General features: G+C 51.4%; 8 protein-coding genes, 1 long non-coding RNA gene and 2 other non-coding genes across 43 annotated transcripts in view; 6 read left to right on the top strand and 5 right to left on the bottom strand.

The window, feature by feature from the left end:
* Positions 1-5,918: 5,918 nt before the first annotated feature.
* Positions 5,919-11,457, bottom strand: SEC11A (SEC11 homolog A, signal peptidase complex subunit). 2 transcript variants are annotated; one of them, XM_077317736.1, is made up of 6 exons: positions 11,287-11,457; positions 10,151-10,260; positions 8,469-8,618; positions 7,632-7,751; positions 7,249-7,306; positions 5,919-6,205 (listed from the first exon to the last, which is right to left on the bottom strand). In XM_077317736.1, the coding sequence occupies exons 1-6, from the start codon at positions 11,335-11,337 to the stop codon at positions 6,155-6,157; spliced, it is 540 nt and encodes a 179-aa protein (XP_077173851.1). In that variant the 5' UTR covers positions 11,338-11,457; the 3' UTR covers positions 5,919-6,154. The 2 variants fall into 2 exon arrangements, with proteins under 2 accessions (XP_077173851.1, XP_077173850.1); XM_077317735.1 differs by having other exon boundaries at positions 10,151-10,296; positions 11,287-11,416.
* A 1,640-nt stretch (positions 11,458-13,097) lies between these two features.
* Positions 13,098-39,921, bottom strand: ZNF592 (zinc finger protein 592). The gene is made up of 9 exons (XM_077317813.1): positions 39,769-39,921; positions 27,800-30,180; positions 22,060-22,238; positions 20,815-20,991; positions 19,786-19,945; positions 17,695-17,958; positions 17,200-17,312; positions 16,903-17,038; positions 13,098-15,717 (listed from the first exon to the last, which is right to left on the bottom strand). Exons 2-9 carry the CDS (start codon positions 30,170-30,172, stop codon positions 15,190-15,192), a joined length of 3,930 nt encoding a protein of 1,309 aa, XP_077173928.1. The 5' UTR covers positions 30,173-30,180; positions 39,769-39,921; the 3' UTR covers positions 13,098-15,189.
* On the top strand, positions 37,297-87,928 carry ALPK3 (alpha kinase 3). Of its 5 annotated transcripts, XM_077317807.1 has the most exons (18): positions 37,297-37,450; positions 38,143-38,257; positions 44,875-45,052; positions 48,889-49,012; positions 51,788-51,945; positions 58,348-58,386; positions 60,822-60,943; positions 70,102-70,219; positions 70,653-72,045; positions 77,719-79,594; positions 80,229-80,376; positions 81,589-81,716; positions 82,266-82,301; positions 83,261-83,535; positions 83,864-83,952; positions 84,543-84,760; positions 85,725-85,773; positions 86,101-87,928. In XM_077317807.1, exons 3-18 carry the CDS (start codon positions 45,045-45,047, stop codon positions 86,438-86,440), a joined length of 5,121 nt encoding a protein of 1,706 aa, XP_077173922.1. In that variant the 5' UTR covers positions 37,297-37,450; positions 38,143-38,257; positions 44,875-45,044; the 3' UTR covers positions 86,441-87,928. The 5 variants fall into 5 exon arrangements, with proteins under 5 accessions (XP_077173922.1, XP_077173923.1, XP_077173924.1 ...); XM_077317808.1 differs by lacking the exons at positions 37,297-37,450; positions 38,143-38,257 and adding an exon at positions 39,833-40,050; XM_077317809.1 differs by lacking the exons at positions 37,297-37,450; positions 38,143-38,257; positions 58,348-58,386.
* A 145-nt stretch (positions 87,929-88,073) lies between these two features.
* On the bottom strand, positions 88,074-100,433 carry LOC143827841 (sodium/nucleoside cotransporter 1-like). Of its 2 annotated transcripts, none has more exons than XM_077317814.1 (18): positions 100,295-100,433; positions 99,442-99,574; positions 99,275-99,363; positions 98,911-99,008; positions 98,445-98,634; positions 98,002-98,143; positions 97,008-97,121; positions 96,172-96,249; positions 95,723-95,803; positions 94,879-94,959; positions 94,060-94,185; positions 93,070-93,200; positions 92,448-92,616; positions 91,760-91,957; positions 90,685-90,766; positions 90,338-90,436; positions 89,951-90,065; positions 88,074-88,296 (listed from the first exon to the last, which is right to left on the bottom strand). In XM_077317814.1, the coding sequence occupies exons 2-18, from the start codon at positions 99,508-99,510 to the stop codon at positions 88,170-88,172; spliced, it is 1,989 nt and encodes a 662-aa protein (XP_077173929.1). In that variant the 5' UTR covers positions 99,511-99,574; positions 100,295-100,433; the 3' UTR covers positions 88,074-88,169. The 2 variants fall into 2 exon arrangements, with proteins under 2 accessions (XP_077173929.1, XP_077173930.1); XM_077317815.1 differs by having other exon boundaries at positions 99,442-99,541; positions 100,295-100,425.
* On the top strand, positions 98,245-98,319 carry TRNAA-GGC (transfer RNA alanine (anticodon GGC)). The gene has a single exon. It is a non-coding gene; the product is annotated as a tRNA-Ala (tRNA).
* Positions 100,434-100,476: 43 nt separating the features above from the next.
* On the top strand, positions 100,477-103,342 carry LOC143827845 (uncharacterized). Its single transcript, XR_013227418.1, has 3 exons — positions 100,477-100,677; positions 102,611-102,758; positions 103,332-103,342. It is a non-coding gene; the product is annotated as an uncharacterized LOC143827845 (long non-coding RNA).
* Positions 103,343-105,234: 1,892 nt separating this feature from the next.
* LOC143827842 (sodium/nucleoside cotransporter 2-like) lies at positions 105,235-116,544 on the bottom strand. 2 transcript variants are annotated; one of them, XM_077317816.1, is made up of 17 exons: positions 116,503-116,544; positions 115,347-115,429; positions 114,990-115,078; positions 113,917-114,106; positions 112,667-112,808; positions 112,198-112,311; positions 111,460-111,537; positions 111,127-111,207; positions 110,835-110,915; positions 110,513-110,638; positions 110,137-110,267; positions 109,188-109,356; positions 108,593-108,790; positions 108,296-108,377; positions 107,748-107,846; positions 107,387-107,501; positions 105,235-105,474 (listed from the first exon to the last, which is right to left on the bottom strand). In XM_077317816.1, exons 1-17 carry the CDS (start codon positions 116,530-116,532, stop codon positions 105,351-105,353), a joined length of 1,932 nt encoding a protein of 643 aa, XP_077173931.1. In that variant the 5' UTR covers positions 116,533-116,544; the 3' UTR covers positions 105,235-105,350. The 2 variants fall into 2 exon arrangements, with proteins under 2 accessions (XP_077173931.1, XP_077173932.1); XM_077317817.1 differs by lacking the exon at positions 116,503-116,544 and adding an exon at positions 116,310-116,432.
* A 490-nt stretch (positions 116,545-117,034) lies between these two features.
* Positions 117,035-117,106, top strand: TRNAH-GUG (transfer RNA histidin (anticodon GUG)). The gene has a single exon. It is a non-coding gene; the product is annotated as a tRNA-His (tRNA).
* Positions 117,107-118,297: 1,191 nt separating this feature from the next.
* On the top strand, positions 118,298-125,239 carry SHF (Src homology 2 domain containing F). 3 transcript variants are annotated; one of them, XR_013227417.1, is made up of 7 exons: positions 118,298-118,585; positions 119,509-119,623; positions 120,279-120,503; positions 121,190-121,396; positions 122,317-122,446; positions 122,672-122,853; positions 123,782-123,979. XR_013227417.1 is itself a non-coding variant. In XM_077317820.1 (7 exons), exons 1-7 carry the CDS (start codon positions 118,313-118,315, stop codon positions 123,987-123,989), a joined length of 1,275 nt encoding a protein of 424 aa, XP_077173935.1. In that variant the 5' UTR covers positions 118,298-118,312; the 3' UTR covers positions 123,990-125,239. The 3 variants fall into 3 exon arrangements, 2 of the variants coding, with proteins under 2 accessions (XP_077173935.1, XP_077173933.1); XM_077317820.1 differs by having other exon boundaries at positions 120,282-120,503; positions 122,734-122,853; positions 123,782-125,239; XM_077317818.1 differs by having other exon boundaries at positions 122,734-122,853; positions 123,782-125,239.
* A 2,003-nt stretch (positions 125,240-127,242) lies between these two features.
* On the top strand, positions 127,243-151,753 carry PARP6 (poly(ADP-ribose) polymerase family member 6). Of its 6 annotated transcripts, none has more exons than XM_077317526.1 (23): positions 127,243-127,640; positions 132,372-132,635; positions 132,828-132,905; positions 133,482-133,576; positions 135,577-135,637; positions 136,142-136,232; positions 137,231-137,297; positions 138,351-138,500; positions 139,370-139,520; positions 140,591-140,644; positions 140,873-140,968; positions 141,266-141,358; positions 141,860-141,985; positions 142,831-142,896; positions 143,152-143,219; positions 143,960-144,008; positions 144,801-144,910; positions 145,848-145,920; positions 147,005-147,074; positions 147,878-147,957; positions 149,008-149,071; positions 150,393-150,477; positions 151,186-151,753. In XM_077317526.1, the coding sequence occupies exons 2-23, from the start codon at positions 132,633-132,635 to the stop codon at positions 151,286-151,288; spliced, it is 1,833 nt and encodes a 610-aa protein (XP_077173641.1). In that variant the 5' UTR covers positions 127,243-127,640; positions 132,372-132,632; the 3' UTR covers positions 151,289-151,753. The 6 variants fall into 6 exon arrangements, 5 of the variants coding, with proteins under 5 accessions (XP_077173641.1, XP_077173640.1, XP_077173637.1 ...); XM_077317525.1 differs by having other exon boundaries at positions 144,798-144,910; XM_077317522.1 differs by having other exon boundaries at positions 127,244-127,640; positions 132,375-132,635; positions 139,370-139,547; positions 144,798-144,910.
* Positions 151,754-167,699: 15,946 nt separating this feature from the next.
* Positions 167,700-238,913, bottom strand: part of CELF6 (CUGBP Elav-like family member 6) — a 110,725-nt gene continuing 39,511 nt past the window's right edge. For 5 of the 19 annotated variants that reach the window (XM_077317502.1, XM_077317500.1, XM_077317507.1 and 2 more), the window contains 11 exons: positions 188,943-188,991; positions 182,838-182,966; positions 180,676-180,755; positions 177,310-177,453; positions 176,623-176,767; positions 175,557-175,706; positions 175,187-175,249; positions 174,340-174,420; positions 173,715-173,858; positions 171,930-172,085; positions 167,700-168,610 (listed from right to left, as the gene is read on the bottom strand). In XM_077317502.1, the coding sequence (XP_077173617.1) occupies positions 171,958-172,085; positions 173,715-173,858; positions 174,340-174,420; positions 175,187-175,249; positions 175,557-175,706; positions 176,623-176,767; positions 177,310-177,453; positions 180,676-180,755; positions 182,838-182,966; positions 188,943-188,991 (1,113 nt within the window). In that variant the 3' untranslated portion in view covers positions 167,700-168,610; positions 171,930-171,957. Of the gene's footprint in view, positions 168,611-171,919; positions 172,086-173,714; positions 173,859-174,339; positions 174,421-175,186; positions 175,250-175,556; positions 175,707-176,622; positions 176,768-177,309; positions 177,454-180,675; positions 180,756-182,837; positions 182,967-188,942; positions 188,992-192,142; positions 192,302-204,683; positions 204,868-213,218; positions 213,401-213,651; positions 213,739-237,549; positions 237,629-238,913 lie in introns of those variants that run through there. The other 14 variants (XM_077317497.1, XM_077317499.1, XM_077317498.1 and 11 more) reach the window with 14 other exon arrangements.

The raw sequence follows: 238,913 nt of genomic DNA, 5'->3' as shown, positions 1-238,913 counted from the left end.
CATCTTTGTCTGAGAGCCGTGGGTTGTCAGCGTTTGGGGGATTCAAGTCTGAGATCCGAAGGGGGAGGAAGAGGTGGGTGGAGTCCAAGCCAGAGCTAAGCACCTACAGTCTGGCTTCAGAGGTGTTGTTTTGGTCAAGGATTTTGCACATGAAAATCTGGAGAATGAATGGGAGGGCCAATGCGCCGAGAGGCTGGGATTAAGTGGTGCGAATTACTGGAGCACTGGAAGGAAGCCAGTCCCAGGGGCCATTACTGACAGCATCCAAGTCCATGGGGCAATTACGAGAAGCATCCAAGCATGCCGGAAAAGACACAGGGTGCCTCCGTGAGATTACCTGACCGAGGACAAAACCAGGGACCTTGTTACGAGGCTGTGACAAGCGGCGAATCGGCACAGGCGAGATGCGGCGGTGGAGGGAGAGCTGGTTTGCTCAAAGGCTTCTTGAAACAGGCCCCAGAGACCGAAGCCGGAATCAGGCGCTGAGGAGGAAGAAATAGAATGTCCTGACCTCCCTAGCAGGAAAAGCCACCAGTCTCCCCACGGCCTCAACATGGGGAAGATGTAAATGCAGAATGTATGAAATGGGCTTGTTGTCTGTTGCCTTTTAGGTAGTGAAGAGCAGGGCATAAAAAACAGCTCCGCCCCCTTTGGAAGGCTCTCCCCCTTTGGTGGTTTTTAAATAGAGGCTCGATGGCCAGTTGACGGCTATGGCTATTCTGTGGATTTAGGGAGATCAGGCAGGATGAGGCAGAGTTCGTCTCTCGTGGGCATTCCTGAGTGTGCATCTTTATGGAATGAGCCGTAGCCCTGGACAGAATGGTGGCTCTTGACTGGTTTGATTTTTAATTGTGAGCTCCACATCTGGAATTATTATTATATATGGCTGGGAGCTTCTTATGCCACCAACCCATTCTGCACATGCTGGTTAATGCACTTTCAATGCACTTCAGAAGTAAGTTTTCCTGTTTTGCACATACCTTGAAAGTGCATTTTCCAACCTGTGTGGAATGGTCCCAGGTCACATTGTAATAGTGTATTGTCATATGAGTGTGTATGTTTTATTTGACCACTGGTGAAGACCCTCTGGGTTGAAACGCATTTGGTCCACAGTCATACCATGTGCAACCATTGAGGCTGAACACCAGTGACAGACTTCCACACGATGGTGGCTGCTTACAAACACCTTTCACTTCCTCTCCCCACAACAGACACTCTGTGAGCTAGGAGGGGCTGAGAGAGCTCTAAGGGAACTGTTCTGCAAGAACAACTCTAAGAGAACTGTGACTAGCCCAAGGCCACCCAGCTGGCTGCATGCGGAGGAGTGGGGAATCGAACAAGGTTCTGATGATTAGAGTCCACCACACTATCACTACACTATTCTGGCTGTCAGTGTGCCTCAGTTCCCTTTAGTGGGACTGAGTGAAAAATCCACACCCTTTCCCACCCCAACCCCTCCCCTGCTGTCCAAATCCCATGTGCGACCTGTGCATAGGATATTGTGCTGTAATTTATGCAACAGGATCACTGTTCATTGGATTAAATGCAATCCAACCAGGATTTGAAGGGGGCATGCACAGAACGACACTAAGGCAGAATTCAGGACTTCAGTTGAGGCTGGAACCCTTCTCGTCCCCAAATCTTGCTCTGTGTTTACAGAGTTCGCTCTGGGTTTCTTGCTAGACTATTATCCTGAAAAAGTTTGCGGCTTTTTGAGTTTCTTCCTTTTTAAAAAGTGTGTCATCACTAAGCACCCTGTTGGGCTAACACTCCTTTTTACCACGCTTGTTTGCTTATGGTGTAAAACAAAGTGTTGATTAGTGCCATTTGCACCAAGAGACGAAAAATGTGCTGCCCATGTCAACAGGGCTTAACAAGGGGTGGGAGGAGAGTGGCAAACAAAAGTGTAGGGTTCGGAGAGCAAGGACTGGCCCTACAGATGCTGCTTTGAGAAGGTTTCTATACCCTGCTTTTCTCTACCCTCAGGAGGGTTAGGTCTCTTAGTGGCTTGCAATTGGCTTTCCCTTCTTCTCCCTGCAGAAAGCCAGAAAACGGCTCCCATACCTTCACTCCCACAGTGCAGTGTTGTAGCTGCAGCTGCCAAAGCTGCTTTTCTCTACCCGAAGGAGGCTCAAAGTGGCTTCCAATCTCCTTCCCTTTCCTCTCCCCACAACAGACAACCTGTGAGGGAGGAGAGGCTGAGAGAGCCCTGATATTACTGAAGAAGAAGAAGAGTTGGTTCTTCTATGCCGCTTTTCTCTGCCCGAAGGAGTCTCCAAGCAGCTTCCAGTCGCCTTCCCTTTCCTCTCCCCACAACAGACACCCTGTGAGGTGGGTGAGGCTGAGGAAGCCCTGATATCACTGCTCAGTCAGAACAGTTCTATCAGTGCCGTGGCGAGCCCAAGGTTACCCAGCTGGCTGCATGCAGAGGAGGAGTGGGGAATCCAACCCAACGTGCCTGATTAGAAGTCTGAGCTCATAACGACTACACCAAGATGCCTCTCTCTCTCACTGTGGTGCCGCTGAACACCATGCTGGGGACCCCAGCCTGAGTAGATATGGCAACATGTTTTTGGGCTGGCCTGCAAAAAAAAAAACAGGCATCTTGTGGCACCTCAAAGTCTAACCGCACGCTGACCCAGAAGCAATGAGTGGATTCACTCTCTGCAGTCCTTTCTTGTAGGAATATGACAAGCAGAAAAGCAGTGCTAAGGAAATGCAGAAAGAAAAATTATAGACCAGATCCAGGGAATAAAATGCAGGCACCCTTCAGTAGTTTTTGCTAAGCTAATTAACACCTACACAGGGTGAGAATCCCTATTATTTCCCCCCTCCCCTTGTTGAAGCCAAGGCAGGAGATAATATAAAAGGTCTTAATAGATACTGATTCAGCCATTTAATGCTGCAGGGCTCTTTCTGAAGTTCTTTTGCCAAAGAAGTGTGACTTTCAGGACAGAAAGAGATTACCATATTTCTCCTCCTGGCTTCTGATTATTTCACCCCCACCCTCCCAGTGCAGTCTTATAGTTACGCTGGATTCAGAAGGGCATAAGGACTGCACTCTGAATGCCAGGTTTGGGCCCTTCCCCTATTTTGCATAGGGATGGAGCTATGTCATACGGTTGGAAAGGAAGGGGGTTATTTTTGGCACAGCTGCTCCCATTGGAATGATTGTCACAAATGGAGTGCAGAGCCTTAGGGGAGGGTCGACCAGTTCTTTATCCAGCTGGGGATGAGGAAATTGAAGGGCTGAGAGGCACCCACAGTTCTGAATAAGGCAAAGGGCTGACTGTGAATCGGTCCCTTTATGGGACTTATGGGGCAAGAAGTGAAATTTAGTTCTTAACCCAGTTAGATCTGTGAAGTCTGTCAGTCAGCAAAGTTTGCTTTCTGGGACACAGGAACACCAGAAGAGCCCTCATGGATCAAAGCAGTGGCCCATCTAGTCCAGCCTCCTGTTTTACACAGGGGCCTACCAGTGCCTCTGGAGGTCCAGCAACAGGCTGGAGAGGCCAAGGCCTTCCTCTGATGTTGCCTCCATGAATCTATGAGCTGCTTGGTTTTTGTCAATCCTCCCTCCAGAAAGGATATCCAGTATACAGAGCTGCATAACCTGGGACTGGGATCCCCTGTAATTACGAACTCACCTCCAGACTACAGAGGTCAGTTCCTCTGGATTCTGCGCTTCCACACATGCAGTCAGCTGGGTGACCTTGGGCCAGCCACAGCCCTGATAAAGCTGTTCTGACCGAGCAGGAATATCAGGGCTCTCTCAGCCTCACCCACCTCACAGAGTGTCTGTTGTGGAGAGAGGAAAGGGAAGGCAACTATAAGCCGCTTTGAGACTCCTTCGGGTAGAGAAAAGCAGCATATAAGAACCAACTCTTCTTCTTCTCTTACCTTCCTTCCTATCGAATTTTCCATCTGCCCACTCTCTATCCTATCCTTCCTTCCTTCCACTTATAATTCTGTCTGCCACTCTCCTTGCTTGTAAACCCTGTTCCTTTAGTTATTTACATCAGCCAGGGATGGATTTATTGATGGCTACAGTTAGGCATGTATCTGCATGTCCTCTTTGGAGCCTCTTAACTTAAATCGCCTTCTGTGAAAATTGTCCTGGCTGTCGTCCAGTCCTTCTTCGCCAGACACCCTGGGGAATACAGGAGCACCTCTGCCGACTTAAGGCTGCTCTGCAAGCTCACAGTCAGACCCCGATTTTTCTCGTAAGGCCCCGAAGCAGGCCTTCTGCAGTGCTGGCCAGGGAGAGTCCCCTCCCCTGAGCAATATTTTGACCGCAACATTACACTCTTTGGAAAAGCACAGCCAAGGCAGTTGACAGATGGGGGACAGACGAAACGCAACAGGCTGTGACGCGCAACAGGCAGTTGTGTTAGAAACTGCGGAAGCTCCTGCAGGGAGGCCGTGGCTGTGCTAACCACACCGAAGCAGGTGCGAGGCCCCTCCGGCAGGAGTCAGGTTACTGGCAAGGAGGCATCTCCGGCTCCTATCCGGGTGGCTGCCGTAGCAAGTCAACTAGGATAGAATCCCGTCCCTGAACGGCTCCGGTTGTCTGGAACAGCAAGGACCAACAGGAGAACGGATCGATAGGCTGATGATGAAAAATGCGTGACTGAGAAGGCAGTTTTATATTCATTGGCTGCCGGGAGGATGGGAATGAGACAGAGACTCTTTCCCGAGAAACAGGCAGAACAGGAAGACGCTCTGACAGAGTGTAGCTCATTTCAAGGTGCCCGCTAGAATTCAGTCAGTGGTCCGTCTAGCGAGTTGTGGCTTGGGCAGTGGGTCCCTGGAGCCTCAGGCAGAGCACCTGCTTGGCGTGCAGAAGGTCTCCTGTTCAACAGTTGCTATGAGCCCCAAGGTATTGATGGAACACTCTGTCTGGAGCAGCGAAGCTGTCCTTTTGGTGCTTGTGGGGGCCCACAGTGGGAGGACATTTAGAGCTCTGGCCCCATTGTTGGATCTCGTGATAGCATCTGGGTTTCGGGCACTGTGTGACAAAATGTTGGACTAGATGGCATAATGTTGGTCTGATCCAACATGGCTGCTTTCATATTCTTACACCCAGGGCAGTGATTCTCTGTCTTGGTGCTTGGAGGACAACAGTGGGGGGATTGTGGAGTTCTTGCCCTGCTGGTGGACCTCCTGATGGCCCCTGGGTTTTGGCCCCTGTGTGACACAGAGTGTTGGACTGGGTTGGCTATTGGCCTGATCCAACATGGCTTCTTAAATCTGGGGTAGTGATGCTCTGTATTCTTGGTGGTTGGCGGAGGGGCAACCACGGGAAGGCTTTTTAGAGTTCTGGCCCCACTGGGGTTAAACAGGGCTAGTTCTTGGAAGGGAGACCACCAGGAGAGGCTCTGCAGAGGAAATCCAAAGCAAACCATCTCTGCTTTTCCTTTACATTAAAACCCCCTTGATGGGAAAAGCTCAACAGCATCAGTACTTGGATAGGAGACCACCAAGGAAGGCTTTGTAAAGGAAGGCAATGGTAAACCATCTCTGCTTCTCACTTGTCTTGAAAGTAATTTGCGAACTGACGGCACCTATGTACACCAGACCTTTCCTTCCTTCCTTCCTTCCTTCCTTCCTTCCTTCCTTCCTTCCTTCCTTTCCTTCCTTCCCTTCCTTCCTTCCTTCCTTCCCTTCCTTCCTTCCTTCCTTCCTTCCTTCCTTCCTTCCTTCCCTCCTTCCCTCCTTCCTTCCTTCCTTCCCTTCCTTCCTTCCTTCCTTCCTTCCTTCCTCCCTCCCTCCCCATTCATTCATTCATTCATTCGGATGCTTCTCTTGTATTCTGTCATCTCTGGCACCGTCAGAATCATATTCCGGCAGATCTTTCTGTGATCAGTGGGGGAACCAGGAATCTCTGAGCTGAGAAAGATACACAGGACGGGCTCCTCTGACTTCAAACTTTTAATATAAAAATTCACTCGATGTACAAAAATGCTAAAATATGACAAACCGGTTCAAAATACTGGGGGGGGGGGGGGAGAGAGGAGATCCACCTTCTCATCACACAGCAGTAGAAAAACAAAACCAGAAGCCAAATCCAATTCGGTTAATAAGCAGCGAAACGTACACACGTCACACCCCACTGGCTACTTGGCATCTTGGCGCGGCCTCCGGGGCGGCTGAGCTACTCTCGATGAACCAGCACGAACAAGCCCAGCAGAAAGAGGACGGTGTACTAGGGAAAAAGAGAGAGGCCATCAGAAAGCATTAGAAACACTGGCGGGATATTTCAAGGGTCCACAAGCCACGGACTGCAACAGCAGCCACGGACGGGGCAGGAGTCACGGAATAAGTGGGTTTCGGGCACTGCGTGCACACGAAAGCTTGTACCCAGAATTCAACTTGGTTGCCTTCAAAGGTGCCACTTGGCTCAAACTTTGTTCTGCTGCTTCAGCAACACGGCTGCCCGCCCCAAATCTATCGGATGCAAGTCGTAAGGCCTGACTTAAAGCTTGAGTTCACAACCATGCAATCTCTTAACATTCTAGTTCTACGTAAGATGCCCTGCTCAAACCTCATGCTCTGTATCTGGGAACACCTCTGAAATCAGCTGTCAAGCTTGGCTTAAGGTCTGTGATTTGTGGCATACTTGTGGAGAAGGTGACAAGGAGAGCCAGCATGGTGTTGTGGGTAAGAGCAACAGTCTCTAATCTGGAGAACCGGGTTCAATTCCTCCCTCCTCCACATGCTGTGTGACCTTGGGCCAGTCAGTTCTCTTAGAGCTCTCTCAGTCCCACTTCCTCAAAAGGCACCTGTTGTGGGGGGGGGGGAGGAAGGGAAAGCAATTGCAAGCCACTGAGACACATGAGGTCTGCCGGGTGACCTTGAGCCAATCACAGTTCTCCCAGAGCTTTCTCCGCCCCACCTGCCTCACAGGGTGCCTGTTGTGTGGAGAGGAAGGGAAGGCGATCTTAAGGCGCTTTGAGATTCCTTCGGGTAGTGAAAAGGGGAGTATAAAAAACAACTCTTCTGGCTCGGAGTTAAACAAAACTTCAGGCTTGGTTCTCAAACTATTGGAGATTGCTTTAGCTTGCCATGTTCAGATACCAGAGGAAGGCTTGGCTCACAACAACTTTTAAGGGCATAACTTGGGATGCTTTGCTGAAGGTGCCATATACCTCACAAAGCAACGTTCCGCAGTGAAACTTTCTCCCAAGGAAAGTACTCATTTTCTAAGAGAAAAGGGACGCGGAAGGTGGGGAGAATGAGCAACGATACCTTGAATTTGGGATAATCGTTCATCAAGATGGTCACTATTCCAATATATGGCACGAATCTGCAAAAATGGAAAACAAAGTCGCCCATTTTGATACTGTCGTCATGGTGGTTTTTATTGTGCCTTGGTATACAAATCTGATGGGTTAGGAAAGGTTTATTTCACAGAACAGAATCATACAGTGGGAATGGCTCTCCTGTTCAAGGCAGGATCAGCACAGAGCACCCCTGACAAGCCTTCATCTAGCCGCCGCTGGAAATCTTCCAAAGACGGGGAGCTCACCGCCTCCCTCGTCACCCGATTCCACTGCTGGACCGCTTTTACAGTGCAATGGTGAGAAACAAAGTCCAGCCAAGTGCTCCCATGCTGCTGACGCTTCACTTACCCTCTGGCTCTGCCCACGACATCTTTCTTCTCCAGCCAGTGCTGCCCCTGCTTGTACAGTCCTCGGTCATCCACAGCGTTGTTATCCCCCTTTGTCAAAAATTTGATGTCTCCGTTTTGCCTGGCAGAGGGGAGAAACCACAGATCAGCTCCTGGGGCACAGGAGTCTCTCAGCTTGTTTCTCCCTCCTAAGCTCTGTGCCACCATGTTCTCTAGGGGTGTCGCCACCCCGTAGTTTACAGATCTATGCAACAGCCAGAGGGATAAGAAGGCAGCGGCGGGCACAAACAGCAGTGGAGTGAAGAGCTGTGAGTGATTTTTGCCCACTGGGGGCTCTCCTTGCCAAATGTGCCACCAAATTCGACATGCCACGATGGGGTCCCCAACCTGTGGACACCCTTGGGATTCTGACACACGGTGTGGGACTCAGCCACTAAATGGCTGCTACAGGAGGCTGGGGAAGCCTGTGTGCAGAGGGCAAATTCTTGAAAATGCACTCAGAAAAAGGAGCGTAGGAAAGAATAATGCCAACAATGTGGTGCCAGCTATTAAGACCTGCCATGGCCACAAAACTGCCCTTCACTAGCTAGATTCAGCCAAAGCACCACACACAAACAAATCACAGAGTATTGGATCCCACGGACCACTGGCAGACCTTCCCTTCAACAGAAGGAGCCCCCATGGATGCAAGATGGGCTTCACTGGATGGGAACCACTAGATCCAATCCACAATTTGCCTGGTTGCAGGGTGACCGTGCCGCCAGGGTGACTGGCTATTTCTGGGAAAGTGACCCGGTGACAGCGGAACCATCCGCTCCCCACAAACCAGGAGACGTACTTTTCGTGGATTTTCAGCACGCGGTGAACGATTGGGATCTCCCGTCCTTCTATCCTGAAGACCACAATTTCACCCACTCTGATTGGCTCTTCGATGCGATTGGTTAAGAAGAGGAGGTCCCCCCTGTGAAAGGCGGGCTCCATGCTGCCGCTGAAGGACGAAAACAGCTGTCAGTAAAAAGGTGGGAAGCAGAGCCCTGCCAGATCAGACCAGTGGGCCACCAGGTATGGCATCTTGTCTCACACATTTTGCCTCCCAAGTCCTCTGGAGGGCCAACAATAGGCCAGAGAGGCTGAGGCCTTCCTAAGCACCTCAGAAGAGCCCTGCTGGGTCAGACCAGGGGTCCATCCAGTCCAGCCACTTGTCTCACCCAGTGGACAACCAGTGGACAACCAGTGCAAGAGAGGCTGCAGCCTTCCTAAGAACAACAGAGGAGCCCTTGGTCTCTAAGAGGACTTCAGGACTCTGATCTAGCAGGGACCTCCCACTTTCTAAGTGCCATGCTACAGTTAGTTACTGAGATTGACTCTGTTCCCAGCTTTCCACGGCCAGGCTGGCCTCATTCACTTATGCTTGTGAAGCCTTCACCTTTGAAATTTTGGAGCGATTAAATCCAGCAGAAGGAGAGACATTGAACTTTAAGCACCGCACCACTGCGGTGAGCCTGCAGTCTCCAGGTAAGCTTGACATTCAAACAGAGGAAGAAAAAAGGCAGACGAGAGAGAGAGAGAGAGACAGCCCGCTGGCTTCCTGTTTGCAGCACAGGCAGCAGGCTCGTGTCACCGAGACACGGCTGACACAAGAACCATCCGATAACAAAGCCCTGACAGGCGGCAGACAGGACTCAAGCCCCGATCCCCCTCTCAACTTGACAATGGTGTTTTCAAGGAGCAGCGGGGGGGGGGGGGGGTGTCTTTTCTTTTCAAGGAGTGGGAAAGAAAAGCAGCTCCCACAGTACTGCTGGGGGAAAGGGCAGTGCATTCATCACTACCTGAACAGAATTGTACAACCCTTTAAAAAAAATTAGGAAAGGAACAGAACTTCTCTGGCCTGTTGTTGGCCCTCCAGAGAAGCTGGTTGGCCCCTGTGTGAGACAGGAGGCTGGACTAGATGGCCTGGTCTGATCCAGCAGGACTCTTCTGACGTTCTTAGGAAGGCCTCAGCCTCTTTGCCCTGTTGCTGGCCCTCTGGGGAACTGGTTGGCCCCTGGGAGAGACAGGAGGCTGGACTAGATGGACCCCTGGTCTGACCCAGCAGGGCTCTTCTTACATTCTTAAGGACGGTGTCATCATCAGACCTAGATGGCCCAGGCTGACTTCATCATCGGATCTCGGAAGCCCTGCAGGCTCTGCCCTGGTTAGTATCTGGACAGGAAACCACCAAGGAAGTCCAGGGTCACTATGTGGAGGCATGCAACGGCAAACCACCTGTGCACGTCACTGGTCTTGAAATCCCCACTAGGGGTCGCCATAAGACCGTTGTGACTCGACGGCCCTGTATGCCACGGCTGCCATCTGCAAGCCCTACTATGGAGAAGACCAGACCCTCGGGCTGGAAGACACGACTCGAGGTTTGGACTCCCTGTCTTGGACCTCTGAGATGTTCCAGACCTCACACTGCCTGAGCCACCCCCACCCTCCCCCCGAGGTCCGACACCTGGTTTAATCTCCGGCACTGTTTACCTCAGCACGACCACGATGGGGCTCTCGCTGCCGGTCAACACCATCAGCCCCTTCCAGATCATCAGCGCCGAGGACACGATCATCCCAAAGTTCAGCACCTGGTAGTACAGCTGAGGGCAGAGGAGGGTCCAGGGATGAGGGGTTGGCTGGGAAAACACAACAGGCTCCTTCTTCCAGGATGGACAGACAGACAGACAGACAGACAGATGGACAGACGCCCGGCACCTTCCCTCAGCCACGGATGCTTCCACCTCTGCTGTTTCAGCAACCAGATTTCTATAATTCCTTGAATCGGGGAATGGGATACTGGCTGTGATGCACCTTTGGCCTAAGACAGCAGGGCTTTTCGGCTATACTCGGAATAAAGGTTTAAATCTCAAGACAGAAAGGTCCCAGCCAGGCACTGTTATGGCCCTGTCTAAATCTCATTTGGAACACGATACAGTTCTGGTCATTGCCTCTCCAAACGGACACTGCAGAAATGGAGAAAGGACAGAAGAGGGCAACCAAGAGGAGGAAGGGGATGGAGCCCCTTCTCTAAGAGGAAAGGCTCAAGCATCTGGGACTTTTCAGTTTAAAAAGAGATCAACTAAGGGGGAACATGAGACAGGTTTATAGAATTATGCAGTGTGTGTGGGGGGGGGGGGAGTGAAAAAGATCACTTTTTCCCTCTCCCCAAAGTACTAGAACTCGAAAGAAAGAAAGAAAGAAAGAAAGAAAGAAAGAAAGAAAGAAAGAAAGAAAGAAAGAAAGAAAGAAAGAAAGAAAGAAAGAAAGAAAGAAAGAAAGAAAGAATCTTCAAGGAGTAGGAAAAAAAATACGGGGTAGCTTTGGCACAGAACCCTATCCCGGAAAACTCACAAAGCAGGGCATGTATGCACTGGCCACGGTATACAACCCCTGAACATGGAGGCTCCACAGTTCTCGTGCGTAACTGTGTCTTTGCGCCTAAACTTTGAAAAGTTAAGAGCCGCAGTCAGGGCGAGGGCGAGATGGGCGTCGGGCGGGGCTAGCAACCCTATAGCAAAAGGGCGGGGGCTGCCGGAGAGACCCCTCCCCTCCCCTTCCCGGGGGCTCAGCGCTGCGAGCAACATGCACCCCCGCCCCGGGTCCTCCCCAAGCCCCTCCAGCCGCACCTGCCGCTTATTCATCCGCCGAACATCGTCCAAGAAGTCCAGAGACAACATCGCGGGCAAAGTTGCAGCCACCGGCAGGACAGGGACGCCGCAGCTCCGCTTCCGCCCGCCCGGAGCTATTTCCGGCCAAGTTGGAAATACCACTGAGTCCGCCTTTTCGGGCTAGAAGGGCCAGCTTTTCCCCAGACCAAAGAGGTAATGTTTCTAGATACTTCCGGTTTTCTAGATACTTCTTTCTAGATGTTTCTAGATACTTCCGGTTTTTGTTAGATGAGTTTAAACTGGGTAATGTTTGCAAGCGGGCAGCCGTGTTGATCCTGTTGCGGAAATGTGAACTTGAAGATCTTAAAAATGTCACAAAATTTAATCCAGCAAAGGTGGGGCCGGGGCATCTCCTAGGACATAGGGTTGCCTAAATCCAGGAGGGACCTGGGGATCCGCGGAATTACAGCTCGTTTTACGCACGTTTGGGTGGTGTTTAAAGTCCCCGTGGGCTCCTGTTTTAAACCCTGACCCCTCTCACTTGCTTCTTCACTATCCGTGCAATGAAAGGAAACTTGCCCATTGCACTGCTGCGCCTTTTAATTTTGACTGCAGGCAGGAATTCAACAGGAGAAACCTCCGATCTGTATTTGCAGAAGTGTGTGCTGCTTTAAATTTCGGAGGAGCCCGGCTTCTTCATGGGAACAGAGTTCTGGTATTCCAGAGCCATATCATCCACAACATTTAACAAGCTTCTCACCCTTCCAAATGTATCCGTATTTTATAAAACGTCCCTGTGCGGTTTTTCACCACTCTTCCCCCGCACACGACAACCGGAAGCGTTATGGGAGAACCGGTAAGCCTTTAGTCTTTTGACCCACCCGCCGGATGGCAAGCACGAGCCAGCAATGCGCACGCGCCTTTTTTTGGGGGGGGGGGCTTTAACGCTGGGCCCGGGCCATTTCTTTTTTAAAGACTGCCCCTTAGTCCGTGCTACGGCCCAAAGGCAGCTTCGCCCTGGCACCCATTTAATTCACTTCTTCCCCATTCGTTCCGTCAATTGCATCCCGTCCAGCTCTTTCTGATCGCATAATACAATTGCATCCAAACTAATTCCAATGACTTAATTGACCAGACCTGAATGGCCCAGCCTAGCTGGCTGTTGCCAGATCTTGGAAGCTAAGGCCCTGGTTATTACTGGGATGGGAATCCCAGGGTTGGTGTGCAGAGACAGGCAACTGCGGTCCCCTTCCCAGAAAACAGCGTCCTCAGGGCAGTACTCCTTCAGCCAGGCCGCTCCCTACCAAACTATTGGCACGCCAGCAATCTAACATGCATTGAGAGCTTGTGAGGCTCAAGTTCCATGTTTTGGTTTTTGAAAAAGACCAAGTATTAGTTGCCAACAGCGTCCCCTGTGATTTCTTCCCTGGGGAGAGGAAAGGGAAGGCGACTGTAAGCCGCTTTGAGCCTCCTTCGGGTAGGGAAAAGCGGCATATAAGACCCAACTCTTCTTCATCTTCTTCTTAACTGCTGCTGTCTTTCAATTGGCAGTGTGAGACCCTGCATGGTGGGGATGCTTGCGTACACCGCTTAGAAGAAACGCTGGTAGCCAACCTCCAGGTGGGGGCTGGAGTGCTTCCCCAATTCTGGCAGGAGGGAACAACTTTGGTGGGCACGCTTTATGGATCACACCCCTGCTGGCCTCCCCCCCCCCCCCCACTCTCCAAACTGCTCTTCCAGGTTCCCTCCCCAAATCTCCAGGAATTTCCCAAGCCAGAATTGTGCCTCACGTTTGGGAGAGCTCCGATGATTACCAAGCAGACCCCAGGCATTGTTAGATGGTTTTATTTGAAATACTTTTGAAGTAAACATTATAGCAAGGCACGGATGCCTCGGCAAATTAAATAGATATGTGATGGCTTGGGAGTGATTCGCCCCTCCTCCCCTGCTATTGATACTTGAGCTAGGCTACTCTGTAAAACATTCCCTAGCTAAATGTACATAGTATCAAAAAATACAAAGGGTTTTTATCAAAACACGTTCAGACGAGAAAGTGAGCAATTCAAATGTAATAAGATAAATAGGGATTTTTTTCCTTAAATTATTTATAGTAAACAATGAGCAAGAGTCGGACTCAACATAAAAAAACTGTATATATATATATATATATATAATATATATAAAAAGAGAAAGTAGTAGTTATTACATTGGGCGGGGCTGGCTATTCTGTGACTCTCCAGGTGTCCATAGACTACACTTACTGGCAAAGGCTCATGGTAATTGGAGTCCATAGATATCTCAAGAGCCACAGGTTGGCCAACCCGGCATAGAACATGGGGAGGAAAGCACACAGGAGACCGCAGGGAGAGGCGGGGAGGGATGAAATTGATGCAACCGTACGGGAATTGGAAATTTCTGCCTCCCCACTACAAGTTGGAGCAAATATTTGTGGTACTGATGGTGCCTTGCTGAAGGTCGAGAGCGCTCCATGCAAACACAATTGTGGGAAGCCAAACTGGGGGGTGGGGGGGTTGGGGGCGGGGCTCAGAAACCAACACAATGTCCTTCGGGCAGGAGTTTGCTGCAAGCTTGGGGCACCCTTGGGTGAGGGACGTCGAGGGGCTCTGGTCCGTGACAACAGATGCTGGGATAAGAAGCAGTCTGTGCGGTGCTGGGAAACTCCTACTGTATGTTTCATCGGAATAGGTGGGCTGCCCTTAAGGGGCCCCGTCCCCAATTCGTGGAGGAGGAGTATCTAGAGTATTCCTCAAGCGTGGAGGGAGGGGGGGAATAAATAAATAGGGACTTTTTATGCAGAGAGTTAAAAAAAAAAAACACCTCCTTGGCTTTCTCACAAAGTCTGTGCAGATGCTGCATTTTTAAAAACAAAATGCAAAAATAGAAAACGAAGGGACAAAGTTGGGATCGGCCCAGGGGACGCAAACGGGCTAAAATGGAGGGGTTTGTTTTTAAAGCTGCAATCTGGTGGACTTGGACAGACAATAAGGACAGTAAGAGGGGAGAAAGGAGGGGCCACCCACCCACAAGAGTCCATGTGACCCCCCCCCCCCCCCCCGGTTTGTGTCTAACTCCCATGCTACAGGGGGGGGGAATCAGTCACAGAAGTGAAGTGCTGCCGGCTTTTGGTGCAACCTTATGCTGACCCCACCCAGGCCTGTTCTGAATGCAGGAAAACCCCCAGAGGGGAGAAAACAGCATTCCGCTGCCCCTTGACACTGTTTCTTGGGGTGGGGGACTAACACAGGAAAACTGACTAGCCACCAGGAGCAACGCAAAACGCAGCTTGTGCAGAAAAGGAGACCCACTTGTTGATTGGAAAGCATCTTTTCCAGAGGTGGCCAATTTAAAAAAAATGTTTTTCGTGACACAGCTGAAAGGCAATGCAAGCGTGAGTGGAGGGCAAGGAAGCCCTGTGTGGACTGACGGGTTGTGAGGAATGGGAGGGGGGGCGGGAGCTAACAAACGCTCGCACACTCCCAGATGCGTAAAGCTAATTGGGGAACTGTGACACAAATGGAAGGGGAAAGGGGCGGAGGAAAAGGGGAGCTGAACCGTCGGATGGGGCATGGGGGGGCACATGATTGGAGGAAAAAGCGGCTTTTGTTCAGATGAGGGGGGGCCAGGACCACCCCTCCCCCCCCACAAAAAAATTCCCAGCAGGAAAATGTTCTTTAGCCTGCAGGTTCAGACCTGGTTCGGCCAGGGATCCTCCCCGCATCACTATTCAGTGCTGCGGAGATGGCGGGAACGACTTTTGGACTCCCTTTAAGAATGGGCAAGCAACGGAATGCGGGGCCCCACCCCAAAGGAAGGATGAGCATATTTCAGAAGTGTGAACCCACCCCACCACCCCCTCCCGCAAAACCTCAGGGGGACACACAAGAAGAAAACAATCTATTCTTAAACACTGGGGGACTTTGAAGGTTTGTTCTGAGAGGCAGGCTTCTCCGCGTCCCGGGACACCGAGTCGCCCTCCGAGTCTTTCTCCTTGGAACGGCCCGCTCCCTCCTCCCCGACATTCATCTCCCCGTTCGTCTCTGCCAGCGCGTTCCCGTTTGTCTCCATGTCCCGTCCCTCTTTTTCATCCCCGGCTTCTTCCTGCTGCTCCTCTTCCTCTTCTTCCTCCTCCTCCTCCTCCTCTTCCTCCTCCTCTTCCGGATCCTTGACTTTATGAACAATGAAGAGGTGTCTGTTCAGAGAGATGCGGGACGTGTAGCACAAACCGCAGAGCAGGCACTGGAAAGTGGAGCTGTCCGTCTTGTGCCGAGGGATGTGTCCCTGAAACTCTGTCTCGGAGGCTGTCGAGAACTCACATTTCGCGCACTTCCAGTGTGCTCTCAGTCTTTTCGCTGGCGGGTCCTCGGACCCTGGCACGGCTGCTTCCGTCTGCTCCGAACCGTCTGCAGATACCCTCTTTGGAGTTTTTGTCTGCCAAACCAACAAGAAAAGCAGAACTTCATTGCATCGGCCCCTGGAAGCACCGGGCAGGTCCATCTTTAATAAAGCGGCCCTTTAGACCAGGGGTAGTCAAACTGCGGCCCTCCAGATTTCCATGAACTCCAATTCCCAGAAGCCCCTGCCAGCATTTGCTGGCAGGGGCTTCTGGGAATTGCAGTCCATGGACATCTGGAGGGCCGCAGTTTGACTACCCCTGCTTTAGACGAATGAGACTTTTGTCACGGAAAGTTTGATGAGCTTCCAACTGGTCTACTCTGCACATGTATACTTGAATGTTATGAGCTCTGTTACTAGTTTTGGGCAAGAATAATTGCTATGCTCCAGCAGGGGTCCCCAACCCACTCCAGCCTGCAGGCGCATTTTGGAATTCATGGCATGGTGAGCGCAGCAACATAATGGCGGCCACAGGAGGCAGAACCAGCCACAAAATGATTGCCACGGATCTGCCTCAGTAATACAGCATAGATCTATATGTTATGGCAGCAGCTGTTACCAAAGCAACATAATAAAAACCTACACAATCAATCAGAAGTCTGCAAAAGCCCTTCCTGCCCCCCCTACTTCCTAACAACACTTAGTGGGCACCAGAAAAAGTGTTGACAGGTACTATGGTTGGGGATCCCCGTGCTCTAGTATTAGTCTTATAGGTAGGTCGCTCAACACTTATGCCCACACAAGAGAACACAAATGCAAAAAATGCATCTAATTCATACAATTTATTCCCATGATTTTCTGTGTGGGTGTGTGAGCCTACTAATACAAGCAGGCCCCAGCTTGCTGTGAAAAAAACGACACAAAAAGGGGGGCGACACAGTTGCTGAAATTTCATGAGCAAGAATTTGGGGAGGGGATTCCACAGGCCTTGAGCAAAAGGGAAAGGTCACCACCAGATGTGCCAGGAAGGAAAGAAAGAAGGAAGGAAAGAAGGAAGGACGGAAGGAAAGAAGGAAGGAAAGAAGGAAGGAAGGAAGGAAAGAAGGAAGGAAGGAAGGAAAGAAAGAAGGAAAGGAAGGAAGGAAGGAAGGAAAGAAAGAAAGAAGGAAAGAAGGAAGGAAGAAAGGAAGAAAGGAAGAAAGGAAGAAAGGAAGAAAGGAAGAAAAAGAAAGAAACTGATTGCCCCTTGACCCACTATTGACGTAAAGCACAGCAGATTACTTTTGTCGGGACTTCCGCAGGGGCTTTGGCTTTGGATATCTGGGAAAGGTCCGGGTTTTTGATGCCGTGCATGAGGCTGATGTGGTTCTCCAGCGCAGACAGCTGAGGAAACGTCTGAACTTCATCTGTGCAGTACCTTCGAAATAAAGCAAGGCGGGATTAAGATCATTTCACTACTGTGGCTGGCATGGCTGCCTCAAGACTCTACATGACGTTCCAAAACAGGAGCAGAGCAGTGCGTTGCAAAGCCCTTTTGAACCCGGAAGATGGGAAAGGCCCCTCCCCCTCGGGACTCACAGGCAGGTATAAACCCTCTTTGCTGTGTCGTGATCGTTGCGCGTGTGTCTCCGCAGGCTGTTGGAGGCGTTGAAGGACCGCTCGCACTGTCGACAGGGGTATCTCTTCATGTTCTGACAAAGGGACAGAAGTGGTTCGTGAACGAAGACGATCTGGTTTTTATACCCCCTCTGTTCACTGCCCAATGGAGTCTCAAAGCGGCTTATACAATCACTTTTCCATCCTCTCCCCACAACAGACACCCTGCGAGGTAGGTGGGGCAGAGAGAGAGAGCTCCGAGAGAACTGCTCTGCGAGAACACCTCTAACAGGACTGTGACTAGCCCAAATCCACCCAACTGGCTACATGGGAAGAGTGGGGAACCAAACCCGGCTCGCTAGAGTAGAAGCAGCCACTCTTAACTGGTACACCAAGAATGGGAGCCTGGACATGTGTTGTACAGCTACGACATTGTTGTTGTGAAACACGGCGTCAGTGTTTCCGCAAGACCCTCACCTTCCCGTGGCTTTTCTTCATATGGGACACGTAGGTTTCTCGGTCCGGGAGCCACTGCGCACATTCTCGGCAAGTCCAACTGCAGGGCTTGGCCTTGGCCTTGGATTCGGGGCTCGTGTCTTTCGTGGGCAAAGGCGCCTGGGATGTACCGTTGACGACCGACAGCTCCTTTGGTACTGGGGGGGCGCTGCTGCTCCCTGCCGCCTCTGACTTCTGGCGGGAGCTGCCTTGATCCTCGGAGGGTTCGGGGACTCCGTGGACGCTCTGACAAACAAACGGAAATGGGAAGAAGTCAGGTGGAGAGCAGAATGGAAACAGATGAGAAATTTGTTGGCATACTCAACTTACAAAAATAAAATTGAGCAGGACTCTCTCAAAGACCACACTCCATTTGGAAAGCAGTGAAACCGGCAATGTGGTCCTTTCCTGAACACAAGCCCCCTGAATCACTACCAAGAGGTAGAAAAAGAATGTGGTACTTTCCTCCTTGGACCATACCGACTGAGACTGCAAAGAGGAGACTCCCCTGTTAAGGAATACTCCCCGAAAACAAAAGAACTGCATACTAGTGTGAGAACTAGCATGGTGCAGTGGACAGACAGTGGGAGAGCTGGGTTCGAAATCCAAACTCTACCATGGAAGCTCGCTGGCTGACCTTGGGCCCGGCCCGCCACGCAGGGCTGTGGTGAGAAAACAGAGCAGGGAAGAACACTGCTCTAAGGCACTGTGAGTCCCAACTGGGGGGGTGTGGTGGAAGGAAGGAAGGGAGGGAGGGAGGGAGGGAGGGAGGGAGGAAGATGGAAGGTAACAGGAAGGAAGGGAGGGAGGGCGGGAGGGAGGGAGGAAGGAAGGGAGGGAGGGAGGGAGGAAGGAAGGGAGGGAGTCCCAACTGGGGGTGTGTGGGGTGTGTGTGTGAAGGAAGCAAGGCATAAATAAACCAACACAAAAGGAAGCACATAGGTTGGAGCCTGGCCGTCTCACCATTGCAAATACTGTCAAGCTCTTGGCTACCAGGGAGGGCAGTAAAATGGCCTGAAGTGGTACCTAAAACAGTACACATCCTCCTAAAATGCCACACCTCCCCCGTACATATTTGAAGTGTTCTGTGGAGCAGAGGCCAGTCTTGGTGCACTTCAGGAGAAAGACTACAGCCCCAAAGAAACAATCCTGAGTCACGTCGAGTGTGGGTCTGGAAAAGTTGCCAACTGCTCTTTAGTTGTGTCGCTTGTCATAAAGACAATCAACACCCAAAAATGTGTACTGTAGTTTGGCTTATCGCGGCTGTGACCTTGGGTCTGCCTTCGGGAAGCCAAGACACCGTTCCCTGGGAGATTTTGGGACACGGACTGACAGACACAGTGTCCAATATGATGTGATTACGCGTTGGCTGGATCTTGAGCAAACTGTATTCGCCGGTGTCTCGCAAACAGCCCCTTTCACGATTTCATAACATTTGTATTGACCCGTTTCTTGCTGGCTTGCTGATGTGATTTCCCCTGCACTATTTAATTTTCATAGTGGGCCTTATCAGGGCATACTGGCCCTTTTCCAGATTATGAGCAACAGGTCCTGTGTTGTATAGGGCAACAGCTTGCAGTGTAAGGTTTAAACAAAATGAAAGAAACAAAAGAAACAAGGAAGGAAGGAAGGAAGGAAAGGAAGGAAAGGGAAGGAAGGGAAGGAAGGAAGGAAGGAAGGAAGGAAGGAAGGAAGGAAGGAAGGAAGGAAGGAAGGAAGGAAGGAAGGAAGGAAGGAAGGAAGGAAGGAAGGAAGGAAGGAAGGAAGGAAGGAAGGAAGGAAGGGAAGGAAGGGAAGGAAAGGGATGGAAGGAAGGAAGGAAGGAAAGGAAGGAAGGAAGGAAAGGGAAGGGAAGGGAAGGAAAGAAAGGAAGGAAGGAAAGGAAGGAAAGGGAAGGAAGGAAGGGGAGGAAGGAAGGAAGGAAGGAAGGAAGGAAGGAAAGGAAAGGAAAGGAAAGGAAAGGAAGGAAAAGGAAAGGAAGGACTGGTGCTCCGCCCTCTCTGCATCTTTAAACTTTGCTAACATGGGGGCGGTGTCTTCTGCATGGGCCCCAAACCCTCTACAGCCACCAACCTTGACGTGCTGCATCAGCTGCAGCTTCTGCATGTACACCAGCTGGCACTGCGGACACTTGAAGACCCCCACCATCAGCCGGTTGGTGTTTTGCTGGAAATGCTCCTGCAGAAGCCGCTTCTTGTTGAAGACCGTCTCGCAGGAACATTTGTAGATCACCCTGCGAGGACGGATGAAAAGCAAACAGAGTCCAAAACTGTCCATCACCAGAATGAGGTGAAAGGAAAGAGAACCAATTACCATTCTCGGAGAATTCTCTGCGAATAGAAATCACTACCACCACCACCACCAGACCGGTTATGTGAAATGAGACCAGTGGTCCATCTAGGCCAGCATCCCCCCTTACATTACAGCCAACCAGTTCTTCTGGAGGGCCAATAACCGGGCATAGAGGCCGAGACCTTCATAAGACCATGAGAAGAGCCCTGCTGGATCAGATCAGGGGTCCATCTTGTCCAGCATCCTCTCCCACACCGCCTCCAACAAAACTGCATTCATATCAATCTGGTTCAGTCTCTCGCCCTCGCTTTAAGAACATAAGATCCCTGCTGGATAGTCCATCTAGTCCAGCCTCCTGTCCCACACAGGGGCCAACCAGTCCCTCTGGAGGGCCAACAACAGCGCAAGAGAGGCCGAGGCCTTCCTAAGGACATCAGAAGAGCCCTGCTGGATCAGACCAGTAGCCCATCTACTCTAGCATCCTGCCTCACACAATGGCCAACCGGTTCCTTCAGAGGGCCAAGAACAGGGCAGAGAGGCCAAATCCTCCCTCTGATGTTGCCTCCTAGCTCTGGGACCCAGAGGTTTAGTGCCTCCAAATATGGAGGTTCCCCTCCATGATTATGGCCAAGACCTCCATGAATCCAGTCCCTTTTTAAGGCTGCCTGTTCCTATGACCATCACTATATCCGCTGGCAACAGATTCAACATTCCAAGCATGCTCTGCGTAAAGAAGTCTTTCCTTTGGCCCAGAAGGGCATCATTATGCCATGTGGGGGGGGGGGGAGGGAGATGATGACACACACTTACTGAGATGTCTTGTGGGGTTCCGCAGGGTGCTGGCTCGTGATGTGGGCGGTGGTGCTGTCAGCAGACTTGAAGGCCATCGGGCAGAACGCACACTTGTGGAAGACTTCGCAGTGCTTCTCGTGGATGTGCACTTTCAGCATCGCTTGCGACATGAAGACGACCCCACAGTGAGTGCACCTGGGGAGACAGAGGGGTGCTCGTGAGCGCGGGCGGTGCTGCTTTCTCACACGCACTCCCTCCAGGGGCTTCTCGAGAGGGCTTAGCACTGGGCAGCTCATTGATACGAGCTCTGCTTTTCAGAATCTTTTGTTTCCTTAAAACCGCAGCTGACAAGCCCAATCGATGGACACATGCGGACCTGAATGGCAGGCACACGCTAAATAGCTGGATTTAGACCAGCAGGTTCCTGGTTGGGGCAGGCAGTGGCTCGGGGGGGGCAAGGGCTGGAGATTATATTCGAACTCTGCACCTCTCCAGACCGAAGGTTATAAACAACCAGAGCTCCTCTCTGAGAAGATGGTCTGTACAATCAAATTATTAATTTCAGGCCATTTTTATGTGGTGTTACTACATTTTTATGTGGTGTTACTAAGTGGCTCTCCAATCCTCTGCCTCCCTACCTGAAATTACACGCCAAACTGCTATAATCTTGCTTTCTTCCGCCACCCCCCCCCCAGTTACTCCAGGTGATCTGTGACAGATGATAGTAACTAGTAGCTCGTGGAATCATTCCTTACAATTCTCCCAGTTTACCCCTGCTCCCACAGATATCACACATAATTTACTTCTGCAAGAGCCGCTCTTCGAAAGCAAGAGCCCGGGGCTGTAATTATGCTCAGTGTTTTCCTTCTGATATATATATGTATTAATACACTCATCTAAAATTGTTTTGCCGGCTTTTGGGAGCGGCAAATCTAGACTTTAAGGGGGGGGGGAGAACACAACGCTATAATCAGTAATAGTATATCAGTACAAATTATCCTAAAGTGCTGCTAGAACAAGCAATGGACCGGGGATTCATTAACTTGTTCTTGCTAATTTGTGTACAGACTATCAATTTATTCAGCGCCTGAGCTCAAGGGCCCGGTTGCTTCTAGCTCTTTGGCTACCCGCTGGCAGATGTGCTGTTTTCCCAAGGGATTTTGAACAAATCCTGGCTGTGGCGAAGCCCCCGCCCCGGATCACCTCTCTGCGTGCCTCCAACCCCTTTAAAGACGTTTTTAGGGGAGGAGTTTAAGAACAAACCTGTAGCCAACTTTGCGCGAGTAGTGCAGGCAATTCTCCTTGACGTGGGTCTGGAAGTAGGCCGACCGACAAATGGCGCCACACTCCGGGCAGCAATACGGAGACTTATGAGTGTGGATCCTCTGATGAGCACAGTAACTGCACTTGTTGGGCAACAGCATCAGGCACACTTGACAGGTCTACGGGGAAGAAAAGGGACAGGCTGTTCTTTAGCCAGCTTTGCCTCGCGAGGTCCCCTAGTCTTTCCTCCTGCCTGTGGCAGAACTCCTCCCCACCTCTGCACCCCCCAGCGTCTCCACCTTTTCTGCCAGTTTTAAACCTTCCTGTACCCCCCATGACTCCCCTCTCCAATATCCCCCCCCCCCTTTGGCTGCAGTTGAACGCTGGGAAATGCAAAGCGTAAGAAATCCATACTCTCCGTTCCCAACCTCCTCTCCCAGCCAACTGGTGGTTTACCTCTCCGTTTGCCAGAAACAGCACTGGGAAATGCAGGCGCAAGAGACGCTGGGAGGCGTTTTGCCATTGCTGACCCCCTGCTTTGTGCCCCTGGATTTCCTTGGTGGTCTCTCGTCCAAGGACAGACTAAGGCCGAGCCTGCATAGCTTCTGAGATCTGAAGAGATCAGGACCAGCCAGGCTTTTCTCTGCGTTGAGGAGTCTCAGAGTCGTTTCTAATCGCCTTCCCTTCCTCTCCCCACCACGGGGACATCGTGAGGCAGGTGGGACTGAGAGAGCTCTGAGAAAACTTGGATTGGCTTAAGGTTGCCCAGCAGGCCTCATGTGTCTCAAAGCTTCCCCTCTCCTCTCTTTGTGGGGCAAGTGGGACGGAGAGAGCTCTGAGAGAACTGGGACTGGCCCAAGGTCACCCAGCAGACCTCAGGTGGAAGGAGTGGGGAATCAAACCTCATTCTCCAGATCAAAGTCTGCCGCTCCTAACTACAACACCACACCGGCAGAGCCACGGAGATGTGAGGGGAGCTCTGCGCCTTGTCTGGCAAAGGACCTCCCCGCCTTCTGCTGCCCTGTGTGAACGACCTCACCCCTGGCTTTTGTTCCAGAAATGTCTTTCGCATTCACTTGAAGAATCACCCCCCCAATGAAAGCTGATAGTTTCTTCAAGACCTCTCAGTTCCTGGCACTTGGGTCACTGAGGGTATTACTAATATCCCACACCCCGGGGATCCGCCAACCTGCATCAGACAGGAATTTAAGAGAGATTAGCTCAGTGTCGGCGCTAACTTAACTCCCTTGGCAAGATGGAAAGCGAAGGCCGGAAGAGCTGCCAAGCCCAACAGCTCGGCAAGGCTCTCCCAGCAGCGCAGGAAAATCCTGGGACTCCAGCGTCCGCCCCCCACCCCCAGCGCCTAAAAGTTCGCCAGTCGAAGAATCATTGGAGATATGCTCCCTTCTCCTTCAGGGAGAGCACAAGAGCAGCTGAACATGCAAAACTCAATAAAATCAGAACCCAGTAGCGCCTTTAAGACCGACAAAGAACTCAGTGAGTCCCCAATGCCACCTACTGGATTATCACACTTTGCCCACCTGCGCCAGGTAACCCTCTGCAGCCGGCGTCATCGCACACTGTGAGTCACCCAAGAAGGGCCGACTTCCTGCAGTCGGGACAACTTCTGCGGCTGACTAACGCCGTCATCACTGCAAGGAGGGCATGTTTCTGCACTCAAGAGAAGTTGTGTGTGTGTGTGTGTGAAAAAGTCATACTGACTCCTGTACAGGGTTATTATATCCACAAATTATGTGCTGGCCTGGCATATTCTAGAACTCCCCTTACGCCTCAGTTGGCCCGTAGAAATATCTTTAAAAGCCCACAAATCGGGAAGGAAGAGAGGGGCTTTTTTTGTTTTGTTTACGGTCCCGCTTTTCACGACCTGAAGGAGCCCCAAAGCGGCTTACAAACCCCTTTCCCTTCCTCTCTGGTTCATTTAAATCCGCTGGGGCACGAGCCACAAGCTCCATTTCCCTTCCTTAAAACAAGCCCTGGGGTGCACAATGGGGTGGATCCAACCACCCTCCAAGGACCCTTCCTCTAATGGTCCAGGTTCCTATGGGAGAAGAGCCACTTTAAATTAAGGAAGGCTTCAAACTAGTGTTTAAAAAGAAAAGTGGGGCAAGAATATTTTCACAAATAAACTTTGCCCACTTGCAGCAAGGTAGGGGTAATACACCCCCTCCACACACACACACACAAAGCATTAAGTGTGGTGTATTGCTATGTTGGCAAAAGAATGTCGAATGTTCCAATCCCTACTCCTGCCATAGAAGCTTTCCCGGATGACCTTGGGCTGGTCATGCTCTCTCAGCCTTGCTTACCTCACAGGGTTGTTGTGAGGGCAAAAGGGAGGGGAGGAGAGGAGAAGGAGGGAAGCCATTTTGGGTCTTCCACTGGGTATACTGGCAGTCTTCAAGCAGCGGCTGGACAGCTAGTTATCCTGGATGCTTGAGGATGATCCTGCATTGTGCAGAGGGCTACATCGGATAGCCTCCAGGGCCCCTTCCAAATCTAGGATTCTAAGATGGGAGCACGAATGAATGAAAACTTAAAAAACATCCCAGCTCCTTCCCACTTCTATGTAAATTCCCCAGGCTTTTTAGCACCCTTGTGTTGTTGGCCCGTGTTCAACCAGGACTAAGGACAAGAACAGTTTTTCTCAACTGGGAAAACAACTGGGAACCAATTTCCTGCCAGGAAGCTTTTCACACAAGCAGCCGAGAGAATCCTGCCCGCTCCCAAGAAGCCGTTCAAAGACTTCACGCCTGACCTACACCAGCTGGGCGAAAGCCACGGGCATAAATACGTCATTTTTTGCTACGGTTGGACTATGGCATTTGTGCTGTAGAATCAAAGGTCGCCCTGCAGCCCTGAAGCAGCCAGCTGCCGAAGCGAAGATTTTCTGGCCCCTCGGCGGCTCACAAACTGTGCAGGGAAGGCAGGGGCAGCCAGGAGTTGCCATTCATGGACAACCGACCCATTTGCAAGAGTAAAAAACAGCTCAGGGGACAACCGAGGACCCCTCTTTCCCCCTCAACTGAATGGAAACAGCCTGATGACATTTTGCCAGGGTTACAGAACCACTCTGAGCAGAGTTGCATCTTCAAAGACCACCCAAGTTTTTTGGGGTATACACTTTCCTGGACTCACTAAACCTCATATCCTGAATATCGTGTTGGCCTCGAAGGTGCCACGGGATTTGAATCCAACTCTTCTAAACTGCGGAGCCATACGGTTACCCTTGGAGACTGCCTGCTGAAGAGGAAACTACTGATGGTTCGTTTTGTTTTATTCTGGAAACGCTTGTTCTGCCTAACATACAAAGACTCTAAAAGCCTGAAAATAAAACCAGTCCGAACTTCAGTTTAGAGCAGCCTATGTGAACTTCCCGAGATGCCGCTTCTCAGCGAGGTTACCAAACAAAATTGGCAGGGAAGAAACGCAGCGAGTTTGGCAGAAAGATCGCTGCCGAAAAAGTTCTGTGCCAGCGACCAATCGGGAGCGACGGCTGTGAATGATCCCTTTGTCACGACAAAGCTTCCTTTGTGGATTTCAACACAACTTGTAAGATCAACTGAAGACAGCCAAGGCAAGCAAAAACAAAACAGGAGAATTACAGAAAGAGAGCCAGGAAAGAGCTGGAAGATCAAGCCCATGGCTGTGGCAGAGTTGTGGCGAAGTTTAAATGCATCCTTGCAAAAGGCTTTCACTGATCACTTTTATTGGAGGTGAGTTGTGCAGATCTCAGCAGAACTGATTTTCAAGTTGGCCTGTGGAGGAGCGGCCTGTAACGGAGCACTGGGCCTTTTTAACAACTGGGCAATGGCAATGTTTTGTTAACTCATTTTTTGTTGGGACTTGGGGGAATCATCGAGATAGATCGACAGTCTGGAAGACACTCAACTGATTGAAAGTTGCCAGCGATTAATCGGGCAGCAGAATCTTTTTAATACAGTTGATCGTTTTAACGAAAAGCCTTCACAAAAAATGCGGTGATGTATCTTCGTAGATGAGGCACTAGAACATAGAACCAGCCCTGTGGGATCTGGCCGATGGCCCAACCGGTCCACTGTTATGTGTCACCCAGTGGCCAAAACCCAGGGGCCATGAGGAGGTCCACCAGAGGGGTCAGAACTCCAATGGTTGACCCCCAACCACCAAGAATACAGAGCATTACTGCCCCAGAAATGAGAACATAAGAGCAGTTGTGTTGGATCAGGCCAATGGTCCGGCCACTCCAACACTCTGTGTCACACAGGGGCCAAAACCCAGGTGCCATCTGGAGGTCCACCAGCAGGGCCAGACCTCCAGAAGCCCTCCCACTATTGTCCCCCAACCACCAAGAATTCACAACATCACTGTCATAGAATCACAGAGTTCAAAGGGACCTCAAGGGTCATCTAGTCCAACCCCCTGCGCAATGTAGGAACTCACAACTACCTGCCCACCCACCGTGACTCCAATTTCTTGCCCAAGTGATCCTCCCTCCCCCAAAAATCTCCAGAATCCAGCTTCGCCAGGAGGGAATTCGCCCCCCATCCCACAGTGACGATCAGCAATGCCCTGGGCATGCAAGGAAGAGCCACAAGAGACAAACCCTGGCACACCCCTTCCTGCCCACCCTCTCACAGCCTGCCTAAGTTCACACATGCCCCACACATAGTGATCCATCTGTATCATGTCACCAGTGGTACACCTCTGCTCCATGTTTTTAACCAATTCCCTCTCGAAGCTGTCTATATTTGAATGCCCACTGGAAGGAATGCCCCTTCTTAGAGTTCCCCCTGGGAGGCAGCTGTGCATTCCCCCCAAACAAAGCAAGTATGTCCTCTTCAGAAGCCTGGTTCCATTCAGATAAAAATCTGTCTGGGTTTCACTTGATTCATCAGCAAAACCTCATGACATTTCTTTGCTCCAGTGACAGTGCTAGGTTCTTATCGGGAGGGACCAGCACCTTCTTTTTGTTCACATTATGAAAAGACAAAAGTCCCTGGAAAAGACAACAATGCCAGGAAAGGGAGAAGGAAGCAGGGGAAAAAAAAAAAGACCCAACGTGAGATGAATTGGCTGGTCAGCATTTGTGACCGGCCAGAAGAGGGGCAAGGTGCTAAGTAGAAAAACAATCCTGAAGGCACACAAACTGATCTGTTATAAGAAAGGATACCATAATCACTCGCCTTCTACCTGAGAGACTGCAATTAAAGCACCAATGCTGCTTGACTGTACCTTTCAGGGCACCAAACCTCTCAGAACTACGGTTACGTTTCACAGTGTGCCCCCTCTGGGCCCTTTTCCATCTTAAATTCTACACAGCCTATGGATCAGGGGTCCCCAGTGCAGTGCTAAGACCTGTTCAGAAACCCACCAAACACTTTGAGAAAGTTCGGGAGGTGCTTTCTCCAGCAAGCCTTTTGACTGGCCACCGGCGACCTGATTGGCACTGCAGTTATTAAACAGACAGCTTTGTCTGCAGCTGCCGCCTCAGCATAAGAGTCTTCAGAGTGTGACTGAAGACAAGACGGGGGCTCCGCCTATGATGGCGGCCATTTTGAAGTTACACCCACTACACTGTGCCAAAATTCCAAAGGCCACTGAAGGCTCGATCCTTGCTACGAATTCTAAAGACTCAGGAGGATCTAGCCATTCCCATCTTGCACCCAGCTTAACACGGCGGTACCTAGGTTTTAATGCAAAGACAACAGAAGGTAGTTCGGAGCATTCGCGAGCGACTTACCAGCCCCTCGTTGTCTTCCGAGGTCCTCTGATAATGGGCGGCTAGAGCTACGTAGTCCAGGGCCTGCTTATTACATTCAAAACACTTGAATCCGTGGCGAATGAGTCTCAACGGGTCTGCGTACAGAGGCAGGGCTGGCGGAGGCTGCGGGTTTGGGGGGCTTCCCGTCACTGGGCTTCCCGAGGCGGGGCGGGGCTTCTGTGGGAGGGAGGGCAGCCGCGAGGCCGGCGCCGCCGAAGAGGCCGAAGAGCTCGTCGGGGAAGGCGAGAACATTTGGTCTGCGGAAATGGGCTTCATGTACAGCTGCGAGCACTGCATGACGAAGCCCTTGCTCTTGTGGTCCCGCGCGTGCTTGAGCAAGCTGCACTTGTTGAAGAAGAGCAGGGTGGCCGAGCACTGCGTGCACAGGACTTCGATGTGGACGCTCCTCCGGTTGTAATGCTGCGTGAGGCTTTTCTCTAAGGCAAACGAGTCCCCGCATTCCAGGCAGCCATAGCCGGAGACAGGCAGCTGAATACTGCTGTCGAGGGGGGGGCTGAGGTTGGGCGCGTAGATCGGCACGGGGTTGGCGCCGTGCAACACTTTGTGGAACGCCTCGACGACCAGCGGGGCGGCTTTCTTCACCTGGTGCACCAGCGGCACCGTCATCTGCGTCAGCTGGGACTGGCCGCGCCGCTGCACGGAGGATTTCGCCGCCACGGAGGCGGCCACGCTGTGGGGGACCAGGTTGAGGTTGGCGAGGTGCACGGCCTTCGGGAGGAGGCTGGCGGGGTTGCAGGGCTGCGCCGCCGGGCTCTGCGACGGCTTCTTGCTCGGCGGCTGGCCCACGAGGCCAACTGTTATTGCGCCGTAGTCCACCAGCAGAGAGAAGTTGGAGGCACTGTTGACGGGGACGTCTGCGGTCACACTGTCTGTGGAGGGGCTTGCGAGGGGGGCCTCTGGAGGTGCCGTTTTCGCAAAACCTTTGCCTGGCTCTGCTTCCACGGACACACCAGCTTCCGGGGAAGGGAAAGACTTAAACTCTTCCGTCGCCAGGCTCTCTGCGGGCGACTCTAAAGGAAATTTGCCCAGTTCGTCCACCTCCGGCAGGATCCTCGTGACAGTCCGTTTAATCTCCCCGGAAGAGGTTTTGATTGTTTTGATCCTGACCTTGGGGATGGCGGGCGGAGAGCCGGTGGCCACGGAAGGAGACCCTTTGCTGCTGCTATCGCTGCACACGCTCCGAGGGGACTCGGGCTGCTTGTTGGCTTTCCGCACCATCTCGAGAGGGCTTTTGGGGCTCTTTGGCGACTTGGGCATTTTGGGGCTTCCTTTAACGCCGTCCTTGAAGGGGCCTGGCGGCTCTTTCGCCGGGCTGGCCTGATCTTCTTTTGCGATGCTGGCGACTTTTTTGGCCTGGAGGGCTACGAGGGCGGCAACGCAAGACGAGAGTTTGGAGTGAGTGGGCTTGATCCGCTGGCGAGGAGGGACCGCGGAAGAGAAGTTCATCTCTGGCGCGGGTCCTTTGCTCTCTGCTAGGTTATTGCTGTGGAAGTTTCCCAGGGGCAACCCTTCGCTGAGGAAGCTGTTTGCGTCTGCGGGGTCTTTGCCGGCCGTATCGTGTTTCTCCGGGCTCTTGTCCTGTTCCCTCCGGCCGGCGTCCATCCTACATTCTTGCAGCCCGTGCATTTCTATCTTTGGGTCTCTTTTACAGTATTGATCGAACATACTCAGTTCCGGCTCCGGCAGTTTCTTACTGAGGAGATCTAGCAGCGAGGGCCCGGTCGAAATGAACCTACTGAACTCTGGTTCCGGTAGGGTCCTACTAAGGAGGTCTAACACAGACGACCCGGAGGGAATATACATCGGGTGGGGTTGGAAATAGGGCGTCTGGGAGAGTTTTGGTTTATCTCCAATACTGTTCTCTTTGAGGGCATCTTCCGGCTCAGGGCTTGAGATGGGGCTGAATTGACTGAACGTGGGCAGCGGCTCTGACTTGGCCTGTTCCAATTTCTCGGGGTAGCTTCTCAAGCCGTCCCCGTTGATGAAAGCGGACTCAAACTTACTGTAGCTGTGAGTCTCCATTGGCAGATCCGACCCGCGGAATCCATTGTGCAGCAGGCCGGGTCCGAGGTGGTTCCCTTCCTTCTCAGCCTCGAAGGATTCCTGGCGACACGTGTTCTTCACGATGACGCTCACCACCGGCACGTCCGAAGCCGGCGCTGCGTGAGACAGGGACGCGTTTTCGTCAATGCCGATCCCGGACGGCTTCAGATGGTTCTCGTTCTCCTCGCCGGCCGTCTGGATTGCTTCCTTGGCGTCGAGGCTGGTTGGATCGGGAATGTCGAAAGCGGCCAGCAGGTCGTCGAAGTCGGGAGTTTTCATGTCCCCCATGATGACAGCTGCAAGAAAAGCAAAATATACAATCAGGCGAATGCCGATTTGCCACCTTTTCTACTGTTGAGTCAAGTTGTACTTGCCAACCGTCCCGGCACTCTACGACTTCAGTGGACGGCCAGACACAAATGCTTTCTATCAGAACAAAAACTATCGTTTGCAACGGAGGTAACAGGCCACCATCAGCCTTCCCAAAGGATTCTCCAGCCTTTTTAATTTTTTTGCCACGGTTAACCAAACAAAAATCTGCCAAACTTCTGCTGTGGATTTTAGCTTTCTCTGAAGTTCAGAAATGAAGCTTCTGCCTTCCCCACCTGACTAGACTCCGAACGACACAGCGCAAGAGTGAAAAAACAAAGATGCAGGCAGCATAAATATGCTTGTTATATTTTAATGGGCTTTTTTGGGGGGGGGAGGGAAGGGGATGTTGCAATCTTTACAGCCTTTTGCCCTTTTTCTTGTGGCCACTGTGCAAATGTGTGTTTTGCTTTCCTTCCTGCAACTGGGCGACCCGAGCCAAGGGAGTGGAGAGGCTGATGCAGGGAGTGCGCTGCTGAAACGGAGCCATGGGGGAGCCACTGCCAAGATACACATTAAAGCAATCCTCAACTGGCTGACAGAAAGGTGATGCTTCTTCTCTGCCTGGCAGTCTTCAGAGCTGCAAGGAGCTTGCGGGCGGGAAGGAGTTCTTTTCGCTCCCGGGTTGCACAAGCCTTTGCTCCATCCTCTACGGAGCTGCCAAGGGTGACAGGGCGGAAAAGGAGCAGAACGCCTTCTTCGTTTGGCCTCCTGCAACGCAGAGGGCAACCAGTGCTGCTGAGCTAGCAGCTGCTTTATTCACGTGGATATCTATACCCTGCTCTCGCCACCTCCGCCTGTAGCAACTCAAAGCAGCTTGTAACACAGTTCTCTCCTCCTCCATTTAATCCTCAAAACAACCACCCTGCGAGGTAGGGAGAGAGACAGACCCAAGGATAGCCTGGCCCAAGTATATCCAGCAAGCTTCCATAGCAGAGTAAGCCAAACCCGACCTGGTAAGATCTTGGTAGCTAATTAGGGCCATCCCTGGCTAATATTTGGATGGGAGACGTCCAAGAATGTTGGTGGCAGTTCCACCATGGAACATTAGTGGTCAGGACACAGGGGCAGGCAACGGCAAACCACCCCGTATTGAGTCTGCCATGAAAACGCTGGAGGGCGTCACCCCAAGGGTCAGACATGACTCGGTGCTTGCATAGGGGGTACCTTTACCTTTACCATGGCAGAGAAAGCTCCCTACACAGCATCTCATCTCCAACAGCGGCCAAATACCTCCTGGAAGGATACAGAGCAGGAGGGCAACGGACTCTCGCTGTCCTTTGATCTTCACACCTGAGCCCCAATATAGCAGTCACCGTATCTATGACGACTTTTAACTGCAGAAACACTCCCATGGATTTGTCTACTCCGGCTTGCAAAGCGGCCTGTGTGCATGACCGTCACAAGGAGTTGTTTTTTATCCCCTGCTTTTTGTGACCTGGAGGAGTAAATGTATATTATGAACGCTATGGAACTGCAGCATGCTTTGTCCCTCCAAGATCCTGGGAGGGAACTAGTATGGAAAATCTTACTTGTCTGGGCACAGCCAGCCTACCTCAAGCATTCTTCCTCAACTACCTTTTTCATTAATTGGGTTTTTCTCCAGAGGGACTCCTGCTGGCTTCGGGGCTCCATGTTGGTTTGTTCACTACATCAAGGCCCAAGAGGCAGCTTACACTGTCGACGTCCCAATTTTGCCTCCCAACAACCCTGCAAGGAGGCCAAGACCATGGACATGACTAATCTGGCTTGCTTTCTGTTGAAGTACGGCCCAGGCGGATCTCAGCCGTTTCCTCTGCTCCCTGCTCTGGAGACCTACATCCGCCTCATGCGCGGCATCAAAAACCTGGAAGACTCCCCGGTAGCCAAAGCCTCAGTGGAAATCTCGAATAAAGTGGTCTGCCACGCTTTATAGCAACAGCGGGTAAAGAAGAAGAAGAAGAGTTGGTTCTTATATGCCTCTTTTCCCTACCTGAAGGAGGCTCAAAGCGGCTTCCAGTTGCCTTCCCTTTCCTCTCCCCACAACAGACACCCTGTGGGGTGGGTGAGGCTGAGAGAGCCTTGATATCACTGCTCGGTCAGAACAGTTTTATCAGTGCCGTGGCGAGCCCAAGATCACCCAGCTGGCTGCATGTGGGGGAGTGGGGAATCGAACCTGGCATGCCAGATTAGAAGTCCGCACTCCTAACCACTACACCAAAGGCAGGGAATCTTTTTTTTTCTTTCTGTGTGGCTTCCCGGCCCATTTGATGGCCTTCTCCTTTTGCTTGTGGAATCGCCTCCTCGAATCCTAGCTCATGAAATTTCAGCAGTTCTGCTGCCCATTTTTGTGTCGTTTTTTTTCACACCAAGCCGCGGCCTGCGTGTATGGTGAAGCTGTTTTTTTGAAAAGCCTTGTGCATGCACCCGCACACTAATCAATGGGAATCAATGAATGAGATGCAGTTCTGCCTTTGCGCTCTCCCACGTGGGCGCGGGCACTAGTGATGTGCCCACGAGTTTCAACTATTCTGCAAACCACCCTGAGGCCGCTGGTGCATAAATCGAATGACAAGATTGACACTGGACCATGGGGGTTCCCCGGCGTGTTGCCTTTGGTTACCATGGCACCTGCTGGCACCTTTTCTAGCGAAGGAAATAGGGCAGGGAAAACAACTGGTGCTTGTAGGGAAAGAATCTTTAATATTTATGAAACCCCAACATGTTCCGCGTCAAGCTTCTTCGGGGGAGCCACACTTCCGATTTTAAGCAGGATGTTACTTTCCCTTCTGTTAAGTATTAAACTGGATTCGCAAACATGAAAGATTCTTTTCCCTACAAGCACCAATTTTTCTCTCTCTTCCGTTTTCTTCCTTGGGCTTGGTGTGGCGCTTTCCCGTCTTGCACTTTTCCCGGTGCCCGCCGACTGGTTTTAGGAAGTGGGTGAGGAAGTGGGCGAGACTTCTGATTGGCTGTGCAGCATTTTTTGTTTGGCTGGCCAGGCTGGGCCTGTGCCACTGGCCCTTTTGTGGCAAAGTGGGGAATTGAACCTGGGTCTCCCCGGGTGCTAGTTTGAACCTCTACCCACAAAGCACTGGGGCGAGCATTCTAAATGCAGCCACAACACAGATCTATCCCTTGCGTTTCCCCCCCAGTCCTTTCTACCAAAAGCTTTGGGCAACTCTTACAGTTTTACTTTCACAATCGCTCTGAGCTAAGCCGAGGGAATGTGAATGTCCCCAAGGTCACCCAAAGAGGTTTATGGCTGCGGGCCCAGTGCTCTAATCACAGTCTGAAAATGTCTCCCCCAAAGTGCTTTAAACTCTGGGAGAGAAAGAGAGGCAGGAACCTACGCTGGAAGCACTTATGTCTTTCCCTCTTGCTGAGGCCTAAAGCAGGCCAGTTTTCAATCAGGGCATTGGCGTTGGGGGCGCCCCCTTCCCCATACCCTTCGATGCTTGTAATTTGGGTGGGGGGCACAGCTGCCTTCTGCAGCTGCAATTCAATGGAAGGCCTAACCCTGTCCCCTCAACGCTGGGCACAGCTTGGATTTGATAGTTGATTGGAATCCAGGATTCTCCAGTCCTTCTCCGACAATCTGCCAACTGAGATCAGAGCTCTGCAGGATCTTAGACAATTCCGCAGGGGTTGTAAAACAAAGCTATTCTGCCAGGCCTATGGCTGAGGCCTACAAAAGTCTTCCCGGTCAGCTGATCCCCCTGCCAGATTCCACCCACGAACTCAGACATCCGTTTTATGATCCCCTTCGTCCCCATGCCAGAAATGCTGGCCAGTAGTTTAATTCCCGTTTTAATATTTATCATTTCATGTATTTATTTTAAATCTGTATTTTTGCGTTCTGTGTTTTGACTTTTATGGCAGTCTGAGTCCCCTGAGACAGGGTGGATAATAAAAACAGCAGCAATAATCTCACTGTCTTATACCTTTGTTCCCTGCCCAAGACACCCGGGGTCGTGTGGAAAGTCCTCCATTCCCCGTTTTTTAATCCGAAGATCAGACCTGCAAGGAAGGCGAGGCTGAGGGAGAGAGGAAAGGGGATGGGCTCACAGAGGCCTAGGGAGCTTCAGGACTATGCTGTGATCTGAACTAAAGTCTCCCAGATTTTCGTCCGAAGTGTAACCCCCTCCCAACTCCGGCTTGTTCTACACAGGTTTCCTCAGGAGGTGGTGGGTTCTCCATCTTTGGAGATTTTTAAACAGAGGCTGGGTAGCCATCTGACGGAGAGGCTGATTCTGTGAAGGTTCAAGGGGGTGGCAGGCTACAGTGGATGAGCTATAGGGTTATGAGTGTCCTGCATAGTGAAGGGGGTTGGACTAGATGACCCATGAGGTCCCTTCCAACGCTGTGATTCTATGATTCTATTAGATACCTAGGTAGTCGTGTTATGCCCTTCCCTCCATTTCGGCTATACCCAGCAACTCTCTGTACAGGGGGCTGTGCTAAAACTGCAATGGCGGCTCCTGACAGGCACCAGCTGATTCGGCTGGGCTTTTTGAGTTAATCCATCGGGAGGAAAACATTTCAGACAACACCAAGATGCTTCTGCCCTATCTAAACCTCCGCGAAACAGAGCTGGTAACACTCAAGGGAGGGAGACCTGGTTTGTTGTCTGCTCCAAACAGGCTGGCAAGTGCTTCCTGCCAATGACACAAATGATTTATTTATTCAAAAAAACCCGATACCTTCCTCTCTGTTCCAAGGGCTCTGGCTAAACTCCGTGCAAACAAAAATGGGCAAAAAGACCCACATTTCTCTTTGGCAGTTCCCTGCGCGCACAGTTCCCTATGTACATGAAAATGTACATAGTCAAACACTCTCCCTCCCCAGCCACGCGAGCCCCTGAAGGGCCAGCCTGGTATAGTGGTTGAAGAGCGGCAGCCTCTAATCTGGAGAGCCGGGTTTGAGTCCCCACTCCTCCTCCTCCACATGCAGAAGAGTTGGTTCTTATATGCCGCTTTTCAATACCCGAAGGAGTCTCAAAGCGGCTTATAGCTGCCTTCCCTTCCTCTCCCCACAACAGACTACTGGCCCATCAGAACAGCTCTATCAGTGCTGTGGCGAGCCCAAGGTCACCCAGCTGGCTGCACATGGGGGAGCAAGGAATCAAACCCGGCTCGCCAGATTAGAAATCTGCACTCCTAACCACTACACCAAGCCGCAGCCAGTTTGGTGACCTTGGGCCAGTCACAATTCTCACAGAGCTCTCTCAGCCCCACCTACCTCACAGGGTGTCTGTTATTGGGAGAGGAATGGTAGGCGATTGTAAGCTGCTTTGAGACTCCTTCGAATAGTAAAAAGCAGCATACAGTGTACACACACACACGCGCGCGCCAGTGGTGTACAACGCACACACACACACCCCAGCTCTCTAAATGCTGAGAAGCAAGAAGAGTGAGACCTTAGCCGTTGGGCCATCACCTCTTACTGGCAGTCTTCAAGCAAAGGTTGGATACACACTTTTCTTGGATGCTTTAGGATGCTTAGTGCTGATCCTGCATTGAGCAGGGGGTTGGACTAGACGGCCTGTATGGCCTCTTCCAACTCTATGATTCTATGACTAGATGGCCTGTATGGCCCCTCCCAACTCTATGATTCTATGATTCTATGACTAGATGGCCTGTATGGCCCCTTCCAACTCTATGATTCTATGATTCTTAGGTATTCCAACGACTGCTCTTTCCTTTGGAGATTCGCACAGACGGGAACCAAGAAGAGCCATGCGTCCATTGCAACTGCCTATAAGCATGTGAATTATATAAGGAAGAAGAAAACCCCACACAGCCGCCTCATTTGTAATTGACATCCATTCTGGGTATATCGTGCACCCCAAGTCAGAGTGGTCACTGGGTTCATCTCTTTGCTTTGCAACCTGCCTCTTCTGGACACTCCGGTTTAGCCCTCTGCTGACAAAATGGAAAAGGCAATGACCTCGGGAGAGCATTGCGAAGTCGAGATAAGGAATGCATGCCGCGCTAGCGGGGGCCTCGCCAAGGAGCCCAGGGAAAATGGAAGTGCGATCGCAAGGTTTCATGTCCGTTTAGGATAAGGTGACCAGATTGTCCCACTTTTGGAGGGACCTCTGGGGGCACCTGGAAAATTGTACTTATGTTGAAATTAAATATATATATATATTACAATACTATTTTTGCGTTCTATGAAAATTTTTGTTGCTCCATATAGAGCAAATTTTTAATCAAGAACCCACCCGGTCCATGGTGTCCTGCTTTACCAATGTTAAAATCTGGTCACCTTAGTTTAGGATGACCTGCTTAGCAATCCAAGTTCCTTCAGAGGATTACCCACGGGCTCACCTCTGATGCAATCAAAGAATTTTAAGGCAATTGGGGGTAGGGTGGGGGGGAACGACACCAGAATCTACACTCTTATTGTAAAGAGTTGGCAGCAAGTATTATGACAATGTGGAAACTCTGTCCTACTGGCCAGGGTCACTGTCATCAAGGTTTGCCAGATCATCTCGGGAGAAGCCAAGATGGCTGGCAAGATATCCCTGCAAAGGAAGCTGAAGACACCACAAATGCTGTGGAGCAAATGGCCAGCGTTTCGATGGGGTGGGAAGCCCCGAAAGAAACAGCCCTGAGGGTAGAGACAGAGGCTGGACAAGCATTTCCCATTCAAAACTTGCAAGCAGCCCTGAACTTCTTAAATCAGCATTAACAAAGTCCATATGCTTCTGCTGAACTTGCTACATCTTGCCGTGGGTCCAAGTGAGCAAGGCAGAGACCCAACGGACATGATTTCCTCAAGTAAACTGCTCCACCAGGCCAGGGTCATAGAACCATGGAATCATGAGAGCTGGAAGGGACCTCCTGGGTCATCTAGCCAACCCCCTGGAGAATGCAGGAAATTCACAACTACCAATGAAGCTAGTTTTATCTCCCTGGGGCCAGGGACTGAGCAGATTTAGGCTGCCTGGTCTTAATACTCTTTGGGGTTATAAGGGAGGAGGCAGCCCTGAAAGATTATCCAAAAGAGCTGTTCTGATGTTGTACCCCAATGCTTTTATTTCAGCAATTCCAGTGGGGACTCCTGAAAAGAAACATCCCCAAATTTGGGGAACAACTGAATTTCTATAGGCCTGTTACCGATTGGACGTGTAACCTCTATCCGCTTTCAACCCCTGTAACTCAGAAATTGCTGCCTGCAGAGGACACTTCAGCCATGCAGAATAGTTTCAAGGTATTATTGTTACTGAGAAAGGAAGCATGCTTTGTTTTGGTTTCAACCAATGAACACATTCATGAACTACGAGAGGCACAACCATTCAGCTGCACCACACACTTAGATTTGACTTAAACAGGGGGAGGGAAAAAAACTAAAGTGGCCTCATAATATAAAAAAAGAAATTAAAATGCTGTTCTTAAGAGGCTTTAAAGCTCTATGCAACCTGACCGACATGATTGTTCTTCCGAAGAACTATTCTAGTGCAACCTTTGCACGAAGGCTGACCAAAGGCCAAGGCTGTTTGCTTGCAAACTCCTGGCTTGAATCTCAGTTACCCCGTGATTGAGGGGCGGGGTGAGCATTATCCTGCATCCCCCATTGCAAGCAATACTGACAGATATGGCATGGAGTTATTGAAGGGATCTTTAAAATGTCCACAAAGTCCTTTGGATTCTTCAGAAAAGTGATACAGAAATTACCTTCGTTTGCTAGCAAGTGACTTCCAGTTAATGTTTGCAGGATTCTTCTTAAGAAGCAAAAGAGTTCGTTTTTATACCCCGCTTTTCTCTACCAGGGGTCTCAAAGCGGCTTACAATCCCTTTCCCTTCCTCTCCCCACAACAGGCACCCTGTGAGGTAGGGGAGGCTGAGAGAGCCCTGATAACAGCTCTATCACTAAAACATGTCTGTTCTTTCTCCTTCATTTAGGAGACTCACGGCAGCCTGCTTCCAAATTATGTTCACTGCTGACACAGAAACACTTTAGAAGGGCCATCAAGATCTGTTCTATATGAGGCAGCTTCGACAGATCAGCGTCCTCGAGGTGAGTATCCCACCTGTACCAAGACAGTAGACTGTGAAAGACAGCTTGGGAATATTTTATCACAATGCCCAGGGAGGTCAGACCGGAACAAACTGGCAATATTACTTGTAGATAGATAGATAATGGGCAGTGATTCAATCAGCAAAGTTTGTGGCCCGAGTTATAAAGACGCAGTCAAAAGACTGACGCAAGCTTGGCCTTTGAATTGTTTACTAGCTTTATGAGGGATCCCTCTTCATTACTATAGGAGCAGTAAATTACGGTCAATTCTGTTTCTTCTCATATACACTAAGATGTATATTTTCAACTCTTATCGTGCATTTTAATCTTCTAATGGCTATTTTATGGATTTCGCTCGCTAGCGCGATCGCCTTGTTTTGTTTCTTGCGACACGCGGTAAAACAAAAATTAGCCTCCTGCCTGCCAAGTGAAACATTTTGCAGCACCACCTCCCAAATCAGTGGCAGAGGAACTGGCCATCCGACGGCCTCTGTTCCTGCGCTGAGCGTGGGTTAAAGAATCATTCCAAAGTGGTGCAGATGTGATGCACATCCATACATTGCAGGACCGGGAGAGGTGGGCGGGTAGAAAACTCAGCCGCCTGGCCAGGAGACAGAGGCAGAGAAAGTCACCCCCAGCCCAAAAAAGTAAAATGAGGTATTTCTCAAGACGGAGACCAAAGTGCACGGCAATTTCTGCATGCTCAGGAGCGCTTCGGCTTCCAGACATGTACCAGGAGGGGAATGTAATGCACACATGTTCTGTGTCTGTGTGTGAGTGTCTGTGCGCGCAGGGAACTATGTATTTACCAATGCACGACAGGTACACGTGCCGGGGAGCCATACAGCAGCCGGCCAGCGCTTGCCACCCCAGGACCTGCCCAGTGGCCCTGATAAAGAGACTGGCAAAGGGCACCATCGCGGCCCAGCAATGCCCAAAGAAAGCACTCAAGACACGCCAGGTATGAGGGCATGCAGGGGAGGGGGCGACACCTGGGCCGCCCCGGCCAAAGGGGTGCGCCTGTCAGCCCTCTGCTGTGGGTGCCAACCTCCCCCCTCTCATCCTACCTCTGCCCAGCATGGTGCCCACCACCTGGGCACCCCTCCTGAGCAACCTTCCCACCCACCCCTTGCAGAGGGGCTAAGCCCCCCTGGGGTGCCGATGTGGTCCCAAGAGGGTGCCCTCCCTGCAGGGCCTCCCCTCGTGCATGCACAGCCTCCTCCCAAGGGGGGCATCAGTGCCAGGGGGCGGAGAGGGGGGGTTTTGGAGTGGGGGGGCGCACAGAAGAGGGGGGGGGCGGAGAGGCGCTGCCTGCCCCGCGAGGCGACCCGGCCTGCACCGTGGCTGGCCAGCGGGCACGAGCAGCCCCGCATTGGGGGCCGCGGCCGGCCTTGCGGGTTTGGGCTGGAGGGACGGACGGAAGGAAGGAAGGAAGGAAAGCAAGGCGGGCGGCACCCCCGAGGCCCCGCGAGCCCCGCGCCTTCCCTCCCGGCCGGCGGGGCCGCACTTACCGACGCAGGCGGCTGCTCCCCACCGCGGGCTCCCTCGCCGCCCGGGCCCCGCACAGGCCTCACCCAGCGCCGGGCAGCGACCGCCTCAACATGGCGGCGGCGGCGTCTGCAGGCGGGGCGGGGAGCGGGGCGGGGCCGAGCAGGCCCGGACGAGGCGCCCGCAACGCTGAGGCGGACCAAGGGCCCCGCGGGCGGCTTCACCCCGGAGGAGAAGGAGGCGGCGGCGGCCAGAGAGAGGCCCGGGCCCGGGAGGCTTTTCGGCTTTCCGGCCCGCCGCCCTCGGTCAGTCCCTCTCCCCAGAGGGCGAAGCTCGGCCTCCCCTGCGGGCCTTCCCCGGGGACAGGGTGGCTTCCCCTCACACGCCCCCTCAGCCCTCGCCCCACACGTTTCCCTTCCCCTGGCGCTCCCTTCTGCTGCCCCATCCTGGCCCATGCCCCTCTGGCCTTTCCCCACCTGTGTAATTAAAAATGCCAAATAGCGGGGCAGTTTCTGTTTCTTCTCGTGACTAAGATGCATATTTTCAACTCTTATCGTGCGTTTTAATCTTTAGTGGCTATTTAGACCGCTCTAATAATAGCCATTATTATTATTATTATTGTTATTATTATTATGAGTAATAATTTTATTTTTATAGGCCACCCTTCCTGGCTGGCTGAGGGCAGGTAACAACATCTGGCTGTCATCTATATCGATCTGGCTCAATATCTGCTTATATCTGTGTCTATATCTAAATCTATAATAATACTATTTTGCTGACCAAGCTTTAGTGGGTGGATTGACAGACAGATATTATTTTTGCCGTTACCCACCTTGAGTCAACCAGGAAGGATGGGCTATAATAATATAATAATATAATAATAATATAATGATATAATAATAATATAATAATAATATAATAATATAATAATATAATAATAATATAATGATATAATAATAATATAATAATAATATAATAATATAATAATATAATAATATAGCCCATCCTTCCTGGTTGACTCAGGGTGGGTAACGGCAAAAATAATATCTGTCTGTCAATCCACCCACTAAAGCTTGGTCAGCAAAATGCAATTTTAAAATTGCCAACTGGCCAGGAGAAAAATGTCATGGCTCTGTACAGAGAAATTGGCGGTTTAAGCTGCTGCTTTTTTTTGCTGGCGTGGAGGTCAGTCGCTTGGTATTTGTTGCAGATCTAAAGGATAGTCAAGGAAAAGCTTGAATTTGGTAGTTTGGGTTGCCAGCTTTCAACCTGGTCCCTCTTGGGGGGGTTTGGTGTCTGTCCAGTTTGGGGCTCTTTTTAAAAAATGAAAATGTGTTCTTTTGGAATTGTGAGATTCACAGTTGAAGTAAAAGGGGTATTTAAAATGAGATTTGTCATAGTGGTCACTTGTTTGAAGTCATAGAACAAAATTAGAGCCCAGAGGCATCTTCAAGACCAACAAAAGTTTAATTCTGGGCACGCAGTAGCTTTTATCCAGAATTAAACTGTATTGGTCTTAAAGGTGGCGCTGGACTCAAATTTTGTTCTGTTGCTTCAGACCAATACAGACCTGCCTGAAATTGTTTGAAGTAGCCAGTTCAGAAATGTCCCCTCTTCTGCTTTTCAGAATATGAGGGCATACTGGATAGCGGGGGTGAGAGATCCCATGCAGAGTTGCTGCCGCTTATTTCCACGGGCTTCGACTAGAATAACCAACAATACGCTAAAGCCAAACGCTGGTCAAAAACCATTGGTTTCGACGCCTCTTCACACTCTTGTACCTCTGCATGGGATTGCATTATTAAAGGTTATAACAGGCCTAAAACAAAACTTGGAATAGAACCTGAACCAGAGTATGCGGTTGCTTTTCCTGAGTCGGTGCCATGGTTTATATCCCAACTTGGGTCAGTTTGTCTCGTCGCTTGGGGTTTGGGGAAGATGTGACTGCCTGTCTTTCCGTAGCCGAAGAGAGCACAGTTACCTTTGTTAGAGCTGGAGGCTTGGAGTCCTGGGACTGTTGCAACATCCAGTCGACCAAAAGACTTCCAGTCATGGAACTGGCCTAACTCGTCAAGCCTGTATCATTTTTACAGGTAACCCAAGGATTGCATCTAGGTGCTGAGTCCCTTGGCATGATCTAGCTCATTACAAAGCAAGATGAAGCTCCTATCTACAGGGTCAAGGGATGCTTTGTGGTGTTAACCATTGTGTCATGTACCTTGATTTTAGCGATGCAGATAGTCACAATATGTCCTGCCCTGGCAGTAGCTTCCAGTTCCATGGGGTAGGTTTGGGACAGCTTTATGCAGAGCAGAAGTTGGGTTGCTCCTTGTTGCACAAACCTTAGGCCCCTCCAACGCATCCTGATAGAGTTGCCAACTCTGTGTTGGGAAATTTGTGGAGTTTTTGGGGTGGTGCCTGGGGAGGGTGGAGTTTGGGGAGGAGAGAAACCCCAGCGGGCTACGGTGGCCCACAGTGCATCTTTCATAGCCACTATTTTTCTCCAAGGGAACTAATCTCTGCGGTCTAGGAAATCCATTGTAATTCTTGGAGATCTCCAAGCCCCACCTTGAGGTTGGTAACCCTACTCCTGTCGTTAACAGCTTTGCTCAGGTCTTGCAAGCTGAAGGTCATGGCTTCCTTGACTGAGTCAATTCAAAGCTTGTTGGGTCTTCCTCTTTTTCTGCTACCTTCAGATTTTCCTACATTTTTGTCTTTTCCAGTTGTCCCCTGATGTGACCCAAATACAACAGTCTCAGTTTAGTCCTTTTAGCTTCTAGGGAGAGTTCTGGCTGAATTTGATCTAGAACCCACTGATCTGGTTTTTTTTGGTGGTCCACAGTATCCATAAAACTCTCCTCACATCACATTTCAAAGGAGTCAACAGTCTGCCTTTCAGCTTTCTTCATTATCCAACTTCCACACCCAAGTGTAGCAATGGGGAATACTATGGCATAAATTAACTTGATCGTGGTCACCAATGACAGATCTTTGCCCTTAAGAATCTTTTCTTCATGGCTGCCGTACCTAGTCTCCTCCTGCTTTCTTGGTTGCTGTCTCCTGTTTGCTAGCTCCCAGTTGGGAAATACCTAGAGATTTTAGAGGAGGACCCTGAGGAGGGCGGGTTTGGGTAGGGTAAGGTATAATACCATAGAGTCCAACTTCCAAAGTGGTAAACTTATCTCTGTTGCTTTGAGATGAGTTATAATCCCAGGAGACCTCCAGCTACCAGCTGGTGGTGTCAACCTTAGGAACAAAAAATCTTTAACAATTTCAATTTCTCCATCATCAGCTTTAAAGTTATGCAATCCCCCTGTAACCATTATTTTTGTCTCCTTGATGTTGAGCTGTAATCCTGCTTAACATTTTCTGCTTTAAGCCAAGTGTTCGCTATATTCTGGCAGTAATGTGCTGTCATCTGCATATCTCAAACTGTCAGTTTTCACTCCACCTTCATCTCAGTGTCACCCCGCTGACCTTATGATGTGTTCTGCATGCAGAGTGAAGAGATGGGAGATAAAATATAATCCTCTCTGACACCTTTACCAACAGGAAACCATTCTGTTTCTTCATATTCTATCTCAACAGAAGCCTCTTGTCCAGAGAACAGTTTTCAGAGTGAAATGGATCAGATGCTGTGGCACACCCATTTCTTTTAAAACCAACCATAGCTTTTCATGATTCACATAATCAAAAGCTTCGCTGTAATCTCTGAAACACAAGCAAACTTTCTTCTGAAATTCTCTTGTCTACTTCAGTAAACCACGTAAATTTCCAGGATGATCTCTAGTGCCTCTTCCTTTTGTGAATCTGGCTTGAACATCCGGCATTTCCCATTCCACATACGGCAACAGTCTTGTGAGATTTTGAGCATCACTTGATTTGTTTAAGAAATGAATGTGATGGTCCAATAGTTGCTGCAGTCTTTGATGTCTCCTTTTGGGGGGAATTGGAATGTAAATTTCCAGTTTGTGCCCCCCCTTTTTTTAGGAAGAAGAGTTGGTTTTTATACCCTGCTAACTGTCTGAAGGAGTCTCAAAGCGGCTTACAATTGCCTTCCCTTCCTCTTCCCACAATGGACACCTTGTGTGAGAACAGAACTATCAGAGCTGTGACTAGCTCAAGGTTACCCAGCAGGTTGCACATGGAGGAAGAGTGGGGAATCAAACCTGGCTCGCTAGATTAGAAGCCATCGCTCTTAACCACTACAGAGCCTACAACAGACGAACAGCAGCATAAGGGAAGACCCCCACTAACCCTGGCAACCAGGAGAGAGTATCAGATGGTAGCCACCTATTGTTTCCTCCCTCAGCAATGGCTATGCTCACCCAGACAGGGTCTTCTGCAGGCTACCAACCTGCCAATGGACAAGAGCAACAACTGCCTCCCTTCTCCGTCGTGGCCTTTACCTTGTGGAAAGGCTCCCCCTCTCCTGGCTTTCGGAAAACTGTGCAAAACTGAATTATTCAAGAGGGCTTTTCTATTCAGGCAATATTGTTGCCGCGTGCTAAATGATTCACAGAGTTACTTGGGCAAATAACTAGGGCTGTGGCCTGCAGTATTGGGTTTAGTTTGCAGAGACTAGAATCCTCCTATGTAATTTTTGCATTGTTTAATGTGTCACGTTAATACTTGGCTTACATTCTGGCTCAACCACATCTTTGGGGCTGTGAAGTGAAACAAAGCATTTTATCCCCCCGCCGTACATTTCAGAGCGGAGCCCCCTTTGCTGATGCTTCAGAGGCCCTCGCTGGCTTGCTGCTTGTCTTCTGCTCTTCCCTATTGTTTAATATCAATTATGAAACCTTAAATCAGATAAATACCGTTGGCCTTTCTGCAGAGGAAGTGGGAGGGGGGGAGCGGGAGAGAAGAGAAGTCTTTCATTTCTACCTGCTCAAATGCCAGTGTTTTCACCAAGAAATGCTAATGGTATTATGTAAAAGGTTATTTTGTTCATTCCAGACTAGAGGCACGCTGACACAATTTGCAATGGCCTTTGTTTATGCCTGGTTAATGACTTCTTTTTATCTCCAGGGACCTCAGGCCTTAGAGGCGTTCTCTGCCGCTGGAACCTCTCACTTCAGGCCTCTTTCTCTGACTTAACGGTGTGCTTTTTTTTTCTTTTTCAGAAGAGGCAATGGCCCTTAACGAATACCAGGAAAGAAGCTGGCAAGGACTACCCAGCGGAGAACGTTTCTGAATCACAAATCTGGTCCGGCGCTCTGGTTTGTAAAGGAAGCTGGGCAGCGTGAAAGCACACAGCAGGATCCCACATAAGGTTGCCAGCCACTGGCGGGGGATGGAGGGGTAAGGTGGTCAGATCCAGGAGGTGGGAAACTCCTGGAGATTTTGGGGTGGAGCCTGGGGAGGCCAGGGACCCCAGTAGAGTACAATGCCATGGAGTCCACCCTCCAAAGCATCCATTTCCTCCAGGGGAGCTGATCTCTGTAGTCTGGAGAAGAGCTGTGATTCTGGGGGCAGTGGTATACCTAGCCTATATGGCACCCAGCGTGGATGGGTGGGACTTGGTGGTGTGGAGGATGTGGGTAGGGCTTGGTGACATGGGGACGTGTCCAGGTGATCTCTGCAGCTTGTGGAGCATACCCCCAGCTGCCTCATCATGAGTTTCTGGCAGTGTGGTGGGCACAACTCCAAAATGGCTGCCATAAAAAGTCAGTATTTTTAATGGTGATAGGCAGTGAGCCAATGTGATGTAGGAGTCAGAGTGTCAGATCTGGTTCAGACCAGGGTCGAATCCCCCCTCTGTCATGGAAGCTCTCTGGGTGACCTTGGACAAGTTATGCTCTTTCAGTGTAACCTACCTCACAGGGCTGTTGGGGAAAAAAAAACACAGAATGGAGGAAAACTGTGTAAGCTGCTTTGGTCTAGAAATGTCTAAATAAATGTCTAAATAAATAAATGTCTAAATGTCTAAATAAATAAACAGTATGAGAATGTTGTATATTGCCCAGAGCCAATCTCCGGGATAAGCAGTATAGAAATTTGATAAATTAAACGGAATGTTGTATGTCCCAGTTTCTCCGATAGCATGTTTCTATATGAACACATCTGCTAATCTGTGAAATTTTCCCCGCAAGGATACAAGTACCTCATCAGAGAGTGGGCTAGCATTGTTCTCCTAGATTGATTGATAGATTTATAATCTGGTTGAAAATGCAGAACAGGGCATCCCTTGTACCTGCTGCCTTAAACTAGGTTAGTTCCCTCTTCCACTTTGGGATGTTTTCATCACTTACATGTGTCAGACCAGATTTCAGCGGTCGCTGATAAGCACATATCTGGTGACGAGAGAGGTGGAGGAAAAGGAAAGGGCCCGTGCTGTGGCGAAACTCTAGAGACATGTCCACGGAGACATGAAGCGGCAGATGATATTGACAGCAGAACTGGCTTGCAAAAAGCAGGGGATTAGTCAAGGCCTGGATGAGGCAGGGACAAGAGTGTGCCTCAGGCATCGAGGCCAAGCAAGAAGCATAGGCTGACAGGAAAGAGCACCGGAGAGGCAGAAGCGGTTGTAATGACCAAGTTTCCTATGTGTAATCCGGTAGTCGCCTAACCGTAGAAGATGACTTCAGGCATGTAGCCATGTTGGGCTGAAGCAAGAGAACAAAGTGGGAATCCAGCAGCACCTTGAAGAACAGCCAAATGTTATTCAAGGAATTAGCTTCCATGTCCATGCACACTTTGTGAGATACAGTGAAACAGAATGTCCTCAACCATCACCATGTTGGTGGCAGGGACACATGGGAAGTGTAGCCCATGGACATCTGGAGAGCCACAGTTTGGCCACCCTTGGTCCAGCGGCACCTTAGAGACCAACAAGAGTTTCAAAGACAAGAGTCAAAAGTCCCCTCATCAGATATGTAGAAATGGAGATCTCGGAGTCCTTTTTGAGCCAGAAGGTTGGAGGAGTGTTGTCAAGAACCCTTGTAGTGAACTTGAGCTTGCGTTCATTCAGTTTCAGAACGCTGGACTCCCTAAGGGCTGAACAGGGACATAGATCCTGATCTCACTAGAGATGCTAATTTGCTGCCTTTGAGCCTTTCCCCTCTGCTCTAATCAAGCTGATTACAGTGCAGCTTTAATTATTTATTTAGTTATTTATTTATAATTCAGTTTCTACCCCGCCACTCCTGTATCCGGCTCGTGGCAGCTAATCATCTGAATAAAAACCCAATTAAAATCCATGCCCCTTCTGCATCCTTTACAGGCATTCTTTACATCTCTCCTACCTTCTGGCTAGAATTAAAGGCCTTGGAGAGCTCCATTTTTTGCTGTTAGGAATTGTTTGAATCTGCCCCATGCCAAGCGAGATCCACAGAGCTCAATGCTTTCTGCTCTGGGCAGCAGCAGTCGTCAGGCAGAGCAAAGGGTTTTAGAATACCCGAGATTGAAGATCCCACTGGAATGGAAAGCACGTCCTCAACCATGGAACAGCAGGTTGCATACCGTCACGTTCCAGTCGATTTCCCCAATAAGCAGACTCTAGGATGGAGAAATCTCTTTATTAAAGAGTTAACAAAACAGGCACTTGAAAACTCTTTGCTGGAACTGAGCTGCAAGAACTCTTTGCTGAAACTAGGCTGCAAAAATCACAACCTTAGAAGAAGAGATGGATTTTTTATACCCTGCTTTTCACTACCTGAGGGAGTCCCAGAGCAGCTTACAAACACCTTCCCCTTCCTCTCCCCTGTAAGGTAGGTGGGACTCTAAGAGAGCTCTAAGAGAACTGCTCTGTGAGAACAGCCCTAGGAGAACTGTGACTAGCCCAAGGCCACCCAGCTGGCTGCATGTGGAGGAGTGGGGAATGAAACACGGTTCTCCAGACTGGAGTCTGCCGCTCTTTAACCCCTACACCGCGCTGGCTGTCAGCTTTATTTTATGCAGAGAATATGATTTATGCAGAGCATGAGAAGAGCGTAGTACAAGTCTCTGCCATCCATAGAGCCCTCTTCCGTTCAGTTTAAGCGTTAATGGTTTGCCTCTTTCATCCGTTTGACACCGTGGCATATGACCACGTCTCAGCAAAGCCGCCACCATCAGAAGGGTTTTAATTGCCGTCTGTGATCTCAGATCTGTCTTGGCATTGATGCAAAGTTTGGTCAGTGGCTTCAGAAGTCATGTTATTTTTTAAATAATGATTATTCCTTGCAAAGATGCGAGGAGGCCCTTCATGTTTGGAAGGCGCCTGCTAGAACGTAAACGCCGCATTGCTCTTCAAAGACAAAGACAGCTTCCCGGGGCTTCAGAGAAAAACGCTGGAGGAAAACAACTCGAATTCTGAGCGGCAGAGCTGAGTGGCGACACACAAACTGAGCAGGAGTGCAGGCTGGGAGAGGGCAGGAGAGGGCCTATTGATCATGATAGTCCTCATCCGGAGGATATCCCAGACCTCCTCTCACTCCACGAAGCAAGACCCAGTCCCTTGACATTTTCAGCTTAAATTACATTGATTTCCCACTGCAACCTCCTCTGTGAAGTTTTTACTGCAGATGTGCCAATGGTTGAGAACAGTGTTTCTGTACCTGTGGGCTGGAACCCAAAAGGGGTTGCAGAGCTTTTAGAAGAAGCTGGGGGGGGAGGAGGCATTATACCTCACTTTTCACTACCAGAAGGAGTCTCAAAGCAGCTTAGAATCACCGTCCCTTCCTTCGAGAGCCAGTGATGAAGAGCAGCGTCTTCTAATCCTGAGAGCTGGGTTTGATTCTCTCCACCTGCAGACAGCTGGGTGACTTTGGGTTAGTCCCAGTCCCAGTCTGAGCTATTCTAAACAGAGCAGTTCTGTCAGAGCTCTCTCAGTCCCACCTATCTCCCAGGGTGTTTGTTGTGGGGGGAGGAAGGGAAGGTGATTGTAAGCCACTTTGAGACTCCTTTGGGTGGTGAAAAGTGGGGTATAAAAACCAACTCTTCTCTCTACAATAGACAGCTGTAAGTGGGGCTGAGAGAGCTCTGACAGAACTGCTGTGTGAGAACAGCTCTAGCAGGACTGTGACTAAGCCCAAGGTTAGCATACCATACCAGGGCACCTCTGGTCTAGAATGACTCCATACCCTATAGAGAATCAGAGCAAACAGCGGTTTTCAGTTGTTATTGGGTATGTGAATGTGAGTTTTTTCTGTTTCTAGGATGTGGACAGCTTATGGCTTCCAACAGCATGAAAGAAAGAATTCTCCTTTGGAATGTTTGCAAATCCACGTGATAATTGATCCGATTCGCCAGACTCGTTTTTCAGAACCGCCCTTGGGCTTGGTAAGTATTCTCTTTGTCAAAACACGAACCTTACATTCAGCGATATCAACATCCACAAGGATTTAAACAAGTTGACCCATTCTATGCAAGGCTGCCACCCAAATGAAAGAAATCTTAAGTCACTGTTTTAATTGATGGGTTAATCTGCTAATAGCCCGATCCTAAACAGTAACACCTCTTCTAAACCAATCAACAATGGATTTAGAAGGGGTGTAACTCTGTTTAGGATCACCGCGTAAACAGTTAGTGGCATAGTATGCTCATAGAATAAAAACACACTCCTTTCATTTTTAGACGGTGTGCTCACATCACAGGGCTCTTTGCATCTTTGGTAAATAAACATGTTAAACAAAATACCTAAAATACGCTGGCCAGTGAATCAGAGATTCCTTTTTTTGCTCAAAACCTTTCTAGCTGATTTGTCTAAATGACAAGAGTAAGCATTGCACCTTCCTCTACGATCCAGTGCGTTAAAATAGCACTGAAATTAATTGAGCTGGAGACACGGGGGGGGGGGGGGGGGCAGGAAACGGACATTTTCCACTCTTGGTTTCCACCTGTTGCCAGTTGTGGTCTCTGCAGATGGCGCCAGGTCGACCGCGTGTGTGCAGAGTGGATGCCAGTTCTCATTCCCTATTCATTTCCCCTCTGCAAACCGATACATACATTTAAGAGAGACCCGGTGTTATTCCCAGGTTGCAGCATGTCGGATCAAGCCCTTGTTTACTGATTCAGACATGAAAGTAACCAGGGAAAGTGCTGTCAGAATGGAGTGGTGGGCTGTAGTCAAGGCGAAGCTGGCGATTTGACAGTCACATTAAAGCCTTTAAGATCCGCTGCCATTGAAGTGCTAACGCCAGGCTGAATGGGAAATATTCGCCATCCCACCCAGGGATGCACAAGTGGCATATCTAGTGCACAGATGCACCTCTCTTCTACAGACAATCCAAAAACATCCAGGACCTGCTGGTCAGGAGCAAATTATGCAACAACAAAACAGAGGTTAACACAATAAGAGACGCATTCCTCATGGGTTTTTCCCTTGCGGGCATTGCTCGATTTGTACTCTCGTTGCCAAAAGAAACACATAAATTACACACATGTCATACGATCGATGAAGACCCCCTTTGTCAGGCACACATGCTACTGCTTTTGTTATGCTTTAATTTGTAAGCCACCTTGGGCAGGTATGTTTGTTATTCTTCAATTTGTACCCTTCCCCTCCCTCCATACCGGCTTGGGGGAGTTGACGAGGTGGCGTGAGATTTTTTCTCAATCAACAGCACCCACCCCTACCTCCATTGCCAAGGAATCTCAGCATTTCATTACTCAGTGAGTAAACAAGTGGTTCCTTCCCCCATCCTAGTTCCTTGCAACAGCCCTAGGAGGTAGGCTGAAAAGGAGCGAACGGCCCATGGTCAGTGAGATTCACAGATGAATCGGGATTTGCACCTGGCACTCCCAGATCCTAATCTAACCACCACACCACATGCTGGCTCTCAGGGACCAGCAAAGGGGCCCTGTTATCTCTCTGCTGCTGCCGTCCCAGTCAGTGCCGTTCCATTAAGTTTAGCTGTCACAGTAAGCGCAGAGAATGGCACCTTATGGGCGGATCTTTGATCACTTAGGCCCATTGCTAATCACAACCTGGCAAAGAGTGGGATCCCCCCAATGGCACCCATGTGTGCCAAGAACAGGCTCTTGCTTGGGAGGCACCCTGCCATTCCCACAATGGCCACCAGGGGTCAGTGTTTGCCAGTCACGCCACCGTTGAATGAAGGAAAATAAAAAGAGATTGATTAACACATTTTCGAGTCCAGGGGCACCTTGAAGAACAGCCGAGTTTTATTCAAGGTGTGAGCTTTTGTGCGCAGGCCTGTTCCCTCAGATACAAAGTCATGGAACGGAAGTCATTAGGCAGACTGTGAGAGTCAGTTAACATGCAGCATAATGAAAATGGTTCAGAGATTCCAGAGATAAATAGGGGAAACCAGCCATTTGGATTTGTTTGTATTCACTTGAGATTGAATTGCAGGGCAAACATCTTGGGGGTCCATAAAGGTGTCTACATAGGAGAGTAATGCTTAGGGCTGATCCTGCGTTGAGCAGGGGGTTGGACTAGATGGCCTGTATGGCCCCTTCCAACTCTATGATTCTATGATTCTATGACTAGATGGCCTGTATGGCCCCTTCCAACTCTATGATTCTATGATTCTATGATTCTAATGGGCAAATAGATAATCCATGGCTGACAGCGATTAGCTGAGACCCTGCCCTTGTACCCCCTTCCTCTCCTCTCAGGCATGGAAGCACCTTTGCAGCATTTGGTTGCCCCTCAGTTGGCAGTCATGAGAGAAATATATCCAGTATACCATTCCAAACTACATTGCCTTATGCTCCTCATAATTACCTTGCAGTCTACTTGTTCACATCAATGATCATATCTAAGAGAGAAATTAAAATACAGAGGACATCTGGCCTTTCTGACCAAGAGATGGGAGACCACCCTTCTGAATGCCTCTTGTCTTGAAAACTCCACCGGGTCACCATGTAAGCTGTGACTTGATGCCAAAAAAAAGTGCCATGCAGAAACTTGCAGAAAGCCCAAACTTGCAGAAAGCCCAAAAGGGAATTTTTATTCCCCCTGTGTTTTTGTGAACGACCATTGAGCCCAAAGGACTGATTTGCTTTTCTAGCAAGGAATTATCATGCTGCATGTTTTGGATGTTGCGATGCCGTTTATTCATTTGCTGCTAATTTACGTTCTCCTTATAGCGGTACTCTTATGATCCATGGCCTGAGGAAGAGGGCTTGCACTCAGAAGCTCACACCTTGAGTGAATCTTTGTTGGTCTTAAAGGTGCCGCTGGACTCCGATTTCGTTGCGCTCCTTCCAGCCGACACGCCCCCCCCACTTGAATATATGAAAACCAGGTTAGATATTAAGTTTGCCAATTCTCTCTGTTATATGGGAAGAGATAGGGGAGGGTCACATGGAATATGATTGGGTGGGTTTTTCATCTCTTCTGAATCTTGTGCCCATCAAGTCTTATTCCAATAAGAGAGTTTTCAATAACAAAACTGTTTGGCCCATCAGGGTGTCTCTAGCTCACCTCAGACCAAATTTGTTTTTTCTTTTTATTTTACTGACCTTGCTCTTACTGACCTTATGTGTTGGGGGGGGGGACCATTCCTGCAGCTTCCTGCTTTTATCTTTTTGTGTTTTACGTTCTCATGCCATCTCCAGTTAGACATCTGCCTGGCTGCCTCTTTCAAACTGAAAAGGAGAGCCGGGGAAGGGACAGGGTTGCCAGCCCCCCCCCCAGCCACCCGCAGAGGGACAGAGGGAGGTGGGGGGCAGCTCTGAGTTGGGGAGATTTGGGGCTGGAGCCTGGGGGAGAGCAGGGTCCATGCTGCAAAGCCCACCCTCCAAGGCACCCACTTTCTCCATGGGAACTGATCTCTCTCTAGACTGGAGATGAGCTGTAATTCCGGGAGGGGGGGGATGCCCAGGTCTCACCGGGAGGCTGGCATCCCTGCTCCAAACCAGCCAGGAAGGCCGGGGAGGAGGAGGGAGACCAAGTAGACCCTTCCCCTTTCCTCCCAACCCAGACGCCCCCTTTTCGGCTGCTCGTCCCGGGGCGGGATGGCTCCAAGCCGCGCCTGGCCCCGGGCGGGGGTCTCGCCAGGCGGCGCAGCGGGGCAGGGTCCGTCCCTCCCTCCCCGGCTGAGCGACAGCGCCATGTGCGGCCGGGTATAAATAGGCGGGTGGCGGCCCGCCGCGGGTGATTGACGGCTGGTGCGCCGCGCAGCTTCGGCCTGGGAGCCGCCCGGGACCCCCGCCTTCGCCTTCGCCGCCGCCAAGCACCCCACTTCCCGGCCGGCCAGATGGGCTCCCGGCGGAGGCCCCTGGGCCGCTCCTACTCGGGCAACGGCCGCTTCTCGGCGTACAGCCCGGCCGGCGCGGGCAGCGACGGCGAGGACAACGGGCCGCTGGTGGAGAGCCGGCCCGAGCGGCGCAGCTACTTGCTCAGCGTGCGCCCGGAGAACAGGTAGGCGAGCGTGCCGCCGCGGCCGCCCAGGCACGGATTAAGGGCGGAAGGTGCGCGCGAGGCGGGGTGAGCTCATGGAGAGATGTTTAGGGCCTCCGGAGTCCGCGGCTTGAGAAGGAGCGGATCGGTCTCAGAGCTGGAGAGGCGTGTGGCAGAGGTGGAGCCCGGCAGAGGTGGCCACCCATCATTTGCTCAAAGGCTCTTTGGGAGTGCCTGGGTGCAGTGGGGAACCGGGTGCTGGATTAGAAGGACCCATGGCCGGATCCTGCACGGCAGGCTCTGGTGCAGCACAGTTTCATAAGAACTGTAGCTGCTCTTGCTCCTGTTTCTGAGTCGGGCCTTATCTGACAAAGAGTGCCTCCGAGCGTGTGCAGAATGCCCCTTGCTTTTGGTTATCCGGGAGCCCTGGGGCTGGGCATCTGGATTCCCTGGGACTGCCTCTGTCAATCAGACTTCCAGGCAGGACTGGGCCGGTTCATCCGCCGGACTCTGCTTGGCACGAGGCCCAGGAGGGATGAGGCAAGGTGCTTTCCTGGGCTTGTGTGCGAAGCAGCGAGCGGAGCCAAATCCCCCGGCCCCCTGGATTAGGAGGAGGAGGAGGAGGCTGTGGTTGGTTATAGTCGTTTCCTAGAGATCTGCTCTTTCCTGCCGCGGGCAAGGAACTTTCTGCTCCGAGATGCGTTGGGTAGGCGCACTTTGCCTTCTTCAGAGTCCTGGAGAGAGACCCACAATGGGGCTTTCTGCCACTGGGAGGAAAAGGAGAAGCAGGTGCAGAGCTCGGAGTGGCAGATCCTAAGCAAGAGTTGTCCCAGCACGACGGTGGTCTTTAAACTCAATGGCTTTCTTTATTTCATCAAACTCAATGGCTTTCTTTATTTCATCGATATCCTGCCTTTGGGGGCCCCAAACCGGCTTACACTGTTCTCCTCTCCTCCCTTTCTTTCTCACAACAACACTGTGAGGTGGGTTAGGCTAAGAGTGTGCCAATTGCCCAAGGTCACTCAGCAGACCAAGGAGGGATTCGAACCCGAGTCTCCAGAACCTAATCTGGCGTTCTGACCACAATAACCACAATGTTTAATGCAACCCCTTTGTCCCCTTTCCCCAGCTAACTGAAATCTAATGATGCATAGTTGATCCATTATTGTAAATCTTTGCCCTTAATGGGGTTACATGACAGAATTGTCCTAACCTGGATGGCTACAAGCTTTCTGCAGAATCAGCTGGGCAGCCGTGTTGGTCCAAAGCAGCAGAACAACGTTTGTACCCAGCAGCAACTTTACGACCCACAAAGTCTTATTCAAAGTTTGTGCTTTTGTGTGTGCATGCACGCTTTCTCAGGCTTAGTTCCACTGTATCTGACATGCAAGCTTGTACCTTGAATAAAACCTCATTGGTCTTAGAGCTGCTGCTGCTGCTGGACCCAAACTTTGTTCTACAACTTTTCGTGCTCATGAAGGCCCTTTGCATTCCTCCAGCATTCCCAAAAGCGATACTGACCGCCAAGAGCTCACAATAAAAAAAGAAATCAAAGTAGTCAAGAACCACCATTGTGTCAAGGGCGGAGATTCCGTCCTGAGTGTGCATCTTCATGTTTAGACCAACCAACCATCCATCCATCCTGCTGGACTTGGTTCTAGCTGTTCTACTGCAGGCCCATGAAGTCACCCTCTGAATCCTTCCTTCCTTTGTTCCTTCCTCCCTCCAAGCTGCTCTAAAGCATGTCAGCATGGCTACCCCTCTGAAATTGTCCATTTCACGTGAATGTCCATTGAAAGTATCCTTGACACAAGGGGAAAGAAACAGTAACCATCTTGGTGGCCGGGAAAAGGGATGGGCCTTGTCCCACACTTCCCAAAAGTCGGATCTCTGCAATCCCACAGCAAACAGACAGGGTGAAGAGGGGCTGCCGGTCAAGGTAGACAGACGCTTCTGCAACAAAATGGACCCACGGTCTGGTCAAGCATAAAACTGCTTCGGGTACCACTGAAGGGAAGTTGTGCGGTTTTAGACAAGCCCCAAGGAGTGTCGGTCAAGGCAAGCGCAGTGTCTGTTTCCTAGTTCCTTCCCACCTGTTTACACATCCCCAATCCCATTTGAACCCCGTGCTTTGAAACTTTGAAACAGCAAAGGCTTGGTTTGCCAGTGTGGCGAGAAGGACCTCTTATATTTTTGGTCAGACTCCCTTAGTGAAGAGACCCTCCCCTTCAGGCCACGGCCCGCTGTACCGCAGTCAAGGAGCGTTTTCATACAGGAGGCTTTAAATAGTCTTGGCTCTTCTGCGGGACGTTTGTCAAGCGAACGAGCCTCCTGAAAACCCATTGGTTTTGCATTACCAACTGATTGACGGGTGAACTGCTTTCGTCCGTGCTGCAGGGGTAACTGGGGAGGCCCTTGGGATCCCATCGCTCATCCAGTTGCTAAATTGTGAATGCCGTGGTGAAGAGCGGCAGGGAACCAGCCTGGATTCCCTCTCCTCCACCTGCAGCCAGCTGGGTGACCTTGGGCCAGTCACAGGCTTTGTCAGAGCTCTCTCAGCCTCACTTGCGTCACACGGTGTCTGTTGTGGAGAGAGGAAGGTCGGCCGCTTTGAGACTCTTTTGGGTAATAACGGCTGTTGTTGTTGACCTGGATGGCCCAGGTTAGCCCAATCTCCTCGGCTCCTGGAAGTGAAGCAGGATTGGACCCTGGTTAGTATTAGGATGGGAAGTCCAGCGTTGCTATGCAGAGGCAGGCAATGGCTAAGCCAGGGGTAGTCAAACTGCGGCCCTCCAGATGTCCATGGACTACAATTCCCAGGAGCCCCTGCCAGCGAATGCTGGCAGGGGCTTCTGGGAATTGTAGTCCATGGACATCTGGAGGGCCGCAGTTTGACTACCCCTGGGCTAAGCAAACCCTGAACATCTCTTGCCTTGAAAACCTTGCAGGGGTCCTGATCGGGTGGCCATAAGTTGTCTGAAACTTGACAATTAGTGTCAGCGTTGTAGACCATTAAAGGTAAAGGTAAAGGTATCCCCTGTGCAAGCACTGGGTCATGTGTGACCCTTAGGGTGATGCCCTCCAGCGTTTTCATGGCAGACTCAATACGGGGTGGTTTGCCAGGGCCTTCCCCAGTCATTACCATTTACCCCCAGCAAGCTGGGTACTCCTTTTACCGACCTGGGAAGGGTGAGTCAACCTTGAGCCGGCTGCTGGGATCGAACTTCCAGCCTCATGGGCAGAGCTTTCAGACTGCATGTCTGCTGCCTTACCCCTCTGCGCCACAAGAGGCTCTTCTAGACCATTAGCCCCTTTTAAAATCTGTTTAGAAACAGTGGCTTTGGGGTTTTGCATTTGAGGGAAGCAGAATTACTTTGTTTCTAAAGGAAAGACTGCCAAATGTGTATTCTCCTAGTTGCGCACTCATATGGTTTTTGCTGAGCCATTTATTATTAAAATCAGATGCATGGGGTGGGGGGAATCTTACATAAAGGATGATATCTGGGTGGGCAGGCTTGTTGGTCTGAAGCAGCAGGACAAAACGTGAGCCCGATGGCACCTTTAAGACCAAGACGGTTTTCTTCAAGGCGTGGGCTTCCGTGTGCAGGCACGCATCGCCAGAGCAAAGGATTGTAGACGTAGGCCAGTAACTCAAATACGGATGGCCAAGATGATGCTGAGCTCTTAAGATAACCGTTCTGTCATAGTCACATGCCATTGCTATTGGACGGTGCTTGCGTCATCACTGGTGGTTGGCAAAGCAGAGATGTGCATCATCTCATTGCATGCTTCTGTGAGGACAGGACAGAACAGTAGCTGTGAGCATTTGCGCAACTGCCATCTCTTGTCGCATGCCCTCCGCATCACTATAACCAACCAGCAGAAGACCCGCATTTCCCCAGTGATAAAATATTGCACATTTGAGCCTTGGTGGTCAGGGAATGCAGCAGAAGTGCTCAGTTTGTGGCCAGATCTTAGAGCATCAGTGAGTCTCTTGCCCTAAGAGGGGCTTGACTGATAAGGGCGCACAGATAGGGCTGGTAGAAGCAAAAAGGCTGACAGGCCCTCTGCGATGGAGCAAGGCAGGCTATTTATATCGCGGTTCTCTGGAGGGCTGTGCTCTAAGGGGACCGTGACCAGATCTTGCTCACCAGCTCTCTGGTTTCCCCATGAGGTATGTTGACACCTGTGGGCTGATTAGTGGCCAGGGCACAGGTTCCAGCTGGCCTCCACATGGATCTCTCTCTCATAATAAGTCAGTGCGCAGGGAACAGAAAATATTTGTGGGTCCAGCCCTACACACCGGAATTTATGTGCCTGTACATGAGGGCAAGCTGTAGAATCCATGTTCCAGGAATTCCAGATTTTCACATTGAAACCCTCAGTTGCAAACCACATGCTTATGGTTCCAGAAATTTGGGGGTGGGATTGCAAGGCTGGTCTGAGATTGGGTTGCCCATCTCCAGGTGGGGTCTAGAGATCTTCCAGGATCACGGCTGATCTCCAGATGACAGAGATCAGATCCACTGGAGAAGGTGGGGGGTGGACCCTATGACTTCACATCCCTGCCCAGGGCCATCACCACACCCTGCCCAACTCAATTCCACCCCCAAATCTCCAAGAACTTTCCAGCCCACAGCTGGCAACCCTAGTTCAAGGTATTTTGTCACCCTGAGTGTTGCTGCCTCTGCTGGTGCTGGGTCTTGGCCAAGATTGGGCCAGTAATGCTGTGGCTCCAGGAGACAATGTCCTTGACCTCCTAGGTCATGGATGGCCAGGCGCATGGTGCATCCCCTGGCTGCTCATCATGACTCCACAGTAGGGTTACCAGCACTGGGTTGGAAATATCTGGAGACTTTGAGGGTGGAGCCAGGAGTTGAAGGGAGGTGGGAAGGGACCTTAGTGGAGTATATTGGTATGGAGTAGCCATTTCCTCCAGGGGAACTGACCTTTGTCACCTGGAGATGATCCAGGGGTCCCCCAGGCCCCACCTGTGAGCCTGGCATCCCTGCTCCTCAGGTTGTTGCTTGGATTTCTCAGCCATGGAACTGGCTTGGGGGGATTTAATCCGTGTTATGTAACAATCTTTATTTTTCTGTCTCCTGCTGCTAACTATAATTTTCGTCCAGCGCTTTTGGCGGCAGCAGACAGGGTCGTTTCGCTCAAAGTGACCCATGGCAAACGGCAACCAAATTACATGAATAAAAACTCAGAGCTGTGCAACACTTAATACATCCTAATAACTGTTATTTAAGCTTCCTTTTCTGCTTTCTAAAAAATTATTTTGTTTGCTGTCTCTGCTTAGCTTACCAACCAACAGGTTATCTCCCTCCAACTTTGGAAGGTAATTTACTCATCTTTTTTTTTGACCGTGTATATTTCCGGGGTCGAGGTTTCGTACGCATAGTTTTGTTCATCGGCACTGAACAAAACAGGGGCACTTTTCATTTGGCATGTGTCTGCTTGCTTGCACCAAAACGAAAAACATCTCCGTCTTGCTCACTGCAAATTGTGTGGAATGCCCAGGTTTGTAAGGGTGGAGTGTTTTGTGCTGTCACTTCTGAACACGCCGTCGTTCCTTTGAATGTTACATTTGAACCTCTTGAACAGTTTTGGCATTCAGGCTGCGCATAATAGGAGATTGCGCCACCCACAATCCTCCCAATACATACAGTAGCTGTTTGTGTAAACTGGGCAACGTGTGTCTTTTGCACATGAAACTGCCATATATCAAATCAGACATCTGATCCATCAAAGTCAGGCTTGTCTTCTCAGACACTCTCCAAAGTCTCAGACTGAGGTTTTTCCCATCACATTCTACCTGGCCTTTTTAACTGGAGATGCCGGGGATTGAACCTGGGACCTTCTGCCTGCCAAGCAGAAGCTCTGCCCCTGAGCCAGGGTCTCAGGCCAAGGTCTTCCCCATCCCCTCCTGCCTGGTCCTTTAACTGGAGATACCAGGGATTGAACCTGGGACCTCCCGATGCTAAGCAGAGGCTCTGCCCCTGAGCCAGGGTCCCAGATCAAGGTCTTTCCCATCCCCTCCTGCCTGGGCCTTCAGCTGGAGATGCTGGGGTTTGAACCTTCTGCATGCCAAGCAGATGCTCTTCCACTGAGCCACAGCCCCCTCATCTGCCAGCCTTAGTACAAATGATCAGATACCCGTTTAAAAATGTTATATGCTTGCTGTAAGAAAAAAATGTGTGTTTGCTTTTTTCCCCACACAAAAATGGCAACTGTGCATATCACGAGCATTGTGTGTAACAGTAGCCCTCTGATGAACAATTTGAATGCCAAAACTGTGACAACCCTGTCTTCGAGGTTTTTGGAAGTATGCTCTGGGTTTCTTTTTGAAGCAGAGCCTGAGGGACGTTTGATTAGGGGTCTCTTGACCGAAAATAGAAGGGGTGGGGAAGAGTACCGGATGTCATTGCCGAATAGCCCTCTTTTGCAGGATGACTGCGGTGAGATGCCTCTGGCAAGCCCCAATGCATCTCTGGTCTTGCGCGGAGCCACTTCTGCTCTCTGGGTCCGAGGCCTGACGCCATGCATGGGCACAAGGCTATGCATGAAGCTTGCGGGAGAGTTTGGTGGCCCTGGAAAGTTATGAGAATTCCACGTTTGTGTCCAGCCCCTGCATTAAAACAAAGGATTATTTCTGTGTGTGAATGAGCGATACTTCAAAACGGGTCCCAAGTATCATAGAATCATAGAATCATAGAGTTGGAAGGGGCCATACAGGCCATCTAGTCCAACCCCCTGCTCATAGAATCATAGAATCATAGAATCATAGAGTTGGAAGGGGCCATACAGGCCATCTAGTCCAACCCCCTGCTCAACGCAGGATTAGCCCTAAGCATCCTAAAGCATCCTAAAGTAGCATGGGGTGGCGGTGGTATCTTCTCTCCCCCCACCTCCCACTGCTCCTGCAACCATTTAACCTGGACAAACCACATCTCCTAGGGAGTAAGGCCCAAACAGGTTGATCTTACAGCCCCAATTCCACTACGAGGGACTGGATTAAGGACTCGATTTGTACTTTTCAGAATGTAGCAGGGGTCCCAATTTTTCCTCCCTTCCTCCCTCCCCCAATGCCATTTTCAATGAGCCCTGACATCTCTTGACTCTGTGGGGTACGTGCTGAGGATCACGCTCCACCTCTATTAACCGTCATTTCCTCAACTGGAAGTGGCTGTTTTAATTCACGGTGGGGAAAACAGCATGCCCTGGACTCCCCTCAATTGCCAACCTGGCCTCCCAGTTGCAGAATGCCAGTATCGTGGGTCTTTTGGCTCTGAATCACCCTGCTCAAAATTACACTTAGAGAGGGAGAGGGAGTCGGGATGCCAGCCTCTCAGCGGTGACTGGAGATCCCCTGGGATTACAAGCGACCTCTAGGCGACAGAGATTAGTTCCCTTGGAGAAAATATCCACTTTGGAAGCGGAATTCTGTGGCATCGTACCCACTGCTCCCTCCTCAAACCCAGATTCCCCTCCCCAAATCTCCAGGAATTTCCCAGCCTGTAGTTGGCAACCCTCAGGGGAAGGGAAGGTGGATGTAGCCTGGGACCGCTGATTAGTACAAAACATGGCAAAAGGGTGTGGCAGCCATTGTTAGCTTAACCCCCCTTTTGTTTATAGGTACAAAGGATGCACGGATAAGACTTATTCTCCCCCCCCCCCCCCCAAGGATCAGAATTTCCCAGCCGAACACAATTTCACGTTTTGTCCGCTGCCTCCTCCTAGTTTCTAATTTTTGCTTCTTGGAATTATTCTCAGGAGCACCTTCTGCACGATTATCGCACAGCTGACGGAGGAGACCCAGCCGCTGTTTGAAACGACCCTTAAATCTTACGCCGTATCCGAGGATGCCGATGCCAAATTCACGTGCATCGTGACAGGTAATTAACTGAAGGGGGATTTGGGTAAGTGGCTGGGGGCAGGACACAAGGATGGTGTTATGGAAAGAGGCTAAGGTTGGCTCTCTCTGGCTTATGTAAGGCGCTTTGACATCCACACTCAATAATGCACTTTCAGTGCTCTGCACCACTGGATTTTACTGCGCAAAACTGCAAAATCCACTTTCCAGTGGTCACTGAAATAGTACATGGATTGAAACTGCATTATTTCACGTGTGAAAATAACTTTCATACTTTTGTTATCTTAAAGTTGTATACATTTCATATCGTCATGGATTTATTTTTATTTCTCGTCCGCCTTGCTTGCTGGGGGCCAGGGTGGATTAAAGACTGACCAAAAGGTCATGACCAATTGGCAGGGGATCATGGGAATTGTCGTCCACAGACGTCAGGAAAGGCACAGTTTGGCCACCCCTGCTTTAGGGGAAAGAAGGAAGCAGTTCTCCTTTAGGGGGAAAATGATTGCCAGATTCTTATAAATGCTTCCTAATGAGATGGTTTAGACTTCCTAAATTAAGCCAGCACTTTCGTGCAGTTCATTCTGGCTGCAGCTTTGGGATTTCGTTGGCATCAAATTCCCTATCTGTGCTTTGCAGCCTGACGGTGGGCATGCCTGACGTAACCCTCCCCCACAGTGCTCTCATCTGTTTTTTCGGCTGTTTGCCCTTTGCCCTCCTGCTGAGCTCGGAATCCCGTTGACTGGCATTGTGGCAGGATCTTCCCTCTGTCTGCCTCCACCCTACTCCTTTCACTCCTTGGCTGGTGGCTGTTATTCAGAGTGCTCGAACAGCCCTAAAAGCCAAGTAAAAATAGCAGCTCCTAAACGCACGTGTGGTTTTTCTCATCTATTCCAGCCATTTACAGTCTCCTTGCCCCTTCCGTTGCGAGTGTAAAAAGTATTTCCTTCCTTTGGCGAGCCCCAGTGATCTTTGGACCAGGCCATCTTGCCAGCACTTGCCCTGGCCGGTTCGACTATGGCCTTTTTAAAATGCTTACACTGATTTGCTGCTCAACCTCGCCCGCTGTGTATGGCCAGGTCTTGACTGCCCATTTATAGGCCACTGGGGAAAATTACTGCTGACGCCTGGAGCGAAACGGGAGGAAATGCAGGCAGATGAATAGGCTGCTTCCTCTTCGGTTGCCCCATTGGTCTCTCTTCCTGCTTTTGAACAATGGCAATTTGCAGGGGAGTACCCCAAACCCTTGCTATCCCAACCCTTTTGGAAACTCATACCTCGACATTCTTGTTTGTCTCTGCTCCTGGGCTCCAATCTAGCTGGTCTCTCTCTGAAACTGAGTTTCTCCATATCTATTTCCTCAGCAGTGTCTCTTTGGCCTAGGGATGGCCATCCCTTTGCACCCACTTTACATCAAGCGAATTCAGTAACTCTTGGCTGTGAGTCCAGGCAGGTGGCGTCATCTCCCTCCAGTTGCGGGATGTGACTCATTGACTAGCCCTCGAGTGTTGTGAGGAGAGGCTTCCAAAAAGTAGCCCTAGCAACCACAGCTTCTTCTCGGTTGGGCTTCAGATCCCAGGCCAGCCCTGTTGCCAACAGTCCCTTCAAAGGGACCACCTGCCGGGGGCTGCGTGAATGGGCCGGGCAGCTGACTCATCCCTGCCAAGGTCCTGTAGAGTCGTCATTAATGGGTAGTTAAAAGTGCTGGCCATGGACCTGAATGGCCCAGGAAAACCCTATCTTGTCAGATCTCAGAAGCTAAGCAGGGTTGGCCTTGATTAGTACTTGGAGGGGAGACTGCCCACACAGTCCAGAGCTGCGGTGTAGAGGAAGGCCATGGCAAGGCACCCCTGTTAGTCTCATGCCTTGAAAACCGCACGCTGTAAGTCGCCTGCAACTCGACAGCACTTAACGCAGGCCCCAAGTGGCTGGCACCTCGTTTATGATGCGTGAAGGCTGAAAAACCAGACCCCTGAAAGGCAAGAGCTTGGTTTACTCGAGGGACTCTCCTGGTGTATCGAAGAAAATAACTTTAGAACCACTGCAACTGGAGGGGAAAGCAGCAGGCAACAATGGGGTTAAGAGAGAACTAGTGTAGTCTAGTGGTTAGTTTGGTGGACTAATATATTGCTCTTCCCTAACGGTTCAGGGAGGTTTGCATCAGGAATGCGACACAAAAGCACAAAGATTTAAAACGTCGTAGGAATAAACATTGGAATAAAAAGATTTAGCTTTAAAATGTAATCCGTTTAAACAGTTTAAAAGCTGCCTCCTCTTCCAAAATTAACTCACGGCGGGGGGGGGGGTGCTCAGTTCTTATAATATTCAGTTTGTTTGGTGGGTTTTAGGCAGGGAGACCAGCATTCCTAGATGATATTTCTGCCCTCAGCCATAGGCCTGGTGGTAAAGCTCCATCTTGCAGGCCCTGAACTATTTAAGGTCCTGCAGGGCATTCTACAAGGCTGGGGCCAGGTCCAAGAAGGCCCAGGTTGAGGCAAGTTTTATCTGGTGGTCATGGGTGACTGTGGTTAGCCTCTCTCAGGCTACCTTAGAGGGTCATTGTGAAGATGAAATGGGGAGAGGAGGATCTTAATGGTTCTTGAGCTCCTGGGAGATATAAAAATGCAGTAGAAAGGGTAGATAAGCCAGGGGTTGCCAAAGTGTGGCTCTCCAGATGTTCATGGACTACAATAACCACGAGCCCCTGCCAGGTGGCACCTTCCAAAAATGCTGTTTTCTCCATAGGTCAGTTGCAGTTCTGGGAGATCTCCAGACCTCTCCTAGAGGTTGGCAGCCATATTCTGGCCCCAGTTTGTAAACGTAAACCCTTCTCCCAGTGAGACAAAACGGGAAATCCAGCATCAGCAGCTCTGGTTCTGGTTTTCGTTTCCCCCCTTTTGTTTTAAATCAGAATTTTATCTGCAACGAGGCATCTGGAATGAATCACGATGAAGGCAGGATTAGGAAGCAGCTGTCACTGCTGGATTATGCTCCTCTGCACATTTGCAGGGAAAGAAGTCTTCTAGAAATCCCCAGGTCTTATTTTTGGCTGAAGCAGACTCACCCGGCAATGTATACGTTGAGGCTTTCCACTGGGCGGGCAGGTGGAATATTCAAGTGGGCGTCTTGTAAGCTTGAAGTGCGTTCCAAAAAATGGCTTGTGCATTGAGATTCTTCAGATTCTGCAGGAACCTGCATGCTTCTCTCTCTTTCTCTCTCGGTCTGTCTGCCTCTCCATGTGTGGGGGAGTTGCCTCCACATGCATCGTCGACGTCCCCTCCCGTGGCCAGCAGATCCCAGCTGCCCACAGCGACACCTGTGTCTATGGGATGGTGTATCTGATATGTGTAACCGGAGCCAGGAAGGGGCTAACCAGGTTCTTGGACAGTTCCTCTACATGCAGCTGACGGTAAAGGTTGAAAGACACAGAGAGAGAGAGAGAGAGACAGCTCTTGTTACAGCTCTGACCACATCTCTCCTGTGATCCCTGGCCAGAAGAACTGCTGAAGGGGCAGGCAGAGAGAGAGAGAGAGAGAGTTCTGGCTGGCACTTCCCACGCTCTCAGGCTCCTTCTGTCTCCACAGTGGTCTAGTGGACCACCAGTCACTGATCCCTGACCAATTCATGGGAATTGTAGTCCATGGACATCTGGAGGACCACAGATTGACTACCCCTAGACTAGATGACCCTGGAGCTCCCGTCCAACTCTATGATTCTATGATCAGTGTCGTTAAAGATACCAAAATCCAGTTGGCCTAAACCATTGTTGAAGAAGTCCTACAAATGATGTTGGCTGTAACCCCAAGCAGGAGGCCAAATTCTATTAAAATGTACACCCAGGACTGAAGTTGCATGTGCCAGTTCTTCCCTCTCTGTGCCACTTGCATTTGCTGTACATGTCTTACACAGCAACATGGACACAATCTGAATATAGCAGGTATCCATTTTTTCAAAGGGAAATGCCACTCAACCGGCTGGCAGGGGCTCCTGGGAACTGTAGTTCATGGACCTCCACAGTTTGGCCACCCCTGCCCTAGACAACTGCTCAGGTTTGCCCGGTGGGCTTGCTTTCACAGCCTTCGGTTTCTCAAGAGGCCTGAAAGCAATCCGTGTGATGCCCAGCCAAAGGCGAGGAGGGGAAAGCAGGGTCATGGGACTGGCTAAGTAAACATCAGCCGGCTGCAAGAGGCTGCAGGAAGGAGAGGAGGCCAGGTGTCGCCTGCTGGCAGGTGGAGAGTGCCTGGGAGCTGAGGTTGCTTTTGAACCTCACCCAAGTGCGGAGATCTAAGGGAGGGGAGGGGAGGGGACGAGAGGCACCAGAGGTGACCTTGGCGGCCGAGGATAGGAAAGAGGGGAGGGAGAGAAGCCAGCTTTAGACATGGGAAGGGATTAAGGGGAAAAGAGTGGGATGCTTCACTGTTTGCGTGTGTTTACCTCTTCTCCTGCCTTTTCTCCAAGGGCAGGGAAGCTTCCCTTTATATCATTATTGGGGGGAGAAACCCCTATGCTGTAGGCTAGGCTGAGAAGCAGCCGCTGATCCCAGGGAGCTTTGTAGCTGCATAGAGATTGGAACCATGATAAAATCAGCACAGGGGCAGGGGGAGTCGGCAAAGAGAACGTTTTTCCCTCCCTCTCCTAAGGTCCCAGGACTCGAGGGCATCCCGTGAGGCTGACGGGCAGGGGGTTCAGGATGCACGAAGGGAAATACTGCTGGACACGGAGAGTGATTAAAATGAGGAATTCCCTGCCAGGAATGGCCACCGGAGTAAACAGCTTTAGCAGGGATTAGAGTCATTCGTGGCGAAGAAGACTATCCAGGGTGACTCAGAAGAACCGCTGCTTTCAAGGTCATTAAGCCTCTGAATCCTAGAGCCAGGAGGCAATGTGAGTCTCCATGCCCTGTTGCTGGCCCCTCAGAGGAACCAGCTGGCCACAGTGTGAGGCAGGAGGCTGGACTAGAGGGACCCCTGGTCTGACCCAGCAGGGCTCTTCTGAGGTTCTTAGGAAGGCCTCGGCCTCCCTGCCCTGTTGTTGGCCCTCCAGGGGAACTGGCTGGCCCCTGTGTGAGACAGGAAGCTGGACTGGATGGACCTTCACTGGTCTGACCCAGCAGGACTCTCCTGATGTCCTTAGGAAGGCCTCGGCCTCTCTGCCCTGTTGCTGGCCCTGCAGAGGAACTGGTTGGCTCTTGGATGATACAGGATGCTGGACTAGGTGGACCCCTGGTCTGACCCAGCAGGGCTCTTCTTATCTCCTTATGAAGGCCTTGGCCTCCGTGCCCTGTGGTTGGCCCCCAGGGGCATGTTGCTGTTTGCCAGCCGCTCCCCCCTGCATCGTCCCAAGCTTCTTGGCTTGAAGCAAGCAGCTGCAGTGAAAATCCGAGGCCGAGCTGGATTTGGGCTTTAGGCTGAGTGCACCAAGGGCTCCTCCTCCTCTTGGCCTCCCACCAGGCCTCCCTCCTCTTCTCCCTGCTGAAGGGCACCTGCACACAAAGGCTTGCTCCGGGACTGAAATTTTGTCAGTCTTAAAAGTGCAGCTGGACACAGACTTCGCCCTTCTTCCCCCTGGAAGTCCAGCCCGCAGGTCTAGTGATTGTCGGAGGTCCACGATGGCTCTGTGGAAGTGGACCGTTGAGCCTCTTTTGACAGCAGGCATCAAAATGTTCCCAGTGGGGTTCCACGGAAGTTCAAAAGGCTGGTCAATCTTTCTTCTTGGGCAAGCCGGGACAGATATGTGGGAAAGGCACTCTGGAGCCTTGAGAAAGCAAGTCTTTCGCTAACCCTCTTGCCTCGACACAGTGTAAACCAGGAGGGGTGCTCGGGGCTTAAAGCCGTAATGAGCTCGGAAGCTGAGCAGAGACGCAGGCCGTTGCCATCCCTGCTGCGGTCTGCTCTCGATCCCCTGCAGAGTCCCTAGGACAACGCTGACTTCACTGAAGTCGAAAATGCCTTTTAAATATAACAAAGGACGTGAGAATCCCCAGCAGTCTTTCCAAAAATAACAGCTTAATGCCATTTTGTGAAGACCCAACAGGACTGTCTCAGAGTAATGAGGTTCCTCGAACATTTTGGGCGTGTTGTTTAGTGCTGAGAAGAACGAGTGGACCTGGAGGGGGGACGGGACACTTTGAGATACGATGGGTGAAGCCCCCGGCCTGCACTTTGCATGGCCTTACCCAGGTATATTGCACACTTAATTGGATTTGATGGTGCTGGATGCAAAAGAGGCTTTGAGGTGCAAGGTTTCTTGGTTTGAGGAGGTCATTAATTGAGAAGCAGATGCAGCTGTCTCCGATGCTCTGTGCACACTCACGCAGCTTAGACCCAGAACTAAACTCTGTCTTGTAGGTGCCGTTGGATTCAAACATCCTATTAACTGATAGGGCTGCCGTGGTTCAGAAGCGACTTGAGGTCCCTTAATGCATGCGTGAACAGGATGGGGGCAGGCTGCCATTGGCTGCCTGTTGCCATGAGCACAGCCCCCAAACACTCCAGGTTCAAAGTCACGGCTTGCTGGGCTTTGCATAACACCCTGAACCCAAATGCCCTCCCAGGTTTCCCTTGGGGCTCTTCAGGCTTTGAGAGAGGCCCCTCTGGAGACTCCCTCACTTACTGGCAGGGAGGGGCTGATGAAAGCTAGTAGGACCAGCTTTATAAGGCAAGTCTGTAACTTTGACTTACCCCAGGGGAGCTTTGGAGACCAGCAGTGGACACCCCCCCCCCTCTTTCCACATCCCCAATGCTAATCCCGGCATGAATATAGCCCATTTGGCTCAGCAAGCGACCGGTCACACACACATCATGATGTCATTGTCCGGAAAGGGCAGGCGGCATCTGTTGTCCAATGGCATTTAGAGGGCACAAGCTGACCTGTGATGCAATCACCGCTGCTTCTGGCCAACGGAAACTTCGGGTTCGGTTTACAGGCCCAGATGCTTTGGTTCTCCGCGGAGCTGCCGGCGCTCTGCTAAGTGTTTGTTTTTTAACCTTCGGCATCGGCCTGCCCGAAGCGGTTGCTTGTGCTTCCTAGAACAGCAGGGATGCTCTCATCTCCCATCTATGCCCAGCGAGATGGCAAAGAGAACGCCTGACCTAACGGGCCGTCCCCAAGTCGGGCTTACAGAACAGTTGTTTTTCCCACTTTGTGCAAAACTGCGGAGAGAGGCATGACTGGGTCGGCAGGCCGAGTTCTGTCAGCTTGAATTGACAATTGCAGGACTTAAAAAAAAAGATTGCTTTTGAATACAAGACTAAAAAATTGTGTGGTTGATTAACAAACAAAAATGGGTCGTTGTGGCTTTTCCAGTTTTGACCCCCCAAAAAATCACTTAAAATGACAATTAAGCTGGGACCTAGTATTCAATTTTTCCCCCGATAATTCTGCTAGTTTGTGGTATAATGCAGTTCTTTCAAGAGGAAGTTAGTTTGATGTTTGATAGGTCAGATGCCTTTACATCTGTGCTGCCTCTGTCCCCCTCCTTAAGGTATTGTACACGTTTTAGCAGCTGTACCATTGTGCTGTTCAATCTGCATTGTACCTCCGCTGATAACCCACCCTCAGATCTTGGAATCTAAGTAGGGTCATCCTTGGTCAGGACTTGGATGGGGGATCACCAAGAACATTAATCCTTGGATGTGACTCCAGGATTGCTATACATAAAGGAAGGCCTTGGTATACCACCTCTCACTGTCTCTTGGCTTAAAAACCCCACGAGAACTCCATAAATCATGGCAAAGGTCTTGCATCCCAGGTTGATGTTTCCATGTGGTCTTTTGGCATCTGCAGGATGGTACCTGTAACATTACTCTAAGCCTACTTCATAGGGGAAAGGAAGGGAAAGGTGTTTGTAAGCTTCTTTGGGTACTGAAAAGTGGGGTATACAAAACAGCTCTTCTTCTTGGCACACGAAGTTGTGTCAACTCTGCTTCTGGGACTTTGGTGCTCTAATTGCCAGAATTTTAGTGGCTGGGGGGGGGGGTCACCAAGGTTTCTTTGGCTGTTAGGTTTCCCAGGGCCCTTTCCTCCCTGTCCCACCCCGTTGTGTCCTTTGCTCTTTCTCATGCTCCCTGTGACATATGGAACCGTGGAAGTTAGAAACCGGATGAGGCACTGAAAGACCTGTGAGCAGATCTCCGGCATGTATTTTATCGCTCCAGCAGCTGTAGGAGGCTCCCAATTCAGGTCAGAGCTGCACCATCAGGGAGAGCAGTCTAACCTTCCCCTCCTCCCAGCACACCCTTTCCCTGACCTCAGGTGCCCTCCTGGCACCGATATTTGCCTGGCAGAGAAAACATAGAAAATATAAGGTGACTTGTAAGTTTCTGCATCCTGACCTGGAGGGCCCAGGCGAGCCTGGTTTTGTCAGATCTCAGAAACTCTGCCTAGTACTTGGATGGGAGGCCACGGAGGAATTCCAGGGGCAGGCCATGGGAAGCCAGCTCTGAACGTCTCTGGTCTTGAAAAGCCTACAAGATGTCATAAGGAACTAAGCAGAGTCAGCCCTAACTAGTATTTGGATGGGAGGCCATGGAGGAATTCCAGAGGCAGGCCATGGCAAGCCAGCTCTGAACGTCTCTTGTCTTGAAAAGCCTACAAGATGTCATAAGGAGCTAAGCAGAGTCAGCCCTAATTAGTATTTGGATGGGAGGCCATGGAGGAATTCCAGAGGCAGGACATGGCAAACTAGCTCTGAAGGTCTCTTGCCTAGGAATCCTACCTGGATGCCATAAGAAGCTGAGCAGGGTTAGCCATGGTTGGTATTTGGAAGGGAGACCACCCAGGAATTGCAAAGTCACTGTGCTGAGGCAGGCAATGGCAAACCAGTTGTTAATATCTCTTGCCTTGAAAACGTTATGGGGCTGCCATAAGTCTGCTATGGCTTAAGGGCACTTTCCACACCCACCCCAAAGTCCTCCATTAGCTCCTTGGGAGACAATAGTTTCTTTCCTCTGTGCCGTGAGGCTGATAAATATCCACCCCAACTTTGATTAGACAATAAAGGAAGTGCCAGAGATCCATTCACGGATTATCCAGCCTCCAGCCTTGTTTGACCCTAAGGCCCCAGTTCCGCCCGCCATTTTAGCAACCAGGAAAAAAAAAATCATACCATAAAGGCAATTGTGCGCCAGTCATTCTGGACGTAGAGTTCGTAGAGGGGATGGCTCATATGTAATGTCCCGACAGGGTACCCCCAGCCGGAAGTGACGTGGTATAAAGACGACGAAGAGATGGACAGATATTGCGGCTTACCCAAGTATGAGATCTTCCGTCACGGGAACCGACACACGCTGCAGTTGTACAAGTAAGGAGGGGGGGAACGGCTCAAGGGATGTCGTTTGATCAGTTGCTCCGAGCTGCGGATGGGAGGATCAGAGTTTTTGTGGCTGGCTCTGCCTTCTGTGGCCACCATTTTGTGGCTGCAGCTACTGTGCTGTGCCAGAATTCCAGATGTCCTCGCAGGCTCAAAAAGGCCAGGGACCTCTGGGGTATTGCATCATCAAGCGGCCCTCGTGGGAAGGGACCATCAGCTTCACCCAGACAAATTCCAGTTCGACTGGGTTTGCGAAGCAGAAAGCTGAAATGGCTAGGTTACATTGGTTAGGCAGAAAGAGTGAATGGGCCAAGGCCACCCAATAATACTTGGGGGGTGGGGGAGAGGGATTAAATCTGGGCCTCCCTCGTCCTGGTCCATCACTACTCTCTGCTCATAGCGCTGTTGTCTTTTGGTCCCCCAGCTGCAAAGAGGACGATGCCGCCATTTACCAGGCCTCGGCTAGAAACAGCAAGGGCATCGTGTCCTGTTCGGGCGTCTTGGAGGTCGGAACCATGTCGGAGTACAGAATCCACCAGAGGTGGTTCGCCAAGCTGAAGCGGAAGGCCGAAGCCAGGTTGCGCGAGATAGAGCAGAGCAGGAAGCGCGGGAAGGAGAACGTGGAGGTGGAGCAGCTGAGGAGAGTGAGCCCAGACCGGTTCCAGCGGAAGCGCCGGCTAACGGGGGACGTGGGCCTGCGCTCTGGCGCCTCCCTCTGGGACAAGGAGGAAGTGACCAAGGTGCATATCCCCAATCTGAAGCAGAGACTCAACGAGGACAGCCATGCCAAGAGCAAGGAGTCTCCCCTGGATGCGAAAGCCCTCTTCGCCAACAGTTTCATCACCGGACGCCTGGAAGCAGACGTGACGACCAACGGAGACTCTTCTCTTGAGAGCGGGGAGGAGAACGGGGAGGAGAACGGCAGTGGCTTCCTGACCTATATCTACGAGACGGTGGAGATTATGGCCAGCCAGCCAGCCAGCAAGGAGCTTGCTGCGAAGAAGAAGAAGAAAGAGGAGAGCACCGTCAACCTGCCAAATACAAAGCCAGAGAGTTCCCAGCAAGGAGACAGGGCGCAGCTCAGGCAGACGGTCGCAAATCAGAGAAACGCCGTGCCCACGCTCCCGTCGGGACGCACACCCTCAGCGACGACAAACGGGGAGCAGATGGAAACGGAGCCCAAAGGGGTTCCAAGACAGGTTACGGGTAGTCGGGCACACCCACACGCCAAGACTGATGTGTACTTCTCTCTGAAAGACATGTATTTCGACATCGGAGCTAAGCTCCAAACGGAGCAGGAGGTGCCAGAGAAAAACGTGGGTGGGGAAAGTGTTTGCCAGGCGACCATGGATGTCTCCAACGTGGAAAAGACTCTTCCAGTTTGGCCAAGGCCCTTGCTGGAGGAAGGGCCAGCTGAACAGGAAACAAAGAGAAAAGGAGCCCTTGAGAGAGCAGCGACTGAAACAGCCAAGGATGCGAATGGGGAACTGAGCCAGTATCCTAAGTGGACCACGGAGCCCACGCCAGAGGTGGCAGATGCACTTCATGCGCCTGAAATCCCAGGCAAAACGGCCTCGGAGACAGAAATCCAGCCTCCCAGCTGGGCATCAGAAACTGGCCTCGGGATACGGCCTTCCCACACTGGAGGAAATGAACGGGAGACGTTTGAAGGCAACGTCCGAGAAACGGACCTACTGGATTCCCTCCCCCCTGATGATGCTGGGGGGCCCCGTGTTGATTCACTGTCAGGGGGAGCCGTGGGAGACTTGCCACAGGTCTCCTCGGAAGAGCAGGTGCCCAGCCAAGGGCCTGTCGAGGTACTGTAAGTTTCTTCCCCCCTTTTCCTTTCTCCCCTCGGCTAGGCTGACCTCATGTGAAATGCTTCCCAATCAGTTAAGCAGCAACTGCTGAAGTCCCGCCTTCTATTTATAGCCGGGGAATGCGGGATGTGCGCGGGCAGCAATAAATAGGGCGGCTTCTCTTCAGACTGACAGTGACCCCTGGCTGCGCACCGTTGCATTAGCTCTGCCCCCCCCCGTGCAGCCGGAAAGCAGGCAGGCAAGGACGTGTTAGGCGAACCGCAGGCGGCAGGCCCTTTTTGGCTACCGCGCCGAAGGGCCAGTAACCGGCAAGTCCGGCCGGTCCGTCGGCTCCGCTAGCACCCCGCTGCAAGGTGTCATCGCCTCGACCGTGGTCACGGCCACAGCTGTCCCTGCCACTCACTCTGCTGCAGCCGTTCTATTTTTGTCCCCGATTCTGAAGTGTTTTCCATGTAAATTCTGTGCTTGAAAGCGGGCCTTGTGCGTGGCTACGCTAACCGGGTTTCCTAATTCAGGGTCTTGTGCTCGGGGATTCATGCTCCAAGCAGGGCTGGCATTTGAACAATCCTGCTCAGGGGGAGAGGGGGAAACACATGGTCCTGCGTAGGTGGGACTGTCAATATTAGGGTGGTGGGGACTAAAGATGAGATGATGGGCCCTTCTCCCTCTCCAGTGCAAACAGCTGCACGAAGCTAGGAGGAGTCCTGGTGGATCAGACCCACTGGCTGTTGAGCCTTCCTTCCTGGTTCTTCTAGGTTCTTCATAAGCAGAGTCTGCCCTTGCCTCAGATACATCCAGAACAGCCTTTCTCAAATTTGTTTCTGTTGAGAAACCCCTGAAACATTCTTCAGGCTTTGAGAAACCCCAGAAGTTGCATGATCCATTTACTACCTGGTCTTTTAACTGGAGGTCCTAGGGGTTGAACCTGGGACCTTCTGCATGCCAAGCAGGTGCTCTTCCACTGAGCCAGTCTCAGGTCAAGGCCTTTCCCTACTTACTACCTGGTCTTTTAACTGGAGGTCCAGGGATTGAACCTGGGACCTTCTGCATGCCAAGCAGAGGCTCTTCTACTGAGCCAGAGTCTCAGGTCAAGGCCTTTCCCTACTTACTACCTGGTCTTTTAACTGGAGGTCCTAGGGATTGAACCTGGGACCTTCTGCATGCCAAGCAGATGCTCTGTCACTGAGCCACAGCCTTCTTTCCCCACCCACATGCCACCATCTGGATACTATTTGGGGGCTCCTGCAGCTGCTCTTTGCAGCTTTATAGAGGAACGCTCAGCCCCTATCTGCTGCCATTAATCTCTGCTTGCCCTGCAGTGAGAGAAGGGAGCTTTGGATTCTGCTGAAGGCTGTGCCAGCTCTCTTCCTGCTCTCCAAAGGTCCGCAAACGACTTATCAGTCTCTTGGAGTGGCTCTTAGCACTTAGATACGCGCTGAAGACCGTCCTGCTGGAATTTGCTCAGCGCATCACCATTTTAGGAGATGCGAGACAGTCTTGGCCTCCAACCAGGAAGTGGCTCCCCAAGCTAAGAATGGGAATCGGCATGCCTGTCAAAGCAATGGGGTGGTAGCAAACTCCGCGCTCTCACCTCTCTGTGACTGCCATAGTTTGGGAGATCGTGGGAGGGACTTGGCAGTGAGATGCCATTTGGCCACCACTGCAAGTTTCACGAGCTCCCTTTGAGGCTTTCCTTTTGCAGTGCTCAGGTGGGCAAATTATGCCTTGGGCTTAGCTCCAGCTCCCAGGCTGCTTAACCGTTTGCGGGGAGTTTCAGTTCACCAGACCCCAGGCTGAGGTTCCTAGGAAGGTCCGAGTGCATTCAGGGCAGCAGAGTGGATGAATACAAGATTTGAGCCCCGTAGGACCTTAAAAGAGGAGCGTTTTCCAGGATATAAGCTTTTGTGAGTCAAAGCTCGCTTTGTCTGATACCAAAGTGAGTTTTGATTCACGAAAGTTTATACCCTGGAAAATGTCCCTCTTTTGAGTTGGGACTGGACTCAGATACTGTTCTTCTGCTCCACCCTTCACATGTCTGCCCACCTGAAACCATCCAAACGGAAGAGGGGTGACCACATCTGCTTGCTTTTGAGAGCTCTGCATTGGATGTCAGCTCAGGCAACCAGGATTGGATCCACAGATTGTACCTGTGTCTTTGCAGCAACCAGAGCGGCGGTATAAAAACAGGGTCCATTGTGCTGCTGGAAACTCCTCAGCCCTGGCTCTTGCTGGACAGATTCCTCTTTCTTCGCCCTCTGCTGGCGTCGGCGATTACCCATGAGGCTATGGTTTCTAAAATACCGTTGCTGTTTATAACTGGAGGGGCGGTGGGGATGGTGGTGGAAAGAGGCGGGAGGGCATGTATGGGAATAAAGCCAGTGGCGATCTGTGGCCGAACTTGGCCACAAGTCAAGTAAGATTTGTTTGAGGAGGCTTGCGGCGTTCTCCCCGCCACAGGGAGGAAAAAGCAGAGCTCTGTTGCCAGAAAGAAGTGAGCACTGAAAGGGCCTGTGACAGAGCCTGTGCTTTGCCTGCAGAAGATCCTGTGTTCAGTCTTCAGCATCAGGGGCAGCAAGTCCTGGGAAAACCCCATCCTTCCAGGAACCTCCACTAGTCCGAAGAGACAGAGCCCATTGGTCTGACACAAGAGAGGGTACCTTTGGCTATGACTACTGATACGTATATGAGCCTCTTGTGGCGCAGAGTGGTAAGGCAGCAGACATGCAGTCTGAAAGCTCTGCCCATGAGGCTGGGACTTCGATCCCAGCAGCCGGCTCAAGGTTGACTCAGCCTTCCATCCTTCTGAGGTTGGTAAAATGAGTAAACGGTAATGACTGGGGAAGGCACTGGCAAACCACCCTGTATTGAGTCTGCCATGAAAACACTAGAGGGCGTCACCCCAAGGGTCATACATGACTTGCACAGGGGATACCTTTACCTTTTTACTGATACGTAATCCTGAAGCCTGGCCATGAAGGGTCGGCATGTGGACCTTTTGACTGGGCAAAAGGAAACCAACCAGAACTTCAGAACAGCCCGCCCCCCCCCCCGCCAAATTTCATTGGAGCTCTAGTACATCAGGAGGGGTAATGTGGTCTGATGAAGGCAGCGTGACTTGGGGTAGGGGTCTCATGATTGCTGTGACCATCAACCTTGTGACCCAGCCCTCCGAAGCTGCACCTCAGTATGCCTTAGAGATGCTTTTGCACTTCCGGCAGCAACAGGGGACGGCATGAGCTGTTTTTGCAACTTGACCCCGAGGCATGAGAACAGCTGTTCATACAGTGGTCCGTGTCTGCAGTCCTTTTGGCACGAATCCATGTTAGTAGAACCACAGAGAAGGGGGCAGCCTCCCAACCCCTCAAAAAAATTACGCAGAACCACGGAAGAAACCAAAAGCCAAGTCTAGTTCACTGCGAGGAGCTTGGGTGCCTAACAAACGGGGTTCTTTCTTTTTGGGTTTCATGTCTGAAATTATTTGCTTCCATCATTTATAATCCCCCTTTCTCATGTGCACTCATGTGAAAGTCGATACAATCAATACAATAAACCATGCATTTGGTTCGAGCCGTAGAACCAGCCTGAAGGCTAAAAACAGAACTGGACTGAAACTTAAGTGTTAACATCGCATCATTAAAGGATGCGAAATTCCATAGCAGGATCCTAGTAACAGCAAACTATACATAGTAGTTTGGGTCACACTCCCTAATTATTTTTCTAAGCGACTTTGTGAATGAAACTTGGTAGTAGCGCAAGACCCCTGTTGAGGCTCTGTCTGTGGCTCCAAGGTTTTCTCATTGTTCTCCCATTGCTGGCCTGGGATTTTCTCTCTCCCCTTCCTGTCAGCCTAACCTTATTGGCAAGGGTTGTTGAACCGGTAAAAGAATCCAGCTCAAGTACAGTAAGAGCATAAGAAAAGCCACGTTGGGTCAGGCCAATGGCCCATGCAGTCCAACACTCGTGAGTCATGCAGTGGCCCAAACTCAGGTTCCACCAGGAGGTCCACCAGGAGGGCCAGAACTCCAGAAGGCCTCCCATTCTTGTCCCCCCAAACACCAAGAGGACAGAGTGTCAGTGCCCCCGATACGGGAACATAAGAGAAGCCATGTTGGGCCAGGCCAATGACCCATCCAGCCCAACACTCCATGTCAAAAACCCAGGCATCATCAGGAGGACGGCCAGAACTCTAGAAGCGCTCCCACTGTTGACTCCCCACATATGAGAAGCTGTGTAGGATCAGGCCAATGGCCCATCCACACTGGCCAAAGCCCAGATGCTATGGGAGGTATATCAGTGGGGCCAGAACTCCAGAAACCCTCCCTCTGCTATCCCCCAAGAATAAAGGACATCACTGCCCCAGTCACAGTGTTCCACCGAGCTGGGGGGAAAAAAACTACTCGAATTGACTCTACTTTTAAAAAGAGAACGTCATGGACTGTTTTGCCTCTTCTTGTGTGATCGCCTGTCTGCTGTATATCTTCAAGGCTGGACCCCCCCCCCCTTCCCCTTTTGCCATTGCTTAGCCAAGCTAGACAGATATAGCTCTTTTAATCTTCCCCAGACGTCAGTCCTTCCAGCCACCTGATCTGGTTGCTCCCTTCGATCTGTCAGTGTTGTTCGGATGCTGCCCATATTCGGGGCTGCTATTCCTGTCTCAATTGCACTAGCCTTTTGAACAGAGGAATTGTCCTTTCCTTGTGTTTTGTCGGAGAGCCTGGTAGCCATGGCCTCAGATCTGGCTGAGTAATCTTTGTTTTTCTCATACAGAAATTGCCCTGTCTCTATTCCTTTTGTGCTTCCCCCCCAAAAGCCTAAATTCTGTAACCAGGAATGAGTCATGAGCCCGAATTGCAGCTTCTTTTTTTCAGATATGAAGTTATGGGACCAAGGACCAGGAGGGGATGTTTGAAGGCACTGGGGATTGTTTAGGAGAAGGGAAACAGATTTCAAGTTCAGAACTGCCCCTTGGCCGAAAGAAAACCTCTCCCCGTGTTTTTCTGTAGCTTCAGCAGAATCTGCTCAGATGTCTCTCAAGGACTACAGAAAAAATCAAGTGGGGTGGATAATATGTGAACAAAATTGTGTCCTGAATATGCTGTCTCAGGAAGGAATGTTTGATGGCACCTCATTTTCCTTCTGTCTCTATACACAACGCACGCAAACGTCTTTCAGGACACAAAAACAATACATCCACCACAAAGGCAGTCAAAAGTCTTCCAACGATAAAACAGCAGTGCTGCTAACCAATGAGTCCGTTCCTAAAAGTACAATTGGAACTTTGAAGGCATCAAGAAGGGCACCAGTGAATATCTCTGGGGAATTTATTCCAGAAGCAGGTACTGTCACTAAGAAGGCCTTGTCTCTGGACAAGGTCACCTGTCATGTTCTCAATGAGTGTGCAGGTTGGTATAACAGCTGGTGATCCTTTAGATTAGGGGTAGTCAAACTGTGGCCCTCCAGATGTCCATGGACTACAATTCCCAGAAGCCCCTGCCAGCATTTGCTGGCAGGGGCTTCTGGGAATTGTAGTCCATGGACATCTGGAGGGCCGCAGTTTGACTACCCCTGCTTTAGATTAACATCTCAAGTCATGCGCCAACGCTGCAAAATGCAGGTTTTCTTTCTAAGCTAATGCAAGGAGGCTAACTATCTTGTGTTCTCTGTCCTTAGGGTCCTGAAAACCTGAAGCCCACCTTGTCTGCCACCATCAGTGCCCCACAACCTCCAGCTTCAGGGTTTATCCAAGAAACAAATCAGACAGCTGGTGACTTCTCATTCAAGGAAGACTCCCATGTAGAGCCAGAGACCAAATGGCTCGAGGAGGGGTCCAGCCCCACTCCAGAAACTGAAGAGCCAAGCATAATGGTGGTAAGCCAGGAAAGTAACCGGTATAGCCGAGAAACTTCCTCGAAACCCCCAGCTGCTTGCCTTGATCTTGCGCAGCCAACTAAGGAGGAGCCCTTACTTTTGGAAGAAGAGGTGGATAAGGTCTCCCCAGTTTTTGGGAGCGATGAAAGTCAGCACAGGCTATCTCCAGGTCGTGAATTTGAGGAGGAGGTCACTGTTGGATTTCCGCCCCAAAGAGCTGATCTTGGGACTAGTCTGTTACGTCGCCTGGACCGAGGTGCCCCTGAGACTGAAGTGGTGATGAGCGTGAAGCAAGAAGAGGCATTTGAGACACTGCAGGATGACAGGCCTGACCTGAAAATGGATTTGGGTCTTGAAGAGAGGACAGTGACAGCAAGACCACTGCTGATTCCGGAGGCTTCCCTAGAATTGCCCGTTCCCTACCAAACCATTCCAGAAAAGCCGCCTACGAGTCCCACAGTGGCCACGCCTCTGGTGTTCCCTGCATCTCAGGAGCCCTCTCTGCTTTCTCCTGTCGAAGAAGACCTTGCCGAGAGGAACCAATCCGTGGCCTCTTTGCTGAGGGACGTGAAGAGAGAGATGGAGCCTTGGCAACCAGTGAGGCCTCCAGTTTCAGAGGCAGCTGAGCAGGTTGAGAAGACGGCCAGAGAGGTGGATCCGGCCAAGGAAGTGACCTCAGCTCCTCAGAGTGCTGACGAAGATGAGCAGGAGTCCTTATCTCTTGGCCAGAAGCTGGAGATGAGCGCCCAGGAAGGGAAGAGGACAGACTCAAGCACTACATTGTTGCAGGATTTGTCGCCGCCCGAGACAGCCATGGAGGAGGACCAAAGCCCGGAGAAGAAGCAGCAGAAGAACCTGGTGTCTTCCCTGAAAAATTATCTGCTTCTGCTCTTGAAGATGACCTCAGAGACAGATCAAAGCAAGGAGAGCCCAAAGCAGGAAGCCAAGATGGTGGAGGAGAGGGCTCCGCCCACCGCTCTCCCAAAGCACGTCACAGATGTGGGCATTGCTGGGCTGACCCCCAGAACTTCAAGGAAGATCTTTGAACGGGTGGAAACCAACCAGCTCTTCCAGAGCGCTGAGAACCTGCAGCTGACCCCCAAGACTTCCAGGCGGCTCACGGGAATGATCAACCAGGAGCTGCTGGCTTGCCAAGAAAGGCTGGTGGCCGAATCAAAGGGGCCCCCATTGCCCTGCGTGCCCTCCATCGTGGTGGGGAACGTTTCTGGTGAGCTGGCGGGGCTCGCCGACCTGCCTCTGGACATGACCAGCGATGTGCCAGCCGCCTTGCCCAGCGCTACCCCTCAGGAGCTGGCGCTCGGAGCACGCCGTAAAATATTCCTGCCCAAAGCCAAGCAAGGTGATGAGATGGAAGGGGTAGTCGCGGACGGCCAGGCCCATGCCAAAAAGGACAGTCCCACCGTGTCCCCGCAGCAGAACCGGAGGAACACCGCTCTTCTGCAAACCCCAGGCTCGTCTCCGTCCCCTCCCATGGAGAGACGCTCCCCAACCCTCGCCAGAAAGATGGCAACATTAGAAGTACCAAAGTTATACGAGGAGACCACTGAAGAGAGTAAGAACATGGCAGACAGTGTCCTGGGCGTTCCGGAGAAATGTGAAGAGGCTGGCCCCGAAGGGCAGACAGGAGAATCCCGGAAAGCAAACGACCCATTTAAAGGTGAGGAAGACTGATAAGAGACTCTGAGAGGGGAGTGTGGTAGTCCAGCCCTCAAAGCCGACCATTCAGGCAGGGCAGGGGAAGAGGGGAGACACGCTCTTTCATCTTCTCGAAGGGCTCCTCTCTTCCAGGAAATGTCACCAAGACTTACAGGGCATAGAGATGATTTCCACGTGCTCCCACAACCTCAGGAGATCACTAGTGTAGAAACACAACTGGAAGGGACCACATGCATCTGCCCTCCTGCACAGTGCAGGGAATTCACAGCTATCTCTGACCCCTGCTCTATGCCCAAATGTGACCCTCAGACTCACAGCTTTTGCTTTTTAGAAGGCAGAAACTGTGTGCCAGCCACAGGATAGCAGGCACGTGTCAAAGAGGACCCCCTCCCTAAAGATATTTGGAGGGGACTTTTAAATATAGTTGTTTTCTGTGTTATCTTCCCATTATTTCCCCATTCCATGGTGGGGACGGGGGAAGCATGAATATCCAGATTTTATTTTCCCCAGATTTTGTTGTTGGCGTTCTTGTTTTTATCCTGGGCTTTGTCGACTCGATAGAGCTCTTGGAATTCTGCACCATGCCCGTGTGTGGGACCCCCAGTGGGCTAATCCCCACTGCTCTCTTTCTCCAGCCCCACAGGTGATCCGCAAGATCCGGGCAGAGCAGTTTTCCGATGCTTCGGGGAACCTGAAACTTTGGTGCCAGTTCTTCAACGTTCTGAGCGACTCCAAGCTGACCTGGTATAAAGATGAGATTCCCGTGACGGAGACCAGGAGGAGGTGAGTTATCTGTGAATTGCCCTTCGGGTTTCCGTTTGAAGAGCTCATGGGACACGAAGGACTTTAGCCATCCATAGTTATCATGGGAATTGTAGTCCATGGACGTCTGGAGGACCACAGGTTGACTACCCCAGGACAGCCACAGGTCAGCTGCAATGTCACAGTAAAAAAAAACAAAACAAACCCAAACATAAAATGTTATTTATGCTGTCTTTGGATGACGCTGTCTTTCTTCACCTGGCTTTTGAGGTTTCGGTACAAGATTTGCGGTGTGGGTTATGTTGCAGGTTGGCAGTCACCTTGCTGTAGCTTTGCATATATTTTGCAGAATTTATCTGTGACCTCAGTAAGATATTTTTTTGCAGTGGCAAATGTAGGGACCACGTGGGGTGTGGAAGGAGATTTCCAAAGCACCAGGGGGTGGTGTCTGGCTGTTGCTAAGCAACCCTTCCTCCGACTTGGAAACGGGCCTCTCTTGCGGGCCCCTGCAGCAGTTGTAATAGCCTCACTCACAGTCTATGGAGACGTCCCCCAAACTAGGCTAAAAGTGACGATTGCCATCTGGTTACTCATGTTCCTTTATTGTGCACACTTCAAATACTGCGTCTGTATAACGGTTTGTACTTGCTGGGAAATCTTATTGTACAGTTGGCGAGATACTTTTCCTTCCAAGTCATTCACCTCCTTCACCTTTCAAATCCTGTAATTATGTCCCCTTAAGGTGACTTATTTCCGTGGTGTAGGTTTTCAAGGCAAGAGGTGGGCAGAGGTAGTTGGTCATTGCCTACCTCTGCGTTGCAGCCCTGGGCTACCTTGGTGGTCTCTCATCCACATACTGATCAGGTCAGACACTCCTCAGCTTCTAAGATTTGACAGGAGCGGGCTTGCCTGAACCGTCCAGGCCAGGGCAAAACAATTTTGGGACAGTCTCATTCTTTCCACCCCACTCTCCTTTCCTGCTACACCTTTTTTAAAAAGCTGAGAGCTCCAGTCACAGAATCCTCAGCAGATTCTGGTTTGGCCCTCAAGTACAGCCACATGGAGAGGGAAATGGATGAATTTCTTCCTGGCACTGGCATGAAAGCACTGTCAGCGGGAGTTGGGCAGGGGTGTGCCCCTCGGGTTTGGCTCCCTGTTCTGCTTTCCGTGACCTTTGGTTGGCAAGTTTTGTGGTGTTCCCTTGCCCTTACCTCCCGGGGGGCTCTCTTCCAGCTCTGGGGACGAGGGGCAAGCGGCCCTGGCCATCGTGCAGGTGTCCCTGAAGGACTGCGGCGTTTACCAGTGCACCATCCAGAATGAATACGGCACCGACTCCACCGACTTCCTGCTGAGCGCCGAGGGTGAGGACTCCTCCCCCTCCCCCGCCGATCCCCAGTCGTGCTCTGCAGGGAGTCTCCAATGTCATGAGCAGGGCTGGCACCAGCATCGGCCGAGGCAGGGCTGTCACTGGGGGCCAGGGTTTCCATTTCCTCCAGCACCCTCTGCCCACTCACTTGCCAGCTGCACACACTGCCCGTGGCCACCAGGGAAAGGTCTGCAGGCATGGGCAGCAAGAGAGTTTGGGAGCCTCGACTCACAGCTGCCTCATGGCGGCACTGAGGGGTTTTCAAGGCAAGAGATGCTCAAAGGTGGTTTGCTGTTGCCTGCCTCTGAGTTAGTGACCATGGTCTTCCACCGTGGTCTCCCATCCAAGTACCAGCCAGGGGTGAGCTTCCAAGATCTGATAGAATTGGGCTCTCTGGGGCTCTCCAGTTCAGGACAATTAGCCAAATTAGCACTTACGAACCTGGGGGAAAGGGCTCTGCCTGTGCTTCTTGTTTCTTTTCACAGTGGACAGATAAAGTCATGATAACCGTCCACCCCCCCCTCCTCTCTCTCTTTCTGTCCAGTGCTGTCAGGATTTCTCTCCAAGGAAGAAATAGAAGGTAAAGTGTGCCCAGGAGACAGCGTGGTGAGTCTGTGCCCTGCCAGGTAACGTGGCCCCTGTCCCATGCGTGCAACCCCGCCTCTTCCTCCTGCGTGGCTGGCGTCTCCTGTACGGCTTAGCAGCAAAGAGGCAGGGGAGACCTGCAAGACGGGCTTCCCTCGAATGCCAAGACTGGAGACCACGGGGAGGTGAACTGGCTTCGCGGGCTGTGTCCCTCGGGCCTCCCCTTCCTCCAGGCAGCCTCCCTCCACCATCTCATGCCTCGTCCAAATAGGATCGCCCTCCCTCAGCCTTCCTGGGGCCACCACGCGTGGGCCTTCGCCGCTGAGGTCTCGGTCTCCCTTCCTTCTTTCCCTCTCAAGTCTTGAGCACGGGTTCCACGAGCATCCTTGTTTGCTCTCCAGTGAGGGTGATCAGCCTCCAGGCGATGGCTGGAGATCTCCCGGCAGGTGACAGAGATCCGTTCCTGCTGGAGAAAACGGCCACTTTGGCATCTTGCCCCCCGAAGCCCCTCCCCACGCCCTGCCCTTCTCAGGCTCCATCCCCCAAATTTCCTGGTATTTCAATCCCCCTGGAGGAAATGGATGCTTTGGAGCAGGGGTAGTCAAACTGCGGCCCTCCAGATGTCTATGGACTACAATCCCCATGAGCCCCTGCCAGCGAATGCTGGCAGGGGCTCATGGGAATTGTAGTCCATTGACATCTGGAGGGCCGCAGTTTGACTACCCCTGCTTTGGAGGATGGACTATATGGTACCGTAACCCCACTGAGACCTCTCTCCTCCCCTGAGTCCCACCCCCAGATCTCCAGAGGTTTCCCAACCTGGAACTGCAAACCCACCCAACCCCCAGGTGGGAGACCTGGCAAGCCGAGGTTCGCACCCTTTCCCTCCCGCCTTCCCCCCCCCCCTGCAGTTTCTTATCCTCATCTCCCCGCGCATTTCCCCCTCTCGCGCAGCCGGCGAGGAGATCGAGATGACGCCCATGGTGTTCGCCAAAGGCCTGGCCGACTCCGGCTTCTGGGGGGACAAGCTCTTCGGCCGGATCATGGTGGAGGACTTGGAGGCGGGCCAAGGCTTCCTGCGCAAGGCGTGCCGCGCCCGGGCCATTTACGGCCTCGAGCCGGTCTTCGAGTCCGGGCACACGGGCGTGATCAAAATCCGCAACCTCATTGCCTTCGGCGGGCGCAGCGAGAACACGCTGATGGAGCGGAACTACGACATCACCATCCAGGTAGAGAAGACGGAGAGGTGTGGCTCGTGGCTTGTCCTCCTCGGCCGGCCCGTAGTTTAGCCTCTGGGTGGGGAGGGGGAAAGTGACTGTGTGCTTCCTTAGCAATGACTCTCCAAGCATCCGTCCTGGAAACAGGAGCTCCATCTTTCCTCCCTCGGCTGTTACGGAGCTTCCTGTCAAAAGGCAGGAGAGCCCCGTTCAGCAGGCTTGTTGCCTACCCCCCCCACACCCCTCCCAATTGGCTTGCCCGTTGTGCTCCGGTGTACGTGGTCCACCCTATCCTCCCCCACAAGGAAGACAGCCGCTCCGTCTTGTCTTCCCCCTGCAGGAGTGCAAGATCCAGAATTCGAGCCGGGAATACTGCAAAATTTTTGCGGCGGAGGCCCGAGCCATCCCTGCCTTCGGGCTTGTTCCTGAGTAAGTCGTGCCCCTGCGTTCCGTGTCGTCTGAGCAGTTGACAGGGCCGGTGGCAGCCAATTGCAGATTTTAAGAGCGGCAGCCTCTGAGCTGGAGAACTGGGTTTGATTCAGTCCAAGGCAGCTTCATTTGCATTCAGTGGCAAGACGGGAGCAGGCAGGAGAGGAGAAGGGAGGCAAGGCAAGGGGGTGGTCACACTCTGACCAGGGCCCCCTGAAACCCGGAACCAGACGTGGCACAGTAGGTGTGGTGTGGGGAGGCACATCGATTTATTCTATTTAGAAAGTTGTTCTGCACCCTCACCCGGGAAACTTGCTTGAAAATAAGCCAGAAACGGGGAGTTACGCCATTCAGCCCAGCTAGATGAAGAACGTAGCTTATGTTAGCTGCGTTCTTCAAGGCCGTGTCTTCCCGCATGCGCACATAAGTCAGTGGCCAGCTGCCCGTCACACCCTCCCGACACGTAAATCTATGTTGCCGCGCAACTCTCGCACAAGTTCCATCTCGCTCTCCTCCCGGGCAAACCTTGTGCGCAAAATATGGAGAGGAAGCGCGCGGCGACTGAGCCGGGCCTCTCTGCTCTCGTGCAGAATCATCCCCGTCTACCTGATCTACCGCCCGGCGAACAACGTCCCCTACGCCACCATGGAGGAGGACCTGCCTGGCCTGTTCGAACGCTTCTGCGGGCGAGAGCGAGACGGCAGCCTGGCGCCGGCCAGCGCCTCCGAGGTCGGGCACAAGTGCGCCGCCTTCCAGCACTGGCTGTACCAGTGGACAAACGGCAACATCTTGGTGACGGACTTGGAAGGTGAGCTTTGGCCCCGGAGCATTTGGGGAAGAATCCCAAGGAGGGACAAGCCACGGCGGCACGGTCGGGGGTTAAATTTAGAGACCATGGCTTCAGGCCTCTCGCCGCATGCCGCAGTTTGGCTCCAGAATCAGGCGCTTTGAAAGCCCATGCTTTATTCTTCCTGGAGACATCTGCAAACCTAGCTTGCTTTCCTTTGTTCTCAGCCATGCCCAGAGCACACCCATGTGGTGGAGTGGTTAGAATAGGATCTGGGAGGGGCCTGAGTTTAAACCCCCACTCTGCTGCAGAAGCTTGCTGTGTGGACCCATCCCACACTCGCCCCCTAACTTACTCCTCGCATGGAATAAAGTGGAGGAGAGGAGATCAGTGTCACCTGCTTCGGGTCCCCTGCTTCGGTGGTACAGAAATGAAGTCAAATAAAATGAAGTTTGCTAAGGCTGGAACTGGGAGTTTGGCTTTTATTTTGGCTTCTCAGAGCACCCCAAAGCGTCAGCATTGGTTCTTCCTGTTGTTTGATTTTTGTTTTGTGCCAGGGCTTTTCTGTAGGCAGGGAGCACAAGCCCTTGCCTAGAATCATAGAATCGTAGAGTGGGAAGGGACCTCCTGGGTCATCTAGCCCAACCCCCCGCACTATGCACAACCCTATCGCTCATCCACTGTAACCTGCCACCCCTTTGAGCTTTCACAGAATCAGCCTCTCGGGAACCTAGCAATCTCTGTAACCCAGATTGGTGGGACTGAGTGGTGATAGTGGGCCTAGGAAGGACATGGTGTTCTCGTGGTACTAACCAGTCGGCACTTCCTGTGGGCAGCTTTTCTTCATTGGAGCTAAACAGGCTGGGAAAGTGTAGAAAAAGCTTTTCCGTGACCTGTGGCCTTTGGGTGTGCTTGGTTAGCCACGCCACCCCGAGCCAATGCTCTCCTGCTTTGTGACCCAAGATGGGCCTTTCTTATGTTGCAGGGGTCGGCTGGAAGGTCACCAACGTGAGGATTGCTACCAAAACGAAAGGGTAAGTAACCCGCTCAGGAACAGGCAGCCTATGCCTGGACTCTGATATTGACTCTGGATCCGAATGGTGGCAGCTGCCCCCCAGGCCACCCCCTTTCCCAGGAAGGGCTTGGATGATGGGACTGACCCCACCTGGCCGCCAAACAGCAGCCACACCCTGCCTGTCCTGGGCTGCACTGAGCTGCCAGTTGGGCCGGGTTTGTCTCAGCCAAGGTGGGTCCCCTTGCTGGACACAGTCCAAGAGAGCTGGGGGTGGCGGGTTGGAGTGGTTGGTGACGAGTCCACAATAGTGGATTCGGCCCTGGTGATTTGCCCTCTCCGCTGCCAGGTACCAAGGCCTCAAAGACAGCTGTTGCCCTGCCCTGCTGGAACATTTCACCGCCTCTCATCGCTGTAACCACTACTGTGAGCTTCTGGCCTTGAAGAGCCTCGAAACCCCCCAGCCTCCGCCCAGAAGCAAAGGCTCCCGGAGCCCCATCTCCAACAGGAAGGCCCCGTCCACCCAGTCCAGCCCCCAGCTCCAGAAGAAGGGCCTGAGCAGCCCCCAGGCTCCCCGGAAAGCTTCCGTGAGCCCAAAGAGTGCCCGTAAATCCCCCGAGGGGGGAGAATTTCAGCCGACGGGGAGGCCCAAAGGAGGAGACAGCGGCAAGGCCGGCCGGCTACAGTGAAGGCACGGGGAGGGCCTTCACGGATGCACGTTTCCTGTGCCCAGGGAGGAGACGTGGTGGCCACTGCCATGCCCTCCTGTGGCCCCTTCCCTCCCGCGTGTGAGGCCTGTGTGTGGTGTTTGAGGGTGGGAGCCACGCTGTGCCCCAAACAGGGCCTGTCGGGCACAGCCCCCTGGGTGGCTTTCGAAGGGCTCCAAAGGAAGGACAAAGACGGACTGTGAACCCAGCTGTTCTGGACCGTGCAAGCCTCAGGTATTTTCTCTGCCATGGCACCCCCACGGGGCACATCCGTGCTCCGTGGCAGATGGCCCTCCTGCCATGGGTGTTTTGTGGATCCCGAGGGGAGGAACCTTCGTACTTGGATTTCTCGCAGGAACGGTGGCGGGGCCTGCAGCCCATTGGTTCTCACTTCAGCTCCTCCCAGTTTTTGTGGGCCCCAACCCACGGGGAGAGCCCTCCGACCTCTTCCTCTCTCTGCCCCACACGCTTTACTCCGCCCCCCCCAGCGGAGGCTCTGGCAAACCCGAGGGGAGTTGGTTTGTCCCGGTTGGGGGTGTGCAGGGGGGTGTCGGCTAGAGTAACAGTGGCCTGCCTGTATCAGCACTCCGGGCGATTCAAACGTCATGCGATCCTGCGGCTGAGGAGCAGGACGTTTGTGGGGCTCAGTGTCACTTGTCGAAGGACGCGGAGTGTTACTGGCTTGTCTCCCTCTCTTTTTGCCTCCTCCTCCCCTTGAACAGCACCACGCCCGTGAACGACCTCAAATCGCGGTGACCTCCCACTTCCAAGACTGAGCGAGGGCTTAGATGGGTCTCTGCCTTAGGACAGCGCTGGATTTCTGTTCTCCTCCTGCTTGCTACCCGGTATTTCCCTTTGTCCCGTGTCCGTTACAGACCCGCTTTCCTGCCACACTGCGGCTTCCTCTGTAGCACTGCCGGAACTAACTGGCGTCCGTGACAGGTACCTGCCCATAACCATAACTCTTCCTTCTAAGGCTGTGTGGTTTCTCTTGCACTAACTTCAAGTCTGCCACACGGGGGCTCTGAAGGACAAGGGAATCGCGGAAGGACACCCTGGGGTGCACCAAATGTGGCCTGGGATGGAGAAGCTGCCAGCAATCATAGGCTGGTTATTCTCTGTACACTGCAGACCTCTTCCAGCTGTGCAGGGGCTCTTCAGTGCCCACCTGGCCAGCAAATGCCAATGAGGGGAGTCCTCACCCAAGGCCCCTTCTTGCAATGCGGTCTGCCCCCCCCCCTCCATGCATATCTCTCCCCCGCCTGGAAAAAGCAGGCCCAGCAGCTGCATTCAGCAAAGAAGGAAACTGGCTTATGGACCTGACCGACAGACAACTAACACAAGAACAGGCATGAAAGAGTGGGCGGAGGCAAAAACAGGCTCACCCCCCAAAAAATTCCCTGCTGCTGACTTCCCAGCATATCAGAGATTCAGAGGGCGTACGACCTATTAGACGTGACGTTTAATTGCGGGTCCCAGCCCCCCCCCCCCCAAATTCCTTCTCTTGGAAAGTTCCTCCTGCACTCTCCGCTTTCCTTTACGCCCCAATTCATTTGGAGGTTCAGAAGCGGCACCTTCTCCGTGTTGTCGTTTGGCACACGCTCAGGAGGTTTTCCAGGATAAAGCAATGCAGTATTTTGGCTCCTCCGACCTTCAATATGGCAGGGCCACCAGTCAAGACACCCTCCTCATACAGTCCCAGTCTGATTCCTTACATCTGGGCACAGGCCGAGACGTTGTAGTGGCCACAGCACTGTCGGAGATACGTCTCTGTAACGCTGGGGTCCTGGTGCTCCCATGCACCGGTGAAAGAAAGAGACCCATTGCTGCCGATGGCGCTGTGTCAGAAAAAAGAGAATTATCTTGTCAGCACGGCCCAATATCCCTTGCTCTTAGGAGTTGTCAGCAAAGCGAGATCTTTTGAGAGCCAGTGCGGCGTGGTGGTTAAAAGCGGCAGACTGTAATCCGGAGAACCGGGTTTGATTCCCCACTCCTCCTCTACATGCAGCCCACTGGGTGACCTTGGGCAAGTCACAGTTCTCCGAGAGCTGTTCTTGCATAGCAGTTCTCTCACAGCTCTCTCAGCCCCAGCTACCTCCCAGGATGCCTGTTGTGGGAGAGGAAGGGAAAGGTGTTTGGAAGCCTTTCTAGGACTCCTTTGGGTAGAGAAAAGCGGGGTATGGAAAACCAGCTCTTCTGCTGTGAGCTTTCCAGAGTCCAAGCTCCTTCCGTCCGATACTTTCAAAAAGCTCATTCCCTGGAAACGTATAGGTCTCTAAGGCGGTACAGACCAGAATGCGGCTCTTTTGCCGTGGACTGACATGGCCACTCTCTGAAACTGGCCAGGACTTAGAGGACTCTCCCAAGAAAAGTTGTAAGGATCACGATCCCAGATCTGACTTTTCATTGGGGATTTGCTCTTAGGGACCATTTCTGAAGTCTTCTCCTAAGCTGTGAAACTGACCCTGCTGACCAGGCCGATGGTCTAGCAGTGGCCAGTGGAAAGAACACCTTTTTTTCCCTCCCTCTCACCTTTTGCCAGGTGTTGTCCTCCTGTCATACCCTTTTGCCCTCTTCAGTATTTGGTTTTTGTTCCAAAAATGCCAAACTTTTTCATCAGAATAAGCCATTGTGCTGGTTAAGAGCGGCAGCTTCTAATCTGGAGAGCCAGGTTTGATTCCCTGCTTCTCCACATGCAGCCAGCTGGGTGACCTTGGGCTAGTCACAGCCCCAGTAGTGCTTGTTCTCACAGAGGAGTCCTGTGAGATCTCTCTCGGCCACACCCATCTGTCTGTTGCCGGGAGAAGGAAGGGAAGGCGATTGTAAGCCGCTTTGAGACTCCTTTGGGCAGTGCACCAAGAAAAGTGGGTTAAAAAACCCACAAACATCTGGATCCCAGGAAAAAAGGAACATTAGGTAAAAAGTTCAGTGAGGCAAATTGTCTAATCCTGGAAAGCCGCATCGGAAGACCAGCCAGGTGTCTGCAGCATCCCCTAAGAATTAACAGACAGTTTTGCAGTTGAGTGCTTCCTTGAGGAACGTAGCCACCCAACACAGTCTTGTGTTTTGGCAGGGGAGTTGGTGCCATCTGCTGGTCCACTTTAGAGAAATTCAAAGAACTGTGCTTCTTCACGAGAGAATATCTCAACCCTCATAGTTCAGAAATCAAGGCATGCCGTTCCCAAATGCAAAACTGGCCTTCTCTCAGCCCCAGAATAGTTCATAGCTCTAGATCAGGGGTAGTCAAACTGCGGCCCTCCAGATGTCCATAGACTACAATTCCCAGGAGCCCCTGCCAGCGAATGCTGGCAGGGGGCTCCTGGGAATTGTAGTCCATGGACATCTGGAGGGCCGCAGTTTGACTACCCCTGCTCTAGATAGACCTTTCTATTGATTGTTGCTTGCTTGCCCCTTCTCTGGCCACCTCGTGCTTCCCTGGTTGGCCAGCGTTGGCATCTCATTCTTGGCAAGAGACATCAAGGGCTGGCTCACCTTCCAAACAGATCTGTGCAGCAAACGTAGACAGGGTAGTTGGTCGTGCTGAGGTCTGTTGTGTTGAAGAAACTTAAGCAATCGGTCACTTCTCCTCTGGGCACATACAGGATACCTGTGAGGTACAGAAGCCGCCAGAGAAGGCTGAGAGGTCCCGGACAGCAGGAATACAGTTTTGCAGAAATTCTCCACGGATTCCTGCCCACTAGGGTTCGCATTGCCTACGTGCAATCTGATCATTAAGCCAATGAACCAAAGTCAGCTTCGACTAGTTTCCCCCTCTCCCCTTTCTCCCAGCACTTCCTCCACTCTGGGACTCGAACCCAACGCTCTCTTTTCCCCACATTTCCCCAGACCTGGCGCTGTCCCCAAACGCCCAGACGATACCTGCGATGCAGGCGTTCATCAGAGAGACGCAGGCTCCGGTGAACAAAGCCCTCACGACGATGCTTGAAAATTCACTCTTGCGCTGCGGGGCCAGGGCCGCTGGGGACAAGCAGAAAGAGCGGGGGAAACCGAGTCAGGGGCTCTTGTTCCAACAAGCCAAAACCCCAGGAAAGCCACAGCACCAGAGACAACAGCCGCTATCGGGCAAGGCCGCACAGGGAGACTACGGCGTGGCAGGGCTTGGTGGTTTCGGCAAGGTGCTGCCGAACGGCAGGGAGGTCTCCCCGGACCGCCTCGCTCATCCCAGTCTCGGGAACGGCACATTCCATGCTGGCCTGCGGACTCACACAAGCCGCCCAGCATGATCCCGATGGAGCTCAGATTGGCGAATCCACACAGAGCAAAGGTGGTGATGGTTTCGGCTCTCACCTGGGTCAACGAGAGAGGGAGAGAGAGGGAGATCAGTGCCATGGCCACACAACAAAGGCCCCTCCATTCACAAACTCAGTGCCTGCCTCCCTGCATAGGCAGAGAGGTAGGAAGGAGTAGAGAGCTTAAGCATCCCGGTGTGACTCAGTGTGGCATATCCATGTCCCTCATCCCTCCTTGCTGTTCACGCCACCGTCCTTTTGCGCTGCAGACGGATTGTCAGAGGGGTTGCCAGAAAAAGAAAACCCATAAAATACCCGGCAAACGAGGAATATTGGGTGTCCTTTAGTTGCCCGATTCTGAAACTCTTGCCAAGTCCCAGTGCTACAAAGGAAACCGCTCTTTACAAGTTTTTTTCTTGTTTTGTTTCTATTTCTGTGTAGCCCTTCAAATTTCTCTCCAGCCTCACCTGCCTGTATTACTTCATTACTTTCCTGAATAAATGTCGTGCTTGTTTTACTATACATTGGGTGCAAAGCCGTGTGTGGGGAGATGGTAAGGGGGAGGGGGGTGAGCAAGTGAAGACCCTAACGCTGTGAAGACCCTAATGCTGGGGTGGAAAGGGCCATCAAGTGATAGATGACTCAGGCCAACCCTTTGTGGGGTTTCATTATGCTGATATTCTCTGTACTTAAATATCAGGGATCCCCAGATGTTTTCAGCTGTTGGGCACCTTTGGAACTCTGAGGGGGGTGGCAGGTCAACATGCTCACATACAGTCCTACCACCTGATGAATGTTTCACAAATTTTTAAAATATATTAAACATCAATTACTCCCCAACTTGGGAAACCCTTTCAGGGCTGTCCACAAACATCAGGGCTCCATGAAACCCTCCCCTATAGATTGGCTTTGCTCTCACACACCTCAAGTTCATCCGCAAAAGGGCCTGGGCAGTTCTCACAAAATTTCAGCACCATGGATCGCGTGAGCCGCATCCACCTCCTCTTTCCCTCCCCTCTCTGCCCAGACCACCCGTCACGGTTGCGCTTACAGAAATCCACTGCTTTTGTGGCCCGTCCCACTCAGGTCGCCCGTCCAGTCGTTGCTGTTTGTAAGTCGACAGCTGCTGGTAGGCCACGAACTCATTCAAGAAAAGCTTGATTCCCAGCATCTCCGCCACGAGGCCCGCATCGTCCCAGCTGGCCCCTAGCAGGTATGCCAGCGGCATCAGCACATAGGAGCAGATCAACTGGAAAGCAGAAACGGGGCTTGTGAATAAGCTCGGTGGCCAAATGAACTATATCTGCCTTCCCGCAACTCATTTCTCCTTCCCCACGCATCCCTTCTGGCTTCCCTATTGTCCACAATCACAATTCTCCTCCGCATGCTGTTTCTTTCCCCAAGTGTGGTGAAGATCTAGTGTAGGACAGCCGTAGTCATCCAAGTTAAAATGTGCTGCCCAGCTGGCTCTTGGCAACCCCATGATATCCTGCCTTACAGGGTTTTTGAGGCAAGAGCAGAGCACAGTTAGTTTGCCATTGCCCCTCTGCATAGGTAAACCAGCCTTCCCTCCAAGTATGAGCCCTACTTAGCTCCCAAACTCTGATAAGACTGGTCTAATCTGGACTATTAAGACTGCTAATCTAACTGTGGGGCAGTTGAAATGGAGACCCGCCTCTTTCCACCCTCCGATCTCCCCGGCATCCTCCTCCTCAGGGTGTTGGTCTTGTCAGGGGTACCTGGAAGGACAGTCCTGCAATGTTGACCAGGTTCCCCAGCCAAGCGAGCGTGGCGTTGATGAACTCTAGCACGGCCAGGAAGGCGATGAGGTTGGCCGCGATGTTAGCCACCAGACCCACGGAAACCGAAGCGCCGTTGCCAATGGCTTCCAGAATATTCTGCTCGGCTCTGTGAGGACACACCAAGGAAGAAGGCCTGAAGAAGGGAGCTTCTGAACTTCTTGTTGGTCTGTGTGGTGCTGCTGGACTTGAATCCAGCTTGAGGAGCCAGCCTGGTAAGTGGTTACAAACAGCGTCTTCAAATCTGGAGAGTTGGGTTTGATTCCCCATTCTTCCACAAGTGGCCAGCTGTGAGACCTTGGGTTAGTCACAGTCCTAACAGTGCTGTTCTTACAGAGCAGTAATATCAGGACTCTCTCAATCCCCACCTACCTCACAGGGTGCTTGTTGTGGGGAAGTATGCCGGGCAGAACACAATGTACTATCAAATCGACCACTAGAGGGGGCAAAACACATGTTGGCAGGGGGGAGATTGACCGACCGCAAAAGCAGGGGAAAGCCCTTAGATGTCTCTTCTAGTCGTGCATCATTCTGACGGACTAATGCAACTATTTCAACTCACCCGCAGGCAATTTTCACACCCTCCCGGCTCCGGAACTTGGACTCTTCCACTTCAGGGTAGACGAGTTTAGCCATGGCCAAAGCACAGGGGGCGGCCATCACAGAGGCTGCGATCAAGGACGAGGCGTCGATCTGCGGCAGAAGGTGGAAGGTAGTGGGCGAGAGGCAAATCTGAGAAGTCGGGACTGGCAAGAGAGAGCCAAGTCAGCCTGCCCTATTCTTTCCCCTCATTTGGGGACATGTCACCTTCTAAAAGCTCCCATTGGAGACATCATTAACTCCCACTTGGGAAATGTCGACAACCCTGAAAGCATGTAAGCGTCCTCCTGTCGAGGGCTCTGTTAAAGGGGTCCAAACCCAAGTGATAAATCCAGGATTCAGACAGTGTACTGGTTACTTCTATGTTTAAACAGTGCAATGGGTATTTCTTTATTTAGTGTATGGTGTGTGTGTGTCATGTAGCCAGGAGGATTGTCTGGCAGCCAGGCAACAGATGTTTGGAAGTGGCCGGCCATTGTCTGGCTCTGTGTCACGACCCCTAAAGTTCCTTGGAGGAACTCTACCAAAATCCTTTGAGGTCTCCCATCCAAATACTATCCAAGGTCAGCCCCACTTAGCTTCTGAGATCTGACAGGGTCAAGCTGGCCTGGGCTATCCAAGTCAGAGAGTGTTATTGGTGAAAGGCGATTTTTGGAAGGGCCTTCTCTCCAATCCTCCATCGCATCCTACAATGGAATCATTTTAGAAGGAAAGCCGCAATAGATCAGCTCGATGAGGGGTGGCTTGTGGGAATTGTAGTCCACGGACATCTGGAGGGCTGCAGTTTGGCCACCCTGGAGCTAGATTCAAGTCCACCAGCAACTTAGAGACCAGTAAGATTTGTCTGAGCAAGGCTATTAATGACATTTCTGAGGTTGCCTGGGTTCAGAAGTGACATTACGGCACTTAACACATACAAGGTACTGCTGGACTGATTGAACGGCCTACTCACCCCAAATGAAATGTAGGCTCCCAACACGCTTCCAGCAATCGTGGCAAAGCCGCCGGTCATCACAGCGTGGACTTCCGACTTGGTCATGTCCAGCAGGTAGGGGCGGATCAGCAATGGTGCCTCTGTCTGCAAGGCAGAAGGGGTATGCTGAAGACTTTTGCCCGTGAGCTCAAGCAAGGAGGGGGTTTTCTATCTGGCAATTCCAGCCCAACTGAAGGAGAGCCAGAGCCCTAAAGTAAGGCGCCCAAGGAGGGAATAGCGTGCAACCTTATCTGTCTTTGCTCAGGAGGACTGAGGACACTAGGAACGTGCAAGGGTGCAAGTCAGGATGTGCTTAACTTCCAGGTTATCTTAATTACCCGTTCAGTCGTTTGAGCTTATTGGTCTTTAATCTTTAATTTGTGCTAGGTATTAGAAGAGGTTTTCCTTCTGTGCTAGATATTGGAAGAGGCATTCCCTCTATGCTAGGTATTGAGAGAGGCATTTCCATTTGTTGGTATTGGAAGAGGTATTCCCTCCTGGTTATGTGAAATAAGAGAGAAGACCTCTTCTGGCACCACAAGAGGCGTTCCGTGTCATGTGGGTGAAAAAATAGGGAATGGAGCTCGAAGCGGCCTTGAAAAATACTCAGAAATTTTCATTTTGGTTAATTGTATATAATGCACGCAACTGCATTCAATGAACGACCATGTTGTTATATTTCTCGCCTTGTGCTTGTGGCTCGCTGCATCAGCCTGAATTATAGCCGGCCAAATAGCAGTGGCCTCCCTTGTTCTTGTACTGCAGTTCCACTCCTGCAGGGGAAGGAAACCTACTTACCATCCCGACAAATACATTGCCCACCACGCTCAGCGACTCTGTGGCTGCTGTGGCCATGGTGATCTGCAGAATCCAAGACAGCTGCAAGAAGGAGCCACAGAGAATCAGAGAAGGGGGCAGCATTGCCCTTTCACACAACCTGCAGGGCCCAGCGGGCCTCCACACTCACTTTTTCACCAGTCCAACAGTTCAGCCATGCCCTGTGCTTTGTGCTTGCTAAGAAAGCTGCCTTCACAAAGACATCCCACTGGATTCTGGGTGCTGCTGTATCCAGAACAGTTCCTAACTACAGGGATTGTGGGGGGGTTTTTTGTGGGGTGTTCTCCTCCTTGTCGGGAGGTGCTGAGGAGACCCACAAATCAGGAATCGTTCCTCTAATCTTGTAAATGAATCAGAATGCGTTGCATGAGACATGGGGATTTTCCACCCACGCTGCCTCTAGTGGTCGCTTCATTCGTTCATCGCTTGCTTCTCGGGTTTTTTGGGAGCATTTAAAACAACAACAGGGAAGCGAGGATGAAAGACTGAAGTGACAACAAGAGGGAGCAAAAAGATGTACTGAAAAGGGGGGGGGACCGTGACACACTATAGGGACATAACCATTAGAAATGACATGTGCAAAAAACCTCAGGGGTGGCCAAACTATGGCTCTCCTGATGTCCATGGACAACAATTACCATGAGCCCCTGCCAGCATGGTAATTGTAGTCCATGGACATCTGGATAGCCATGTTCGGCTATGCCTGGTTTAAGCAGATCCCGCCCCCCTCCAATATCAGAATGCAACCGTAATAGTGCTCCATAGCCGTCAGTTCTGGGGCTAGAAACCTGATACTAAGCATTACCTTCAGGATCACCCACTGCATGACTCCCAGGTAGTAGAGGACAGACATCACTGAGCTGAAGAAGACGATGATGGGCAAAGCCTGGAGACAGAAACGCCCCAGAGTACGTCAACCTAGGGCACTTCCACATCGAACTCGGCACTACAAGTCAGTGGGAATAGCTGCTCAGGCAGGAAGCATGGCCCAAAAGGGCAGAGCAGGATCCAGGAGGCAAACTCAGCCACATGAGTGGCAAAGCGAAGCATATTTAGATCTTTGGCAGCAGCTGGATGTTTGTTATGTGGTCTCTTCCAGCCCATTCTGGGGGGAGCGGGAGATCCAGTTCAAGTGCCTTGCCCACAACTCAAGCAAGCATCATCCCACCCTGAAAAGGCCATTTCATTTCAAGGCCTCGGTCACACCAGAGACGGCGAGAAAGAGTCAAAGAGGGGCTCCTTCCTGAACCTGACCTGGAAGGCGAACACATCTTGAATCAGTTGGTCTCCAAACACAAATCGGGAACCGGCCGTGGTGTAGTTCAGGAAGGTCTGCAGGGGAAAAGAGAAAGCCGTGGCTGTATTGGGAGCTGCCTTGGCTTGAGTGACCTGGAATGTGGCAGATGTGCAGTGCTGCTGAGCGCAACGGCTGAGCACGTGTGCTTATTGAAGACGAGGCCTCTCTTGCGATACAAAGCTGAAACTGATTTGTGACACTGCAGGTCCTTCCGGACGAAAAAGCAAAATGAGCGTTTATTTAATAATACTAGATTTGTGCTAACCTCACCTGGATGGCCCAGGCTAGCCTGATCTCATGAGATCTTGGGAATTAAGCAGGGTCAGCGCTGGTTAGTACTTGGATGGGAGAATGCCAAAGACGTCTTGAGTTGCTACACAGAGGTAGGCCTTCTAATGGCATTTAGGTTTTGGCCACCATGTGACACGAACTTGGACTGGAAGGGCCATTGGCCTGATCCAAGATGGCTTCTCTTAGGTTATGTCTGAGGCAGTGATGCTCTGTATTCTTGGTGCTTGGGGGGGCAACAATGGGAGGGCTTCTGGAGTTCTGGCCTTGCTGGTGGACTTCTTGATGGCACCTGAAGTTTGGGCCACTGTATAACACAGACTGTAGGACTGGATGGGCCATTGGCCCAATCCAACATGGCTCTCTCATGTTCCTGTGTTCTTATATCTCTGCCTCGATTTTGGCTTCTTGCCACTAGCATCCTTCTCACCACCTCATGTCCTTCAAAGGAGGTCCTGACTTTGGCTTGAGTTAGAACATCTGGCCAGATCATGCTGCTCCCTACCTGGATCTGTCCGCCCAGCCACTGGAAAGCCTGAAATCCCGGCTCTGTCCGGATGATGAAGATCCCAAGGAGGAACTCCAGGCCCAGTCCCCAGAAGACAGCTCTCCAGGACACCTGCGATCCAGGACAATCAGAAGAATGAGGGCAGGAAGCCAGGGAACATTCTGTGAAAGAGTCCGCAGCAGCCCAAGGGAGGCAGAGATGGTAACTTCATGGCGAACACGGTATAGTCATGAGCTAAATTCTACTTGTACCTGATGAGAGTGTAGGCGCTCAAAAGCTCACACCCAAAAAACTTTGCCCTCAAAGGTGCTACTGGATTCAAATCTAGCTTTTCTCCTGCAGTTCACCATGATTGTCCTCTGAAATAGTAGATATAGGTGTCAAAAGCCAAAGGAGGCAGCTCTGCAAACGAGGATTGCCAGGTTGGCTAGTTTGGATCCTTCCCTTAACATCCTCCAGTTCCCACCTTGGAATCCAGTTCCTTAGCAAGCGATAATTAGCAATTAATGAATTAATGCTCTGCCTTTCTTGGTGGGATCCAGGTGGATTACAAAACTGGAAACAATGCAATAAAAAGTGTAATACAAACTGTGGCTCTCCAGATGCCCGTGGACTACAATAACCATGAGGCGCTGCTGGAGAGCCACAGTTTGGAGAAGGTGCATCCAGAAGGATACGTCTATTGATGGAGAATAAGTCTATCCATGGAAGATAGGTCTCTCAATGGCTACCAGCTAGGGTGACTGAGAGGACCCTCCATGTTCAAAGGCACGCATCCTCAGAATCTCAGGAGGCAACATCAAGTAAAGGCCTCAGCCTCTCTGCCCTGTGGTTGGCCCTCCAGAGGAACTGGTTGGCCAGTATGTGAGACAGAAGGCTGGACTAGGGGGACAACTGCTCTGATCCAGCAAGGCTCTTGTTATGTTCTAAAGAGAAGCGGATTACTTCACACATCTCAACGGCCCAAACCAAAAGAACTGCTTCTACTTACAGCCCTGTGGTGTTTGGAGCTGGCAAAGAGCACCAGAAGCAACGTGCAGAAACCCGCCAACGACACTAGCTGCTCCCGCCTTTGGGATATGTCCACAACCAGCCACGTGATCAGACCGATCAGAATGACGACGCACAGCACCCTGGGACAAAAAGAGAACGTCATTACGGAGATACCTCTTGAGACAAGCCATAGTCCATGAGATCAGCAAGGCAAGGAAAATGGCACAACCCTGAGGCTGGGGGAGAGACTGTGGCTCAGTGGCAGAGCATCTGCTTGGCATGCAGAAGGTCCCAGGTTCAATCCCTGGTATCTCCAGCTAAAAAAGGTGATGGGAAAGACATTTGCCTGAGAGTTGCTGCTAGTCAGTGTAGACAACACCTACCTTGGTGGAAGACCCCACCCCCACCCCACCCCCAGCGGACAGCTGCCGCCTGACTCACCATTTCAGCCAAAACCAGGAGCTCTGGAAGCATTTTCCAACAGGGTTGAGCAGGCGGGCAATAGTTGCCCCGCACCACCTCTTCACCAGGGCATAGAGCCCGAAAACGACGGCCAGACACGTTAAAACCACCAAAGCCAAGGCCCGCTGGAAGTCCAGCACGCAGGCTGCGATGAAGTAGGCCAAGTAAGCTAGAAAGAGGAGACATGACCCCCATGGGCAGTTGTCAGCAGGATGGTACCTGTTTTCCTTTCTCCCGCAGATTTTTAAGAGAACCTCTGAGATCCTTATTCTCTGGTGCTCCAGGGAGGGAGAGGTCAGGCTGCATGCCTCCTTGTTCCTGTGCATGGCGTGGCCCAGAGGTGGGCTCCGGTTGAGATTCTTCAATAAGGTCTAGAGCAGGGGCTCCCGATCTTTCCGAGCCTGACCACAAAAGTATTGGTGGTGTGTGCCGGTCTGCGACTCACCTGCACCCAAAAGACCCAAGAAGATCCCACGGAATATCTTGGCGTGAGCCTGGCAAAACTCCCTTGCCTTGGAAATGGGCTCGGCTGCATTCTTCCACCTGAGGAGAGTGGCATGAATACAATAATTATGGGGAAGAAACTGGGGATTCAGGGTTCAGGGCAGTGAACTGGGAGCATGCTGCGGTTCCAGCTATACCTCTCAAACTCTTTGGTGGGACCCACATCTTAACATACACTCCTTTTTGCGACCCCCTCACAAAGTTAACTTCACTGGCTAAGACCACAGGGAGATAAGCCGGAGGTGGGGAAGACGTTAATGACACAGGCAGACAGAAAAGGAAGTAAATAAATATAGGTAAGGTACTTCTGGAACGGAGCACGTGTTGCATGTTTTTCTTCCCGGACCTCAGCATTGCGTCGCTCCTCTGTCGTCTCAGGATTTCCCTCGCATTCCTGCCAAAGCCACAATGAGAGTTGCTGTCTTGTGAGAAAGTGCAAAGGGCAGAGCTAATGAGACGAGGCGTCGTTTACCGTCAGCTCCAGCGCCGGGTTCTCGTGGCCCCTGTCGCGTTCTTCCAGCGACATGCTGACTTCTCCCATCTCCTCGGCGCACTGCAGCTACCGCACGAACCTTGGGGTTGAACCGTGAGACGCAGAGCACATTCTAGGAAGGGATGGAGCAACATCCTCACAAGTTTCAGCGAACCCTTGATCACTTGCCCAATTGCATCCCTGACTTGGCTGCTTTCAACTTGAGTGTAGAACTTACCAAGGCTCCCTTTGCCATGAGATGGAGAGACCAGCTGATAGATTTAATAACACAATAGGAATTGCACCCACTGTTGTCAGCTGTCTACTCAGAAGTGATACAATATCAGTTATACCTACTATGTAGTTTTAACTGCATAAAAGCGATACAATTTCAGTGGTGCTTACTCCAGCCTTTCTCAACCTTTTCCCCATTGAGTAACCCTGGTTGGGAAAGCCTGACCTACAGTGTAGGTTTAACCATCTGCACAGAAGCAGCATGATACAGATTGCATCTATTCTAGACTGTCCCGGGTTCAGTTCCTGGCATCTTCACCTAGAGAGATCTCAGGATGCAGGTGCTGAGGAAGATCGACCCAAGACCCTGGAAAGTTGTGCCCGGTTAAGATTAACCCGTTACTCACCTTGAGGGACCCAGAGGTCAAACTAGGCATATGGCAACTTTAGATGTTCACAATCCTTGCCCCCTGGTCCACCAGTTCAGGTACCCCAACCCCTGCTCTTGGCCCCTGGGTTTCACCAGGGACTCCAGAGACAAATGACTCCCCTCTCCAAAGCCCCCCATCAGGCAACTACTAACACCCAACCCCAAAAAACCAGAAGCAGAACGACTCACAGGGAAAAAAAATCAGGTTGCTTCGGTGGTGTCACAGAGATTTCCTCCTCACATCTGCTCAATCCTCCAGCCAGGCGATGGATTGGTTATCAATTAACAGCACAGTCCAAAGAACTGAGGGCAGAACACCCATCCTCACAAAAGCCTCGCTCCTCCCTCTACACACACCTGAGGCTCACTCTGTTGCCGTTTACAGTGTCCTCTGTGCCACGTTCGTATTCCAGGGTACCGTTCAGACAGAGGTGTCCAAAGGGGAGCCAGAAACACCAGTGAGGGACAGACTCGTATTGAGAGATTTGGTTCATCTAGCTGAGTCGGCCCGGTCACAGAAGCATGATACTGAGGGCAGTAAATACACCTCCCAAGAAGAGTACTGCAAAAAGGTAATCTTACACTGATTCCATTAGATCCAGTTCGCATTCAGGTTGCAGCAGAAAGGAGAGAGGGAATTATAATCTACAGAGTAATTTCTCTATCACAATTGGCCAGCTTGTCTGGCAGCATACGTGTGGGAGTATGAGGGCCGTCTTGGTACAGGAGAGACCTGCAGAGATATGAGTCTCCATGGAAGGCCATGTGGAGGGAGGGAGGGAGAAGACAAAGGGAGAGAGGGGTCAGAGGGCAGCTTCCTGGTTAAGACAAAGAGCCATCCCATTGAAGCAGACAACAGCTGTCTACCTTTTGAGTGATATAGTGCCCCCACCAAATGTCCAGGAATGTTGAATAGCTCACTCCCAACAGCTTTTACATACAAAAGGGAAAATGTTGAGTGATTAGAGCAGCCTTTCCCAACTTTTTAACCGTTGAGAGACCCCTGAAACATTCTTCAGGCTTTGAGAAACCCCAGAAGTGGTGTGATCTTACAGAATATGATTGAGGAGTGTAGCTGTGTACATGCTCACCTAGGGCCCCTCCTCACCCCATTGCAGGGGGGGGAACGTGGCCTGATAAATGTTTATCAATTTGAAAAATATGTTAAAAATTAATTAACTCCCACCCATTTGGAAAACCCTTCCAAGGCTGTCAAGAAACCTCAGGGTTTCACAAAAGGCCGGAATAGAGAGCACACCAACGGCATAATATAATTGAAACTAAGTAAGTGGTTTATTGAAACGACTGTAAGGAAAGGACAGGGCAAGCAAAAAAAAAAGGCAATGACAAAGCGCAGGTGGAGTGGAGACTTGAGCTGAGTCCATTGCAAACAAACTGGGAACCCAAGGGCTTGTCTGGGAATGCATTGAAGCAACAGCATCCTTCTCAGGGCCCGTCCTCCTCCCTGCCCATTCTGATTTAAATCTCAGTTCCCAGAATTAAAACTATCAGGCAAGAGTTGCTTCCAGCTGTACCTGTCCAAAATCAGAATCCGTTATCAGGACCTTTTGTTCCCAGAAGTGAGAAAACTCATCCCCCGCCTCGACTGAATTAAATTGTGAGCAACCTTTTGTGTGCCTGGACATGGGTGACCCAGGCTAGCCCTCTCTTATCTGATTTCGGAAGCCAAGCAGGGTCAGCCCTGGTTAATACTTGGAGAGGAGAAGTCTAAGGCAGTCCGAGGTTGCTAGGCAGAGACCGGCAGCAGCAAACTGCCTCTCAATGGCTCTTGCGTGCAAAACCCTACAGCAGGGGGGGGGCTAATCTGACTATCCAGATGTCCATGGACTACAATTACCAGGAGCCCCCTGCAAGCTCATGGTAATTGTAGTCCATACACATCTGGAGAGCCACAGTTGGTCCACTACCCTATGGGGTCACCAGAAGGCAGGTTTGACTTATTTATTTGTTATATCTTTAATGGGAGTTTCCACCATCACTAAACTTCCATCCCTTGTAAATGAAGCCCGCGTCTCCTCCCACGCTCCCCCACTGTCCTGACAGGATTTGATGCATTTCCAAATTACCTTCTTTATTCCTGAAAAAGATGGGGATGGGAGTTTCCAGGGCTGCTTGGTGGCTATTTGGGGTTACTTTCGGACTTCTCATGCAGCTGGAATGGCTTTCCATTTGGCCTTTCGACCCTAACCCCCAGGAAGGAGATGTTGTCCCCTTCCGCTCACTGGCCAAACATGATTATTTCAAGGGCTCTTTCCTCCAATGGGGGTCCCCAAATGAAGCCCCTGCCCACTGAGTGCTTTTTGAAAGTGCCCAGGAAGATTTGGGAGGCTTTCCCCCAGCAAGGCTTCTGATTGGCCATTGGAGAGTTGACAGGCTTTGCAGAAGTTTTAAAAGCGTTGCTTTGGCAACAGCCTCTACAGAAACCTTCACTACTAGGTCACTGAAGGGCAGCCATTTTGTGACGGGCTCTGCTTCCTGTTGCAGCCATTTTGGGGCGGTGCCCACCATGCTGCGCCAGAACTCCAAAGGGCCCTGCAGGCTCAAAAAGGCTAGGACCCCCCGCAGTAGCCGCTACGGCCATATCACCAGCTCCTGCTGCACTCAGAGGGCAGACTCTTCCCAGAGACAATAGGTAAGGGCATTTATTATTGAGTCGAGAATACCTGCAGATTTTGGGGAGCGGAGCCTTGTTGAAGGCAGGGCTTGAGGAGGGGGGAAACTCTTCTCCTCCAACACCATGGCCCTGATCCAAGCCTCCCGCAGCTGCTTTTCACAATAAGGTGCAATTTGGCCTCTTCATCCCTCAGGTGTTCGTGGCCTGTTCGGCTAGTCTTTCCGCTTGAGTCCTTCAGTCTGCCCCTTCTCTGGGCAGAAACGTCACGATGAATTCACACCAGCCCAGTCCTCCCCACCTTGCTGTCACCTGTTCAGGAGCACGACACACCTGAAGCGGCCTTATACCAAACGGGACTCCCAGTCCAGCAAGATCCATCTTGTCCACTCAGATTGGCAGGGAGTCAGGCTGAGGTTTTTCCCTTGGCCTGCTGCCTGAGACTTTTAATGGGAGATGGTGCGGATTGAATTTAGGGCTTTCTACATGCCAGGAAGGAGGAGAACTGTTTTTGTTTTTTTTTTTGTACCCCACTTGTCACTCCCTGAAGGAGTCTCAAAGCGGCTTTCAATCGCCTCCCCTTCGTCTCCCCAGAACAGGCAGGAGCGGCTGAGAGAGCTCTGAGAGAACTGAGACTAGCCCAAGGTCAGCCAGCAGGTCTCGTATGTCTCAAAGCGGCTTACAATCACCTACCCTTCTTCTCCGCACAACAGACACCCTGTAAGGTAAGTGAAGCGGAGAAAATTCAGAACTGGGACTGCCCCATGGTCACCCAGCAGGTCTCATGTCTCAAAGCGGCTTACAATCGCCTACCCTTCCTCTCCCCACAACTGACACCCTGTAGGTGAAGCGGAGAAATTTCAGAGAGAACTGGGACTGCCCCACAGTCACCCAATTGGCCGCATGTGGCGGAGCGGGGAATCAAACCCAGTTCTCCAGATTAGAGGCTGCCGCTCTTAACCGCAACACCAAGACTCTGTATCACAGTGCCACAGCCCCTCCCTCGACTGAAAAAGGTGGTTCGCCATTGCCTGCCTTTGTGTAGCATCCCTGGTGATCTCCCATCCAAACTCTGGACAGGGCTTGACCCATTTAGCTTCCAAGGCCTGGCAGGATTGGGCTTGCTGATGGGGAGCAGTAGCTCAGTGGCAGAGGAGATGCTTCACATATAGGCGGTCCCAGTTTCGATTCCTGGCCCCTCCCATGGTTAGGATCCAAAGGCACAGGTGTTGAGGAAGGCCTTGTTCTTCCCACCCCAGGAGAGCCACTGCCATTCAGAACAGGCCGTACTGAGAAAGCGAGACCAACACCCTGCCTAAGAAAAGGCCGTTTCACACATCTGCCCACTGCAAAGGAGCTGGGCCTTCCTCTTGTTACCGAATAGCACTTTCGCAGCCCAGAATTCGAACCATAGCCCGATTACGCACATTATGTTTGGACCACCGCAGCCTGTTTTATGCCTGCCTGCGGAAAACCTGCTTCGCTGGCCAAAAAATCCTCAACGGGTCGACGGCTCCCCGATACTATCAGAAGCATTAAGGAAACGAACCTTTAATCCTTGTGACGTTTACCTAGGAAAAGGTCCCCATGCTAAAGTCCCTGCGGAGAGCTTTACGCCCATTCTCGGTAGCCGCTGTTAGCGCCACAATCTCGGGAGGGGACGGTCACTGATTATCAATTCACAGATTCCTTGGTCATGCGGGAATGGTGCAATCCTGTTATCATGTTGGGCGTGTTTCTTGCGAAACCGCAGGAACGGAGGATAAAAAGCCCCCAGGGGAAGTTGCGGAGAATAAGCTTACGACTGTTTTGGAGGTCGTGGTTGCTGGCAGGTGAGCCCCATCTGCGACAGCATTTACCTGCCCTTGGTCTTTTTCTTGCTGAATTCCCCCCCTTCCCCCCCCCCCCAAGCCAGACTCTGAAAGAGGGCCAAACGCTTGAAACGGAAAGCCCAAATCCCAGCGTTGGTTTTGAGGCATGCACCCTTTCCTCCTTCAGTGGCCCACTTTAATATTCTCCAGAATCTTCCGTGTCATAGTCCCTTAATGGGCTGGAAAACACTTGGAGAAGGCAGGATTTGGGGAGGGACCTCAGCAGCGTCTCATCCCGGAGAGTCCCCCTTCCAAAGCAGCCATCTCTGCGGTCTGGAGGTCAGCTGTGACGCTGGGTGATCGCTAGACCTCACCTGGCAACCCCACTTGATAAGCCCCATACAAACCCTGGCAAGGAACTGAGCTTTAGGCTCCGGTGCTGGGCTTCCATGGCCATTGGACCCCATCGGGTTAACAGCTTAGCCGATGAGCTGCAGATGCTGACCAGCTTAGATTTCTCTTAGAACACCCCACCAGGTTGAGCGCAGTCCAGATGCATGCTGGGAGTTTGCCGTACCCTCAGGGGGCCTTCAGGAAAGGGCTCCTGTTCTCCCCCTCCTTGCTCGGCCGTCTGCAGGTGACATTTCGCCCCTCCTCGCCAAGAACAACCACTGGCCTTGTGTGCACAGTCTTATTTTATTTTCAGTTTTCAGAATAGAAACAATCTCAAAGGTGCTTTGCGGTGGGGCCGCTGCCAAGGTGCCTTCTTGCGCCCTCCCAGCCTGCCCCGGGGCCACTGTGGCTAGCCACAGACCGGGGCCTTGTAGTGATGGCAGCATTGCCGGAAGTACGTTGTTGTGAGTCTGGCATCCTGCTCCTTCCAAGGGCTGGAGAAAGAAAAGGTGCCGTCGCTTTTGGTGGAAGTGCTGTGAAAGAGAAAGAATTTGAGAAAGGCGGCCGTGGCAGAGCCCCTGCTTCCCCCCAACTTGGCCTGACTCCTGGGAGCTGCTCATTTCTGCACCAGAGACACTTGCTAGCTGCTCCAAGGACCTATCAGTTTCCGCAATGGGTGAGGTTGCCAGCTCTGGGTTGGGAGATTCCTGGAGGTTTTGAGAATGGAGCCTGGGGTTCTTGGAGGGAGGCTCAAAGTGGTACGAGGCCTCAGAGTCCCCCTTCCAAAGCACCTGTATTGTCAATCTCTCGTCTGGAGACCAGCTATAATTCTGGGAGAGCTCCAGCCATTCCCTGGAGGTTGGCAACCCTCCTAGCCCTGGCATGCCTCCAAGGCAGGCCTGTTTTAGATTCTGAGAGAGGCGTGGGGAGGGAAGGGTGAAGCAAGCCCCCTCTGTTCAGGGCCCTGATCTTTACAGGGGCTGGGCATGGCTGGGAATTAAATCCCCAGGGGTGAACTCCATGTATAGTTAGCAGTGGGGACTTTGTAATTTATTTTATTTTATTATATTTATATACTGCCCTCCCTGGGGGCTCAGGTAACATGTGAACTGGCCCAGATGGGGAACTGCCCCGGCCATTATGTGTAACTGAGCTCGCTGGATCAGTCTCCTGGGCCTCTTACAACACGTATCAGGTTTCCTGCATGGATGTACTTCTGGGGACCACATCAGTCAGTCATCTTCTGAGCATCCATCCAGTATTATCATAAAATGTATCCTGACCAGGCTCCGAAACTAGGATTAGTCTAGATCGGGAGTGTCCAAAACTGTGGCTCTCCAGCTGTCCATGGACTACAGTTCCCATGAGCCCCAGCAGTGGAAATCCTTATTCTTTCCAGGATTGCCACCTGCTGACTTTCGGCGGTGTCTCTGTGTCCTTTCCTGCCACCTCCTCAGTTGTTTTTGAACCTTTCCGATACTCATCTCAGAGCAAATTATGCAAGGTTAGAAACACTCGTTGGTCTCTCTCTTGTTTTCCGGACAGCTGTGTCATGCTAAACGCAAAAGTGGAACCTTGCCAGAAATAAAATGGGAAGGAACTCCTATGACGGAGACCCACAGAATTTCATTAAAGAGGAAACCAACACTTAAGGGGGGGACCCTGGCTAAGTGGTAGGGCCTTTGCTTGGGGTGCAGAAGGTGCCATGTTCAATCCCTGGTATCTCTTGTTAAAAAGAACCAGGCTGCAGATGATGGGAAAGCCTAAGACCCTGAGTGGATAGGGCCTGAGTCAGTTTAAGGCAAGCTTCATGAGTTCAAATATTACCCAGGAATCTGTGCCTAGGACATTCATTATACAGTGCCTGGCAAATCGCACAGACCCTTTGGGGAAATACAGCTGTCGGCTGCACGTTCTTGTGGGATCCTTTTGTTTTTAAAGGACTCTGGACAAATGCATTTAAGGAGGAACGAGTGCCATCTGCTGGTCATGAACATCGTTGCAGGAAAACATGCAGGGATCAGGTGCGGAAAAACCTGGTTGCACATCTGGCCTGAGCCAAGTTCCTTCTCATATTTTACACCAGCAGGAATGTAAGACGGAGGCTCTCTCACTTCTGGTGCCTCTTTATCTATTTGTTTATATCACTCTTCTCTCTTCCACCGTGGCGTGATGGTTAAAGAGCGGCAGCCTCTAAATAGGAGAAGCCAGTTCGATTCCCCACTCATCCTCCACGTGTAGCAAGCTGGGTGACCTCAGGCCAGTCCCAGTTCTCTCAGAACTCTCTCAAGCTTATCCAGCCCCCCTTCAGCCTTCTACCTCTGGCACCTTCAGCATTGTCCGTGTTGGGCTTGGAGGGAAGATGCAGAGGTTTGCACCTGCGAAGCAAGTGCCTCTGTGGGGCTCCCTCAGCCTAAGGGGAGGCGTGAGGCTCGTGCGGCTCACCTGGAAAACAGGTCTTTGCAGCAGATGTAGATGTCGTAGCTGGTGGAGCTGAGGTTGGCTGTCCTGAAGAAGTCTGGGCAATTGATCCCGTCTCCCCGGGGCATGTACAGGATCCCTGTGAGGGGTTGGGGGGAAGGGGTCTTGTGATGGCTGGGAGGTTCAGAAGGAGGGCAGAGCTGGGGGTCACCTATCCAGTGGGCTGGCTTTCCCTCCTCGTTCCAACAGGATTATTCAGAGGGCCATCCAAGAAGACAGCTTTGCCTGCTTCTCCATGCCTCTCTCTATTGTGTCAGTTTTAAGATTCCCCAGTCCCTCCCCCACACCTCTGGGGATGCCCCCGACCCAAACCGCTGGGTCCTACCTGCAATGCACGCGTTGATGAGAGAGACGAAAACCCCGGTGAACAAAGACGACACGACGATTCTAGAAAAGTCACTTTTGCGCGGCGGTGCCAGGGACGCTTACCCAAAAATTTCACAAGAAGAAGAAGAGTTGTTTTTTATACCCCGCTTTTGACTGCCCCGAGGAAACTCAAAGCGGCTTCCAATTGCTCTTCCCCCAATAGACACCCTGTGTGATAGGCGAGGCGGAGAAAGCTCTGAGAGAACTGCCCTTTAAGAACAAGGATCAGGGCTGTGATGAGTCCAAGGTCCCCCAGCTGCCGGCATGGGGAGGAGCAGGGAGCCAGAGTTCGGGGCATTTTCTGGGTACGTGCCCGTTAGGCCAAAGTCCCAGTAGCCTGCAGTGCTCAAGCTGGGAACAGCAAGGCAACTGTGGGCAGCTCCTGAAAGAAGGGGTGTCATGACGGGCCTTGGAGTTCTTACATTTGGGGCCCAGCCGAAGTCCTGGCTTTGGGCTCTTCCCCTGAGTGCCTCCCTCCTGTAATGAACAGCACGGCTGTGGACTCACTTAAGGCTCCCAGCATGATCCCAGTAGAACCCAGATTGGCAAATCCACAGAGGGCAAACGTCGAGATGGTTTCAGCTCTCACCTAGGTTAGAGAGAGAGAGAGAGAGAGAGAGAGCAGAGGATCGGCGCCATGGCAACATCATTCGCTCTATGCTCCTCATTAACTCATATGGGCTCTGTGCCCGTGCTGAACACTAGTCCCCCAGTCACGGGCACTGCCAGACCATAGCATCGAGGGATGGGGCATCCCCCCCCCCCAAAAAAAACAACAACAACATTCCTGCATCAGTGTCTCACCGATATCCACTGCTTCTTTGCTCTTCCCCACTCGGGCAGGCCATCCAGCCGCCGCTTCCTGTAAGTCGACAGGTGCTGGTAGGCCACAAACTCGTTCAGGAAGAGCTTGATCCCAATCAGCTCGGCGACAATGGGCGCGTCCTCCCAGCTGGCCCCCAGCAAGAACGCCAGGGGCACCAGCATGTAGGAGCAGATCATCTGGAAGGCAGGGAGAAGGCCTGGGACTAGACTGCGGGGCTCACCAACCGGATGCTATCTGCTCAGACCGTGGCCACTTGTATATAAGCACTCCTTCCTGAATTTTGGGACTCGCCTCCAAAGAAAGATGCCCTCAGCTTGGGCTGCAAGACTTCACCTTCAGGCATTGGACAGCGTGAGCAGCCAATCAATTCCCAGGATAAGCTAACCTATCCAGAAACGTATCCAGAAACCAATCAAGGAATCAAAAACCAGGCAGAGGAGAGTTGGCAAAGGAGAAGACTGCAGTTGGAGAAGATTTAATTTCTTTGAATGAGACTGGTTGGCAGTCATTTGCCATATTTCCCTCCCCAGTATGGGAGCCAAGGCCCCCGTCTGCCTTGGGGAAAGGACGTACCTCGAAAGAGAGTCCTGGCACGTTGACCATGTGCCCCAGCCAGGCCAGCGTGGCATTGATGAAAGCCAGGATCGCCAGGAAAGCGATGAGGTTGGCTGCAATGTTGGCGACCAGCCCCACGGAAATCGCGGCCCCGTTGCTGGCCGCTTCTAGAATGTTCTGCTCCTCCCTGGCGAGGAGAAAAGAAAGGTAGACGGTGGACCCTGGAGACAAAGACCTTGGAGACAAAGACCTTGGAGACAAAGAGGCACTCACACAGCTCCTCTTTCCAGTAACAGGCTAGGAGTGCTTTTGTGGCCTTCCTACGGGGTCAAGACGGAAATGAGTGGGCTCTTCGATCCTTGTTCTCCATGCTAGCTGGCCAGCTTCTCAGGGCCTTCAAGAGGGGATTTCTGACTGTTGTTTCTGGCTGGCCATATTTTACAGAGGCCGGCTGGCTCTGCTGGCGCCAGAAGGAAACTCTGGGGCTTCTTCTACTGCAAATGCTCGAGTTATTAAAAAATGACACCTGGGGTTTGGCCACTGCATGACGCAGAGTGTTGGCCTGGATGGGCCTGAGCCAACATTGGCTTGAGCCAACAGGGCTTCTATTATGTTCTTATATGAAAAAAGGTCCATCAGTGACTCTTAGCCCCATGGTATAGATGGGACACTCTGCCTGGAGCAGTGAGGCTCTGTCTTCCGGGTGCTTGGGGGGCAGCAGTGGGAGGGCTCCTGGAGTTCTGGACCTGCTGGTGGACCTCCTGGTGGCCCCTGGGTTTTAGCCACTGTGTGACACAGAGTGTTGGCCTGGATGGGCCACTGGCCTGATCCAACAGGGATTCTTATGTTCTGGACCCATGGGCCTTGACTGCTTCCCCACCTCAGGGTATGCTGACACTGGCCTTGACCTCTACACTCCTCCTCACTCCCCTCAATACCCCCCATACCCCGTCCCGTCTGTGCTCACCCAGAGACAATTTTCACACTCTCCATGTTCTGGAACTTGGACTCTTCCACTTCCGGGTAGACGAGTTTCGCCATGGCCAGAGCGCAGGGGGCGGCCATCACGGAGGCGGCCATCAAGGACGAGGCGTCAATCTGCGGCAGGATGCAGGCCCAAGTGAGCAGGAAGCAAAGGTGGCCTGCCTTTATTTCCTTCTGCGGGGCGGGGCTTTGAGATGGTCTCTCCCGACTGGGCAGGGAAGAGGGATGCTGCCTTGAAGCCGAGCTGCACTCCGCAGAGACAAGGAGGGGTTGAGGAGGACGGGCAGAAGCCAAGCGAGGAGGCGGGGCAGCGTCGAAAGTCATCGAGGTGACTCGAGGAGGAGGACACGGTCACCCACCCCAAATGCAATGTAGGCTCCCATCACACTGCCAGCGATGGTGGCGAAGCCGCCGGTCATCACGGCGTGGATTTCGGAGTTCGTCAGTTCCATCAAGTAGGGATGAATGAGCACCAGGGCCTCCGTCTGCGGGGCAGAAAAAGGCAGTCAGATCCCAGGAGATTGGGCGGCCTCTGCTTGCGAGTTTGCCGGAGCAGCCCCTGGAAGCAACGGCCATGGAGTCCTGGGAGCCAAAGCCCTAGAGCGGCACAGAAGACGCCGTCATCTGTCCGTACCTGGAGCAGGAGGGTAACCCAGGGGAGAATTTGGGAGAAAGGCTTACCATTCCCAAAAAGATGTTCCCTGCCACGCTCAGTGACTCCACAGTGCTGGTGTTCATGGACAATTGCAGCAGCCAGGAGACCTGCGGGAGGAGAAGTCATGGGCCAGCAGAACATTGAAACCTCTCCGCGACCCAGTAGGAAAGTCCTGGAATGACTCTCACCCTGCCCCTGGCTCAGTTGCCACCTCAACCCCTTTCCCTGGGGGTGTTTGAACCAGCCGGCCTGCCAGAGCTCTCAGGACGGCTGGACACTACCTCTTTCAGCACCTGCAGACTCGTGCCTAACAGTTACCTTAAAAATCACCCACTGGATGACTCCCAGGTAGTAGAGGATCGACGTCACGGAGCTGAAGAAGACAAGGATGGGCAAAGCCTGCAGACGGGAAAGGCCATGCGTGGGTAAGCCCCATGCCAACAGGACACTTATGACAGTTGGGCAGGAAGCAGGGCATAGAGGGGCAGAAAGGGCAGATAGCTGCTGGGGGCCATAAACCAGCCTATTTTCAATACTCCGGTAGACAATGGCCAGCTCCTGACTATGTAATCTGGCCCCTCTGACCCATTTCAAAGTGATCCCTGGGGAAGGGCCAAGGGCAGCTTCTCCTCAACGGTTTTTGGAACTGACCAGAAAGGCGAAGGATTCTTGGATCAATCTCGTCCCAAAGACGAAGCCGGAACCGGCCCGGGTGTAATTGAGGAATATCTGGAACAGAAAAGTTGGTGGTGAATGGACTTGAAAGGGCCTCGGACAGATATACCCCAACTGGGGCTGTACAAAATCAGAGGCGAATGACCCATGGGGATGTATTTAATGGCAAAGGATCTATTCCAGAGGAGAAATGCAAAGAGCCTCGGATGATGGGTACCTTTTGTGGAAATCCATGGTCACCCCTTTAAAAAGCCCCGCTTGACACCCCTGCAGTTGTAAAGGCCGGATGCCCCCTACTATTGCATTCTCCTAGCCATGGCCTTGTCCCTTAGGTTTGTCCGCTGTATAGATGAGGCAACCGAGAGGCCTTTACTTGGAACCCACAATGTGGCAAGAGGCAAAGAGATGGGAAGTCAGGCCTCAAAAGGGTAGAGTTCCCTCAGGGTCAAAAGGAACTGTGGTGCTGGAGATCTGGAACGGCAGCTCCAGATGTGCAATGTGACCCTGGAAAGCAACTCAAGATCTCCAGATGCCCATGGACTTCAGTTACCAGGAGCCCCTGCCAGGAGTAACCCTTATGCCATGCTTCCCTGTCTTTATCACTTGCAAAACACCTCCCACTTAGGCAAGCTGAGTCTCAGGCCAAACCCATCCCTCTGAAATACCCCTCCCTCCAAGGGCAGAGGTGGTTGACAGGTCATGATGCCCCCGTACCGTGATCTGTTCGCCCAGCCACTGGAAAGCCTGAAATCCAGGCTCGGTCCGGATGATGAAAAGTCCAAGGAGAAACTGCAGGCTGAGCCCCCAGAACACGGTTCTCCAGGACACCTGCGATCCAGCACATGCACAAGGGGAAAGGAAACTCTGAACAAAAGCAGCGAGACCAGGGTTCCCCAATGTGGCGCCCAGGGGTGCCATGGTGCCTGCTGGCACTGTTAAGTCTTTTTAGAAAGTATCTTTGATGTACAAACTTATGTAAAGTATCCTCCCCCCTCCATTTTGCTGCAAAATGACTGCTAGAGCTGTTCTGACGGAGCAGTGATATCAGGGCTCTCTCAGCTCCCCTCCCTCACAAGGTGTCTGTTGTGGGGAGAGGAAAGGGAAGGCGACTGTAAGCCGCTTTGAGACTCCTGTGGGTATTGAAAAGTGGGGTATAAAGACCAGCTCTTCTTCTTCTACTTACAGCGGCGTGGTGTTTGGAAAAGAGGAAGAGCAGCAGCACCAGCACGCAGAAGCCCGCCAGCGACACCAGCTGCTCTTTCCTTCGAGACACGTCTAAAACCAGGAACGAGATGAGGCCGGCTAAAATGAGCAGGTAAAGCACCCTATGGAAAGAGAGAAAGCATATTGGGAGACTGGGATGTACGTGGCTATGGAGTTGTCATCATCAAGAGAACTCCTAGAGCCAAAGGGTGATTGCGGCAAGATGCTCAGGTTGCTAGGTCCAAGTTGGGGAACTCCTGGAGACTCTGTGTGTGTGTGTGTGTGTGTGTGTGTGTGTGTGTGTGTGAAGCCAGGGAAGGCCAGGGACCTCAGAGGGGTGCAATGCCATTGAATCCACCTTCCAAAGTATCACTTTTCTCCAGGGGGTCTGATCTCTGCTCTCCAGAGGTGAGTTGTAATTCTGGGGGAATCCCCAGGTCCCACCTGGAGGCTGGCCTCCCTACAAGATGCTCAGGCCTCTGTTAGCCCAGACGGTTTCCTACAGCTTTGCGTCCGGAACGCCACCGTCACGGAAATGGCTTTGAAAGGTTTTGCAAAGAGGAATTCCTTCTGGAAGGACCTAGAAGCAAAACTCGCGGCCTGCAAACTGAGGCTTGCAATACTTTCAGGCCCATCTTTAACCTTCAGGCAGCAGCAAAACTGCATCCGGTGTTGGCAGGATAACTTTCTTCTGCAATTGGTGTAGTCTGAATGATGCCAAAGACTGGAGCATTGCTGGCTATGTGCAAAAAGGGTGCAGTGGCAGTCCTGCGGGGCAAACTGTGGTCGGAGTGAGTGACTCAGCATGCCTGGCCATTGGGGGGCACTGCATCACTCTAAGCATGTCTCCCTTAATGGGATGCTTCTCTTTGCCTTCACCTGAGAGCTGCCCTCTGACCCCTCTCTCTCTTTGTCCTCCCTCTCTCTACATGGCCTTCCTTGGAGACATATATCTCTGCAGGTCTCTCTTGTAGAGACAATGTCCTCAGTCGCATACCCGCAAAGCCGGCCATTTGTGACAGGGAACGTTTTCTTTAGATTCAGTTTCTCTCGCCCTTTTCGACTGCAACCTGAATGCGAACCGGATCTACCTGAATCAATGTGTTTACCTTTTTTTCCGCAATATCCTTCTTGGGAGATTTATTTTAACACACACAGTATCACACTTCTGCGACTGGGCAGACCTCTGCTCTGTTAACCAAAGATCCCAGTAGCTGGGTTCTGACTTACCATTTCAACCTGGGCCAGATGTTCTGGAAGCATCTCCCAACGGGGCTCAGCGCCTGGACGATCTGCGCCCCCCAAAGTTTCTGCACCAGGTTATAGGTCACGAGGAGGACCGCCAGGCTTGTCAGAATGACCAAAGCCAGGGCCCGGTGGAAGTCCAGCCAACAGGCTGCGATGAAGAAGGTCAGGTAAGCTAGAGAGAGGAGACACCAGACCATGAACAGAGCCTGCAATTGCTCCCAGTTGCCCATCAAACAGGCTCTTCCCAGGCTCTAACACTACGGCTGAATTCTGTATGCCCCAACTTCTGTGGCACAGCCTTGCAAGTAAGTCATAGCGATGTAAGAGAAGACACGTCAGATTAGGCTAATGGTCCATCCCGTCCAGCACTCTGGGCCCCACAGTGGCCCCAAACTCAGGAGGACCACAAGAAGGGCCAGAATTCCAGAAGCCCTCCCTCTGTAGCCACCTAAGCTCCACAAACTCAGAGCCTCACTGTCCGTCTATATGGTGTGGCTAAGAACCACTGATTCTCTAATGCCACTGCCACTTCCTGCATAAGAAAAGTCCACAAAAGCGACTGGCCCACGTGCATATTAGAGGGACTTTTTTTTAGAAAGACCCTCAGAAAGCTTTTATAGCCTTAAAAGCAATGTTATAGATCCTGAGAGATTTGGTTAATCTAGCAGAGTTTTGCCCAGTCGTAGTAGCGTGAAACGAGTGCATTAAAATAAATCTCCCAAGAAGAATATTGCAAAAAAAGAAAAAAGAAAAAGAAAAGAAAGCTTGCATTTATTCCAGTCGATCCAGTTCGCATTCCGGTTGCATTCGAAAGGAGAGAGGGAATTGTAATCTAAAGAGTACTGTCTCTTTCACAAATGGCCAGCTTGTCCGGCATCGTGCGCATGGGAACAAGAGCAAGTTGTAGCTACAGCAGAAGCCTATAGAGACATATGTCTTCAGAGAAGGCCATGAAGAGGGTCAAGAATGAGCCAAAATTGTGTCCCTCTCCCCCATCTTGGGAGCACTGCTGTTCCCGAGCACGTTTCAGAACAATTCTAGGTGGAGCATCTCACCTGCACCAAGAAGCCCCCAGAAGAACATACGCAGGACCGCAGAGTGAGCCTTGCAAAAGTCATGCGCCATAGAAAGGGGGCGGCAGAGCCTGAGAGGGAATCATATAAAAACAGTCAAAGGACACGTGGATCTGGAGGGCCACTTTGGGCCTCTCAGGGAGATCTGGGACCCACTAAGGAGGGGATGGCCTTCCTCTTCAAGGAAAGGGGTGGGTGGGTTTGGGGACCTGTGTCCCCCTTCCCAAGCAGCCATTTTCTCCAAGAGAACTGATCTTTGTAGGTGGGAGACCAGTTATATTTCTAAGAGATCTCCAGGCTCCCCCTGGAGGCTGGCAGCCCCAGGATAACTTGCCCTACCTGGTCACGAATGCATTGCCTTCTGGACTGCTTTCTTCTTCAGTCACAGGTTGGTCAGCACTCTCAAGATTAATCTCTGTATCCTGTCAAAATGCAGTTATAGCAAAGATCACGGACTGAAGCAATGCAGTCCTCTCAGAGGACTGTACCACTCCCGCTTTTCATGCGGCTCTCGCATGAAATCTGTATCAAGATGTGCCACTTCAAAGCCGTGCTTATTTGCCAGCCTACGGAAGCCACTAGAAATGCTTCTGTGTGGCTTCCACGCCACGGGGCAGCTACTTTACTGCCATCCCGGGTTTTCAAAGAGGCATGTTTTGTTGGAGGGCCTGAGCGGGACGCAGCCAAAGGCCACCCAAACCCTCTTTCCCCATTCTGCCACAAAGCTGATTGGCTGAACTGGCTTGGGAGATTCACTAACTTAGGTCAGTTTCTACCTTGCAGGGTTGTTGTACGGGTAAAACCAGTGCTGCGGACCACAGGCAACACTCCTAGCTGTGTAGTTTTGTATGAAGGCCATGACATCATGGCCATTAGGTAAACTAACCTGTCCGCCTGAGACACTAATTTTCTCAATGCAGGGAAGTGTAACTTTAGCTTAGCCTTGGCAGATCTCAGCAGCTAAGCAGGGTTGGCTCTGGCTAGTATTTGGAAGGGAGACCACCCAGGAAATAATTCACGTTTTTTTCCTAAATAGCATAGTCATACACAGGGGCAGGCAATGGCCAACCACCCCCGAATGTCTCTTTCCTTGAAAATCCTCTGGGATTTAGTATATTTCTCCTCCCCACCCAGTAAAACCTTTGCAGAAGTTATGCTCTGGGGGAAAGCTGCAATATCCCCAGATTCTGCTTAATGTACAAACTAGCCCTGCAGTGTAGTCCCTGGCAGGACTGTACCACCTCCAGGAAGGAATGCTCAATTTGGCATTTTGTCTAGAGGGCGCAGACAACCAGGCCCCACCTCCATCGTTTCGGGAACCGAGGACAGCAGGACAGATTGGGCATGCGTCGCTATCTCGCGCTCTCCCCCTCCTCTGAGCCCCGCCCCTTCACCTTAACGGCCCCGCCTCGCGCGCGCGTGGCAGTTTAAGGGGGAGAAGCTGTTGTAACAGAAGAGGGGGGATATTTCATACGCATGCGCACTCATCACCGACTCGAAGTTTATATCCTGTTTCCGGCATCATCTGATGTCCTCAATGGAACTTCCGGTGTAAACTAATAAGAAAAGGATGTGTGCGAGGGGAGTGAACGATAGAGTTCTCAAGGGATAGAGCGGCAGCGCTTTTCTCTCAATTTTAGAGGGTTTTCGTTTTTTGCTGGAAATTTATCCTGTCCTTCGTTCTGGTCTCGGTCCAACTTTATGTGGGCAGTTTTTATGTTTTGGCATGTTGCGGCTCGCATCACTTTTTAAATCCTCCCCCCTTTGTTTCGAACCGAACGCGCTAAAGTGAAGGTTTGCGCGTGCGCGACGGTTCCACATATGTCTGTGAAACGGGGGATGGTCGTAGAGCGCAAGCGCGTTTGGTCAGTAATCGCGACGGAGCGCATACGTATAGAAGGTGGCATTGCAAAGGGTGGGACAAAGAGACGAGGCGACCAATCATTGTTTAAATCACCCTGACGTCACATACTGCTCATCTTGATAGGAGAGCCTGCCAGCTGTTTTTCTCAGATCCTCGGTAGCACGCCGTGATCGTATAGTGGTTAGTACTCTGCGTTGTGGCCGCAGCAACCTCGGTTCGAATCCGAGTCACGGCAGGAGTGGATCTAATTTTTTTTTTTTAATTTAGCTGAAAAGGGATTATTGTTTTCACCAAGGCCTTTGTCCAGTACCGCGGTCAGCTACAGGCTTCATTCAGAGAAGCATTATTAGTTAAGAAGGGAAATCAGCGGCAGCCATCCCAGTATTTTACCCAAGGTGCAAATAGAGCCATGTTTTCTAAACCACGATTTTAATTCTAAATAAGAACAGGAATGACTATTTTGCACATCTGTGCTGGAAACCTTATTGCGCTGTTTATTTGGATGCTGCAGCCCTGTGGATTTCATTGCCTTGTGCTCCATTATCTATGACTGATATAAAGGAAACTATTTTGAATTTCAGAAATTAATAGATTATCCCCAGAGGCCTGATGTGTGTGTGTGTACCCTCATGCTCCTCTTTGTTTTTACCAAAGGTCACAGCTTGCCTCTATCATCTACTCTGTCTGTCCGTCCCTCTCTCTCATCTATTCATCTATTTATTTATAGCATTTCTGCGGTTCCAGATAATTTTCTCTTTCTACTATGCTTTTGCCCTACTCTCATCGGGCCTCCTGTCCCATATTTTAGTTATACAATGCCAGCTAGGGCTCAATGTGGGGAAAGCCTGCAACCTGCAGCAGGCACACACATCTGCAATGGGGCTATTTCTGCAACGAAACAAACAAACAAACAAAAAAACCGTTTTGTAAACTGCCCCAAGCCTGCTTGCGGAGAAGGGTGCTCTATAAACAATAGTAATAATAATACAAAAATAAATAAAGGCACGCTGGGACATTGCGGGGATGGCCAAACTGTGGCGCTCCAGATGTTCACGGGCTAGAATTCCCACGAGCCCCTGCCAGCATCTCCAGGGCACGCTGCCGGCACGGGCGCATGGGAATTGTAGTCCATAGACACCTAGAGCGCTACGGCTTGGCACTTCTCCATTGGGGAGAAATGCTTAATCACTGAATTGTAAACCGCTATTTATTCCTTCCATCACTTGTAGCCCGCTGTTCTCCCTCTCTCACTACGGGAGAGGCGCGGACACTTTGAGATCGGACCGTGCGAGGATGGCCCTGCGGGTAGTGAAAGCGGGGTATAAAACCCAACTTTCCTTCTCTTTCGCACGTGCGCGGGAGAGGCGTGCGCGCCGCCGCCGCCGCCGGGGGAGAAGCGGCCGGGAGCCCGGGGGTGGGAGGCTGGGTGGCGGGCGGGGCGATGGGCGGGCGCAGGGAGAGCCGGGCGGCCGGGAGGCGTGCGGCCATGGCCCGCTGGCTCCGCGACCGCCTGCTCCTCCGGGGCGGGAAGCCGCCGCCGCCGCAGCCCGACTACGCGCCGCCGCCCGAGCAGCCCGACCTGGTGGCCGCCTACCGGCTGCAGCGGGAGCGCGACTTCGAGGACCCCTACGCCGCCCCCGGCGCCCCCTCCAGCCCCGGCCGCCGCAGCAGCAGCCGCCGCCTCGTCCGCCCCGGCCAGCGCCCGCAGGACCAGGTCGGCAGCGCCCCGTTTTCCCTCCCTCCATCCCCGCGCAGACAATGGGGCTCGGCAGGGGAGGGGCTGCGCGGCGCTACTCGCGAGTAAGCGCCCTTGGCCGCGCTTGCCTTTCCCGGCTGGCCTTTGGGTCCCGGGGAAACGCGCGCCACTGGTGCTTTTGCGCAGCACATGTTGGGGAAGGCACTTTCAGTGTTTCTTTGCAGCTGGGGTTTTCTGTGCGGAACAGGAAAACCTGCTTCGGGAGTGCATTGAAAGCGCCTGATCTCACATGTGCGGAGTGGGTCTGGTGGGTTTCCCTGTGCGGATCAAGACAGCCTGCTTCTGACAGGCATTGGGAGCGGCTCATCCGGCCTGTGCGGAATGAGAGCGAGCAATACAGTATTGCACCTTTTTGCTGGTTTGCTTTTTGAGCCGCTCAGCGGCGCGTTGCGGGGTTCACAACAACCTTGCAGGGTAGGCGGGTGGAAGGGGCTTTCCTGGGTTGTGTGTTTGGAGAAAGGGCGTTGCTCCCAAGGGAATTTGTGCCTTTGAACTGGGAGCTTTGCTATAGGTAGACAAAGGTTGATCACCTAGAACCAAGTTTGAATCTGGTAGCATCCTTAAGATCAACTGAGTGTTATCCTCAATGAAAGGGGATGCTTATGTCTGAGTAATCACGCCTAATTAAGTACTGGTCTGAGCTAATTACTACTACCACCTTTGAATAAAATAATAATCAGTAGCATTTTTTTGGCATGGTCAAAAATAGCTTTCTGTAGGAGACTCTGTTAACAACAACTTTGTAAGGTAGAGAAGTTCAGTGCTCTAGATGTGGGGAGAACACCCAGGACCTGGATCGCCCCGCTCTGAGAGATGGGGAAGCAGATTTCTGACCCAGAGTCCTCCTTTCCCAACTGTTCGGGTCATTTTCTTGCTTTCAGACGGTAGCTCTGGAGGACTATGCGGATCCCTTTGATACTGAAACAGCCGGGGAGCCGGACAAGGTGAAGAACGAAGGCTACATGGAACCGTACGAAGCGCAGAAGATACTGGCCGGTAAAGTGCCCCTTTTCCGCTTTGAGGCTGCCAGAATAAGGGCTGGTCGGAACTTAAGTTTCCGAAGTACGGAACAGGCAGCAGGGATGTAGCCTTTCTCCGTCCCATGATTTAACGTGGAGGGAAGGCAACTAGTGAATCCGCTTTTGATGGAATAAGATCTAGGTGGCTCCTTTAATGCACATACCCCGAGGTATATCTGTCTGTGGGAGTTGGGGGACTGGGAGAATTGAAGGAAGGAAGGAAGGAAGGAAGGAAGATTAAGTTCTCTGATGTGGTTGGGTCGCTCTGAAGTTGCATGCTTATAGTGACATCCTAAGCAGAATTCAATGCACACAGAAGGGTGTCACTTCCCTTGGAAGGCCCAGTCTCATCAGATCCTGGAAGCTAAGCAGGGTCAGCCCCGGTTAGGACTTGGATGGGAGACCCCCTGCGAAGTTGCTTTGCATAGGCAGGCCATGGCAAACTGCCTCTGTTCATCGCTAAAATGTGGATCCAAGTCAGAATCTGGGTCCCCGTTATTGTTGCCCGGTTTGGGGCCAGCCCACAAGAGGGTCTCTGGTTCAAGCACCGCTGTGAGACGTTGGCTCAGAATTTGTTCCTGACTGAAAGACGGAAGGGATGTAACGGGCCCCCTTTCCTTTTTGGCTCCCAGAAGTTCAGAAGAGAGATCCCGACGACAGCTCAGTGGCCGCCCAGCCCTTGCACTTATATGACACGCCATACGAAGTGTGCGAGAGGGAGGCGCAAGCAGAGAGCGAGCACCTGCCCGGCATCCCGTTTCGCTATTCTTGGCTGCCAGAGGATGACGAACGCCCACCCGAGGAATATGACCAGCCCTGGGAGTGGAAAAAGGACCGGATCTCCAGAGTTTTTGCCGGTACGTCCAACTGATGTAACACTTCCCTGCCTCTTTTCTCTTGATCGCGAGGACTCAAAGAGGGTTAGGTCATTTTAAACGGGAAAAAGCCTTAATTTAAAAATCTGTTTTCTTTCCATGCCATGAGTCACCCCAGATAAGCGGGAATTGAATCCTGCTTGTTCCATCCGACTTACTGCAAATCAGTTAACTCGTGGCCTTTGCTTGCCGAGAATGCCCCGTTCTCTTGGCCGGAGGACAGAGCACCATCTGTGTGCGACGGCCCTTGTTCCCCTGCTCAGAGCATTGCGGTGCTCAACAAGTTTACTATCAGCTAGGCAAGCCTCCTCCCTTCAATATGTTGGCAGAGTTGAAATATGCCAGGGGGAGGGGGCACACTGGCTGCTTAAAGAATAAAAAAGCTTTATTGAGAATACAAGCAACTTTGTGAAGAGAGAGGAGAGAGGTAGCTCTAACAGTCTAACTGACTAACGTCTTCAAGAGGAAGTGTGCTCAAAGGAGCAGGACGTCTCCCACTGAGCCAATCGGGTCACAGGAGGCGAGTATTTGAAAAACGCCAGGAAATGTTCTTCAGCATCTGAATATGCTACATCAACATCTTCATAAGTTGTCGAATTATGCACCCCGCAGATCGGGCGTATTCCAACACAGTGTTTTTTCTTTCCTCTCCTAAACGGCTCGCCCAGTCGAGATCGAAGGGATCAAGGAGCTTCCGTGGCCACCCCCCGTCGGGCAGCTCGACAGCATGATGAACCACTTGGACGAAGAAGGACCCCCCGATCTTCAGAGTGTCGGCACCAGGTGCCCGCCAGCAGAGAGCCCGCCAAGCCTCCGGAATACCAGCACCGATTACCCGGACTCCGTGGCTGGGCCCACTCCCTTGGACATCAGCAGTGGGTATTTCTGGAATCTGGGCTGAGAGGCTTCCAGCATTCTTAGATGTAATACAGCCGGAAGGAAGAAAAAATAATTAGCAGACGGATACCAAAAAAAGGAAAGGGGTTACATCTAATCTATTTTAAAAAATCACATTATTCAAAAATTACTATACGCTGCAGGGTATATAAAATAAAGCACAAAATTTCTCTCCAGCATCCCCCTCCTCATAATCTTTACTTCCGCTATTCTAATTTCTGAAGGTTATAACTAGCCTGTTTTACCCCAATATTATTTATTTCCATAATTACTAAATATTCCATATTACACATCTCATCACCTCTTCGTGTCAACAGCATGTTCTTATATGCTTATATTGCTTCTATCCCTACTCTGCATTATAAAAGAATCCGAATCCTAGAGTTGGAAGGGACCTCCAGGGTCTAGTCCAACCCCCTGCAGAATGCAGGAATTCACAACTACCTACCCACCCACAGTGACTCCGATCTCATGCCCAAGTCACCCCTCCAACAAAAATCTCCAGAATCCAGCCTGGCCTGGAGGAAATTCACCTGCCATTCCACAGTGGCGATTCGCAGCTTCAATACTAATAACAGTGGGTGTGTTTCAGCCCTTTCACATTCAGACTGCTCCTGGTACATTGCCTTGAACTCTTTGTGTTCCATTTGAAATTAAGAGTTTCCCCCCCTATTTTTTTGTCATAAGCGTGCACTCTCTGACCCTTCCTGATCCTTTCTTCTAGTCATCTTACAGCAAGCTTCCATGTTCCTTACCTTTCTTTCCCAGTCTGTTGTCTTGTTATTCTGCCTGACCATCACTTGCCCCACGTCCGCCATCACTTGCCTCACGCCTGTCATCGCTTGTCCCACATCACTTGCCTTTCCGTTAACGTGTGGCTGTACATTTCCACCCCAAGGCAAAGGCGTGGTAAAGAGTCAATCGTCGTCTGGCACGGAGAAGAGGAACAGCTTGTGCTGGCTGAGCGTGGAGCCTGGGTTGACTTTCGGTGAGCGGGTCAACCCCACTTTGCCGCTGGAGAGCCAGGCGTGAGTATCCTACCCTTGACGCTATTCACGGCTGGCTTTTCGGCTTTTCCGTGGGGACCACCACACTTGTGGTTGTTGGCAGAGGCCAGAGACTCCTCGGGACGTCAGTGGTCAGATGCATTTGACCAGAGCCCCTAGGCCTCAGCCGCGCAGGCCTCTGGCTCTTTATTTATTTTCATATCTTTTCTTTTTTTTTTGTATTGGATTTGTATCCTGCTTCTCCAGCCGGAGGCTCCCGAAGCGGCCTTGCAGAGGCCTGACTGAACGCTTGCCTCCCCCCTCAACAGGTGGTATCATGGGACCCTGAGCCGGGTGGATGCAGAGGGGCTGCTACGGTTGTGCCGGGAAGCCAGTTACCTGGTTCGGAACAGCGAGAGCATCCACAACGCCTTCTCCCTCTCCCTCAAGTGAGTGAGGGGACTGCCGGGGGCAGGCTGGTCTCGGCTGATGGGCAGTGGTTGGGGGATATCATGGGGACCTGAGGCCTTTTGGGACTGTGAATTGGGCTCTTGCTTTGCCCCTTTGCTCTGGGTTGCTTCCCTGACCTGGGGAGCTCAGGCAAGCCCGATCCCGACAGATTGCAGAAGCTAAGCAAGGCCGGTGCTGGCTGGTATTTGGATGGGAGAAGTCCATGGATTGGGGTGGTAGTTCCTCCAAGGAACACCAGGGGTCATGAGACAGAGGCAGGCAATGGCAGATATATCTATTTAGCTCATTTATATCCAAGTGTAATTCCTTGTATACGTGTTCAAGTTGTGACTGGATGGTCCAAAATAGCCTAACCTTGTCAGTTCTCAGAAGCTAAGCCGGGTCAAGCCTGCTTAGTGCTTGGATGGGAGACCAACAGCGGAGTCTGGTCGCTACACAGAGGCAGGCGATGGGCAACCACTTAAGAAAATCACTTGCCTTGAAAACCCTACAGGATTGCCATGTAGTTCCTGATCTCTTCAAATATTCTCCTTTGGTTTCCGATAAAGAAAGCTTTGACTCTCGAGAGCTTGTGCCCCGAAAATCTTGTCTGTCGCTAAGGTGCTACTGGACTGGAATGTCGCTCCTGTTCAGACCAGTGTACCTGCAATACTCATCCAGCACTCTAATCACTAACCTGTGCTGGGGTCTTATAGGTGATGTTGCCTTTCAAAGTCCCTTTTCTGCATTCTAGAGCTTGAGAGATGGGTGGAATATTTGGAGAGACCCTAAGCGATGGATGGAATATTTAGGGTGGTGGATGGAATGTTTGGGGTGGTGGATGGAATGTTTGGAGAGGGAATGTTCTGAAAAAAACTAAAGGAGGAGCTGCTTGCTGAACCGTTTCCCCTCCGTACCTTGGCCTAGGAGCAGCCAGGGCTTCCTGCACATGAAACTCTTGCCAACAGAAGACAAGAAGTTCATCCTGGGCCAGCACAGCCCCCCCTTTGACAACGTCCCTGAGATCATCCACCACTACGCCAGCCACAAGCTGCCCATCCAGGGGGCAGAGCACATGACCTTGCTCTACCCAGTCGTCACACGATCTTCCAGCTGTCTCGCTGCAGAGCAGTGATGTCCGGAGGCAGACGCATCAGGGCTCTCAGGTAGCGTTTGAGCACTGGGCAAGAACGGAAGATTTGGGGCTCACTGAACCGATTTGCTGGCACAAACTTGACATCGTCAGCAGCCAAAACAGCTGGGAGAAAAAAATGTCGGATCCTTCTGTCCTTTGCTATGACTGTGCGGGAGGAGCTGTACTTTGCATGTCATACCCAATTTTGGGAGCCAGTTAATTCTGTGGCATGCGAGGGGCAAAGGTCCCCATGAGGCAGGAGGGGACCAGTTTCCTGATTGGAAGGGCTGGAATTCCAGGATTGGGTGGCATCTCCATAGGTCACGGAGTGCAACCCTTTCCCTTTTCCCAAATTCTCCATCGGAGCAGGTATTCATTCTGAATTGGTTCACCCATGCCTGTTCACGTGTTGATTGTAGCATCGGCGGGTGCCTCGCATGTATGGATGAGGCCTTGCGGGTTGACCTGGGAGGCCATTTAAAGTCAGGGTTAGCCCAAGACTCCATAGTGGAGATAGCTCACACGATTGGCTGGAAGGCATCCGTCCACAAGAGGAACCCACAGCAAACACCGTGGGAGCAAACCGGCTCTTGGTCTTCTTTTGGTTGCACCTCTTGCTCTGGAAATCATCCAGCTACATTTATACGGTTGCTTCCCTCGTGGTTTCTCATTCTCAGCGACTCCAGATCTGGTGTCCTGCATAGTGCAGGGGGTTGGACTAGATGACCCATGAGGTACCTTCCAACTCTATTATTCTATGATTGGAGAATCCCATAAGTGTCCTCAGCAATCTGCAGGATTTCCATCCAGGGTGAAATCTTGGGCGGGGGGGGGGGGTGAGAACTGGTTTTATTGCTTCACAACGACAGCCAAGAAAATGAAATATGTCGGGACTTCATTGCACGTGGCAGTTCTGGGCAGGTATTCCCCCAGAACGCGAGCAACCCACATAGTGCAACATGATCCTGACTCCTCCACCTGCCGACGTTTGGGGAACTCCAGAGAGGGACCAAGGGGGGTTCTGTCGGCTCACCCTCCCGGCAGCGATTCAACGGAGACATAAATAAGATTAGGATTTAGGGAGCGATAGAATGACGACCCAAAGGGAATTGTTTTGCATGTATTCGTGTTTCCCTTGTTATGAATTTACCCAAGCCTCCTTGGGTATTACTCAGCTGGTCTTTTTGTGTCTGACTTTTTCCAAGAAATAATAATAAACCAATATATATATATATTATATAAATACATAATACTTGGATGTAGTAGTCTTCGCCGTTATGAGAAATAAGAGAGGAATTGGTTTTTACATCTTGTGTTTCACTGAGCGACTTAACAATCACCTTCCCTTCTTTTCACTGCAACCCACACCCGGTGAGGCGGGTGAGGCTGAGAGAGCTCTGACAGAGCATCTCTGTGAGAACAGCTCTAACAGCACTGTGGCAAGCCCAAGGTCACACATTTGGCTGCATGTGGAGGAGGAACTGGTTGGCCACTGTGAGACAGGAGGCTGGACTAGATGGACCTTCACTGGTCTGATGCAGCAGGGCTCTTCTGATGTTCCTATGAAGGCCTCGGCCTCTCTGCTGTTGTTGGCCCTCCAGAGGAACTGGCTGGCCACCGTGTGAGCCAGATGCCGGACCAGGTGGGCCGCTGGTCTGATCCAGGAGGACTGTTCTTATGTTATGAAGGCCTCAGCCTCTATGCCCAATTGTTGGCCCTCCAGAGGACCTGGTTGGCCACTGTGTGAGACAAGAAGCTGGAGGTAGTGGGAAAGACCTTGATCTGGGATCCTGGCTCAGTGGCAGAGCCTCTGCTTGGCATGCAGAAGGTGCCAGGTTCAATCTCTGGCATCTCCAGTAAAATGGACAAGGCAGGAGAGGATGGGGAAGGCCTTGATCTGGGACCCTGGCTCAGGGGCAGAGCCTGTGCTTGGCAGGCAGAAGGTCCCAGGTTCAATCCCCAGCATCTCCAGTTAAAGGACCAGGAGTGGGTGATGGGAAAGACCCACTACCTGGAACCCTGGAGAACTACAGCCAGTCTGAGTAGACAATCCTGACTTTGACGGACCTGGGGTCTGATCCAGTATAGGGCGGCTTTGTGTGTGTATTCAAAATCACACCTCTATACCTCTGAACATTTTTTTAAAAAATGCAAAATGCTGTGGGCAGCCTGTCTTGTTTGACTGGGAGTGGTAAGTGGCCGAAGTGAGGCTGTCAGTTCTAAATGGCAGACTTTGGGCAACAACTGGGCAGCTTTTTAGATGACGACATCTTTACCCACATTTCGAACCCAGGCGCCCCGGTCCTCAACGATCAAAGCCTTTCTCAGCAAGAAGATGGCTCAGAACCCCGTGACGAGGCATCCTTCTGCTTGGCCCGGACGCGGCTTCTCCCAACAGCTTGGGAAAGCATTCTTGGAGCTGAAATCCTGCCAGCGGATGGGGTTGTGTGTGTGTGTGTGTGTGTGCTTTTCTCGGGGAGATTCCTGTTCATCCATCCCCTTTCCAGGCAGGCAGCCAGGGCCTGTCACGACTAAGCGGTTCACCCGCTGCTATGTGGGGGATGGAGAGAAGGCGCTGAGATTTTGGAAGCCTGTCACCAATTTGTACATTTTTTAAGGGAACATTTCAAAAATGAATCTGTTCTTTTTGGTGCATGGACTGGCAGCGGATTCCTTTTCCTTGATCGGGGAAGGAGCGTGAATGTTGGATCTCAGGCAGATCTTGGCTTCCAGAGATTGCTACAGGATACCTGATCGCTGACAGGCTCAGGCCGAGGGTTTTCCTTTCCTGGTCTGAATAGCTGGGAGATGAGCAAGAAGGGAGACCAGATTCTTCACCCTTTAGGGGAGGCAAAAGGCTCAGGAAATGCTCAGTCTGATCTTGCAGGCATAATCGGCCCTCAAGATGGGGGTGGAGCCTAGGGAGAGGGGCTGGGGAAGGACTAGCGGGGTGTAGGGATGCTTGCTCTAGGTTGGTAAATTTCTGGAGATCTGTGCATGGATGGGGTGGAGGGCTCAGCCGGGCGTACCGCCATAGCATCCTCGATCAGTAATTTGCAATTCCGGGAGATTTTCCGGGAGGTTGGCAAATGTATAGTTCTGGAGAAAAATGCCCGCTTTGGAGAATGGACTCTATGGTATTGTGCCCTCCCTTTCCCAGGATCCGCCCCTAAATCGCTAAGAATTTAGTAACTGATCTTCAGCGCCCTCTCCCGGGGAGTTGGCAAGCCGAAGGGGCGGATGTGAGAACGTTTGCCAAGGCGGAAGGGTAGAAGGCCGTGTGCTTTTGCGCTCCGATCTCGCCTGCCGCGACGAGGCGCCCTGTGGAGCCGGCGAGCTTGCGCCGTTTGCAAGAGCGGCGGGCGCGCGGGCAGGCGGTGCACGCGCGGGCGCGCGCCCGCCTTCTCCCCCAACAGCCCCTGTGCGGGCGCCGTGCAAGCAGCGATCACGTGATGCCCGCCCGGAGCCGCACTGAGCATGGGCGAAACCATCTGGGCCGCCGCCGCCGCCGCCGCGCTCCGTTCTGAGCACAACAAAGCCCGCCCGGCCGCCTTTTGTCCCCCCCGGGCCGCCGTTGCAGCCGAGCCTGGCCGGGCCCCCGCCGACCCTCTGCGCGACGCCCTCGCCAGCCCTTCCCCGCCCGCCGGGGCCGTAAGTCTCGCCCGGGGCCCGGGAGGAAGGCATGCGCGCGCGGATGGGTTGCCCCCAGGGATGCCGGCCTCCCGGGGGCGGCGGGAGGGCTCCTGGGCATTGCAGGCTCTTCCCCCCCCCCACCCCCGGGAGAAGATGGCCACTTCAGCCGGTGGGCTTTAGGGCAGGGGTAGTCTACCTGTGGTCCTCCAGATGTTCATGGACTGCAATTCCCATGAGCCTCTGCCAGCGTTTGCTGGCAGGGGCTCATGGGAATTGTAGTCCTTGAACATCTGGAGGACCACAGGTAGACTGCCCCTGTTGTAGGGTATTGTTCCCCAAAGTCCCTCCCCTCACTTGACCCTGCCTTCCCCCAAGCCCCACCCCCAAAATCTCTAGGTATTGCCTCACCTGAAGTCGGCAGCCCCAGATGTTGGGGTCCCTCAATGTCTCCATTGTTTCCCTTAAGAATATATAAGGATTAGGACCGCGAGCAGAGCCCTGCTGGATCAGGCCAAGAATCCATCCAGTCCGGCCTCCTGTTGCCCACAGGGGCCAGCCGGTTCCTTGCAGGGCCCACAAGAGGGCAGACAGGCTGAGGCCTTCTCCTGATGTGTGATTCAGAGGCTTAGTGCCTCTGAGTGGGAAGGTTCCCCTCCCTTGCCCATGGCAGGTGCCTCCTGACAGATCTGTCCACCGTGCATCTCTCTATTCCACTGTGGGCATCCCTACATCCTCTGGCAGCAAATCTCCCGTTATTAAGCTGTTTCCACCCTGGGGAGATCCAGGGCTGGTCCTGAGGTTCACCTCGGGTGGTTGCCATGGGTTACCCTGTGGGGAAGCCCACGGTGACTTAATGTCCTGGGCCCAAGTGGAGAGAAGAGGCTTTCCTGGGTGCTGTCAGGTGGGCGCTGCTCTTTGGAGCTCTCCTTGCACACTGTGCCTTGTGGCGTGAGGCTCTAAGCCCTCCGACCAGCATCTTTATGAACTCAAGGGAGCCAGTGTGGTGTAGTGGTACAGGAGCACTCTAATCTGGAGAACCAAGTGTGATTCCTCCACTTCTCCACATGCAGCCAGCTGGGTGACTTTGCGCCCGTCACAGTCCTCTTAGAGCTGTTTTCGCAGTGCACTTCTCTTAGAGCTCTCAGCCCCACTTTCCTCCGAGGGTTTCTGCTGTGGGGAAAAGAAGGGAAAGGTGTTTAGCCGCTTTCAGGTAGTGAAAACTGGGGTATAACAAAACAGTTATTCCTGTGTTGGACCAGTGGACTGATTCAGTAGAAGGCAATTTAACGTGTGGATATGGTTTGAATACAGGTCTAGCCTGTTCCTAGGAAGCAGGATCCTCAGCCTGGCAGAATTAAGGATTTGGACCAGTTTAGCTGATTGGATGGCTGGCCCGTTTTGACCCCCAAACGCTAACAGCCAGGAATGCTGTGCAGGTTTTGACTCTGGTGGCTGGCTTGCCTGTGGCCTAAGAGCCAAGAGGCCTCTCATACCTCCAGCCACCCCCAGGCTTTATACCTTGAGATGTTGTGCAGCTGGGAAATAGCTCTCCAGGAATTCTTCTCCCTTTGGCTTGGGAGATCCCTGGTTCTCATGACTCTTGCTCTCTTAACAGAAACTAAAATTTGCACGGGGATTATTTTTAAAATCCTGCTTTCGTCTGTGCCACATTTCATTGTGGGTGTTTTTGTGGTCATTTGTCATTGATGGGTGCCAAAGCTTTTAGCTGTTTGGGAACTGGAGGCCATGTGAGCCAAAGGGCAACTAGTCCACGTGAAGGATGGCAGCCCAGATAGGGCCAGGGTGCAATGCCAGCAGGCCAGGGTGAACCCCACTGGGGCACTGCTGTATGGGTGCCAAGATGGGCTTGGCCTAAGACTTACTGCTGTTCAGCCTGAGCAGCAGCCTGAATGTCTCTTTTGCTTGAAACCCCCCACGGAGCTGGTCCTTAATGGCACTTTCCACCCTACAGAGCTGTGAACTGTGGTGAGGAAGAGAGATCTGTAGGCTTCTTATAAGGGTGGAGGTGTGTTCCTTACCCCTGCTGCACCAACAGGCATCTGGCATCACTGGGAAATTGCTCTGGTCCCAGTCTCTCCTTTCTGGAGGGAGAAGGAAGCCTTAAAGTGCCCGTCCCCGAGAATCTCTTTTGTGGATGCAAACTCTCTCACCACCTCCTGGGGCTCAGCCAAACCGGCTGAGAGCTGATTCATAAGTACTTATGCATCAATAACCTTGCCTCCTGAGCCAGCGTGGTGGCGTGGTTGAAAGAGGCGGAGGCTCATCGGGAGACTTGAGTTTGACTCCCCGCTCCTCTTCCACGGGCAGCCAGTTGGTGACCTTGGGCTAGTCACAGTTCTCTGAGAGCAGGTCTCGCAGAACGGTTCTCTTAGAGCTCTCTTGGCCCCAACTACCTCACAGGCTGTCTGTTCAGGGGAGGGGAAAGGAAAGGTGTTTGTAAGCTGCTTTGGGAGTGAAAAGCACCTCCTCCTCTTTGTTTTCATCATCTTATTAAATATGTATATGTATATGTATATGTATATGTATATGTATATGTATATGTATATGTATATGTATATGTATATGTATATGTATATGTATATGTATATGTATATGTATATGTATATGTATATGTATATGTATATGTATATGTATATGCCGCCCTCCCTCATAGCTCAGAGCAGTTTACACTGGAACTGTATAACACATCTTGGTTTGAAATGCATAACATATTTAACAATAAGAACTTCTTGCATTCCCTTTGATCCTGGTAAGTCCTTCCTTCCTTCCTTCCTTCCTTCCTTCCTTCCTTCCTTCCTTCCTTCCTTCCTTCCTTCCTTCCTTCCTTCCTTCCCCCCCAATTTTAAAATAATAACCTGGACTGTTCTAAAGAGCAGAGAAAACTGGAGAAGTCTTTTAGGGATTGTGGAGGGTTCCCCCCCCCCCTTTGTTTATTTTGTGTTTTTATTATGTTCCACCCAAGGGAGTTCTTGTTCAGAGGCTGCCATTCCTCGAAATGGCTTCTGCTCCACAGACTTTCTGAATCTTTAAGGGAGGAGGACGGCAGTTGGAAGCCAGGCGCTCTGAGGGGAGGGAAGGGTGTTCGGCCCTGGAGGGAGGGGGAAATAGGGAATTCTCACTGGTCTGAGGAAGAAACATAGTGGATTCTTCCTGGCTTGAAGAGGAAGGAGGAAAAATGGTGAATTCTGACTTGAGGAGCAAAATTGAGGAGGGATTCCAGCTTGAGGAGCAAAAGTAGTGAATTCTAATTTTGCTTGAAGAAGAAAAATAGCGGATTCTTCCTGGTTTGAGGAGGAAAGATGAAAAATAGTTAAATCTTCCTAGACTGAGGTGGAAAGAGGAAAAATGGTGAATTCTTCCTGGATTGAGAAGGAGGGAAAATAGCTATTAAAAATTATTATTTATTATTATTTTATATTTATATACCGCCCTTTCCTTTTGGCTCAGGACGCTTTACATTATAACGCTCATTTGCGGTACAATACAATGAACATTTCAGTATAACACTTGTTTAACAGTGAACTTGTATCAAACGGTGTAATATAATAACAGTACCTAATAACAACAACAACAAACAGTGTGACGGCACAGTATTCAATAGCTACAACAGTTTGGTCTGTCTGCACTGTGGCCCGGTTTCCTTTTAGTGCAGATTATGGGCGTTTTGGTTGGGGGTAGCGGCTTGTTCCCACATCTTGCCCAAATGCCTCCTGGATTGAGGAGGAAAGGGGAAAGAAAGGATTCAGGAGCGCCAGTTTCAAGGTAGAACAGGCTGTTGGGTTTATTTCTTTTCCTGAGGTAAAAGTTGTAATTGATACTCTGCCTGATTATGGAACCCCCTTTTTATTCTCTATGTCCTTTTTTTGATGGTTGAATTAAATCCACGGTTGTTGGGTTTTTTTTAGGTAGTGCTTGTTATTTTGTTTGTGGCTAATCCAAGAAAGCATCAGTTTCAGGAGTCTGTTGAGTGCCCCATGCCATCCTACAGCCAGCTGGGCTGCTAGGCCAAAGGAAGAATAAATCAGCACTTATATTTTCCCAGGAGTGGGCAAGACTCCTCCTGGTTAAAGAAGAAGAGTGTGAGGGGAGAAGGGAGGGGTATAAAAGCCTTAAATAAAATAAGATTCCTGCATTTCCTGGGCCCATAGACAGATTTTTGAAAGAACCTGGACTTTGTGGAAATATATGTATTTGATGGTTTTTAAAACAGTTCTCTGTTTTCTTCCTCGGCTGGACAGCAGTCCCACGTCTTCACTTGGACAGGTCCGGTTTATGTCTCAAAATGTTAGCAACTCTGTATTTATGGACCTCCCTGTCGTAGGCCTAATTGATCCCGAGGCAAGTAAGAGTTAAAACAGCCCGAGCTGTTAAAGGAAATCACAAGGCCCAAGAGGCAGAGGAGAATAACAACAACAAATAATTTTAATGGGGGGGGGGGAATCAATGATATTATGTATTCTATATCTGGGTTTTTTATTGCTATGTAACCCACTGTGAGACGGCTTTGCTGATGGTAGTGGGTAATAAATATAATAACAACAACAACAACAACAACAACAATAATATAATGTGGTGAAATGTGGAGGCATTGCAGCAGCAGGGGTCCACTCGTCCCAGCTGCCTAAATGCTGCCACTGCCGCTTGCTGGGCTTCCTGTCTCAAGCCTTGTATTTACTATAGGCTTGAATGGAAATGTTAAAAAAAAAAAGTGTTGGGTTTCCCTTTCAGCAGGCAGCCTTCCCGATGGCCAATGAGCAGGCCGCTGCACGGTGCTGACGTCACCCGCGGGGCTCTCAGCCTTCTCGAGGACCGTGACTCGGTTGCCAGGGCGACGGCAGAACATATTCCCGGTGCTGACACCCCGCCCTGACTCCGAGGCCTTCTGCTGCCGCCTGGATGCCTGTCTCACCGCTCGCTTCTGCCTGGCGAGTAGCATGGAGTGGCAAGGCCTAGCCCTGGAGGAGGAGCAACTGTGAACCCACCAAGCAAATGGTGAGTGCGGAGAGGCCGTGGGGAGAGGGCTCTGTGCTCCCTGAACCTGTAGCCAATTTAGTCTTCATTTTGACCCAAGGTTTTATTTCCTGCTATTTTAAAAATAAGTTATTACAGATGTTTCCATGCCGTTGTGGCATTTTATAGCTGTAGCCATCCCCCTCCCCTCCACATCCATTTCTTGTCTTTTAGGACATCAAAGGCCAGTACTGGACTGATGATGATTCTGATGGAGACAATGAGTCGGAGGAATTCCTGTACGGAGTACAGGTAAGGAGCTTGGTATCCATGGAGTGTAAAAATAGCTTGGTATTGACTTGCCCTGTCATGGCAGGATGGTGTAAAATTTCCTGTGGAGTTCTGGGGCAAGCAGCAGGAACAGGCAGTCAAAACTTTGGCATTTAGAAATAATAAAGGACAGTCTTTAATCCTTGGTATTCTAGTATTTCACCCAGGTTGTTTCAATTCAATAAAGGGAGTAGGAGAGGATGAAGCAGTAGAAAATGTAAATGAGAGGGACGTTGACCAACCAGCAGAATGTGTCAGTGCTGCAACCAAAGAGGATTGCACTAATATGCTTCTGTGTTCTTTAGCCATTGTGCTGTCGTAGAGGGCTTTGGGGAACTTAAAGAAAGCAGGATTAGGGCTGCCATTTACTTACCTGTCAAGAATATTTTGGCATGGAGAGACGGTTTCTTTAAATTCTTGCATTGCAATGGTGACTGCTACTGGAGTGAGAGGGCGCCTGGGTTCTGGGCAAGTTTATTAAGCTGAAGTCAGCCTCAGTGCACAATTCAGTCAGAGTTCTGTATCCTTGCTGCAGTGTCTGTGTCTGGGTTTCCACAGGGGACCTGCGCGGCGGACCTGTATCGCCACCCGCAGTTGGACGCAGACATCGAGGCGGTGAAGGAGCTGTACAGTGAGAACTCCGTGTCTGTCCGGTGAGTACTGGGGTCTAACCTTTGGTGGTCTGGGCCGGTTTGGTGTCCCATCTGTCTCCTCCCTCCCTCCCTCCCCATCCATTTGTTTTCCTATTTCTGTGGCCTCAGGGTGGATTACATCAAGATTTAAGTAGTTAATAACCAAACAGGTTTTATCATTGTGAAAAGCACATTTGCACGGCCAATTACCCAGTTCTTCTGTTTGCTAGAGAGGAGACAAGAGGAGGTGGGGAGGGTCATCTGTAGAGGGCATGTAAGTCAGGAAGGTTTTGACAGGGAGGCTGGGACAGATCCCCACACGACACAAGCTCTGCTGCACAGTCGAGAAGAGCTTTCAGGAGTCACTGCTCACTTCTTCAGACACCCTCCCACCATTGTTGCTGGCCTTTCAGGGGCCACTGGGCTCTCGCTCTTGTCTGGCGCTGCAGACAGACGAACCCGTCTGCTCGTTTCGACCTGCTGTGCAGGGCGACTGCCTTTGTTCAGTTGCATCCATTATTCCCTTCTTTTCCCGGAAAGGCAACGTGCAGAGAGTTCCGGGGAGATCTGCAGGGCGTTGCGTGGAAAGCTGCCTTAGCATTCTGGCTGGAGAAGGGCCCTTCCTTCCCCGTCTAAATATAGCTGCTTTGAAAGGACAGCGCAGTCTTTTTTTTTCCAGAGGCTTTGCTCTGGCTCCTGCAAAGAGCCTTGTGCTGAGCTGGAGCCGGCCTGGGGCAATTTACCTCTCTCCATGTCTTGTGAAGCAGAAAATGCCAATTAGCAAGAGCAGCCGCTGCAGGAGGGCTGAGCCCGGAGAGAGAAGCCGGAGGGGGTTTGCGGGCTGGCATACCAAAGCTGGAACCTCACGGGCCACGTGCACGCACCCTCTCAGAACTGATTTCTTATCTATGGTGACCGCCCCCAGTAGATATATCAGGGCTTCTCTTTTCTCAGGAGGGGCTGTGCATTGGGAGCGTGGCCTTAAGCTGAGTGGAGACCAAGGGGGAAAGGTGTTCATTTAAAAGAAAAACGAAATCCAGGTCTAATGTGGGTTTCAGCCGAGGGGTCGTTCTTGGTGAGCCGACAGGGCCTGATATACTCCTGACGTACTCCATTTTGGAAAGCCTGCCAGCTTGGTGTCGTGTTTAAGAGCAGCAACCTCGAGTCTGGGGAACTGGGTTTGATTCCCCACTCCAGTTCCACATGCAGCCAGCTGGGTAGCCTTGGGCCAGTCACAGTTCTCTCTCAGCCCCACCTCCCTCACAGGGGGTCCTGTTGTGGGGAGAGGAAGGGAAGGAGATGGAAAGTCTCTTTGAGACTCCAGCTCTTTTCCTTCTGCTTCTTTGGGGAGCTCTGTGGGGTGGGGTGGGGTGGGGTGGGGGGCTGCAAAGGGAGGCAGGAGGCATGCCTCTTTTCCCCTCAAGTTCTTCCAAAAGGCAGCAGAAAGGGGGTAGTTCAGAAAGGGCTCAGGATCCAATAGGTGAAGCTGCCCAGCCCCCCTGATCTCTGGTTTGAAGACCAAAAGGAAAGAAGGGTTTATATGATGGAGCCACAATTCCCTGCATAAGGGAAAACAGGAAGAGTGCAGGGGATCAGGATGGGCAGCATACAACTGGGAGAAGTCAAACCCCTGCGGTCTCACTCCCATGGCCAGGAAGGACAGATCCATGTCCCAGGCTGACCAAAGCTGTCCCTACTACAACCCCTCCGTGGAGAGTTTCCGTCTCTCACAGCAGGAAGGAAGTGGGTCAGAATGATACACATTTGTCAAGTTGTCTGCTCATTCCTATTTTAGGAGGAACAGCGAAATCAGAATTGGTCATAAGAGGCATTTCAGTCATAGTCCCTCTCTGTATATGGTCATGGGAAGCTAGACCTGTTCTGTGGCAAGTTGCGTTCGCTGTGCTTGGTTGGATGCTGCGGCTTGGGAATAAGGGCGTACGGTCACCGTGCTGGAAAATTTCCCCCTCCAGCTCTCGTTCTCCCTGGTCTTTTGCTAACCCTTCCTCCTTCCCCCACAGGGAATATGGGACCATTGACGACGTGGATATTGACCTGCATATCAATATCGGCTTTCTAGATGTGAGTAAGGAGACCAATGCTAGCATTTGAGGGAGGGGCTGAGATGCTTTGTGTACATGCTTGTACTCACTCCATCCTTCCAAGAGTTTGTAGTCCAGAGATTTGAGAGGAACTCCTGACTACTGCCACTGGATTGAACATTACTTTCCTGGGGCCGTAACTCAGTAGCTGATCAACTGCTTGGCATGCAATTTGGATCCAGTGGCTCGATCAGGGGTGGCCAATCTATGACTCTCCAGATGTCCATGGACTAAATTTCCCATGAGCCCTTGCCAGCACATGCCAACACATGCGGGCCGGGGCTCATGGGAATTGTAGTCCGTGGACATCTGGAGAGCCACAGTTTGGCTATCCCTGGGCTAGTTGAATGATTTCAGTAGTGCAACAAACCGAGGACATTGAGATCCTACCTTAGTGATTTGCATTCCTGGTCTTCATTCCTTGTCACACACACCCTTTACTCCCAGTTGCACAGCCAGGGTGCTGATCCAGTTCTTTTTGCAGGAGGAGGTGGCGACAGCCTGGAAGGTCCTACGGACCGAGCCCATTGTCCTCCGGCTGCGGTTTTCCCTTTCCCAGTACCTGGATGGCCCAGGTGAGTAGTCCCGTTGCCGGACTGGAGGAACTTCTTGACCTAGGAGCCAATCATGTCTGCGAGCGCAAGATTATAACCCCACCATCCAATTGTGTGCAAAGTGTCTAAGATGTGGGTAAGGTACCAAACAGGGGATCCTTGTTCTGGTCCAGTCAGCAGCCTCATTTTGCTGAGATAATTCCCCCCACCCGTTTCCTTGCCAGTTAGGGACCCAAAATAGCTCATAGCATTGGTCTCCCGTCTTTTGTTTTATCCTCCCTGAAGCCCTCTGAGATAGGTTCAGCTGGCTAGAATGGCCAGGCCACAGTCACCCAGCCGGCTTCCAGGCAGAGAGGGAGTTTGAGCCTGCATCTCCCAGCAGCTGGAGCCATGCTCTCTCTAAACGGAACAAGAAGGGAAAAGGGTGTATGGGGAGAAAGCACCCCTCCAAAGTAAGGTTAGACTGCAGGCGATTCCCATTTGTTTTCCTGCGTCTTGTAATTCTTTGGACCTCCCTTCCCCACTCCTCCACATGCAGCCAGTGACCTTGGTCTAGTCACGGTTCTTTCAGAGCTCCCTCAGCCCCACCTACCTCTCAGGGGGTCTGTTGTGGGGAGAGGAAGGGAAGGCGATTGTAAGCTGCTTTGAGATTCCTTCCTGTAGTAAAAAGCGGGGTAAAGGAAAAAAAAAAAAAACAGTTCTCCTTCTCTTCCTCCTACCCTTCTTTCCTTTCTTCTCTCCCTTCTCTTATCCCCAAGTCCTATTCTTCTCCCTCCCTCCTTTTGTTCCTTCCTTCCCTTAGCCTCTCTCTCTCTCTCTCTCTCTCTCTCTCTCTCTCTCTCTCTCTCTCTCTCTCTCTCTCTCTCTCTCTCTCTCTCTCTCTCTCTCTCCCCCCCCCCTTCCTTCCTTCGCCCCCTTTGGGGTGTGAATTGTAAAGAAGTCAAGGGACAAAATGTTATTTTTCCCCCCTTCGCATGTATTTAGACATCTCAATGGATTCCTTTGGTCTCTTTTTCCAGAACCGTCCATCGAAGTTTTCCAGCCATCCAATAAGGAAGGGTTTGGATTGGGTCTCCAGCTGAAGAAGTACGTGGGACTGATGGGGAGAATGGCAAATGGTAGCCAGGCTCAGAGAAGGGGTCCAAATTATTACTAACAACTGCTGTAGGAATTCTTTCATTGTTAGATCAAGATTGAGGAAAGAACATATAAGATGCCGATACAGGGACATTGTCCACGTTCGGCATTCAGAGCTGGTTTTACATCACAACAAGGCAGGAAACCGTAACCAATTGTTGCATTCTCTCCCTCGCTTTAGAGAAAGACAGATTCTTGCCTTATGAGTTTGATGCATGCTCACATCTAAGTCCTGCTCTTTGGCATCCTTTTGGAACCTGTTCAAGGGGGACAGGTGGCCTACTGGCCATAATGTTCAGTGGGTGTGGAGTAGCTTCTCTCTGTTAGTTGGTGAAAATGTGTCATGCTTTGGACTGGAAGTCAGCATTGAAAGCTAGCCTGATTTCCCCTTTTGCTGCCAGTTAGGACAGTGTCACGTGCCCATAGTCCAGGGGTCCTCAACTCGATGCCTGTAGGTGCCATGGCCTCCACTGCCCCGTATTCTGGTGCCCAGCGAGTATTTTCGGAAGCCAGATTGGCAAGGCTTTGGATTGGCCACTGATTGTGCAGATTTTTTAAAAACGCAGCCATATAGGGATCTCCACTGCTCCACTGGAGTTAAGTTGCGGCCACCATTTTGTGGCTGGCTCCGCCTCCCGCAGCAGCCATTTTGTGGATGCTGTTTTATTACTTGGGCCTCCTGTTCCAAAGGTGCCTGCAGGCCCAGAAGGTTCCGGAGCCCTGCTCTCGTCTTTTTCTCTGTTATTTAAAAGTGTTCTTCCCTCTCCGCTGGTCTCTCCCTCCCGTCCCGTTGTCTTTCCTTTCCTTCCGGTTCCATCATCTCCCAGGCCTTCAGGTCTCCGGCTGAAGCGTCCTCGCTCTCCTTCCTTCCCGTCTGTTCTCATTCCTTCCTTCCTCTTCAAGCTGCCAAATTTCTTGGTGGGAGGGGGAGCCTCAGAACGAGCAAGAGCCCTGCCCCGCGGGCCTCCCCCCGTCCGCCAACGGCCTTCTGCTCTCCCCTAGGATCCTGGGCATGTTCACATCGCAGCAATGGAAACACCTCAGCAACGATTTCCTGAAGACCCAGCAGGAGAAGCGGCACAGCTGGTTCCGGGCCAGCGGCACCATCAAGAAGTTCCGGGCAGGCCTCAGCATCTTCTCTCCCATCCCCAAGTACGGCTGCTCTTTTCTCCACCAGGGGGCAGGCTTTCTCAAGCAGGGTTTCGTGAAACCCTGGCGTTTCTTGAGGGCCCCGGAAGGATTTCCGGAATGGATGGGAGTTAATTAATTTTAATATATTGGTTAAATTTTTTATTAGGTGATATGACTGTATATGGTCAGGTCGACTTGCATCCCCCCCCCTTCCCCGGCGGCCTCTAATCCGGAGAGCTGGGCTTGATTCCCGGCTCCTCCACACGCAGCCAATTGGGTGGCCTTGGGCCAGTCACAGTTCTCTCAGGGCTGTTCCCGCAGAGCAGTCCCGTCAGAGCTCTCTCAGCCCTCCCTCCCTCACAGGGTGTCTGTTGTGGGGAGAGGAAGGGAAGGCGATTGGAAGCCGCTTTGAGACTCGTTTGGGTAGAGAAAAGCGGGATATAGAAACTAACCGTCCTTCTGCCTCAGCCATTTGAAACCTAAAGGCAAAAAACTTTTACTAATGAATAATTATTATCTGGGGGGCGGAGAAGGGAGTTCCTGAGGGGGGGGGGAGGCTGCGAAATTTCACAGGTGATGCTGTGGAACTCTGGTGGAAAGAAACTCAGGATGGGCTGGGAGCAACCTGCAGCTCCCGTGTTTTAGCCTGTCCCATTAAAGAACCGCAGAGTTCTATTGTCAGCCATTGAGAAGCAAACGGCGATAAGGAAATCAAGGGGTAGTAACTGGTGTCTGCAGATGCCATGCTGAGGAGCCCCAGTTCAGATTGTTTGCAAAGGGGGCTCTGAAAAGTCTGGCTTTTCTTCTTGTGCGACGCCCCTTTCTCAAGGCCGGAAGGGAGCCCCCCGTGAACCCTGAGAGGAGAGCCTGGTGGGTTTGTTTGCCTGCAGGTCTCCCAGCTTCCCCGTCATCCAGGACTCCATGCTGAAGAGCAAGCTGGGCGTGCCGGAGTTGCGGGTCAACCGCCTCGTGAACCGCTCCATCTCCTGCACCATGAAGAACCCCAAAGTGGAAGTGTTCGGCTATCCCCCCAGCACCCAGGCAGGTGTCACCCCATTCAACATCCTGGTGGGTGTCCTCTCTGGCTTCGTCCCTTGGGGGGCTGGCTGTGGGTTGGTGCTCGGGGATAATCTGGGTGTTTCCTTGTGAGAGTGAGAGCGACACTCCTTGACAAACTGGGGGATGGCTCGGTTTTGCCTCTGGTTGCGGGCACCATCCCTCATGCTTCAGTTGTGTTCAAAGGAGATCCATGTTTAAAAACAAAATTCCATGCAACCAGGAAGCTTGCCTCGCAGGGCTAACAGCACCCAGGGGGCTCCTATTTTGTTTTACTTCCTTCATGGACCCCACATCTTTCTCCCCAGAGAGCCAGCTGGGTGACCTTGGGCCAGTCCCAGTTCTCTCGGAGCTCTCTCAGCCCTACCGTGGGTGCCTGTTGTGGGGAGAGGAGGGGAAGGTGATTGTAAGCCACTTTGAGACACGCGAGGCCTGCTGGGTGACCCTGGGCTCCTCTCAGTTCTCGCAGAGCTCTCTCAGCCTCACAGGGTGCCTGTTGTGGGAAGAGGAGTGGGAGGTGATTGTGGGCCGTTTAGAGATGCTTTTGGATAGTGAAAAGCAGGGTACAAAAAACAGCTCTTTCTCACAGGTCAAGCTGCAGCAAATAAAATTTGTATCTAAGGAAATAAATTTATTATATGGGGTACACAATTTAAAAAGCTGGCGAAAGCAGACTGTACACATATTTACTTCAACGTTGTGTAGGAAGTTGTAACAGCTTATGTAAAGCTTGTTCTTTATGGTTTTTAACATGGCCCGATATCCAGACTCTGTGCTGTAAAATCGTGATGATATTATTGTATAAATCGTATAATGCAGGGTGGCCAAACTGCTGCCCGGGGCTCATGGGAGTTGTAGTCCATGGACATCTGGAGAGCCACAGTTTGGTCACCCCTGATATAATAGATAACATTTCCGTTGATACCAATTTTATTTGCTGTGGCTGGACCCTCCAGGCGATATTTGGCATGGGGCGTGAAAGATACACTCAAGAAGTGATGAGCAGCCAGGTGCAGAGTAATGTGGCTGGGCTGTCCCTGTCTCTTTCTCCGCAGGTTGGCGGCCACTGCAAGAACATTCCTACCTTGGAATACGGCTTTCTGGTCCAGGTGAGCAATCGTCGTCCCAGTTCTTGGCATTTCCCACCATTGTTTGTTCTGCCCATTGTGTTCCTCACAACGATCTTGTGAGGTAGGTGCAAGCCCGTCTTTGGGGTTAAGCTCTGCAGTGCAAGATGAACCTGCAGGGAAGCTGCTGTCACTGGTGGATGGTGGACAGGGGTGACCCCAAAGGGGTCAGCAGGAAGTGGATGTGAACTTCTCCCATTCGCCCTCCAGATCATGAAGTACGCAGAGCAGCGGATTCCAACCCTGAACGAGTATTGCGTGGTGTGTGATGAACAGCACGTCTTCCAGAACGGGTCCATGCTGAAGGTACTTCCTGCTTCCTTCTCAGGCGCTGAGTCCTCAGTCCAGCAGCCCAAATGAGTAAGCTGCAGCAGGTCCCGTTTGAGGAACGTTCATCCGTGCAGATGTTAAGAGTTTGGACGGCAGCATCGTCCCAACGTTAATGGACGGCTCTCCTCCTTTATGTTAGGAAGCATTCTTGAACTGCAGATAGAACCAAAGGACTCCTCAGAGTCTGGCTGCCCATCTGGGGAGGACGTGGCTTGCCTCACAAAACGGACGGGGCCTTCTTACGCTAACCGCACGGCTTTTGTCTCCCTGTAGCCGGCGGTGTGCACACGAGAGCTCTGCGTCTTCTCCTTCTACACTCTGGGGGTGATGTCCGGCGCAGCTGAGGAAGTGGCCACGGGAGCGGAGGTACGAACTAGAAGGGAGGGGGGCACCAGGCTTGGGAAGGAGTCTTGCATTGAGCATCAGTGGGGAGGTTGGACTAGATGGCCTTTATGGTCCCTTCCATGCTTCTATGGGAAAAGACAAGACCCCCCAAAATGGACAGGGGCCATCCGTTATCTGCATATCTTAAAATGTGAATGTTCTTTCCCCCTACTTTTCATTCCACCTTCCCTACGCTGGAAGTGACTCGATGGCCCTTAACCCACGTGCAGCCCACTGACTAGGAAGGCAAGGGCAGGCTGACTGGGAGAGCCCCGTGGACTGAGATGGTGCCTGGCCCTTTTCTCAGCCCCTTCCCAGAATGCCTCTCACTGAAGAATCCACAGGATTCTCTCGTTGGTCTTCACGGGAATGAACCACCTGCTTGTCTCTGGACGGGGGGTCAGGGTGGAGCCGGGAGGCTGAGCCTGGTGCCGGGATGCCGCGGTGCCTTTGACTGTGACCCTGCGTTTCTCCCCCCGCCAGGTGGTGGACCTCCTCGTGGCCATGTGCAGAGCGGCCTTGGAGTCTCCGCGCAAGAGCATCATCTTTGAGCCTTACCCCTCCGTTGTAGATCCAAGTGATCCCAAGACCCTTGCCTTCAACCCCAAGGTTGGTACAAGTCGGCTCAGGATAGACACACATGAAGCTGCCCTTCTACGGAACCCGGCCCTGGGTCCACTGATGTCAGTGTTGGCCACTCATACTGGCAGGGCCTGATGCCGGGGATTGAACCTGGGACCTTTTGCATGCCAAGCAGGGGCTCTTCCACGGAGCCATAGCTCCTCTCCAAAATATTCAAGCAAGGGCTGGATGCACACTTTTCTTGGATGCTTTAGGATGGTTTAGGGCTGATCCTGCGTTGAGCAGGGGGTTGGACTAGATGGCCTGTATGGCCACTTCCAACTCTATGATTCTATGACTAGATGGCCTGTATGGCCCCTTCCAACTCTATGATTCTAGGATTCTAGGATTCTATTCCAAGGCTTATGTCAGGATTTGGGTCATTGTGGACCTTCAAGGCCCAGCATGGACAATCCAACTAGCCACTCTGCTGTCACCCAAATCAAACATGTTATTTAAGATCCCTGCTGCTTTGATTGATATCTGTGAGACCAGTTTGGACCAGGCCTGGTCACAGCAGTCCCGTAGAGGGCCCTGGTGGCGTAGTGGCTAGAGTCGGACTAGAATCCTGAAGGCCCAGGTTCGAATCCCCACTCTGGTCCGGAAGCTGGCCGGGTGACCATTGGCCAGTCACACTCTCTCAGCCTGACCTCCCTCACAGGGTTGTTGTGAGGATAAAACAGAGGCAAGGAAGACAGTGTCAGCAGCTTCTCCTGGGATCCACTGTGGCAGAGAGCCTGCCCTTCCCTGCCCTTGTGGCTTTCTGGGCAAAGGTTGACCAGATCCCTTCTGTGATTGACCTGTGTCCTTCTCCCCGTCTTTTGCTGCCACAGAAGAAGAATTACGAGCGATTGCAGAAAGCCCTGGATAGCGTCATGTCAATTCGTGAAATGACCCAAGTAGGTACCGCCAGATGCATCGCAAACATCATATCCTCCTTGATGCCTTCATCTGCTAGCTTTGCGCTAGCACGTTAGAGCATATGAACCTCTGTGCCCATTTAGTGCATGCACATGTATGCACAAAGACTGATCTGCGTTTTGCACACAGTCCGGTCTGTGTGCCCATCCCCTGCTTTTGCTTAGCTGTTGTGAGTTTCTCCTGGCTGTGCTGTGGCCCTTGTGCTGGCTGTGATTCAGACGCTTTCTTGGCAGGGTTCCTACTTGGAGATCAAGAAACAAATGGACAAGTTGGATCCTCTGGCCCACCCTCTCCTTCAGTGGTAAGGCAGACAGTGATATTAGAGTGCAGGAATTTCCAGGAGGCCTTCGTTGAAGAAGTGCCAGTGAGGGAAAACGTGTTCTGTGGGCACTGAAGAGATCTAGGTGGGAAGTGAGGGGCAGCAATGGAGTATCTGGATGGGAAGTGGTGGAGGATTTGGATGGGAAGTGAGGGGCAGCAGTAGGATTTAGGCGGGAAGTGAGGGACAATGTTAGAGGATTTCGGTGGGAAGGACAGTGATGTAGGATCTAGATGGCAAGTGAGGGACAGTGATGGATGGTCTTGATGGGAAGTGAGGGATGGTGATGGAGGATCTGGGTGGGAACTAAGGGACAGCGATGGAGGATCTAGATGGGAAGTGAAGGACAATGCTCAGATTATGAAACCTCCATATTTCTATTTCGGAGTGTAAGTTTTGAGCGAGATTTCCGAATTGGGGGCGTGGTTTGTATGCAAAGTGGTTTGTTTTTATTTTGACTCAATCATTTGTACCTCGTGTTTCCGCGTGGAACCAATCAAGGGGCGTTACAGTCTTCGTAAAAACAGTATTAAAATGCAAACAGTGCAGGGGACCGTCGGGCCTGCAGCACGAGGAACAGGGCGGCAGTGGAAACTGCCGGCCGAGTGCTGCTGACTTATAGCAGATTGTAGCCACAGCAGCCCTGTTCAGCCTTTCCTAGACTGGACTGCATGAGTGGCCGGGATTCTCCGGTGTGCTGACACGGTGCTCGTCTTCTCTAGGATAATCTCCAGCAACCGATCCCACATTGTCAAGCTACCTCTCAGCAGGGTAAGTGGGCCCCTTCCTACCAAATCTTGTTTTCACCTTCCAAGCCGAGCGGGACTTTCGGGAGTGCAGCGGTCGTCTCGTAGTCCTTCCAGACATGACAAGCCGTTCATCCCAAACTTCAGTGCCCCCTTGGCAGCAAGATACAGGGACTTCAGGCTGTAATATTTTCTGAGTGAAGTTAACAGGCGCAAGGATTGGGTGGTGTGCTCAGTTGGAGAACAAGTATGTTGGGATGCTGATTTAGCACATGGAATAGATTACTCTGGACTCGGGGCCGTTAAGGTGTCAAGGAGAAATCTCACAAGGGTGGCTTCACCTGTAGTACCATGATGGGAAAAGTCACCCCTGCCTGTATGCGGCCCTTAAATGCCCTCAGGCCTTTTGCTGGATCAGACTCGTAGTCCGTCTTGTCCGGTGTCCCAATTTCGCGCTGTGATCCAACCGGCATCCCTGGATGTCTGCAGTCAGGGCATGAAGGTCAAATCCTTCCCCCCCTTTGTTGCTTCCCAGCAACAGGTGTCTGAAGCTACACTGTTCCTGAATGTGGAGGTTCCATTCATCCGTCCTTTAGTTTTTTAAAGAACAAAAGCTTAGTATGGAGAGAAGGCAAACAGTTGGCTTTGGAGAAGAAACTGCCTGCTGAAAACTTCCTTGCATGATGGCCCTCTTTCTCTCTCTTTGTGTCTCTGTCTCTTTTCTCTGTCTCTCTCTCTGTCTCTCTCCCTCTGTGTCTCTGCTCTTGGTCCTCTCTCCTCTCTCCCTTCCTTGTGGGCTTGTTTCCCTTGGTAGCAGCTGAAATTTATGCACACCTCACACCAGTTCCTCCTGCTGAGCAGCCCTCCTGCCAAGGAGGCCCGCTTCCGAACAGCCAAGAAGCTGTATGGCAGCACCTTCGCCTTCCAGTAAGTCTGGCCTCTCCTCATCCCCGGTTCGCTACCCTTTTTTTAATTTTTCCCTTTGCTTCCCTCGGGCTGTGGGACAATCCAAGATGTGACGGAGGCAGGCCCAAGTTTCTTCTCATAGAATCATAGAGTTGGAAGGGGCCATAGAGGCCATCTAGTCCAACCCCCTGCTCAACGCAGGATCAGCCCTAAGCATCCTAAAGCATGTCCCGTTTGTGCAGAGGGCGAGGGAGCGTCCCTTAATTGCAAGAGGAATGGATGGGAGAGGGGCAAGGAGTAGGGGGTGGGAAACTTCTCTCTGCTCCTTTTGCTATTCAAGCTAGCTGTACTCACGGCTCAATTTGTGGGATGGACTTCTCACCGAAGGCCCCGTCACCCTTGGCTTGGCCCTGCTACCTTATAGCTCTCTGAACCGGTTATGAGCGCATGCACGATTGGTATAGCCAGAAGCCCCTCTCTGTCCCACCTCTCTCCTTTGCCCCTCTTCTCCTCGATCATGACTGGAGCCATCCCAGAATTATTGTATTGGAGAATATCTTTGCCACACCAGTTTCCCCCTTGGCGCCTTCTTCCTTGACCCCCCGTCAGATTTGGCCTAGTGTTCGAACGTGGATTGCACCATCTCATTGAGGAAATGAAACAGCCGTTTGAGGACGGGCTGCAGGGAGGGAAGATCAGGTGCTAGACTTCTCCCTTTGAAGGGGAAATCCGGAGGGGGGAAATCTATAAGGCTATATTCCCTTTCTATGAAATCAGGTTTTTGCCTATGTCCTTCCAAGTGGTTTTTAAGCTTTAGGGAGTTTCTAGAGGCCAGCAGCTGCTCAGGCAATCTCTGCGTATTGTGCATGCGGGCGCCTTCCTGTCACATTCCTTCCTGCCCCTGTGCAGGATCATTGCCGGCCTGGCCCAAGCTGACCCAGCTTCTCTCCCCCCGCAGTGGCTCTCACATTGAGAACTGGCACTCCATCCTGCGCAACGGGCTAGTCAATGCGTCCTACACCAAATTGCAGGTAAGAGACCTTGCCAGCACCTTGCCATGAGTCTGTCTCCTCCCGATCTGCGGCCCGGGCAGATCTGCCCCACAGCAGATGACGGCTTCCTTCAAGGATGGGTGGCAGGCGTCTTCCAGCCGGATGGGTTCAGTCAACGGTTTCCAGCACAGTCCTACTTGGGGTCAGCTCGACGGGGTTTGAGCACTTGGGTGAAACGCCGTTTTTCTGTCCCTCTGCTAAAACATCCCCCATCTGATGTTCAAAATAGAATTTCATCTATTTATTTTGAGGCCCATGGCCTAGCGGCGGCTAACACCATTAAAACCAAATTCAAATATTCCTAAAAATATAAAAACCCGTTACAAATTATGTAAAAATCCTAACAAGATGACGCAAACCTCTCTGTTGCAAAAACTCCCTGTGGACATTAACAAGGGGCTGGAAAATTCCCACTACCTCATAGTTTGAATCAATTCTCCAGTGGGCTGCATGACTAATTCAGCCTACCTGAGCCTTCTGCTCAGAGGGCTTCTTGGTCTGAGGGTTGCCAGGCAAGGAGGCCTCCGCTGGTTCAAGGGGACTAAAATCATCTGTGTCCCACCCGCTCTGGGGGCATTCTGGGAAGAAGTTCCCCCTCCATACCTGCTTGGGAGAAGGGAGAAGAACCTGGGACAACTCCTTTGTTCCCTGGCTAGATCAAGTACCATCTGAAGGAAGGTGACCCAGTGGGCCAAAGTCCCTCCTCCCCTCTCTCCAAAGCTCAGGGGGGTGGGGTGGGGGGTGGGGAGAAACCTGCTTGGTTTTGAAATTTGCCCCAAAAGGGAGAAGGGTGGAGGATTTCGCCACGGCCCCACATGGGATTCTTTGACAAGTCGCTCCCCACAGCCTTGCCGAGATGCCCATTCAAGGGAGGATCTCTGATAAAGGGAGATCCGGTCAGACGCTGCCTTTAACAGTCCCTTGCCCAGTAGTCAGCAGGGCGGTATGGCCGCCTGGGGGGAGAGCCAGCCATTCAGGTCGAGCTTGTAAGGTCTGTTCCCGTCTTCCCTGGCCGGGGCGCTTTCTAAAAAGTCTTTGGCTCACGCTGGTGTTTTTCCGCAAGCTGCATGGAGCAGCCTATGGGAAAGGAATCTATTTGAGCCCCATCTCCAGTATTTCCTTTGGATATTCAGGTAAGCGGCTCACTCATTCTCCCTCCCTCCATCTGTCGGTGAACCCCGTCTGTCCCCCCGTGGGTGCCCTTGCTTGGCCTCTGAGAGTCGCTCTCTCTCTCTCTCCTCCTGCTCCCACTGTGTGTGTTTTTCGTCCGCATGCTGAGTCTCGGAGAGGCCTCTCAGTGCTTTGTGGGAGAGCCAAGAACTGCTCCCTGCTTCTGTTGAGCTCCGTGGTAGGCCTTCCTTGCACGGGTCTCAGTTGGGGCCCAAAGCTGGGAGCCGTTTTGAACCTTTACGATCGCTCGCCTCTGCAGGCTGCATGGTGGCTTCTGTTGCACGTTCTCTGTGGCATCTGTGGGACATTGACTGGGTCTGGCACCTGATCCATCCTACGGCACTGATTTCTTTCCACTGCATGGGAGGAGGTGGGAGTTGCCAGTTCCGAAAACCGCAGGGATTGGTGGTTTCTGATATCTGCCTTCTCTGGTACAACGAGAGCCAGCTTGGTGTAGTGGTTAGGAGTGCAGACTTCTAATCTGGCGAGCCGGGTTTGATTCCCCGCTCCGTCACATGCAGCCAGCTGGGTGACCTTGGGATCCCCACGGCACTGAGAAAGCAGTTTTGACCGAGCAGTGATATCAGGGCTGGGTGGCTTTTCAGACTTGGTTTTGCATCAGTTGCGGCTTGCTGCATTGCTGTGGTCGTTTTCCTGCTCCCTGGCATCCTCCTCTCCAAAACGGCTGGATCGCTTTGCTCACCTGCTCAGGAAGCGGTGAAACTCGGGCATCATGGTGGGTGTCTTCTCTCTGTCGCCCCTGCAGGGATGGGGAAGGGGCAGCACAGGATGCCCTCGAAGGACGAGCTGGTGCAGAGGTACAACCGGATGAACACCATCCCACAGGTAACCCGATTTGGGTTTTTTGTTTTTTCGCTTTGCTTCTGGCCACCACCTGAGCTGCAACTGCTGAATTGTACAAGCGTCCCCAGGCTTACCTGTTGTTTTCAGGCAGCGGAAGCGGCGACTTCATTGAAAACTTCTGCCGCGATAAATTCATGAGCCTTTAAGGTTGCGACTAGAAGAGTTAGCTTGGTGTCGTGGTTGAGACTGGCGGTTTCTAGTCTGGCGAGCCAGGTTTGATTCCCCGCTCCTCCACATGCAGCCAGCTGGGTGACTTTGGGCTCGTCCCAGTCTGGTTAGAGCTGTTCTTGTAGACCAGTTCAGTCAGTGCTCTCTCAGCCTCACCTACATCACAAGGTGCCTGTTGTGGGGGGAGGAAGAGAAGGCGCTTGTCAGCTGCTTTGACAAGTGGGCCTTTTTGGAAGCCTCTTATCCAATGCCCCTCTCTCTGTGGACTGCACAGGGGTCTGCCTAAGCTAGAGTCTCATTCCTTCTGCAGATTCCACAATGAGAAAACAGTGGTACATTATGGCAGCGCTGAGGCCGGGGGAATTGCGTATGGGGCTATTTTCCTGCTCTAACAGATCTTCCTCGCCCTGCCGGCCTCAGCCATAGTCCTGGCGGAAGAGCTCCGTTTTGCATAAATAAATAAAACCCATACCCTTCCCCTGCCCTCTTAGCATGGCTGTCTTCGACTGGCACACTGAGGGTGGGCTTTTGAGCCGCAGTGTGCAAAGAAATTACCCCCCCCCCATACCAAACGCTGCTTGGATCTATTCAGCACATCTTTTTTACAAGCCAAGTTTTAGGTAAAATTGCTCTTGAGGCTGGAAGGTCCATAGCGGATCTCCCAGCTTTTTTAAAAATCTAAATACATTGTTCCAACCTTCTCAGTTTAAATCACACACACACACAGAGTCATGCGGTTTGGGGGCATCTTTCCGCCATCTCGATCCCTGCAGCCTCGGGGCTGACGGGGCTGCAGCCGCAACCAGTGTGGTCGCCCCCAAACAAGCAGGACTCCAATCCTAGTTTCTCCGCTTCGAATTGCAGACTCGATCCATCCAGTCCAGGTTCCTACAGAGCCGCAATTTGAATTGCATCGCACTTTGTGAAGGTGAGTGACAACGGAGATGTGTGGGCAGGCAGGCGCTTCCCCTTCCCGAACCTCTTCCTCTCCATGTGTGCTCTGACCCGAGTCCCGGTTTTTCTCTCCTGTATCTCCTGCCCCATTGGACACGGAAGCACACCGGTCAGCAAAGGAAAGTGTTTCTAGAGCCGTAAGAACTGGCCTCCCCAATCAGAAGGCTAGAGCCAGTGTGGTGTGATGGCTAAGAGTGGCGGCCTCTATGGAGAACTGGGTTTGACTCCCCAGACCTCCACATGCAACTAGCTGGGTGACCTTGGGCTAGGCCCAGTTCTCTGAGAGCTCCCTCTGACTCACCTACCTAACATTGCGTCTGTTGGGGGAGGAAGGGAAGGCGATTGTAACCAGCTTTGAGACTCCTCTGGGTAGTAAAAACAGGGTACAAACCCCCAGCTTTTCTTCTTTTCTCCCCTCTCTACTGCTCATCTAAAGGGCTGGGCTGAGACCATGTCTTCTGTGTTTTGCTAAGATGTTATTAAAACACACCCTGAGGGCTGCAGTGAATGAAAGACTATGGAAGTCTGATTGGCTGAGATGGAAATCCCCAAATCTCTCTCTCCATATTGCATAAGTGAGATGTTTTCATGTGGGGGTCTCTCACATGAGAGACCAACATTCATACTCTGCCTTGCTCTCGTTTACACCTGTCTTTGGACCAGGAACCTTCTGCGTGCCAAGCAGAAGCTCTACCACTGAGCCATGACCCCACCTAAAGGTAGTCCTCTGGTGCACAAAGGTTTCCATTGGTGCTTCTTGACTCACTGAATGAAAGATGCTGGTCCTGCATAAACCAAAGTTCCTAGCACTTAAAAATTCTACAGGAGAGGTTTGCCTCTAGGGTAGAGAAGGGCGCTGTGGGAGCTTCAGGGGTAGAGCAAGGGGTGGAAGTGATGTCAGGCAAAGTGCTGGTGTCATGTCCAGGCAAAAAAACAGACACGGTGTTGGCATGTCACCTGACAATCTAGGAACTCTCTGGTATCACCATAGAACAGGGGTGGCCAAACTTGGCTCTCCGGATATCCATGGGACTACAATCCCCATGAGTGCTTGCCAGCATGCTGGCAAGGGCTCATGGGAATTGTAGTCCTTGGACATCTAGAAAGCCACAGTTTGGCCACCTTTTCCAGAGAGTTTCTAAAGATCAGATGTTTCCTCTCTCCGACTCTTTATACCGCTGACTCAGGAGACAAGGGCTCTTTCACTGGGAGAACACCCAAAGTGGGTGCCATGCAAGTGAAAGCAAAGCTGAAGATCCATTTACAGTTTGGCTAACCATGTCCTTCGTTTGCAGTGATCACGTCGAAGGATCTCCAGAAACATGGCAACATCTGGGTCTGCCCGGTGTCCGACCACGTCTGCACTCGCTTTTTCTTTGTGTGAGTATTCTCCGTGACGTGGGGGAGCGCTTGTCTTGTTCTCTTAGGGACCCCTATTCCCTAAGAGAGGTCTCCACAAAAGGTGAAGGAGAAAGCTTGAGTCCAGCAGTACCTTTAAGACACCCAGTTTTATTCAAAGTATAAGCCAGCCGTTCTCTAGTTCTTTACCATTGAGAAAACCCTGAAACGTTCTTTGGCCTTTGCAAAACTCCAGAAGTGGCGTGATTGTGTAGAATAGGGCTGGGAAGCAGAGCTGTGCACCCCCCCACCTGGGGACCCTCCTCCCCCCCTCCAGGCCCATCTTTGGCCATTTTGAGAGGGGGAGGCCAGTTGACATGACAATATATGGTCGTATCACCCAATAAATGTTTAACACATTTTATAAAGTGTATATAAAAAATTAACTCCCATCTGCTTGGGAAACCCAGCAAGAAGCCCCAGGGTTTCACAAAGGCCTGGTTGAAAGAGCCTGGTCTGAGATTTCGGGTGCAGGAACACTTCTTCAAGAACAGTATCTGAAGAAATGAACCTGCACATACTCAGAGGTGCTGAGAATTGGTTGCTCAAGGCATTAAGGATGGAAATTCTCTTGCCTCAACCTCTAACACAACAGGCCACCTGGATGACCAAAAGAGGAAGGCTTTCTGCTGCGGGCAACCTGTGGCATGACCTGGCACTCAAAAACACCTCTGTTTGTCCCCACCACAGGTACGAAGATGGCCAAGTCGGAGATGCCAACATCAATACTCAGGACCCCAAAATCCAAAAGGAGATCATGCGTGTGATTGGCACTCAGGTCTATACAAACTGAGGGGGGGAACGGAGCACCCCTTTCCTTCAGCATGTGCCAGCCTTGCCCCGGCCTCCATGCGGGCAGGGTGGATGCCAGGCGGCGGAGGCTACTAGAGAATCAGTGGCCAGTTGAGGACTGAGATCCACGGGGGGGAGGGGGAGGGAGGGCAGAGGGGGCCGCCAGTGTCACATCTGGATGTCAGAGGCCCCGGAAGCACCTCTGGAGGGGTGGCAGTGGCCCCTCCCCCCTGGGCCTGTGTGTAGAGTTATCCCGAGAGGTTCTGAAGCGGGTGGACTTGTGCCACGGGTCTCTCGGACTGTCGGGACAGCTGACTGCGCTCTCCCCGTGTTTACAGTGATGACGTTTTTAAGCAACAGAAACAAGCAAAAAAAAAAAATGAGGATCAAGAAAAGAAGGAAGTTAAAAACAAAAGAAGACAGAGCAAATGGTTTTAGCTTATTAAAATTCTCTTTTAAAAAGAAAGCAAGTGGAACTTGAGTTTGGGATATGCTGTGCCTGTCTTCTGTTTCTTTTGAGAGGGCTCCATCTGTTCCCTAATTTGGCTCGTGGTATTGCCCACCCCAATCCAGGGTAATTTCACCAGGATCGAGTCTACCTCTGCTCTCCTATTGTGTAGGAGTGTAAGTTAATCTTTAATTCATCTCTGTAATTTTGTTTAATATTCTGGGGAGTTCCATGTGACTTGGGAGTCCTCGTTTTGATCCTCACAACAATCTTACGAGGTAGACTAAGTCAAAGAGCTGGCAGGAGGTCACCCAGGGAGATTCGGGGCAGAGTGTGGCATGGAAATGGCTCCTTCGACCCCCTGGGATTCTTTTTGCCCTTAGTTGACACTCCTCGAAGGTCCCGATTTCCCTATCTGCTTAATTCCTGCTCTGCTTAGCAGTTCAGTGGCTCTAAGCACTGCCTCCCTGCCTGTCGATGCTCTTATCCCTTTCCAGCAAGGTGCGTCCTCTGCATTGATGCTAGGGGCTCGGGAAAAGTGGACATTGGGCACCCAAGTTGTAACAGGGTGGGTATCCTCAATCCAGCAACCAGGGGATGGAAGCAAAAACCATCGCCTGATGTTGCCTCCTGGCTCTGGGATTCAGACACTAATTCCTCTGAATGTGGAAGTTCCTTTGGTAGCCACTGATGGAACCCTTGTCCATGAATTGAATCCCCTTTGTCTGTTCCTGTGGCCATCCCTACAGCCCCTGGCAGCACATTCCCCGTTTGAATTCCTCTCTGTGTAAAGTGGCATTTCCTTTTGCCAGCCCTGAACCTCCTGCCCGTCGGCGTCACCGGATAGAAGGAAGCATCACAAAGTCACCCCGTGGAGGTGACTGCACTTTCCGAGCACGCATTGAAAAGTTAATCCGGGTGCTTAAGGAGGTGTGGAGATACAAGAAAGGCTTCTGAACCAAAGGAACAAAATACACATGTCTTTGCCGGGGGGGGGGGGCACAAGCAAGGTCTTGGCATGCCAGAGAGCAGAAGCAAAAACGGTTGGAAGTGCCTTCTGGGAAGAGGCCAAAGAAGTCCCCATCAGACAATCCGCTTTGAATAGGAGTTGACACACACCAGAACAGGGTAAGGGGCCTGGGTTATGCACTCTTCAGTTGGGGGCTATATTGGGCAAAGGGGGGGGAACCCAGCGCCCCCCCCCAAGAAATAAATTGGTGTAGCGCTTGTGGGACACCAACACAGATAGAACACACTCTGAGCCCTCCAACTAAGGTGGGAAAGGAAGAAGGGAATGCCATCTCTCAGCTATCTGGCCTGCATTCCAGGATATCTTCCTGATTGGTTTCATGTGTTTTCAATCTTCATAATTACTAGAGAGGTTACTTGAGGTCATTGGGGTTACTATAGGTCATTTTTCGAAATTTCTAATTAGCCAGGGGTTACTTCAGGTCATTGGGGTTACTATAGGTCATTTTTCGAAATTTCCAATTAGCCAGGGGTTACTTCAGGTCATTGGGGTTACTATAGGTCATTTTTCAAAATTTCCAATTAGCCAGGGGTTACCTGAGGTCGTTGGGGTTACTATAGGTCATTTTTCGAAATTTCCAATTAGCCAGGGGTTACTTCAGGTCATTGGGGTTACTATAGGTCATTTTTCGAAATTTCCAATTAGCCAGGGGTTACCTGAGGTCATTGGGGTTACTATAGGTCATTTTTCGAAATTTCCAATTAGCCAGGGGTTACTTCAGGTCATTGGGGTTACTATAGGTCATTTTTTGAAATTTCCAATTAGCCAGGGGTTACCTGAGGTCATTGGGGTTACTATAGGTCATTTTTCGAAATTTCCAATTAGCCAGGGGTTACTTCAGGTCATTGGGGTTACTATAGGTCATTTTCCGAAATTTCCAATTAGCCAGGGGTTACCTGAGGTCATTGGGGTTACTATAGGTCATTTTTCGAAATTTCCAATTAGTCAGGGGTTACTTCAGGTCATTGGGGTTACTATAGGTCATTTTTTGAAATTTCCAATTAGCCAGGGGTTACCTGAGGTCATTGGGGTTACTATAGGTCATTTTTCGAAATTTCCAATTAACCAGGGGTTACCTGAGGTCATTGGGGTTACTATAGGTCATTTTTCGAAATTTCCAATTAGTGAGAGTTCATATCATTTCAGAAGTGTTGCTTCAGTTTAAATTAGTGTCTTATGTATTCATGTGGCTCGCAGGAGACCCTGAAGTATTCAGTAAGGCACTACTGTTCAGTCGGAAGGTGGAGCTTATGCCATGAGGCCTGCAGGTTGTCGCTGGAGTCCCACTGTGTAGCCCACCACATCTAGTGTCTCCCAGCTGAATCCCCCCACCTCCTGGTTTCTTGGTTGCCGACTCCTTTTGTGTTGCAGACCGCTTTCTGCCTACAGCCACGTAGGCACCCCTCCCCTGGCCACCTCAACAAGAGACTCACACGTGACCCATCGGGGCAAATTCCCACTGGACTGTGCTTTATTTCAGTCTAAGCAGAATATCATTAACTACAGAGCTACAGAGATAACAATGTCCATTCGTCTTTCTTTATTATACTACAAGAAATGATAAGGAGGATCAGTCTCCCAAACAAAAGGGGGGGGGGGAAATCATAATTAATTGGAATGCCAGAACTGCTCCCTACTTGGGGGTTGAAGGGGAAGCGGTGCTCATTTCGGAATGACAGAAACAGGATACCCAATTTGGGGGGCTGGGGAAGAAACATCCTTCCACAAGAGGTGCTCACTGACGAAGGGGAAGAAGGGCTGAGACCTGAAACAGGCATCGTCTCCCAACGCCCGTGTGGAACGCCCCTCTTGAATGCCACTGGGTTCGGGTGGGCACACAAGCGCAAGAGAACTTCTACACTCCGCTAAAGTGTATTTGCTCAGCAATGCCCTTGGTGGATGGCGCTCCAACTCTGGCGGGAAAATACTTGGTCTTCCTCCATCCTCGTTTCGATGCAGTTCCATTTTCGCTTGGGAAAGACTTACCTCCTGCTGTCCTTTCCCCCCCGGTCAGATTCTCCACCCACCCTTTCTTTTTCTTTGCTAGGCACATAGCACATTTTGGACCCACCTGGGAAATCTGGATTGCTGACCTCCAGCTGAAGTCACAGTTTTAGGCTGCAGCAGGGATCACAGAGAGGGAGCCTATTAAGAAAAAATAGGGGCTGAAGGATTGCGAGGCAGTTAAAGGTGGAAGGTCCAAAGCCCCCATCGACCCCCTTGTTAGGGACACGCCTGAAGTAGAGGAGACCAACTACGGGGAACCTGCTCCCTGCAGGGCAGGACATTCGGGTTCATATCTGATTTCTCCTTCCCACTGCCTTTGGCTTGAGAGTATGTTTGGAAGGCAAGGAACTTTGACAAAAACGCCTTGGAAACTATTTTAGTTTAAACCCCAGAAAGGTGGGGTGCGATTACCATGTGCGAGCAGGAAAGAAGCAACATTCTCGCCACAACACGTTGTCTGCCCCATCCAGACAAGAACAAAAACAGTCCTGGCAGAGACATGACATTCACAGCCTGAAATTGCAGGACCTGGAGGAAAAGGACACCTTCACTGTGCAGACACAAATTTGTGTGTGTGTGTGTGTGTGTGTGTGGAGAACTACCCTGTAAACAAGAATTTGCAGAGAAGCTAAGCGGGGCTATCGCTTGCTCAAATACAATCTCCTCTCCAAAGATCTTTCCGCTCCTCTGGACCCAATGACCTCCCATAGTAGGTGCAACAGTGCAAAATGAAATCTGTGCTGGTGAGGACTTGCCTACGGTGCCTAAGACATGCAGAGAATCGCTCTTCTTCCCCTGGCGCTTGGCAGGCCTATAGTCATGGGGGGCTGGGGCTGGCGGACAATGGCCCAACCTTAATTTGCCCTGCCCCACCATTAAGCTTTGGAAAGGGTCCCCTCCCCAGACAAATCAAGGATGGGGTGAAAACCATTCAAAGAGGTGGGCTTCAGGAGCACTGGACAACCACAAAGCCCAGGGTGCCCAAAGAACAGACAGCAGCTGCCTGGCAGTTCTGTGCAGACACTTCAAAGGGCTGTTCCCACTGTGCTAAACTGCCCCCTTAAAAGAAGGGATGTCCCACCTAACAAAAGAAAAATCAGGTTGTGGGCCCTGTGCTAGGTACACCCAACCTTACTTTTTTGGCCGTCAAGGGGCAGTTTTGGAGGGAGAGCAGTGCAAGATCCGTGGGGTCGGTGGCCAGGTAGGTTCACCTGCTAGGACTCTTTTTGAGGGATACAGTCATTCACGTCCCCGTGCTCCCTTTGCCTGGGTAGAGTCTGATGGGAAAGGCAAGGGCTTTAGGACGGCCACCAAGGCTCGCCTATGGCTACCACTTCTTGGCAAAGGCAGACGTGGCTCGTGGTCCTTTCAAGAGCGGCAGTCGTTCAGCAGCCTTGGCTCTGGCCGTGGGGGGTCCCTCAAGTCAGACTGTGTTGCAGAGGTGAGCTGGTGTCGTGCATATCAAAATAATGGCGAGAGAGTTAAGACTGCCACGGCGCAGGGGACAATTAGTTGGCCTCCTTGCAAGTTTTGTTTCTCTGTGCTCCTGGGAAAGATTAAGAGCCCAGAACAGTCGGCCTTTTTGTTAAGGGTTGGCAACCAGCGTTTGCAAGAGCACTTCCCCGGAGAGACGACTTCTCTCACTCGCAGCATCCTTAAAACCACAGAAAGGCGGGAAAGGGTAGCCGTGTGCGAGCAGGAAAGAAACAACATTCTCGAACACAGCGCTTCACCCGCCCCATCCAGACATGAACAAAAACAGTCCTGGCAGAGACATGACATTCACAGCCTGAAATTGCCTTTTGGAGACAATTCCCACCTCGGTTAAGCCCTGGGCTTTCCTGCCAAGGCCCCCACGCGGTGTGCTCCTTCAAGAATCATTTTCATGCGGGCGCACGGTTTCTCCCTTTGAGAGCATGAAGGAAAAATGAGAAACAAAGAGTCCAGTTCCAGGCACCGAGGATGTTCCGAGGCTCATCCCAAAGGAGAGAAGCCAGCGTGGACCTAGCCTGAGCCGGAACAGAACAGAAACCCACAAAAGATCACGGCGAGAACTCCTGCTGCCGGGAAGCAAAGGAAAGGCGAAAGGTCTGAAGCGAGGACGGGCGTATGTCGAGCGAGGAGGGCGTGCAGATCAGCCTTGACGTCAGAGGTAGCTTTGCAATAAGAACACGCTTACAGTCTCTCCCCTCATGTATCCTTCCCAAGGTAGCTATAGGCTATGGCAGCAAAAAGGTAGCCCTTAGAGACGGCAGTCACTGCTATTGGCTGTTTGTGCTCTACGGGGGTTTAGGGAGTGCGATGAGCGTGAAAGCCAAAGGGAGCGAGCGAGGGAACAGGGCGAGGCCGGATGGGAACGGGGGTGATGCTACCTGACCCACTGCCCCCTTAAAAGAAGGAATGTCCCACCTAACAAAAGAAAAATCAGGTTATGGGCCCAGTGCTAGGTACACCCAACCTTACTTTTTTTTGGCCGTCAAGAACAATCAGGGGCAATTTTGGAGGGAGAGCAGTGCAAGGTGCGTGGGGTCGGTGGCCAGGTAGGTTCACCTGCTAGAACTCTTTTTGAGGGATGCAGTCATTCACTTCCCTACAACTTTAATCTGCATAGACATGAGTGGGATAGCCACACCTCAACTGACTCGTGACCTTCCGTTCTGCACCCTGACGCTATTTCGGCTAGCCTCTCTCTTTGTGAAAAGACTCTCTCTTTGTGAAAGGAATGTTATCCACAGAACTATTTTTAATTGTGTTTCTTTATGAGACGAAACGCCACTTCTTAACAGGTGTGTCGAGAGGAGACGCCACACTTGGTCATGGTTAAGGATTGGAAGGATGACTAAGAATAACACAGGCTCCCCGTCCCACCCATCAACCCTCCCCCCTCCCCCTCTCATTCGGCAGGTGTCAAACACAGCAGAACTTTGGGATAAGCGCAAGAGACATCCTCGACCGTTACGTTTTGTCGCAACCCCCCCCCCCCGACTTTGCATCTCTAAAATCGTCATTTGTAAATCAAGTGATTCCGACAGTGTATTTTCTTTTTTAAAGCTATGTTATTATATACAGCTGCCGTGAGGAGCTGGCAGTCACAAGGAGCGTAGGTCAAAGGAAGAAAAAGGAGAAAGGGTGTCACATTTGGGCCTGGGGAGAGCAAGACGAGGGGAGAGGTCGCACGGGATATCACGTAGACCAACGTTCTTACGGAAGGGGAGGCAGCCGTCTAGGGTTGGATCCAAAGGGATCGCTCCACACAAGGAGAGCAGCACTCTCTCCTGGAAGGAGTTCTTCTGTTCACAGACGGAGTCCATCAAGACTCGGCCTGGGAGTAGATTTTCGGGTCTCCATCACAGGTGTCTTCCCACACCAAGATCTGCTCTGGGAAGCAGTCCTTCTGTCTGCAGAAGGACTTCACCCAGGAGAGGCCCCAACCTCCTAGGACCCAGCTCATAAACTACAAATCCCGTGGGATCTGTAGGCCCAAATCCAGCCACAGCTGTACAAAGCCATGGCTGTGATACGGGATTTGAGGAGCTAGGTCCCTTGCCAAACGACAAGCCAGCGGCATCCAGCCTCAAACGTCGCTGGCCCTGCCTGTTGCTCTGCTGTACTTGGGCCACGACTGAAGTTGCTGGAAGAACCTCACCCCCAAACACCGAGGCCAACCCCAGCTGGGGACATGCCTGGAGGATTGTGGGTGGAGGCAGGGTTGAGGGAGTGGAGGGGCCTCAGTGGGGTATAAAACCCTAGAGTCCACCTTCCAAAGCAGCCGCCTTCTCCCGGGGAACCTGTCTCTGCGGTCTGGAGATGGGTTGCAACCGCAGGAGAACTCCAGGCCCCACCTGGAGGGTGGCAACCCCACCCCAACCCTCTGCTGCAGTGCTAAATACAAAATGGAAGAGGTGGAGGGCCGGTTCCCTACGCACACGGGCAGGTGCCATTTACACAGTGCTGGGGCATTCTTCACATGCTCAAAGGCACTCTCTGTTAAGTGCTGCCCAGAGAATTCAGAGTGTCGTCCCCCCCTCAAAAAAAGTCCCTTTGGCACTGGACATTGTAACTTAAAGAAACAGCTTCGGAATGGCGTTTGGCAAATCCACACGACACTTCTTCCCACTCACAGGTAGCTGGGAAGGAGGACAAGGGGACGAGCAGAGGGATGGAGGGAGACTTGCTCAATCGCCGGACAAAACAACCATCCCCACCTTCTGGCAAGGAATGTCCAGAAGGGCTGCAGCTCACCTGACCAACAGCTCATAGAGACAAGGAATCTTCTCGGGGACCGTCCTCCACCTGAAAATAGGCCTTTCCTCTGTAAACTGCCCTTGCCGGCTTGGGATCGCCCTGGTGCCGCCCCCCTCAAAAGCAAGGGGGCTCTTTTGCATCTTATTTGAATAGATGCTGATATAAAACAGCCCTGGGCCCAATACCGTGGCACAGCTAACAGCTGGTGATCGGTTGGAACAAGTTTACGGGTGTCTGAGCTGAGCAGGGCTTGAACGCTGCCGGCCCTCTTCCCGCCAATGGAGTTGTTCGAGTTGCCAAATTCCATAATTGCACCAAAACAAAACAAATAATTATTTGAACTACCTTTCTCTCTCCTTCTCCTGGTTTCTGGCAGTCCCTTCCTCTCTCCTTCTCCTGGTTTCTGGCAGTCCCTCATGGTGTCCTCGGGGCGAGATATTCAGAGGTGATTTGCCACTGCCCGCCAATCTATTTGGATAGGAGACCCCTGAGGAAGCTCAGGGTTGCTATGCAGAGACAGGCAAGGCCAAGCTGCCTCTGAAGGTCTCTTCCTTGAAAACTCCACCAGGGGGCACCATAAGACAGCTGTGACATCACTTCCCACCACTCCACCGACCAATGGGATGATAACGGAATGGAGTGATTGAAGAATGATTGGGGTGGCGCCCCTCTTTGAAGAAGGCCCCTGGACACTGGGTTCGTCTGTCTATGCCTAGAGGGTCGCGTTCAGCTCTGGCCAGGTGGCAGCTCCCAGGGCAACAAGCTCTCTGGGATGAGCCATGACCCCCCCCCCCCTTCCAAAGTATCCCAACATTGCACTGGAAACACAAACTCTGCAAGCTTCTGCAAGTCCCTGTTGAATTCAGCTTCCCCCGACCGACTCTCCGTCCCTCAGCATCAAATATACTCTTATTTCCCCCATGCAATCCTGTAAGCCAGGGGTAGTCAAACTGCGGCCCTCCAGATGTCAATGGACTACAATTCCCAGGAGCCCCTGCCAGCGAATGCTGGCAGGGGCTCCTGGGAATTGTAGTCCATGACATCTGGAGGGCCGCAGTTTGACTACCCCTGCTGTAAGCCATCTCTCACCATTTAGATCACTCCACACCTATGTGGTTCGCAGACTGTGTTGCTGGTAGGGCTGGTATCAGAGGCCAAGCAGACAGGGGAGGTGGTTGCAGTCGCAGGAACGTTCCAGGGCTGTGGCTGGTGCAGGCCTCATGGAACTGAGGTCGCTATGATATTGCAGGAAATCAAGGCACAGCGGTGTCGCAGAACCTCTCCTAGCCCTTACTGCAGGGAACAGAAGGCTCTCCTTCATCGCCATTTCGGAGCGCCCAGATCCCGTCTGGCTCGGGCCAAAGCTATCTCCTGTCTCCCTCTGGCTTCCCTCTCGAGTCAAGGTCACCAGAGACGCCACATAGGTCCTGAAGAGTTCCAAGGCAGGGGAAGAGGACGCGACCGTGAACACACGCGAAGCCGCCTGGCACCCAATCAGACCTTGGTCTGTCAAGGAGTCGGTGCTGCCCACTCAACTGGCAGAGGCTGTCCTGAGTCTCAGGCTGAACTCTTCCACGCCATGTACTCTGTGTGCTAAGAGAGCCGTCACTTCCGACTTGGAGCCACCCTACGAATTAATGCCTTGCAAAACATCCAAGGAGCCCTGCTGGATCAGAACACTGGTCCATCTAGTTTGGCATCCTGTCTCTCACACTGGCCAACTCTTTCCTCCAGAGGTCCAACCACAGGGCACAGAAGATGAGGCCTTCATGAGAACCTCAGCACTAGCTCCTGGGAAGGGCCAACAGCAGCGCATGGCGACCGAGGTCTTCATGGGAACATCAGAACCAGTTCTTCTGGGAGACCTTGGGCTCGTCACAGTCCTGATAGTGCTGTCCTGACTGAGCATGTCTGTCAGAGCTTTCTCAGCCTCACCTGCCTCACAGGGTGTCTGTTGTGGGGAGAGAAATGGAAGACTCCTTCGAGCAGTGAAAAGTGGGGCATAAAAACCGACCCTTTTTCTTTACCTGAAAGGCCAACCACAGGGCAGAGAGGCTGAGGCCTTCCTAAGAACATCAGAAGAGAGCAGCTGGATCAGACTGGTGGTCCATCTAGTCCAGCATCCTGCCTCACACAAGGGCCAACCAATTCCTCTAGAGCAGGGGTAGTCGACCTGTGGTCCTCCAGATGTCCATGGACTACAATTCCCATGATCCCTTGCCAGCAAATGCTGGCAGGGGCCCATGGGAATTGTAGTCCCCATGGACATCTGGAGGACCACAGGTCGACTACCCCTGCTCTAGAGTTCCAACCACAGGGCATAGATGAGGCCGTCATAAGATCAGAAGAGCCTGCTGGATCAGACCGGTGGTCCATCTAGTCCAACATCCTGCCTGACTAGTTATTCCGTACAAGGAGCAACAGGACATGGACACCAAGGCCTTCCCCTCATGTTGCTTCCTGCCTCTGGGGTTCAGAGGTTTAGTGCCTCCAAATGTGGAGGCTCCTCCAGTAGCCTCCGATAGACCAATCCTCTATGAATCTAAATCCCTTTTAAAGCCGATCCTTTATTGCACATGATGGGCTCTGAGCCTGAGACATTCTGCATGGACAAGCAGATGTTCACCATTCAAAATGCCACCTGGGAACACAAACTGTGCAAATTCTAGAAAGGCAGACATCGGCCCTTTGCTCTCCGGCTCCACCAGGCCTCGTACCCCAAGACCCACCTTCTATGGAGGCAAGACCACAATGGGGTACAGCAACTGGATTCATCCCCCTCGTCTTCAGACACACCGGACAGGTTTCCCCGGGGTGTGATCTGGGAACTTCCAGACTGTTTCTTTTGTCTAGAAAAAAAAATCCTTGTTTTTTTTTCCTTTAAAAAATGCAAAACATCCACCCTGAGTCCTTGGGAAGAGGGTGGGAAATATAAATGTAAATATAAAAAGAAGAGTTGTTTTCGTACCCCGCTTTTCACTGCCCAAAGAAGTCTCAAAGAGGCTTACAATTGCTTAGCCTGCCTCTTCTCTCCCCACAACTGACTCCCTGGGCAGTAGGTGATGCTGAAAGAACTAAGGCTAGCCCCAGGTCACCCAGCTGGCTGCACGTGGAGGAGGAGCGGGGAATCAAACACGGCTCTCCAGATTCGAGTCTGCCGCTTGCTGGCTCTGTAATCTCATATCCTGTAGACCCGTATCTTCCTGTTTCACATAACAGCCGACTAAATGCCTTCTAGAAGGGCTACAAACAGGGTAGAATAATAGAATCACAGAATCCTAGAGTTGGAAGGGGCCATGCAGGCCATCTAGTCCAACCCCCTGCTCAACGCAGGATCAGCCCTAAGCATCCTAAAGCATCCAAGAAAAGTGTGTATCCAACCTTTGCTTGAAGACTGCCAGTGAGGGGGAGCTCACCACCTCCTTAGGCAGCCTATTCCACTGCTGAACTACTCTCACTGTGAAAATCTTTTTCCTGATATCTAGCCTATATCGTTGTACTTGTAGTTTAAACCCATTACTGCACGTCCTCTCGTGCAGCCTCCTGCCCTCCTCCAAGTGACAACCTTCCAAATACTTAAAGAGGGTTATCGTGTCCCCTCTCAACCTCCTTTTCTCCAGGCTGAATATTCCCAAGTCCCTCAACCTATCTTCATAAGGCTTGGTCCTATGGTACAAAGGCCCACCCTTTTGCCTGCTTTTCACTCCCCAAAGGAGCTTTAAGGTGGTTTACAAGCACCCTTTTCTCGTCTCCCTGCAACAAATACCCCGTGAAGAAAGGTGTGTGTGTGTGCTGAGAAAGCTCTAAGAGAACTGCTCTGCAAGAATCAAACCCGCTTCTCCCGAATAGAGTCCACCAGTCTTAACCACAACACAACACTGGCTCGCTCCACGCTATGGGGGGAAGCGACAGGCAGAAATCAAACATGTCTGGACAAACCTTTTGTAATTTAGATGTCTGCAGAAGGACAACAGAAACCGGACACTGTGTTTACAGCAGACTCGTTTGATTCTGCTTTTTGCCTAGATTTAAGGCTGAGAGTGTTTAAAAAACCTGGATCGGCGGCAACCACGTTACGTCCAGCTTCGACCTGGCTTCAGTCACAACTTTTTCAGAATATACCCCTCCCAAGGGGGTGCAACTAGATTTGAGGCTTGCTCCTGTCTCTTTTCTGGGTACAGCAGTGAGATGCAAGCTGCTTCAAGCCAAGGGTCAATCTCTCTTTTGGGGACTCTCCTTCGCCTCAATGAGGAAACCACAGGGAAAACTTACAACAGGTAAACAGCACAGGAGGAAAAAATGAAAGCTCTCCTTTGCAAGCACCGTGACTCCAACCCACGCCCTTCCACACCCCCAGCAGCTGCTAATAACAGAAATTTTAAAAGATAAGAGCCAATCCAGGTTTTCCATCCTCCCCTTTTGGATGTTTCCGGGGTGCTAGGTGCCCAATTACTGCACCCTTCCCACCCTGTTACTACAGTGGCGTTTCTTAAAGCCGGGAAGGATGTTTTGTAGTTCTCTCCTTGGTGTTCCACAGGTGATGGGAGGGACACAGCAGCCCTCTCTCTGCAGTCCCCCTGAAAATTCAGAACGCCTGGGTTTGTTCCCCATGATCGTGGCTGGTTTAAAACATGGCCACCCACTGGGACAAGTGCATGATGCCACATGATGCCTCTTCATTACCCCTGCAGGAATATAAACCAGTGATAGAGCAATGTAATATCAAAGTGACCACTAGAGGGAGTGAAGACACACACAAGCAGGGTTGGCCAAGCTATAGCTCTCCCGAAGATGTCTATGAAACTACAATTCCCAGGAGCCCCTGCCAGCATGTGCTGGCAGAAGCTCCTGGGAATTGTAGTCCCTGGGCATCTGGAGAGCTGCAGTAGGGCCACCCCTGCCTTAAAGCAATAAGGGCACACAAGCAAAAAAATATAAGAGTGCAGAAAAGCCGTAGGTATTGCTATAAAAAAAAAGAAACCCATGTTGAGCTTGGTCTGACTACACTAAATACTGGCCACTGGCAGACCCCGTCCCTCACCTACATTTCAAGTCAGAGATTACAGTACCATCCACATTCCAGCGTCCTCACAAAAACAAGCCTTTTCCAGAAGGAAGCCACAGCCCATTCTGTGGAAGCCCGCAGTGGTGACCAGCCTCTGCCCTTTTAGTAGACGCAGCGAATTCCTGACCCAGGCAAACAAAGATGTGGGACAGGACCCCCAACCAAACTTACAAAGAGGAACAAGTGAGGCTGCCTGCCCTAAATTCTCACCCTCAGGCTCGCTGGCTGGTTTCTTAGTTGAAGGCAACGACACCCCTCCCACGCAAACACAGGAACGTGAAGGTTGTGGGTTGGAGCATCGTGAAACGCAAAGCAGAATTACAACAATTGCCAAGTTCCGCGCATAGCACACTCCCCGTTTTGCTAAACGTGGCAGGCTCTCCCGTTTTCCCAAGACAGCTGGTGGGAAAGCCACTGCGCACCTCTGTAGGCCAACAAACGCCTGACTCATTCACACACCTGCAGCCCCAAAATATTTCCCCCACGCCCTTCTCTGCCCTAACTTTTCCCAAGCTGACAGCCTTCCTGATAAGCCTGTGACCTGAAACGATTTCCCCCAAATCGGTGTCCTCCTTCTCCCCCACCCAATAAGCCTGTGATGTGAAATGGTCATAATCCCCTAGTCCGTGGCCTCCATCCCCCCCCCCTCCCAACCCCCCAATCTGGGTCTCTGTGTCACGTTATTTTTTTTTCCATTTTACTTTTTTTGCATTTTTTTTTTTAGAAAAAAAAGTCACCTTCACAAGGTCACTGAAGTCGATTGTCGTCTTTTTTTTTTTTGTAGGGTTTGTTTTGTTTCAAATGAGGGGCTCTCCGAGGTTCAACGCTAAACTGATCTACAAAAAGCATTCAGTTCTAAACCACTAGGAAATGTAACCGTGAGACACAAAAAAAATTTTTTTAACGGGGGGGGGGAGAGAAAGGGGGGGGGAGGGAAGACGGCCTGGTGGCCAAGCGATCGCATCAGGGAACGTGAGCCATGAAGGAGGGTGAAACATTTTCTGGATCCCCTTCATGCCTCTTTACCACCTTCTATCTGACAGCCCCTCAAAGCCTGATCCCCCCCCCCTTTCCCTACCCCTGATCTCGTCCTCCTCAGATTCATGAAAGTCACATCCGAAGCAGCACGGAATTGCACCAGCGCCAAGAAAGAGAGAAAGCACTTTCATTCAAAGGGCAAACTCTGTGGCCTGAACCGTAGACGTGGGTTGCAGGTTCCTAGAGGGGCTGAAACCTCGAGATCACAGGAAGTGGCAGGAAGGACTGGCCCATTTCAGACTGCAATTCTGGAACATCCACCCCCCCTCCCAATTTAAAAGACCATTAAGAAAGGAGAGGGCAGGAAGGACTGAAGTCTAAACCTCTCCTAATGCCGGCATCTCGCCCTTCAACTAAGACTGAGAATTCTTCCCCTTTTCTTTCCCTTGTACCTGTCAAAACATCCCCCTTCTATGTGTCTGCTCTCGGACAACAAGGTTACGGGTCCAAATCTGGGCTTCTTGGATCAGGCCGAAGGGACGCTACGGATGCCGCTCTTCAGATGCTGTTGCTGCGACAGAGATGGATCTGCATTCAAAGTAAAGAGAGCCTGCACCTTAATTTGGAGCCAGTGAACTTTCCCTCGGAGCAGAGCGGGTTGAGTTTGGCAGAGCACAGTGGGCTGACTTGACATCTGAAGACACGCGGAGTCACAGAGCAGGATCAGCCCTGATTTCTGCCTCGGTATCTTTTGTTTGACTCTTAAATTAAAAAAAAAAAGAACTCAGTGAGTTGTTTGTTTTAATTTTTCACCTCCGGCTCTGCGTGGCACACCTGTTTCTGCTGTTCACTGACCCGACCCATTCCCAACAGGGCTGTTCAAAAGACAGTGCCGGTCACTCAAGGCAAGAGAATCCTACAAGCAAGTCCCAAAGTAAAACCGAGAGAAGAAATCTAGGGGTGAAAGGCCGCTTGGCTCCCAAGAGGCATTTGTTGTTACTGGCCTGCCAAAGGGGATGGAGAGACAATCAGGGCTACAAGGGGGGTCTGGCGGCCGTCTTGGAGGCCAGAGGCTAGGAGAAATAGCCAGTGGATCTTGGGGTCTTACACAGATTCTGCTGTGGGATGGAAGCAGCAGACTCCCCCTCACGTTTTACGCCACCTCTGCCCCTCTCTTCTCCCAAGAGGCTGATTGGTCCACCATCTTCACCTAGGCTCCTGCAGGGAGTGGGAGCAGCGCTTGAACGTCCCGGGAAAGTTTCCGCTGAGTCTGTTTCCGCAGGCCACAGGTGGATAAACGCGATCCAAGGCCCAACGGCAGGAGCCAATCCTACCCTACTTGTTTCCGCCGGCTGCTGCCCAGCTGAGCTGCTCCGTTTCAAGTCCCGATCTGCGCCGGGACTTTGGCACTGTTTCCGTCCTCCTGAGAGACAGCCGACCGACAGTATTGCACCGTATGTGGAAGGGGGAGCCAAGAAAGAGGCACAGCAATGTGCAAAAAAAAAGGGGAGAGTTATTCAGGCACAGCGTTTGGCAGGATTCACCTTCGGGCTTCCGGAGTTTGGCACTAGGAAAGGAATAAAGTCAGTCTTTGTTTGCTCGGCGACTTGCCTTCTGCTGTGTGGCCTTGGCTGCTCTCCCCGGCTAAGATCTCTTCCCCAGGACTGTGGCTTAACTTCAGGTCGTAGCGTCGGCTGACTGCTGCCCAGGACGGAGAACAGACTTGCTAGGGTGCTTCTCATGGTGGCTGAACCACCTTCCTCATTGGCCTTTACATTTGGCTTTGGTTTAGGCTGACTTAAGTAGCGGCTCTTTACCGGGATCAAAGATTCTCCGGAAGCCCCGTCTTGCCGATCCAATAGAAAGCCCTGCTCCTTTTTTCCCATCACACAGAGCTTCCCTTTCGGTTTAATAGCAGAAGGACACCCTTCTAACCCCGGTGTCCTCGGTCGATTGAGAAAGTTCTGCTTAGGGAGGCGCTGCCCATCTTGTGTGTTTTTTTCCATGACAAGACACACGGGAAGGGGGCCAGCGTCCGATCTGTGGCGCCCCCTCTTGGTTCTGATTTTGCCCTTTGGAAGGATGGGAGGAGGTGGAGCTTGACGCTCATCGAAAAAGAGGAGGAGCATCACTTTGGCAACGGGCTCTCGTCGTGGTTCAGGGGACATGGTTTTCTTGCCCTGGCGTGGGTGGTAAAGCCAGGACTGGTCCTGTACGCCAAGGGTTTTAATCCTGTCTCTCTTCCCAGGCTGGTGCAGTTGGCTTTCGGTATCTGTGAGGAGCCGATCGGGGGGGCTGTCATTCCATTCCCCTGCTTTCCCTCCCGTTTCCCGGAAATCGCGTGTCTACCTGGAAATAGGGAGGGAACGACCCACCGCAATGGTCGCCCCAGCTAAAGCAGCCCCTCCCCGCCTCCCGGACTCTCCCCCCCCCCCCCCAAAAGGAATGCAGTGCGGTCACGAGGACACCGGTACTTGCTAGGCTGCAAACAAAGCGAAATCTGATTTTGCTTGAGCTGACGTTCCTCTCGGAACACTTGCGGCTTTGACAAGAAGCTTTTTTTGTTTTGATTTTTTGTTCCCGTTTGTTTCGCGTTTTTAAACCTTTTTTTTTTATTATTTTGAGTTTTCGCGTTGTGGTTCTCTCTCTCTCTCTCTCTCTCTCTCTCTCTCTCTTTTTTTTGTCGTTTTGTTTTTTAAATTAATTAATTTATATATATATATTAAAAAAGCATTAGTCCTTTGGTCCCTAAACACTAAGGAATGATATGATTTTGAAAGAAGTTAATCCAGCCTCCCCCAGCCGGGCGATAAAGGGGGAACCAAACTCCCCGCCCACCCCAGTTCCGTGGGATATAGATATATAGACCTATTTATATATATAATCTTCTGTTAAGTTCAACATCCTCTTAGCATTTTGCGATTTTCTTTCCCGAAAACAGACGTGGGGGAAAAAAATCTCCCTCCCCTTCTCTTTTCCTCTTACCCTTTCATTTCTTTTAAAAACAAAGCATTTCCCAGGTGAAACATATTAAGCCTAGTCCAAATCCACCAGCTTTGGTTTAGATCTGTTGGGCCTCACACTTCTGAAGTCTCTAGTATCGGTCAAGTGCTTCTGAGAGGCTAGGTCCCACCAGCAGGCTTCTGTGCCCGCGACCTTTCCTCTCCCCAAAAATCCAACCCCTCCGTGAGGGATTTTTTTTAAAAAAAGAGGTCTTCCTTCGGCAGCCGCTTCTGGCCTCGGAGATCCAGATCCACAAATATCCTCTTTCCCTTCTGTCCGATATCGTCATGTCGTCGCCCTTCTTAGCTTGCCGTCCGCCTTTAAAGAGACAAAACCCCAACTGATTTTGGAAATTAAGAAGGAGGGGTAAAAAAAAAAAAAGGTACAACCAAACTGGCTCTCTTTCACGAGCATCCTTTGCCTGCTCTTCTCCCTCCTCCTCCTCCTCCTCTTCTTCCATGATATGTTGCAAAGAAAGAGAGTTACAAGTTTGGATACTGCACTCGGGACAAGGGGGATACTCTTCAGACGCCGCACGGCGTCCCATCTGAAAGAGAAGAAGGGAGAGGAGGTCAGAAAGGAGAAAAAGCCTTGGGGGAAGCACGCCGCCCAGAAAGTACGGCATAAAAATATGGTCAAGGGTCAGTGGTTTTAAAATAATAACTCTGTTGGACGAAACCCTGCCAGATTCGAGTTTGGCCATGGCCTCCCTTAGCACATTTATCTGCTGCTTTTCTTCCTGAAGAGACCCAAAGCGCTTTACAAATCTGCCATGCTGCTCAGTCGTTTAGCAAGAGATAGCTGCGGGAGGTTTCTTGGTGACTTTTTGCCAGTCACCCGTTCTCAGCCTAACCTCCCTCACAGGTTGAGTTAGTCTGTCTGCGGTAGTAGAAAAGAGTAAGTGTCCAGCAGCTCCTGAAAGGCTAACAACATTTATGGCAGTATCTGAAGCAGTCAGCAGTGACTCCTAAAAGCTCCTCCCCTGCCACAAATTTTGTTAGTTGAGGCTGAATCCACCCATCTTTGGACGTTGCCCTATTGCTGCATGACAGCAATCCCTTCGAACTGGGCTGGCTCAGTTCTCACAGGAATACCAAGCTGTGAAAAGACTGCTATAGCTCCGGCGTAACAGCCGGAGATGTGTGGATTTAACCACAGATGCAAGAATTCTGTTAAGCCAAAGTCCCCCTCATGATGCCTGCTGAGGCGTTTCCAGGCAACCATGTTCCTCTTCCCCAATCCTGGCCTTCTAACCACCTCACTAATGAAGTACCTCAGAAGGGCCCAGGGGGCATCATTTTTGGGTCTTCAGGAAGCACTTTATTGAAAACAGCTGCTTCCATCACAGGAAGATGCTTGGCATGGAACTTCCCACCATTTCATGACTGGCCTTAGTCTGCAACTGTCGCCATTTTGTGGCCGGCAGCCATTTTGTGCTCGTCTCCGTTCCCTCACGGCAGCCATTTTGTGGTGGCGTCCACTACCTGTGTTCAACATTTGAAAAGCACCCGCCACCTCTGCAAGGTCAGGGATCCCTGTTGGTCAAGAAGGACCCTCGTGTCTTTGGTTTTCCATAACAGGACTGTTTCCTGAAGACTCCCCACCACGGCAAACACAAAGGGAAATATACATCATTGCCACATCACAAACAGAAAGGACAGAGAAGGATAATGGAGGAGAGAAAAAAATGGGGGGTACTGATGCGCTGAGGAACTCCACAACTGAGAAAGACTGACCAACTGGCACTCCAAAATCTATTCCACCACAGGCGCATTGATCATGGTACTGCACAACCATCCGAAGAGAGAGTAGGGGTACGGAACTGATTTCAAAACGAACAAACAAACCGGAAAGTAGAGAGAGAGGGAGAGAAAAGATCCACGCCAAAGTCATGCAACAAGGTTACAACTGGCCACATGGCGTCATCGGAGAGCGCGATGACAACATGGAGAGTCACTTACAGTTGTTGATAATTTGGGAGAGAGTGGTTTTATATATATTTTTTTTGGTTTGGGTCTCCCAAAACAGCTAGAGGGTTGCTAGGCAACTCCCGGGGTCATCTTGGAGCTTATGAGTGGCTTGGATGGGTTAGAGACACAACGTGGAGGGGTCGGAGGGAACAAAATATAAAAGAAAAGATGAATTGGTTGGGTGGTTTTGCGGTTGTGTCACCCCTGCTTTCAGCTTAAAATTCACAAAGACAAGAAAATTCGGCCTCAGGTTGGTCATGAGGCCTGAATTCTGGCACTTGAACACACCAGGGCCTTATATCCCCCCTCAATGATTCAGGTTCTATGCCATGATTTCTTCTCAAGGACTTCCAAGTCAAATGGACTTCCACTCTTCTCCTCAAGAAAGAGCTCAAGACTGTTCTAGGCCTCAATGCCCACACAGGGCAACAGAGAGAATACCGGTGAAATTCAGGCTCTGAATGAACTGTGGCAGCCTCATGAGGAGAACAGGCATCAAACCTTCACCCTCATGCTGTCCGGCCTTCGACTGTAAGAAGCTCAATCTACCATAGAGTTAGTTTTCGCCCCAAAGCCAGAGTGTCACTTTTGGGTGACAGCAAGGCATGGGATAATTTTGACACCCCACTCCCAGAATATGCACACACACACACCCATCCCCTGTCCACAGCTATAAAAGCCCTGGCCACCTAGCGATCAAGGGAGTCAACAGATGAACAGGCTAAGCCTGCTTGTTAGTAATCATACCGCCGACAGTTAATGGGGGTGACATGCTGTGACGCATGATGGGAGGGGGGGTCAGTCTCGCTAAAGGAACAGGAGGGTGTCAGAAAAATAAAACCATAGGGGGGCCACACAGATTTAGGCATGACGTATGAGGGAGCTTGAATGCATGCCGGGGAAATTCAAAGCACATTGGAGAGGCAGGCCAAAAAGCCTTGGAGAAAAGAAATGGAGGTTTTCGTGTGAAATTAAACCTTTTTTTAACACAAGAAATTCCATTCAGTGCTATTAAAATAGTCAAGGCAGGCCCAGTGTTTTAATTTTCAGCCATATTTCACTTGGACATATCTAGAAGAAGAGTTGTTTTTTTATAGCCTGCTTTTCATTACTCGACGGTGTCCCAAAGGGGCTTACAAAAACCCTTCCCTTCCTCTCCCTACAACACACACCCTGTGAGGTATACAAAAGGGCTGAGAGAGCTCTGAGAGAGCAACTCTGAGAGAACTGTGGCTGACCCAAGGTCCTCCAGCTGGCTGCATGTGAAGGAGCGGGGAATCAAACACAGCTCTCCAGATTAGAAGTCATCGCTCTTTAACCGCTACAATGCATGACAGAGCAGGAGGGATGCCAGCCTCCAGGAGAGACCTGGAGATCCCCCAGGAGCCTCCAGGAGGGACCTGGAGATCCCCTAGAATTATAGCTCATCTCCAGAATACAGAGATCAGTTCCCCTGGAGAAAACGGGTGCTTTGGAGGGGGGACTATGTAGCCTTGTGCCTTGCTGAGGTCCCAGTCCCTGTTCCCCAAATCTTCAGGAGTTTCCCAACCAGGGCCTAACAACCCCGCAAGGCAGCCATCTCCCATGGAGCAATCACAGCTACCTTAGAACCTATACACAACTGGAGTCTTGGGGACAAGCCCCCCCCCCCCATATCAGTTGCTCAAAAGGAAAGGCAACCAACAGGTCGTTCCCTGCCAGCTGACTAACTAGCAAAGCAAGGCAGGGAGGAAGCTGTATGCTCCTCTGAGCAATTTGGAGGATAAAAACGGGCTGAGATACCCAGAGGGAAGGCCAGCCCCTCTCTGGTAAGGAACCACGAAAGCAGTGGTTAGCTAGCTGGCAGTGCAAGTGCAGACGGTGTTCTGAAGCTTAATCCACGTTACCTGGTCTTACCTGTTTCCAGGGCCAAGGTGAGCAGGGGTCAATAGGGTCTGTTGGCATCTTTTGGCCGCTTTAGTTGGACCTTTAGCCTCTTCATGCCGATCTGGAAGCCGTTCATGGCCTGAATGGCTGCCTGAGCACTAGCTGGATTGTCAAAACTGACAAAACCTGGGAGAGAGAAGAGGTTGAGGTTGGGGAGTATTCCAATAGCATCCCCAGGCTCCAGAGACGCTGGGAGATCCAGGACCTCCAACGTCCCTTTGCTGAGTTACAGTCTTTTAATGACAGAACAGCTAATAAAACATTCATGTGTACGTGTATGTGAGGAGGGGGAGGCATTTGCTAAACTGTGCTGGAGTGAAATGGTTAAAAACCCTACGTAGGCCATCTCTATGTTAAGGTTATTTTTTTGGGGGGGGGGATCCTCATTTATATATTCCTCACCCCCTGAACAGCTCCAGTCGGCCTGTTAGTACAAGAAATCCAACTTTCCTTCTTCTCCAGGTACTTGCAAATGAATGGCTTTGTGATTTGCCCTAATAACTTCCCCGGAACAGCCCTTGGAGCTAATGGCCCTATAAATTCCGCCTTGTAAAGCTTCCTTTGCCTTCCCTCCCCTGTTCCACTGCATCGCTGCCTGGCATGCATGGTTTCTCAGAAAACAATGGCTTAGCGGGCCCAAGATTCCTTCCGGCACCCCCAAAATGCCATTAATCACAACCAGCCGCCATCCGTGCATTCCAGGTAGTCAAATATCCTCTGAACTGATCTTTTCCCGGCCTCAGTCTTCTGCCTCTCCATCACGGCCCTATCGATTCGACTAAACCGGCGAGTTGCAATTTGTCTTGCTGTTGAGAAATCCAAAGCTAAGTTAGCGTCGAGCTGCTGAACGTTCATTGCCTTGTGAGTCAATGGCGGAACTTCTCCAATGAACTTCCCCTCGTCTTCTGGAGATTCGCACAGAGTGCTGGGAAAACCTCTAATGGTGGATTCCTAGCCCTGCCGTGGGACGAAAGGGCTGGAAGCCAACCGTTTCCAGTTTTCGCCTCCTAGAATCATAGAATCATAGAGTTGGAAGGGGCCATACAGGCCATCTAGTCCAACCCCCTACTCAACGCAGGATCAGCCCTAAGCATCCTAAAGCATCCAAGAAAAGTGTGTATCCAACCTTTGCTTGAAGACTGCCAGTGAGGGGGAGTTCACCACCTCCTTAGGCAGCCTATTCCACTGCTGAACAACTCTGACTGTGAAAAATGTTTTCCTGATCTCTAGCCTATATCGTTGTACTTGAAGTTTAAACCCTGAAACAAGACAGAGGCTTCCAGCTCAAGTAGATCCGTGACTCCCGTCCTAAATAGGGAGTGTGCATTCGTCTGGGCAAAACTTAAAAAAAAAAAAAAACCCTTCGTCTCGAAGTGCCTCCAAAAAGACCCGAATCCTAGTACCAAAACTGAGATTCTGGCAGGACCCCCAGAAGTGGTGACATACCCCAACAGAGAAGTGGGCACAGAAGTAAGGGAGCCAGCCACTCGATCAATCGATCATTTACTGACCCCATTGTGGAGAAAGAGACTAGGCCTGTATCGCAACAGGGGAAGTGGGGCTTCTAGTGATGTCAGCGGCCATCTGAACATTTGGGAAAGGCTGTGTCACCCCTGGGGAAGTGCTCATGTCACTCCAGGATTTCCTGGCACCCTGACTGGGTATCCTTGGATTATACCCTGAAAACCGTATTATCAGTCTTTAAGGTGAGACGCTCGAGGAGAGTTTCTGGAAGACAGCAAAGGAGGTACTTACCAAAGCATTTACTTTGGTTGGTGGCACGGTCAACAAAGACTTTGGCAGAGATGACGTTGCCAAAAGGCAAGAACATCTGCATGAGTTCTGCATCCCCGAACTCTTGGGGCAGGTGATAGATGAAGAGGTTACAGCCTTCAGGGCCTGCGACGGCCCCAGGAAGTGCACAGAAAAGAAAAGGCAGGTTAGCAAAGCGTATAGCAGATTCTTTCCCATAACTTAACATATTACCCTCTGAGCTCTCGTTGTATTCAGCATTGTTCCTTCAGTAGTTCATTAATTTTTTAATTACTATTATTGTATTTAAATGTATTGCCCACCTCTTACCGAGGGCTCGAGGCGGGTTACAATATTTGCCTGAAGCCCTCGTAAAACCCCTTAAAACAGGCATGAGAATCCATTAAATACAATACAAAAGCCCGTAAAGAACCCCCCAAAAATCTACATATTATAAATGGCCTTTAAAAAATCTTAATTCTTCTGCTTGAATCAGCTGTTAGACATCACCTGCAAATTCCAAATGGAGGCAGAGACAAGGGTCAACCCAGGCCTGTATGGAACACCTAACCAGCTATTCCCCCACACACACACACCCCGTCCCACCCGGACTCTTCCTTCCCCTCACCTTCTCTCTGTTGCTGGGGAATGATGGGAGCTTGCTGGTGGAAGGCCTGGCTGATAGGTGCATAGGCGGCTGGATATGCTGCTGGAACACAAAAGCAGAGTGGTCAGGGCAACACGCTACACTCGCTTCCCTCTGAGAGAGAGCCATATGTGAAGTCACAGCGTCTGGAGGTACCCCCAGAGGTCATCTTGTCCAGCCCCCCTATGCTTAATGCAATAACATGAGCATCCAGCCTCTATTGGAATCCTTTCCCCCACTGCAGATTTGCCTTCCTACCAAATAATGCACTGCACGGTTGAGTCCTTCTTACCATTAGAAGAAGAAAAAACATATTTTCTCTACCCGAAGGAGTCTCAAAGAGGCTTACAAACACGCTAAGCCTCTGAGTCCCAGTGAAAGGAGCCAGCATCAAGGGAAGGCATCGGGCCTCCATGCCCTGGTTGTCCCCGCTGTGAGACAGGATGCTGGACTAGGTGGACCTTCGCTGGTCTGATCCAGCAGGCCTCTTCTTAGGTCCTTATGAAGGCCTTGACCTCTGTGACCTCTGATTGGCCCTCCAGAGGAACTGGCTGGCGACTGAGTGTGACCGAATGCCATGCTAGACGAGCTAATGGTCTGATCCAGCAGCCCTATTCTGATGTTCTGGCAAGCACAGCTACGACCCTGAAAGCTCTTCTGCTGTGACGTTGTTTTTGAGCACGCCATGGCAAGATGGAGACAAGGAGAGATGTGGGGGAAAAGCAGGAGAGGCAGAAAAAAAGGGGGGCAATGGGGAGGAGGGGTGGAGATGTTGGAAAGGGGGTATCGCAGGGGTAGGAGGGGGGGGAAGCAAAGCAAAGTTTGAGACCTGCATAGTGCTGCATGCCTGCGTAGGCTTGTTGGAGGGGGTCTGCCACAGTGGGACTTTGAGCTGGGGAGAGAAAAGAAGGGAAGAGAAAAAGTAAGCCAGGAGAACGGGAAGAGAACTCCGATCAGAGCAGCTGTTAGTCAGGGATAGGAGCAGGCAGCAAAGCCCCACCAGATCCCTCCTCGACTTTCTGGAGATGCCGGGGATTGAACCTGGGACCTTCTGCCTGCCAAACAGATTCTCTCCCCAGAGAGCCGACTCACTTCTTCTGTCTCAGCTAACAGTAGAAGACACCCCATCAGTAAGACGATCCCTCCCATACACACACACACAACCACACACACTTCCTTCTTCTTTCCCCAAGGCCTACCTGGGTAGGGATGGATGCCATTGGTGTAGATCGTTTCGGATGCTGGCTGCCCATTGGTCTGCGGGGGGAGAGGACTGAATCCGTTCACCCCAATGGGTGTGGCTATGCTGGGGACAGGTGCTGTGCTGATCCCCGGAGGTGTGCTTGTACCTGCAAGAGAGGAACGCCCATGACAGGGGTGCGTGTGGACGCATCCCTATCAGCCAAGTACAATGCCCTAGAACCCACGCTCCACGACATTCATTTTCTCCAGGGCAACTGAGCTCCGCAGCCTGGAGAGGAGCTGAAATTCCACCTGGAGGCTGGCATCCCTAATTAGAGGGCTCATTTCCAAGTCCTGAACTTCAGCCCCCAAGTGATAATGAGGGACTCGGGAATGTTCAGCGTGGAGAAAAGGAGGTTGAGAGGGGACATGATAGCCCTCTTTAAGTATTTGAAAGGTTGTCACTTGGAGGAGGGCAGGATGCTGTTTCTGTTGGCTGCAGAGGAGAGGACACGCAGTAATGGGTGTAAACTACAAGTACAACGATATAGGCTAGATATCAGGAAAAGAATTTTCACAGTCAGAGTAGTTCAGCAGTGGAATAGGCTGCCTAAGGAGGTGGTGAGCTCCCCCTCACTGGCAGTCTTCAAGCAAAGGTTGGATACACACTTCTCTTGGATGCTTTAGGATGCTTTGGGCTGATCCTGCGTTGAGCAGGGGGTTGGACTAGATGGCCTGTATGGCCCCTTCCAATTCTATGATTCTGTGATTCTATGATTCTGTGATTCTATGATTCTGTGATTCTATGATTCTATGATTCTGTGATTCTGTGATTCTATGATTCTGTGATTCTATGATTCTGTCATTCTATGATTCTGTGATTCTGTGATTCTATGATTCTATGATTCTGTGATTCTATGATTCTGTCATTCTATGATTCTGTGATTCTATGATTCTGTGATTCTGTGATTCTGTGATTCTGTGATTCTATGATTCTATAATGATTCCTGGCCCGAGAACAGAGGACCAACCCCCCCTACGGTCAGAAGCCCTCCGATGTATTTCTGCCGCGGCCCCCCATACCTGATGAGGGCGTCATGGGAGTGGCCACCAGCCCGCTGACGTTAAAGGCCGCCATCTGCTGCATCTGAGCCGCTGCGATGGCCGCCATGGGGTTGAGGCAGGTCCCTTGTGCTGCGGCCATCAGAGCTGCTTGCTGCTGCATTATCTTAAGGAAAGAAAGGCAGACGTGGGGAGAGAGAAGGGAGCGGCAGCGAGGGGGGCCGGAAGGGCGGGGCGGAAGGGCAGGGGAGAGGAGGCGGAGGAAGCGCCAGAGAAGGTGTGGGGGGAGGGAAGGGAGGCAAAGGTGCGTTAGTCTTCTGCTAACCTTCTGGCCTTCCCAAATACCATTGAGTATCTACGGAGTGCGTACTATCGAAGCGGACTGGATGCATGCAACTGTCCATACCGCTAAGAGCGCATTACTCGTGGAGAAACACGCTCTTAGCGGTACGGGCTCATGCAATAGCTACTCTTCTGCATGTTTAAAGCAAACCGGGGGCTATTTTAATTTAATTTTTCAAAAAAGAAAAAACCACATTCCTTCTTGTCTATACCAGCTTTCTCCCCAAAGGGGCTTACGTGGTTCTCTTTCTCTTCTGTTTCATCCTCTGCTCCCCCCAAACATCATGGAAAGCTGAGCCAAAACTCACCCCCACCCAATCCCACTCGGAGGACCCCCCCGGCATCCGAGAAGAGAGCCTCCCCTACCGCTTGTGTGTACGCCCCGTAGGCTCCGAACTGGATCGTCATCGGGTTAAAGATCCCCAGCTGCCCGGCCATCTGATGCATCCGCCGTAGGGTCCTTTCCTTGTCCGTGTCGGCGAATTTCACCACCAGGCTCGAGGACGCTCCCTGGAAGAGCGAGGAGACAGAAAGAGAGGCAGAAACAGAGAGAGTGGGGTAGGCTGCCTCCACGGCTCCCGACGGGCTGCCGAGACCTCAGCAGGAATGATCGAGACGGACGATTGTGCACCAGCGGCAACAGGCATGGTGAGAGGTTGGGAGTAGCGGGCCCGTGGCTTGGTGTCTGAGGATCCGCTTTGCGCATGGGAAGTCCCAGGCTGTTTCCCAAGCACCTCCAGTTGGGTGATGTGGAAGACCACCACCAGACACCCTGGAAAGCGGCTCCTGGTCAGAGTATCGATCAATCAATCAATATTTATTTACGGTCATTCAGACCAAAATTGCCGGTCAGAGTAGACAATACTGACTTGGCCAGCGTCATGGGTCCATTTCACATGCTGGGTGCACCAAAGTGCATTATGTGAATCTATGAAACGGCCTTATGTGAGCTCAGAAGAAGAAGAGTTGGTTTTTATACCCTGCTTTCCGCTACCGTAAGGAATCTCCAAGCGGCTTACAATCTCCTTCTCTTCCTCTCCCCACAACAGACACCCTGTGGCGGAGGTGAAGCTGAGAGTGCTCTGACAGGACTGCTCTGGGAGAACAGTTCTAACAGGACTGTGACTAGCTCCAAGGTCACTCAGCGGGGACGAGCGGGAAATCAAACCCGGTGTTTCCAGATTAGAGGATGCTGCTCTTAAGCACTACGCCAAGCTGGCTCTCCCGTTGGTTCCTCTAACTCAGCAGTGTTTGGAAGAAGCTCTCAAAGGACCCAGGCAAAGAAAGATCCTTCCACAAACATCAACCTGAGACCTTTGCAGAAGACCAAGGCTCAGTCCCTGGAAGGCCAACTTGATGTAGAAATTAGGAGAGCAGACTTCTAATCTGGTGAGCCGGGTTCGATTCTACACTCCCCCACATGCAGCCAGCTGGGTGCTCTTGGGCTCGCCACGGCACTGACCAAGCAGTGATATCAGGGCTCTCCCAGCCTCACCCACCTCACAGGGTGTCTGTTGTGGGGAGAGGAAAGGGAGGGCGAATGTAAGCTGCTTTGAGAGACTTTCGGGGAGAGAAAAGCGGCATATCAGAACCAACTCTTCTTCAACACTACTCTGCTCCGTGTAGCAATCCTAGACTCCCTTGCTGGTCTCCCATCCAAGCGCTGACTGGGCCGACCCTGCTTAGCTTCTGAGATCTGATGACGTCTGGCTGGCTTGGGCCGTCCCACTCGGGACCAAAACACACTGTGCAGTGAGGTCTTTACGTTATCTCCCCTGCCTCCCACGTCAGATTGTAATCTCCTTCGGGCAGGCACCTCCTCTGCCAAGTGCCCTGGAGCCTGGCAGTGCCCATCACCATTTCAAAAACAATTATTTCTGCGCGGGAAAGATCGGGACAGTGGCCGGACGCAGGCAGAGATTTCGTGCCGGGGAAACAGCTCTTGCGGCGCACGTCTCCCGGAGCGTGTCGCCTTCGATTGTCTCAAAGCGACGTGGGCAAGCGGAGAACCTGACAAGGCTCAGCCTGTCCTTTCGGGTGGCAGAGAGCGAGATCGTTACCATTCGCACGTACGGGGCTTCTCCCCGGAGCCGGTGCCCGTCCAGACCGCCACGCCGGGGCAGAGCTCGTCTCTGTCCCCGGCCTCCCTGCCGGGAGCCCTCTCCAATTGATGCTGTCCTCTCCGATAATCCTGGGGCGCTTTCCCCGCTCTCCCTTGCTCTCGCTCAGAACTGTGACCTTCATTGTTAATTAAATGGCAGCTGATTGAATTAGCTCCTCACACCTGCCTCGGGCGCTCGGCGGCTGGTCGGAAGGGAAACCGAGGGGCGGGGTCTCAGTTTAGCGGCAAGTGATTTGGTCCCTGAGATTCTGATCCAATCAAAGGGAGGAGAAATTAGCCGATGATTGGATTAAGGAGAAAAAACTGCCTTGCGAAGAAGGGACCGGTGTGTGTGTGTGGGAGGGAGGGGGGGGAGTGAGAGAGAAACTGTGTTGCGGGGTTGTCCAGTTTCTTTGTGCTGTTTATTGCCCCCTGGAAGCAGAGGAGGAGGAGAAGGAGAAGGAAGAGGAAAGGAAGGAGAAGGAGGAGAAGGAGGAAGAAAGGAAGAGGAAAGGAAGGAGGTAGAGGAGGAAACGAAGGAGAAGAACTAGGTTTTTATATCCCACTTTTTACTACCTCAAGGAGTCCCAAAGCAGCTTACAAACACTTTTCTCTTTCTCTCTCTACAACACCCTGTAAGGTAGGTGGGGGCTGAGAGAGCTCTAAGAGAACTGCTCTGCAGGAGCAGCTCTAAGAGATCTGCTCCGCAAGAACAGCTCTCAGAGAAATGTGACTGCTCCAAAGTCACCCAAGCTGGACGCATGTGGAGAAGCGGCGAATCAAACCTGGCTCAGCAGATTAAAGTCCACCACTATGCTATGCTGGCTCTCTCACTCTCTTTTTTGGGGAGAGTTTGAAAAAAGAACAAAGCTTCAAAAGCTGCGGAGTCACCAGGCATGGCTACCTTCAGTCAGAGAATCAGTTTAAACCAGGAGTAGTCAAACTGCGGCCCTCCAGATGTCCATGGACTACAATTCCCAGAAGCCCCTGCCAGCGAATGCTGGCAGGGGCTTCTGGGAATTGTAGTCCATGGACATCTGGAGGGCCGCAGTTTGACTACCCCTGGTTTAAACGATTGGTGACTCTGACAGAACCCCTGAACTTATTCAAGGGTTAACTGGGGGGTGAGCTGGTTTACATGGGCGTAATTCAGGGTCGACCTGTTCTGCCCATAACAGAGAGTGGCAACTTCAAGCATGAATGCAGGAATGAGACAAGGCCACAACTCACTGGCAGAACTCAAACTTTGCATGCAGGGTTCCATCCCTGACATCCCCTGATACAAAGATATTAGGCACTTTAGGTAGGCCCAGGGAAGTTGCAGGTAGACAGAGTAGGCAAGGCCAAGCTTAGATGGCAAACCACCTGTATTTGTCTGCCAATGCTTGATTGGTCCAGGCTAGCCTGCCCTTGTCCGGTCTAGGAAGCTAAACAGGGTCTGCCCTTCTTAGTACTTGGATGGGAGACCCCAAGGAAGCCCAGGGTTGTCATGCAGAGGCAGGCCATGGCAGATCCCCTGGGAACGTCTCGTGCCTGCAACAGGAGCTGAAATTGGAGTACCCGGGTTCGAACCACAAGGGAAATTGTGCAGACTCTGCCACGCAGGTGTGACCTTTCCATCCGCCACTTACCGGCATTGTTTGGCTGCCGTGGAGGCTGCTGATTGCTGCTTGGGCCTCCGCGTGGCTCCCATATTTCACAAAGGCACATCCTAGAGGGGGAGAGGACGGCAGAGGTCAACGCAGAGGCCTCTCGGAAAACGACTGCGGTGCAGGAGGGCGTTTTCTAGTGGGGCAAATAGAATTGCAGGCAGAAGGAGCTGGCCTTCACCAACGCTGTTAGGTGGGCCTCCTCTGCCTAGCTCATCCCGTTTTATCCCGCCCTTCTTCCAAGACATTATGGCCAGCGTACGTTCATTTCCTTTTTCTGTTTCATCCTCACAACAACCCTGCGAGTAAGGCTGGGCTCAGACAGAAGGATCAGCCAACTTGAGCTACACGGTCAAGGCAGGATTCGATCCCAGGCCTTCCAGAGGCTGTTATCTCCATTGTCTCTTTTGTGTTGTATATCTGAGGGCCAGCTCACAATTCTATCATTTGAACCCGGTAAAATATCCAATTAAACAAACGCAGTTTTTAGAAGCAAAAATGCACATCCATGCACACTGGATAATGCACTTTAAATTCTCTTTCGGGGCACTTTGAAAAATCCACTTGCAAGCGATCACCAAAGTGCCTTGAAATAGGATTGAAAGTGCATTATTCAGGGCATGCAAAAGTGTGAGCACAGCCTGCATGTTTAAAGTGCCAATTTCTTCCACAATGAACAATAAAGCAGAGCATGGCTCATCAAAAACTGGCTCATTTTGCCATTCAGGCAGGCAGCCTGACAGTGAAGAGGCTCAGGGATCGAGCTGGACGGATGACCCCAGGCTAGCCTACCCTATAGGGCTGTTGTGAAGACAGCATGGAATAAAGAACCGTAATTGCAACCATGAGTTCTCTGGAGATAGCTTGAACATGCAAATAGAAAGGACAAACGGACAATGCACATCTGCATGTGTAGTCAGAGGAAGAACCTGCCCTGAAAACTCCAGTTAAGTACCGGAAGGTTGAGCAAAAAAAAAAAAAAAAAATAAAATAACAAATCAGATTGAAAACACCAATAAAAACAAATGCTCGTTTACAGCAAGCTATACAATGTTGCATGTCCAATTTCCCGTGTTAACATCAATACGTACACGGGATATGAACCAATGACTAGATGCATTTCGACTCATGGGATCTTCAGTGGCCAAAAAACAGCACACATACATATATCTTCATACATTATATAATTAAGGCCTGGTAGGTAACATACCAAGGTCGACTCAGCCTTCCATCCTTCCGAGGTTGGTAAAATGAGTACCCAACTTGCTGGAGGGGAAGGCACTGGCAAACCACCCCGTATTGAGTCTGCCATGAAAACGCTAGAAGGCGTCACCCCACGGGTCAGACATGACCCGGTGCTTGCACAGGGGATACCTTTACCTTTACCTTAGGTAACATAAGAGTCCTGAAATCGACAGAAAATATTTTTTGGTCGGAATTTCAGAGATGTTTTTATAGAAACTAAAAATAAACAGCGCTTACTTACATGAAACGCGAGCCTCCAAGCACTAAATATAGCCCTATTCTCGCATGTGGAGCTCACAGCCCGAAGAAGTCCAAGAATTACCATTCTGTTTTCAATGGTGTTTTCAATCTCATTTGTGTGCACCAGATAAGAAATAAACTGCGTTTCATTTTAATTTCTTTTCTGCTCAACCGTCAGGTTCGTAACAATGTAAAATGCAAGACAAAAGACAAAAGTTTTCCATCTTTAGAAAACAGAAGCATATTTCGGGGGGGGGGGGGGAGGAAGCTGTGGGCGGGGAACATAGCAGCTCCTGGGTCATAATTTACCATGGAGACAAATGCGATATCGTCCTTGCAACAGAGGGAAATGGAAAGTTTGAGATGCGATCAACCTAATCAACCACAAAAAAAACAACAACAACACGGCACTTTGTCTGAAAATGATCTTTGGCTTTTGTAGTGATCGAATCGGATTCCCCTGCGTGAACACCCCGGTTTGCGTTTAATCTAACCTGGGCAGTCTTCGAGAAGAGGCCATTTTGGGCAGGACCAAAATAGAGATACCTTTAGTTCCCTTTCCCTCTCCAAACACTACCTCTCCCAGGTTCAAACCTCCAGAAATTTCCCGGCCTGGAGTTGGCAACCCATTCCAGTCCTGCCCCCCCCCAGCCTCTCACCTTTGCTGGCTCCGTCAGGGCCTCGGAGGATGGTGCACTCCTCGATCTGGCCAAAGGGTTCAAAGAGTCTTCGGACGTCATCCTCGCTCTGCTGTTTCCCGAGCATACCCACAAAGAGCTTCCTGTCTTCTAAAGACAAACCACATCTTGTTAGCAGGAGGAAGACGACGGTGAGGGGAGGGGGTGTGGCTCAGAGGCAGAAGGTCCCCGGTTCGATCCCTGGCATCTCCAGTTTAAAAGGATAATGCAGTGAGTGATGGGAAAGACCTTGGCCTGAGACCTTGGCTCAGTGGCAGAGCATCGGCTCAGCAAGCAGAAGGTCATCGGTTCCATCTCCAGGGTCTCCAGCTAAAATATCAGGGTCACAGGTGATGGGAAAGCTCTTGGAGAGCTGCTGCCAGTCCAAGTAGAATAATACTGACTCTGATAGACCCGGGGTTCAATTCAGTAGAAGGCCGTTCCTTATGTGGAATACGCCCACGATAAGCAGGGCAGGAAGGACGTTTGGGGGTTGCTGTGAAGGAGGCATAGGGTCTCCACCTAATTTCACACCTGTGGCATTCCACACTTCGACCACCAAGCCACGTCCATGCTGCCGTCACCCTCCCTGATAGCAAAAAGGCCTCCGAGGCGCCGTGCGGAAACGGGCAGAGGGGCGTCCAAGAGGGAAATGAACCGGGGGGAGAAAGACTGCGCCGGAGCACGTTAACGGGAAAGCCCGTCTTGTGGGACGATGACGGACTACCCGAATGAACCCCATTGTTGTCGGTTCCTGCTCGGGGGACATAAATAACTTAAACACGGGAAGAGTGACGGGAAACAAGGAATGTTTCACCATTATTGCCTGCATCCGTCTTCCGAGGTGCCTGGCGCTTGACCGCGGAAATAAGGAGGCTTGTCACAAACAGAGGAAAGAAGGGGGTGGGAATGGCCTGGTACTACGAAGACCACGTAAGCAGAAATTAGGGGGGAATTAGCAAAGGGATCCAGGCACACAGAATGCCTATTTACACATAAATCGGGTATGGCTGCTGTAGTTGGTAACCCTATTAGGCAACCCTATTAGAACCCGCTCTCCTCTTTCTTCTTTGGAGGCCTAAAGTGGAAACGGATTATTTAGAACTCCGAACAATCCCGGCAGGAAAAACTGCAACAAGAGAACTAATCCTCTTCCCTCCCCAAAGGAAACACAGCTCGAGAGCCCCATGTGGCATCGCGGCACAAGTGGCAGTCGAGGATCTGGGGAACCCAGGTTCGAATCCCGACTGCCGCTGAAGCTCACTGGGTGACCTTGGGCCAGAAGCATTCTCTCTGCCTCACCTACCTCACAGGGCTGTTGTAAGGCTAAAATGGAGGAGAGGAGGCCGATGTTAGTGGCTTTGGGTCTTCACTGGGAACGAGACGGGCTAGAAATAATTTTTTTAAGACCAACAAAAACTCCAGGATTACCAAAGTAGGAAAAAGCTACCTCAGCTCCCCTGATATGTGACTGCCAAAATACCTCTGAGATTTGTGTAATATTTAAAAAAAATGATAGAAAGGTATTCACTGCCAGAGGATGTAGGGATGGCCACAGGAATTAAGAGTTTTCAAAGATAGATTCATGGGGGAATAATTCTGTCAGTGGCTACTAGCCCTGGTGACTGAGGGGAACCTCCACGTTCAGAGGCACTCCACCTCCAAATCCCAGAGCCAGGAAGCAACTTAAGGGGAAGGCCTTGGCTTCCGTGTCCTGCTATTGGCCCTCCAGAGGAACTGGTTGGCCACTGTGTGAGGCAGGAGGCTGGACTGGATGGACCCCTGGTCTGATTGACTTCTTCTGATGTTCTTACGGCTTAACAATTGTAGATTTTTTTTTTTAACGAATGAATTTTGGCTCGGAAATATTGCCCCCCTTCCCTCTTGCCGAACTTCTTCCGGTCACGGATCTCTTAAAGACACAGGTTCCCTTTCCGCTGCAAGCACTGACAGACCTGATGGGTGTGCATTTGTCCTCTAGTGAGCAGATTCCTCCTCCTCCATGCCCAGCTGAGGCAAGCTTTCTCGTTCTTTGCCTGCCTATTGATTTTTAATCCCTCACCAATTACATTCTGTAAGTGGGTAATTTATTTCCCCAATCCCTTTGGGATATCCGGAGCTTCCGCTGGCACCAGCTTGAGAGTCATGTTTAATAACTACAACTCTCTCTCTCTCTCTCTCTTGCAGAATATGCTGTTATTTACCCAGCCCAAGCAACAGAACCCTGGGAATAAAACATCACCGGGTTTTTAAAGTACTGGTCCTTCTGGACCAGGGGTAGTCAAACTGCGGCCCTCCAGATGTCCGTGGACTACAATTCCCAGGAGCCCCTGCTGGCAGGGGCTCCTGGGAATTGTAATCCATGGACATCTGGAGGGCCGCAGTTTGACTACCCCTGGTCTAGACCTACTAGCCATGGTGATTAAAGAGAGCCTCCATGTTCAGAATATCCAGCTGTATGCCTGCGAAAGTTGGACCACAAGGAAGGCCGAGCGTCAAAGAATTGAGGCTTTTGAACTCTGGTGCTGGAGAAGACTCTTGCGAGTCCCTTGGACTGCAAGGTGAACAAACCGTCAGTCCTAGAGGAGATCAGCCCTGACTGCTCCTTAGAAGGCCAAATCCTGAACATGAAACTCAAATACTTTGGCCACCTCATGAGAAGGAAGGACTCCCTGGAGAAGAGCCTAATGCTGGGAGCGACTGAGGGCAAAAGAAGAAGGGGATGACAGAGAATGAGGCTGGATGGAGTCACTGAAGCAGTGGGTGTGAACTTAAATCGACTCCGGGGAATGGCAACATCAGCAACATGGCAGGAGAGGGGTTTGGACTGAGCCAATGTAGCCTTGCAATAGAAAGGGGCAGGGTGGGAGAGCTGAGGATAGGGAGTCACAGCCGGTTGATGTCCAGGGGCCAGTAATGGACCTAAGAAGAAGATGTGCACGTACAGTAAAATGCCAGTGTGTCCTTTTGATCAGGAATTCCACTTGATTAATTTTTTAAAGGACTTTGTTAGCCTTCGTGATTAGAGAGCTAACTTTAAATAATGCAAAGGAAAGAAAGAAAAAAGAGGAAAGGAAAAAAAGGAAAAGGAGGGGAAAAAAGGAAGGAAGGAAAGAGAGAGAGAGAGAAAGGAGAATGAATTAATGAAGTAAGGAAGAAAAAAGAGAAAGAGAGAGAAGGAAGGAAGGAAAGAGAGAGAGAGAGAGAGAGAATGAATGAATGAATGAATGAATGAATGAATAAAGGAAGGAAGGAAGGAAGGAAGGAAGGAAGGAAGGAAGGAAGGAAGGAAGGAAGGAAGGAAAGAGAGAATGAATGAATGAATGAATGAATAAAGGAAGGAAGGAAGGAAGGAAGGAAGGAAGGAAGGAAGGAAGGAAGGAAGGAAGGAAGGAAGGAAGGAAGGAAAGAGAGAATGAATGAATGAATGAATGAATAAAGGAAGGAAGGAAGGAAGGAAGGAAAGAGAGAGAGAGAATGAATGAATGAATGAATAAAGGAAGGAAGGAAGGAAGGAAGGAAGGAAGGAAGGAAGGAAGGAAGGAAGGAAGGAAGGAAGGAAAGAGAGAGAGAATGAATGAATGAATGAATAAAGGAAGGAAGGAAGGAAGGAAAGAGAGAGAGAGAATGAATGAATGAATGAATAAAGGAAGGAAGGAAGGAAGGAAGGAAGGAAGGAAGGAAGGAAGGAAGGAAGGAAAGAAAGAGAGAGAGAGAGAATGAATGAATGAATGAATGAATAAAAGGAAGGAAGGAAGGAAGGAAGGAAGGAAGGAAGGAAGGAAGGAAGGAAGGAAGGAACTGTATGCTTTGCACTACTGAAGAACAATCTGCTTTACTAAAATCATTTGGTAGCCATGTTGGTCTCACGCCAAGTTGGAGTCCAGTGGCACCTTTGAGACCAACAAAGTCTAATTCTACGTACAATCTTTTGTGGACACGCATGCACGCTTCTTCAGCTAGATTCAGGTGGGGAGCTGGGTGGGTCTGAAGCAGCAGAACAAAGTCTGAATCCAGCGTCACTTATAAGAGCAACCAAGTTTCATTCTGGGCGGATGTCAGCTTTCAACTGGACGAACACGTCTCCAGGTCACATTGAAACGGAAGTTGCTGGGGCATAAAGGGAGAGGGCGACCAGCAGATCAGCGTAAGTGGAATCAACGGTGTCTGACAGATGCAAGGGCCAAAGAGGATCAACAAACTTCGCTTAGATGGTCTCCATTTGTTTGGGTTTAATTCCGCGGGGAGGAGGGCATCGTGCAGAAAATAAATATACCGAGATTGGAGACTGATGAGGCGATGCACCCTTCTTAATTGTGGAATGCTGAGAGTAATTAACAGAGACCCTGTTGTCGTTATGCTCCGTCCACCTCCTCCCAAGGAGCTGACGTTTTCCTAAAGTTGGAAGATCTTGGTTTTGGGAACGTTCGTTCTCTTTAAAGTAAGGTTGCCAACTTTGGGTTCGGAAACAGCTGGGTGGAGCCCAGAAGAGGGGGATTGTGGCTGGGGAGGAACCTCGGTACGAGAGAACGCCATGCCTTCCCAAGCTGACATAGTCTCCAGGAGCAGTGGAATCACTGTTCTCAACGAGGAAGGGATAAAGAAAAGGCTCAGGCAATCTGGAGATGAGTTGTAATTCTGGGAGGTCTCCCGCTGCCCCCTCCAAGGGGTCCCAGAAGCACCCCGATCACCCCCAGAAGCCCCCCCCCCTGCCGCCCTCGACCACAGGCCGCTGGAGAAAGCCATGCGGCCCCCTTGCCCCAAGTGGCTTTTTTTGTTCGGGCGTAATTGCATTTGATGTGGAGGACGGAGAGACCTCATCAATCAATGGGGAGCCAGGCTGAGGCCGGCTCCTTTATTGATTCTCGGGGCGTTTATCTCTACGTTTGCTGTGCATCAGCCGCAAGAATCACAGCTCTCTGACATTTGCCGGCGAGGAACTGGGCCTTACCAGAAGGGCCCCTGGAGGCTGAACTGGCTGCAGGAAGTGTCGGCGGCTACAAGCGCAAACAGCTCCAAGAGCGGCCTGGAGAAATGTGTGGGGCCGGAGGCCCATCAGTGGCTCTTGCCCACAAGGTACAGAGCAGGGGCAGTCAAACTGTGGCCCTCCAGATGTCCATGGACTACAATTCCCATGAGACCTTGCCAGCTAGAGCAGGGGTAGTCAAACTGTGGCCCTCCAGATGTCCATGGACTACAATTCCCATGAGCCCCTGCCAGCTAGAGCAGGGGTAGTCAAACTATGGCCCTCCAGATGTCCATGGACTACAATTCCCATGAGACCTTGCCAGCTAGAGCAGGGGTAGTCAAACTGTGGCCCTCCAGATGTCCATGGACTACAATTCCCATGAGACCTTGCCAGCTAGAGCAGGGGTAGTCCAACTGTGGCCCTCCAGATGTCCATGGACTACAATTCCCATGAGCCCCTGCCAGCTAGAGCAGGGGTAGTCAAACTGTGGCCCTCCAGATGTCCATGGACTACAATTCCCATGAGACCTTGCCAGCTAGAGCAGGGGTAGTCCAACTGTGGCCCTCCAGATGTCCATGGACTACAATTCCCATGAGCCCCTGCCAGCTAGAGCAGGGGTAGTCAAACTGTGGCCCTCCAGATGTCCATGGACTACAATTCCCATGAGACCTTGCCAGCTAGAGCAGGGGTAGTCCAACTGTGGCCCTCCAGATGTCCATGGACTACAATTCCCATGAGACCTTGCCAGCTAGAGCAGGGGTAGTCCAACTGTGGCCCTCCAGATGTCCATGGACTACAATTCCCATGAGCCCCTGCCAGCTAGAGCAGGGGTAGTCAAACTGTGGCCCTCCAGATGTCCATGGACTACAATTCCCATGAGCCCCTGCCAGCTAGAGCAGGGGTAGTCAAACTGTGGCCCTCCAGATGTCCATGGACTACAACTCCCATGAGCCCCTGCCAGCTAGAGCAGGGGTAGTCAAACTGTGGCCCTCCAGATGTCCATGGACTACAATTCCCATGAGCCCTTGCCAGCTTTTGCCAGCAAGCCGCTCCAATTTCCCAGTAGGACGACCGGCTCGCCAAAGTGCAGTGCCTTTCAAGCATAAAGAGGTACCTACCTCCTCGGCCCTCGCTGTCGGCTGGTTTCACTTGGATCGGGCGATTCATCTGTCGGACAAAACAGGAGGGACCTTGGTTAGAGTCGCGCCCAGACAGCCCACCCGGCACAGCTAAAGGCCCTGCCGTTTGAAGGAAAGGTGCGCCGTCGGGGAACGCAACGGCATGGCACATGCAAGAAGCAAGGCGATAGCACTAGTCCCGCACTCTTAGCCACAGATGGCATGTGGCATCAAACGACAAGCGCTACCCAAGCACGACACTTTCAAGGCCAGGGAGAAGCAGAGGGTTCTCCAGATTAGAAGCCGCCGCTCTGAAACAATGCTGACTCCTGCGGCCGTCTCGGACCCTAAACAAAGAGCCCACCCCGCAGGGAGTGCCCGAATGCCCTGACGCGCCACAAGACGACACCCTTTCCGAAGACTCCTAGGAAAAGCACTTCCTCAGTAGCTCCTTGGCTGGCTCCCTGCTCCTGCCAATCAATCTCGCTAATTGATTTGCATATTAGCAGAACTTGTTGATGTCATTTGATGGCCATTAAAGTCAATTAAAGCGCCTTGGCTTCATCAAGGTGACGGATGAACGGGGACTGGGGCCTATCCCATCATTCATCTTCCCCCTCCCCTCCCCGACATATGCGCACGACGCAAGCTTCAATGTACACACCAGGGCACACACGATGCCGGGATTGTGTGGACTGTTCTCTTGCTCTGGCCTGCGCTTGTTTGCGACAGATGACCGAATCCGGCCTGGGAAACCGCAAAACATCTGGACCTGCAAGCCTGAGGGTTCAGGAGGAAGGAAGAGGCTGGCTCACCCCCCGGGAGAACGGGGACTCGATCAGGGAGGCGGCCTGATGTCCCCCCGTGGATTTCCAAGGGAGCGTGTGCAGTCCCTTTGGAGACGGCGACGGGACATTCTGGGACGGAGCCAGCCCAGTTTTGCAAAGCAGCAAAAGGAAGTGGGGTCTTCCTCTTTAAGAGCCCAGCTGAATATCAAGGACACACGAAGAAGCTGCTTTTCCCTGAATCGGCCTCCGGGCCTCAGACCGGCAGCGTCCATGGTCTCGGGTTCAGGTCACTCGCATCACCTGCTGGTGGCGGTGGAGGTAAGTGCCTTCAAGTCACAGCTGATTCATGGTGACCTACGGTGGGGTTTTCAAGTCAAGAGGCCTTCAGAGGTGGCTTGCCTGCCTCTAGGTAACAGCCCTGGACTTCCCCCATCCAACAAAACATAAGAAACCTTGCTGGATCAGACCAGGGGTCCACCTAGCCCAGCCTCCTGCCTCACACAGTGGCCAACCAGTTCCTCGGGAGGGCCAACAACAGGGCAGAGAGGCCGAGGCCTTCCCCTGATGTTGCCTCCTGACTCTGAGATTCAGAGGCTTAATACCTCTGAATGTGTAGGTTTCCCTCAGTCCCCATGGCTAGCAGCCTTCTATAGACTTCTCCTCCATGGGTCTTTCTTTGACAGCAGCTTGAAAAAATTATCTCTCTCCACAACCTGGTCTACTAAAGCACACCCTTTTAAACCACACTGCAATTCAACAACCTGTGGCCGGCATAAGAGCCATCTACAACAGCCTCTCAAAGCAAACATCGCATAATAAGACAGCAAAGGAATAAAGCTGTCAAGGGGAACATTCACACAAAGCCCGCTGAAATAGGAGCAAATTCCAAACTTAGAACTGGCCTGGAAGGTTTTTTCCAATATGGCACAAGGAAGTATGGTCCAGAAGTGGGTAAACCACTAAAAAGACCCTGTCTTTTTTTTCTAGCTGCTTCTGAAGAAAGAAGAACATGAAGGCCCACAATGCTGAACTGCTGTCATTCCAGGAGATCTCCAGACACTACCTGGAGGTTGGCAACCTTTAACTGGGTGCAATACCTGGATTAAACTGTAGGGGGTGTACGTGGTCCTTTAGATTCCCTGGTCAGGGAGCATAAAACTACTGAGTCAGGTCCAGAACCAAAGAGTAGATCTGGGTGGGACCTGGACTGGCCTCCCTAAAGAAAGCCTCCCCCCCCCCCCCCCACACACACACACACAAACTGAGATTAACCCGCATGATCCAGCCAGGCGGCCAGGAAGAGAGCGAGCCCAGAAACCTGTTTCGGGCGAGGGCCATTCCTGCTAAAACAGCTGCTGAAGCGAAGCCGTCTGGAACGACTCATGACTAAGGGCTGGGTGGGCAGGAAAGAGCCCCCCCTCCCCACGCAAGAAGCGTCCTCCCGCCCCGTCCCCCGACCCTTTGGGAAGGGCACTCCTGACCGCCAGATCGGCAGCCGCAAACTTTTTGCCCGGGAACTCCTTGTCCGCCAGAGACCAAAGACGAATCTTTCCTTTCAAGCCCCCCCTGCCCCCCCTTCGTAAAGCTAATGCCTGTTCCGATCGGCTGCCCGGATCCATCATTCCTGGGCTGCCTCCTCACTACATTAGTTTTATGGCCCTGCGCCTACAATGGGCACGTCGGATCCTGCCAGCGATAAGACTAACAAATTAGTCAAACTGACACCGAGGGGGATTTTTTTTTATTTTTTACTCGCCTGGCTCCGGTGTGTCCCCTGCCAACTCGGCACCGGAGAGGCCTAGGCAGACGGGGGACTTGGGGTGGGGCCTGTCTCCTCCCGCTTCACATCCCCCAGGTCTTACGGGAAAGTGAGACGGGGTCTGACGTCTCCCCAAAGGATGAACGATCCCTAGGAAGATGAGGGAGGAAAGCGACACCGTCCTGCCGAATGTCAAGGCAAGGCTGATAGGGCTGAGAGAGCTCTGAGAGAACTTTGACAGGCCCCAGGTCACCCAGCAGGCTTCACGTGTCTCAAAGCAGCTTACAATCAACTTCCCGTCTTGTCCCCACAACAGACACCCTGTAAGGTTAAGGGGGCTGGGAGGGCTCTGAGAGAACTGCGCTGTGAGAACAGCTCTGCAAGAACTGTTAGCAGCCCAAGGCCACCCAGCTGGCTGCATGTGGAGAAGTGGGGAATCAAAGCCGGTTTTTTAGATTAGAGTCTGCTGCTCTTTAACCGCTATACCACACTGGCTCTCTGATAGCCGAGTTCGAATCCATGGAAGCTTGCTGGCTGACCTTAGGTCTATCTTGCAGGCTTGTTTTAAGAATAAAATGTAGGAGAGGGGAATGACGGATGCCATTTTGGGTCTCCGCTGGGGAGAAAAGTAAGGATATAAACAAAGTAAATACCGTAATTACATCTGGACACTCTCATGAAACTCCCTGGATGATCTCAAGTCAGCCTGAGCTACCTTGCAGGGATGTTGTGAAGACAGGAGGGAAAGACGAGTTGTAGATGCTGCCTTGTTTTGGAGCTGCACAATATGACCTGGATAGATCTGAGCCCAAAGGATACAGGAACAATTTGCAGTTTTGCTTGGAGAACACGAAACCATAAACAGTCCCATTTTCTATTAATTCTAAGTTGGAGTCCAGTGGCCCCTTTAAGACCACGATGTTTTATACAAGGTCGAAGCTTTCCTGTGCATGCAAAAAAATACAAACACCGCAGACCACCTGAATCTAACTAATTCTATGTTGTCAAAGCAGCTAATTGAATTTAGGCTTGCTTTTTTTTTTAAGTGAATGTTTGGTGTGTTTGCTTCCTCCCACATTTCTGCGTCCCCCTTCCCTTCCCCAAACTTCAAGCATTGCCCTAACCTTTTTACGTCTCCGCTGCCCGTAACGTAAATCGCAAAGATCACTTTGGAACCCTGGCCAACCTCAACTCAAGGGATCGCTTCAAAACAGCAGGAAAACCCGTCACTGCAAAAGATTCTGAGCATCTTGGCGACGCCAAAGTAACGTGACAACCAAACCGGCCCCACCAAAACCAAGGGCATATATACAAGATTAAAAAAGGGCATATACATGATGTATATCATATATACATGATAAAAAAGGTACAAAGGGCAAGCATTTGGAGAAACAAACAATGTAAAATCTCAAGAGCGGGCATTGTACTTAACCCCTCTCGCTAACACACATGAACCTGAGATGTTTTCAAAAAAGACTAGATAGTTGGAACAGGTGACTGCATCTAGGTACGGTTGCCAGCCTCCAGGCAGGGCCTGGAGGCCTCCTGGAATTACTGCTGGTCTCCGGATCACAGAGATCAGTTCCCCTGCGGGAGAAGGCTTCTTTGGTGGGTGGGCTGTATGGCGTTATGCCCCTCTGAGGACTTCCTTGGGGGTCTCCCATCCAAGTATTAAGCAGGCTGGACCCTGCTTGGCTTTGGAGATCTGACAGGATCAGCCTAGCCTGGGCCACCCAGGTAAGGGCAAAACAGGTGAGTATGAAGCCTCCTGGGGTGACATACTTACCTTCCTAGGCAGGCAGTGGAGACAAATCTGAAGAAGAGCTGCTTTTTCACGCCCCATTTTTTACTACCTGAAGGAGCCTCGAAACGGCTTACGAGCACCGTCCCCTTCCATTTCCGGGTTTCAGGCAAAGGGCTTTCACCTGACTCCCTGTTCGGTCCTTTTAACCGGAGATGCCATGGACGGACCCTGGGACCCCCTCCCAAATAGCGTCTCTGTAGCTGGCCTACAGCCCCTTCAGTTTGGGGGCAGGCGGGAACAAATTAACAGCACCAAGCTGCTTTGAAAGGCTCTCGGCCTCTTCCATTCGTCCCCTGCCCGGCCATCTAGCTGTCCAAAATGGCGGCCGGATAAGTCACGGTGAACATACGTCCCTGGCTCTTGACTCTCCTTCCCCGAGAGAACCCTCTCGCCAGCGGGTGTGCTTGTGCCCTTCCGCCAGGATCTGCACAGGGCGCAGTGCCAGGCTAATAATAGGCCGCCAAAGCCAGACAGCTCCTGGCATGATGCGTGCGTGCTCCTTCTGCATGCTCTTCCGTCCCACCTGCCGCACAGGCCTATGCGGAACGGGACAGCCCCGCGTGAGACGAGATAAATGGCTCTCAAATGAGCTAACACTGTGGGACAGATTCTCCACGGCAGACACTATCAATCTTGGCGCCTGGGGAACCGAGGCTGGACAACATGGGCAATTTGGAGATCGCTTCCTGGGTGAACCAAGAAGAGCTCCTGACCATAGAGGCTGGGAAGGAATTGGGGGGGGGGGGGGGATGGACGGACATTTCTGCATGTTTTGTAGTCCAAAGATGGACAGATGTCGTTCTTGTTTGGATGGCTCTGTTTCCCCAGAACGCCCATGATCTGCCGGTCTGTTCTAGCTTGACAAAGGGCATCTTCTAAGCCTTCTAGCAATCGGTGGCATAAATGAACACGTGAATTATTTGGACAGCTTTGAACGCATGAAGCTGTTTAAGGCTGAGCCAGGCCCTTGGTCTAGCTAAGTCAGCGTTGACTGGCAACAGCTCTCTGGGGTCCCAAGTCAAGGTGTGTCCCGTCACCTGCTACCTGATCCGTTGAACTGGAGATGCCGGGGATTGAACCTGGGACCTTCTGCATGAAATTGCTCAGTGGTTTGGCGGAGGGAACAATGAAACAGCAAAACAGACACGTCCCTTTAGGGCGTGCACAAGAAGAAGCCGGCGACAGCCCTGCAGGCCAAGCAGAGGCTCTGCCCCTGAGCCAGGGTCCCAGATCAAGGCCTTTCCCATCCCCTCCTGCCTGGTCCTTTAGCTGGAGATGCCGGGGATTGAACCTGGGACCTTCTGCAGGCCAGCAACTTCTTTTATTCAGAAAGACCTCCATTAACCGAGAGAAATCCCAGCTCTGGAAACTTTATCAGATGACTCTGGGTGCAGAAGACAAAAGCTAGCAAAGAATTTCCCACACCACAAATTCTAAGGGGGGCTGGCCATTGGAATCTGTGACCCACTGAGGGTGGCCAGCTCTGAGTATGAAAATACCTGGGGATTTTGGGGGTGGAGATTTGGAAGGGCGAGGTTTGAATGGGTGGGACGCAATGCCCTAAAGTCTATCCTCAAAAGCCGTTTTCAACGGAAAAGTGATCTCTATTGTCTGGAGATGTAATACCCGGAGATCTCCAGGCCCATAAGGAGGCTGTATCAATCCACAAAAAAAAAAGATGCTGGTTTATGTCACATTAGAAGGATGCTCATAAAAAGGGATGCAGCCTGCTTTTGAGAGCATCAGGCATCCATGCATGCTCACACACACACACAGAAGGGCTGTCGCCGGCTTCTTCTTGTGCACGCCCTAAAGGGACGTGTCTGTTTTGCTGTTTCATTGTTCCCTCCGCCAAACCCACTGAGCAATTTCATGCTTTGCCGGCCTGCTTTTCTTCCCCTCCCTCCCCTTCCGAGGAGCACTACAATTATAAGCGTTGCCCGAGCAACGGCCGGTGCTTCCCCTGCGTTGCCCGGGAGACGTGTCGTGTGCTTGATAGGGTAGCCATGGCAACCGGGTAGGCAGTCACAGATGAACAATTTACTTTGTGAGCCGATAATGATGATGGGGGGTGGGTGGGGGGAGCTCAGGGTGAAAAAATTGGAAAAAAAAAACGGTGATGGGGAGGCTCCGGGTGGGGCGGGAAACGTGTGCTGGGAAATTTGTGCTTTGTGGGGAAGACAGAACGTACATGGAGTCGTTTTTCAGATGCACCAGTACGGATTTCAATGGTACAAAAGGCCTCTCCCAACTCAATTGTGTCCCACTCACACATCTAGGGATGGGGGTTAAACACACACTGGCCTAGAGTCGCCGGCGCTTTAAGAGCAAGCAACAGGAAGTGAGGTCACACTGACACCGGCGCTCTAGGAATGCCTGTATTCTCTATGGAAAAGACATACAGATTTGGAAAAGTGCCAGCCAAATCTAATGCTGGGCATAAGCTTTCCTGCCCATGCACAGAAACAGACCAGGGGTGCCCAAAACTGTGGCTCTCCATAAGTCCGTGGACTACATTTCCCACGAGCCCTTGCCAGCACAGGGCTCATGGGAATCGTAGTCCATGGATATCTGCAGAACCACAGTTTGGCTACCTCTACAATAGAAGGAAGTCTGAGTCCAGGGGCACCTCGAAGACCAACCAAGTTTAATTCTGGGTATCAACTTTCATATAAACGGTTTGCCTGCTTGGCCTACTGGGCAAGGACTGATCCTGCTCCTACCTGGGGGCAAAACCAGTTACACAATAGAGTGAGTAGAGTCTTGCCAACTCTGGGTTCTGAAATACCCAGAGATTTGGGAAGGGAGGCTGGGAGGGACCTGAGCAGAGTATAATACAGCCCACCTTCCAGGGGAGCAATTTTGACAGATGGACAGACAGATAGATGGATGTAGACTGTAGACCAGTTATGATTCTGGGCAACTTCCAGCTCCCACCTGGAGGTTGGCAACCCACATCATAAGGGGGACATTTCACTGCAGAAGCCATGTCTTCCCCCTGCAGCTTTGCTTTTCTGGAAGGGCTTTGACTTAGATTGATGGCGGACGGCCGTTAGCCTTTTGACGTCCTTCCTCCTGTGTCCGTTCAAATTAATTTACTGGCGTCGTTTTATCAGGTTTCAACTTGTACATCACCTTGAACAGCCTTGTTCCGGCTGGTGGTGGAAAGTGCCATCAAGTCACAGTTGATTTATGGAGACCCCACAGGGTTGTCAAGGCGAGAGACGTTCAGAAGTGGTTCGCCATGGCCTGACTCTGCATGGCAACCCTGGACTGCCTTGGTGGTCTCCCATCCATGTACTGACCTGGGCCGACCCTCCTTAGCTTCAGAGAATGAAGGCTAAATGCCTTTGGAATTGGCTATGGTGTAGGACAGCAGGCTGGACCAGATGGACCACTGGTCTGATCCAGCAAGGCTCTTCTGAGGTTCTTATGAAGACCTTGACTTGTATGCCCTGTTGTTGGACCTTCAAAGGAACTGGCTGGCCATGGTGTAGGACAGGATGTTGGACCAGAAGGACCACTGGTCTGATCCAGCAGGGCTCTTCTGAGGTTCTTCTGAGGTTCTTAGGCTCTTCTGAGGTTCTCTCTGCCCTGTTGTTGGACCTCCAGAGGAACTGGTTGGCCATGGTGTAGCACAGGAACCTGGACTAGATGGACCACTGGTCTGATCCAGCAGGGCTCTTCTTAATCCTTACAACAAAGGACAGAAAGTACTTTTCCTGAAGCCGGGGGGGGGGGAGCAGGTGAGGCCCACTGCTGAGCTGCCAATCACATTGATGAGTGAAATGGCCTTTGATGGAATCTATTTCCCCGGCCTCTGGTTGCTATATGCTTAATGTAATAAAACTCCAGTGAGTATGATTTAGAATAACATTTACTGAACAGGCCGGTGTCATTCTGATGTGTCTCTCTCGGCTTTGCTCGCTGGTTATTAAACTCTATTGATTCTCTGGGACTGTCTGATGTTTATAAATGTCAAGCCGTCTTGTGGAAGCCCGAACTTGGGGGACTGGCTAACCTATATGAGAGCCGGGGTGGGGGAGAGGGAGGGGAGAGGGAGCGAAGCATGAGGTGCGAGGGAGCTAGTGTGATGGAGTGGTTAAGAGCATCAGCTCACAGCTGGGAGATCTGGGTTTGAATCCACACTGGAAGCTTGCTGGGTGAGTCTGGGCCAGCCACATCCTCCCTGCCAGTTTCACCACAGCCTCCGCTGTCGTCTGACTACAGAGAATCACAGAGGAGTTTCCGTCCCCCAGATAACATTGGAAAGAAAAAGAACAGGGTCTTCCTACACGGATGAGTTTTGAAAATGCATCTTTCACTTGTAACCCGCCAGGAGCCGGTCGGTCCAGGAGTGGCGGCTTATAAATCAAATCACATCAAAAAATTTATAAACAAACAGAGGGAACAAAAGATTCATGCGACGGAGGAAACATTTATTTGAAAACGCGATTAAACTGCTTGCGTTCCGGCCTTGTGACGACCATTCAATATAGGCGTGTCATTTCTACAAGCAAACCAGATTAAGGGACATTTCTCTTTTTTTGGACCTCAATTTAGCCTTTCAGACAGTGGTGTCTGCTTCGGCCCTCCCAAGACTCACTTGCCCAACCCAGAATTGGAAACCGTAGGGAGAATGCCTGAGAGTCCTCCCTCCAAAACAGCCGGTTTCTGCAGTCTGGAGATGCGCTGTCGTTCCGGGGGATCCCCAGGTCCCACCTGGAGGCTGGCATCCCTATCAACCACGGACAAGGCCAGAGCCCCCCTCCAAAGTGCCCATTTTCCCCAGGGGAACTGAATTCTGCAGTCTGGAGCTGAGCTGTCATTCCGCAGGATCCCCAGGTCCCACCTGGAGGCTGGCATCTCTATCAACAAGGTGCAAAGCCCTAGAGTCCTCCCTCCAAAGCAGCCACTTTCTCTGTTGAGACTGCAGTCTGGAGATGAGCTGTAACTCCAGGGGAATCCCAGGTCCCACCTGGAGGTTGGCAGCCTTACCTAGGCAGAAAACCCGCGTGGCCTCCTGGAACTCACTGTAACCCAGGGACGGAGGAGCTTTAGGGCTCAGGTGTCATAGTGCAGGCAGGAACGGCGGCCTCCCTAAAGCCACCCTGTGAGGCTGTGGCCCTATTGTCGTGCCAGCTACGGAAGCCAAGAGAGACTCTGCTTCTCCAGGCGGCCGCCGCTGCCAGCACAGCGCTTGGCCCGGATCCCAGCCCCCTGGAGCCCAAGGGAAGCTTCCCCTCCGGAGGCCGGGGCTCTCTCGCTTCTCGCCACTGCAGCAGAGGCAGCGGCCGCAAGTTTGAGTCATCGCCATGTGCTGTGCCGTCCCCTCCCTCCTCCCGGAGTCCTGATAGAGGAGCGGCAAGCGGCGTTTCCTCGTGCAGGCGGCCAGCCGGAGGGAGGCGGCAGCACCAGCCGTCCCTGTGGCTTCGGCTCGAATCCGCGGGAGCTCTGAAAGACTGGGAAGCGGGGCCCTTTTCAAAGAGGCCTGTGTAATGCGGCGAAGGAGTGATTTTTTGCCTTTCCCACCCTCCTTTGAGAGGTGCCGGGTTCAAGGCCAAGGGGAAGGGAGCTTCGGCTGCCCCCAAAGTGCTACTGGGATTGCACCTGGGTCCTCGACTCAAGGCCAAGCACTGATCCAGGCAGCCCAGGCAAGCCTGTCTGATCTCGGAAGCTAACCTCCGAGGATTTGGGTGCTAGCTCCTCCAAGGGACACGAGCTCCAAAACACAGAGGCAGGCAATGGCAAACCACCTCCAAAAGTCCTTTGCCTGCCTGCCAGACACTCCGAGGCCTAGTCTGCACACACAGGATAATGCGCTTTCAATGTGCTTTGGCAGCTGGATTTTCCTGTGTGGAACAGGAAAACCTACTTCTAATGTGCATTGAAAGTGCATTATCTATTGTGTGCAGACTCGGTCCTAAGGTCTCTTGGCTACACACCACACACGCCACCCCAGCAACAAATCATAATACTGGACGGCAACACGGCTACTCTCGAAACCCGGACTCCTCTGAAATGGGTCGGCCCAACGCTGCAGCCTGCACCGAAGGCATTGCAAATGGGGAATGGAAGCCGCCTTAAGAAGGAAGGCTCAACAAAAGGGTGGAGTTCTAGAAGGGGGAACATAAAACCATCCAGTCCATCTCCAAAGCAGCTGTTTTCTACAGGGGAAGATCCAGGAATCCCCCAATCCAGACTTGGCAACCACAGAATCATAGGGTTGGAAGGGACCTCCAGGGTCCCTACCTGCTCCCCCACTGACTGCAATTCCATGCCCAGATGATGAATCCAAGGTGTGCCCTTAGCAGACGGTCTCCACCCTGCTCTGGTACAAAAGGGAATCTGCTTACAGATCAATTTTGGCTCAGTGAGCCTTTGGTTAAGAACAGAGACCCTACAAAAGGGCTTCCAGAAGATGAACAGCACTGATTTAGGCTTTCTTATCCTCGACCGGCTACCATGACACACGCTTACTTAATTCATTCTATTCACAGAACTATTTTTTTTTGGCCCAGAATCCGGTTTTCTTTCCTTCCCTTCCCTACCCAAAAAACACCATCGCGTTTGAGAATACAGAAATATCTCGTTACCCCCAACTCCTGGCTTCACACCTCAAGATTCACCGATCACTCGCTTAGCTCACACCTGGCCTTTCGGCCCAACGGGCGCCCAAAACGGCTTACGTCCTTCTCCTCGCCTCCGCTTGCCTCCTCACAACGACCCTGCGAGGGAGGCCAGGCGGAGAGGGTGACTCGCAGGGCAGATTCCCAGATTTTAGCCTGACCCTCTCTTAGACCCTATTGTCTCCTGCGCCCCATCGGGCAGCTCCTGGAGGCCGTCAGCCCAAGAATTAACTCCTTGCCCCGTGGAAGGAAAGGAGGATGCCCAGATTTCGGCCTGCGCCGCCCTCCCCAAATAGAAAAGGAAATGTGCCAAACTGCGCCAATGAAAGTCGCCAAGCCCTGGCACCTCAATCAGGAACTCTCTGCAAGAGGCTGGGAACCGTAGCCCAAAATAGCAGATGGCACGCCCTGGCTCCGTCCGGAGGCTCGCCTTTCTCTGCTGGCAAGAAGAGCGCTCAGCAGTGGCGTTTTTAATTGGAAACGCTTCTGGGAGCTTGACGGCCGCCGTCCTTGCAGAGACACCCCTGCTTGGACTAGGAGGTGCTTCTCCCAGACTGTTCCGTGAGCTGCCGTCAAGCAAAGAACATCAGCCAAAGGGGTGGGTGGGGAGGCCACCGTCCGTGGCATGGCTACTTGGGAGGAAGCCCCACCAAACCCTTGCTTTGAAGGGTGCTATGGGGTGGGGATGGTGGGACGTGCCGCCAAGTGGCAGCTGAGTAACAGCGACCCTGAGGGGTCTCCAAGGCAAGAGATGCCCAAAGGGAGTTTGCCACTGCCTGTCTCTGCACAGCAATTCTGGACTGCCTTGGGGGTCTACCCTCCAGGTGCTAACTGCAGCTGACCCTGCTTAGCTTCCGAGATCTGGGCCACCCAGCACAGGTTTTGAGAGGGTCAGTGCTTTTTTGCATTGCCACTCAGAGGCCCTACCCTGGATTTCTTGGGAGAGAGCTCCAGCTGGGGTTCAGACTTGAAACGCGGGAAGAAACTGCACACTGGCTTCCTTTCCGATGCTTCGAGGGGTCTCCCGTGTTTCTGGCCCCTCTGCAAACCGATGGTGGCGAAGAAGAAGAAGAAGAAGAAGGAGAAGAAGAAGAAGGAGAAGGAGAAGGAGAAGGAGAAGGAGAAGGAGAAGGAGAAGGAGAAGGAGAAGGAGGAGGAGGAGGAGGAGGAGGAGGAGGAGGAGGAGGAGGAGAAGGAGAAGGAGAAGGAGAAGGAGAAGGAGAAGGAGAAGGAGAAGGAGAAGGAGAAGGAGAAGGAGAAGGAGAAGGAGGAGGAGGAGGAGAAGGAGGAGGAGGAGGAGAAGGAGAAGGAGAAGGAGAAGGAGAAGGAGAAGGAGAAGGAGAAGAGTTGGTTTTATATGCCACTTTTCTCTACCCGAAGGAGTCTCAAAGCAGCTTACAGTCACCTCCCCTTTCCTAGTGTCTTAGAGCGTCAGACTAGGATCTGTTTGCATTGATGACTGCTCCTTAGAAGGCCAGATCCTGAAGATGAAACTCAAATACTTTGGCCACCTCATGACATATCGGCGGCTAGCAGGGTCACCACCACCACAGTGACGTGTCCATTCACATTGACAGCGCATTCACTGACCATCCGGAAAAAAGGTAATTCCATTGATCAGCCAAAGTAGAGGGGAGGGGGGGGGAGGAGGAAAGAACTGAAGAAACAGCGCAGAGAAGATCAGCAGAAAGTAAGGATGTAAGTTAAAGCGTCCAGGGGAAAACTGGTAGAATACGTGGTAAAGCACTGTGGGGTGATAAATGACAGAGAGATTTCTTTCCAACCCCCATTGTCCCCATGCTCTCAGGGTAACCACTAGGTTACTATAAATTCTCAGAGCAGGCTAATTTCCCTTCCCCTGTTTGTTTTTCTCGTTTGCACGGGAAAACGAGGCCGATGGTCCAAAATAGGGGGGAATTATTTTATGACTCTGTTTTATAAAAAATGACCCCAAAAGTTCCCAACGTGTTTCGCCCCCCAAAAGTCTTCTTTGGGGGAATCTGCAATGTGTAATACGACACGAACATCCCCGAGTTTACACAATTATGGTTAAAATCACAATATGTATTATATTAAAAGTTTAAAAACTCACCCTAAGGTATATGTTTTTTTTTAAAAAAAAATACAGGTTTTCCATATAGGAATGTTAGGGGTAGTTTTAAAAAACTGAGTAATAAAAGCATTTTACCTATTTTGCATATATACCTCTGTTGGAATATGCAAGATCTGTCATGATTTAACAGCAGATGAGGAATGTCCCACAGGGGACATTGAAGGAGAGGTGTTGTTCGCATAGCCCTTCCTGACATTTTTTAAATAGTCTCCTCCTCTGTCCTGATTGGCTGATTTGGAGACTTCCTGCTCCTCTGGGGGCACTTCCTCCCTGCTTACTTCCGGAACAGACAGAATAAACAAAGAACAACTAAACAGCCTTAGGACGCTCCCTCTTTCCTCGTTCCAAACAAAGTTTCTTTCTCTTCTTAATAAAACTATTTTATTCTTTAAGCGGCTAGTGCTTTGCCCCTCTGGGCATACTTAAACTCTGCCAACAGTCTCTAACACGCGCCAATTATATATTATTACTGAATATAACTTCCATATCTTTGCTTTACATCAGTTGCATCTGGGGAGAGGCAAAAATTGCCCCTTGGTTAGTGGCAGCTCGAGATGGTCAAGTCTGAGAACATGTAGTCCGATATCTATCTTGACTAGTGCCTTGACAAAGGATACCATTTAACCTTGAGGATTTGTGGGTCACATTTTGGTGACTCAGTGCCCTCCAATTGCCCCGTCGAGGCACTGGAGTCTTGGGGTCAACGAGGGTTGTAAATTCATAGAATCCTAGAATCCTAGAGTTGGAAGGGACCATACAGGCCATCTAGTCATAGAATCATAGAATCCTAGAGTTGGAAGGGACCATACAGGCCATCTAGTCATAGAATCATAGAATCCTAGAGTTGGAAGGGGCCACACAGGCCATCTAGTCATAGAATCATAGAATCCTAGAGTTGGAAGGGGCCATACAGGCCATCTAGTCATAGAATCATAGAATCATAGAGTTGGAAGGGGCCACACAGGCCATCTAGTCATAGAATCATAGAATCCTAGAGTTGGAAGGGGCCACACAGGCCATCTAGTCATAGAATCATAGAATCATAGAGTTGGAAGGGGCCATACAGGCCATCTAGTCATAGAATCCTAGAATCATAGAGTTGGAAGGGGCCACACAGGCCATCTAGTCATAGAATCATAGAATCATAGAGTTGGAAGGGGCCACACAGGCCATCTAGTCATAGAATCATAGAATCCTAGAGTTGGAAGGGGCCACACAGGCCATCTAGTCATAGAATCATAGAATCCTAGAGTTGGAAGGGGCCATACAGGCCATCTAGTCATAGAATCATAGAATCATAGAGTTGGAAGGGGCCACACAGGCCATCTAGTCATAGAATCCTAGAATCATAGAGTTGGAAGGGGCCACACAGGCCATCTAGTCATAGAATCATAGAATCATAGAGTTGGAAGGGGCCATAAAGGCCATCTAGTCATAGAATCCTAGAATCATAGAGTTGGAAGGGGCCACACAGGCCATCTAGTCCAACCCCCTGCTCAACGCAGGATCAGCCCAGAGCATCCTAAAGCAATTCAGGTCAGCCTGCATTGCTAAATTGAAAGGTTTGGTCCAAGTCTAGTTTTTTTGCTCCCCCTCGCCGATGACTTACGGCGGTGCTGTTGAAAAATGACTGAAGAACAGTGGTTGGACCGGCCACCAGCCAGTCCTAGATCCTGCTTATGAATTTGATGCTTGCATGTCAATTCTAGCAACGGCAGAGAAACATAGCGTGCTACTTGGGGTTTTTCCTGAGGATGGTGCTACTGAGAAAAGCAGCCTATGAATCACAAATTCCCCAGACCAGGAATGGAACCCTGCAGGGTCTAGAAAGCTCCACTAACGCACATGGAAATATGACATGGTAATTAAGGAGCTCCCCCATCCACCTAGCCTTCCATGCAAAAAAAATCAGGGCTGATGAGGACTAAATATGCCCTCAAAGAGATGGAATATTGAGAGCAATTGAGAAAAAGAAGGGGGGAAAGTGAAGGAGTTCTGTGGGTGGGGGAGATTTCCTAGTTGTTTTCCTTTCCTTACAGAGTATCTCAGAGTGTCCTTCAGTGGTGCCTCATTCCCAGTTGTCTTAACTTCCACCCTTCCACGCGTGAAAACTGAAACATGTTTGAACAGAGACATGTTGAAGGATTTACTCCATTTATTCCCCTTAGCTTATCTCCCGCTGTCTCAGAAGCCTAGATAGTTGTTTGAAGATACAATTTGTATCTTTCCTTCTTCTTTTTCTCAATAACTTTAAACATCACCTCTATTCCGGGACGTACTTAGTCCTCATCAGCCCAGGTTTCTATAAAAACACCGTCGTACAAGATGCTATCAACAGCTAAGTGCAGGCCCCAGTGGGCGCAGTTTGCAAACAGGTAAGCTCTGCGCCTCGTGGCGCCCTAGCGCTCATACGCACGCACTTTCATGCGTGTGACCTACAGATAAAACGTGCCCACCGCCATTACCCCTCTCGGGGATTTACATTCCAGAGAAGCTAAATCTTGAGCGCTGACCCTTGGGAAAATTCCGTTTTTCCCAGAGCATCTCCCTAACCGAGAATCGCAAAACAAAGACAATGATTCACCGGTGACAGATTCCAAAAAAGAGGGACTTCCTTTTGGTCAACAGGGAGCATTTGTGGTGTTTACCTTGGTCCGCTGGTGCTCTCCATGGACATCCGGTACATGGCCCCGTCTCTCGGCATGCGGCGCTTCACGCTGGCTGTGCCTATTCTCCGTCTCTCCCTCCCTAGAACGGGTCACGGTCCCCCGTGTGGGCACCCTTGACCCGGACTTGCCTGCCACATCGCCCCGCCCTCTGCACCTCTGGCCAGCCACGCGCTCCCCGACGCTGCCCAAGAGATGCTGCTGCCCGTTCGCTCGGGGGCACACACTCTTGTGAGAGCAGTGCTGCAGTTGCCTTGCCTGTTTCGATAAATCCAGCGCTCTATTAATAGCTGCCTCCGCTAGCGGGGAGCTGAGGCTTGGGCTGAGGGGGACGCAGGGGCGGGCGACGCTAAGCGGCCTCTTTGGAGCCGTCCTTTGGCACAGGACAGAGACATCCCCGGCAGGGGTGAGGCCAGAAGGGTTAGACCCAAGCAGGAAAAGGTGGACCCCCAGGGGCATCGATTGTTCTCCTTTCCCTCAGCTCTGCCACACCTAAACGGGCAGAGACCAAGCTCGGAGACAGGGGAGAGACCAGCGTTTAGAAGCTACGGCACACAAAAGAGGGAGCTGGAATGAACTGGGCTGGTCTTTGAGGGCTTCTGTTTTATTCTCATGGGCAAAGAGACAAACGTGGCCGCCAGTTGATCGACGGGGAATTGAACTGTGGAACGTAGGGCCAGAGGATGTAGTGATGGGTCTGAGCAAGGATGGTTTTAGAAGGGGATTAGGCAGGTCAGTGGAGGAGACGTTTCTCCTTCCCATGGTGCCTAGGGTTGCTAGCTCTGGTTGGGAAATACTTGGAGGTTTGAGTGGAGGACGGCTTGGGGTCCTCGGGAGAATATGACGCCATAGGTGCTACTCTACAAAGCAGCCCTTTTATTTCAGGAACTTAATCTGGTCATCTGCAGATAGCAGGAGACCTCCAGGTGCCACCTAGCTGTGGTGGTTTAAGGGAATCTCCATGTTCAGAGGCGGTCAGCCTTTGGATACCAGTGGTAGGAGGTGACACCTCAAAAAGGCCTTGGCGTGTATGCCCTGTTTGTTGACCATGCAAGGCAGCTGCTCGGCCCCTGGGTGAAACAGGATGCTGGAGGAGATGGACCAACGGAACATCAAGAACATTAGAAGTTCCCTTCTACTGAATCAGACGCTTGGGCAGTCAAGGGCACTGTAGTCTATTCAGATGGGCAGCACCTTTCCAGGATCTCAGGTCTTTGCCATCGACTGATCCTTGGACCTGGAGATGCTGGAGATTGAACTGGGGGTCTTCCGCATGCCAAGCAGAAGCTCTGCCACTGAGCCCCTCCAGCGCCAGGGCACCTCTTATGAAATTGTACTGTCCATGCGAAGGATGCTTCCAGCGCGGACATCCTGTAGAATCATTATACCTGCTGGTTAATAATTCCGGGCGGGGGGGGGGGGATTGCAGCAAAATTAAACAGGGGTCCCCATGGACTTGATAACATTTTATTCCAGCACAGCTTTTGTGAGCCAGAGCTCCCTTAGCCAGGTGATTTGCAGGAGAAATGAAGCAAGGTCCTGGGTTCCACCTGCCACTTTGCCATGCCACAGGCTCAAATGTAACAAAAGGACTGCCTCAAATACCCCCTGAAGGAGTCTCAAAGAGGCTTCCAATTGCGTTCCCTTCCTCTCCCCACAACAGGCACTCTGTGAGGGAGGTGAGGCCGAGAGAGCTCTGACAGAACTGCTCTGTGAGAACAGTTCTGTCAGAGTTCTCACAGCTTCACCTCCCTCACAGAGTGCTCTGTGAGAACAGTTCTGACAGGCTGCACATGGGAGAGGAGTGGGGACTCAAACCTGGCTCTGCAGATTAGAAACTGCTGCTCTTAACCACTTCGCCATTTGCCTTTTTGGAAGCAAAACATGGGACACACGTTCACGGCCCAACCCTGAAATTGCAAGCTCAACGGTGATTCAACCTCGGCACCCAACGTATCTAAAACAAAATGCAAAACGACAACGCAGTGCAAATTTGGATGGGTTGCCGACCTCTAGCTGGGGGAAGTGGAACTTGAACCCAGGACCTTCCGCAAGGCCAGCAGATGCTCTATCATTGGGCCACAGTCCCTCCCCACAAGTCTCCAGGGTCTCAGACAAAGGTCCCACCAGGGGACCGGCGACCCGATATTATACTTCCAAGTTCACTCCCTTAACCAGTTCATCTGTCTATAATGAGGTAACCCGAGGTAATTGCCTGCCACGGCACGCTGGGAGGAGAGGAGCTCAATCTCCCGTTCTGCCATATGGTACGGTCCAAGAATGGCTATACCACGTGCTACGCATGCATATGTGAATTGGCACTTTGTGACAAAGACATTCTGTTCTCCTTTCAAAAAAAAAAAAAAAAAGCCACGCAGATTTTAATACCCACTTCTCTTGTAAGCGCGGACAGGAAATAAAAAATCACTTTGCTGTGTTTGTGTGTGTGTGCGTGTGCGTGTCAAACTACCCTAATTATGCGTAACAATATGGTTAAATGGTGTTTATGGGTAATTCATCAGCATTAAGTAATTTGCAATGTGTACTAGTGACAGAGACCCATAACTGGCTCTCGGGCGTCCCCACAAAGCCCTTCCAAAGAGACAAATTTATACAGCGTTCAAGGGACATGGTGCTTTCAGCTCGACGGCTGGATGGCCTAGTGGTTTGAGCGTGGGATTGGAAATTGGGGCATCCTGGTTCAAGTCCCCCACTAATTTACGAAGCCTCCCAGCAGGCCTGGTGCTAGTCATTCTCTCTCCGCCTGGCTCTACCTCACAGGGTTGTTGTGAATTACGAGATAACTACGCATGCTGTCCTTGGGGAGAAAAGGGGCTTAAATTTTAACAAGTCCAGACCCTTTATCCCCCATTAATGGCCATGCTAATTAATCAGCGCACAGAAACGGCCATGCATTAAAGTGGCGACGTTTTATCGACTGATCAATTACATTCATATGGCTTCTTTTGATAGATCAGGCAGGGGCCCCTGATTAATCGGGCAGAAATTCTTTGGGGGAAAAAAATATTTTTGTCAACGTGGCAGGCACGCTTCATTCCTTCTCTTGCATGCAGGGAAGATAGTCTGCTCAAGGGTGGTGCCACGGGAGTTCACGATCCCTGAACAAAGAGATGGCACTCCTTAGAACATGTGCGCATGCAAACATGTGCTGGTTTAATCAATCCGATTGCTTGTATGCAATTAATGGGCGGATTTCAAAAGGACAGGCCTGCAGGGCGCATGAATCCTTCACTCGAAGGTCTCCTACAATGTTCATTTACCCAAAAACGAATGCATCAATAGAGAAAGTGCCGTGAAGGAGTGGCCTAAAGGTTAGAGGACCCAAGCAGGCACGGGAAAGGTTTGAGTTCAAATGCTCCACAAAAGTGGCAGTCTTCACTACAGCCGGTCCCTCACACGCGGTCTCAGCCAATTCCTACCTCAGCCAATTCCTATTCCAGAGAGTTAGCAGGTGTGGAGAAATCAGCATGGGTAATGAGACAGGAAACCCAGATCTCTATTAAGTCCCGCTGGATGCATGGTCTTGAGCTTCATTATCAGCTGCAGTTCTTTCTAATTTCCCTTTGAAATTCCTTCGTAAGAAAACTGCTGCTCTTGGGTCCAGTAGTTCCCTTACAAAGGGATTCACCTGCTATGGCCATTTGCCTTCTAATGTCATTTGGAACCATAATCACTCCACTCTCCACTGATATAAGGACAGATGGAGTCACAATTCTAGCTGCATCTGAAGACCTGAGCAGTGACTCTCAAAAGCTCCATCCTGTCCATGGATTCTGTTTGTCTTTAAGCTACTGTATCTCTTTGGCAGAACAAAGTTGGAGTCAGGCGGCACCTTTAAGATCCACAACGTTTAATTCTGGATATAAACGAGAACATGTGCCACGTCACTCAGTTCTCACTTATCTTGATTCTTGCTCACGGTTCTTACCTACCACTTTAATCCATTCTCAGCTATCATCGCCCCATGGTTAAGAGCGGTGAGTTCTAATCTGGAGAATCGGGTTTGAGTCCCCACTCCCCTACCTTGGGCCAGTCACAGTTCTTTGAGAGCTGTTCTCCCAGAGCAGTTCTGTCAGAGCTCTCTCAACCCCACCTACCTCGCAGAGTGTCTGCTGTGGGGAGAGGAAGGCTAGCCGGATCTCACCGATTTTGGAAGATAAGCAGGGTCAGCCCTGGCCAGTATTTGGACAGGAGACTCCCGAGGAAGTCTAGAGATTCGCTACGCAGAGTCAGGCAATGGCAGACCGCCTGTGTCCATTACTTGCCTTCAATCTCTGAAGCTAAGCAAGGTCAGTCCAGGTCAGTCCTTGGATGGGAGACCACCAAGGGACGCCCACGTTGCTACCTCTGAATGCCTCTAGCTTTGAAAATCCCGCAGGTTAGCTGTGACTTGACAGCAAAAAGAAAAGAGGGGGATTTCGGTGTGTCTTTTTTGGGTTGAAAAAGAAAAAAAAGGAAAATGGTGGATGGATGCCAAGGGGAGCATGTAGGCAGAACAAGCTGTCTCCTTGTGCGTGCAGAACTTCCCCGGTTCGATCCTTGGCATCTCCAGTGAAACAGGGTCTTCTGTATCACATGCTGGGGAAACCCTTTTCTCTACCCAGAACCCCGGTGAGAAACCGCCTGTCAGGGTGGGCCGAATGGAGCCGCTTGGAGCCAGCGATGACTCAGCAGAAAGGCAGCTGGATGCGCTCCCTGCTCATGCCCAAGGGCCTGACTTCCCGGTTCTAGCTGAGCGTACCACAGGCTGGTCCTAAATGACTCTCCTCCCATGCTTCCTCTTCCCGTCGGATCTGAGGGAAACAAAAACTTGAGAATCTTAACTTCTGCTTGACAGAAACACTGGGGTTTAGCTTCCTAGCTTATTCTACTGCTCGGGGGATACTTGCCACATACATTCCCCTGCTTTTCTCACTGTCATGCCCCGGACAGCCCAGGCTCGTCCCATCTGCTCAGAAGCTAGTCAGGGACAATATTTGGAGGGGAGACCAACAAGGAAGGTCAGAGCAGAGATGTAGAAGGCAGAAACCGGCAAACCACCAGCCTTCAAAACTTGCCGGGAATGTCACGAAATCTCAACAGGGTTGGCTCTTGTCTGTATTGGCATGGGAGACCACCAGGGAAGCCCAGGGTGGCTAAGCAGAGGAAGGCCATGGAAAAGCACCTCTGAACATCTCTTGCTTCAAAAACCCTATTCCGGGTGGGCCAAACTGTGGCTGGGGCCCATGGGAATTGTAGTCCATGGACATCTGGAGAGCCACAGTTTGGCCACCCCCCCCCCCCACAGGGTCACCACCATAAGTCGGGTGCAAATTGATGGTCAGAAACAAACAACAAAGACAACGCCCCCACAACCCCACTTTTTCCTCAAATGAAAAATGTGGGAATCTCACCTCACAGAACCGATCTGGCTCCTCTAGTCATTGTTTTTAGATTTTGTCGCTCCATCTACATTCTGCACAACGGACATGGCAGAAGTAAGGGGGGAGGGAGGGAAGAGTCAGTGCAGAAGCAAAACCTTCCAACCTCTGGCTCAGGAAAGCTGAGGCCGCAATAAATAAGCTAGCCTTATTTCTATTTTTTAAGGTTCTTCTGGGCCCTGAGGAAAGAACACGTGGCCATTTCAGATTCCTATATTTAGGCCTCGTTTCCTTGGCAGAAGGGGAATCAGGGTTGTGCCCAAGGCTATGCAGAAAGGATCGCTTAAGAGCAGGACGGGGTTTCTTGACGGCCCTGGAAGCATCTCCCCAACAATGCTCCCATTAGAATCATAGAGTTGGAAGGGACCTCCAGGGTCATCTAGTCTAAAAAAATCTCAATATTCTTATATTCTCTTCCTCATCAACCCTCTCAATAGAGAATTGCAGTACTCTTGTAGCTACTTCCCCAACAATCCTGCTAGACAATCTCAATATTCTTGTATTCTCTTCCTCATCAACCCTCCCAATAGAAAGTTGCAGTGGAGCTACCTCCCCAACAATCTTTCTTTCTGCGAAACAATCTCAACAATATTCTTGTATTCTCTTCCTCATTAGGCCTCAGTAGAGAATCTCAGTACTCTTACAGCCACCTCCCCAACAATACCTCTGCTAGACAATCTCAATATGCTTATATTCTCTTCAACCTCACCCCTCCCGTAAGAGAAACTCCACTGTCTCCTCCCTTCAGCCCCCGCACTACAGAATCCCAGTACTCTTGTAGTCTCCTCTCTATCAATTCTCTATCAGAGAATCTGAAAGTTATCGTAAGCTCCTCCCATTAGAGAACCTGAACTTTATTGTAGTCTCATCCCCAACACTCTTCCCACCAGAGAATCTCAACGTTCTTCCCGTCTCCTCCCTATCCCTCCTTTACCGTCTCCCTGTCAACGCTCTCATTAGAACATCTCAACATGCCTGTCATTTCCTCCCCAACATGCCTCTCATCAGAGAACCCTAATTTTCTCGTTCTCCTGTTAGAGAATCCCAGAACACCGTCTGCAAACCTTCATCGCATTTTTGGCAGCCGACCATTCTACGCACTAGACCCCCGTGTTTTATATACCAAATGTTTCTGTTCTCTTGCTCAGTGGATGCCAGCTAGCAAATTCACAAATCCTGGGCAAAAAGATGCCTAGTATGGTTAAGTGAGCCTGATAGTGGAAGAATTGACAATCTGAGGAAAAGTTGTTCTGTATTTATTTGCTTCGTTTACACCCCACCTTTCTCTTTAGTGGGAAGAAAGCCTTCCCTTGTATTTTGCACTCATTTTTCAGAGGTATACTGCTCTTGCACACTGAAGTTCCATTTTAAAAGCCCCTGACAGGCCTTACCTGCCTTATTCCTTTAGAAAATATATGTCACCTATCTCCAGAGACTGCTCAGGGCAATCTATGCACCATGAATCCAGCAGACCCTTTAAAAATTATAAATAGAGGACCACACCCATTGAAGAGAACCATATATTTTGGGGGACATATTTTTAAAGCAATTTGCATTAGGTTCCTTGCAACCCTCTACCCACCCTGAGCTGAAGATCACCAAATCCCCTGTTCCCCGCAAGCTATTCTCCCTAAAGCTATGCCTCCCCGTAAGAATCCCCTCCAGAATCAGACTTGAAAGCCTCTGTCTCACAGGGCTGGGTCAGGCCACCTCTGGGCAGAGAGGAAGGAGCAAATCTTGCAAGAAAGGCTGTTGAAGCTGAAATTCCTGGCAGATATTGGGGTGCTGGAGATGCTGGGGTTGCACCCACCCCCGTCATCTCAGTGCCTGCTTGCGACAGCTGGCTAGAGCGTATCTGGAGTGTGTCTTTCCCAGGTGAAGCTTGGTGAATTTTTTTTTAAGTAGGCGGGAGGTAGGAACCAGGTTGCCTGCTCTCGGGTAAGTTTGGGGGGACTTAACACGCGACGGACCAGAAGCCGATGCCAGGAGCCACCCGGGAGCAGAGGAAGATTTCCAGCCCAGGAAATTCCCACCTCTGCTCTCCCTTCCATGTCCCTCCTCTCTGCTCCCTAAACCTCTCCTCTCCCACAGAGCTCCCTCCTGCCAGAGGCCAGGTGAGCAGGAAGGTACTTCCTGCGTTGGCCCCTCCCCTTCCTGCCTCCTCCCTCTCCCCTTCCCCCCTCCTGCCACACCTTCACTCCTGGTCCCTCATCTTCCACCACCAGGGCAGGAGGGGCACAGAACCTGGATCGCATTCCTGATTTTATTTTATTTTGTTAAGAAAAGGAGGCCTTGGGAAGCTGGGAACCCAAGGTGGCCGTTCCCCCCTCCGAGACCTCCCCTCTTCCTCCCCTCCATTTCTACTCAGGCAATATGAGTCGTGCATGCCACACCCACACAGGGTGGCCTTCTTCTCCGGCTAATACAGACGGCAGGCGGAGGAGCCCCCACCCCACTCTCCCCTGTCCCCAACGCTGCCCATCGGTCCCATTTGATAGTCCAGCCCCCTCCCCAAGCACGACGGGGAGAATCTTCGGCATGTCTGCATCCCAGACCATCACAGAACAGACACAGCGAGGGGAGGGGAGGCAAGCATCTGAGGATATATCTGAACCCCCCCCCCCACCGGCTCAAAGGGGCATGCACTGTTAGGAATACCAGAGAGCATCTCCGCCCCCCCCAACCAGATCCACCCAAAATACAAAGCAAAAGACATCTTCTCTCCCCCCCCCCCATCCCGGATGTTTTGGTTTCCACCCCACTCGTCTCTCTCAGCTGGAAGCCCAGGGGATCTCCGAGGCGTACCAAATGCTCCGGTGAGCCTCGATGCTAACCCCCCCCCCTCCAAAATTCAGAACAGTTCTCCAGGGAAAGGTCAGGTCTACCTGGCCAGCCAGGGAGGGGGGCAGGCAGGGAGGGGGGCTGGCGCGGTAGCCAGTTGTGGGGCCGGAGGGCTGGGCTAGCCAGCTTGATTCCAGACAAAGGCCAGGGGGGGGGGGAAACCAGACAAAGACGGGGTGTGTGTTTGTGGGGGGGGGGGGAGAACGCCGAGAAGAGCAGAGAATCTCCAGCTTACCTCGATGCAGAGGAACTTGGAGCCGGTTGGCATCCAGAGAAGGGGCACCCGGCTGGGAGGGGGGCCCACCAGCTGAGAGAGCTGCATGGTCCCCGGCTCCTCTGGTGATTGCCAGTGATGCTTTGCCGGGGGAGAAAAATAGAGGCACATAGGCGCACAGAGAGAGAGAGAGAGAGAGTGAGAGAGAGACACACACACACACACACAGAGGCACACTCGCTCCAACACACACACACACACACTCATACACACGCACACCAAGCAGGCTGTGCTGTTGCATACATCACCGTGTCAGCCACTGGCAGGGATGGGGGAGGGGTGGGCACGGGGAGCCGCGCCTCGCCAAGGGAAAAGTGCATCCGGCGGCACGTTGGGGAAGAAAGAGGGCCAAGCTCGCCATCTCCCCCCCCCCTCCCCGCCTCCTCTCGCTCACCCCCTCGCCCACTGGCCACGGCCAGCCTCCCCTTCGTCACGGCATTTGGTGCCCCCAAACCAAGTCTGACTCAGGCCTGTGCGCCAGAGGGGCCGGACTTTGTGCCGGTGGTCCTTTCCGCACACGCAACCTCAATCCGAATCCTGCACCGAGGAAATTCCAGTTCTGAAGGCAAAACAGAAGGACGTGTCGTCAGCAAGGGTGCGATTCCGTTTTTAAACCGAGAGTACTTGGGGGAGGGTGAAGGGAACAGGGATGTGATTGGGGGGGAGGGAAGAGGGTTAGGGTACAGAAGCTGAGCAGGAAAGGGGGCAGGGGAGGGACCCAAAGAGGGTCAAAAGGCCCGGAAATATATCCATAAGAATGCCAAAAGAGTCCTGCTGGATCAGACCAGGGGCCCAACCAGTCCAGCCTCCTGTCTCACACAGGGGCCAAACAGTTCCTCTGAAGTTCCAACAATAGAGCGCAGAAGCCAAGACCTTTCTAAGATCAATAGAGCCCTGGTGAATCAAAGTAATGGTCTGTTTTGTCCAGCATCCTATCTCCCATAGTGGTCAACCAGTTCCTCCTGAGGTCCCCCACAGGGCATGATGGCCAAGACCTTCCCTCTGGGCACTGGGATCCAGAAATTGCCTGCCTCTGAACATGGAGGTTCCCCTCAGTCACCCCTGAGAGATCTCTCCTCTGTTATTCTACCCACAGACCCCTGGATGCCTCTTGGAAGCTACTGCTGAGAAAAGTTCCCCTTTGCTCTCAATGAGGACTACCTGCTTGGCTTTTCCAACTGATGGAACTGCTTTTTCTGGAGATGTCACGAATTCCACCTGGGCTGCACGTTCTATGCTTCTGTGGAGGCAACAGATGTAGTCAAAAGCGCCCTGCCAAATAAAATGATATAATAAAAGCCATCCTCAGCTGATCCTGGAAACTCCAGTGAAAAACAGCACCGGAGAGGAACCATGTGTCGACGAAACCGACATTTTTAACCGGCACATAGGAGCCCAGGTGGATCGGCTAAAGATTCAGGAACATGGGAATAATGTGCAAGGTGTGACCCAACCATAAATGGAGACGGACGGCTATGCACCCACCCTCCCCGTGGTTATTACTGGTAACAGACGCATCTGCAGACATTCCCCAGTAGATTGATAGCTGTCGTGATGAGGGTAAGCAATGATTTAAAACGTTTCCTGCAGACAAAAGAAAGACACTGATGCAGAACCAGCATCCCTGTGGACGTTCACGGCTCCCAGGACAGTCTGAACAGCTGCCTCTGGGTGTGCCCTGGGCTTTAAGTTTATTTCTTCAGAAATTTATACCCCGCTTTTACTGTCGGCAGGGAGCCAAAGCAGCTTACAAGTTCATCTCCCCAACCTTCATTGTCTCCTCGCAGAGACAGCCTGGTGGGGTAGGTGAGGCCAAGGGTGTGTGACTGACCCAAGGTCACCTTGCAAGCATATGTGGCAAACTGGGGATTTGAACTTGGGTCTTCCCTTTCCTCGCCCAATCCTGGCCTGGCCTCACCTACCTGACAGGGGGTCAGAGAGGAACATACGAGGCTCCCTTATAAAAAGTCGAAGGCAACATCATGGACTGTGCCTCATGGTTGCTCTCTAGGACTGGGGGGGCCTTGTTACTGGAGATGCCGGGGATTGAACCTGGGACCTCCTGCCTGCCAAACAGAGGCTCAATCACCGAGCCACAGCCCCTCCCCTAAACATGTCCAGCCCTTCGGTCACAACTGTGAGACAGTGCATCCCCCCCACCCAATCAAAATTCCCTGATTCCCTTGTGGACATCAGGCTTCAAAGCCATATAATCTATGAATTCCCTGCCCCCAAGGGCTTCCAGGAATAAGAAAGCAAAGAGGGTAGGCAACACAAACCGGTGTGTGCACTTACTCCAGTGTAAATTACCAGGTGCACAATGCCACGCTTATCCCTGGGTTTAAGGATTCAAGCCTGGGAGTGGAAAGCGGAATTGTTTGAGCTAGAAGGACCTCTGGACTCTACCCTTTAGCTTTGTGCTGCTGAGATGCAGGCAGTCTGCCCCCGTTTTTTTCCATCTTGTTCCACTCGAGGCGAGCTTTCCAACAAGGAAACAAATCGCCCACAAAGCCACTACAGAGAAACCGCCTACCGGGCCGGACAAGATGCATCACGGAGCAGAAAGGGATCTAATGTCAGGGGCTCAGGCCGACGTCTCTTCCCCTCCCAGCAAAGAAACTCAAAACCGAGAATCATCCCCTCCTGCCTGGTCCTTTCACTGGAAATGCCGGAGATTGAACCTGGGACCTCCTGCCTGCCAAGCAGAGGCTCAGCCCCTGAGCCAGGGTCCCAGACCAAGGCCTTTCCCATCCCCTCTTGCCTGGTCCTTTAGCTGGAGATGCCGGGGATTGAACCTGGGACCTTGTGCAGGCCAAGGAGAGGCTCTACCTGAATCACAGCTCCTCCCTCCCCAATGACGTTCTTTCCTTTATGCAGATGAGGAACAAATATAAGGCAGGTTTCTGGGTTTGAGGTTATTTTTTTTTTTAAAGATGATCCTTTGGCTGAATCTCAGTTTTATACTTTTTTTTTTTAAATCTCCAAACGGGGGTTAATTATTTATGCCATATCGAATCTGGATGCTTAGAAACGACTTAGGATTCTGATTTTATTGGAAATGCAGTGCAGAAGCATGTGGACGGAAGGAGCGGGATATTGGGGTCTCAGAATACGGAAACTCCTGCATTGCGTCACCTCTGAGCAGAAGCGGGGGGGGGGGGGCAGACACCGTCCCGGGCCAGCTCTGTCCGTCGTCCCTCACGCAAGGCCTTTGAAGTGGAAATGTGGTTTCCACCTACCCCTTCCTTGATTTGCATTTTATTCCCAAGGAGAGGGAAGGCGCTGGGTGGGCCACCGCCCGCCCCGCCTTCCGCCTAAATTAGCAGAAAGCAAACGGCAGGACAGATTTAGCATCTCAATACGAGGGGTTCGAATGGCGAGCTGAATGGGAAACAAAACACCAGATGCCAGTGGTGGCGGGATAGAGCTGAGAGCTCTCACTGTGCTTCAGGGCCTGCAAGGTGGAGCTCTTCTGCCAGGCATTTGGTTGAAGCCAGGCTAAGGAAGATCGGGGTCCTTCCACTAGAGGCCCCCTAGAGCAGGGGTAGTCAACCTGTGGCCCTCCAGATGTTCATGGACTACAATTCCCATGAGCCCCGGACAGCAAACGCCACCGGGACAGCCGTGCTGTGATTCCGTGCAGCCTACCCAGCAAGACAAAATGAGGATAATCGTAAGCCCTACAAACCTCTCTGAGAAAGCAAATCACGCTGGAACAGCCGCGCAGGGAATGGCACACCTCCACCGTCCCCCCTCCAAGCGTGCTACCCCCATTCTTGCTAATTGTTTGTCCTCCCGAAATAGCCTTCGTGGATTTGGCCTCTTCCAAACAGGGAAGGCTTCCCAAAAAGCCTTCCAAACCGGCTGCTCGAAATGAATCGAGATCCTTAAGAACCGTTTGGCGCATGAGCATTCGCTCAATGCCCTTCCTGTACAAACCTGCACATGTGCACAAACATCCAAAATCCCCAATGGTGGAAGGGGCTTCTGTCACAAAGGGGGAACTTCCTCGCTTCTCCCCTCGAGTTTCGGCCGAAAATGACCCCCCCACACTGCTGATCCTAGAAGACAGGTGACTCATTTATACCATGGACCCAAAGCAGCTTAGCTCATTATCCTCGTCTCTGTTGTATCCCAACAACAACCCTGTAAGGTGGGTTAAGCCAAGAGAATAAACTGGCCCGAGGTCCACGGCAGAGACGGGATTCGTACCTGGGTCCCTAATCTGACACTCTTAAAACACTAGACCATGCTGGCTCTCTAGAACATTTAAGTCCAGGGTCAACAAAGTTTAATTCAGGCTTCTTCAGATACATCGAAACAAGACTTCCTCAACCAAGACAGTCAGAGGACAAGGGAAGAATCAGAGGTCTTCAGGAATCGCTACCCGCCCTGAGCCAACCGGTCAGGGTGGGCTATAAAAATAAAATTCTTCTTATTATTTTCAGAAAAAAAACAGCAGGATAATAGCAACAATAACGATAATATGATAAAAAAAAACCTCTGGCCCTATCCCTAAAAAAACACCTCCATAGAGAGACCTCTACCTAGAAGATTTACGGGCAGTGAATAATTCGGAGGCAGCTACGACTTCCCTGCCGCTGAACGGACCGCTTAGGTGTTTTACTACGCTTTTATATTGTAAAGTAATTGCGATGTTGGTGTTAATTATTGCTAAATTTCATTGTAGGCAAACCGCCCTGAGCCATCAGGGGAGGGCAGCATAGAAAATTAATTAATTAATAATAGCCATAAACGATCATTTCAGCAGCAGGAAAGAGTCAAAAAGTCCAGGAGCACCCTAAGGACGGACAAAATCTACGGCAAGGGATTTTGTGAGCCTTTGTGAGTCAGTGCTGGAAATTCTGTCGTTCTTTACGCCAAGGGTAGTCAACCTGTGGTCCTCCCGATGTCCATGGACTACAATTCCCATGAGCCCCTGCCAGCATTTGCTGGCAGGGGCTCATGGGAATTGTAGTCCATGGACATCGGGAGGACCACAGGTTGACTACCCCTGCTTTACGGTACAACTGGACTTTTCCAGGCTTCTGGTGCTACCGGCTGACCCACACGGCTACCCAGGGCGGTCGATTCCATGGAAGAATCCCTCCTCCAGTCAGCAAGTGTGTTTTGCCACGTTTTGTTCAATTAAGCACGTTTTCATGCTCCAAAAAGAGCCCAGAGAGAGAGAGAGAGAGAGAGAGAGAAGACAGACCGACTTGCTCTTCCTCGGCAAAATCTCACAACTACCTTGTGGAACAGGCGATTGAGTCTGTTTACCATTACAATCCCAGACTGCTTTTCTCTGCTGCCCAAAGCCATTTACAGTTTAAACATCCTCTCCCCCCTACACTGAGCCAGACATATTTAAAACCGGTAGGGCAGCTCCAGACAAAAACAACTGACGTTAGACGAAGAGAAAGAGAACGCGGGAAGGCAGCGTGGTAAAGCCCTGGCAGAGCACTTCCCAGCCCGAAATATCTCGCATACATGATCTTAGCAAGCATAACGACAGCCCAACCAGGCAGGCCAGCTTGTTTATCCATTTATCCCTTTCCTGCAGATGATTTCTCCAAGGCCGCCCAAGGAGTTTATGACAGAGGTGAGATGAGAATGGGATGCACACCCAACATCGTGCTGGCAGGGGCTCATGGAAATTGTACTCCAGGGACGTCTGGAGAGGCGCAGTTTGGCTACCCCTGCCCTATGGCATCGTACCCCACTGCCTCCCCCAGGCTCCATCCTAAATTTTCCAACCAGAAGCTGGCTAATGTACACTCCCACCCCTGGCTAGTGGCCGAGGGGGGATGGACGGGACATTGCAACCCTAATACTCCCCCCCCACAAGATTTTTGGATCCTGGGATCCTATAAAGAAACACTGAGAGCAGCGCAGCAAGGATAGAAGCACCCATGTGATTACTCTGTGGGGCGGGGGGGGGGGAAAGACTCCTTCTTTGGCTGGGCCCGAAACCAAAGCATGCTAAACATGATGATTAATCTGGCCCCAGCCATTATGATTATGCATGCTCTCCGTTTCCTAGGATACTGGTGGGGAATTTCAGTCTAAGCTTGCTTTTAGAAACTGCTGGCTTGTTATTGGGCTTTTCGATCTATGCCGTGGCAATTCCGGTTTCTCCATAGATGGTTCTATGCAGGGGTTGTTGTTGTTTTTTTTTCGGGGGGGGAATCTCTACCTGAATCTCTCAAATCCATATCAAAAATCCTGGTGTGCACAGGGACGGCAGTGCCAGCTTCCAGGTGGGGCCTGGGGATCCTCCAGAATTGCAGCTCATCTCCAGACTGTAGAGATCAGTTCCCCTGGAGAAAACGGCTCCTTGGGAGGACTCCAGGGCTTTGTACCTTATTGATAGGGATGGCAGCTTTGGAGGGAGGACTCTAAGGCATTGTATCTTGCTCACAGGGATGCCAGACTCCAGGTGGTACCTGGGGATCCCTGGAATGACAGCTCTTCTCCAGACTAAGGAGATTTGTTCCCCTGGATAAAATGGCTGCTTTGGAGGGAGGACTATAAGTCATTGTACCTTGCTCACAGGGATGCCAGACTCCAGGTGGGACCTGGGGATCCCCTGGAATGACAGCTCTTCTCCAGACTAAGGAGATTTGTTCCCCTGGATTCTAGGGAGGTTTTGATCTTGTGAGGTAACACTGTTCTGTAGAACAGTTAGATTTGGATCCAGGGGCACATTGGAGACCCCCCAAGAGTTTCAGGATCTCCGATTCTCTTTATCAGACACGAGAAAGGTAGAGATGAAGGATGCTTTGACTCAAAGTCTTGTTGGTCCCTAAGGGGCTTCCTGACCCCAAGGGCTGAGAAACAGAATGCTGAAGGCAGCAGAAAAAGAAGAAGACCCAACACTGAAATGGGTCAACTCCATCAAGGAAACTACAGCCTTCAGTTTTGCCAGAGCAAAGCTGTTAGCAATAGGACACTTTGGAGGACATTCCATAAGTTGGTGGCGACTTGATGGTACATGCATGAGTGAATTTTTTCGTGCATTTAATTCCCTACAGAGAAGGGGATGGAGGAAAAGTCAGCTTGTGTGGGATTTAAATGTCTTCTGCAAGGGTTTTAAATTTGGTACCGAGGGAACATTCCCCTGTCCAGGGTCCCATTAACACATCCCAAGTCACAGGCACTACAAAGACAGCATGGCAAAAGCATGCTACGAACACCCAAACAGCAGAGAAACACAATCAGATTTTCTTCTCTCACTCGTGGCAGGGATGGGTGAGTGGACGGAGGGCGGGGGGGGGGGCACTGACTGATAAGAAAGCCGACAGATACAGTCAGAGCAGGACAATTGCGTTGCTTTGAACATCAGCACATGCGGCCACAGAACAGAGGACGACCCAGCTCAGCGCTAACGGCAAATGTCCACCAGATGTGCATTTGTGTGCAGATAATCTATTGGGACAGGCATTATGTAATCTCTCTCTCTCTCTCTCTCTCTCCGTCTCTCTCTCTGCACCAATATTCAGGAGTTTAAATCTCTTAGAATAAAGAGCTCCTATAGCTACCCTAAGAGTATCACAGGGTCATCCATGTTACTGCAAGGCCTTGGGGAAGGGGACTTCCTTGGTTGGTCTTTCATCCAAGTACTCACCAGGGCCAACCATACTTAGCCTCTGAGATCTGACAAGAGTGGGCCAGCCTGGGCCATCCAGAAGTGGTTGGCCATCCTTTGCCCCTGAGTTTCAATCCTGGCTTTTCTTTTGGTGGCCTTCCATCCAAATGCTATTCCAGGTCAACCCTGCTTAGCTTCTGAGGTGTAATGAGGACGGGCTAGCCTGGGTCAGCCATGCCCAAGCACAGTCTCCAGCGGCCTGCAAGACCGTGATGTTTTGGTTCACAGAATCACACAACCTTCCCGGGTCTAATGAGGCAATCAGCTCTCACTTTTGCCGGCACGATACAATCCCAATTACATGCGGGCCGGCTGACCTCATCCCTTTGCCATGTCCTCGTAACAAGCAAAGGCTTTGACCAGGAGGTAAAGGTCAGTCCATTAACATTTCCACCCTTTCGTGACCTTAGAAAACGTTGCATTTCAGTTTCCCAGGCTGCGGTTCGTGCAAGGCTGAAATGGCCAGCATTGCCCCTGGTTGCCTTTACTCCGCTTTTAAATGCACTTATTGTGCTGAACTGTCTGTGAAACATGATGTCATTTTCGAGGAAAAGCACTGCAGGATATGTTTGCCAGGCAGAGGGAGAGAAATATGGCCATAAATGATTATGGTTTTTTCCCCCTCCTGGGGAGGGTAAAACAGTTTCGGGGGGGGGGGTTCATTGGGGTGGGGAAAATAGCATTATAAGGGCTTCCAAACCCCTCTCTACGCTTCCTCTGCTCCACAGACACCCCCTGAAAAACACAAGCCCAGCATCTGCTAAAGGAACACAAAATCCTTTAAAATGATCCCCAAATTATGTGGAGTTTCGCTGCCCTGAAACATAACTGGTCTCTTTAGAGAATGCATTTCTTGGCATTTGCTGTACAAGATCCTGAAGGCAAGCTAATTGGGTGGGCTGGGGAGGGCTGGGGTGGGGTGGGGATTTGATTAGTTCATTGTGTCAAAATTTACTATTAGCATTACACAAGCCCCGGAAAGAGAATCCACGGGGAAACGACTGATCGCTGCACACTGACACCAATACCCTCCCCATTTCTAAAGTTCTAGTGTTATTTTAAAATAGTTCTTTGGAACAACCACAACAAAAACCTCAAACTGAACATATGTGTGAATCGTAACAACGCGCCAGGGACTCGGAGTCAGGTGGTAACGGGTGAAAACGAAATCCCACTACTCCTTCCCCCAGATGAACCCGAGGAAGCAACGTCGTTCTAAAAAAAAAAAAACATATCACTTGCCTTCCATCGCTGAGGTTCAGCCGAGGACAGGAGCCGCCCAACCCTACTGTGCGGACAGCCAGGAAAACCTCTTCTCATATATGTCTCCTCACTCTTTCGGCTCAAGAACTCAGAGTCTCCGATTCATCTCACCTGCCATGGAGCTGATGGCCCCTGTGGAAAAGCTCTCCCCCCCCCCATACGGGCTCTTGTGGTCAAGTAGCACTAGATTTGGGGGGCTCTGAAGATGCATTTTCTCCCAAAGCTTTCTGTTGTTGTCGTTGTTCTTCATGCATGTCCCAGTTGAACTCTGTTTCTGCTTTTCGGTTAACTGTATTTACTCATCCTTTGGCTGTCGCGTCGCTGTACTGCACTTGTCAAAGAAAGGCTTTTAAAATTATTGCTCACGTCCTTGAAAATTCCTGGGTCGAAAAACACGGACTGTGCGTCTGGTAGAGAAACGGACGTCCGGACTTGGGTCCATTATGCACACGTTGGATAAAACACTCCCAGCGTGCTTTTTGCAGCTGGGTTTCCCTGTGTGGAATAGGAAAAATCTGCTTCTAAAGCGCATTGGAGATGCATTATCCAACGTGTGCATAATGGGCCCTGGACGGTTCAGGTTAGACTGATCTTGTCAGACCTCAGAAGCTAAGCAGGATTGACCCTGGTTGGCGTCTGGATGGGAGACCACCAAGGAAGTCGGAGGTTGCTATGCTTGGTGTAGTGGTTAGGAGCACCGTGGGCCCCTGCTTGGCATGCAGAGGGTTCAAGGTTCAATCCCTGGCATCTCCAGTTAAAGGACCAAGCAGCAGGTGATGGGAATGACCTCGGCCTGAGGACCCTGGAGAGATGCTTCTAGTCCAGGTAGACTCTACTGACCTTGTTGGACCAAGAAGGCTTCAGAAGAAGGCAGTCTCATATGTATTCATGTGGTTAGTCCACATCACAAACCGGGACCTTTTGCCTGCCCAGGAAATGGGCTCTCACCAAGTCAAATTCAGAATTCTGTTATTGGCCTATAAAATGGACACAATAATCAAATCAGGACAAAAAGATGTCCAGGTCACAGTTGAGTAAAATGACAGACTGCAGACTATGCCAATAAAGGTACTCTGATTCTGATTCTGATTCTGCAGACTAAGGACCCCACAGGAAAATAACAAGCATGCTACAAGTTGTTCCTGACACTTATCCTGGCGCCACTTCATGGCACCTTGCAAAGATTGAGCCGCGCTTTCTGTTCTTTCTGAGTTGTTGTCATTGCAAAGGAACCCATAAAAGATCAGGAAGTGCCATCTTACTTAAACAAAACGGGGCTTACCTATTTTTGTACGGGCGTTTGTGTAGAAGGGACAACAACGACGCACATGCCAGGTAGTTTCAATTGTTGCTTGTTTTGCGTGGACAGTATCTGTCTGAATAGAAGGACGTTCTGAGACTTTCCTGAAAGGATTGCTTCTGAGGTTAAAAGCGTTCCATCTGGCCAAGGGAAGGGCTCTGCGTTGATTTGTTAATTGAAGTTGATATAAATACGGAGCTATCTGGCCCGATTCTCCCTCATAGACGCTTCCCCAGAATGTCAATCATGTCCTGTTTTCAGGACAAAAATGAAACAGGAGGGGCAGGACCCAGCGAAGGACCAGACACTTGCCGTGGCTAATTGCGGTATACAATAGGTAGAGAGTCATGTTCCCGTCATAATTCTGATGTTTTGTTTTTTTGTTTTAGGCTCTCTGTTAAGAGATTATTTCTCTCGATTGACGTTCCTGTTGAAAACACTGAGCGTGTATTCATGACATTAGCCAATTATATCTTTGCTATATTCATTCATGAATTGGACCTTTATATTTTCTAAGAACTGAGGTCCCTTGAAAAAGCCATACGGCGAAACGCGTTGGGATTTGTTTAATATTCTGGACATCAAAGAACCCCTGAGGTTTGAAGACTCCGTAGAAGTCAGTTCATATTTGAGACGCCATACTAGCATCCCAGAGCCCCATTACTTGCCTTCTGTTTTCACAACGGACAAGGCACCCCATAGCTCTGCTCAGCTCGTGAATTGGTTCTCGTTTCTTGAAACTTTCCTCCCTAGGACCTTCTCTCCACCGTAGTCAGGTCCTGTGTTGCCCCTGTGCTTGGAACTGCACCCTAGAATACCTGTGGCCCCCTCGCTTCAAAAAGACCTATGTTTCTCATGAAGCCTTTGGCAAAACTCCTTACTCCTCACCCGCAGCTGAAACAAAGCAAGTCTCCAGCCAATTGAAGTGAACCCCTCTCCTCTACTTTGGCTATTATCTTCCTTCCCGCTTCCTATTGTCGAATTTGCCCACTTGGGGCAACGACTTCTTTTTCTTGTACTGTAAAAAGGCGACGTGCAATTAATTGCTAGCACCTCCCTTTGCTTGCTCAGACTTGCATTCTGCCGGGCCGACGGAGATGTTGACGCAGTCGAATGAGACTCCTTTCTGGGGAGCGCTCCAGACGCGGCCAGGTGGCCAGAGGTCCCCGGAAACCTACCGCGGCCCAGCTGTTGACTAAACGGTTGTAATCGCACAAAGCTAGGGGAGGGGGAGGACCCTCCTCACCCCCCCCCCACCCGGCAGACGATTCCTTGCTACACTTAGTCACGATGCAGGCGGCTGTCGGAGAGCTGTTCCCCCAGCCCCGGCTTCCTTCATTAGCTTGCCTCGCGCTAACAAGTGACAGAAACGAATATCAGCAGGGTGGCCTCGCTCCAACAACAACGGGAGCGGTCATAAAATCTTTTGCTAACTGCACCGTGGGAGCAGCGGTGGGGGGACTGCAGGCAGGAGGGAGTTTGAGAAAAGAGAAAGAGGAATCGTTCCCCGCCTCCAACCTTTTGAGGTCACATTTAGCCCTTTGGAGAGCTCCCTGCTTAGGCCACGCGGACGTAAGACAAGCCTTGTTCGATCGGGCCAGTGGCCCATGCAGGCCAACACTCTGTGTCACTCAGCGGCCCAAAAATTGGTGCCATCAGGAGGCTGACCAGCAGGGCCCTCCCTGTGTTGCCATCCAAGCACCAAGAAGACAGGGAGTCACTGCCCCGACATCCCACTTATCCCTTGTAGCGAATAGCCACTGGTAAACGTCTGTTCCAAATGTTTCTCCGATCCCTTCTCAAAGTTGTCGATGATTGTGGCTGCCATCACGTCCTGCAGCAGTTCCTCCGTTCATTTCCTGGCATGCTTGGGTACTGCTATGTGCAATCTGAGTGTGGGTCCCTCCTTGACAAACTGCCTGGCAACCAGTGACCTGAAAACTGGCAGGTCGTAGATAGAAAGGAAGTAGGCATGGAATACACTGAGAAGTCCAACAGGCAACATGCTGGGGATAGAACCCAGCCTCGAGAGCTGTCCGTGGTGCTAGCTAAGATTGGCAGTCCAGGAAGCCGAGTTCTAGACCAGTGCCCATTCTGCACACGTTGGGTGATGCGCTTTCACTGCACTTTAGGAGTAGATTTTTCTGTTTCACGCAGGAACATCCAGCTGCAAAAGGATATCAAAAGTGCAGTATCCAACGTGTGAGGAATAACTTCAGGGGTCCTCACCACAGCGTTTCCTTTAGCCCATCCTGAACCTACTGTGCTTTTTCACTGCTGCAGAACACTGGAGATTTGGGGGAAGGGGGGGGTAGAGCCTGGGGAAGGCAGCGTTTGGGGAAGAGAGGGACCTCAGCAAGGCATGATGGCAGAGAGCAGGGGTGGCTAAGTTGTGGCACGTGCTGGCAGGGGCTCACGGGAACTGTAGTCCATGGATACCTGGAGAGCCACCGTTGGGCCACCCCTGCTACACAGTCTACTCTCCGAAGAAGCCCTTTTCTCCAAGGGAAACTGGAGATGCCAGAGATTGCACCTGGGACCTTCTGCAGGCCAAGCCGATGCTCTTGCACTGATCCACGGCCTTTCAAGAAACCCAGAGCTCCAGGTAGTCTTTCTATCCCCCTCTTGCCCTCAGAGGGCCATTTAGCAGTTCCCAGTTTCCCAGGACGGACCATGGACAGCCTCTCAGCTGGAAGAACCTCTCTGCAACCAGCCACCCTATCTGTGCAAGCTCGAAAGCCTCTGGCTGAATCCCCATGGTGGCTGACCCCCACTGGAATCTGTTGTTTTCTCTCGCGAGCAGTCCAGCCGCCTCATTCAGGCTTGCGTTGATTACCTCTGCTTTGCCGGCGTCGCTCCCAAAAGGCTCCAGAGACCTTTGCCGGGAAAGCTCGCTGAGCCACACAGGGCTTTATGTGTTGATACAAGCCCTTCAAATTAGCCAGATTAGATGGTTATTAACTTTGCCCCAAATGCTTGCTTCGATTTCCAGCAAGAGACCTGCGGCCGGCCCGAGGAACGGGTGCGCGCGAGGATCGGGGCCTCAGCTTTCGGCACGGAACCCACACGTGGTCCCAATCCCCATGGTTTAAAGGCAGAAGGGCCTCCCTCGAAGCAAGCATCTGTCTCTCCTCACCTTATCGTTTCCTGCGATCGCAGACGGTAGCGGCTCAAAGACGCGCTAATAAGATTCATTTCCAAAACGACGAAGCCGAAGGACGGGCGTCAATGGGTAATGCGGACAGCCGCGGACGACTATAAGCAAGCAAAATTTCGCAATGAAATTACGGCTGCGACTGAATAGGTTTCTCGAGGTGTGCTCTCGGCGTGAACCTGAAAAATCCATCGACTCTTCCTTTCCTCGTCGATAACGAGGCGGCAGAACCAGGTCTCCGGCAACAGGCAGGCGGGAGAATCTCACCGAGGTTTTTCAAATCAACATGCTAAAAAGCTCCCCACCCCACCCCAAGTCCCCCGAGATCATCCAGACAAACACCTGCTTCCTAAATCCTCCCCAAACATCCCCAACACTTGTTTCTTTCCCGTACAGGGAATGAGATTCCACCTGCTTCGGCGTTCGTTCGGTGGCTCTGATAAACAACTGCTATCTCTCTCCTTTGTGATAACCTTTGGGTTGATTGAAAATGCCTCCCCCCCTCCAAATCTGTCCTTCAACTACTTATCTTGCAAAGCAAACAGGCCAAATGCTTCACGTTCTACAGGGCCTTTGTTTAAGCTGAATCCCGCTGCATCTTTATCCTTTTTCCTTCTTAGGCTGCACCAAAACGGGATGCAATTTCCAGCAGAAGGATATGCCAGTACTGGGCAGAGTTGTAAAAATATCAGGAGAGGCCTGCTGGATCAGACCAGTGGCCCATTTAGTCCAGCCTCCTGTCTCATACAGGGGCCAACCAGTTCCTCTGGAGGACCAACAACAGGGCAGAGAGGCTAAGGACTTCTTAAGAACATCAGGAGAGCCCTGCTGGATCAGACCAGTGAAGGTCCATCTAGTCCAGCCTCCTGTCTCACACAGGGGCCAGCCAGTTCCTCTGGAGGACCAACAACAGGGCATAGAGGCCAAGGCCTTCTTAAGAACATCAGGAGAGCCCTGCTGGATCAGACCAGTGAAGGTCCATCTAGTCCAGCCTCCCGTCTCACACAGGAGCCAGCCAGTTCTTCTGGATGGCTAGCAACAAGGCATAGAGGCTGAGGCCTTCATGAGAACATTAGAAGAGTCCTCCTGGATCAGGCCAGTGGTCCATCTAGTCCAGCATCCTGGCTCCCACAGTGGCCAACCAGTTCCTCTGAAAGGTCAAAACCAGGGCATAGAGACTTCCCCTGATGTTGCTTCCTGGCTGTGAGATTCTGAGCTCATCTTGAAATATTTCTTCCTATATCAGGCACAACATACTCCACCCAAACCGGGAATTGCATTAGGTTCTGCCCCCTCCTCTAGTAAGAACACTATTATACATTCATATACTACATAACCGCATGGTGGGACCAAACCAGCTCTCCTAGAAAGGCCACCTGGCCTTCAATTCAAAACATCCAAAGCGGTAGAGTCCACCATGTTCTTTACTGGCTGCCCCAACTATTGCACCAGTGTCCTTCCCCCTATAAGAAAGCTCCAACTCACTTACTTTAGCCATAGCAAGCAATCCAACTCAATGGAGACAGCAATTATGCTAGGACGGGTCAGTGGTCGGAGGAAACCAGGCCGACAGACAACGCAGTGGTTAGACACGATCAAAATGGACACTGGCCAGAGCATTGCACAACTAAAAGAAGTGCTGTGAGATCGAAATATATGGCAACAGATGACCCATAGATTCGCCAAGAATCAGGCACAAATGAATGGCTAACTTCATCACCGTTCTACACCCATCAGCGCATGGTAGGGTTAGAGCATTTCTCATAGGAAGAGCACCTGGCCTTCAGTCCAAACCATCTAAGGGTCTCGGATTTGCTACGTTCTCTCCGCCGTTCGGCCTGCGGATCTTTGCGCCCGGCCTCTCATCTTGCGGCATTTTTCATGTCCCCGCGTTGCCACGAAGAAATGGTTCGACACGGGGAGCCCTCGCCACCTCCTCCGCGCTCCCCACAGAGCATGCAATTCAAGAGCCAGATTGTTCTGACCTTCCCTTTAATAACGTTTGCCCGCAATGTTGACATGAGTGACAGGAAGGGACTTGGGTGGAAGCTTCGTTATTAGATCTGTGAATACCCACCGAGGCCGCTTGAAGTATCTTTATCTGGTCTTGCTTCTCTCTCTCACACACACACTGACACACACTCACACAGAAGAGGGGGGAGCCAATTCCCTTCGCCATCACCTGCAATATCCTGTATCCGAGCGCTGAGCGCCTAACAAAGAATGCTTTGCTCCGCGGAGGATGGAGAGGGTGGAGGCAGAGGGGAGCAAGCTGCCTGCTAACTAAGTTGCTTCTTTTAAAGAGAGGGGTGTAGACCTTTTGGCTAATGCCCATGCTTGAATGGCACCCTGAAGCCCAATCCTGAAGAATGGATCCATCTCCTGGAGAGCCGGCTTGGTTAAGAGTGGAGAACCCGGTGCGATTCCCACACTCCTCCTCCACACGCAGCCAGCTGGGTGGCCTTGGGCCGGTCTCAGTTCTCTCGGAGGCCTCTCAGCCCCACCTGCCGCACAGGGTGTCTGCTGGGAGGAGAGGAAGGGCAGGTGACTGGAAGCTGTTTTGAGACCCGTGAGGACTGCAGGCAAGCCACCTCAGAACGTGTCTTGCTTTGAAAACCCTACGGGGTCACCATAGGCTGTCCGTGACTTGACAGCACTTCCCACCGTTAATCAGAGAAGCACACCCTATCTAGATCTTGAATTGGTGTGGCTGGGGAGTCTCATCTAGGACATTGTAGCCTCTCCCTTCCCTGCAAGGGCAGTCTATCAGCATCTTGTCTCGGAAGCTGGGGGAAGTGTGTGGTCTTGTACAATCCTTGCAGGCACACAGAAAGAGATGTACTATCTTCCTCTCTCACACAGAGAGAGAGAGAGATTGCAATATATGGGAAACGGAAATAAAATCTCGGTTGGCATCCAGCTTGGCAAGAGATGGGGGGAGCGGGAAAATCCCAGCTCAGTTTTCCCTTTCTGGTATAGTGGTTAAGAGCGGCGGCTTCTAATCTGGAGAGCTGGGCTTGATTCCCTGCTCCTCCCCATGCAGCCAACTGGGTGGCCTTGGCTAGCCGCGTCCCTGATGATGCTGTTCCCGCAGAGCCGTCCTGTGTGGGAACAGCTCATAGACACAGGGCAATGTTTTCATGGCTCAACTGCGTCAGCTCTCGGCGGAAAGCTCAATAGTTTCAAGAAGGCGCATGGCTGCTCTTGACAACCGCTGTCCGTGGTTCTGAACACCCTAGTATTCTGAACACCCTAGGTTCTGAACACGTCCTGCTATTATAACTGATCTCAAGATGATCAAGATCCAGAGCCGTATGAAGGGCGGTATAAAAGTCTAAATGGATAAATGGATAAATAGATAAATATCAACTCCCTGGAGAAAATGGCTGCTTTGGAGGGTGGAGTCAGTGGCATTATATCCAGCTGAGTTTCCACCCCGCCCCAAATCCCACCCACTCCTGGCTCCACCCCCCAAAGTCCCCAGGAATCTCTCAACCCAGAGCTGGCAACTCTACTCCCAACCAACCACTGCTTTTCTCTTTGCAAGGCCCCTCCTCTTTGCGTTCTTTCTCCTCCAGCCGAATGGAGCTCAAAGGGTCCCTTCCTCCGACAGAAGTACTGGCCCTCGGATCCGAGAATGATTCGCAAGCCAGGGAAGGAGGGACTTGGCTCCCTCTCCAGCCAACCGGGTCAACGGCTCTTGGTATTCATGACACACGGCGATCTGATTTATATTAGCCCGGAGCCCCGGCACCTTAGATGCCCCCCTTACTGCTTTGCTTCAGTCGAACAACGCTGTTCTCTCTCGCCCGGCTGCCCTGAACAGCATCAAAGTCGATTTTGGCTCACGGAAGGCAACTGGGGAGAATCACTCCCTGTTTTCGGTTGTTGTCCCTCCCCGTGTGCCAAGGATAAGCTACTTTAAAACAGGTAGTGGCCAAACTGTGGCTCTCCAGCTGTTCAGGGACTACAATTCCCAGGAGCCCCTACAAAAAAGAATGCACTATTCCCGTGAAGCAGATGTCCTGTGTTTCATGGGGCTTGGCTGGGAGCGGCCCATACTTTAGGGTTGCCAGCTCTGGTTGGGAAACAGCTGGAGGTCTGAGAGGTGGAGCCCAAGGAGGGTGGGGTTGGGGAGGGGAAGAAGAAGAAGAAGAAGAAGAAGAAGAAGAAGAAGAAGAAGAAGAAGAAGAAGAAGAGAAGAAGAAAGAAGAAGAAGAAGAAAGAAGATGAAGAAGAAGAAGAAGAAGAAGAAGAAGAGAAGAAAGAAGAGAAGAAGAAGAAGAAGAAGAAGAAGAAGAAGAAGAAGAAGAAGAAGAAGAAGAAGAAGAAGAAGAAGAAGAAAGAAGAAGAAGAAGAAGAAGAAGAAGAAGAAGAAGAAGAAGAAGAAGAAGAAGAAGAAGAAGAAGAAGAAGAAGAAGAGAAGAAGAAGAAGAAGAAGAAGAAGAAGAAGAAGAAGAAGAAGAAGAAGAAGAAGAAGAAGAAGAAGAAGAAGAAGAAGAAGAAGAAGAAGAAGAAGAAGAAGAAGAAGACGAAGAAGACGAAGAAGAAGAAGAAGAAGAAGAAGACGAAGAAGAAGAAGACGAAGACGAAGACGAAGACGAAGAAGAAGACGAAGAAGACGAAGACGAAGACGAAGACGAAGACGAAGACGAAGAAGAAGACGAAGAAGAAGAAGAAGAAGAGTTGGTTCTTATCTGCTGCTTTTTCGCTACCCGAAGGAGTCTCAAAGCGGCTTACAGTCGCCTTCCCATTCCTCTCCCCACAACAGACACCCTGTGGGGTGGGTGAGGCTGAGAGAGCCCTGATATTCCTGCTCGGTCAGAACAGTTTTATCAGCGCTGTGGTGAGCCCAAGGTCACCCAGCTGGCTGCACGTGGGGTAGTGCAGAATCGAACTCGGCTCGCCAGATTAGAAGTCCGCACTCCTAACCACCACACCAAACTGTCTCTTCACAGGGGCATCAAGACCACCTTCTCAAACAGCCATTTTCTAAGGGGAGCATGAGCTGTTTTGCCTAGAGATCGGACCACATAATCCCAATCTCTCTCCAGCTCCCACCAGGAGGTTGGCAACACCTGTTTCCCTCCCCCCCCCACTTGGCCTAGACCTCGTCAGCATATTTCAACATGGAATGAACGGCCGGCAACAGCAGTCTCCTGTGGGATTCAGCTCCGGCCAGAATCCTCACCATGAAGCCTTCAGTTCAGTCTCAGGTTACTGGGGAGGGGTGGGGGGCGGCCTCTCCCCTCCCCCTTTTAATTATAGCTCCAGTGCAGCACCCTCTAAAACAGCCATTACGGGAGAGATCCGCAAGCGGCGCGTGGGGAAAATTTATGGGCCCCGCGATTTACTTAGCCAACCAGCAGCATTATCGATTTTTATTTAGGAGAATAATCAAATATTTATTTTCACTTTGTTAAGCGCCGGGAGGTCGAAACCCACATAAAGCAGAACTGCACACATGTGCGCGCGCGCAAGGAGGAGGAGATCAATGGCCACGGTTTGTGGCTCGGGGGATATTTCGACTCGTCCACACCTCCGACGGATGGCCTAACCGAGGAAAGCCCGACGGGATCTCCTTCTCTGCCGAATTTTCTTTCAAGCAACTGACCACCACGGGAACCCAGACAGGACAAAATGGCAGCCACAAAGTGGCTCTCCACTAAGCCAGTGTCAATCAATCAATCAATCAATCAATCAATCAATCAAACTATTACAGTCGTTCAGACCAAGTTATATGAAGTCAGTGTCTTTTTGTTTGCTTTTGGACCTCTGAAGAGAGATTTTATGGGCCATCGCCACAGCCGAATCAGAGAGATCCATTGGGGTTTTCAAGGCAAGAGACGTGATTGGCCATCATCTGCCTCCTGCTAGCATCATGTGGCCAGCTTGATGATGATCGCAAAGGCCCGTAGGAATTGTAGTCCATGGACATCTAGAGTGCCACACTTTGGCCATCCCTGCTCTAGAGGAATTGATTTTCTGCAGTCTGAAGATCAAGTTGGAATTCTGAGAGAATACCAGACACCACCTGGAAGCTGCTACGGATTTCTTACACAGAAAAAAAGCCAAGCCTGATCCTGCAAGAACGTATTTGGGATGAATCAATGCCTGAGACGCTTTTCCTTAACCGCTTAGCGATCCTAAGTAGGCCTGCTGACTTGCCAGTTTTAACACCAAACTCAGCAAACGCCCTAGAGTCCAATAAAACAACAGAACTGAAGACAAGAAGAAGAAGAAGAAGAGTTGGTTCTTATATGCTGTTTTTCCCTACCCGAAAGAGGCTCGAAGCTGCTTACAGTCGCCTTCCCTTTCCTCTCCCCACAACAGACACCCTGTGGGGTGGGTGAGGCTGAGAGAGCCCTGATATCACTGCTTGGCCAGAACAGTTTTATCAGTGCCATGGCGAGCCCAAGGTCACCCACCTGGCTGCATGTGGGGGAGTGTGGAATCGAACCTGGCATGCCAGATTAGAAGTCCGCACTCCTAACCACGACACCAAACAAGAGACCTGTGCCTTAGGAAAAGACCCCATCCTAGCAATTTTGCCACAAAAGGACGGGAGGACGGGAAGCAAGGAACCCGAATTTCCAAGCATGGTCTCGGCGTAGCAAAAATGGCTCAGCAAAACACTCCAGTCAACTCGAAGACGTAGGCAAGAATTCGGGATGGCCCCTCTCCCCGAGGAGAGAAGCAATGAGCAGGGTTCATTAGCGTACGTGCGGATTCACTTATGCGTCTGCTAATTGAAAATTGCCCGTTGCTTATCGCGGAAGCGGGGCTAAAAATACAGGGGTGGCTGTTATCAAGGAGGCCCAGATGGGCAAGCTGGCTTGAAACCAGCTGCAGATGGGGGAGGCGACAAACGTGGGACGTTTCAGCTCATATCTTTTTTGTGAGGCCTTGGCCCCTGCCATAGGGACCTGGATGGCCCAGGGTCGGCTGGTCTTGTTCGATCTCAGAAGCTAAGCAGGGTTGGTCTTGGTTTTTTGATTTGCTTTTGCTTCTGGACCTCTGAAGAGAGATTTTATGGGTGGTGACCGTGGCGAGGGCCATTCAGAGCGATCCATTGGGGTTTTCAAGGCAAGAGACGTGATTGGCCATCGCCTGCCTCCTGCCAGCATCATGTGGCCAGCATGTGGCCACGGAGAAAGTCCAGGGTCTCAATGCAAAGCCAGGGAATGGAAAACCTCTGGAGTAGCAGCTGCCACTTCGCTGTGACTTGACGTTTTTCTCCACCCACCACCGTTGATTTAGAAGGGCTATTCAGTGTGCGCTCCCCTACTGTGACAGTCTTTCATGCGCCTCGCAGCTCTAGGCTTGGCCCCCGAGAAAAATGTGCTCAACGGCTTCTTTATAAGGATCGGTTTTTTGAAACGCACACACCGTCGGGTGCGTGATAGAATAGCAGGCAAGCTTTTGTGCTCCTCGGACGTAGCCGTCATTCTGGATGTTCAGGACTGTTTTCAAGAAGAAAGGAAAGGCGGGTAGGTGGGAGAGAAGGTTTCGGAAGACTGGAGAAAACCCCGGCCTACAACGTGGACGGTCTTAAAATGGGACCGAGGACAGGTTGCAGATAGGGGTGCCAGCCTCCAGGTGGAGCTGGCTCTAAAATAAGGCTTACAACCGAAGGCCCTTAAAACAAGGCTGGATGTTCCCAAAAGTCCAAAGACAGACACTCTAGGAGGTCACTGATGAAAAGGAGGCACACCTGAACATGGATGGGGAGAGCCTAGGCATGTCAGCAGCAGACCCAGTGTTGGCCTGTGCATATTGCAAGTAAATATGCATGGGGATCACGGCCTGACTCTGTCTCATTTGCTTGCTAACGTTGGGCCACCCCATTTATAAAGTATCCAAAGCGGCATAAAGAGATGAAAGCAAAGTCGCATTTGCAAAACAACTATCTAGCACAGGGAATACTGCTCCATGCAAGCCCAGAGATTACAAACTCTCCTCTCCCCCATGGGGCAGCAGCAGAAGAAGGAGATGAAGACGAGGAGCTGGGTTTTTGTACCCCACTTTATACTCCCCGAAGGAGTCTCAAAGCGGCTTACAAGCATCTTTCCCTTCCTTTCCCCACAACAAACACCCTGTTAAGCAGGTGGCGCTGGGAGAGCTCTGAGAGAACTGGGACTGGCCCGGTGTCACCCAGCTGGCTGCATGTGGAGGAGTGGGGAATCAAACCCAGTTCCCCAGATCAGGGGCCTCCACTCTTTAACCACGACACCAAGAAAGAGAACGGTGCAGGGCGAAGAATTCATTCCCTCCCCCAGCGTCAAGGCCCTAACCTTCCTCCCTCCCTTGCCTCTGCTTTTCATCTTTTAGGGGAAAAAATCACGGGGAAACCTAACCGTGGATCACAACTCATTTGGCCCTGAGTCAGACGACGCTTTGATCCAGCAGCCACCCGCCAGATTTCATTGATCCAACAAGGCTTTTACGCAAGGACACCTCCTCGGAGACGAAATAGACAGAAGCATCTGCAGCTCGGCCTTTTTTGATTTGTTCCTTGGAACACCCCGTCCCCCCGATCCAGGACAGCTCGGGGTGTGAGGGAGTGCAAAGATGCGGGAGCATCCTCTGCAGGCAGCCTTGCCATAGTCCTGTTAGAGCTGTTCTCACAGAGCAGTTCTGCCAGAGCTCTTTCAACCCCATCTACCTCACCGGGTGTCTGTTGTGGGGAGAGGAAGGGAATCATAGAATCCTAGAGTTGGAAGGGACCTCCAGTGTCATCTAGTCCAACCCCCAGCAGAATGCAGGAAATTCACAGCTACATGCCCAACCACAGAGATCCCAATCCCATTCCCAGATGATGTACACCCCCCAAAAAAACAGAATTCCTGGCCAGTCTGGCCTGGAGGAAATTTGCCTCCCAACTCCGAAGTGGCAACCGGCATTTCCCTGGGCGTGCAAGAAGGGGCCCCAAGAGCCCAGCACTGACACAATCCCTTCTGCCCACCAACTCCCAATCAGCCTAAAGGCAGAGAGGCTATTCTAAGTCCCTTTGAGACACCATTGGGGAGTGAAAAGAGGGTAGGGAAAACCAGCTGTTCTTTTGGAAATGTTTTAAAAATGCTGAACTGTGATTTTAACCGCGCTGTTTTGATCCATGTTGTCTGCTGCCCTGAATCTGCTTTGGAAGAGAGGGCGGTCTAGAAATCCAAAGAAATAAAACACAAAAAAATAGAGTCTTTTTTAAACTGGCATGCGCAAGCTGTAGGATTTATCCGGAAAGAAAAAAAAGAAAATAAAGCCATTCTTTGCTAAGAGCCAGTATCGTTTGCCTTGTCGATTCACAGTCCCAGATAATATTATATATTCAACTTGACAATATCTAAGCAGAAGAGGTCCTAATTAGAATTGGGATGAGACTCCAGCACGGAAGTGCAGGAGGCAAGCCATGACCGACTACCTCTGCTTGTCTCTTGAAAGCCCTCCAGGGAGGCCATACGAAGATAAGCAGAGGTCATCATGGTTAATCACAGAATCATAGAGTTGGAAGGGACCTCCTGGGTCATCTAGTCCAACCACCTGCACTATGCAGGACACTCACAATCCTCTCGCTCATCCACTGTCACCTGCCACCTCCTTGAACCTTCACAGAATCAGCCTCTCCGTCAGAGGGCTCTCCAGCCTCTGTTAAAAAAATCTCCAAAGATGGAGAACCCACCACCTCCCGAGGAAGCCTGTTCCACTGAGAAACTGCTCTGTCAGGAACTTCTTCCAGATGTTTAGACGGAATTTAGAATCATAGAATAATAGAGTTGGAAGGGACCTCCTGGGTCATCTAGTCCAACCCCCATTCACTATGCAGGACACTCACATCCCAATTGCTCATCCACTGTCACCTGCCATCCCCTTGAAACCTTCACAGAATCAACCTCTCCGTCAGATGGCTCTCCAGCCTCTGTTTAAAAATCTCCAAAGATGGAGAACCCAACGCCTCCCGAGGAATGCTTGGATGGGAGACTCTCAAGGAAGTTCAAAGCCACTACGCAGAGGAAGGCAATGGCCAACCACCTCGCCTTGCCTCATCCCTAGAAAACCCTATGGGGATGCCCTGCAAAGCTCAGCAGGGTCAACGTCAGTCTCGCCTGCCCAAACCATCAGCGGCTTTCCGGTTTCTCTGGATGAGGTCTTCCCCATCGCCTACAACCAGATCCTTACTGGAGACGCCGGGGATCGAACCGGGCGCTTTCTGCGTGACGAGCAGAGGCTCGACTGCCAAGCCGTGGCCCCTTTCCCCGCAGCTTGCAGGTGAGGCGTTTTTCGCACCCCGCCTCCTGCTTCTTTCCCGGCTACGCTGCCTCACCCTGCCCACGCTCAGGCAAGGCGTAAGGGACAGGGGTCCTCCCCAAACCCATATTGGAAAAAAATGTCAGGGAGGCTCAGCAGCTGCTGGAGGAGACGGCGGATCAGATGCTCGGAGAGGAAGAGGCCGGGAGTCGGGGCGGAGTGCTGATGGACAGCTCCGTAGGAGACCCAGCTGGAAGAACAAGGAAGGAGAAAAGGCTGCCTCCACCACCCTGTGGGCAAGGAATGACAGGGACTGCGCGGATCCGAGTCTTCTCTCTCCCTCCCCCCACGCCCTCCCCCTCGTTCTTCCCAACCTCATTATAGCCCTTCAGAATGGGGCACTCGGAAAACGGGCAGACGCACAAAAGGGGGAGAGCCCTAATGGGAAGCTTGCATCTTATTCTCCAGAGTCCATTTCCTGCTGCCGAAGCCGTGCCTGGGGAAGACGAGCAGGATTTCCACGGTGCCAACTTGCACACGTAAACAGCAGTACGGGGGCAGGGACAGAGGGCTTTTTTTCGGCGTAAAGAAGCACACACCGCCTCTAAGGCAAGCTGAGCCGGGGAAGGGGCAGCGCATGAGAGCTGGCTTCCTCCTCATGCGTGCGCGGATGCTCAGTCCCTACCTTGGCTCCCGCACTCCCGTCAGCCCTGGGCTGGCATGCATTGAGCCTGGCCATCGGGCTGCTCTGGCATCATCGTCCGCGGCTTCCCAGCTCTGCACATGCTCACATGGCTCACCCACACTTAAAAGGGAACGTACATGAGGCAGCTGAACCATTCCGAGAGGTGTCCCCCCCCCCTCCCTTGGAACCTCACAAACATCTTCAAAAGCCATTGTTTGGAGCCTGACCCGAAACGTTGTAAAAAGCAGGGAAATGCTAAGCCACGGGGGCAGTTGCTGGCGGTTCCCACATGCGCTGCATAAAAGAGAAGCCACAAGACTGAAGCATTGTGCTTGGACCAAGGCGAACTGGTTTCAAGCCCCCGTTCAGCTCTGAAGTTCGCTAGACCCCATCCTTTTCCCTCCCTCGGCGCGACCAGCCTCAGGGGGTTGCGATGACGATAACGCGGGAGGGAAGGAGAATTTGCAAACATCTAGGCACAAAACGGTTGTGTCCCCACACCGTGTGTGTCATTTGAGAAAGCAGCAAAATCAGGACACCCCCATACAGAGCAGGGTGTCCTAGATCAGGGGTAGTCAACCTGTGGTCCTCCAGATGTCCATGGGCTACAATTCCCATGAGCCCCTGCCAGCAACAGGCAGGGGCTCACGGGAATTGTAGTCCATGGACATCTGGAGGACCACAGGTTGACTACCCCTGTCCTAGATTATCATGGGACTCCCCAGATATGCAGAAAGAAAATATGCTTGTAAATGGAAGACAGAAAGCAACAAACCAAAAGCAGTCTGATGAGGAGTAAATATGTCTCAGGAGCAGGGAATGTTGAGAACAGATATGTGTCAGGGAAAGGGGCAGAAAGGGGAGATCCCCACCGGCCACTGGGGCCCCAAATCCTCCCCAATGAGGGGAAGAGCCTGAAGGCTGGAAGGGGGGAGATAAAACTGGCAACTAAATTGCCTCCCTTCCTTGCACAGAAATTTCCCTAGGATCCAGGCCTTCATTCAAGGGGACGAGTGGAAAATATTTCCTGAATCTCTTAACGAACAAGTCTTCTACGGACAGGTGCAGGACGTTTGGTTCCTCCTCAAATTAACCTTTTCGGAAGTAGATCTGCCCGCCATAAATCAAATGTACCTACACGAGCCTGCCATGTAAGATGTGTTTCTGCTTCTGCATGTAAAATTTCTTTCTCTCGCTCCCAGTGGAGTCAGATCACCTTTGGAATTGGGTTGAACAGCATTTCGCCCCTCACAGGCAAACGTGAAGGATCAGGGGTATAGCAGACATCTTCTGTGCTTCCAAGGGGAAATGATACATAGATGTTTGTGCGTATAACCCAATACATGCAGCTCAGGTCCTGACCA

Source organism: Paroedura picta, chromosome 18, assembly GCF_049243985.1.
Source record: "Paroedura picta isolate Pp20150507F chromosome 18, Ppicta_v3.0, whole genome shotgun sequence".
NCBI lineage: Eukaryota > Metazoa > Chordata > Lepidosauria > Squamata > Gekkonidae > Paroedura > Paroedura picta.
The sequence above is the reverse complement of the archived record's forward strand: the minus strand, read 5'-3'. Positions and strand labels throughout refer to the sequence as shown.

Excerpts from the sequence above, each read along its gene's own strand:
- LOC143827842 (XM_077317816.1), bottom strand. The coding sequence starts at position 116,532 with ATGATGCCGGAAACAGGATATAAACTTCGA. Across the intron at positions 111,538-112,197 it reads GGCTGGGCGAACAGATCACG|ATATTCCTCAATTACACCCG; the intron begins GTACGGGGGCAT and ends TTTCTGTTCCAG. Across the intron at positions 105,475-107,386 it reads TGCAAAGACCTGTTTTCCAG|CACTTCCACCAAAAGCGACG; the intron begins GTGAGCCGCACG and ends TCTCTTTCACAG.
- ALPK3 (XM_077317807.1), top strand. Across the intron at positions 79,595-80,228 it reads AGCAAACGACCCATTTAAAG|CCCCACAGGTGATCCGCAAG; the intron begins GTGAGGAAGACT and ends CTCTTTCTCCAG. Across the intron at positions 81,717-82,265 it reads CTTCCTGCTGAGCGCCGAGG|TGCTGTCAGGATTTCTCTCC; the intron begins GTGAGGACTCCT and ends CTTTCTGTCCAG.
- LOC143827841 (XM_077317814.1), bottom strand. The coding sequence starts at position 99,510 with ATGGGAGAAGTCAGCATGTCGCTGGAAGAACGCGACAGGGGCCACGAG. Across the intron at positions 95,804-96,171 it reads AAGATGTGTTCGCCTTCCAG|GCTTTGCCCATCATCGTCTT; the intron begins GTCAGGTTCAGG and ends TTCTGTCTCCAG. Across the intron at positions 93,201-94,059 it reads GAGCCTACATTTCATTTGGG|ATCGACGCCTCGTCCTTGAT; the intron begins GTGAGTAGGCCG and ends CTTCTGCCGCAG.
- PARP6 (XM_077317522.1), top strand. Across the intron at positions 139,548-140,590 it reads TCACCCCATTCAACATCCTG|GTTGGCGGCCACTGCAAGAA; the intron begins GTGGGTGTCCTC and ends CTTTCTCCGCAG. Across the intron at positions 141,986-142,830 it reads CCCTTGCCTTCAACCCCAAG|AAGAAGAATTACGAGCGATT; the intron begins GTTGGTACAAGT and ends TTGCTGCCACAG.
- SEC11A (XM_077317735.1), bottom strand. The coding sequence starts at position 11,337 with ATGTTGTCTCTGGACTTCTTGGACGATGTTCGGCGGATGAATAAGCGG. Across the intron at positions 10,297-11,286 it reads GGCGGATGAATAAGCGGCAG|CCAACCCCTCATCCCTGGAC; the intron begins GTGCGGCTGGAG and ends GTGTTTTCCCAG. Across the intron at positions 6,206-7,248 it reads ACGATTATCCCAAATTCAAG|TACACCGTCCTCTTTCTGCT; the intron begins GTATCGTTGCTC and ends CTTTTTCCCTAG.
- SHF (XM_077317818.1), top strand. The coding sequence starts at position 118,313 with ATGGGCGGGCGCAGGGAGAGCCGGGCGGCCGGGAGGCGTGCGGCCATG. Across the intron at positions 120,504-121,189 it reads GATCTCCAGAGTTTTTGCCG|TCGAGATCGAAGGGATCAAG; the intron begins GTACGTCCAACT and ends CGGCTCGCCCAG. Across the intron at positions 122,447-122,733 it reads TTGCCGCTGGAGAGCCAGGC|GTGGTATCATGGGACCCTGA; the intron begins GTGAGTATCCTA and ends CCCCCTCAACAG.
- ZNF592 (XM_077317813.1), bottom strand. The coding sequence starts at position 30,172 with ATGGGGGACATGAAAACTCCCGACTTCGACGACCTGCTGGCCGCTTTC. Across the intron at positions 20,992-22,059 it reads TCGCGCAAAGTTGGCTACAG|GTGCACTCACTGTGGGGTCG; the intron begins GTTTGTTCTTAA and ends CTGTCTCCCCAG. Across the intron at positions 17,039-17,199 it reads AAGAGGGTTTATACCTGCCT|GTACTGCACAGATGAAGTTC; the intron begins GTGAGTCCCGAG and ends TTTATTTCGAAG.